Source organism: Nyctereutes procyonoides, unplaced genomic scaffold (genome assembly GCF_905146905.1).
Source record: "Nyctereutes procyonoides isolate TBG_1078 unplaced genomic scaffold, NYPRO_anot_genome, whole genome shotgun sequence".
Classification (NCBI taxonomy): domain Eukaryota; kingdom Metazoa; phylum Chordata; class Mammalia; order Carnivora; family Canidae; genus Nyctereutes; species Nyctereutes procyonoides.
Genome location: NW_026575140.1, coordinates 47,963,137 through 48,205,770, shown reverse-complemented (window position 1 = coordinate 48,205,770; position 242,634 = coordinate 47,963,137). Strand labels below are relative to the sequence as shown.

The 242,634-nt window shown below is 49.6% G+C and overlaps 6 protein-coding genes across 8 annotated transcripts; 2 read left to right on the top strand and 4 right to left on the bottom strand.

Moving 5' to 3' along the window:
- Positions 1–8,457: 8,457 nt before the first annotated feature.
- Positions 8,458–25,683, bottom strand: DRG2 (developmentally regulated GTP binding protein 2). The gene is made up of 13 exons (XM_055306491.1): positions 25,506–25,683; positions 21,766–21,926; positions 19,856–19,945; positions 19,166–19,226; positions 17,276–17,366; positions 16,552–16,624; positions 16,364–16,454; positions 15,405–15,502; positions 14,983–15,059; positions 13,668–13,756; positions 12,777–12,835; positions 9,576–9,629; positions 8,458–9,235 (listed from the first exon to the last, which is right to left on the bottom strand). Exons 1-13 carry the CDS (start codon positions 25,567–25,569, stop codon positions 9,149–9,151), a joined length of 1,095 nt encoding a protein of 364 aa, XP_055162466.1. The 5' UTR covers positions 25,570–25,683; the 3' UTR covers positions 8,458–9,148.
- Positions 25,684–37,688: 12,005 nt separating this feature from the next.
- GID4 (GID complex subunit 4 homolog) lies at positions 37,689–59,750 on the bottom strand. Its single transcript, XM_055306528.1, has 6 exons — positions 59,332–59,750; positions 53,946–54,005; positions 48,194–48,301; positions 43,564–43,665; positions 41,801–41,931; positions 37,689–38,967 (listed from the first exon to the last, which is right to left on the bottom strand). The coding sequence occupies exons 1-6, from the start codon at positions 59,518–59,520 to the stop codon at positions 38,904–38,906; spliced, it is 654 nt and encodes a 217-aa protein (XP_055162503.1). The 5' UTR covers positions 59,521–59,750; the 3' UTR covers positions 37,689–38,903.
- Positions 59,751–59,981: 231 nt separating this feature from the next.
- ATPAF2 (ATP synthase mitochondrial F1 complex assembly factor 2) lies at positions 59,982–78,072 on the top strand. Its single transcript, XM_055306018.1, has 8 exons — positions 59,982–60,278; positions 68,612–68,656; positions 68,914–69,059; positions 70,470–70,567; positions 71,906–71,986; positions 75,226–75,338; positions 75,871–75,986; positions 77,682–78,072. Exons 1-8 carry the CDS (start codon positions 60,146–60,148, stop codon positions 77,817–77,819), a joined length of 870 nt encoding a protein of 289 aa, XP_055161993.1. The 5' UTR covers positions 59,982–60,145; the 3' UTR covers positions 77,820–78,072.
- Positions 78,073–79,316: 1,244 nt separating this feature from the next.
- On the bottom strand, positions 79,317–113,319 carry DRC3 (dynein regulatory complex subunit 3). The gene is made up of 13 exons (XM_055306017.1): positions 113,201–113,319; positions 109,323–109,487; positions 105,526–105,642; positions 102,134–102,300; positions 100,339–100,485; positions 96,434–96,553; positions 95,728–95,839; positions 94,314–94,489; positions 89,528–89,659; positions 87,458–87,528; positions 85,841–85,964; positions 79,947–80,078; positions 79,317–79,606 (listed from the first exon to the last, which is right to left on the bottom strand). Exons 2-13 carry the CDS (start codon positions 109,480–109,482, stop codon positions 79,493–79,495), a joined length of 1,572 nt encoding a protein of 523 aa, XP_055161992.1. The 5' UTR covers positions 109,483–109,487; positions 113,201–113,319; the 3' UTR covers positions 79,317–79,492.
- Positions 113,320–113,790: 471 nt separating this feature from the next.
- On the top strand, positions 113,791–235,145 carry TOM1L2 (target of myb1 like 2 membrane trafficking protein). Of its 3 annotated transcripts, XM_055304900.1 has the most exons (16): positions 113,791–113,917; positions 175,157–175,241; positions 182,842–182,920; positions 190,222–190,371; positions 199,063–199,197; positions 200,653–200,814; positions 203,926–204,042; positions 213,983–214,116; positions 216,321–216,369; positions 216,943–217,066; positions 218,936–219,053; positions 220,095–220,170; positions 222,545–222,610; positions 228,406–228,465; positions 230,296–230,332; positions 230,943–235,145. In XM_055304900.1, the coding sequence occupies exons 1-16, from the start codon at positions 113,866–113,868 to the stop codon at positions 231,089–231,091; spliced, it is 1,593 nt and encodes a 530-aa protein (XP_055160875.1). In that variant the 5' UTR covers positions 113,791–113,865; the 3' UTR covers positions 231,092–235,145. The 3 variants fall into 3 exon arrangements, with proteins under 3 accessions (XP_055160875.1, XP_055160876.1, XP_055160878.1); XM_055304901.1 differs by lacking the exon at positions 222,545–222,610; XM_055304903.1 differs by lacking the exons at positions 222,545–222,610; positions 228,406–228,465.
- On the bottom strand, positions 155,371–155,661 carry LOC129496701 (60S ribosomal protein L37-like). Its single transcript, XM_055304904.1, has one exon. It carries the CDS (start codon positions 155,659–155,661, stop codon positions 155,371–155,373), a length of 291 nt encoding a protein of 96 aa, XP_055160879.1.
- Positions 235,146–242,634: the final 7,489 nt, after the last annotated feature.

Here is a 242,634-nt window from a genome sequence, read left to right as displayed (position 1 = left end):
CTTGGGTTTCACCCGAGCGCTGCTGGAAAGTGCACGGGTGTTGTTTACTGGGGAGCAGAGGAGGCCAGGCCCAGGCCTGTCCTGGGGGTGAACATCTTGGACTCAGCATTGCCGTGAGGACCACTGTGCTGATGGGTCAAACCCACCCTGTGCCTCAGCCGCCTCAGCCCACCGAAGTGAATGCTTGGGTCACTGCTACTTCAACAGAGGGAGACTCCAAGCCCCAGAACGGGGAAGCCACCTGCTGGAAACCACCTAGCACATGTGTGCTGGCTGGGCCAGAGGGGAGCCACATCTCCTGAGCCAGGGTGGGATGTTCAAAGCCCCCCCAGGTACCTTAGAGGGGAACCTTGGACCCACCAGGGCCTGGGCAAGGGAGGAGGGAAGTGGGCAGAGCAGGTGTCCAGGGCTGCGGTCAGTGTAACCAGAGCTGGCTACCTCTCGGGAACATGAATAATGCATTGGGGAGAACCGGGCCACCAGCTCAGAAGGCAGGACAAGGTGGGGGCATCTTAGTGGAACTCCAGCAGGGCCTTGTAAAGCCCTCATGCTAGGGGGCCAGGGTAGCAGAAACGGAGGGTAAATCAGTCCTGGCTCTGACTCCTAGCTCTGCCAATGACTGGCTATGTGGCCTCAGAAAATCCCTTTATCCTCTCTGGGCCTCAGTTTCCTCATCTGTTGGATGGGAGTGATAAGCCATGCCCTGTTTCCTTTGTGGGGAAACAAGACTTGATAGAGCTGCTGGGTAGTGTAAGTGACTGGAGATGCCACATGTGTGGCTTGTGTCTTGGGATGCTTACCCAGCCCTGGCCTCTCCTCCCAGTTTCTGCCCTTACTGAGAAGGCAGTGTTCACATGGCCCCTGCCTTGTCTGGGTGCAGCTGACTACTCCACAATGGACCTTTGACCCAAGGCCAGGCATCCACTGTCTGGCCAGTGACCAGTCCACTTTTGAGACTCAGCATTGTAAGTGGTAGGGGCTGTTGCTTGTTCGAGTGGATGTGTGTGGGTGTTGGGGGATGTGAACTCAGAGGCAGCAGCTCTGGGACCCGAGGCCTCAGGTCCTCTTACCCTCTCTGCCCAGAGATCAAGGATCAGGACATACAGGACTCAGAATGGCTGAAGACAGATCTTCAGTTCATGTTGGGTGAAGGCAGGGGCTTAAGTGAGCTGACCCCAGAGCCTGGGCCTTCAAGGAGTTCTGGGCTTGAAGGCCCTTCTTCAGCCAGTGGGCAAGCCAGACAACCAGTCAGGCCTCCATGCATCAGGCACAGAGGCCTCCACAGTGCTTCTCTCTGAGAGGCCAGTAGAGGTCGCCCAGGCCAGTCCCTGCTTGGGCCTCCCACCGGATTCTTCAGCCGTCTGGCCCCTGTCCCTCAAGGTGCTGTAACAGGAACGCATTTGCTTGTTCATTCTTACATCCCTTCAGAAGTTTTTTTTTTTTTTTTTTTTTTTTTTTTTTAAGATTTTACTTATTCATGAGAGACCCAGAGAAAGGCAGAGACATCCTGAGTCAGAGGCAGACGCTCAACCACTGAGCCACCCAGGTGTCCCCTGCTCAGAAGTATTTGTTGAAAGCCTGCTATAGGCCAGTCCTGGGCGTATAGCTATGAAGGAAACAGAAAAACCCTGCCCTGGTGGAGTTGATGTACAAGGGTGGGAGGGATTGTCAGCAAACAAGGAAAATAAGAGCTATAATTGGTCAGATAGTGATGAGCGCTGTGGGTTAAAATAAAGCAGGGAAGGCGTGTGTGTATGCAACACCGAGTAAGGATTGGGAGAGGTGACACTGGGAAGTAACACAGGATGAGAGCTGCAAAAAGTGGGGGAGGGAGCCCTGGGGGAAGCAGGAGGGCCTGGTGTGATGGAAACACAGCAAGACCAGTGTGACCAGAGTGCGGTGAGAGGCCAAGGTGGGAGGGGAGGTCAGAGGTCAGGGTGAGGACTCAGCTTTGACAGCAAGTGAGGGCGGCGCTGTGGGAGCATTGCAGCAGAGAAGGGGTGGAATTTGACCTCAGTCTTCCCAGGACTCCGCTAGCTGCCTCAGGAGGACAGAGCCCGAGGAGTGAGGGCAGAACGGGACACAGGTGTGGAAGCCCCTGCATGGCGGTCCAGGTGAGCGGCACCAGGGGCCTGGCCCCAGCTAGAGGCAGCAGAGCTGGAGGGAAGCAGTGGGATACTGGGATATTTTGCAGGCAGAGCCAACAGGCTTACAGGTACCTCCAAGGTCTCCTTCCTGAACAAGGGGAAGGATGGAGATGCCATTGGCTGACCAAGGAAGATGACAGGCAGAACAAGTAGCCGAGGAGTGGCCAGACGTCAGCTTTGCACATGTTTCAGGTGTCCACTGGGCATTGCCAGGGGGCTGGGGGGTGCACTGCAGAGATCAGGACTGACCACTTAGGGCATCAGTGGCATCTAGGTGGTGCTGAAGGACAGTTCTGGAGGATGACGCCAGGGAGCAGAAGCCATGAACCCCAGGCTGCCCTGCTGGGGACAGGAGATGGCTGAGGGGGAGGGCAGCTGCAGCTCATGTGCACAGGGGTCGGGGTCAGGTTAGTTGAGGATGGAGAGCTGACCGCTGGATGCAGCTCCATGGAGCTAGAAATGTGGTCCCAGTGGAGCGATGGGAGCGAGGGTGGCCACAGCCTGATGGGAAACGGTTCAAGGAAGACAGGAACGTGGTGGTCACAGGACATACGTAACATGCCTGTGAACGTATCGAACTCTAGTGCATCATACACACTTCGGTAGGTGAATAATACGGTGTGTGGATTATATCTCAAAGCTGTTACAAAAGAAGGAAGAGGAGGCACCTGGGGGGCTCAGTTGGTTAAGCATCTGCTTTCGGCTTAGGTCATGATCCCAAGGTCCTGCTCTCCCTGTACCCCTCCCCCAGCTTGTGATCTCTCTCACACTCTCTCTCAAATAAATAAATAAAAATATTTTTTTTTAAAAAAGGAAGACGGACGGAGGGAGGAGCCTGCTGCTGGGAATCCATCCTACAGAGCCCCCTGTGCACCTGGGAAAGGTGTACACAGCAAGCTACTCATAGCTATACACACTGTGGTGCATTCCATGCTGGAGTACTACACAGCCATAAAAAACAACATAGAAGGTCTCTTGTGTTTGGGTAGGGGATGACCCCTAAAATCTAATGATTGGAGCATGGTGCAGAACAGTGTTGTCTACAGTACATGCCTAGGCCTGCCTTCTTGTAACAAGTGTTTTTGTCAGGGTGGTGAGAGGAAGAATCTAAACTATTATTTGCTTTCATTTACATGTAGAAATCCTGGGAACGATATTCAGGAAATTGATGACAATGGTTATCTGGCTGTAAACCTTTCTGTACCAGCATGAGTACACTGCTGAACCACCCAAGTGCATTTCTGATTCAAACGAACAAAAAAAAAAATAGCATTTGAAAAGTGAAAATGGAAAAAAGGAATTGGAAACAGTGAGTGGAAATACCCCTTTAGAGGAGGAATGATGTCAGTCTGAGACCACAAAATCCAATCCCCATCTCCCAGCTCCATGTGACTTTTGAGGAAACTGAGGCCAGGGAGAGTGGGCAGGGTGGGTTCGGGGGCTCAGGGACATGTCCCAGAGCCATATCCTTTATCTGCCCTAAGTGGAGGGTCCTTGGTTCTGAGGAAGAGATTGGCATTCAGATAGGTGAAGCCTATTGCAGGAGGGCTCACGGTGCCCAGAGGAGCCCAGCAGATGTGAAGCGGGGTGGCTCAGAGCTCTGGGTTGGTCCCATTCCTGTCCTGTCCTGGATCTGACCACTGTGAGTTGTGCAGCCTCTGCCCCTAGGACTCCTTACCTGTCAGCATGAGTGCTAATAGCATCTCCGACTTGCAGGGCTCATGGAAGCAGTTACTGCAAGGGCCTGGCACAGCGCCTAGCCAGGAATAAACTGCCGTTATCATGGCATCGTTGTTACAGACGGCTGGTCCTGTCTGCTCTGGGCAGGTGGTCTGGGTGGCTGCTGGCAGCAGGGCCTGCTCCATGGCCCTTTCTGGTCTCAGGTGCCCAGGCTTCCCCCCGTCAACCAGGGCTATCTTTTCTCCTATGGGTTTGGGTCCCCTCTCCCTCTCAGTGTCCCCAGCCTCTGCAGCAGGCACAGGGGCTCTCAGGGATCCATCCATTCACTCCTCAATATTGGCTGTGTATCTACTCTGTGCAAGCCACTGTGTTGGGTGCTAGGGGCTCACATAAGTGAGTGGACCCAGCCACAGTCTCTGTGCTCATGGAACTCCCAATGTCACCGGGACATGAGCTTTAAGCAGTGAGCCACACCAAAGGGAAAACTGCTAGCCACGAGAAGAGCTCTGAAGGCCAGGCCACAACCCGAGTGGGCAAACAGTGGATTGGAAGACCAGAAAGGTGCCCCTGACTAGGTGACCCTGAGCCAAGATCTGAAGGATGAGAGGGAGCTAATCAAATGAGAGAGGGAACAGTGTTCCAGGCAGATGGAACAGCATGTGGAAAGACCAAGTGGTAAAAGGGGGTAAAGGGACACAGAGCAGGTGAAGTAGCCAGGATGGCAGGAGGGACCTGCCCCATGAGACCTGGAAGCTGGGGTGGAACTTTGGTCTCTATTGCTAAAGTAGTGGGAAGGCTTGGGAGGGTTTTAGGCTATGTCAGGAGTGCTATGACCACATATGCATTTTAAAAATAACAAAAATAAGCAACACTGGCAAGTTTTACTCTGTACCAGGCTTGGTCCTAAATGTTTTGCTCTAATATCTCACTAGATTTGCACAATATGTAAGGTGGGAACTGCTATTCCCATTTTATTGATGAACGGCTCCGGATTAGAGAGGTTCCATCACTCCGCAGAGAACCCCCAGCGAGGAAGTGAGGACTACCAGGCCACACAGCATTCATTCAACCCTCACTACAACCTTGGGAAATAGGTATTATTCTTCCTGCTTCATAGGTAGGGAGAAGGCCCAGAGAGGTGCAGCAAGTTGCCCGAGGCCACACAGCCTGAAATCGGATTCGAGCTTGGATAGTCTGGCTCCAGAGTGCCAGACTTTCAACCACTGCCTCACGTTGCTTATTGGAAAAGCTTTTGGGCTGCCATGTGGCAAAGGCTGGGGAGGGAATGCCCAGTGGAAGCAGGAACAGAGAGGACAGTGGCTCAGTCTGGGACAGCTGTGACACAGAGTACAATTGACACATTCAGTGAGGGGGCTATGTGGTGGCTGGGGTGAAGGTGGAGCCTGGGGGACCCTCGGGTTGGCTTGGTAAAGCTGCACGAAGTGGGGAATCATTCTCTAAGATGAGCGAGTGAGGTGGGAATCTAACAGGTTTGTTCTAGGACAGGGTCAGCTGGGGGCATGTCCAGATGAGGAGTCAGGGAAATTTAGATTCACAGGTCAGATGAGAGAGGCAGTGGGCGGGGGTGAGCCTGTGCAGGAGGCCCCAGCCCTGATGACAGTGTGAGGCTGCACTGTGAACCAATCTTGCTGTGGTTAGAGGTAAATGTGGTTAGAAATGGTCACTGCTGGGACACCTGGGTGGCTCAGTGGTTGAGCATCTGCCTTTGGCTCAGGGCATGATCCCGGAGTCCTGGGATCGAGTCCCACATTGGGATCCCTGCATGAAGCCTGCTTCTCCCTCTGCCTGTGTCTCTGCCTCTCTCTGTGTCTCTCATGAATAAATAAATAAAATGAAAGAAGAGAAGAAAGAAAGAAAAGAAAGAAAGAAGAAAGAAAGAAAGAAAGAAAGAAAGAAAGAAAGAAAGAAAGAAAGAAAGAAAGAAAGAAAGAAAGAAAGAAGAAAGAGAAAATAAAAGATGTCACTGTTTAGCAATGGGGGGGCATCAGGCCAGGGCAGGAGGTGTCTGGGCAGCATGTTGGTAAGAATTGGTGGGTGAGGAGGTTGACAGGGAGGGGTACTTGGAGAAGCTAAGCCACAAAAAGGAGGTGGCCACAGGGAACGACATGTCCAGGGGCTCATAATTCTTTCAGTAGACGAGGCACACAGACAAAAGGCCGTGCGAGTGTGCTGTGAGCCTGCGAGCCGAGGAGAGAGGCCTCCGGAGAAACCAACCCTGCCACCATTTTGATCTCGGACTTCCAGCCTCCAGAACAGCAAGGAAATTAATTTCTGTTGTTGCCTGCAATACTTTGTTAGGGAGGCATGAGCAAACTAGTACAGATTAGTTGGCAAATCAATGAATGGGACAGACCAGAGAGAGAAAGAGGAATTGATTTAGAGAAACGGAGGTCGAGTCATCCATGCAATGTGAAGGCCCTGAGGAAGTGGCCTGGACTCAGCCTCTCAATCATGGAGAATTGGGTGCATGCAGAGAAACAGGTTGTGTTGGGAGCAGATGAATTTCTCAGCTGGGGTTCCAAGGGAGCAGAGGTGGTTGGAAGAGCTGGTGAGGGAGCACCTGAGACCCTCCCCAACAAGAGGTGTGAGCCTCCCAGCGCTGCTCCTGGGGCCAGGTCAGAGGGGATCTGTAAGGCAGATGAGCTTTGGCAGGAGGGATTCTTGCCAAAGGAGGTTTTGGAAGCGTAGAATTTAAACTGAAGAGGAGGGACAGGGAGACAGACACAGCCGCGGATGAATATTCATGCCCTGGGCTCCTTTGCACGGAGTCTGTAAAGCTGCAGGCTGGGCCCTCTGGGAACTCAGCCCTGTGGTCTGTGGAAGGGCAGAGTGAGGGCAAGTGAGGGCGTGGGTATTACTGACCCTCGTGAAAACAGACTATCTGAGCAGAAAGGGATGAGCCTCCCCGCAGAGGAGGAGGCTCAGGGAGGATGAGCGGTGGAAACAGGCTGGCCATCTGGTGGGGCCCAACGCTTGGTGCTCGCCCTGGTGGGATGGGGAAGGAACCTCCGGGGGCACTTGGGGCTTCTAAGCCCCGAGGATACCTCCTCGAGCACGAGGCACGGCAAGCTGCCAGTTCACGTTGGCCGGTATGCACGGCATGTGGTTCCTTCAGCTCTCATGCAGGCCTACCCAGTATAACCATGCCAGCTGCCCATCCAGGAAACCAAACATTCGACACAGAGATACACATTGCCCCAATCTATGGACACACACACCCGGCCCAGGAAAGAGTCCATCCATAGTGAGGAACATGGTGGCCCAGTGCCCGGAGACTGACAATGCCTGCCCCGACCCCATACTGCCTGAGGACCTCTGGCCTCGTCTCCCACCCTTTCCCAGCCAGCTTGGCAGCCAGACAGAATCAGCCTGGACCTGATGCTCTGTGAACACGGGGCTCTTCCCTGCCTGTAAGGCAAGTGGGAGTAACCATCACCCCGGCATAAACCCTTACTTAGGACCTCATGGCTGGGCCTTGTGGCAGCTGGCAGAAGGGCTGAGGTAAGCCACTGAGCATCCGCCCATCACTAAGAGGGGAACTACGTGGGCATCATGCCCGATTTAAGGATGAAGAAACTGAGGCCCAGGGAAGCACCTCACTGTGAGTTAGGCGCAAGGCCCAGCTCCGCCACTGCCCCCTCCCTTCCTCGCCCCCCTACAGCCTGGGGAGAGGTACTCATGGCAGACCCCAAGGGCCCAGGGCCAGGGTCTTCTTACCTGGGTCCCGTGGCCCGCTCCCTGCCTGCATGCCGCCCAGTGGGGGTCCTGTGGCTGGCCCCAGGAGCATAGCCAGCCCAGCAGAGCGGCTCAGCATTGCAGGGAAGGGAGGCCCAGCCCACCACGCCGACCGCCTGGGGCCCTATGTATATTTAATGATGTCTATTATTCCTGTTTTGTCTCAGGAAAGGAGCCTCAGCAGCTGACAGAGGAGCCAGGAACAGCCTGGAAAGCTGGGCAGTGGGCCTGCTCCACACTCCAGCTGGACCTGAAGACCCCCAGGGGAGCCCTCTACTCCAGCCCAGTGCCTGCTAGCCCCATAAAACCTGTTACGATTCACTCCTATACGGCACACTTCCTCCAGGAAGCCACCCCGGGACTCGGAAGCCCCAGCTGGGATTCAAATCCAGGCTCTGCATTTACAGCTGTGTAAGCCCAGGGCAAGCTGCTGCCCCTGGAGAACAAGCTGCTGTGGAGGCGGCCCTGCACCAACCCTGGCACCTAGGAGGGGCTCAGCGAACACCTGCTGCCACTCCTCGGCCCCACGCCAAGGCCCGTCCACCCCTGCCTTCCAAGGAAACAGACAGTATTCCCGGCTACCTAGCTCTCACAGGGGAACCTCCCTGCCACCCCAGAAGTCACAAGGGCCTTCCGAGAATTCTGCCCACCTTGGCAGCCAGGCCCGGCCTCAGGAGGTGCCACATCTGGGGCCCATGGCCCCTGGCCAACCCTCCAGGGCAGAGACCACCTGGAGGTCCCCACATTCTCCTCTGCACCCCACACCTGGGCCTGCTTTCCACAGCCCAGGCTCCACCCATTCTCTGATCACCAGGCTTGCTGCTGGCCCCGACCCAGCCTGGCAACAGAGTTCAGCAAACTTACACAACTGTCCTCAGTCTGAACAAGAATTGTTTTCACTCTTTATTTTGAAAGGAGAGCCGAGACCAGGGGCTTCAAAAAAACGTACAGAAACCAAACACCAAAGCCTCCACTCCAGGTGTCCGTGTGGGCCCTGGGTCCTGGGGTCTGCGTTGGGCAGGGGCTGCCCTGGGAGGGCAGGACTTCAGGACTCCTGGGGCTAAGGAGGGCATGAGCTGGGGCTTACAGCCACCATGGAGCAGCCCTGGGGCAGGGCAGAGGGTCTATCCCAGGAGGGCCCCTCCCTGACTGCCAGAGAGGCCGGCAGGCACTGAAGGCACAAGGTGTCCCAACAGAAACCACAGCTTCCAGGGCCCCGGACAGGCTCGGCTCCTAGCCCAGCACTGAGCAAGCCGTCTGCATTAGGCTCTGGCTACAGGGTAGGGCACAGGCCCAGGGTTCTAAACACAGAACCCCCATCTGAGAGGCCAGTCTCATGGGAAATGCCACCAGACTGGCCAAAGTCCCCCAACCATGTCCCTCTGCCCCAATACATTCTTCATCATCTGCCTACTGAAGAAACTTCCAGAAACAGCAGAGACTTGAGAGACCCCTTCCTGGGGTGTATGTATTTGTATGTATTTCCTGTTTGGGCTTTGGTGTGTCCGGCTGGGTCCGACTCCCGGGGACACAGGGTGGGCAGGCAGGGGGCCCAGCAGGAGGCACTACTTCTTGACAATCTGGATGACATCCTCATGTTCCATGGTATGGGTCAGGCCCACCCGCTGCGGGCTGTACTTGGTGCTGGTGCCCTGGGTGAGGAACAAAGGGGACACATCAGCCTCTGTAAGGAGCAAGGCCAAGCCTGGTATAGCTACTACATGAAGAAGGTGGGCCGGTGTAGGTGTGCCTACACCCCAGAATGCCAGAGACTGAAGTGGGGGTCCTGGCACTGGCAAACTGCCCTCACCCTGGGGGATGTCCCCAGTGGTCTGGCCACCCCTGGATCCCAAAGTGAGAGAGGCAGTGGGGGCCAGCAGGCACACCCCGTGAGCTGGGACACCATGCAGAGCAGCATGAATGCCCTGCTCCTGCCCGGTGCAGGGGTGATGCTGGGCATGCCCCCCGCCCATCTCCTGCCCAGAGACTCACCCACACCAGTGCGTACTTGAACTGGCTGGCAAGCGACCGGTGGATGCGGTGGCACTGGAGGGTGGGAGAGAGTGACAGTGAGAGGAGTCTCTACCCGAGCCCACTGAGCTTGGCCACATGCCCCAGCCCGAGGATGTGCTGAGAAGTAGCAATTCCCCAGGCAGATGCTCAGGCCTTGTGAAGACCACAGGCTTGATCCACAGGCAGGTTGTTCATGGCTGGAGGCCTTTTTGATGCTCCCACTCCCAGGGTGGCCCAAAGGCTGTGGTGCCTGTTAGGAGAATTCTCGAAGCCTCTGAAGGAGGTCTGATCTGGCTGTCAGCAGCCTTCCGCTGGCCTTAGCTGACTGACAGCCCTGACAGATGCTCCCTTCAGGTGGTGGTGGTGGTGGGGGTGGGTTTCAGGATACCTCACCTCAGCCTGCAGTCACCACACCAGGTCATGGGACCTGGAGCCTCCACCCAAGGCATCATCCACCCCTACCACAGGAATCCCAGAGCTCTTAAAGGAAGCTGGAAGCAGGGGACTTGGAGGGGCAGCCAGATCTTCTCCCGAGTCCAGGGGGCCCCTGGTTGCAGAGTGGAGCAGGCGCAGTGGAGGGGGACTGGGGAGAAGGCCATGAGGTGTGGCCTCTCCTCCCACGTGCCTGCAAGCCTTATAGGTCCTGGTCAGAACCCCGACGCCTCAGCCCAGCTCCTGTGGGGACGCTGAGCCTGTAGGAACCTTTCCTGAGCAGAAATCGGCACCCACCTGCTCTGGGCCTCCTCCAGCTGGCCATGGTGGACTGGACCCTGCTGCCAGCCATGAGCACAGATACCCACGCAATTACTTCCAACACTATTTTTTAGATCAGCACCAATAAAACTAAGCCCACTGGGAAGATTCACAAAGCAAGGCTGCAGTCACAGGGATCCTCCTGGTACCCTGACAGCTTTGGGAGCACTGGGCTGGCACTTACATCCTCGAGGCGGTCAGGGTGCACACTCCCCAGTTTGCCACAGGCCCCATCATGCCTTGGCATATGCGACACTAAGGTCAAGTATTATCAGTAGGGGCCGTTTACCCAGGAACCTGGAGAGCATCGCTTCTCTGTACTTGTGTCTCTAGCAATGGGGACAGTGGAAGGTCATCTGAGGCCATCTTTCCTACTATAGGAGAGATCATATTGTTGATGATGGAAAGACTCCTCCTCTGTGCCCACTGCGCCTCTCACTCCCCAGAGCTCTGCAAAGTCCTCTCTGCCTTGGGGGCTTATGGCCCACAACTGTTTTGGAGGCAAGGCTATCGTCAACTCTCACTGAATACATACCGGGGCCTAGACTGGGTGCATTACAAAGGCCCTGGGGCTGGGGGTCACTTACTCCCAGAAGAGGAAACTGAGGCACAGGGAGGCTGATACAGTATGGGGGAGATGGGGTATGACCCTGGGTCTGCCTGGCTCTAATGCTACCTGGTTCGTCTATTTTGGGTCCCTGGTGTCAGCATCTAGGCAGGCCTTCTCATATACCCTGTGGCACCTGGGATAGGTGGGTGCCCCAGGAGGGAGGCATCTGTGGGGAGGAACCTGTGAGCAGGGAGGAGGTGACCACTGAAGAGCAAAGCCTCTCTGGAACAGAGTCCAGGCTCTGGAGCCAAGCCCCTGAAGCCCCTCTCCACCCACTGGGCCCTTCTCACCCTTGGGTCTCTAGTACCTCCTGCCTCTGACCCTTCGTGTAGCGGATGACCAACAGCCAGCATTCCCCACATTTGCTCCTGCCTCTGGGCCTTTGTACCTCTTATCCCCCCTGCCTAGAAAACCATTCTCCTGCTTTCTCCCACTTTTCTTTCTGCAAGTGGCTGAAGCCCTACATGCTCGTGGACAAAGAGCCAGGGCCTGACAGTGTGGAGGGAATGGAAGAAGCCACAGGTGTAGGGTAAGCCCACAGAAGGCCAGCACATGGGGACACCTCAGTCACAGGTTCTGACACAGGCTTGTAAGGACCAGGATGCCCCCACAGAGCTCCTTATGGGTGACCTAAGGGATGTGGCTTCTGCCGGGCACACTAACCTTCAAGTCTGAGTCCTGCCTGTTTGTATTGCGGCCTCTAGCGGGCAGGGGCCTCAGGCTGGGCTTGTTCAAAGAACGGATATGTGAGCCCAGCCTGCAGGTCAGCCCACCACCTGTCCACGGTACAGATCCTGAGAAGAAATGAGCTAGATGGAAAACAAAACACCCAAAAACAAAGCCTTAAGATGCCTGTGTAAACTGGAACATTGTCACAGGCTCTTGGGCCATCATCTGTTCCTGCGAGGCCCATATGCCTTCGTCAAAGATGGTGCAGGGTCACATTCTGGGGACAGGTGACATATGGGCCTGCTACAAAACTCTAGACGGGGAAATGCAACCTCAGGCCAGAGCCCCTCTGCCTCAGGACGTTTGCAAACCTTGTTCCCCTGCCTAGGAGGGCTTCCACCACCCCTAACTCTTCACGGTCAGGTCCTCCTTGGTCTACTGGCCCAATCAGGTCACCTCCCCTGAGACCATCTGGCCTCTCCGTGTAGACTCAGAGCCACTCTGCTTTGTTGCACTCCCCCTTTTGTGTGACTTCTTAGCTCTGGAATTGGGTGTCTGGCAACTGTTGACCCCAAAGGACCCTGTTCTGGCTGGACCTGGGGCTGCTTTGTTTACTGTCGCTGTCAGTAAATGTGCATGGAATGCAAAAAGCATTCAAAGCCATCCTAGGCTGGGGGGTGGGGGTGGGGGTGGGATGTGGGAACAGGGAGGGCTGCAGGAGGCTGACTGGGGGACAGGAAGCCAGTAGGGGCCAAGGGCATGGAGGTGGCAACTCTGAGCTGTAGGCCAGCACTGGGGTAACACACTTCAGAGGTAACACAGAAATGCCCCGGGGCAGAGTCCCCGAACAGCTGTGGCTCTGCCAGGTGCTTTACATGCTGGCCCTCATCCAAGGCTACCCCCAAGCCACCACTGCAGTAGGCAGTATCATCGCTTCCCCTGAGGGAGGCCTGGAGGCTCGCAATGCAGGTAGGAAGGGTGGCTGGGATACCACCCCAGGTCTAATTCCCAAGCCCACCCGCAGCCACTCTGCTAAGGCCGCAGGTGTCACCCAGGTCAGCTGAGGGCTGGGAGAACCTTCAGCAAAAGCCTGCAGGGGGCTTGGAGACCTCCCTGACCTGCTGTCCGCACAAGTGTCAGCAACTCACCACATGCTCCACGGAGGCCCCCTTCCGGAGGATGATGGCATCTGTGAAGTCTGGCCTCTCTGCAAAAGTAGAGATGGGGGTGGGGGTGGGGGGCAGGGAGGCAGCCACAGCTGTGACCCCAAGCTGCTGTGCGGTTGCCTTCCATCAGGGGGCAGAGGCCCTTCCAGGCCTCAGCCTTGGCTTAACCTTCCCCTCGCCATTTGGCACACCCTCACTACAGATCCTTCTGCAGTGTTCTGCAACCTTGACTTTAACATGGAAAATCAACATGAATCCAAGTCCAGGATTCAGACAGCCTGCAACCCCTTCAGCCACGAGAGCCCTAAGTCCAGCCACGTGGAGCATGTGGACAGAACTCGTAAGACATGACAGCGGCTGGCAACCAGTCAGGGGCACCTGCAGCAACTCCCTTGCTGACAAGGTCAAGGCCACGCAAACTGCCAGAACTCAGTCACAAGGTCACAGGTTGTGTGAGGTGTGCCATCGGTGGGCGGGGACATGGTGAAGGTTCCTTTGTATTCACATGCCTCAAGCCCTCAAGTTCTGACCCAGGGAGCGTGCTCCTGCTAAGGGAGGCTGGAAGGGGGATTATTACTGTAGCCCATGGGGGAACCACAGGATGGCCTCTAGCCCACAGCCCTCCCCCTCTGCCCCCCACCGGAGGCATCCTCAAGACCAGCAGCCCCAGAAAGTGACATTCTTTACTGTAAAGGCTCAGCTCAGGTCTCAAGCATCCCAGGGCAGAGGGCAGCGCCAGCTCTGAGATGGGAGAAAAGCTGTGATCTGTACAGGATGAGCTGAGCCAGAGGCACTGTGCTATGCGCAGAGCCTGGCAGCCTTCTAGGGAGGGTGACTCAGCCTGTTTCTTGGGCCACACGCCGCCTAACTCACGTCCTCTCTTCTTAGTGTAGATGCAGGTCAGGGCCAAGTACTCCCAAAGCATCTCAAGCAAGTAGTCCAGGTTCAGCTTCATGCCGCAGCTGCCAGGGAGGAAGGTGGCCAGTCAGAGCAGCCGCCATGGGCTCAGTGACTAGGGCTCCTTGCTTTCTCACTCTTACAGAGGACAACCTCCCTCTGGCTGGCCTGGGCACAGGGGCCAGCATGGCCCAGCTGGCACCCGTGGGGAACCAAGCCCGCAGATCTTGTGGCAGCTTGACACTTCAGCTGCCAGCGCTCTTAGTCACAACATGATCACCCCCAGGAGAGGCAGCTGAGCTCTGTGGAGAGCCCAGGGCAGGGCGCCTGGAGGGGGCCTTCCCTCCTGACAGCTGCTGAGAGGAAACCGACAGGCATAGGGTGATGGGACGGCCCCCCGCTTAATTGTGTGCAGTGGCATGACCTTGAGTGGGTCCTCTGACCTCCACTGATGTGTGGTGAGCACAGCAGGGGAAGGTGTGATGTGGATGTGACCTCATGCCCTGAGGACCAGCCTGTCCTCTGGCAGCCCCTGCAGGGAGCCTGAGATGCAGCAGCAGGAGAAAACTGAGGCAGTCCTTCAGAAAGGACGGCTGCTCTCTGTTGCTCTTGGCGGTAGCTGGCAGTGCCCAGGAGATGGTCCAGGACTCTTACCCTTCATTTGCACCAGTAATCCCCACTTGGTCACTCAGCACCCTGCTCCCCGTAAGCCAAGCCTCACTGTGAGGCTACAGAGTGCCTTATCTGAGCTGGGCAGCCAGCAGAGCGAAGCCTGCAAGTCAGGCTGCTCCAAGCGAGGAATCTGCAGGGTTGGTGAGGAGTGAACAAACAGCAGTCAGCCAGCTGTACAGGTGGCACTCCCAGGACCCCCCGCCCCCAGAAAGGCCAGGGGAGGGCCTGGACAGCCCCAACCCCCCTAAGGACTTCAGCTGTAGTAGAAGCCCCTCAGCTGTGGTGGAAGCCCCACAGCTGCACTTTCCAGAGGATCAGGAGCAGCTGGCTCAGTCTTAGGGTTTCTGAGGTTAACTACTAGCCTTCAAAGCCTCTTAACGATTAACCATCTACCTTGGTGGTACTATTTACCTTCTTTTTTCTTAACCAGAGCCTACCCCACATCACTCACTCTTCCCGGGCTGATCCAGACCCAGAAGCAGGTCAAAGCCATTACTGAGATCGTCTCCTTTGCCCTGTGAGGCATGGGAGGCGGGGGTTTGCCTGGCCAAGGTGGCCGGGAAGCCTGACCAGCTTGCATACACAGGACAGCAAGGCAGCCAGGTGCTGGGAGCCTTACCTGATGACCACGCTGTTGGGCTTCCGGGCCAGGCGATCCACTTCTTCCATTGAGATCTGGTCGATTTTGTTATAAACCTGGGATTGAGAAGGTGGAGGTAGGAGTTGGGGAAGGAAAGATACAAAGAAGTGCAGGAAACAGGTCCCCAGATGCCTCGGCGCCGGCCACAGTTCCTCCCTGTGTGCCTCGGCCCTCCCCCCTTGTTGCCTCAAGGATGGGGAAAGGCTGCAGGGGCCTGAGGCCACTGTCCAACCCCAGCAGGGAAGGCTGGGCTAAAACCCCAGGGTCAGGCTAAACAGGTCTGCAAGCCTCACGCAGCCCCCAGGGGAGGAGGGGGTAACTCCAGGCTCTTTCTGCTCCTCTGGGAAGCCCCAGGCAAGCTCCCCTCCCACACACACACCCTGGGGGCTGGTGCCACTTACATATAAGCAGGGCATGTACACCCGGTTGCCTACAATCACATCGATGAATTCGTCCGGGGAGCAGTCTTCTCGGAACAGCACCTCCGCGTTGAAGATCTCTGAGGGGCTCTGATTAAGGGCCACCTGTCCACCAGCAGCCCCTTGTGAGGCTATGTCCCTACCGGAAAGGCCAGCCAAGAAACCGTGCCATAAGGGACCTCAGAGGTCATCTGCTTTGGAGGTTTTGTAAGATGGTAAAGTTTGGGGAACGCCCTCATTTTTTTTTTCAAAAGCAACCACACTGTATAAGGTTTCAATCAGTGCAATCTTCACTGTTGGGCAAGAAGAAAAGCGTACTTGCCCAAAATCTCAGTGGAACTCCAGGCTTCAGTGCCAGGAGCACTGCCTGCAAGCACTGGTCTAACCCACCTTCCCGCATGCAAAGCTCTCCTCTGGAGGCCACCCTGCCTCTGCCTGCACAGCTGTGGTGACAGGGGGCTCAGCACCTTACAGACAGCCTGTCCCATGGTGCATTCTTCATATGCTGAGCTCCTCTGCCTCTGGGGCCCTGTCCTGTCTTCTAAGGCCCTCCAGAGACTCACCTGGCCCCCAACGTTACTTTAGCGGTGAACAGCCAGGCCCCGGGGTCTGACGCCTGCTCAGGCTAGGAACCCTGTCCTTAGGGGCTGTTTCCCTCACTAGTCTCATCTCCCTTCTAGATGTGACTCGCTGCCGATGCCTAGAACCTGGCAGGGAGTCAGGAAGCCACTGCTGAGTACACAGCTGTGGCCCAGCCAGCCTGCAGCTTGGTAAGCACGGAAGCAAGGGGGACAGAAAGTGCCCTGTATCACTGGGCTGCAGGTTTCCTGGCAGCTGCTCGGGTGGATGCAGGGTGGCTTGGGGTGTGTATGCTAGCATCCTGGGCCACCAAGGCTGCCTTCTCACACTGCCCCCCCCCTTGCTGCTTTTGAAAAGGATACTGTACTCGTGCAAAATCAGCTGCACCAGCTTTTCTGAGCACTGGGTCAGTGTGACTGTTGAGTTAAAGGAGATGCCACCACCTTTCTTGGGCTGGAGGAGAAGAGAGGAAGGGGGAGCTGCTCACAAAGGGGCAGCTGCAATCGTCCCAAAGCTGCCCAGGCCTGGCCTGCAGGTGAGAGGGCCTCACCTTGAAGTAGATGTTGGGCTTGTGTTTGTTCAGGCGGATGCCTACAGATTCCAGTTCCTTCTCCAGCAGAGACCTGGGTAGAGTCCCCATGAGCCTTCACAGGCACCCAGGAGCCGGCTGAACGGCTTCCACGGTACATAGGAAGCCCCTCCCACCCAAAGGGAGACCAACACCTTCCTACCCACCATTAGGAACCCAGAACAACCTAACAACTGAGCTGCTGAGGTGGAACCTCTGGACCTTCTATCTAGTCCAAGGGGAGTTTGGCTGAGTCTGAAACTGGCATGCAGAGGGAGGCCTGGTGTGCCCTTAGCCAGCAGGTCAGGGCATGAATAAGGCTTCTGTTGCCTAGGGCTGGGCTCCTGGTGGGTTCTGGGCAGCAACTGAGGCACCTAAGCCTCTGTGGGCAGGAGCCAGAGCCAGGATGGCCTGTGCCAGCAAGGGGCTGGTGGCATAGGCTTCTACCGGCATGGCACACCACAGTCTTTGGTCTCCAGACATTTCCACGCTATATGTAAGCCTCTCAGAGAAATGTTCCAGGCTGACTGCACGGGATTAGCCTGGGGACAGGCCTGCCGCTGCTCCCACATGTGAGAGGCCCAAGCACCCCCTGGACCACCCATCATGAGTTCAGAGACAGAGCAGCTGGAGCTGCAGTGTCCCATGACCACGCCCAGGGACCTCCCCAGATGTATTAGCCTGCCCCCTATACCACCCTGCGGACCTCTGCACTTCTCCCTTGGTGGCATCCAGCATCATGATGACGACGTCAGCCGTGCGCGCCACAGCAATCACCTGCCGGCCACGGCCTTTCCCTGGACCAGTGGAAGGGACATGGTCATACAGTGACAGAGGAACACCCCACGTGACCCCCACCAGCCCACGGGGCCCAGACTCCTGTCCTTTATGGTGCCACCATTGTCTCTGCCATATGCCACCCCTGAGCTGGGATCTCCTTGGCATTGCTCTGTAATCCATGTGCCGTTTCACTCACGGACACTTGTTATAGAAAGTAATCTGACATCACCACCTTATGAGAGGTAACATTCTCCCCCTGCTACTACTGTGAGGCAGGCCTCATGCTAAGTGCTTCATGAACATTTTTTCACTTAATCCTCAAAACTACCCTATACAGGCAGCATAATCATGCCCATTTTACAAACGAGAAAACCAAGACCTAGTTCAGAGATAAACACTTGCCCAAGATCACAAAGCTACGGATCCCTGGGTGGCTCAGCGGTTGAGCATCTATCTGCCTTTGGCTCAGGGCATGATCTCAGAGTCCCAGGATCAAGTCCCACATCAGGCTTCCAGCATGGAGCCTGCTTCTCCCTCTGCCTGTCTCTGCCTCTCTCTCTCTGTGTCTCTCATGAATAAATAAAATCTTAAAAAAAAAAAAATCACAAACCTAGTGGGGTATTAGGATTTCAACATGTGTACCCTTTCTAGAATCAGATGATATAACCTACCCCCACTCCAAGGGCTATAGAAAAGATCACACAAGACACCCTAAGGAAGAGGTACTTTAGCAACTGCCACATAAAGATCAGACTCTGTGGTTATTCGACCACCAGAGAAGTCAGGCACCCTGCCAAGGTCACAGCACTAGAACCTAAGTAGTATAGGTGTCAACATGACCTGCCTCCCTCTTCTGAGAATGAGAGCATTGGGCTCAGTGATGCTCATGGGCCAGCTGCCTCATGATGCTACCTGCACACTTCCCCACAGTGGCCAGACCATCCCCAGGCTCCCCAATGCTAGCTGGGACAGCAGGTTCCTGGGGGACCATCACCACTCCCCCTGCTCCAATCCAAGCAGGCAGGACTTCACCCTGATGAGGACAGAGGGTAAGGGAGGGTGCAGAGGAGATAATGGCAACTAGACCCCCAGGGAGGAGGCCCTGATGCCCGGCCAAGCTGGAGCCACAGAGCCACAGAAATGGGTGCCAAGCCTGGCTCTGCCACTTAGTGGGTGAACAGTAGTTTAGGGCAGACCTTTTACCTATCATCCCCAACATTCCTCCCGGCTATGAAAAGGATGCTGACACTTGCTAAGTAACAGGGCTATCTGAGGTTGAGACAATGGGCAGCACACAGCCTGGCATTCGGCCAGTGCCAGATAACCATTAGCTGGTTACCATCTCTATGAGGCTGCAGGCCACCACCTGCCACCAGATGCCATAGGCATGTTCCCATCTCAAAAAACAAAAACAAAATGACAAAGGCCAGGGCTCCTGGACCAGGACCATGGTCTGAGCTAGCCAGCTGATAAGTGTCCATTCCTTGCAGGGGACCCTTCAGGGGTGTGGGGGAGACCATGGAGTAGAAGAGGGAATTCAAACCTGTCAGGTGAGCTATGTGACCTTGGGCAAATCACTTTAGCAAACTGGGCCTCAGTTTCCTCGGCTTTAAGATGGGACCAGCCAGGACCATATGAGGTCAGAGGCCCTGAAGTCCACAGCACAGAGCAGTAGGAGAGGCGTGAGCCTCCCCCTACCCCATCAAGCCCCCAGCCATGTCTGATTTTCACAACACACCCAACCATCCTCTAGAAGACGGCGAGCTGGGGTGCCGAGATCCACTCGGAATCCCACACGCCTGTCCCCATATCCTACCTTGTGCTGCACCTTCAATGATCCCAGGAAGGTCCAGGAGCTGGATATTGGCTCCTTTATACTAGGATGTGGAAGAGAAGGTCAGGTAAGGAGGAATCACTGTAGGAAGGGTCTGCCTCACCCCAAGACACCTACAACAGCCTGCACTTCAGGGGTTGTGGAAAACCCAGGGCCTGGTCTCTGGGGCCAGGTCACCATTTCAGCCTGGCAAAGACCATATCCTGAGAGCTGAGGAGCCACCAGGGAAGGGCTCTTGAATCTTTATGATCCTACAACACTGGTCACTGGTAACAGTACTTCACAAAAAACTCTCTTCATCAGGGAGGCTCCGGGCCATGGAACCCCAGCTACCCCAGTCTCTGAAGCTTCACAGAAGATGGAGGGATCCAGCCAAACAGCAACAAGCGACCCAAGCTAGGATGGTGTGGGACGGTGGAACACAAAGGGGTCCAAGGGAGAGCTGCCATGGGCTGGCCCAATTCCCAGAACCAATCAGGATTCCAGGACCAGCTGGGCATCTCTGGGGTCTCGGCAGCCAGAATCCTCAGAAGGACCAGTGCTTAAGGGCAAAGCAGCTCAGTTCAGAGCCTTCCCCCTCCATGGGGACACCCGCACATGATGTCCATACTCACAACTGCAAACCCAAACACATACCCTTTCCCTTCTGGAATCCAACACACCCCAACTTACTTCAATGACCCCAGGGATACACGTCAGGGTTGTGAATTCATAGGACGCGGCTTCGCTGGCTGTGGAGGTCATTAGACTCAAGAAGGTGGACTAGGAGAGAAAGGAGGTCATTGCAGTGAGGAGTCTTATTCCAGCCTCCCAGGAGAATCCCCATGGGCCAGGAGCCTGCTGGATGTAGGCTGCACAGAGACTCCCTCCTCAGCCTCAGCATGGGGACCTGGGGTAGTTATAAAGAAAACAGGAGCTGGAAATGTCACCTCTGGCCCTGCCCAGGGCAACAGGGTACCAGAGGGCCACTCTGTTCCTGAGAGGCCTCAAGGCCTGTCTCAGGGGGCATGCAGGGTACTGGTTTCTAAATCAGGGCCCCCTCCCTAGCTCTACCAAACCCTCCAGCCCCGCCTGGACCCCAGAGAACTTCCAGCAGGCAACAGCCCATGGCACCCAAAGTGGCTGCTCACCCAGGGAGGGGTGAAATGTGCAAGGAGACAGATGTGGTCTGAGACAGAGCCAGATGGCAGGACAAGGTGTTGCAAGGCAGGAAGGGGTAAGCTGGGAAGGATCTGAAGGATCTGGGAAGGATGGGAACACTCAGGCCACAGTTCACTGTGGGACCAGAGCCGTGCCTTGGCTGAGAGTTAGAGAGACCTGGCTTCCCTGGGCAAGAAACTTCTTCCTCTGAGTTTCTGAGTCCTTCAAGTGCATGCTGGCCATCTGCTCGGTCCCCACCATGTGGGGCTACGTGGGGTTAAAGGAGGTGATAAGGCACATGGTGTGCCAAACCAGAGCATGCGAGACCCTAGCAACGGATGTAGTGGCCCCGAAGGCCAGCAAAGCAATGGGCAGAGCCAGAAGGGGAAGTAACCCAGCCCCCTGCCCCCATCCTCATCAGCAGAGCACCAGGAACAAAAAGCCTGGGATGCAGTTTTGACAGGGCCACCTGGACCCTATCTCTCTGGCAACCAGGAAGGCTGGGGGTACATCTCACTTACATACCCTCAGGATATGAAAGAAACACTGGCCTCAAAACCAGAAACTCTCTGCCCTAGGGGCCTCTTAGAAACTTCAGGCAAAGATCAAAACCCAGTAGGGTAGACAAGTATGGGTAGGTGGCGTGGCCCAGAGGGCAACGGCTGCCGAGACACTGAATGACCATTGCCAGAGGCCCACAGGATGACAGCCCGATCCTGTCTGGCCTCTGTAGGGAGGAGACCTGTGTCTTGGTAAACAAAGTGTGTCTCCCAGCCTGGGCTTGGAAAAGAAGTCCTTGGCAGGCTGGAAGTAAAATCAAGAAAAGGCGGAAACTGATTGAGTCCATACCAATGCTCGAAGAATTAAAGCCTAAAAACACTCACCTGTCACCCTGCGGGACAGCTCTGATTCCAACATCTTTCCGGTCATTTAAGGGCAACACATAAGCATTTGTCCTGCCTTTCTGGGAACTTTTTCAGGCTAACCAAAGGGCCCACACTGATGAGAGAAGTGCTACTCCCCAGAGGAACATCAACTAATTAGTGAGAACGGAAGAAGAGAACTAGAAAATTGACGTGTTACAATCGCTAACAAAACTCCCAGGCAAGGACCAGTCACTGGTGTCAAGATCACTAAGAAGATGCTGACAGGGCCTGACTTCCACACACCACTGTAGTAACACCTTGCAGGGGACGTTCCAGTTGGCGGGGGTGGGGGGGGAGTGGCTAACGTAACCATGCAGAAGGAGACAGGGTATCCCCCCTTTAACCCAGGGGCTTTGGAAATGCAACCAGCAGTCAGGGCTTTTTCAGGCATGGTACAAAATGAGGTCCACTGCATCTCCTCTGTGGAACCTGGCCACAAGTCCCGGTTTCTATCTGACAATCATGTTTGGAAGACAACCTGCTTCCTCCCCGAGGTCCATGCTGACCATCACTGACCTTACCCACAGAGGGAAATCCAATCAGTGCCACACGGGCGTCACCCGACTTCATGACATCGAAACCCTCTCCTTTGGATGAGGCTGATTTGGATGGTTCTAGAAGCTGCGCCCGATACTTGGCGAGTTTTGCTTTCAGGAGGCCCAGATGATACTCAGTGGCTAAAGGACATAAAGCAAGAAGGAAGGTAAGTATCCAGGGTAGCAAGCCCCAAGGGTCAGGTGCACCCCCTTATACAACCAAATGTTGGCTGGGGACACCAGAACCAGATCAGGAAAGAGAACGCCCCTCTGCTTTGAATGTCCCCTTAGCCTCTCAGTTCATTTAGAATAAAAGCTAGTCTCCTTGAGACATGACCCCAAGTCAGTGGTTCTCAAAGAGGGGCAACACCAGATCCTGGGAGAGTCTAGGGGTGTATTCTGTTGTCCAGGTGATGGTGAAGTCCCCATTGGCATTTATCAGGCAGGAGCCAGGGAAGCCCGCAGCCTTACAAAGTGTGAGTCAGTGTGGCACAGCCATGAATCGTCCCATATTCCATAGGACTTTTCACAGCCCTGAGACACCTGCAGAGGGAAAACCTGGGTTAGATCACTGGGGCCTAGAGCCTAATTCCATTTCACATAAAAGCACAGGACCTTTTTTTTTTTTTACAGTGTGAAGGAACATTGAAATTTCCAGGAATACAACTACTGTGTACGTCAAGGAAAGACTCTAGCATGTTTTGTTTGAAACTTTTATCTAGAAGAGCCCACCATCTTGGGATCTGCCAACAGTGGGGCATCTTATAGGGTACCTGAGTCCCCAACACAACACATGGTGCACTGAGCTGCATCGTGGCTGCCACATACCCAGGGATTCTGGCCAGAGGTGCAAACATCTCACTGCTTCATTATAACATCACTGCATCCTGGCTGTGCCCCAACACATGAATACTGAAATAAATGCTATTTTAATTACAAATCACTTTCCTTTTTCTCCTCCTTTGTATTATGATTAGGGCATTGTATTGATTTTTCTCAAATTCTATGTGTACAAAAGTTACACTATTGAGGGGGAGCTGCATTTCATGACAGTAAAGGAGGTGTTGCACAAATCTTTCCTACATAAGCGGCTGTGGCTAGGTAACCCTAAGTCACCCTAAGTAACCCTCGCTACTTCTTCAACATCTCCCTCCCAGTCACAGATGCTTTCTTTTTGTTTCTTCAGGGCATGCTGACACCATTCATGCCACAGGACCTTTGCCTTTGCTATTCCTTCCACTTCCACCTTATCTTCCAAGAGCTGGCTCCTTCCCAACATGTAGTTCAAATGTCGTCTCTTCAAAGAGGCCTCCCTACCCAGCCGGAGGGGGCAGTGGGCAATGTCACACAGAAGTGAAGAACCCGTGCTGGACCCCACCTTGCCATTACCGGCCACGTAACTTTGTAAAAGTTATTTCATCTTCTTGTGTATTAATTTCTTATTCTGCAAAGCAGTGATGTTAGCGGGAGAAACCACTCCACTGCATTTTCATAGGGCTTACAGAAAGCATGAAGAACAATGACTGGCACACAGTAAGCACCCAGTAACAGCCGGTTGTTATTATGCTCTACAGTAACCCCCACCCTTCCTTGGGCCCCTCTTGGCTTCATGATCCTGTTTATTGTCTTCATGGCTCTTATCACTACTTGGAACTATTTTGTCTCTTCCCAAACTCAAATAGGGCAGGATCCCAGCTTCCGTGGCACTGGGCAGGTAGAAATGTCCAGCAAGTTGAAGAAGTGAATTGATGGCAGCAAGATGTGCTCAAGAAGTGGTCAAGAATGGGTTCGTCTGGTCCTTTCTGTCATCCCAACTTATAAGAATCCGAGCACCTCTGGAGGGAACGACTAGGTCTTAATCCTGAAATCACCTTTACGTCCCCTCTTCTACCACTGCCAAAGTGGCAGCATCTTTAGCCTGCCTGCTACTTTCCTTGTTTCCTTGAACTTTCTTTTAAATTTTATTTATCTATTCATGAGAGACATACAGAGACATAGGCAGAGGGAAAAGCAGGCTCCCCACAAGAAGCCTGATACAAGGCTTGATCCCAGGACCCCAGGATCACAACCTGAGCCAAAGGCAGACACTCAACCACTGAGCCACCCAGGTGCCCCTGTTCCTGGAACTTTTAAAACAGAAATCAGACTATGTCTCTCCCCTGCTTAAACCCCTCCACAAGCTCCCACTGCCTCAGAACACAACTTGGATTCTTTCCCATGACCTACAAGGCCCTACATGATTGGCCCTCTCCTTTCCCATCATTGCACTCTGGCCCCAGACCTTCAGATCCCTGAATAAGCAGGTTTGTTCCTGCCTTGGTGAAGCTTCATTCCTCTGCCAACAGTTTTGCCACAGATTGTTGCCTGGCTGGTTCCTTCTCATTCTGGTCTCAGCTCAAATGTCCCCACCTAATGGAGGTCTTCTCTGATCATTCTGCCTCAGTAGGCCAAGCTCCCACCCCTCACACCCTTGCTGTATCATCCTGGTTTGTCTTCACAGCATTTATTGCTGGCTGAAACAATCTTGTTTATCTGGTTATGAGTTTACAGACTATCCACTGGCAAGTCAGCTCCATGAGGCCAAGGATGTGCCTGCTGTACTCACACCCAGACTTAGTAAGGGCTTAGGGAAGATTTACATAATGAATGAAGTCCTCCAACTTCTCAGCCTCCAGAACTAAACAGGGCCAGGGAGGGATAGACACTGAGACTAGCTACCTGGTATTTCCCGCTTCCTGCCTCTGCAACCCCAGTGCAGGACTGGTTAGGCACCAGGCCTCACTCACTCTGGCCAATCGCATCCCCTGTGACTCCAGACCCTCGCTCTGATCTAGATTGTTCTAGATCTAGAACTGTCCCATGAACACACCATGCTCACCCAGACTGCCATGTTTTTGCCTCAGCCGTGCCCTCATAGGGAGCACCCTCCCTTTAACCAGTTTCAAGTCCCACCTCCTCCTGAAAGCCTTCTTGGGTGTCATTTGTTTCACCCCACTGCTCTTCTCCAGTGAGCATCCCCAGCTCTTACAATCTGAAGTCCAGATTTGATCCTTTATTATGTGCTCTGTTGGGGGGAGGGGTACTTTAAATACAGAGTGCTTTCCATGTGCCTAAGTACTTTGCACACACTATCTAGTTTAATTTAGCTGTGAGCTGAGACAGGGATTATTGTCCCCATTTGCAGATGAGGACACTGAGGCTCAAAGAGGCGAAGTGATTCTCCAAGCTTTCACAGCAGGTACAGGTGGCGCGGGAGTTCAAACCCAGGTCCGCCAGGCTCGAGTCTTGCTGGCCTCGGTTCCCGAGATGCTGGGTGAGAGGCTGTACCCCTGAAAGGTCTCCTCCTGGGCTTTCCAGCACAAAAGGGGCCAGCACCAACTCCCCGGGCCCGGCCGCCAGGAGACCCGGGTTTGAAGCCCGACCATGCCTCCCTCTGGCTCAGATGCTGGCTGCGTGCTGTGATTTCTCTACTCGGCCACCTGGTCTGGCACCGAGCCAATCTCACAGCGATTGATCGTCTGCAATCAGGCCAGCGCGCGGGGGCCCGGACCCCGCCCGGTCCTGCCTGCCTCGGGCGCGCTGGGAGACCTGGTCACGTCTCCGGCACTTCTCTGCTGCCTTCGAGCCCGCTTCAGCTCTAGCGCTGGAGATGTTCCCCCATTGTACAGACAGGAAAACTGAGGCGAGCAGAAAGGAAGGCCCCGCCAGGCCGGCCCTCACCCTTGTTCTTCTGCGTCCTAGCGATCTCCTTCTCGATCTCGGAGATCTTCTCCAGGATCCCCATGGTGGCGGCGGAGCCCGGCGCACGGACAGACGCAGCAGCGACACCGGGAATTCCGCCTTCTCGGCGGCGGCGGAGCTGCGTGCGCCCGGAAGCCCACGGAGAACAGCGTCCTCGTGCGCCCGGCGCTCCGGGTTCACAGTCCGGACGGGCGACGTCGAGCGCAGTGCCAGGCACTATTGGTTCCGCCCGCTGGGCGGACGGGCTGCCTCCCCCCCCCCCCCCCCCCCGCTCCCCCGGCTCAGGGCCGGGGCGGGGCGGGGCTGAGCTGGGCAGGAACCCAGCGTGGGAGACCGAGAGGGGATCTGGGGATCTGGGGCGATGACCCCTGAACTTGAGGTTTCAAGCGCAGCTGACTCTGCTGGTGTCAAGAAGCGCTGAGTTGAAAGCCCCGTGGCTCTTATTTTGTGTAGAGGTTGAAAGAGGATCCCCGTCAGCACAGTAACGGAGTGTTCCAACTCGGCCTTACCACCTGTCATCAGATGCCTCCCTATATGATGCATTATGAAGTACACAGCATCTCCTACTGGAAATCTTGCCAAAAACATACTGTATCTGAGTTTAGACACGAGGAGACGTCAGACAAATCTAGAAAGTGGTACATTTTATAAGACGAGTGGCCTTGATGGGAAGGTGCTGTTGGGAGGCGAGGCAGTGGGACTGTGCTAGACAAAAAGATATTAAATATAATGTGTGGACTTTGCCTAGAATCTAGTTAATGTTTTAATCTTTTTTTTTTAATTTTTATTTATTTATGATAGTCACAGAGAGAGAGAGAGGCAGAGACACAAGGCAGAGGGAGAAGCAGGCTCCATGCACCGGGAGCCCGACGTGGGATTCGATCCCGGTGGGATTCGATCCCGGGTCTCCAGGATCGCGCCCTGGGCCAAAGGCAGGCGCTAAACCGCTGCGCCACCCAGGGATCCCTAGTTAATGTTTTAAAAGCGGCTTTATAAAAAGACATTATTGAGACAATTGAGGAAAATTTGATTCTGGATAGGATAATAGATATTATGGCATCATTGCTAATTTTCTTGGGTGTGGTTATGTGGGAGAATGTCTTTTATCGTCAGCAGATGTACCCGGTGGCATTTAGGGGTTTTCTTAGTCTGGTTTGGCATAACAAGGTACCACTTGCTGGCTGGCTTAAACAACAGAATTTCGTTTTCTCACTGCTCTGGAGGCTGGAAGTCTGAGATCAGGGTGCCGTATAGTTGGGTTCCAGTGACAGCCCTATTCCTGGATAGCAGACGGTCACCTTCTCCCTTTGTCCTGACATGGAGTTTACTCGGTGTGTGCACAGGGAAAGAGAGAGGGGGAGCTCTCTGGTGTCTGTTCCTATAAGGGCACTGATCCCATTGTGATCTCATCTGACCCTAATAACCTTACAAAGATGAATCTCCACATACCATCACTCTGGAGGCTTAAGGGCTTCAACATATGAATTTGGGGGGATATAAACATTCAGTTCATATCACGGTTAAAGGATATTGATGTTTGTATCTTTAAGTAGATCCAGCTATGTATACATTTAAAGAAAGCATGCTAAAGAGGCCCTGTGTTAACAGTGTGTAGGTTTGTACTGAGTTACTCTCAACTTTTCTGCGTGTTTTTAGTAAAAAGTTGGGGGTAGAGAGTGGGTCCTTGGAAATGACTGTGTTCAAATCTGAGATTCATAACAGTGTGAGCTTGGTTAAATAGCTTAACCTCTCTGAATCTGTTTCTGTATCTTAAAAATGGGAAAATGCAGTTGCTATGAAAATGTGCACCAGGCACGTTGTTTGCTCACAAGTTCTTCTTGAATGCTAGAGCCATTGTGAGTGATTTTTTCCTCTGTGGGTCTCACATCCTCCTCAGATCCCAGCCACACTTATTGAATGTTTATTATGGGGCGCCTGGGTGGCTCAGTCGGTTAAGCATCTGCCCTCAGCTCAGGTCAAGATCTCAGGGTCCTACCAAGATCCCATATCGGGCTTCCTGTTCAGCAAGGAGTCTTCTCCTCTGTTTATTCTCTCTCTCTCTCTTTCTCTCTCTCATGCATACACATGCAAAAATTTTTTTAAAAATCTTTAAAAAATGAATGTTTATTATGTACCAGGCTTTGAACTAGAGAGGGACTTTCATAAGCTTTGAGCTTGCAATTTTTATCCACCTTTTACAAAGCAAGATTACAAGCCATGCAAAGTGCCTGGTCTGGTGGCTCAAGCCATTCAATGGCAGGGCTGAGATCTGAGAGCAAAGCTTTCAGTTCCAAGTCCAGTGACTGCAGATAACATAACATAGTAGACTATGGATAAGAATATATCTACGTAAAGGTTTCAGTGAGGTTTAAAGAAGATTCTGTGAAAGCCCTTTGGGACCTAGGCAAGCCCACACCATTGTGGAGGCCTGTAAGAGCCCTGGCCCAAGAGTTGTCTCCAAATCTTCTCTGCCTCCAAAACTCAACGTGACGTGGCTCACTGGGCTTCATTTCCCACCAAGATTCACTGCCAGTTCACACTTGGGAAAACAAGTGTTATGAACTATGATTCACCTCCCAAGAGTCTTGGCATCTCTGTAGTTGTCACAATCCCCATGGGCCTCAGTTTCTTCATAAGTTATATGAGAATCATTCCTACTTCAGAAGCCAAAAGAAACAACCCGAATATCAGGCATTCTCTGGGCAACTGGCCGTTTCTGCTTGCAAGGTCTCAATTCTCCAAATCTAAACGTGACAATCCAAAGCTTGTTTGTTCATGTCATTTGAGGAATCTTTGAAATAGAGTTTACAGAATTCTGGAGAGGCTGCTACTAGAACTGTAGAAATATTTGATCTGCCCATCAAAAGATACAGAGTAAAGAGGCAATCCATGACATGGGAGAAAATATTTGCAACTCACATACCCGACAAAGTGTTAATATCTAGAATATAGAAAAAAGTCCTAAAAGTCAATAACAAAATAACCCAATTTTTGAAATGTACAAAGGACCCGAATAGACATTTCTCCAGTGAAGATCTACAAATGGCCAACAAGCTCATGAGAAAATGTTTCACATCACTGGTCATTAGTGAAATGTATACCAAAACCTACAGTGGGGCGCCTGGGTGGCTCAGTCAGTTAAGCATTTGTCTTTGGCTCAAGTCACAATCCCAGGGCAGGGTCTTGGGATCAAGCCCCAAGTTGGGCTCCCTGCTCAGTGAGGAGTCTGCTTCTCCCTTTCCTCCCACTCATGTGTTCTCTCGCTCTCTCTCTCTCTCTCTCTCTCTCAAATAAATAAATACAATAAAAAAACACTGTAAGATATCACTTCACACTCATTAAAATGCCTTATATATATAAAACCAACAGAACATAATGAGCGTTGATGAGGGTGTGGAGAAAGTGAAACTCTTGTGTGCCACTGGAGTGGCACAGCCACGATAGAAAATAGTATGGAGTTTCCTCAAAAAAATGAAAAATAAAATTACCATGTGATCCAGTGGTTTGCCTCCTGGGTAGATATTAGCTATCTACTAAAAGAATTGAAAGTTGAGTCTCAAAGAGATACTCACAGACCTTTGTTCATAGCAGCATGATTCACAGTAGCCAAAAAGTAGAAGTAGCCCAAATGTCCATTGACAAATGAATGAATAAACAAAATGTGGTCTGAAGAAGAATTGCTTAACCTTTTAAAAAAAATTTATTCATGAGAGACACAGAGAGGCAGAGACATAGGCAGAGGGAGAAGCAGGCTCCCTTTGGAGAGCCCAGTGTGGGACTCAATCCCAGGACCCTGGGATCACCACCTGAGCCAAAGGCAGACACTCAACCACTGAGCCACCCAGGCACCCCATATTGTTTAACCTTAAAAAGAAGGAAATTCTGACACATTACAAGAAATGAGCCAGGATAAAAGGAGAAATACTATATGATTCCACTTATATTCAGAGCTGTCAAATTCATAGCCACAGAAAGTAGATTGATTAGAGGTTACCAGGGGCTGAGAAGGAGGGAGTGGGGAGAGGCTTTGTTTCATGAGTACAGAATCTCTGTTTGGGATGATGAGAAAATTCCAACAATGGATAGTGGTGTTGGTTGCCCAACATTGTGAATGTACTTAATGCCACTGAATTGTATACTTAAAAGTGGCCAAAGTGGTAAGTTTTATATACTTTATATTTTACCACAATAAAAAGAAGTCATTATATATGATAGCATAAAATAATTTGCCCCCCCAATGGAATAATTATAAGTCACAGGGATGAAACAGCACAGGGAATATTGTAATAGTGTTTGTGTAGTAGTGAGCACAGAATAACATAGACTTGTCAAATCACCATGTCATACACCTCAAATTAATGTAGTATTGTGAGCATTGTGTGTCATTTATACTTCAATTAAAAATAAAATAGGGGCACTGGGGTACTTCTGTCAGTTAAGCATCTGCCTTCAGCTCAGGTCATGGTCCCAGAGTCCTGGGATCACGCCCTGCATCGGGCTTCTTGCTCAGCTGGGAGTCTGCTGCTCCTTCTCTCTCCCCCTGTTCATGCTCTCTCTCTTTCAAATAAATAAATAAAATCTTTAAAAATAAATTTGTCCCTCACAAAACCACTGGCCACCCAGGAGCTCATGTTTTTATTTTTAATTGATGTATAAATGACACACAATGCCCACAATACTACACATAGCAGTACCCCATGGTCAGCCCTAAGCACTATGGCCATAGTTGATCCCTCCTCCAGGAGGCACTGCAGTCATATGGCTTCTAGGACACCAATGTGCTGCACACTTCTGGCCTCGTTGACTGTTCCGTCTCCATTCTTCCTCTTATACATGAACTTTTGTGTTGGAGGGTCCCTCTGTCTACCCTCACCCTTTTGGGGAGCTCATTGCATCTCATGGTTTCAAGTACCGCACTCAGATGCTGACAGCTCTCACATTTTTTTTTCTTAAATATTTTATTTGTTTATTCATGAGAGACACAGAAAGAGAGAGGCAGAGACACAGGCAGAGGGAGAAGCAGGCTCCCTGCAGGGAGCCCAATGCGGAACTCAGGACTCCATCTTGGGACTCTAGGATCACTCCCTGAGCCGAAGGCAGGTGCTCAACCGCTGAGCCACCCAGGTATCCCGAGCTCTTACATTTTTAACTCCAGTCCAGACTTTCTCCTGAGTTGCAGATCCACACATATCCATCACCACTTGAAAGTCTAATGCATATTTATTTAGACTTAACCGCATCCAAAGCAGAACTCCTGTTCTTCCTCCAGACCTATTCCACCTGCAGCTCTAGCACCCCAGACTGACTCGTTGTTCACCAAATTGAGTTCTGTGTCCCCTCAGGCACCCAGCTAGGCCACCTTTCCCTCTTTGCAGTTGGGTGTGGCCACTGGATGGGCAGAAGCAATGCTACCCCTTCTAGACCTGGCCTCAATGAAGCCTGTCATTTGACCCTCTCCCTGCCCAGGACAATTGCAGGAGGCACAGCTTAAAGATGGTACAGCCTCGGGGCTCCTGGGTGGCTCAGTTGGTTAAGCATCGGACTCTTGATTTCAGCTTAGGTCATGATCTCAGGATCCTGAGATTGAATCCTGTGTCGGGGCTCCTGGTGCTCAGCATGGAGTCTGCCTGAGATTCTTTCCCTCTCTTTCTATCTCTTCCCCTGTTTGCTCATGCTCTCTCTCTGAAATAAATGAAAATTAAAACATCTTTAAAAGGAACACCTTTTAAGGAGACTCAGTGATTGTCTGCCTTCGGCTCAGATCATGATCCCGGGGTCCTAGGATCGAGTCCCACATTGGGCTCCCCGTGGGGAACCTGCTTCTCCCTCTTCCTATGTCTCTGCCTCTCTCTCTGCATCTCTCATGGATAAATAAATACAATCTTAAAAAAAAAAAACTTTAAAAGCCCTCTGTGGGGAAATATGGATATTCCTGAATTTCTACGAGTGCAGAGCACTGTCCTGGCTGCTCCAGAGGAAAGGGGTATAGGAGGGGCCACTGAGGTCTGACCCTTTCCTGCCAGTTCAGAGGAGTGTATCTAGATACTGAGAAGCATCTTTTATTTATGAGGTTTTATAACAGCTTTAGATATGAGAGATCATTCACTTACCATACAAGTCACCACTTAAAGTGCACATGTTGGTGGTTTTTAATACGTACACAATCTATTTTATTTGTTTATTTATTTATTTTATTTTATTTTTTAAAATATTTTTTTTATGTGAGAGAGTGAGAGAAACCCAAGTGGGGGAAGGGAAGAGGGCGAGGGAGAAGCAGACTCTGCTGAGTACAGAGCCTGATGTGGGACTCGATTCCAGACCCTGATATCAGGGTCCCAGTCCAAGACAGTCCAAGACAGATGCTTAACTGCCACCCAGGTGCCCCGTGGCAATTCTTAAAGATAGCAAAGCCTCCCTACTTCCCAGTATGCCATTCGTATGCAAACAACCGGTACAGACCCCTGCCTCCAGCCACCTCCTTATCAATCACTCACACACCAAGCCAATATCATGCTCTCCAATTACCCCAGGGCCCGGTACCAGACAGCTAGGGATGGCCTCATGCCCATCTGGAGTTATTAAAGCTGGCCAATCCTAAATTCTTTGCCAGGTCTGGGACTAACCATTCCCTCGGAAACCCCAACAAAGACTCTTGGCCTTGGCTTTCATCTCGCTCCTTCTACCTCCTAGCTCAAACCTGGAGCTCGCCATGTGGCCCTGTGTGACAGGGCATGCCCCCTCCTCCTGGGAAATATAATAAAACCCTTTCAATGCCTTGGCCTTTCTCTCTTCACTCAGTCATCTCTGTAAATTAAAATCCCATGGAGGGGGTCGCCTGGCTGGTTCAGACTGAAGAGAATGTGACTCTTGATTTCGGGGTCACTAGTTGGAGCCTAGTTCTCTACACGTTGGGTGTGGAGATTACTTAAATAAATAAAAGATAATAAAATGCCACGGGAACAAATGACATGGTAACTTTAACTACACGGTGGCCACTCCATCCTTTGGAAAATCTTGGAATCACCCTGAACTGCTCTCTTGCTGTTACATTTCACATCCAGTCTATCAGCAAATCCTTTTGGCTCTACCTTCAAAATATATATCCACTTCTCTGCTGTGGCAGCACTGCCTCTCCTAGGTCTGCAGTGACCTCCTCACCACTGTCTCTGCTTGCACCTTTGCCCCTTCAGTCTGCCCACCAGTCTGCAAAATCCTTTTTAAAACCTAAGCCGGATCATGTCCCTCCTCTGCTCACATCCTCCAGCGACTCCTAAGAAAAAGCCAAAATCCTTATCATGACAACGATCCATGAGGTCCCACAGGGGCTGACTCACCTACATACCCCCCCGCCATGGCCATGCTCTTGTCACCTCTGCCCTCATCTCCTCCTACTCAGCTACTTGTTGATTCTCTAGTACAGCTGGCTCACTCCCTTGAGACTTCTGCTTGGGCTGTTCCTTCTGCCTGGAACATTCATCCTTATACATCTGCTTGGCTTATCGCCCCTGCCCCGCAGGCCTTTGCTCAAATGTCACCTGCTCAGTGGGGCCCAACCTGACCATATTTTTTAACAATTGCAGCCCACATTCTTTCCCCCAGCGGGCACTCCCAGTCCTTCCTGGCTCTGCTTTTTCCTTTCCTGTAAGGCTGGAATTTAATATCATATCTGACATTATATGAGCTCTTTATTATGCGATTGTTATGTATCTCTCCCCCCAAGAACACAGGCCATCCTTGGAATTTATTGTGCAAGGATGCATCCCAGGCACGCAGAGTGGCGGTTACACCAAGTAAGTGGTGGTCAGCAGTGTTTGCCAATGAATGAAAGCCCTGATGAAGATGAGGACGGACATAAGAAATGATATCGTCACCCCTTCTCTTTATTTTTCCAGTGCTTGAGGTTCTAGATGGAGTGAAATCTTCACTGGCTCTGTCCACGCGCACATGACAGGCTGGTATTTGCTATTCAAATGTGACGTGGGCAGCCTGGGTGGCTCAGTGGTTTAGCGCTGCCTTCAGCCCAGGGCAGGATCCTGGAGACCCGGAATCGAGTCCCACATTGGGCTCCCTGCATGGAGCCTGCCTATCCCTCTGCCTCTGCCTCTCTCTCTGTGGTTCTCATGGATTTAAAAAAAAAATGTTGTGACATTATTTACCTGTGTTGCCTCCACACAGAGGGGAACCACATTCAGAAAATTGACATCACAAGGTTGAAAGCCTTAAAGCCTTTCTCTCATTTCTGTGGCACACTCAACCTGCACACTGGAATCACCTGGGAACGTGAAGGTGCTCAGGAAGTCGTGACAGAACAGGTCAGGGGTTCTGCTGGACAAAAGGATTTTAAGTGAATTGAGTGATGCTAATGTCAATCAGTTGTTTGTTTAAAGGCTATTTACTTTTTTTGAGAGGGACAAAGAGAGAGCAGAGTGTGCCAGAACATGAACGGGGAGGGGAGGGACAGAAGGAGAAGCAGACCCCCACTGCTGAGCGGGGAGCCCGACTTGGGGCTCAATCCCAGGACGCTGGGATCATGACCTGAGCTGAAGGCAGACACTTAACTGAGCCCCCCAGGCACCCCTGTGCAAACAGGTTTGAGAAACACTGCTCCCAGTCAGGGCCAGTTCCAGAAAGCGTGGAGGGGAGGGGGTTATTTATTGACCAATGCAGTGAATGATGAAGCAAGCTGAAAAATCAGGGCAAGAAACCATGGCAAAATGAACTTGAATTTCAGCCTAAGCTTCTCTATAAATGAAAAGCCTATAAATGTTTTGCTTGCTATGTGCAAATAGGGCATTTCAATCTTTACATGTTTGGAAGAAAAATCTAGAAGAAAAAGCTGCTCAATTGCAATCCAATTTTCAGGTACTTTTCTTTGTCACAGTGAGTTTTAATGCTTTCCTCCTCAGGTGCAGTTGAGATCGATGCAGACAGCATTGATATTTATAATTTCCCCTTTGTCCTGTCCTGCAGTGGATTTCACGCTTAACACAATCCATGCATTTTCCACTGTTTCCTTGGATGGCTTAAAAGCAAAGCCAACTAAGGTTTACAAGTGAGGCTCTAACAGTGAGATACGAAAGAGGGTCTTGCCAACTGTGGGGATCAGAATGCCAATTCCCACTCTATTCCAGACCATTAGTTCCTTGAGGCCTGGGAGCATCATGTGTTTCTGTCCCAATATTCAGAATGGCACGCTGTACATGGCAAGCCTCAGCAAATATAGTGGGAGGATTATGTGGCAAAAATGACCTGTTACACGTGTGGGGCATTGCTATAGTTTTGAAAGTTCTTCAGGAACACCTCCTAGAACCCTCCACTCTCTGACCTGTGTAAAGATTGTTCCTCCCACTCTCCAGGCGCAGAGCATTTGGCTGGTGCGTGGAAGGTCCCATGAGGACTTAAACATAGTTTTGGGAGTGAGAGCCCAGGCATCCCACAGCTTTCTCCCCCTACAAAACCACCAGTGAATGGGATCTTCAACTATAGAAGTTCAGCCTTCTGAACAGCCTATGCCTTTCTTCACACGTCCTCGTCCTCGGGAGAAAGTTTATTATTGTTGTTCAAACAACAGGAGCTCAGAGATACTTTATACACAAGGGGAACATTGCCCCGACATGGATGTTATGTTCCCTTAGCCTTTCGACTCGCTTAACGTTAAAGCTTTTCGGCACTGTAAAGTTTCTCGAAAATTCACATGGTATTTCTGGCTGTGCTCCTTGGCCCTGCTTAGGGAGGTGGTACCAGAAACGTCACACGACAGCAAGAGAGCCAAGGTGTTCTAGCACACCAGGCAGGGTGGTTTGTCAAAATCAGAACCAGGCATTCTGGGCTGGGCTAAGGCCCTCGGCCACAGGATGCATGCAGGGAAGTCAAAGGCCTGGACTTGGCACCAACAGCTGGCTTCAGGACATCGTGTTGTTCGGGAGCCCGAGTGCTTTGGGGTTCAGGCATCTCCTCTGAGGACCAGGCCCCATCTATACTGCCTGCGCCGGCACCAAACCTGAGAAGCCGGGAGCAGACAGCTCTGTTTGTGGATTTTCTGTGTGTTAACTAAAAGTATAAATCCCGTACACATGCAAAAATAAAAAATGGGGGAAAAACCTTCCACATTTTTAAAGAAATGTAGAAATTAGCAAAATGGAGCTCAGACGTCAGTGCTGAGTGGCTGACACCATGCTCTCTTCTCACAGAATGGTTTTCATTTAGAAATAGGACAAAGTCACTGCTTAAATACCTTTATTATTTTTTAAAAATTATTTGGACATTGATAGCTCTGCAAAATACTTCTCCCATCCCAAACCCTCAAACCCTTTCCACATGTCCTCCCTAAAGAAACAAAATATTCATACTTTGTGCCCATTCAAACCTAATTTTTAAAAACACGTAAGATTCAAAATCAAAGTTTTCTTTCCCAGAACTTGTTAGTAATTTTAAACCACAATGCAACATACTTAATGGCATTTCTTTTTAAAAATTAGCTTATCAGACTATTTTATGAGGAAAAAAAATCAATTCAAGGCCTTAGAATATAAATTCCCTGTTTCTGAAAGCAAAAGACATTGAAAAGCCCCTTTGCTCCCCTGGAGTTTGTGATTTCCACGTTACCAACAGAACCAGCACACAGATGGACTTTCTACTTTGTATTAGGCATTGCTTACTTGTGGACTGCTAAGGATGGGCAGGTGGGAAGGGAGGATTCCAGCACAGAAGAGGGACAAGGCTGGGAGCACAGGATGGAAGCTTTTTGAGCAGTGGAAAGCACAGCCGAATCCCTAGGATCCTACCTCATGGCCGGTTTGTTTGGGGTGGAGGAAGACGGTAGAAAATCTACAACCTGCACTGATTTCTTAATGATGAATACAAGCATCCACCAAACTATTGCACATAGTGCCAGAGGCGTGTAAACCACTGAGAAGGTTCAGGAAAGAAGATCCCCCAGATGGGGACGATCCCCAAAGTTCCTCTGGGGACTTGGAGAAAGAAAAGGATTGATGTTACCTGTTTGGGAATCACTAAGGGGAGGTGGACAAGTAATCCTGTCCCTATCTTCAAGTTCCTATCTTCAACCAGGCAGATTTTTATACAAACAAATCTTTATCACGGAGGTGCCCAAAAGATCTAGCAAAGATATCACTTATTTTCCCCAATGCAACTGGTACACTTCATTACCTCGCTAAAAACAGAAGGAAGAAATTCTGATAGAACCTGGCCCTTCTGGCTACCTGAACAGCAGCAGTGTTTGCAGATTTCCTTTCCTGCCCTCTCGACTGACCTCCAGAGCCACACAGACGGAGCCCTGATGAGCTCCAGGGGCTGAGCTCACCCCTCAGGTTCCCAGTGGGGCCTATATCCTTCAAGGAGCTTGCAAAATGCAGAGGTGTAGGAGCATGCTGTGAGAAGGGAACCTGGGGGGACGCAGGGGGAGCGGGGGGATGGGATGGATGGATGGGTCAGATGGCCCGGGAAAGCCACTGTCTCCTCTACTCACATGATGTCTGCCAGCTACACTAGAGGCTGTGCCAGTGTGGTCTCCTCAGTACTGTGCCATTGGCTTGCATGACCAGAGCCAGCCATCCCAATGCCTTGAGTTTCAGAATTGAGAAAACATTTGACTCATCTCTGCAAATGGATGTGAATCAAGTTTCCACTGCTGTCACTAGGACAATGTTTTGGGGGCTCTGAGAGCCCGGCCTCACTAGATGGGTCGGTATTACCTCTGTACAAAGCCTTAGGACACCAATTCCTTGGTGTCCCAGAGCCCACTGACTAGGTTCCCAAGTATTTCTCCTTTAACCTTTCCCTGACATTCAGTCTCAGTAACGTAAAGTACGTATGTTGTCAAAAGGAAAGTCAATTTTTAAGAATACAGCATCTCCCTACTGCTCTTCTAGACCAAAGGGCCATATGTTTTCTGAGACCACACATGGATATGCAGCTTTCAGCCTGTTTTGCTCCTGTGCATTATAGCTCTCCCTCCTGTATTCTGAGCAAGTCTTGTAAACCACCAGCAAATGCGATGAGCTCCCCCCAACCCCAAAGCCCTGCCTGTATCTGTGGACTACAACTGATGCCAATCTAGTAAGCTTTTTAAAACATTAAAAAAAAAAAAAAACCCAACACCTCCCCCCCCAAAAAAAGCCACACTCCCCCACACACACATCCACACACACACTTTGGCACGTGCGCCTTGAGTTATTCGAGCGTGTTCGTGTTCCCACCCCTCCCCCACCCCAACATTTCAGAGTTGCTGTTTCAGGAGAATGACGGCCCCTTCTGCTTGATGGAAAAGGTCGCCTTGAAGCACTGCTGTTTTGAGTAGCAAAAGGAGGAGGTACAAATGCTAAACTGGCCCCAAAAACAGCTCTCAAGTTTAGCACTAGAATTTATGCAATGCTGCAAAACTTTTGTACCAGGATGACTAGTTTTAAACTGCTGGTTGATTAAATATACATTTACATATAGATATAGGTATAAAAATTACTAAGTCAACATTTGCTGTTTTCAATGTGAAAACGATAAAATGTAATTCTGAATAATTGTGCATTTGCCATAGGGTCCTTGTTAAAGGGACCATAAAAATAATTTTGTAATAAAAAAACTCTTTTTTTTTTTTTTTTTTTTTTAAGTTTAGTATTGCCCTCAAGTTCAAAAGTTTGGAGCAAACGTGCTGAGTAAAGCAGGATTGGAACCTGTTCCTGCCAGGGATCTGGAAGCCTTAAATTTAGTGATCCCCAATGATGGCAGGCCCATGGAACCTGCCAGCCACTGACTAGCTTGACATGAACACTGCAGGGCTGGGCAGCGCCAGGTGACCCCGTTAAGCAGCCTCTGCCTCCCATTTCATTGGCGGATGCTGCTGCAGCTCCTGGATTCCCTGCACAGAGCTCGGTGCGGGGGCACACATGTGCTGGGGCTCTGCTTTTTCTTGACCTACCAGACTAAGCAAGTGGGGGTTTGGTGGGGGAGGGCGGTGCAGAGGGCCGGGGCCTGGGTAGAGACCACTGAGCACCAAGGCTGAGGGTGACTCGGAGGGCTGACCTACTCAGTTGGAGGTGGGGATGGAGAAAGGAATGGGCCTTTCGGTGATACAGAAGTTAGCTGTGCAGGAAGGAAAAGTGCATTTAAGGTAGCTTAAAAACAGATTAAGACCAAACTGCTGCAGAGAGGAAGGAAGAACAGAGAACACTCCCTCCACCTGCCCTGCTGGTTGGCCATGCTCCTTGGATTCTGTGGGTTAACATTCATGCTTTCTGATGTGAGTCTGCTCGTGAAGACACAGGAACACATGTTCTCCTGGTTCTGGCAGGTACACAATTTTCTCGGCAAAGTTCTTTTTTGCCAAGTTCAGTTTTATTTGGTTCCTGCTCTGAACCGCTGTCACCGGAATTCATAGATGGGTGCGCTGTGTTCAGGAACGTGAGTTAGATTGAGTGACTGATACCTGTAATGCGGGAAGAGAGAGAAACAGGAGACAGTCTGAGCATCCTGAAAACCAAACAGAGGTTCTAAAAAGCCCTCCCTGTCACTGGAGCACCTGGTAAGCCACATGCTTCAACTGGAACACAGCTGCATCGCAGACCTCTTGGGCTGAACCAAATCTGGTTTTATTTCTATTTCTTTGGTTAATCCTCTGGAACTATGCATAAGAGGAGCTGCTTTCAGGCAGCTTTCATGAAGCTTTCAGGCTTCATGTTCTGACCATGAAGTAAGCATGGTACGTCCCGTGAAAGGAGAGGCCGAGAAAGCTCTGGGAGAAGATGCAGACCGAAGCCCCAAGCCTCCTCCTCCCCCTCCACCTCTCTCCAATGTCTAGCACCTCAGCTTCTCCGGGACAGGGACCCTCAGGCTGGAATGTCCTCAGGGACTTCATGGGTAACACAGACACACCCCACTTCTCATGGAATAAAAAAACACCATGGAAAAGATAACTCCCTACCTAACCCCGGAGTTTATGTTCCCTTCATCATCATCTTCTCACCTCCCTAGACATGACACTAAACTCAGAACTTCAGAGTTCTGAGGTGTTTGTTTTTGCCCCTATAATAAGTGCTCTGAGTAGTTAAGCAGATGAAGGAGAAACAGAGGCCAGGACAATCCACACACGGGGATGATAACCTCCAGGGACAATCAGTGTTCACAGGGTAAATGTTAGCTTTCCCCTTACTCATTTCACATGGGAGTGAGGAGGAGCAGGGGGAAAAGCAGCTTCTTTTTCACCACAAAAAAAAAAAAAAAAAATCAAGATCATGTGTTAGCCAACTGAATACGTAAATCAAAGCCACTAGACCCCCACGTCATACCCACCAAAGTAGCTATAATTAAGACATCATAACGAGCTTTGGAGAGGATGTGGAGAAACTGGAACCCTTGTGCATCACTCATAGGAATGTGGAACACGGTTGGGTAGGTCCTTAAAATGTTACAGAATTACCATATGACCCTGCAATTCCACTCCTGAGTAGAGGCCCAGAGGAAGTGGAAGCAGAAACTCAAACACCTAACACTCATGTTCACAGCAGCATTAGTCATAAAAGGCAGAAGGGGAGAACATTATATCCATCAATTGGTAAAGGGATAAATAAAATGTGGCACCGTGGTCCCCCCATCTATGGGGGATACATCTAAGTACCCACAGTGAATGCCAAAAACTGTGGATAGTACTGAGCCCTAGATATGGTATGTTTTTTCCTGTACATAAACCTATGAAATAGTACAATTTAGAAGTAAGGCACAGTAAGAGATTAATAATAATTAATGATAAAATAAAACAATTATAATAATATGCCATAATAACCGTTCTGTGAATGTGGTCACTCTCTCTCTCTCTCAAAATACCTTCCTGCACTGTAGGGTGTGAGATGGGAACCTGGCTGCGTGACGTGGAGTGAGGTGACTGACGTAGGTGTGTGACCGAGTGTTAGGCTACCACTAACCTCCTGACACTGTCAGGAGGGATCATCTGCTTCTGGGCTATGGCTGACTGCAGATAACCGAAACTGCGGAAAGCAAAACCATGGATAGGGAGGGGCTAGTGTATATCCATACCACAGAAACTTATTTAGCAATAAAAACAAAGTGCTGATCCATCCTGCAACATGGTTAAACCCTCAGAGCAACACAGAGTGCAAGAAGCCAGACGCAGGGCCGCTTAGTAGTGTGTGGTTCCCTTTATATAAAATATCCAGAATAAACATGTCTGCACAGAACATCAGTTAGTGGCTGCCTGGGGCTAGGAGGGGATGGGGAGTTGGGGTGGAAGGCACAGGGTTTCTCCTCGTGGTGGTGGGGGCATTTTAAAAATGATTGCAGTGATGGTCGCAGAACTGTGAATATTCAAGGCGACCAAACTGTATGCTTTACATGAATGGATCATATGGTATGTGAATTCTCTCGATAAAGCTGTTATTTAAAAAGAGGATAGAACAGGTTTTCAAAACTCATTTGAAAACAGAGCAATTATGAAAACCCTATAATTGTGGCTCTCAGAGGAGTGGAGACTGTGCTGAGCCCAAGGGCATTTGTTTGCAGATAGCATTTTGCTGCCACTGAACAAGGAACTGGAGTCAACCCAGGGTAGCATCACTCACAAATCACCAAAGTGTGGAAAATGTGGAAGGGAATACGGTGTTTCCACATTTGGAAAGGAAATCAAGTATTTGGTAATATGGCTCCTTCTTCAGGTATAGCAAGTTATTTTGAGAAGCAGTGCTGTGGCAGCAGAGTCCCCAAAAAAGGTGACAGAAGCTAGCACTTAGGGGATGGCACTCGGTCCTTCACCTCAAACGGAACACAGGGCAGGACCGCCAGCTCCACAGGGGCCCCTTGGTCACCAGACTGAGACTGAATGCGTGTGGGGCTGGCATCTAAGGAATGTGACCACAAAATTGGAAAGGCTGCTAACAGCAAAACTCGCCCTGTGTCCATGGTTGGATCTCACGTTGTAGTTACTGATTAAATTTGGGAGGAAATACAAGAGCAGCCAAGGTTGGGTAGAGACACTGCTGATGATACAGAACCTCCTGAAAGCTTTTTAGCAGTGAGTTCCTTTATCGAGCACTTTGTTTTCATCTGATTTACTCTGATCTGTGGTTAGGGATAGGAGCCCCTCCTTGAGCAACTGAGATCAAACAGGCCCTCCACATGTAGATAGAGCATAAAAACTATGCAGACAGGTGGAGAGGTTTTCTTTTAGATTTGGCAAGTGAAGGGAGAGCCTGGGCGGGGGGTGGGTGGCACAGCAGCAAGCCATCTCCTTTGCCTCTGGGGTGTCTTACCATTCTGAACTCCTATGGTAATAGTAGCCCTCTATGGAGGCTGCCGACTTCTGGAAGCAGATGTAATAGAACCCAGCAAAGGAAGCACCACTGATGTCTTTGATCGTGTGGTCTGGGACCAGGAACTGTTCCTGCACACAGATGGGAGAGGTCAGTGACAGACAGTGTGCTCCAGCCACTTCTGGGGCTCCCCTTAGCCTTCAGCTGGTTCTGAGGTTTCACTGTCACATGGCTTTACCCAGACTTGCGGGATGATGGTGCACATCTGCATTTCAACCTCATCTGTCAATAGCATTCATGTGCTGCTAGAGAATTTTAGATGTCTTGAGCTCACCAAGATCAGCAATGAAGAGAAAGTCCTATGGTCCACACATCTCTTAAGTGAATCGATACCTACCTACCTACCTTTCAGAGCCCACAGACAGAACAACACAGGAAGAGGAAGTTTCTGCTCCGCTCCAGGAACTGGTGCTACGTTCCTGATCACCTCAAGAACAGCAGGCCGCTGCATGCTGAGGGCAGGTCAATCACCACTTGCCCTTGTAACACCCCCTCAAAGAGCTAGATACCTCATCATCTGCCATCAGATTGGTACTATTCTTGCTCAGGCACCTTGGGAAGAGGTGAGCTTGTTATATCTCTGGCTGTGGCCAAGCTGAAAGGCCACATCCGGGCACCTACTCTCCCAGCGAGATGAGGTCAGTGGCCCCAGGGCCCCGAGAGGTCTACTGCAAGCCCACAGTGAGTCACCTTGAGAAGGTCTTTGGAGGCCAAACAACTCCACTGGTTTTTTTTTTTTTTTTTTTAAACACTCTGTCCCTTTCCTCAACCTTTGAAATTGTAGTTTTTAAAACTAATTTTAAAGTTAGAAGCTTGCGAGAATACTTCCTTTAGGGCTTTATTAGCTGGCACATTTCCCAGTAGATGGCAAGCTCTCAAGGGCGGGACTCAGCTCTTACTTCCTGTACCTGGCCAATGTCTCAGCAAATAAGTGATGACCCCCACACTCCTCCCCAAGTTATTAGCCATACAAACAAAAGACTAGGAATAACTACTCTAAATGATTCGTCTGTATGAAAGCTGGCAAGATTTCAAGATAAAACAGCTTTTTCCTGCCAACTAGGGAACCAGGGCTTGGAAGTGGGTGTCCATTCACAAAATGATTTCACAAACCTGCTTCACGATTTTGCTAGCCTGCGGCTGCAACACAGCAAATACCAGGCTATCAAAATAGGGAAACACAAAAGACTTGTCAGCCCAAAGCCACTCTAGCGAGTCCAGCCAGATGGAGCTCTTTGAGGGCTGGTGAGTGGAAAACGCAAATTCCATTCCTGGTCCCTCATTTCCTGCTGGAGGGAACCAGACAAGCAGGGAGCCTTGGCTAAGACATGCTGCACGAACAGTCACTCACATGGGGCCTCAGCCCGTGGCTGAGAGTAGGAAATGACAGTGACTGACTCTGGTTCTCTTCTGAGTCCACAGAACACTGGAGATGACTCAACATGGAGAGTCAGAGGTGCCGACAGTGACCACCCGCCCTCAGCCACCAATTCCTCTGCTATCCACCAGTTTCTCCAAACAGAAACCGTATGGCATGGCAGCAATTTGCCACTGTGGCCTGGAGCTGTGCCGGCTTTTTACAAGTGTGTGAAGGCGCTACATGGAGACAAGCTGTAATGAGCACTGGGCACGGAAAGCAGGTGGGGCAGGGATATAAGGCAGGCACTGGCGTAGCCAGAAGACCACCTGGGCCGGGACCTTACCTTCCACCTCATGAAGACATAATCCCCATTCTTCAGCTCTTCATAATCAAAGTCATCTGAATTAAATGATTTTGCATACTGATAAAAAGCCAGAAACTTGCCCTGAAAGCAAAAAATAAAGCATGAGAACTGATCAAGGGAGGGAAAGGTTGGTATCAGAGCTGCCCTTCTTCTGTGCCCAGCAGCAACCACCTTCGCAAAGAGGTGACAGCTGCTGGATGCGGCCCACAGGAGCAGTAAAGGCTGAGCATTGGAGGAAGGGAGCTTGAGGTTTCCACTGGGCTGTGAAATCAGACCTGGACTCCAAATGAGGCACCACAGGGCTATACCTACCAAGTCAATGTGGTCTGGAGAAAGGCCCCAGGTTGGGAATGGATGCTATTCCGGGGGCCTTGTCTCAGGACACCTGACCACAAGCAAAGCCAGGAATGATCAGTGAGATATTTATATGTGAATCAACACAAAAGGATGAGAGGGCTTTACTAAAGCTGGGTCCTCTTACATAGTATATGTACTGGCTTAGGGCCAGTCAGTGGCCCTTACATAGTATTGTGGCTTAGGGCCAGTCAGTAGAAACAGGAAGTGGGTAATATATAATTAATTTCTTTTCTTTTTTAAAAATATTTTATTTATTCATGAGAAGAGAGAGAGAGAGAGAGAGAGAGAGAGAGAGAGAGAGAGGCAGAGACACAGGCAGAGGTAGAGGTAGAAGCAAGCTCCATGCAGGGAGCCCAACGTGGGGCTCGATCCCGGGACCCCAGGATCAGGCCCTGGGCTGAAGGCGGCGCTAAACCGCTGAGCCACCGGGCTGCCCTATTAATTTCTTTTTAAAAAGGAGACCAGAAATAGGTTATAAAACTGTGCCTCATGATCCTATTTTTGAAAATGGAAAAAAAAAAAAAAGGTTAATACCTGTTTTAACTTTGGGTATTGTTATTATATATAATTTTTTCCTTTTGCTCTTCTGTTTACTCAAATATTTAAAAAGTATATTAATTTTATTAAAAAGTATCTTAAATAAAATTTAAGGTGCAGAGGTATTAACTCATAGAATTTGTCACACATATTTCTATTCTAAATGGATTAAGTATATGGAATCTTGACTTAGGGTACCACCGTGATACCAACTTTAAATATCACTCAGGAAAACTTGAGAGTGAAAAACAATGTCCCTGATTCTAAATTATAGGCAGTCCTGGTCTTATTGTGTGTCACTTTATTGCTCTTTGCAGATATTGCAGTTTTTAAAAAGATTTATTTATTTATTTGGGGGAAGGCGGGGGGAGAGGGAGAGAACAGACTCCACGCTGAGCATGAAGCCCAATGAGGCTGGAGCTCAGGACCCTGAGATCACAACCTGAGCAAAAACCAAGAGTTGGATGCTTAACCAACCCAGGTACCTCCAGATATTGAATTTTTTTTATAAACTGAAGGTTCGGGGCAACCCTGTGTCAAGTTAAGTCGATTGGCACCATTTTTCCAACAGCATCGGCTCACCTCGTGTCTCTGTGTCCCATTTTGGTAATCCTTACAACATTTCAAACTCTTCCATTATAATTATATATGTTATGGTGATCTGTGATCAGTGATCCTTGATGTTACTAACATAATTGTTTTGGGATGCCACAGACTGCACCCATATAAGACAGCAAAGTTCATTGCTAAATATTGTATGTATTCTGACTGTTCCACTGACTGGCCATCCCCCACCTCTCACCTTCTCTTTTGGGCCTTTCTAGTCGCTGGGACACAATATTGAAATGAGGCCAATTAATATCCCTACCATGGCTTCGACAGGTTGAAGTGAAAGGAGGAGTCACATGTCTCTCACCCCTGAAACCAAAAGCTAGAGATGATTGAGCTTAGTGAGGTAGGCATCTCAGAAGCTGAGACAGGCTGAAAGCGAGGCCTCTCGCACCAAACAGCCAAGCTGGGAAGGCAGAGGAGAAGTTCTTGAAGGAAAGGGTAAGTGCCACTCCAGGGAGCACACAGATGAGAACAAAGCAGTCTTGGATGTGGAGAAAGGTTTAGTGTTCTGGAGAGAAGGCCAAACCAACCCCAACACTCCCTGAAGCCAAAGCCTAACCCAGAGCCAGGCCCTGACTCCCTTCCCTTCTGTGAAGGCTGGGAGGTGAGGAAGCTGCAGGAGAAAAGTCTGAAGCTAGCAGAGGTTGGTTCCAGAGGTTGAAGGAAAGAAGCCGTCTCCATACCATCAAAGTGAAAAGCCAAGCAGCAAGTGCTGATGCAGAAGCTGCAGCAAGTTCTCCAGAAGATGGAGCTCAGATAACGAATGAAGGTGGCTGCACTCAACAACAGATTTTCAATATAGATGAAACAGCCTTCTTTTGGAAGAAAATGCCATCTAGAACTTCCATAGCTGGAGAGGAGAAGTCAATGCCCGGCTTCAAAGCTTCAAAGGTCAGGCTGACTCTCCTGCTGAGGCTCATGCAGCTGGTGACTTGAAGTTGAAGCCAATGCTCATTTATTATTCTGAAAATCTTAGGACCCATAAGAATTACGCTAAATTTACTCTGCCCTTTCTCTATAAATGCCTGGATGACAGCATATCTGTTTATAACATGGTTGACTGAATACTTCAAGCCCAACATTGAGACCTACTTCTCAGAATAAAAGATTCTTTTCAAATATTATTACTCATTAACAATGCACCTGGTCACCCATGAGCTCCTGTAGAGATGTTTCCTGTAATATAGAGCTCCAGGAGCCCCACATGGGATTCTGGGGCTCTGGAGTGGGCTGGGAAAGTTATGAGAAGCTGAGTTCTGCGAAGGTGACTGGATTGCTAGGTGAGGAAGGGCCCAGAAGCCCAGCTCTTCATCCTACCACATCAAGGGTGGCCTTCCTTGTCCTGCTGTCACTCAAAATATTTCAGTTCAGCCTAACAGAGGAGATCCAGCTATTTCCCAGTGTTCTTAGGGAAGTATGGAAAACGAACAGTTGGTTTCCAGGTATTTAATTTGCAGCAAATCTAGCTTAGAATTGACTTTTCATTGAGTCTCAAAGACCCTGCTTTTTTTTTGCAGAACCGAGCTGTGCGGGAAGAGCCAACATTGGGCAGGATGGACCAGATGGCAGCTGGGAGCCCTTCAACTCTGCTTGCTTTCCTTTTAAAAAAAAAATTTTTTTTTCAATTTTTAAAGATTTTATTTGAGAAAGAACATAAGTGAGAGAGGGTAAGAGAGCACAAGCAGGGGGACAGGCAGAAACAGGCTCCCTGATCCCAACCCCTGGATCATGACCTGAGCCAAAGGTAGACACATAACTGGCAGAGCCACCCAGGTGCCTCCCAACTCTGCTTTCTGATACCAGCACCACTATACACCGCTCAGGCTCCCCTCAGGTTTCCCAACTGAGTATCCTAAGAGATTCAGACCTTGTTCATTCCCTCATATTATACACGCACAAATGACTTCCTTTCAGTGTCCATTTGATACAATTGGCAAAACACGTAGCTTTCAAAAAATGGTTTTAAAAACTCAAGTTTAAATTTAATTGAAACTTAGCATTTGAAAGATGTTCCTTCCCTATCTCAAGTAGAAAATATGAAGAAGCAAAGTGGCTAATCTTCAGTGAAGTTAAGTAAGACGAGGGTCTGTGGTAGGGAGTTCTCTCCAAGGACTACTACCAGAATCAGGAGAGAGCTTGAACAGCCAGGTGAGAGTGGCAGGGGGAAGCATGAGGAGTTCTAGAGTCTAGGTGGGTTTAGAGGGTTAGCACATTGGACTTCCTCGGTGTTACACCAAAATTCATTGGGGTGCCTGGCAGTCTCAGTCAGTGGAGCAGGCAACTCTTGATCTCAGTGCTGTAGGTTTGAGCCCCATATTGGGGGCAGAGATTATTTAAAAACAAAATCTCAAAAAAACTAAAGAACTGGGGCACCTGGGTGTCTCAGTTGGTCAAGCGTCTGCCTTTGGCTCAGGTCATGATCTCGGGTCCTGGGATTGAGCCCCTGCATTGGGCTCTCTACAGTGGGGAGTCTGATTCTCCCTCTCCCTCTGTGTGTTCACTTTCTCTCTCTTTCTCTTTCAAATAAATCTTTTTAAAAAGCAACTAAAAAAATAAAATAAAGCCAAAATTCATCATTGCCATGGCCAACTACACCAGAAAACTATTATGGCAGCTTGAGAAATGGATTTTTGAAAACATAAACTCGTGTGAAAGCCAATGAAATGACTTGAGGATAGCATCTCTAAGTTGTCTCAAAGTGTTCACTACTGGTGAGTGAGAATACAGTCCACACTTCATAGGTAAAAGTGGGAGGACTGGAGTTCTCAGTGGCATCCTGATGATGCTTAAGTTGAGACTGTGTTTGTCGGTCAGGAGTTGAGTGGGCAGCCCCCCTGGCTCTCCCAACACAGAGATGCTGGCAGGAGAAGCAGCTTTCCAGAAACTGCATCTCTACCTCATGGCAACCCTAAAGACAGAGGCCATAGCTGTATGTTTCACAGGGTTCCCCCATATAGAGGAGATGAGAAAAGAACAGTGGACAGGACAGGGGGACAGTGAGGAGACCCCTAAAGCTCAGGACAGTAAGGAGACCCCAAGAGCTAAGTTCCTTGGCTCCTCAGCAACACCTGGGTAGCCTGGAGCAGACCAAATATCTACTCACCCAGTGTTTCCGATCAACGTCTTCATCTGCATCCCACTTCCGTGTTAAGAAAGGGTGTTTTTTGCTGATTATTTCTCCTTCAAAGAAGGTTGTAAGGGTTGGATACTCCTATGGTAAAAACCCAGATATCAAAATAAGATGTTAAATAGGAGTTTTGACCTTTCTTAAAGGAAAAATCAACCTTGCTTTAACTTTTTCCCAGGACTTTGAAAAAATGATCACACTGCTAAGCAATGACCCAAATGGAGTTAGGTCCAGTGATCTGCCAATGGCTGCGGATTTGACCTGAATTGGAGGTGCCCAGAGAGTCTCTTGGACTTTGTCAAAACCCTTCTATGACTTCACTTGCTATGTACTGATTACTCAAGAAAGAAATTGGACAAGTAAATTCTGAGTATTCTAGGATACAAAGCAGGTAGTAACTAAGTAGATGTTACTTTCTAAGGAAAACACTCAAAGAGGCTACAAAATCACAACATTCACAGCCAAGTCTCCCTCATGCCATGATCTGGCCCGTGGTTCTCAAACCAGTTCAGTCATTTGTCCCTTTTGTGCCCATTTTTCACGTTTCCAGGGGTGGGTTGTTTTTGTTTTTTTTGCAGAATACCTTGATATATTAGGTACCTTTAATTTAACCATATGAACTAAGGCAATCTATACTATCTATACTATGGAAAATATATGTGAATCATGTCTGTGATGGAAAATCACAACAGCAGAACCAAATGCTATAGGGGGAAAAATAAGCTGTCATCCTAATTGGGTGCTTAAAACACTTGTCAATTTTATTTGCTACTTGTTCATCTACTGATAAGGAGGCACCCAAGATTTCTGGGGGGGGGGGGACGGGAACTAATGGAAGAAAAAGTTAACATTGTAAGAGGTCTCCATTTTTTTTGCATTTGTAAAAAACCAACTAACTGACCAACCAATCAAACAAACCCTCAGTCCAGCCTTCCAGCCCCTGGTATTGCCTGGAAGCATGGTAATGATGGTCACAGGCCTGGCAAACCATAAATTACAGTGCTAATGTCCCTGGGACCACAGAGGTCACACTTTCTTCTTCAGGTACTACATAAGCCCCTCTTATTCTGCATCAAACACCTACCCGTGTTTAAAATAAATCTGCTCTGATGGCTTTGCTACTTCTCTCAGCTTGACCTGCCACGTAGCTGGGGATGTCCCTAAGAGACACCACCGCACTGATTCAGCAGCTCCCGGGAAACAGCACAGTTACTGGCACCATAGTGGACTGAAGGAGCCTGCTTCACTACACACCACTAAGGCTGTCTGTTGTCTTGACAGTGAACTCTAAAATACACAGCACCCTTCCCACCAAACCACAACCCCTTCCCCAACAAGGGGCCTGGGTTCCTTGTACAGATATTTATGTATACAGAGTGAAGAAATTAAAGGGGGGAGATTTCCTAAATGGAGACTTGATTTTAAAGCTATAAACTAGGGGCATCCGGCTGGCTCAGTCCGTAGAACATGACTCATGAGTCCAAGCCCCATGTTGGGGTGTAGAGATTACTTAAAAATAAAATCTAAATAAAATAAAATAAAATAAAATAGGGGTGTCTGGGTGGCTCAATCGGTTAAGTGTGTGCTTTTGGCTCAGATCATGATCACGCAGTCTTGTGATCCGGTCCCGCATAGGGCTCCCTGCTCAGCTTGGAGTCTGCTTCTCCCTCTGTCCCTCCCCCCATTCATATGCTCGCTTGTGCTCTTTCTCTCTCTCTCTCCCTCCTTCTCATATAAAATCTTTAAAAAATAAAATAAAATAAAATAAAATAAAGGTATAAACTAAATTATACTCATCTGTTTTAGGAAGAATTACTAATGGAGAAAGTTCTATATTAGCATCAACTTGAGATTTTATTTATCTTTAAAAGATTTTATTCATTTATTTAAGAGAGAGAGAGAGAGTGAGTGCATATGCACACACAGGGAAAGAAAGGAGCCAACTCTCTGCGCAGGGATCTCCACTCTGGGCTTGATCCCAGGACCCCAACAGAGATAATGACCTGAGCCAAGGGCACATGATTAACCGACTGAGCCACCCAGGCGGCTCCTGGCTTGAGATTTTATTTCTTTTTTTAATTTTTATTTATTTATGATAGTCACACACACACAGAGAGAGAGAGAGAGAGAGAGAGGGGCAGAGACACAGGCAAAGGGAGAAGCAGGCTCCATGCACTGGGAGCCCGACGTGGGATTCAATCCTGGGTCTCCAGGATCACGCCCTGGGCCAAAGGCAGGCTCCAAACCGCTGTGCCACCCAGGGATCCCCTGGCTTGAGATTTTAAATGGAAAGCTGTACATATTGATTTTTCTGAAGTTTGAGCTTTAATATATTTTTAAAACTTCCACAATAAAGAGATAAAGGAAGAAAATGATAAAGTGATTATGATACAAAGAAAATACTTATGGTTCAAATTGCAATTTTCCTAATAAATTGTTTCTGCGTTGAAAATGTTTCAGGCAACATATCAAGGTGACTGCAGAGTACCCCCAAACTCTGAGATTTAAAATAAAATAAATATTGCCTGATGAATGAGCATCAATTAGGTACAGTAGTTACCAAAGATGAAATATCTCTCAGGGCAGGACGAGGAAATTCAAGCACTTGGCTACAGGCAAACTGGCAGTAATTTTTAGAGCCAAAGGGAAAATTCTGTCTGTGGGAGGAACATCAAAAATACGAATCAGATAGGAAGAGATGGAGCAGCAACCCTCCATCTCGAAAGCAGGCAAGGGCTTCCTACAGGCAGGTCTACCTATACTAGCAGGCATTTAGGTGGTCAAACCACTCCTCACAAGGATTCTAGGCCCACCAAAGCTCGCTGGCTTGATGGGTCTGGTTTTCCAGGTAGACCCACCTCATGAGGGATTAACACCAATTGGCTACTGAGTCAGAGGGAACTTCTGGAACATGCATGTGCCTCAGTTTAGAAACGAGCAAACGAGCCCTCCTGTGTATACATCAGTCTCGGTGAGTTTGGTTAGTGTGACCTATCTCCTTGATTCAGACAGGTCCCCCAGAAGCTTGGCAGAAGCTTCCAAATCAATCTAGTGAGTGAGTGGAGTCTGGCCATGACTCCCTAAAGGCTGGGCTCCTAGGCCCTCTGCCAGCTGCAGGGCCTCCCTAGAAATGACCCTTCTCTCCATCGGTGGCTGCCTCAGAACTGCAAAGGAAATGTTACCTGACACCCATTCTTCACAACTCTTTTGAGATTTCATTTCCATAAGGCAAATAAACTCTAAAAACTGTGCTCATTTGTGAATGTGAGGTAGCCAAGAGACAAATGACCTCCAATTTAATAGTTCATTTTCTATACTGTCTGCACGAGGGAGACTAGGGCTAAAACCCAACCATTTAAATGGTTTTATTAAAATAAATCACATGTGATGTTTTCACAACTAAACACGGAAAAGCAAATAAGCACAAATAGCTGTATTTTATTTTTTATTTTTTTAAAATTCCATTTATTGATTCATGAGTCACACACACACACACACACACACACACAGACAGAGGTAGAGACATAAGCAGAGGGAGAAGCAGGCTCCACGCAGGAAGCCCGATGTGGGACTCGATCCTGCGACTCCGGGATCACACCTTGAGCCACCCAGGGATCCCGAACAGCTGTATTTTATAACATAGATAACAAGGTCATTCAGAGAATCATCACTCTTTTTGGCATTTTAGTGACTGTACAGTGCCCACATGTCGGATTTAGAATTTAAAAAGTGTTTAAGACAGTTGTTCAGTGCCATGACTGCACTAAAAGCCAACGAATTGTACATATTAAATGGGTGGATTGTATAGTATGTCAACTATCTCAGGACAGCTACTAAAAAAGGTGGCTAAAAAAGATAAAATTCAAAGAATCTTGAGGAGTGAGCAGGCCCTAGGAAGCTCAGAAACACAGCCTCCTTTAGATTAAATGTACCATTGCTAGGGGCACCTAGGTGGCTCAGTGGTTGAGCGTCTGCCTTTGGCTCAGGTCGTGATCCCAGGGTCCTGGGATCAAGCTCCACATCAGGTTCCCTGCAGGGAGCCTGCTTCTCCCTCTGCCTGTGTCTCTGCCTCTCTCTCTCATGAATAAATAAATAAAATCTTAAAAACAAAACAAAACAAAACAAAACAAAAACACCATACCTGAGCCTGCTGCTCATCGCGGAGCAGACCAGTCTGGGGCAGCCATGCGCAGACAGGAACGACTGGCCAGGAGGGTGGTCTCCTCATTCTAGTCATGAACCTAAGAGCCCCCCACCCTTCCTCAGGGAGCCTGGCAGCTTGTGACTCAGAGGAGCTTCTGCCTGGTAGGATTACTTGCTCCTGATGAAACTTTGCAGAAGTTCTGGATGCTGGACGTCATTTGGGGATTCTTAATGCTACTTACCATTTTCATGCAGCTTCCTATTGCCAGAGTGGCTAGTTTTAGAGTCAGTGGTAGCATTCCACAGGACAGAATTTGTTAGTTTCCTTATGAAGCTAAATGTTTATGTTCTGCACTCAGTAAATGCATCTGGCTGCCTATGAGTTGAGTATATTCTGTTTATTTTCTACTACCGCAAATTCAAAGGCTGGAATCCTTCATTTTGCTTACATTTTCTTCCCCTAACTCGATGGGCTAAGTTTCTAGAGGTGAGGAACAGGTTGCCTTTTCATCTCAACAAACTAGGAAACTCTCAAGCTTCTAATATAGAGAAGTGGGAGAACCAGAGGGAATCAAAGAGAGGGAAACAATTGTTTCAAGACGGAGGATGATAAATGCCTTAGGATGCCTTGATTTGTATCATATTAGAGTCTGCCTCTTGCTCTTACATTGTTTCCTCCCTGTCTAGGACAGGTGCCTGGAGTAGACAGCACAGGTTTATTTTACTTTAATTATTATCCAAGTAGAGCTGACCCACACACCATTACATGAGTTTCAGGTGTACAACATAGTGATTCGGCAACGCTATGTGTTGTGCTGTGCTCACTACATGTATCAGGTATTTTTCATTCTCATTTACAGATGAGGAAAGAGAAATGAAAGCACCAATAAGGGGCAGATCAAGGATGTCACTCTAGCCCTTTCCATGGCTCCATGGAACTGGGCCATCGAGACAGTGAAGGCTGATCAGGCCAACAGGGCACTGCAGCTAGGTCAAGCCCAGGCTCTCACGGTGGAGTTAGGCGGCCAGCTCAGTCCCATCCTTCCTCTTCCTGTTTACTCACTAGCAAGGAAAGAAAGGATGCTCGCTCTTGCTTTCCATATTCCCAGGAGTTCTGCGATTTAAAAAGTTGGTTCAAAGAAAGGAAAACACTCTACATTTCCATAGCAGCTATGTCTGTTAGAAACTGGATGATCACTTTTCATTGTTCCAGTGAGCTCAGGGGTATAAGGAATGCCAAAGACCTTGGGTCTGGAAGGTTTAATGCTTATCTCAGAAACCATTAAACTTATGACAACGGGTAGCCATATTCCTACTCTATTTTTCTTTTCCACCGAGGATTAAAAGTAAAATCAATAGTGTTGGGAACACTGTGACTTATTTATAAACTTTAAAGATTTGTGCATCTGTATACTTTCCAACAGGACACATCAAAACTGCATGCTTCGTGTGTGTGGTACAATAACAACATTTCACAGGGCGCTTTAATTGGGCCTCAGGGTCAACAAGGCTGGCCCTTTACACCCTGAGAATGCCCCGCGTGCAGCCCACTGTCTGGTTCTAGTTCATGGGAAGGAGTGCTTACCTCAGTAAGACCTTTTATCTTCAGGTACCCACAAAGGTAAGAGTTCCCCGTGTCCACATGCTGGAAAGAAAGGACACACAGTCTTATTACAAACAGAGGAACCACTGGGCGACAAGCTGGGGGTGCTGTGGAAATCTATGCATCTGGCGGTCAGAGGCACTACTTTGAGGCCAGGTGGGGTAAGGGAGGCCAGGAGGTTGGTGCCCGCTGAGCACAGCCAGGGCTCACCGGCTTTGAGATCTCCGTGAGTCCTCCCTCCCCACGGGCCTGTTCAGATGAAGCAATCTGATCTCAGGACCCTCTCAACCTCCTTCAGCTGAGTATCTTGAGACCAAAGTGCCTTTCTGGAACAGCGAGCCCACTCAATACAGGTCTCCCACTGGTCCAAGAAGTATACTTTTCCCCAACATTTACACTAGGCACAATCCTGCATTATTTCTTTATGAATTGGGCAGCATATTCAGGAAAGGCATCTTATGAAGACTGCTCTGGCAAAGATTTCAGTTATGAACAAAAATGCTGACCCCAGATCAGAACACATCATAAATGCCCCCTCTTCCCATTTTACATACCAATGCTTCTATTTCTTGATGTAAGAATTAGAAGGCTAAAATAAGCAGGGGTAACAGGCATGGGAGATTCTGAGGCTTTGTATCCACCAATTATGGATTGCTGAGACACTGCTGAGTACCTACCCAGCAACCAATTTCCTACTTTTCCATGCTGCTAGGGCCCAGATCCTGTTCTGGTACCCACTCTGCCCTCACTAGACCTGGTCAGCCCTGATGAGTCTAAGGCAAACATGTGCCCTTTCCCCTTGTGAGTTATTGGTTTAGGGGTGAGTGACACAGTTCTGACCAATCAGATATGTGTGTAAGTCTCCTGGGTGTTTCTGGGAAAGATGCTGACTTTCGATGAGGCTCTCTTTCTTTCCCTGGCGGTGGCAGTATCTGCACACAGTGCCCAGTCCCATGGCAGCCATCTAGAGACCATGAGGATAAACAGGTCAGGAAATGCCAAGGATGGCAGCAGAGAAACATGGAAGGAAATGGGCCCATGAATGAGCCAATCTGGAACCAAGCCACCTCCAAGTTTCTTGTAATCTGAGATGCTGGGTTCACTCATTCTTTAAACTATTTTGAAGTGGTATAGTTACTTGCAGCTGAGTGCACCCGAACTACTACATTTCACCCAAATCTATACAGATGGATCCTGCATAGATTTTCAGATTTCATAGTAATTGAGCTCACTTACAAAGCAAACCCCTGGAATGAGAGCAAACCAAAGTACAATGGTACCGTGGTACATTGAGATTTTAATGTTAAGTGAGATCTCATTTTAAGCAGCTAGGAAAGTTTTGTGGTATTAATCAGATTTGGGGGCTTAACTACTTTCATTTACATCATCAATCAAATGCTATGGCAATCCTTAAAAACTGTAATGAACACAGTCAGCCAGATGAGGTCAGCACCAAGGCAAATGGGCTTCAGTGAAGCTGAAATGCTCCTACAGTTTGGTGCTGGTGACAAAGGTACTCCATGTAAAAACCGCCAAAGCATTTCAAATATCCTCATCTGCTGGCCTTGACATTGGATGTTATCTAGAGTGGCTAATCTGCACTAACATGGTTCAGCAAAGAACTTTTATTAAAAGACACACAGCTCTAACCTGAGGCCTTAAATTCCAGGTATGCAATTCTCACTGAATTCAATATAGTTTGGGGTTTCACAGCTGCTGGAAAAGGTATCAGGTGGCCAGGATACCTGCTAATAAGATTAAAAACTAAACTGGAAGTTGGCGAACATTTTGTATAGATTATCACATGCTCAAGAATCAGGATTTCAATTTGGCCTCCATTCAACCATGTGTGTCTCTCATTCTGCCCAAACTGCTCTTGATGACGGTCTGTAAACTCAATAGACTACAATGCAGAGAACTTTAACTGAAAGCCAGGCCAGCATCTCGATGAGAAAGAAAACAAGGCAAATGTTGAGCAAGGAAGTCTCACAGCACAGCTGTGTCCAACAGCTGCTCTTTCTAGTACCCCTTCACAGTGACCCTGGCCTTCACTCTAGTCTTGGCTCCATGGATGGCAGAGGAGAAACAGAGTAGTTACAGTAACAAGAGTAACAAGGGAAGCCCAGCCGGAATCTCACAAAGGTTTGGGGAACTCTAAGCTGGAATTTCAAAAAAAGAAAGTGCTCCAAAAAGCCCACAAAAAGATGTGCAACGTCATTAGTCATTAAGGAGATTCCAATCAAAACCACAATGAGAAACTGCTTCACACCCACTAGCATGACTACAATCAAAGTGATGGATGATAATGTTCAATTGTCAACAAAGCTGTGGAGAAACTGGAACCCTCATATACTGCTGGTGGGAGTGAAAAATGGGGTAGGCACTTTGGAAACTGGTCTGGCAGTTCCTCAAAATGGTAAACATAGAGTTGCCATGAGACCCAGCATTCCACTCCTAGGTATGTACCCAAGAGAAATGAAGACGTGTCCACATAAAAGCTCATACAGGAATGTTCACGGCTTTGTTACTCGCGATAGCCAAAAAGTGGAAACCACCCAAATATTCATCAAATGCTCAAATAAATGCATCAAATAAATAAAATGCTGTATATCCATACAATGGATTATTATGCAACAACAAAAAATATCGAAGCACTGATACATGCTATGGCATGTGTCATGGCAAACCTTGGAAACATGATGCTCAGTGACAGAAGCTAGACACAAAAGGTCACATATTGTATTATTCCCTTTATATGAAGTGGCCAGAATAAGCCAATCTTAAGGAAAATAAATTTAGTAGTTGCCTAGAGTTGAGAGGGTGATAGCTAAGGGGTAGGTCTCCTCTTTGGGGTGATGAAAGTGTGCTAAAATTAGATTGCAGTTATGCTACTGAACTCTGTAAATACATTAAAAACACCTTAGATGGGTGAATTGTATGGTACATGAATTATATCTCAATACAGCTGTTATAAAAAAAGAAAGAAAAAAAGAAGCAGGAAAGAGGCTGAGGTATAAAAGGCATAAGTATTCTAAGAAGGATGAATCCAAGAAACTAGTCCTGGCTGAAAAACCAGGGCAACAATGGGGCAATTTACATGCCACTGTCTCAATGATGGACAAACAGCTCACCAATCCAGATGTAGGGCAGCATTCCTGGGCATGACCGTGGCTCCCACCTCCCACCATCAGACATCCTCCTGAAGTGGCTTCAAGCCATCAGCCAGGTTTCTGCTCTGGGCTACCCTGAGATCAATCATGCACCAGCTCAATCACCACTTCTATTGGTTCACAAGGAAATGGCCAGCTGACAAGACTTCAGAAACAACACACCAATGACAAAACACGGGGTGTGGGGGGGTGCTGATGAAACCAAAGATGACTTCCCTTTGACACTTAGTGACCCTGGCAGGAATCCCCTACCACATCAGAAACCATCAAATTACACAATGGGCACAAATTCAAGATCATTCCAAACATGACCCCCACCAAGGATCTCACCTCCAGAATTTAATGATTTGTTGCCAAAAAAGGGGGGGGTTTCCTTCACACTAAATTCTCACATTTTAAGTAAGAGAAGAGGTATCACCACATTATGCATATAATTATGAGCCAAATGAATCAGTCACAATAGTTTTCCACTTTTAATAAATACCGTGGCTCATGAGAGAAAGTGAGGTTTATAGGCCAAAGATACAATTAACACAAAGATGCAGTTTTTCCCAACCGAAAAAAGATCAAACTATTGATTCCGGCAAAACAGTAAGAAAAAAAGAGGCTAATGATGCTCTGCTGTTAGCAGAAAAGAAAATGAATCCCCATCGTCTTTTGGGTAGATCTACTTGCTCAGAAGAGAGGCTGTTCAAGATTTAACAGTTTTAAAGAGCCGCAGGCACATAAGGCAAAGACATATCTCGCGTTCCTATCCTCACACATGGGAGCGGTAAGGTGGCACACTGGTCTTCAGAGCTTCTGTAAAGCCTTTCAAGGAGGCAGATGGGGAAAGGCTTTGGGGAAGAACCTAGAAGGTGGGGCATCAGGCTAAGGGATAAAAAGGCAAAGGGAGGAGAAAAATGGGTCGGTCCTGGGGCAGGCAGGGGTAGCTACACAGGAATGGTTTTGTGGGGAAAGGAGAGAAAAAGGATTATCAACTACTGTTGATCTCTGGCTAGGAAAAAATGTCAAGTGTGTTACTATTTGCCCGAGAGGGGTGAGGTGCAGAAAATGGCCAGAGTAGGGAAAGCTGTAACTCCAAAGCTATCAGGGGCTAGCAGCAGGTACTTAGAAATCCAGGTCAAACTGGGGGGGAGGAGAGGTGAGGGGGGAGGTATACAGGCAGCAAGGAAATACCCTGTGAGAGAAAATACTGGGTGAGTTCCATTTCCCAGGACATGGGTATCAGAGACCAGGAGGAAGCCCTGGCTGTGTAGATAAAAGTTAAGAATGCAGAAAGAGAGTCCTCTGGAGCCAGGGAGGAAGATGAAGGTATAGGTTGGGGAGGTATGGGTAGACAGGCCAGGGAAACTGGGACCTGGAGGTGGCCAGAGAATGGAGGTAAGGACCATGAGAAGCCTAGAGCAGGACTTGGGGCTGCGGGCGCCTGGGCCAGGAAGAGACTGGGGTAGTGGGGGCGGGGGCAGGAGGCAAGATCCCAACAAACTAGGAGGAACTCCACCCAGCAGCACCCAGAATGTGAGTGCCTGGTTTTAAGGGAGTACCAAAGGCTAGGAATCAGTTGTGGGTTGGGGGCTCTCAAGCTCAGGGGCTGACGGAGGAGGTGTGCTCCCAGGTCCGAGGGAACTGCCTAGACTCTCCCAAGGAATAAATCCTGGGAGGAGGGCCCCAAGGTTTGAGGATCCCTGAGACTGAGCAAAGGGGAGGGGAGGATTGTCTCAGGTCTGGGATAATTTGACGTGGGCCCAGCCAAGGGTAAGGTCCCGAGTCAGGAAAGACCAATGGAGAGTTCTTCAGGGTCTGGGAGGGACTGGAGGGAGGGCTGCTCTCCGGGAGACAGACAGGTCCTGGGGAAGAAGGACTGAGGTCTGAGGGTGGCCAGTGACGGGGGTGGGGTGGGGTGGGGGCTTCCGGATCCCAGGCAGGCCGGTCACGGGCTTCGAGTCTGGGAGAGTGTTCAGGGTCTGCCAGGAGCTGCTCACGACAGGCTCCGGTGTGAGGGGCAGGTCAGGGTTGGGCTTGGAGAGTGTGAGACACCAGCTGGGCAGGTCCCGGGGGGTGAAGCGCCTGGTGCCGGAGGCCCGGCGGCGAGGGCCTGGTCCGCGGCTGCGGGCTCGAGGAGCCGGGGGCGGGCACGGCCCGTGAGCGCCGCGAGGAGGCCCTCGGGCCCCGGCCCGGCCCGGCCCGGCGCTCACCTGCAGCACCACCTCTACGTCGTACGAGTTCCCCTTGCTCTTCTGGTGGCCGCGGAACTTGGAGCCGCTGTAGAGCAGGCTGGTGGCCACGCCGGGCTGCTGGGTGTTGATGGGCGGCGGCGGGATGAGCGAGGCCGCGGAGGCGGCCGAGGCACCGGCCGGCGGGGGACACTCGGTGCGGACCGGCATCGCGGGGTCCCCCGGAGCCAGGGCTGGGGGGAGGGGGAGAGGAACCGCCGCCGCCGCCGCGCGGGAGCCGAGGGGGGTGGCAGGGAGGGAGGGGCCGGGGCGCGCACGCGCGGGGTGGGGGCGGAGGGGGGACCACCCGCCCGCTGCCTGCGGACCAAGCGCTCCGGCTGCCACCGGGACCCCGGGACCTGCGAGCAGGGCCTCCCTGTCCTGAGCTGAGTCCCCCTCCCCACTTGCCCTCGCACACACACCACCCTTTGGATTGGCTCAGGCGCGCCGGGGGGGCGGGAACAGGCTCACGCGGCGCTTCCACCCATTGGCGGGCGGGGAAAACACGTGGCGGGGCGCGCGAGGCGCCCTCTGGGACTTGTAGTCTTCTTCCCGAGGCGCGGCGTGGAGGGGGCGGGGCGAGGTGCGTTTGTGATGCTGATTGACTGGGGGTGTGCGCAGGAGGCGCGCTGGAGCGACGGCGCGCCGCATGGTGTCATGCGGAAGATGGCGGCGTCCAGGGGGAGGCTGAGGGCTCTGGGGAGGTGGTGAGAGGTTTCCGTACAACCCCAGCGTGCGGCTAGGGGATCCCTTCGCTCTGTTTCCTGCTCTCGTCCCCCCAAGGCTCTCAGGCGCGATGTGGAGGAGCTGCCTCCGGCTGCGAGACGCCGGGTGCCGCCTCCTGAACCAGCCCCGGGGTGCCCTCGCCGCCCCGGCGGGGCCGGGGCCAACCCCCCAGGCCCCTGCCCGGGCCTACGCGCCCCCAACAGGTGAGGGCGAGGGCACATTCTCTTTCGCCCAGGGCCCGAGTGGGGCAAAGGTGGGCTGAGGGATTCCAGCTGTGCAGGGCGGGGTAACTGAGGCACAGCTCAGGCTCGTGAGGTAACGCGCTTTGATCGGGTCCTGCGACAGATCAGGGAAAATAGAAGCCCAGGCAAGGGCAGCCCGACCCCCCGAGGGCACACAGCGCGTCACTGCACGACATAGTAACTGCCGTTTGGCACGGGCAGCCTTTCTTAAAGCTTATGGTTTTCCTTTCCAGTAAGGAAAGCGGATGGCATTCTCGTTTTCAGGCAGGGAGATTCGGGTTCTCCATCTGGACTACACCAAGGTCACAGAGCAGGCTCAGTGGGTAGTTTGTGGAGGGCAACGGTGGGCCTGTTTTCTCTGTCCCCACGCCTGGGCACAGAAGGGTCTTGGAACCGGGGCATTCAGTGTACCTCCTGGCCGATTTCCCTTCGGGTTTCCTGTCCCTCCCTCCCACTGTCCTACCACAATCCCTGCCATTTCTGCTAAGGAGTTGACCCTGGTGCCTCCTTTCTCTTCTTCTGAGTGATAAGGCCTACAAGAAGGTGGTGACTCCTTCACTGCTTCTGGGGAGAGGTTTTAGAGTAAGAGTGGGAGTCGCTTCTTGAAATGAGTAAAGAGTAACAACACGCTTTTCATTCAGTTTTTCTGTGCTGAGAGCTGGAGGCATGATGGTCTTCAAGGCAGGTGTGGTCCCTACCTAATGATCATTGTCGAGTATAGGTTATAATAGTCTCTTTGAACAATAACGTATAATATTTTGTATAAAGGAATTACAAAGAATCTGTGAGAACATAAAGAAGCACCTACTCCCATCTGGGGGTTCCGAGGGTCTAGAAAGGGTCTTGGATGAAAGGACATTTCAGCTGAGCCTTGACAGATGAGTTGGAGTTCAGTTGAGAGGAGGAGGAAGAGTGTTGGGTGGCCAGAACAAGTTCAGAGGTGACAGCAGGGTGCGAGCGACCTTGCTTTAACATTGCTTGCTTTAGAAAATGTAGAATTCAAAAAAAAAAAAAAAAAAGAAAGAAAATGTAGAATTCTACAGGTAGTTTGACATTGTGGCAGAAGTAGATCTATATGGTCTAATGCTGACTGACCCTCTGAGATACTGCGTGGTCCTGGGTACGTGACTACTTTCTTTGGGCCTCATTTTCCTCCCTGAGTTGAAGGACTGTGTTGCCTCTGAAGGTCCTTCTGTTAAGTTTCATAATTTTTTATACATGGGGGAGAGCTAGATGCAGCAGGAGCTGAGGTTTCACCTGTCAGGGTCCAAGCCAAAGGGCCAAGAAAGAGGAAGAAGGAAGGTCATGTGTGATATTGTTATAAGAAGACATATACAGTTGACTCTTCAACAACGTAAGGGTAGAGGCACCACTCCCACCTCCCCACCATTGAAAATTCACATATAACTTTTGACTCCCCCAAAACTTAATTACTAATAACTTACTGCTGGGCCAGAAGGTTTACCAATAGCAGTCGACTAACGCATAAGTATTCTTACGTTGGCTAGATAAAAGAAAACGTAATTTAGAAAATTAGAATCTTTAGTAAGAGATCAAGAAGAAAAGGAAATAACGTTTGCTATACTCTAGAAAATCCAGGTATAAGCTGTTCTTGGCGGTGCCAACCCATGGTGTTCAAGGGTCAACTGTCTATATTTGGCGACCCGTCTAGTTCCTGGCACACATCTCTTAAAACTCTCATAATTTACTAACCAATAAGAGCTATGGAAGAGGCTTTTGTTATAATATTTGGCCTTTTGTCTTAAAATAACTCCAGAGATAGAAAGTTGAAAGGAGTGTCTTATTCATAAACCGCTTTCAGCCACACCTGAGATTATGTTAATGAGGTGGCTTTTGGAAAGCCCCTGAGGATGGGGGCTGGTTGCTAGGGGAACCAACCACAAGGTTAGAGGTTGGGTACTTTCAGCCCCACCCTCTGACCTCGGGAGAGGGGAGAAGGGCTGGAGAGATGGATTAATGGCCTGTGATTTAATCAGTCATGCTTATTATAACGAAGCCTCTGTAAGATCCCTGAACTGGGGGGGTTCAGAGAGCTTCAGGGTTAGTGAACACATGAAGGTGCTTGGAAGAGTAGCATGCCCAGAGAGGCAGGGAAGCTCCATACCCTTTCCCTATACTTTGCCCTGCATTTCTTCATGTGGCTGTTCCTGAATTGTATCCTTTTATAATAAGCTTGTAGTCTACTAGGTAAAATCTCTTTCTGAGTTCTGCGAGCTGCTCTGGCAAATTCATCAAACCTGAAGAGGGATCCAGGGAACCTCTGGTTCATAGCCCGTTGGTCAGAAGCACCGGAAACGACCTGGGCCTGCAGTTGGCATCTGAAGGGAGTGGGAAAATGCAGTCTTGTGGAACTGAGCCCTCCACTTGTGGATTCGATGCCTCCTCCAGGCAGATATTATCAGAACTTAATTGAATTGTAGGACACCCAGCTGATGTCACAGGATTGACACATATTTGGAGTGGAGAGTGTCTGTGTGAATGTGTAAAGGAAAACAGTTTCCTTTACAACATTCAAAGAAGATACAACATGAGCAAAGGGGACATGTACAGGAGTTCACTTAAATTGGCACAGGCAGAGGGTTCATTTAGATTAGTGGATGCCACTTCTCATTATGGTGGCACCTGATCTACCATCTCTGCTTCCTTTCTACTGCAGACTTTACTAGTTTAGGCCCTTGGAAGTACCTGGCACATGGTAGGTAGTCAAACATGAAAAAGACTAGGAATGAAAGAATGAAGCCCAGTGGGAGGGAGGTACATGAAACCAGGCCTATAAGTGCACTGCAAAGATATTACCATTGTGAGTCTTTGGAATGGTGGAATATTAAACCCAAGTGGGGGCCTTCTCCATGAAGACTGGCAAGCTGATTGAACTTGGCTCTTTAGGAATGGCCATGCCATTGAAGGTTGTCAGGAGAGGAGGAGTTTGGGAAAGGGTAACTGGGGTGTTGGAGATTTGTAGCAAGGAGACCTGTATTGAGGGTATGTGGTGGTCCAGCTCTATACCATTTGTTAGAGATCCAACAGGTGTTTAGAGAGGAAGCTGTTCTGGAGAGGCTGCATGTTTGGCTGACTAACACCCAGTGAAGTCAAGGCTGGAAGTCTTGTCTCCTCTGTTTACAGATTGTCACCTGGCCAAGTCGTTTAGCTTCTCAGAGTCTCTAACACCTCAGAGGCATTACTTGGCTTGTCTTCATAGAGGGGTTGTGTTAGGTTGAGGGAGACTGTAGATAGAGCCCAGCCTGCCACCTCTTTTTGTAAATAAAGTTTTATGGGAACACAGCCATGCTCATTCATTTATATATAATCTAAGGCTACTTTAACTACAGAGTTAACTAGTTGCAACAGAGACCATATGACTGCCAAGCCTAAAATATTTACTCTGGCTCCTTATGGGAGAAGTTGACCAACCCCTCCTCATGATGCTAGAGCAATTTGGAAAGAACGATTTAGTTATTTAGCTCATTTACATTAATTGCTATGGCAGATGCATTTGCCCTGAAGAATTTTTTAAACAGCTTTATTGAGATTCAATTCACTTATAATTCATTCACTTAAAAAGTGTATAATTCAGCGGTTTTTAGTATACTTACAGCATTGTACAACCATCACCACAGTTCTAGAACATTTTGTCACCCCAAAAGAAGCCCTGTACCCTTTAGCTCTCACCTACTTCCCTCCCTATCCCTCTGGCCCTAGACAACCACTGTTTTACTTTCTGTGTCTGTAGATTGCTCTAGTTTGGAGATTTCGTAAATGGAATGTGGGCCTTTCTGGCTGGCTTTTTTACATTTAGTCTTTTCAAGGTTTGAGTTCTAGCGTGTATCAGTACTCTGTTGTTTTTCATAGCTGAGTCATTTTCCATTGTATGGCTGTATCACATCTTACTTATCCATTCATCCACTGATGAACAGTTGGGTTGTTTTCCCTCTTTTGTCTATTCTGAATGCTGCTGTAAACATTTGTGTACAAGTTTTTATGTGGGCATAAGTTTTCTGTTTGGGCATATGTTTTCATTTCTCATAGATAATATATCAAAGAGTAGAATTGGTGGTCACATGGTAACGGACTTTTTGAAGAACTACCACACTTTTCCAAGATGGCTGCAGCAGTTTACATTTCCACCACTAGTGTATGGAGGTCCCAGCTTATCCACATCCTTGCCAACACTTATCATCTGTGGTTGTTTTATTATTATTATTATAGCCATCCTAGTGGGTGTGAAGTGGTTTCTCCTGGTTTTGTTTTATGTTTCCCTGATGATGATGACATCCAGAATCTTTTCATGTGCTTATTTTGTATATTTTCTTTGGAGAAATCTCTTCAGATTCTTTGGCCAGTTTTGATTTATATTTATTTTTTAAAGTTTTTATTTATTTATTCATGAGAGACACACAGAGGCAGCAACACAGGCAGAGGGAGAAGCAGTCTCCATGCAGAAAACCCAATGCGGGACCCGATCCTGGCACCCTGGGATCATGTTCTGAGCCAAAGGCAGATGCTCAACCACTAAGCCATCCAGGCGTCCCTTTAAAAAAAAAAAAAAGATTTTATTTATTCATGAGAGACAGAGACTTAGGCAGAAGGAGAAGCAGGCTCCACACAGGGAGCCCAACGTGGGATTCTATCCCAGGTCTCCAGGATCAGGCCCTGGACTGAAGACGGCGCTAAACTGTTGAGCCACCCAGGCTGCCCCCAGGCGTCCCTCTTTGACCAGTTTTTAACTGGGTTGTCTTTTTATCATTGAGTTGTAAGAGTTCTTAAATAGTTGGTCTGAAGAATTTTGATACCTGAAAACGGTTGGAGCCGCCCTAGGATTATGGATGGAGAGATGCCTGAAGTCAAATTTAGCTTTAAGGCTTAAGGTCCGCCAGATGGCACTGTTTAAAAAGATAAAGGTGTTGAGACTGCTCTGAGAGGGCACTTCCTCTGTTCTGGTGCACTGTGGGAGTTGTAGTTCTGAGGCTTTGAACCTTTCCAAAGCAAAGGCCAGATGAAAATTGAGGCTGGTAGAAAGATCACTCACTGGTCTGTGACAACTGAAACAGGAGGAGGAATGTAAGGGAAGTGACACAGAAAACATCGTGTCTCTTTTTTCTTATGAAGTGACCTCATAGGAAAATGGGGCCTGATGGGCATTAATTTCCAATTCACCATTTACCACATGATTGAGTTTTTAAGTTGTTCTCTGCTTAAATAGCCTGTTTTCTTGTGGCCACGGAAACATGTTTTGTAAAGGGAGCGGCTCGTAGTCAGAATAGACCCGAGTTCTGTGTGACCCTACAAGGCAGGCTAGGCTGTTAAAGATGAGGGTCCTGTTGCTGTCAGCTACTCTAGTGTTCATTTCGAACACGGGTGCTTCAGAGGTTCTTGGTCTCATGATTTATCTTCTGTGAACCTAGGCGTTTGAGGGCCCAGGTGAAGAACATTGTTGGGGGGCATGGATTCCACCAAGTGAATTTTCCTGCCCTTGTTTGCCTGTAAACCCCTAACTTGGCTCCCTCTGCCTCCATACTGTGACCTCACCAGCCCCCTCCCCCAGATCTGGCCCTCACCACCCTCTCTGGGCATCTCTAACCATCCTCTCCTAGACAGTCTTGTCATTCTGACCTTTCTTTTTTTTTTTTTTTTTTTCCAGTTCTCCAAACTCTTATGTTCTCGTGAGGCTGAGGACCTTCGTGTAAGCTATTTCTTCCGCTAGAAAGTCCTTACACACACACCTCCCTCCAAAAAACTAATCCGTCAGTGCAGATGGGCTGACTCTTGCTGGTCCATGTCTCAGATGAAATCTGACCACTTGAAGGTCTTCCTTTGCCCCATGATGAGATTAGTCATTCCTGGTGTGTGTTTCCAGTATTCCCCATACTTTGGCCATCAGCTACTTTGTTTGGCTGGTTCAGTGTTTGCCTTCCCAGCAGACAGGAAGTGCCTCGAGGGCATAAGGGAGCTTTGATTCTGATTCCTAGGACTTAACCCACTTCCAGGAACAGGATTAGTACTCACCGATGTTTGCTCCAAGACTAAAGTTTGCCCCTCCATGTGTCCTTTGCATTTGGGAGAGCACCTATCTAAAAAACGCTGCATGTGGGCCTGCCCTCTTCTGGGGCCCTGTAACTTTTGTGCTCCTTTGGCCTGGGGCTGTCCTCTCTTTCTGCATGGTTTACTGCTGTTTTGAGCAATTTTGGTTGACCCATCCTTTCCCTTCTATCTTTCCCACTCTCTTCCAGTTCTTTCTTCTTCATTTTTAAAAATATTTTATCTATTTATTTGAGAGAGAGAGTGCACGAGGTGGGGGGGCAAAGGGAGAGGTGGGAGCTGGAAGCCCAACACAGGGCCTGATTCCAGAACCCCGAGATCATGACCTCAGCCGAAGGTAGACACTTAACTGACTGAGCCACCCAGGCGCCCCTCAGTATTTTCTTCTTAATCAGACACAGAGGGGGACCTGGCCAGGACAGAGGAACCAAGGCCTGGCCAGCAAAGCAGAGGAAAAAAAAAAAAAAAAAAAACCTTCCTTGTGGGAAACTTCACTGCTCTGGCATCTTTAGGTTCAGCCTGTGCTGTCAGTTTCTGCCCTGAGACCAGGTCTCTTGGGCCCATTTCCCAGGGCTGCTTCGAGCTATGTGCTAGAATGCTCTCCACTGGCACTTCCTGCTGATGGGAGCAGATCCTTCTCCCAGTGATGATGAGTCAGCTTTCAGAGCTCTTCCCACTTCCTGCTTTAGACCTGTTGCCCAGTTCACGCATTGGAGAACATACTGGATGTCATCTAAGTGCCTCAGTCAAGGCCTCCAGACAGACCCAAGAGGCCTCCAGATGTGAACTAGGGGCATTCGAAAGCACCAGGGTGGTATAGTTTCCATTTTGATGTCAAATGTGTGAATCACTATTACAATTTCAGATAAAGGTAGTAACTCACACTATAATAATACAGCATCATCTTGGTGGCCAGATCCTATCACCTTTTTAAGTATTTAAACTCCATAAAGACAGCAATTTTTGTCATTTTTATTCACTGTTTTATCCCATGTACCTAGAATGGTACTTGGCATATGGTAGACATGCAACTTTTTGTCAAAAAGCACTTTGGGCCTTCACTGAGTAAAGCACAGCTGTGGAAATGGAATTTGTGGTCCTCTTTGTGAGAGCATCAATGACAGAGCATGAGATCGGTGGAAAAAAAAACTGATGTGATGTGGAAAATCTAAAAATACCACGTTTGGAGACCAGACGTCCTCCCTCCACCAGCCTTCCCCCCACACACAAAGTTCTCCTGATTTTCATAGTCTGCTTGAATTAATTTTAACTTAAGCTTGGTTTTTGTTCTTTGGGCTTTTTTTAAAGCATTAAAAATGATTAAATCTCCTCTTCCTCCTCCTCCTCTTGTTGCATCATTATTTCCAACAAGTAACTTTGGATCGGGGACTCTGAAGGCTTTTAGTACCCAGTGATTATGTGACAGAACAACAAGTGAATGAGTCAAGGTTTTGTGTTCATCACAAATGTTATAACTGGGTTATGGTCTTTAGCTTTCAAAATGTGACCTGTTCTTTATAATTATGACCTGCATAATTCTTAATGAGGCACTCTCAGTGTTAAGCCCTCCAAGTAGAAGAGGGGGAATTTGTTTCCATTTTCATTTAAGGTTTTAGTCAGGGTATTTTCAGATATCACAGGACACATATTTTCCCCTTAAAGGAAATGTTTGGAGTTCCTGCTGAATACACAGGCATGCTGGCTAATTAGGGTAATTAATTGGATAGAGAGGATGAGAGATGCTCCTGGGATTTCTGCTTACCTCCTATATGCCACACACGTGTACACGCATGTCCACACTGGCTTTATCACATTCAGACACTATCTTTGAACTGGCATACGTTGTACTGGCGTGGGGGCAGTGCTGATGGGGGTGGTATGGGTGGGGAACCTGCTTAGAAGTTAATGCAGAAGATGCTAGAAAAATCTGTTGTGTCAGATGGCCTGCAGCTTCCAGATGCCTTGCGATCAGACTGTGCCTGGGCTCCGGGGCCAACGGGAGCATGACCAGTGTGTCCCAGGCCTCCCTCATCCCTGGAGAGCAAATGCCCTCCTCCTCCCAGCTTTAATCAGGAGCTGCTGCTGATGCCGCGTAGAGCAAGGCAGACCTTGAATAGTGATATGAAAATCAAGCCAATCAATCAGCATTAGCAGTAATGACACAAGCTGGTCTTGTCACTTCCTGAGCTGTCTCAATGTTATTTTAAAACTGCCTTTTTGAAAAATCTCTTTTACAGAAAGGAAGAGGTTTTATCAGAATGTCAGCATCACACAGGGTGAAGGTGAGTGTCTGAAATTTTGACTGCCTCTTTTTCTTTCTTTCTTTTTTTATTCTGTGAATGGATAGAAACATTTTTCATCTCTAGCCGGTTTCAGCGGTGAGATTACCCTTCGCGCTTTTGTTGGATGGGTTTCTGTAAGCCCTCCATGAAGGGACTCACAGTTGCCTTTGTCTGTACCCATTCAAGTAGCTAAATATAGGAATGGTCACTCGATTCCACTTAACAATCCCTGAGAGGTTTTCATCTGATCTTTCAAGGTGGCTTTGAGATAAACCTGGACCACAGGAAGCTGAAAACTCCCCAAGCCAAGCTCTTTACTGTCCCCAGCGAGGCCCTGGCCATTGCAGTGGCCACTGAATGGGACTCCCAGCAGGACACCGTCAAGTTCTACACCATGCACCTGGTAACAAGTTCATGAACCTATACCCCGATGCCTGCCGCTGGCTTCCTAGGGTACCTGGCAAAAATTGCAACTCCTTTCCAAATTCAGATAAGGCCCTCAGGGGTGGACTCCTGCCATACTTGCCTCCTTGAACATGCTGTCCATTCTGCTCCTGGCTTGGCCCCCTGTAGTTCCCCTGCTCAGAACGCCATACTGGATGGCTGGTTCCTCCTCTGGTCTCAGGATAGGTGTCACCTTCCCTGTCCGCCTAGCTCTCTTATTTTCTTTTATGACACCTGTTCATTTGTTTTGCCAGCACTTATGCAATTTGTATTTGTCCATTTTATGCTTGCACGCTCATAGTCTGTCTCTTCCACCACCCTGTGAGCACAGAAGGGCAGGGCCACATCTCTCTTGCTAGTCCATAGCCAGCCCTGGCCCGAGGTTCAGATGGCATGCAGTATTCGTTGAGTGCAGGAACCCACAGGGCCAGGTGGGTGAGGTGAGACAGCTGCCCTTGAAGCTGGTGCCCCATCCCACATACAGGTGGCTCACTGAGGCACTGAAGCAGGCCGGGGAAGGGGCTGGCTAAACTCTTCGGGTCCAGGCTCTGCAGACTCCAGACTGTCACCTTCTCAGTCCCGTGTCTCCATCTGCGAGAGGTGAGCACGGTGGTCAGGATGGGATGATGTGATGCCTGGAAAGTCTTTGGCGTGGTTCTTGGCATAGAGCTAGCACTCAGTCAACCCTGGAAACGGAGTTGTCGTCCTGGTCATTCCTGTGCTTGGCCTTGACATACAGACCCAGGCGGATGTCCTCAGCGTCTTCATAGCTTGCCACCAGCCTAGCCTGCTCCTTTGGTTGTCTGATGAAATTAGCGTGACATGACTACTTTTGTCATAATACCTAATTGTACTATGACATACTAACTAATTGTCATAGTACCTAAGGAACCTAGCTGGCAAAGTCAGCCTTCTTCTGGTTTGGCTCATTCTCCTCTGTACGGTAATCAGGAAACCAAAGGGTAGCTTAGGTCTAGTAACTGACCTCTCTGAGCCTCGGTTTCTACATCTCTGAAATGGTTGTAATAATAGTAGCTATTCCAAAGGGTGTCATGAGGATTAAATGAAATACAGCAGAGCCTGGTAGTGGAGAGCATGAAATCTGGGGGCGGTTCATTAATATTGAGGCATTATGAGAATCCCTAGGACCCATGGGCTGTCACACACAGCATTTGGCACAGAGCCTGGCTGTTGCACGCGCTCAGTAGATGTGCTACAGCTGAGGTGGTATAGATGCCTGGGGTCAGGGGCTTTGGTTTGGCTTCAGCACTCTGGGTGTTGCTGTGGGTTGGAGGCAGTATTTCTCTGGAATGCAGTGCTTTTGCCTGTGCCCAGTGGTGGTGACAGGGCTTTTTGCCTCTTGATTCAGACCACGCTGTGCAACACATCTTTAGACAACCCTACCCAGAGGAACAAGGACCAGCTGATCCGGGCGGCTGTGAAGTTTCTTGACACCGACACCATCTGGTAATTGACATTTAGATGGGCATTCCCCTTGCAGTGAGTGGGTCCTTGGGGCTGTTTGCCTCATTTTCCCAGACCGTTATCAGTGGAAGAAGAGGCAGACCCTTCTCCTTTATCTCCCAGGGCAGGGAGGCGGTCTGCTTGACATCACTACTTAGCTGCCCTGTGTATCCCTGGGAGAGAAGGCTCCTCAGGCTGCCACAGTGTCAGAGCACTGGGCACTCCTTTCCTGCAGCCTGACAACTGTACCTGGGTCAGGGCTGGGGTGGGGTGGTAGTATATGCAGCTCTTACAGGCTCCAGGACCAATGGGGTCAATTGGCCACCCCCAGTGGGGCCTCCAATCTTGGACTTCTGTCCATTCTCACGTAGGCATAATTGTCCTCACTTGTCAGCTTGCACACAGAGATAGTTACTTGTTGATGTCAGGAGCTGGCTCCTTCCACTTCTGAATTCTCCCCACATGTCTATGTTCTTTAGCTAAATAGTCAGTGATATTGAAGGAAGGCTCGAAAAACAGCAGACGTAGTTGAGCAGCACATGTCTGCGGGCCCAGGTGCTCTAGAATCCTGAGCTGCCCCACATCCCACTCATCTCAGTAGTCCATTTTCCTGCACACCCATGACCTCCCTTCTTCCTTCTGCTCACACCACAGTGTGGCTTTCCATGGTACCCACTTGGCTTCTCATCCACTGAGGCCTTGGCGCTCAGTCTCCATAGGTGACTCCCATTTCTATGTCTCGGTCAAAACAAGTAGCACAGTCTGGCATCAGGTGGTATCAGGCATCCACGCCAGCAGCTGTATCTGTAGCCATGCGGGCTCATGAGATGCTCACAGACATTTGTGGCCAGGGGCCACAGGGGAGGGTCAGGGGAGGTAGGGATGCAGTGACTGAGCTGGCACAGCATCCTAGGATCAGGTGGGTATGGATCTAGGGGTGCAGTATTGGTTATTAGAATGGCATTGATCTACAAGCCTTGACCTGTCAAACGACTGGGGACATTTAAGATGATGGTTCACCGATTCAGGCTTGCATTAGAATCCCCTGGAGGGCTTGTTAAAGCACAGATTTCTGGTCTCCACCCCCAGAGGTTCTGCTTTCCATAGGTTTGGGGTAGGATCTGGGATCAGGCATTTCTAACAAGTTCCCAGGCGGATGATCTGCCAATGGACTCGTGGCTACCCTTTGAGATCTACTGCTTTAGGGAAATACTTGTAGGGCTGGGTGGGGGAAGTTGAGAAGTCTTTTTGCTGCTCTCGCCTTTTATATTTTTTCAGTCTGTCACTGAATGAAGAAATTATACTTTTTTATTAATGAAGGTTATTTTTACAATGAATTAGCTACAGGGTGGAGGAACCAGCGACATTAGTAGAACTGCAAAAGAACGAGTGGGACCCAATCATAGAATGGGCCGAGAAAAGGTAAGATGCACAATCCCCCGGTGTTGGGCAGGCAGGCTGGTGGGGTCAGGGGTCACACTGGACCACAGAAGCCCTCAGCTAATTGACTTTCTGAGTTCAGAGCATCCATGGGATTCAGTACCTCCTGGATGTTGAAGGCTAGGGCTGGACACCTTGGGAAAACGTGCTCCTCAAAATTAGTGTCAACCACCAGGCACCAAGTACCTGCTATCATTGCATACAGTGCTGAGTATAGGGATGGAGACTGTGTGACCTGAGGCTAGTGCCTTCAGCTCTCTGAGCTCCCTTGTCTGAGTGGGCCTCATAATCTCTGCTTCTCAGCTTGTGGTCAAACATAAACTAAGTGATGCCTATCATCCTACTTGGCACACAGTAAAGGCACAGATCTGGGCAGTTATCATCTGTCACTGTCACAGTTGTACTATTAAACTAAATCCCAAACATGATATGTATACATGTGAGGATAAGTCCAGTAACAGTTATCCTATAGACATAAGGCTTTTAGGCATTGATGATACCCAGTATTTTTCCTTTGCAAAAAGATTCTTTTGTGCAAAATTGAACAAACTATTGATGTGGTGGCAAAATAAATTCAATTTCATTTCATTCCAAGGGAGTTTGGAAGGGCTGCTACCTTGGTACTACGTTGACTATAGTATTTCGTAAGCTTACACAGAGTAGTCTGGCATGGCATTTTTCACAAAAGTGATACCTGCCCTTCTCATTTGTACACATTTGTTTCCCTGAGTGCCCACAGTGTGCCGGATATCCTTGGGTTTTAGAGTAAAAGGCTCAGCCAGTGCACTAAAGGATCAAATAAAATGTAACAATGATGATACTGTAGAAGAGCTGTGAAGATGTGGTATCATTTCAGAGTCTAATGAAATGTAGTAATAGTGTAGGTGCCTGGAGATCTCTGCTCTAGAACAAAATTGTCCACTTTCCATGGCACTTGGATTCTCATCCTTAAGAGTTTACAGAACAACTTGGCCATTTACTATGTTCTATTCGTACTATGAGTAATTTCAGCAAGAGTGTTTCTAAACCAACAGGAAAAATGAGCTACATAGGAAAGAAAATGAAAAGAAATTGCTTTTCTTGTCTTTTATATAGTTATTATTGTTCTTGAAAATGTATTGCTTCTGAAGCCAGCTTATGTCCCAGACCAAGAACAAAGGCTTGTATACCGTATAGGCTTGATAAATATTTGAAAAAATGATTGAATGGTACAGGACACATGCAAAGATTATTGTAAGGAAAATTTGGGGTGCCTGGCTGGCTCAGTCCATAGGGTGTGCAACTCTTGATCTCGGGATTGTGGGTTCGAGCCCCGTCTTGGGTGCAGAGATTACTTAAAAAAAAAAAATTTTTTTTTTAAATACTATTGTAGGGGCACCTGGGTGGCTCAGTGATTGAATGTCTGCCTTTGGCTCAGGTCCTGATTCCAGGTTCCCGCAGGGAGCCTGCTTCTCCCTCTGCCTATGTCTCTACCTCTCTCTCTGTGTATTTCATGAATAAATAAATAAAATCTTGGGATCCCTGGGTGGCGCAGCGGTTTGGCGCCTGCCTTTGGCCCAGGGCGCGATCCTGGAGACCCAGGATCGAGTCCCACATCGGGCTCCCGGTGCATGGAGCCTGCTTCTCCCTCTGCCTATGTCTCTGCCTCTTTCTCTCTCTCTGTGTGTGACTATCATAAATAAATAAAAATTAAAAAAAAAATAAATAAAATCTTTAAAAAAATACTATTGCAAAGAATATAATTTTTTAAGAGAGGGAAGGGGCAGAGGAGGGGAGAATCTTTTTTTAATTTAAATTCAATTAACATACTGAATTGCTAGTTTCAGAGGTAGAAGTCATTGATTCATCAGTCTTATAAAACCCAGTGCTCATTACATCATGTCCTTTCTTTAATGCTTGTCACCCAGTGACCCCATCCCCCTACCTCCCCTCCAGCAACCCTCAGTTAGTATCCTATGGTTGAGTCTCTTATGGCTTGTCTCCCTCTCTGATTTTGTCTTGTTTTATTTTTCCCTCCCTTCCCCTGTGATCCTGTTTCTTAAATTCCACTATGAGTGAGATAATATGATAATTGTCTTTCTCTGATTGACTTATTTCACTCAGCATAATACCCTCTGGTTCCATCCATGTCATTGCAAATGGCAAGATTTCACTTTTTGATGGCTGAATGTATATTCCATTGTGTATATACACCACATCCTCTTTATGTGTATATACATGTGTATATACATGTGTATATATACATGTGTATATACACCACATCCTCTTTATCCATTCTTCTGTTGTTGGACATCTGGGCTCTTTCCATAGTATGGCTATTGTGGACATTGCTGCTATAAACATTAGGATGCAGGTGCCCCTTGGGATCACTATATTTGTATCTTTGGGGTAAATACTTAGTAATGTAATTGCTGGGTCATAGGGGAGCTCTATTTTCAGCTTTTTGAGGAACTTCCATACTGTTTTCCAGAGTCGCTATACTAGCTTGCATTCCCTCTAGCAGTATAAGAGGGTTTCCCTTTCTCCAAATCCTCACCAATGAGAGAGAGAGAGACTCTTAAGCATGCTCCATGCCCCGTGCAGAGCCCGATGCAGGGCTCAGTCTCACAACCCTGACATCTTGACCTGAGCTGAAATCCAGTCAGATGTGTAACCAACTGAGCCACCCAGGCACCTCAAGGAGTATAGGTTTTGTTTTTTTAATTTATATTTAAATTTTTTAGAGAGGGAGGGGGAGAGACAGAAGGAGAGAGAAAGAAAAAGAGAAAGAATCTTAAGCAACCTCCAGGCCAGTGAGGAGCCTGACACGGGGCTTGATCTCACCATCCTGAGATCATGACCTGAGTTGAAATCAAGTCAGATGCTTAACTGACTGAGCCACTCAGGTGCCCCAGGAAAATAACCTTTTAAAGAAATCTTTTGTGGTCTCAAATATGAAAAAAATTCTTAAAAGATATAAAAAACAAGCATCCCATGCTTCTGAAAGAGATTCTAGGCAAACGAGTCAGAATTTCAGGCATCTACATGGGGTGATAAGTGCAGAGCTCTGGAGTGACACGAAATGATTAGGTCAGGAGGCCACTGACCACAGCAGCTGCTCCCAGAAGGCTAAGACTAGCCTTCACGGAGCATATGCATGCTCAACAGTTGAGGACTTTGCTTCCAGGCAAAAGCTGGGCCACATGGCACAATAGGGACATGCTGAAGCCTTTTCCTTTCAGATATGATGTGGAGATCGGCTCTTCTACCAGCATAATGGGGCCCAGCATCCCAGCCAGGACTCGAGAAGTGCTCATCAGTCACCTGGCATCTTATAACATGTGGGCCCTACAAGGTATGTATGCTGTGTTGTGTGGGCCTGGAAGGTGGCCTGATGGGCACGGGCCCTGGAAGCCCAGAGTGTCACAGGAGCACTCTAGGGGGTGGCTCTGATGCTAGCTAACCCTTCTACTCAGTCCAAGGAGGACAGCAGGCTCTCACCCTCCCAGGAGGAAGTTGGCTATCTCTTCTCCAGGTGTCTTAACTTCAAGGCTCATTGGCCTGGCTCAAGTCACATGCCCATCTGGGAACCAGTCACTGGACCAAGGTGTGGAGTCCTCTGACCAGCCCTGTTCAGGTCATGTGCTCACCCTGGGCAGGTGCAGAAGAGGGATCACACCCCCAGTGGAAATCCGAGTGCTCTTTGAGAAGAATGGGGAATGGATCCAGTGCCAGCCAGAAAGCGCATGTCCCCTGTGACCATTGTCCGCCACCTGGCACTTGTACCTCTCTGGGGCTGCAGGAACTCACCGAGAGTAGATCTGGCAACTGCCCTGTTTTGGAGTGGGGGGGGGGCCTGGATCCTCATTTGGCTTGTGTCCCGGCAGGGATTGAATTTGTAGTGACCCAGCTCAAGTCCATGGTCCTGACCTTGGGCCTGATGGACCTGCACCTGACGGTGGAGCAGGCTGTGCTACTGTCCCGCCTGGAGGAGGAATACCAGGTGAGGTGTAGCCAGCAGCCCAAGGGCAGGGGGTGGAATGGGGTGAGGTAGCTAGCCCCTCTAAAATGCTTTTATGTAGATTTGGCCTCTTGTGACTTTCATGTACATCCAGAAACCAAAATTAAGGGCCGATGAAAGTATTGTGAGGAAACCGTAATAGAGCAAAACAGTAGCACATCTGCCATGGCGTTCCAGCATGCTTAGCTCTCCCCTCCTCGCCTCCTCTCTTCTGAACAACTGGCCAGGTGGGGGCTGTCGTTACACTCATTTTACACAGGGGGAACGTGAGGCACAGGTCACACCCCTGGAAAATGCTGGAGCAAGGTTTGGAGCCAGGGCTGGGCGGCTCTAGATCGAGGTGCGTAGGCAGATCAGGATCATCTGCTTGGCACACCTGCACAGCAGCCCCACTGACACGGAGCCGTGTGCACGCTTTCATTCCCTCCACAAGGAGGCTGAGCTAAGCCTTGGCACCCTGACTCACACTGCAGGTCATCTGGCCAATGGAGAGCATGGGTGGCTGCTGTCTGTACAGAAGTTTCCATTTAGTGGGTTTGAAATTAATACGGTTTTGCTATACTGTCATTTGCATTTTTTAGCTCTGAGAATTATGGCATTCTCCGCAGTCTTTTTTCTGTTTCTTCTCCACCCTCAGAAGGTTAATTGCTATTACACGTCGGCTCCTAGCATGATGAAAACCATTTTGTAATGACATTATTTCCCGAGTCCGTCTAGTCATCTGCTCAGAAAAATGCCAGGGGAAAAAACTGTTTCTCTACCACAAAAGAGACTAGCTAGAAACGATGAAACAGGCAGAGGGTGATTTATGGGGGTATGAGGGCCAGGGAGGCGGAGAGCCAGGAAACCTCTCCAGGCGGGGCTCCATGTTTGACCCCGGGCCCCGAGCCAGGCCATCACTCTCTGACCTTCAGGTTTGACCCACCACAAAGCAGGGACTTACCTGTCCTCTGAAAATATAAAGTGCTTCTCAGTTGGCAGATCACAGTTGTCCACATTGAGATGGGACTGCCCAGAAAGGCCGGTAGCTTGTGTGGTGTGTGCCCGGATGGGCTGGGGCAGCTGGGCCTCAGGCAGGGAGGAGCCAGCAGGTTCTGGTTGGATCACACTGCCATCTGGACAGCCGCCTTGTGAGTCTGGGGCTCGTCCCTCCAGTCGCTGGAGCTCTGGAGAGAGTCCACGAGCCTGCTCCTGCATGCCCAGCACAGCTTGCTTTAATACTGCAGCCCCCCGGGTAGTCAGAACTAAAGCAGCCATGTGGCCTCGGTTGATTTATTTATCCCACCCACACGAGGGGCATGTGCAGCCCAGCCTGGGGAGGCAGCTTGTAGAGGATGACATTTTGCAGGCGGCCTCACAACAGCCTCTTTGTGGGAGGAAGACGACATGCAGGTTGTGCCCCCTCTGGGGAGATGCATGTGTGGTTTGGGGGCTGGGCCCACCCAGCAGTTTGGGTGCCCCTGGGCCTCAACTGGCCCCCTCCCAAGCCATCTGTGCCCCGTCACCCTGCTCTGTCCACCCGAACATTCTCACCTGCTGCCTCGCCTGTGTGGGTCTCGTGTTTTGGCAAGATTGGAGCCCAGTCCCCTCAGCCTGGCTACGGGGACAGAATGTGGCTCTGGCAGGTAGGCAGCCAGGCACTTGGCAGCTACCCAGCATGTCTTGTCCTCCCCTCAGATCCAGAAGTGGGGCAACGTCGAGTGGGCCCATGACTATGAGCTGCAGGAGCTGCGGGCACGCACAGCCGCCGGCACCCTCTTCGTCCACCTCTGCTCTGAGAACACCACGGTAAAGCACAAGCTCCTGCAGCAGTGAGGCCTGGCCCAGTGGGATGGAGGCTACATGGCCACTGCACACCCCCCCAGACTGTGGGGGTGAGAGGGCCAGCTCGGTGGCACTCTGAAATGCCCCTGGGAACCAGAATGCCTGTCGAAGTCAGCTCGAGTCCAACCCAGGCGCCCCTGCCCCAGCTGGCAGCGAGTGAGCAAGCGGGCCAAGCATATGAGTGACTTTCTCTCAAGCTGATTTTATTAAAAATATTTTATTAAAATATTCTCTGCCCTGGAAACGTGTGGAGCCCTGTTTTCACTCACACCTCCATTCCTCTTGCTACGTCTGGGCTTCACCAGGGTCAGACGGCTTACCTCCCATGGCATGGTCTGCTCCCTGCTGCCTGGAGCCGGGAACCTCACACAGTTGGGGAAATCATATCAACAGACAACTCTGTGGCCCTCAGCCTAAAGACTTTTTTTTCTCCCTGGTTTTTTAATCAGTCTTCTTCTGAAAGTGAGTCCTTTTTGTTCTAAGCCAGTTATTTCTATTTGTTCTAGTATTTTAGAAGAAATAATTTACTCTTGAAGATAGAAAGCATGTATTATTTGTGGGTTAAAAGCCCAGGCAGGCAGGGCAAGGCCGCCTGACTTGTATCCTCCCGACATGGACACTCGCTCCACCCTGGGTGGCAGGTGCATTCTACTGGTGCCAGGGCCCAGTGCAAGGGAAGCAGGAAGAGTCTGAGAGTTCAGGCAGAAAAGGCTTTCTGAGCCGCCTGTCCTGGCACCCCGAGTGATGAAATGGTATCATCCCCTTCATCGAGCCCTGGTTACATGCCAGGTGCTTTTCCACACCTTCCATATGCTCTCCCTGAAGCCCTGACTTGCTTGGAGGAGGTCCTGTCACATCCCCACTTCACAGATGAAGCTCAGGTTACAGAGATGACAGGGGAGACCCAGCTTGTGCTGTTAATCTCCAGAGGGTCCTTTGGCCCCTGCACCCAAACTTATAGACACAGGGAGCCACAGCCTCCGCCTTGGTGATGCTGGGGCCTGTGGCCTCTCTCGTGTCCCGCCCCCCCCCCCCCCCAGCACGCAGCGGAAAGAAAGGCTTAGTCCACGTCGGTCTCCTCTGCCTACTGCCAGCAGTCTGTTCTGGACATACAGCTGGCATTAGGCTGTAGCCAAGAGTCTAGCCCACTGGCAGCCACCTTGGAAGCTGTTCTCGGTGGACTGGCCAGTTGCAAGACCAACTGATCATCCTAGACTTTCTCCTGCATACACGTGAACAGGATTTTTTTTTTTTTTTTAATGGAGAAAACATGGGGCACCTGGATGGCTCGGTTAGTTAAGCAACCGACTCCTCATTTCAGCTCTGGTCATGTTCTCGGGGTCGTGAGATCAAGCTCCCATTGGGCTCTGTGTTCAGTGGGGAGCCTGCTTCTCTCTCTCCCTCTGTTCCTCCCCCCACTTGCGCTCGCTCTAAAATAAATAAATCTTAAAAAAAAGAATGGAGAAAAGATGACAGTCTTTTATTTTTCTCTACGTGTTTAAGTTTTCCCAGGGGAGGGGAAAGAATGGTGCTGAGGGTGGGTGGGTGTTGTGGGTTGAGAAAGTCCCAGTGATGCTCGTGAGGTGGTCAGGGATGTGAGTGGCGTGTGCACGGGCTGCAGGGGCCGAGGGCTGTGTTCCCAGGACTGGCTGGGCCGCATGGCCCTAATCTATGACGTCACTGCATTCTAGGCTGTCCAGTTCATTCTGCATGTGGTCAATGTACTGATTGATCTCCTTGACTCGCCTGCGATTCCTCATGATCTCATTCTTGTGGATCTAAGGGGTTGAAACCAAAGCCTTAAGTCAGATAGTTGGCTTATATGCTCTCACCTAGTCCAGTCTGGGGGGAAAAGGAAGTCGGTCTGTGAAATCTGCATAGTTGTGTCCCTCATGTACTGTGAAGTCTCTGCGTTCTATGCATCTATGTCTTTGAGGGGGAGTTAGGGTGGGTTAGCATGTGGGTTCTAAAGTCTGGAGGGTCAACACTGTCTTTGGCAGGCAATTCTACCCTCCTTAATTTTACTTTATTTCTTATCACCAAGAATACGGGCCACCAGGGGAAGCTTCCCACTCTCCATGGCTGGTGGCCTGCTGGACCAGGGTAGTGCTCACTCACCGTGTCTACTAAGTGCGTACACCAAGAGTTGGCCCTGGTCACCAGCTCATCTTCTCGATTGTCGATCTTCAGGAGGTGGATGTCATGTGACGCCCCAACAGCATTAAAGATCGTATCTTTGTCAACAAAAAGCTGGTGAGCAAGAAAGATCAAATGGGCATGCGTGTGTGTCTTGTTCCCCACCCCTGAGCACCAGGTCAGAGAGCTGAAGAGAAAGGGCACAGCTGAATGTCTTCTTGTGGGTGGAGGCAGCCGCCAGGCCCCCATGGAGAGCCCACTTTTGTGTCAGAGCGTGTTTCTTACTGCTCATCTTCTAGAGACGCCTCCCAGACCCGAACTGCAGCAAGCGCTATGGGGAAGGGGCCCACCCAGGCATTGGCTTTGCAATACTAAGTTGGGAGTGTCTTTTCTTCAGGGCCAAGGCAGGTGGCTGTTCCCACAGTGGTTCTCTCCTGCTTGCCCTCAAGTCTGATTTGCCTGAAACCTGCCCGTCGGGTGGTAAGTGTGAGGCTGGCTGAGGGTCTCGAGGCTGCTCTGAGGCCAGAAGGCGCTGTGAAGCTATGACCACTCGCCCCACCCTGTCTTTCTCTGTTAACAGTAACTTCTTCCTTGGGACAACTGGGTGGCTCAGCCATTGAGCATCTGGCTTTGGCTCAGGGCGTGATCCTGGGGTCCTGGGATTGAGTCCTGCATTGGGCTTCCTACATGGAGCCTGCTTCTCCCTCTGCCCATGTCTCTGCCTCTCTCTGTGTGTCTCTCATGAATAAATAAGTAAAATCTTTAAAATAAAACAACAAAAAATCTCATTAACCTCTCCCCTCCCATTAACCACATTGAACTTTGGATTATACTTGGGGTCTCCTGCCATCTTGTTCCCAACCTTGTTTTCTGCCTTGTAAAAATTAGTTGAAAATGACCGCCCTCTACCAGGCCTGGCTGGGTTCTGGGTGTCTGCACTATAGCTGTGGTGTAGCTGGCACAGTTGGAAATCAAGTGGAATCACCTCCCAGAGCAGGGCAAGGCTGCTTACACTTTGAAGAAAGGTACTTTGTGTGAGGCAAAGGACCTGAATGTTCTACATTGTAGAGAGGATTGCAAGCAGATAAATACTTGGTTTCTTTCTTTAGTATAGTAGTGGTTAACTTAATAGTCTCCAAAATGTGTTCTATGGAATATTTTTTTTTTAAGATTTTATTTATTCATGAGAGAGGGAGAGAGAGAGGGGCAGAGACACAGGCAGAGGGAGAAGCAGGCTCCATGCAGGGAGCCCGACATGGGACTGGATCCCAGGACTCCAGGATCACGCTCTGGGCTAAAGGTGGCGCTAAACTGCTGAGCCACCCGGGCTGCCCTGTTCTATGGAATCTTGAGATATTACTCTTTCTGTAAAAAAAGTTTCCTTTGGTCAAATACATTTGCGAAAGACTTGCATACTGAGGCCCCTTCTGAATTTTACAGGGCACAAAAATGAGAAGACTCTGGAATGTATAAACTCTTTTAACTTTGTCTCTCTTGGTTTTCCAGTTTATTTGGCCACAGACTTCTTTTCAGGGTAATGCCTGTGGGATGGTGGTTTTTGCACAGAATCCCATGTAGAAAAGCCAGGCTAGCTGACGCAGGGAATGGGCACCCCGTGGGCCAGCTAGCACGACCGCATGGGAGAAATGACAAGAAGTCATTAGTCTTCCTCTGTGCAAGAAGGTCCTGGGCCAGACTCTGGGAAGGGCTCGCAGACGTGTACAGCCTGCCTGCCCGTGAGCTCCAGGCAGCCTACTCTGGAGCGCGTCCTGGTGATGTAGAGGTAGCCACAGCCACATCCACTCATCACCAGGTGGTCCTGGTTCTTCATTTTAAAGAAAGGGTCATAGTGGCTTTCCTAAGCTCCTGGCTCCCAAGCCACCCCCCTACTCTGAGTCACTTGCTGGACGTCACAGAGGTGAAGACACAGCCCTCAAGGCACATTTGTTTCCAAGCAACTTCTTGGGCTGCGATGCCTTTTGAGAAGGGCACAGCTGGTGCCCCTCCCCAGGACTGCCACCATGCTAGGCCCCCAGTTGCTGCCCCATGCCCCCATGGGATCAGATCATTCTGTCACACCTGCCCAGGGCACCTGGTGACACTGAACCCCACGTCACCACAGAGAAACAAGCAGAGATCCCAGCCTTGCTCAGCTGATGAGACAGGGACCTGTGCTGCCAGTGCTCCCGCCCAAGGGACCTTAAGGTCCGCAGCCACTCTGTGTACAGACTACTGGCCTGGGTCACGTCCACTGTCACCTGAGCAGACCCTGGGGACTTGCAGGTCCTCTCTGTGCCCTGGGCCTGAGCGCTGGCATTGCCATCGCAGCTGGACGGCCACATGGCTGTTCAGAGCACCCCGGGAGTAAGTCTGACCCCTGGCCCCCTGCACGCATGAGGCTCATGGCTCTGAGCCCCAGTGGGGGGAGTGGCAGCCACGCCTGTGGCCACACTGACCTTACCATGGCAGCTATGGCTGCCAGCGCCTCTCCCACTCCCTCCCTCGCTGCCAGCACCAGGCTTTCTCCTTGAGCCCGTGCCTTCTTCTCTGCCTTCCAAAGTAGGGAAGGACTTCAAAGAGACAGATTTGGCCAGAACTGTGGCATGAGCTGATCATAATCACTCAACTGAATGAGAGGACTTTTAAAGAGACAGTCTCCTCAGTGGGACTTTTTTTTATCGAGATCTGCTCATTGATAATCAGATAAGAGAAACCAGACTTTTTCTTCACTGAGGGCCCTATTCACTCAGATGAGTGAGACCTCTGAGTCAGACCACCTGTGTTCACATCACAGCTCTACCACTCCTACACTGTGTGTCTTTGTGAGGGTTACTCTGGTCTCTGTGCCTCAGTTTTCTTGTCTGTAAAAGGGAATCATAATGGTACCTATTTTACTGTGTTGATGTAAAAATTAAAAGAGCAAATATGTGTCCGGTGCTTCTCAGACAGCCCTCAGAAGGCCCTCAGTAAATGCTAGTTATTTGTTGTTACTACTTTTACAATCAGGGCATCCCCCCCTCTGCCCCGCCCCAAGAACAATATCCCGCTTTGTTGCTTCAGTGTAAGGAGACCTCAGGGCGCCTGGGTGGTTTGGTCAGTTAAGTGTCTGACTCTTGATCTCAGCTCGTCTTTTTTTTTTTTTTTTTAAGATTTTATTTATTAATGAGAGACACAGAGAGAGGCAGAGACATAGAGAGAAGCAGGCTCCCTGCAGGGATCCTGATGCGGGACCCTGAGATCATGACCTGAGCCGAAGGGAGGTGCTCAACCACTGAGCCACCCAGGCATCCCTCAGCTCAGGTCTTGATCTGAGTTGGGGGTTCAAGCCCTGCATTGGGCTCCATGCTGGACATGGAGCCTACTTAATAACTAAGGAGACCTACACCACAGTATTAAGGTTCTGGTGATGTCTCTCCATGCAACTGCAGTCATTTCCCAAAGGCCAGAGCTCTCCCTGGCCTGCAGAGGGGAGGGCGTACAGTAGCTCTGCTGGCCGCCCTCATGAGGCCTTGAGGGTAGCACTCAACACCAGTCCTGCCAGAAAGCCCAAGACAGAGCCCCATTATCTTAGTGCCTGGGGCCATGCCAGCTTATCGTCTACAATGAGGGGCACAGGCTCGGCATCTCTCAGGCTGGAGTCTCAATTCAGACTCTGGTCCTCTCAAATGGTGTCATCTTGGGCAGTTTAACAGACTTCTCTGAGACAAAGTCTTACCCTATTTTCTAATCTGTAAATTGCAAATGATAACAGTACCACCTTTGTAGGGCCCTTTGGGGGAGATAAAGGAGATATGTGAGCATCAGGCTTCATTGCCTTGACAATGGCAAGCCTGCAGGGAGTGGAGCTCCGTGTTTCCAGCCACTGTGGTCAGCTTCAACCCAGTCAGTGGGTACTGAATCTTCCTGAAGCTACAGAAACAGGTGTCAGATGGTGCCAGGCATTGTCATCCCAGCAGGAGAGAGGGCTCGCCACTGGAAGCACCAGTCCAGCCTGCTTGCCTGCCAGAGTTTCGGGGTCCATATTTTTCTGTGTCCCGGTTATTAGGGAGGGGTGTTTCAATCCTGTGCCCACTAAGTGTCACAGACCTGGAAGCTGTGTCATGAGGGAGCTCCAAGACTCCTCGATGGTCCATCTGGGGTCTAACAGAGTGGGCTCTTGGGGGACGCCTGATTTCAGGGCTCAGGGAGAGTGACAGCTCCTTGTGTCTGGTTAGTAAGAGCATTTGGCAGGTGTTTAGGGAGGGAGGGCTGGCAACACAGTGGCCCTGCCAACAAGCTGCTGCCCTGGGTTCCTGTCTCAGCCCCAGACAGGACTGCCAGTCTCTGTCTGCCAGACTTAGCCACAACCTGACAAGTGGGGCTTCATGAACTCCTGGCACTTGGGTTGCCCTGTGACTGTACCGTGCACCACTGCTGGCACCGGCGAGGTACATGGTGGTGAAGAGGCCATCTCGGCCTTACCCATGAGCCTGGATTTAGTGTGAAGAGTCATAGAGCAAATCAACACACACATGATAGCTTGTAATTTTAATAATGCCCTGACAATGATAAATGGTGTGTGTGATAGAGAGATGGTGGTTTTCCAGGAAAGTGATGAGGGAAGGCCTCTCCGAAGAGCTGCGATTTGGGCTGAGAGCCAAACAAGGAAGAGCGAGACACCCAGAGACCAGAGGGAAGGGGATTGTCTGCTAGGTGGAATATCAAATGAAAGGAGCAAGCCTGGGAACCTGGGGAAGGGCTCCGAGGCTGGGGCGAGGGGAGGAGGCCAGGCACGAGGGTCTGGTGGACTACGGTAAAGTGAAGTGCTTAGTCCAAGGGTCACAGGAAGCCATTACTGTGTGGTACAAAGGCACAGAAGGATGAGGTTTGGATCCCAAGGATCTCTGGCTGCTGCGTGGAGAACAGCCTATAGAAGGGCAGTAAGGAGACAGTGGTCGAGGGAAAGGACAACATGGCTTGGTCTGGTGCTAACATGGAGGTGAGAGAAGCTGAGAAATGGGGAGTGGAATGAGTGATGAAGGAAGGAAGGCTCCCGACAAGTATCTGGCCTATGCCCCTCTCTAGAGACATGACACACAACCCCACTGCACCCCCACTGGACCCTGATGCAGGAGACCCGGACAGCCTCCCCAGTGAGCAGCCTCAGGAGCTCGGCCCCTGCTGCTGTGGGACTACCCACCCCTGGACAGGCTGGTGGAAGGTGGGAAGCAACGGGCCAATCAAATGGTGCTCCCACTGTTCCAACACCCTAGTAATGCTGCCTATCAGACACTCAGGAAGACCTGCCTGTGAAGTCTCAGAACTTAATCTGTGTTTGCAGCTGCCTCTCTCAGAGGCTGCCAGAAGCCCCACAGAAAGACTTTGGGGGTGGGGGCAAGCAGTTTAGTGCCAACTTTGGCCCAGGGCTTGATCCTGGAGACCCGGGATCAAGTCCCACATTGGGCTCCCTGCATGGAGCCTGCTTCTCCCTCTGCCTGTGTCTCTGCCTGTGTGTGTGTGTGTGTGTGTGTGTGTGTGTCTCTCCTGAATAAATAAAATCTTAAAAAAAAAAAGACTTTGGGTAACTAACCTGTTGGTAACTTGAAACGACTCATTTATCATGAGCCCCTCTTTAGATGGGCCCCACTGAGTGCCCACCAGGTGTTAGCTTGTTGGCCTATTTCATCTGCCAACCACTGTGCAAAGGAGGTCATTGTCCCTTTTGCAGGTGAGGAAACTGAGGCTCCAGGAGGCTTTCAGGCTTACTAGAGCCACGGGAGGTGGGGCCCGGGGACTTTGTTCTTCCATCTGTCTGTCCCTCAGCGGCCCGCCTTGCCCCCCCCAACCCCGACCACCACCCGGCCCACTGGGGACCGAGCCCCGCCTACAGTGCTCACTGGGCGCAAGTCATCAGGCAGGTCCTCATCAACATCGCCCTTCAGTATCTTCTCGAGAGTATTGATGGAGATCTCCAGAAGCTTCTCGTGGTGGTGGTTCTCCAGGTCCCGACACTGAGCCATCGTGTGGCCAAGTTAAGCAAAGGCCAGGGGTGGAGCAGGTGCCGCTGCAGACCCTCCGAGGGCTGAGCCGTTGAAAGGCAGAAGGGCCCACCCGCAGGTGCCAGGGCTTCACCACCTTCACAGCCCGCCATCCACATACAGGAAGCCCCAGGACCACTCCGGTCCACCCCTCATGCACCAACACCACACTGCCCATGGCTGGGCTGACCCTTAGTGCCCTGTCCCCTCAGAGCCCCTCAATCCTCCACATCTCTCCCTCCCACCACCTCCTGACTGGACAGCGAACTGAGACCTGGTCTCCCAGCTCTAGCCCTTTCTCCCCACAGCAGCCAGCGTGCTCTTAAACACGTACCTAGACTGGACCTCATCCCTCCCATGCTCACCACTCTCCCGGGCTTCCAACTCTCTACTGTGGCCTAAAGGCCTCGTCTTAAAATCTCTCTGACACATCCTCAGGGCCTTTGCACAGGCTGCCTCTTCTGCCTGGCTGTCCTCCCCACTTTTCTGCCTTGTCCCTCAGGTCCACACTCGGGTTCTCAGGGGACCCTGGCCTCTGCTTACTTACTGCCTCCATAACTTCTGTCCCCTTGCAGGGATGTGGGCCAGGGAGGCAGGACCAGGAGGTTACTTCTGGGGTACAGCACAGCAGTTTGCCCCTCCCAGTCCCCAGGCAGGGCCCTGAATTCAGGTAGCAGAAGGGTTGGTCAGGCCCCAAATGTTGGCTCCTCACCCCGACAATCTCACTATAAAGGATTTGTCAGTGTCTGCAACATGGATGTGGCCCTACTCCTGGGCGTGTGTTCTTGCAACCCAGGAGGCCTGCAGGGATTCTGGGGTGTGGCCTCCCACATCCCCATGATCACTCATTTGAGAACAAATATGTCAGAGCTTCTACTGCAAACAGGGCCCCACGCAGCAGCCAGTTTAGGCATCCAAACCTTTACTTTAAAAAGGCATCATTGTTCTGAGGGTCAGGAAACTCCCTCAGACCCTGTGGAACATTCTGTGAACATTCCAAGTGGTTGCCAAATCTCCATCTTTTGAAGGTGAACTTTTTCCTCAGTGAAAAACTGGAAGTTTTACATTCCTCTGGTCTCAAAGGTGGAGGGTCCCACCAAATGGGATCCTGTGATGGGTCTGACATCATCCTGATGCAAGTATAGATCTCTCTGTAAATCAGCCGGGCTCAGGTATTGCTGGGAAAAAGTGAAGTATGATTATAGAGCACTGGCTTTTTACCCATCTCTGCCAACATGTTTAGGACATTGGTGGCAGTGGGAGGGGGTAGGTTTGACCCCAAAGGTGGCCACCTGGAAAGGGACTACACTTATTTGCATCCTGCTTAGTTCATGAAAGAGCTGTACCTTTCTCTGCCTTTTGTTAAAAATGCAAGTGCCTCCCCTGGTGTGGGCCAGGATACCACCCCCCCCCCGCGCCCCCTCCCCCCGCAGGCTGGGAGCGCCTCCCCATGGAGGGTCATCAAGGAAAGGATATAGGCTTTGCACATTTTCAATAAAGAGTGCCACCAAGTCAATGATGTTCCTTTCAAACATGTTTATAGTCTCCTAGAAACGACAAAGAACACAGCATGAATACCTAGACAGGAACCTGACTGACCTAGCGTCAGAGCAAAAGGTGTTCCTTAGAACTTAGCAGGTGCCTCCTCTAATCCCAGACCTTCAGGGTAAAGACCAACCACCTTAACCTTCCCAGGTAGATGTCTATGAACTGGCCTTCTCTCCTGACCTCTTTCTCATGGCTGTGTCACTCTCAGCCACTTCATCTTACTCACCACCCTTCGAAGGTTCAGTGCAAAGCTTCGTCCAGGCCTTTGCACAGGCTGGGCCCTCTGCCAGGAATACTTGTTCTGGTCTCACCCTCCGACAACCCCCCACATCCACACACAGAGCTAACCTCCCTCCTTTGGGCTTCTTAGTGGCATGTATCCATCACCTCTAGAGGAACAAGGGAGAAAATTGCTAAGAGCCACACCATGTGGATCACTATGCCAGCTCCACCACTGTGTGTAACTTCCTTGGGTCTCAACATCCTCATCTATGAAATGGGTTTTCTTTGTAGTAGCTGTCTCATGGAGTTGTGAAATTTATTTTTTTAAAAATTTTTTAAGGTTTTATTTATTTATGAGAGGCACAGAGAGAGGCAGAGACACAGGAAGAGTTGGAGAAGCAGGTTCTTCACAAGGAGCCCTACACGGGACTTGATCCCAGACCCCAGGATCATGCCCTGAGCTGAAGGCAGACACTCAATCCCTGAGCCACCCAGGTGTCCCTGGAGTAGTGAAATTTAAATGAGTTACTTACTTCACCCAAAATGCTTTGCAAGGTGCCTCAGTAATGCTGGCCATTACCCCCAACCACTCACCACGAGTGCAGCTGCATGATGGCTTTCTACCTCCCTCTGATGTACCCCACGGGGCTGCATCCCAGTGCTTAGCTGGGCACCCAGGCCTAAATGAGACTTGAGTGAGGGAGCCATGGCAGATGTGATGGTTAGGCCTGCTCCCCTGTGAGCCCCAGGATGGGTCATGCCTCTGATCTACCATGGACCCAGGGGGCCTCAGGGTACGCGAAGGGCATGGAGAATCTACAGGAGCCTGAGGACTGTCTGCAGACCGAGCTGCACATTTTTCAAATGTGTGTAAACACTGTTGTGATGAATAAAAATAGAGTCCTTTGAAAAGCATGACTGCACCTAACAGCTTTCTAGCCACTGGTAATACTAGTAAGCCTGACCATGCACAGGTTCTGGGGAATTTCTGGCTGTTGGAAAAGGACCCTCCCTGCATTTAACAGTGGGGAGCTGCTGCCTGAGCCTCCCCTGATGCTCCATGAGCTGCTTTTTGGAGCACTCGAGCATTCCCCAGTGGGGAGCAAGCATCTGCCCTGTGCCGTGATGGGGAGATCTATCCATGTCGGAGGTGTCACTTGACATGTGAGGAATTGATTAGGCGCTATCTCTTGGCCCAGCCACGGCAGCATCCAATGAGGTTCAATTCATCACGGCCCTTCAGACTCCCAGCCTTAGCTGCCTCATGAACACAAGTCACTCGGGCTATAAGGAATTCTAGATAGCAGCATGCTGCACTGCCACGACTTTGTGCTGAATCGCAGGCTCCTCGCATGGCCCTGAGATGTGGCAAATACAGGCTGCAATGCGGAGGAGCCTTTGTTCCATCCTAGAGCAGGGGGCCTACTTTGTTTCTCAAGCACCCAGACAGCTCCTTGGGTCTAATAAAAAAACCTCTCCCCGCTGTGGCTCTTAGGGGGTGCATTCCAGAGGAATGAGCTCAGCTCTCATGCTGTACAAGAATCACAATCTGAACAATTGGAATATATTAAAAGCAATATTAAAAGAAAACACCGGGCTGATGAGCAAAGAAAGCTTTAGTCTGCCATGCTGAGTTGCACTGGACATTTCCAGCAGAGGAGCACTCGGGAAGGCTCCAGCTTGGGTATGATTTGGCAGCTGAATCACCATGTTCCTGCAAACGGGCCTGGTAGGGCACAATCACACCACATCTGAGCCCCAGGGACTCAGCCTCACCTCCAGCTGCTCTACCAATTGCATCTCCAGTGTCATGAGCACGTTGAACAGCTCCGTGATGTCCTTGCCATATTCCACTATCTTCATCTCGAAGTTGGTCAGTTCAGACTCATCTCGAATGGCATTTAGACTCTGGAAACAAAAGCCTGTGCTATAGGAATCCATGACCAAGTGTAGTTAGTTAATGACAGGCGACAGTTGGCTTTGTGGGTGAGAATTTAGACTCTGGGGTTGGGCTGTCCAAGTTCAAGTGTCAGCTCTGCCACTTGTTGGCTCTGTGAGCTTGCAGAAGCTGCTTCCCCTCCCCGTGCCTGGAGGCAGCACAAATGCTGGCACTGGTTTGTTAGCTCTGGTTTTCATTAGATGTGGCTGGGCTGGGTGGAAGAAGCAGTGGCTTCAGGGTCAGGTGAACCTGAATCTGAATCCCGTCTGGGTAACTTATAAGCAGTGTGACCTTGAGTGTGCTACCTTCATTCTCTAAGCTTTGGTTTCCTCACGTAAAGGGGGAGAGAAGTGTGTGTGTCACAGAGTCCTGGAGATTAGGTGGTATATATGAGCTCTGGGCTCAGCAGGGGCTTGGCTAGCAGAGTCTCCAATAAAAGGCCCATGGCAGGTACAGGTAGAGGGACACTGGAAAAAAGGTATAGTTGTTAGGAAACCAGTTGGGCCCATGGAACACTCCAGAGCTGGACTGTTTGTAATGAAAGGGTGCTCACGGGTTGGAAAGTACCCTGGGGACCAAGCCTGGCACTGAATTCCAGCCATTCACTGACAAACGTCCTGGGGGCTTTACTACCAGATGCACCACCAACTTGTTTCTGTTGATATATGGTATTAGTTGGGAAGCAGGACAGAGTAACTTGCCACAATTCAGTGTGAAGAATATTTATAATCATGGCTACCTCATAGGGAGAAAAATCAGGTTCAATCCCTACCTTGAACCTTACATGAAAACGTATTTCCCACAGAGGGAAGACTTAAATGTATAAAGTAAAGCCATAAAAGTACTAGAAGGAAAAATGAGTGGATTTTAAGAAATTATCTCAAGTGGAGAAGTCCTTTCTAAGTATAACCAGAAAAAAGACTTGATAAATTATACTCCATAGGGCAGCCTGGGTGGCTCAGCGGTCTAGCACCATCTTCAGTCCAGGGCATGATCCTGGGAACCCGGGATCGAGTCCCACATCTGGCTCCCTGCATGGAGCCTGCTTCTCTCGCTGCCTGTGCCTCTGCCTCTCTCTCTCTCTCTCTCTGTGTGTGTGTGTCTCATGATTAAATAAATAAAATCTTTAAAAAAAAACAACTTAAAAAATTATACTCCATCAAAGTTTTAGAAATTCTGATTGGTGGGATCCCTGGGTGGTGCAGCGGTTTGGCGCCTGCCTTTGGCCCAGGGTGCAATCCTGGAGACCCGGGATCGAATTCCACGTCGGGCTCCCAGTGCATGGAGCCTGCTTCTCCCTCTGCCTGTGTCTCTGCCTCTCTCTCTCTCTCCCTGTGTGACTATCATAAATAAATAAAAATAAAAAAAAAATTCTGAGTGGCAAAAGCACCCTAGACAGAAAAATGACAAGATAAACAACAATGTGGGAAACATATTTCCAACTCATTTCACTGACCCAGAGCTATTCTCAATCTATAAAGGGCTCCTACAAAGTAATGATTTTTTTTTTAATAGAAAGAGATATAGACCAAAAACCAAATGTAAAAAATGGGTTAGGGCGGGCATATTATAAGAACAAATAGTTCTTATACAGTTTAAGAAACACAGACGTTTACAAAACATGCAATGCTTGCCCTCACTTATGAGAAAATACACACCCCAAGTGTGCCAGAATGGCAAACATGAGGAAGCTTGAGAATACCAGTTTGACTGGGGGTAGGCAGGGCTGCAGAAACTACAACCTCTGTAGAGCACACCCGAGCAATGACTAGCAAAAGTAGCCATGCACGGTTCTACTTCTAGGACTTTCGACCTGCAGATCAAATTTGCACCAACTCACCCATTGCAACACCGTTTGGAAGAGCAAAAGATTGGGAAAAAAAGCAAATTGTCCATCAACAGGGACTGGCTTCATAAGTCATGGCTCATCCACACAGTGAGAGAGTTTAAAGCTAATAAAAAAGGAAGCAAGTTTTGGAAGGATCTCTAAGTTGCATGGATTAAAGCAGCAGAGCAAAGTGCAGAACAGTGCATGCTACACTTTCATCACGCACGCACTCACGCACGCACGCACACAAGCACGGAGACTAGAGGCAGACCAACCGTATTCCCCGTCTACGGCGGTCACTCTGCGCCCATGCTTATGCATGTACTGCCTGTCCAGGGACTTCGACCACACAGCCTGCTGGTCACAATTCTGCCCTGGCTCTGCTCCCCGCTGTCTCCCCACCACAGTCCTACGAGGCGGTTACCCCCATTTCTCTAGTGAGGAAACGCAGGGTAGCAGAGTCACAGCCAGGGATTGACATGAGCATTCTGACCCCAAGCCGTGCCCCCCTAGGCACCTGGAGGGGGGCGCTGAGGGCACCCTGGGCCAGTGGGGGCTGGGGGAGGGGCAGTACAGGACATGCTCAGAGAGGCCCTGAGAGGAGAGAGAACTGGGGTCTCTGGCTCATGGGGTCCTGCGAGCTTCCAAGCCAGAGAGCGAGCTCAACTTGGGCTGAGCACTAGAGGCACATAGGGAGCCCAGGAAAATCCCAGTGCCAGGCTGCGCCCCCTTGGGCTGGGACGTCAGCACCTTGTAGGGTCCCCGTAGACTCCAGGAGAGGAGCAGTCATCTGGGAGGGGCCAGTGCCTCAGGGGCTCTGAAGACCTACACCCGGCACGTTAGGGAGTCAGGCTTGGCGCCAGCAGGAGCACAACACTGGCGGTAGCCTGGCCCATGTCCTGCTTCTCCAGGGGAGGATTTGTTGCTGAGGGGCCAGGAGAAGCCAGCTGGCTGGCGTCCACACCTCCCGAATCCAGTGGTTATAGGGACCAGATAGATGTCAGGGAGGATGTGCCAGACAGGGACCAGGGGACTGGAAATGTGGCTTGTCCAGAGGGGACAGCTGCCTCCAGAGAAGCTGGCAACCACAATTCTTCTTTGGAATCTGCCCGTTTTTAATGTCAGCAGGATGTTCAAAACGTTTTAAAACCCTCTGCAGGCCAAACAAAACACACATGTGAGCCAAATGTGTTCCTCTGCTGACAGGCTTGAACTCCCAGTTGAATGCAGTAACACCCCTCGACATCACCTGTGGAGGAGGGTCCTGAGGGTTAAATCACATGGAATGTGAGGCCAAGGAGACAAGAACAGGGACTGGAGACTGAGGAGGGCCTGAGGAGGGCCAGGAAGCACCTGGGAGCCCATCGCCAGCCAGGAACTGGACTTCTATAGGAACTGGACTTTAAACATTGTGTCTGCTTGATTTCATTTTTTTCAAAGATTTTATTTATTTATTCATGAGAGACACACAGAGAGAGGCAGAACCACAGGCAGAGGAAAAATGGGCTTCCTGCAGTGAGCCCGATGCAGGACTTGATCCCGGGACCCTGAGGATCACACCCTGAGCCGAAGGCAGATGTTCAACCACTGAGCCACCCAGGCATCCCTCTGCTTGACTTTAAAACTAAGAGTTCCCAACAAAACAAAACAAAACAAAAGACCCACAATTAAGACTTCCCAACCAGGAGTGGCTCTATGGGTTCCTTGAAGCCCCTGACACTGCAGGCAGGTACTCAGACTTGGTGTGTGTGGACGGTTTTTTTAGGAGAAAGGTCCATAGCTTTCCTTATAGTCTCACAAAGATCTGTTATTTAATTTAGAATAAGTTAAGAATCGGTCTTGAAAAATAACGCTAAATGGGGGGACCTGGGGAGCTCAGTTGGTTAAGTGTCTAACTCTTAATTTTGGCTCAGGTCATGACCTCAGGGCTGTGAGACTAAGCCCCATGGTGGGCACTGCGCTGGTGGGTGCAGAGCTGGCTTAAGATTCTCTCTCTCCCTTTGCCCATCACCCTGTGCACCTGCACCTGCTTTCTCTCTCTAAAATAACATTAACAATAATAATAATGGTAATTAAAAGAAACAAGTCTCACCGAGCACTGCTTGGCCTGGGCCAAGTGGCCTGGGTTTGGCAGCTCCTGAACCCCTCAGGCCCACTCTGTCAAGTGGAATGCTGTTATCTCCTATCCCCAGCCCATCTGTCCTTGTCCTTTGAGCCTCAGCCTGAGTTAAGGTCCCTCTGGGAACCCTCCAGACTCCCTGGGCCCCCCTCCAGTAGAGTGCTGACTACCGCAGTGGGGAGGGCCTAGGTCTGCCCCCCTATACCAGGTGGGAGCTCGCTAAGGGCAGGAGCCATGTCCAGCAGGGATCTGGCTTCCTAGGCCGGGCACGGAGCAGTGGCTCAGAAAATGTCTGCTAAGTGGATGAATGAACGAAAGAAGTAGTGGTTATTGTCACTGCTGTAACAAGAGTGGCAAAGATAATACCATTGTTAATAGTAATGGTGCCACTACCTTGAACCCCAGGGGTGTTTTAGGTGAAGGAGACGCACAGGCCTCACCCTGGACTCAGCCCCAGCATGGTGCTGGAGTCGTGGCTGGTCACACCAGTAGAAAGCTAAAGCTCATGTCTGCCACTGAGCTGTGTGATTGCTGGCAAATGGGGACAATGACTATTTGTCTTAGGGGTGAAGAGAGGTAGATGGCGTGTAGCCCCACCAGTGGGGCCAGGCCCATGGGGCGGCATCAGCATCCGGAGCAGGGGGGCAGGGAGAGGACAGGGAGGGCCAGAGCCTACCAGCAAGTGTTTCTCCTCAAACTTGGCAATCCTGTGTTTGCCCTGCTCCTGGTTTTCTTGGATGGCCTCCTGGACACACTCATAGAACGTATCAAGCTCCAATTTCCGCTTCTCCTGCTGTTTCAGGCCGTATTCGAAAATGTTTAGGCAGATGATGATGAACTTGTCCTTGTAGGTGAGTGGCCATTAAGGAGACTGCTGGCTTTCTCGGGGCAGGCCACCGGCAGGATACGAGATGGAGGTGCTGGTAGCTCCTGGCGCGGGGCTGGGAGTTGAGATTCGGAGTCTAATGCCGTGCTGGGGCATCTCCATCCCCAGCCTGAAGGATTCAGGAATGGGACTGGCCTCAGGGAAGGAAGCTGGCATCCTGGGGGATCTACAAGGGCCGGGGAGGGGCTGGGAGCCAAGTGGTTTTATTTCTGTCTCTGGCATATTCTCTAGGGGGCACCTTTGTTGGGTGTTGGGGGTCTGTCTTCCTGCTCAGTGGCTGCAGGGCACCGAGGGGAGCCTGTGGAGGTCCGGGGACCATAGGCTTGAAGCAGAGAGATCCAGGTTCAAGTCCTGGCTCTGTTGCTGCTTTTCCCTGGGAAGCCACTTTACCTGTCTAGGGCCTCGGCTTCCTCACCTGCAGCACGGAGTCCTTGAGGTCAGCCCAGATATGAGCCCCGCTCATCCAGCCAGTGGGTGGCAGAGCCAGGCTGGGAGCCCATCTAGCTGGCCCAGAGCCCTGGCTCGTCACCTTCTGCTTAGCCTCACACCCTCCCTGCCCCTCCCCCACCTTTTCTAAAATACTGGGTTTTTAAGAGAATTTCTTTCTAATCAGTGATGGTGGCACTATTGTGTCTGGAGCCATGATGACAAGTGCCAAGGACATCCTCTTGGCACTAGCTGATTGGGGGAAAGGATGCAGGCTCTTAGCCTCACAGACAAGGGCTCAAATCCCGGCTTCTAACTGCATGACTTTGGACAAGTAACCTTAAGTCTAGCTTCCCTAACTATAAAATGGGATTAATCACAGTACCCATCTCCTGGGTGGTTGGGAAATTATAAACGCTGTACCAGGAGCCCACAGCAAAACAAGTAAATATAGGTACTAAGGATAAGTGCCATAGTTACACACTTCAATTTTCCCTCTTGACAGCCTGGCTTGTCAAGCACAGCAGACCATGCACCATGCTGATCAGAGACTCAGCACGTCCCCTGAAATCTGGAAAGCATTTCCCCATGCCGCTCAGCTGACCCGGTGCTTCACTGCCTCTTGGGCCTGTTGCTGTGAAGGAGAGGTTTTATGCTCTAGGGTTTGGGGAAAATGGGGAAACTGAGGCCCAAGCAGAGGGGGACCTGCCCCTTGCAGGCTGCTGGTGTGGGGCCCCGGCTCCGCTAGAGGACTTGGACATGAACTTGGAAGGATATGCCTGAAGGAGCTCGCTGACGCCAGGCAGGTAGGCTAGCTTGTTGCCCTCCATGTCCTCGGTGTACATGCTGTCAAACAGGAAGGAACCATTCAGGTGCTCGACAAATGCAGCCTACAATCAGAAACACGGCAGGGCTCAGGGGACTCTGATTCACGTCTCGGGCCCTGGCAGGGGCTCAGCGGGCAGGGCCCTGCACGGGCACTGGGGTCACTGGACACTCAGCAGAGAGTGGAGGAGGGGATGCTTGAAGGTTGCACATGGCTCAGTCAGGCTGGAGGAAGGGGTGTGGGCTACGGGAGGAGGAATGGGTCCGGGGCTGTGCTGAGGAAGGACCTGAACCTTCCTGGCTGCAGTGGAAATGCCAGAGGTTTTAAGGAGCAGCCCTATCGGATCATTTCCCCAGGCCCTCATGCTGGAACCCAGCACGCTGGTGTGGAGATGAGACAGGTGATGTCCAGGCTGACACAGAGCTGGCTCTGCAGGCAGGTGGCCAGCAGAGCGAGGCGGGGACGGGGCGCTGTCCTGTGGATGATGGACATGCTCCACCAGAGCCAGGAGATGCCACGTGGCATACCTTTTCAATCAAGACAGGTTCTGGGGGCCCAGGCCCCACAGACTTTCATCAAACTGGCCCCACAGCCTGTGGCTGGCACCCTGGAACCAGGGCAGGGAGAGGGGGTTGGCAGGCTCTGCCCAGCACAGTACCTTGTGCTTCTCCAGCTCCTCCTGCTGGGCCTGCTCATTCTCCAGCCGGGACTGAATCAGGTTCTCTCGGTGCTTCAGCTCATCGATGCTGTACTGGTGCTTACTCTCCGCCATCTCTTTCTGACAGGGGCGTGGGAAGTGGCATCATTATCAGGGCACATCTGCTCCCCCCGGCCACACCGGCCTCTGCCGTCCTGTGGCCCCGCTAATATGTATGCGGGGCAGTGGACAGCCCTCTGGTGAAGGCTGTGTGGACAAGGATGGCTTGCTTCTTCATGGCCTTTTCCAAGTTTTCTGAGTCTAAGGGTTAGGGAGGACTGAGAGGATGGGAGAAGGCAGCACAGGCAGATGGAGGATGTGTGGGGCATGGCCTGGAGCAGGGGCCTAGGGATGTGTGCCCCCAGCTCTCCATAGCAGCTGTTCTGGCTGTTAGAGAGAGACAGTAAAGGCGGTTACCTGGTCACACGGGCCTCGGACCTTGGCCCTGTGGCCTGCCACCTCCTGGCTCTCCTCCTACCCCTCCTGCTCACACCCTTCCACCCACCAGGGACTACTGGAGTCCCTGGGGCTCAGTCTTCACCCTTCCTGGCTCACTCTGCTACCCCAGGAGATCTCAACTGTACTAAGGCATCAAGTGCAAGCACATCTGATTGCTCCACCCTCAGACGACACTCTGGTCTTTACCTTCAGCCCAGACTCTACCTCTGAGAGCCAGAAGTGAGCTTCTGAAGGCTTCTCTCCCCCCGCTGCCTGGAGAGCACCGCCAACTCACCATGTCCAAGATGGACCTCTGTGGTCCCACTAAGGTGGGAAGCCCTCCAGCCATTCAGCACCCCCAGCTGGAGACCCGGGAGATAGCCTGGACCCTTCCCTGCCCATCAGACCCCAGCTGTGCCCAGGCCTGTCCATGCTGGCTCCTGCTCACGTCTCACCATCCTGTCTGGCCGGGACCCCGCCTCAGCCTCCTAGCCAGGCTCCCCCATGCAACCTATCCTCCCACCTAGTCTGTCCACTGCTCCCCTGGCAAAAAGCCAGAGCAATCTCTGTTAAATGCAAACCCAATCTTGTCTGTCCCTTGCTTACCTTGTATGACTTCCTCTTGGGTGTAGGGTAATGACAAGCACCCAGCATGGCTTGTGAGGCGCTGCCTGCCACCCTCTCTAGCTCTCTGAGCTCTGGGCACCAGCCCCCTCACCGTGCTGTCTCCTGTCACAGGCCTTTGCATGTGCTCTACCTCCTGCCCGGGCCATTCCTTCACCACCCAACTCCCGCTCTTCCTACAGATCCTGGCTCAGAACCACTTTCTTGGGGAAGCCACCCCCAAACCACCACCCCTCATCTTACACATCTCGGCCTGTGTCCTTGCCTCCTGGCATTTTCACATATTTGTGGGATGATGTAATTGTCTCTTTTTCCTGTATGTTGGTGCCACAAAGGAAGGTAGGTACTTCCTTGGGATCGGTCTGATTCCAGATCCTGAGCTTTCTTTCCACTGTCCTGTGCTGCCTGAAGCCCCTCCCAGCCTCATTTCTGAACATGATGGCAGTATATGGATCATTCTAGTTTTGTGCCTTGGGCTTTAGCTGCAAATGGTTTATATTGCAGAGGTGACATCTTCTAAAGATCTATTATTCACAGAGCTATGTGCTTATATTGTTTTCTTACATACTTATCCTTTAATAAGGAAATTTAAAAAAAAATTTTTAAGATTTTTATTTATTCATGAGAGACTGAGAGAGAGAGAGAGAGAGAGAGGCAGAGAAATAGGCAGAGAAGCAGGGAGAAGCAGGCTCCATGCAGGGAGCCCGATGTAGGACTTGATCCCGGGACTCCAGGACCATGCCCTGGGCCGAAGGCAGGTGCTAAACTGCTAAGCCACTCAGGAATCCCCAGAAATTAAAAATTTTAAAAGCCTCAAGTATCTGAGCCCTCCTCTCCTTCCCATTCCGACAGCCCTGCCCTCTGCCTCCCCCTGCCTTCCTGCAGTCCCACATCTCTCCCTCTGTTCTCCACACCAGTCACAGGGCCCTGAACTGCTCACCACATCACAAATTCTGCTGGAAACTGCTCAGGTCTCCCCACAGGCCTCCACCTTGACCGGGATAAGCCCTAAACCCCAACATGGCCCTGCTGCCTTGGCCCCCACCCTGTTTCCTGTCCCCCCGCCCCCCCCCCCCCACAAAGCCTGCAAGCTCACTACCCTTTCCATTCCACGTGGTTGGCAGGGACAGTCCTCTGCTCTTCGAGGCGGGACTGCCAGCTTCCAGGCAGAGGCCAGGGCCTCAACTTAAAAGTGGCCTGATGAAAACAGGGGGAGCCCTCAAGGAGAGCTCCACAGAACTGAGAGGCACCTCAAGAGCTTGCTTTTTGGACCTCTGTCCTCCCATAGTCCCACTGAGGTGAGCCATCCAGGACTCCAGCCGGAGACCCGGGAGACAGCCTGGACCCTCTCCTGGTTGGGCTATGCCCAGGCCCAGCTGTCCTGCTGCCCAAGCCCTACAGCACCAAGAGGCCAGGGGCTCCAACCAGGTTGTGGGCAGCCCGAGGGCAGGCAGTAATGTGACAGGGGTGTTTCATGTGCCCCCGCTTTGCACAAATCTACTCTGATATCCTCTTATTATTTATCTTGATGCTTCGAGCCAAGTTCTGAATTGTAAAAGGGATGCCCAGACTCAGCTATCTGCCCTTTATGGAAACTTCTGGGGTCCAAGGAAAGAATGCCTTCAGAACTTCAGAAGAATGCAGTGTTAAGTTGTCCCCTGGTTCTATAATGAGCTTTGAAACACACCTCAACAGCTCTCTGGCCTATTCCCAGCACTGGAGCCTATGCTGACTTTCAAATTATTGTATAAATGGGAAAAAAATACTTGAGAGTATTAGAGTTTGAGTCCGAGGAGAGGCAACTCTCCCACCCCACCCTATCCCTGTGGACCTCCCAAGGAAGCCCTGGCAAGCAGAGGGCCCCACATCTGGAAGATGGCACAGTCCACCTGGGCACCGTGCTCTGTTCCGAGGTCCAGGCTGGGCAGGGTCAGCACTGAGATCTGTTGGTCAGTCCTCCCAGCTTCTGCTGGGCTCCCCAGAGTGCTCCCCATCACCTCAGTGCTCCCAAGCACGGGCTCCCTTCTCTCAGGAAAGGCACCAGCTTCCAGTAAGAAGGAGCAGGCAGGTCAAACAGTCCTCTGTCTCCCACAGCACCCAACATGGAGGGACATCTGTTCCAACCACCAAGGCCTCACGTATTGGGCCAGGTTCTTTCCTTCTGGTGGGGAAAGCCCATAAACTGATCACACTGTGGGGCAAGAAGCGAGCCACAGGAGGCAGCTCACAGCAGGGGCATGGGAAAGAGGGGGCAGGGGCCAGACCCGGCAGCAGCCAGAGGCAAGCCCTTCACCAGCTCCATCTGGCACCAGCTCCGGGTCCCACCACCCCGGGCCGTGAGCTCCCAGCAAGGCACATCACTGTGCAGACCCTTGGGTGGCAAGCTGAGGGTGAGAGCTGGCCTGCCTCATGGGCCATGGCGACAGCAACCTGAAATAGCAGCCTGTGTGTGGCAGGTAAGTGCAGGACCACAGTCAGTGGTTACTGCTGCTCTCGGGTAGGGACGAGTCCTGGTTCTGCAGAGAGCCGCTCATGCTGGCTAACTGCTGGCCCTCCCCTCCCCAACTTCTGCATCCAGAAAATCAGACAGTGCAGGATGGCAGCAGGGGTGCCGGGAAGCAACCCAGGGAGGGCCTGGCCACCTGTGAGCAGGTCCGGAACTGCCAGCCTCAGGAATCTACCCACAGAGGCATCAGCTCCCCTGTGTGCACAGGAGGCCCGGCCTCCATGCCCCCAAGCCTGGGGTGGGGGTGGGGGCCCTGAAGACTGACTCAGAGTGGGGAGGCCCGGAGGGAGACACTTGCCATGTGGTCGTCAATACGGTGGAAGTCCAGGTACACGAGGTCAGGAAGGTAGGCACAGACGAACATCTTGTAATCCTCCGACTCTGCGATGGGGTTCCCAGAGAGGCTGAGTGTCCGCAGGTCCTTAAACCGCCGCAGGTAGATGATCTGAGAAGAAGAGGGGAGAGCAGCCTGTTTTCCTGGGTGCTGCAAAGCCGAAAACAGCCCTGGTGGCCTCTCCCCTCATCCCTCAGCCAGCGTCCGCAGCCTGGCCACGACACTGGCAAGCACTGGGTGGAGTGCCGAGCGAGGAGCGGGCTGGATGGCTGTCCTGATCCAGGCTAGCTGTGGGACCCTGGGCAAGTTGCCTAATGTGTGTGAGCCTGTTTCCTCATCTGTAACATGGGTCCAAGGGTTCTATAATGGGTGTCATAGGTGTTGAGAGACCAAAGGAAATGAGCTCCGGAAAGCATTTAGAGGTGGGCCTCTCACCTGCTCAGTAAATGGTGGTGGTGGTGGTTGTTAACTACTGGTCACTCAGAGTCAGCGTGCCTTTTCCTTGGAAACCCTGTGCAAGGGCCAGATCTCTTAAATTAAATGGAACCCCATCTAGTAACCTTGGATTCACTGGGTGACAGAGGGACATTCGCTACCTACCATTTATTCTTCCTGTACTCTGTTTTAGTAAAGTGGGACGGGGTGGGGGGGGCGGTGGAGTCAACAACATAGCTGGTATTTCACTTGGCAGCATCTTCTGAACACGCAGATGCTGTACTATGCAAAAGACGGAGAAGAAATCTAGCACGCTTTTTATAAGGAGTTTCTCTCAGTCACGTATGTATTTCTTCTACATACGCTATTAAGCACCTACGGGTCTCAGGCAGGTGCTAGGCTGTGGGATACAGCGGGAACAAAGTTCACATGGTCCCTACCCTTGCATCAAGGCTTCACATTCTTGGGGCAGCCTGGGTGGCTCAGCGGTTTAGCGCTGCCTTCAGCCCAGGGTATGATCCTGGAGACCCAGGATCAAGTCCCACGTTGGGCTCCCTGTATGGAGCCTGCTTATCCCTCTGCCTGTGTCTCTGCCTCTCTCTGTGTGTGTGTCTCTCATGAATAAATAATAATAATAAAAAAAGGCTTCACATTCTAGGGCCAGGGAACAGGAATGTTCTAGAAAGTCAGTAAAACCATGATGGTCTGGGGGTAAGTGCGGTGAAAATATATAGATGGGGTATGAGAAAGAGTAGCAGCCAGGGGACCCAGAGGTCTCTGAGAGCCGTGGGAGAGAGGGGGAGAGGACATCCCAGCCCCAGGTCACCTGCTCTCGGGATGTGCAGCCTGCCTTCCCCCACAATGCCAATGCCACAGGCTGTCACCTCATATCTTGGTTCTGTGGGTATGTGGTCAGCACCCTCAAAGGGACCAGTCCCCGTTTGTCTCTGTACCTTTGAGCTCAGGCCAAGTGCCCCACAGCCACTAGGTTCTCACCTCAGCAAGTGTCTGTTATGTGAGTGTGGGGCTCAGGGGAAGAGGCAGACATACGACCTGGCAATCCACTGGTGGGCTAAGCACAGGGGAAGCATAGTGTTTAAACACTATCTAATCTCTTTGTGGAATAATCTGGATTGCTGGCTTTTCTAGGAGAAGGAGGTGATCTGGAAGGCCGAGTCTCCATTTCCCCTGGCCACGGACCCTCCTCCCACAGCCCAGCTCCTCCGATGACCTATAGTGCCCGGCCCCACCCTCTGCTCCAGGTCAGGAGGCCAGCAGGAGTGGCCACTCTGCTCCCCGGCACCAGCCGTGCCCGAGAACTCACATTCATCATGTTGCCGATCTGGTTGTTGCCCAGCGACAACACCTGCAGCTTGACGAGGGCATCCAGAGAGTCAATCTTGGAGATCCGGTTGTTGAACAAGCTTAGGTCTTCCAGGTTCACCAGCGTGTCCAGTCCCTCAATGGCCTCAATGTTGTTGAAAGACAGGTCTGGAAGGAAGAGGGCTATGAGGGTCCGGAGGGTGGACCGTCGTGAAACAAACCCAGTGGGCTACCATGCTCTGGGAGACAGCAGCAAGCTGACAGGCCAGGAACTGACTCACTGTCTGACTTCTTATGGTTTTCTAGAAGCCGGGCATGAATTCTTTCCTATGGTTTCCAACTATGACTGCCCCCTCCTGTTTCTGCCACTCGTCTCCCTGGCTGGGCGCAGATGGGCAAACACTCATGTTTGTGCTCTGTGGTTGTTTTGGATGGAAATGCTGAATGGCAGGTCCAAAACAGTACATCTTGGAGTGGGAGGAGACTGTTTGGAGGGCCTCCTTCCCTCAGACCTATGGGCATTTAAATAATACCTCCTGGGGTGCTGGGTGGCTCAGTCAGCTAAGCGTCAGACTCTTGTTTTTGGCTTAGGTCATGATCTTGGGGTGGTGGGATTGAGCACCACATCAGGCTCTAGGCTCGGCTCAGAGTCTGCTGGAGACTCTCTCTCCCTCTGCCTCACTCCTTCCTCCATTTAATAAAATCTTAAAAAAAAAATACTGCCTGTCTGCTTAGCATTTACCAGTTAGCAGGTGCTTATGAGTATATCCTCCGACAATAACCCTGAGTGGCAGTCTGGAATTTCTCTTCCCATTTGGTCACAGGGAAACTGATGCACAGACAGGCTCAGTGATTTGCTCAAAGCCACACAGCTAACAGTGGTGCCAGAGTTCATCCAGGGCTCCTTCCTGGACACATAGCAGGCCAGGATCTTCCAGCTGCATAACAGCTCACCTGGGGGCCTCCAAAACCCCAACTCCGAATCCCCACTGAGACACTAGGCCCTCTCTAGCCCGAGGTTCACATTCCGGGGAACAAAATTTGCTTTGTCCCCCACTGTGGGTTTAGGGGTCGGTTGAGGCTGGAGCTGCAACTCTATCCTGGACACCAATGACCCACAGGGCTAAACTGGAAATTTTTCATAAGCTTTGAAATTTGCACGTGATAGCTGCATGCCATCACATTTAAACGGTGGTTTGGGGAACACCTGGGTGGCTCAGCAGTTGAGCATCTGCCTTCAGCTCAGGGTATGATCCCGGGGTCCAGGGATCGAGTCCCACATCGGGCTCCCTGCAGGGAGCCTGCCTCTGTGTCTCTCATGAATAAAAAATAAAATCTTAAAGAGTGGTTTGGGAAGTCCATTTATCCACATCTGAATTCAGCCCCCCCGGCCTACCAGAGGACGCTCACCTGCTGACAGTTGAGACTAATGCTAACTTCCCATCCCTTTCTCTCTTAAGTCCATCACCTTATTTAACTCCCACAAGGGTTTCATCGTTTACGTTTGATGCATGAGGAAACCAAGGTTCAAGGGGCCTGGTAGTATATGCCCGAAATCACCTGACACGTAAAGAACCCTCTGAGGTTCAGAGGGCTGTAGGAATGGGTGTAAAATCAGTACATGGCCAGAGCTGGGCTTTGAGCGGGGTCTGCCATATGCCAAGGCTGCCCATTCCCCTTCCCACCATGCAGCCAGTTCTGTTCTGGGAAGGCCGGCCCTGCCCCACTGGAACTGGCTGAGTGCTGGTAAAGGTATAACAAGGGGGTTGGTGGGCCAAGCCGGGGAGGCCATGAATTGCAGTGCTCACTCATTTCTGTGGTGTAAATCCTCCCATCATGGCCAATTTCAAGCTAGCAGCCTGACATCCCTGAATGCACGGCTGGGATGAGATGTGCATCATAAGCTTTGGAGAGCCAGTGCTAGCTAGCTCCAGCACAGCCTCAGCCCTCAGACAGCTGACATGGTGGGCCACCAGCAGGGCCTCGCATGAGCTGGGGGCTGGGCTGAACCCTGGGGCACTGTCTCTCCTGCCCCCCTGCACCTCAGGGACCCAGACCTTCCTGGTGTCATTGGGTCCCTAGGTGACTGGGACTATGGCTGGACAAAGGCCAGCTTCTCACTCTTTGAGGGGAATCACCCGACCTCTTTACTAGAAATTTCCCCTCCACTCTCATGCCCACGGAAGCCTAGGTATTACAGGAGCTATGGCACTCACTTTACATCAGAGACAGTGGGGCCTAGTAGCTGTCATCGAAAGCATGACATTCAGATAGCTGGAACCCAGAAGGCTTTCTAGAAGAATCATGGCTCAGGGTCTGGGCTGATCCAGTACCATTTCCCTTCATCTATAAAGACAGACTCCTGGCAATGCAGGTGCACTGTCACACCCAGATTCAGCATTAATGGGTGCTGGGTGCCACAAGGATTTAGCTGTCAGAAGACCTGGCTGTAGGCCACCTCCGCTGCCTGTAGCCTATGACTCCATCAGGCCCGTCAGCCTCCCAGCATCCATGCGGCTGCTGTGGGCTGGTGACTGTCAGGACCACCGTAGTTGAGAGTATTTTGGCAAATTGGGAGGTGCACCAATGCTGCAGGCTGCTCATGAGTGGGAGTGTGGGCTCTGGGGTCAGGCAGACATGGGCTTGCACGCCTGCTCTGCTGGAGCTTTTGGGTAAGTGCCTTGGCCTTGCAGAGTCTCATTTTGTCTTCTGCACTTTGGGAGTGTAACACTCACCTGTCAGAATTGCTCTGAGGGCCGAATCAGACAACAGTGTAAAGAGCTCTCTGGCCAGCCCTCTCTCCCTGTTCATCAGAACCCTGTGAGGCCAGAGCCGTGGGCCAGAGCTCTAGGAGACTGGGCTCAGCTGGGAGCCTGATGCTCCCATTACTCACTGTGGTCTCTCTGCTCATCCCTACACTGGAGATGCTGTATGGATTAACAGGCCTCACACGGAAAGCATAAAGGCCTATGCTTAGCAGGTGCTCCAAGCTCACTAGTAGCTGTGATGATTGTTTCTGGTTTGCTCTGCCCTCCCCCTCTTCCCCCACCCCCCACTGCTGGTAGGGCCTACAGCTGTCTGCCAACCTGAGTCTAGAGTAACTAGAAGGAGTCCAAGGCTGCTTCCCTGACCCTCTCCCAGCTGGGGAGGTTTGGCAGGTGGGTCAGAATGTTCTCACCTGGTGATGTGTCTGAGCACATCTTTGCTGGCTCTGCCCAGCAAAGGCCCCAGGCTTTTAAAAAAAGAGCGGCTTTCTTTTCTCCAGTCAATTGGACATTCTGCTGCACCCTGGCTGATGCTGAGCCGGCAGCAGAAAATTGCCTGTGAGACAATTAACCTTGGCCAGGTGTCCCCTTGGATGAGGGTGGACACACATGTAGGAAGGGCCCTTACCCAGCCAGACCAGGTGTACAAGTTGCTCCAGGCCCTCGATCTTCTCAATGATGTTGTTGTCCAACTGGAGCTTTGTCAAGTTCTCAAACTCCCAGAGGCTGTCTATGCGGAGGATGTCTGAAACAATTGGAGCAGGTGCCTTGGCTGGTTTCAGCCTCAGGTTAGGGTAGAGTTTAATGCCAATGCACTGGGGAATCCAGGCAGCCGATGTACAAGACCCCACAATTCCACCACCGTGCCCTGGAGATGTGGGCCAAACACCCAAGAGTCTCTCTATTGATGCATAGAGGACAGAGATCAGGGCTGCTGGCTGGGACCACAGCAGGACATTACAGGTCTATGGGGGGACAGGTGTCACAGGGTCCTTATGAAGGTGGACTGGATCTGTCAGGGCATGGGAATCAGTCCTGCTGCTTCTGTGCAGCCCGGGGGCTGCCCAGGAGACTGTAACACCTCCAGACACAGGTCACAGATAGTGCCCTTCCTTCTAGTGTGACAAATACAACCAAGTCTGCAGGGTGCACACCTGTACCACCCACCCCTTGTGTGCTGTTAGTGTCAATCAACTAGGTCAGTCAATTTGGAGGGCAATTTGGCCAATTTTCCTGAAATATTTACTTTCCATGTCCTTTGACTCTGAAAAATTTCTCTATTCAGAGTCTGTAAAGACACATTTGTGTATGTTGCCCAAAGAAATACCTACAGGCACATGACAGGTAGAAAAATGGGGGGGGGGCAAATGTCCATATATGGGGAGTGGGATAAATCACCCATCCAAAAGAGAGGCAGGTTCCTGGTGTCACTGAAGCACCTGACCTGTGATTCCTAAGGGCCACTTCATAGGCACACAGCCAACTCATTCCTTTTGCCAGGCTGAGTTTGGTTTCTGCTTCTGACAGCCAGAGGAGTTCTGAACTATACTTAAGTATAAATGACTATATACTGTGTATGTAAAATTTTAGAGGCCTAAATTTATCCCCATTTTTTTCTAGAAGCCGTAACATCCCTGTTGTTTATATGTCCCCCTTTCCTATATTTGCTTCTGTAATGATTTCTAAAACTCATAAAATTAGAATATCGTTATTAAAAAAACTGGAACAGGGGTGCCTGGGTGGCTCAGTGGTTGAGCATCTGCCTTCGGCTCAGGTCGTGATCCTGGAGTCCCTGGATCAAGTCCTGCATTGGGCTCCCCACAGGGAGCCTGCTTTTCCCTTTGCCTATGTCTCTGTGTCTCTCATGAATAAATAAATAAAATCTTTAAAAAAATACTCTTAATAACCACACATTTGGGGCAGTAGTTTCAATATTCATTCAGAAGAGCAGGATTTGCCATGGGGTGTTGAGGTCAGACACCCTTCCTCCCCGCACTCCTCAAGCCAGGTCCAGGTCTTGGAATGGTGCACAGCATTAGTCTGACCCAGGGTCCTGCCTCTGTTGGGTTCCCAGGGTCGCATGGGACTGGTGTCTGTTCCCAACTCTCTGAGGCCAGATTTCCCAGAATGATACCAGCTACTGTCTCCACCTATGCTCCCTTCCCTGTCTGGATTTTCCAGGAGGCTTTCTGGCCCTGGTTTCAGAGTGACAGCTCTTGGCTATGGCTTACTTCCTGTAGATGCCACTCACTTGGGTGGCTCCCTCACTCTAGGTGCTCTGCCTTGCAGACCTATGTGCTGGCTTTTCCTGAGGCATCAGCAGTTCAAGTGGAAAAGCCAACACAGCACAACAAAAACCTGGATGTATCTGACAGCTGTAAGTGAGCTACCAGCAGGACAGGACTGCCCAGAGAGTCCATTTATTCTTCAACATAGACATGGTCTCAGCCCATTGTCATTGCTGCCTGGACCATAGTGGTGACTGTCTCACTAGTCTCCCTGCTCTGGCCCTGGGGCCACACACTCTTATCCTCCTACAGCCAGTGGGATCTTGTGGAAACCTAGATCCTATCCTGTCCTTCTGCCCAGTACCCTCCAAGGGTTCCCATCTCACTATAAAAGCCAAAAACTGTCTCTTGGACCCACAGCTGATGCTAGCTGACCCTACCACCTCTCTGACCAGCCTCCATACAGGACTGTCTGCCTCAGGGCCTTGGCACTGGCGGCTCCCTCTGCCTGGAATGCTCTCCCTGGATCTCCACGTGGCCCTTTCGCTCACTTCCTTCTAGTCTTTGCTCACTTGTCACTTTATTTTTTTTTTTTTTATGATTGGTGGGCACTTGTCACTTTCTTGATGAGGCCTCTGACCACCCAATAAAACATGGAAGCCCACTCTCACCCCTTTGATCTTGATTTTCCTCCACAGCACATATCACCTTCAGCACATGCTATCATTTTCCTTATTTTTCCCATCACCTGAACATCAGTTCCAGGAGGACAGGGTTTTTTGTCCTTTCCGTTCACTAGTGCCTAGAACAGCACCTAGCATATAATAGGCATTTGATAAAAACCGGTGAAATGAACCTTAGAGGCGGGAGGGGTTTAGCAAAAGGAGGTGAAAGCCCCTGCTGGTGACAGCTATTCTGCAATTCCTTTAATCCTCCCACCACTGAGGTGGCTGAGGCCCCGGGTCCCTCCCTGCTCTGGCGGCTTGGCCATGGAGACTGTGCTCTGGGGAGGCCTGTGGGTTTTGTGAGGCTTGGGCCAGGGCCATTTCTGCCTTGCCCACTGCCATGCCCCATGGTCTGATACAGACCGCTGTTCCTCCTTGTCTACGGGATGACCCAGCAGGCCAGTGTAGAAACCCAGGACAGAGCAGGACTGCGCATCAGCCCAGGTGACTCTGCAGGGGCCTACCCACCCTTCTTGCTTCCTCTTGCACCCCCTCCATCCTGACTCACTGGCCTTTTTGAATGAGCCAGGCACTACGCACATGTTGCCTCATTTTTTCCTTCCAACCAACACTTGAGACATGGACTGCAATCTTCCCATTTTACAGATGGGGACACCTGGCACTAAGGACCTGCCTGGTCCTGGGCCATATATTCCCACGAGGCTGTCCTGCTGCTCCTGACGTACCTCTCCTGCTTCCTGCCCCAGTGCGTATCCTCCTCCTCCCCATGGCTTCTTCTGAGCTGCATGGGGCCACCCTCCTGGGTTCCACCTGCCAGGGACCCCATGCCAAGGAATCCACGTGGAGTCTGATGGAAACAGCGTGGCCTTTGGGTTCACTTAGATTTGGAGGGGGGAACTGTATCTCTTTTTCTATTATTCAGGATCAGGTGTGTTGTAGATATTCAAATGCTAATGATATGCAGTACTAAGCTTTAAAACACTTTGCAGGGCACCGGAGTGGCTCAGTAGTTGAGCGTCTGCCTTTGGCTCAGATCGTGATCCCAACATCTTGGGATTGAGCCCCTCATTGAGTTCCCCACAGGGAGGCTGCTTCTTCCTCTACCTGTGTCTCTGCCTCTCTCATGAATAAATAAAATCTTCTAAAAAATAAAATAAAAATAAATTAAAACACTCTGTGCCAAACCTTTTATTTTTTAAAAAATATTTTTATTTTATTTATTTGTGAGAGACACAGATAGAGAGGCAGAGACATAGAGAGAAGCAGGCTCCCTTTGGGGAGCCCGATGTGGGACTTGATCCCAGGACCCTGGGATCATGCCCTGAGCTGAAGGCAGACACTCAATCACTGAGCCACCCGGGTGTCCCCTTCCTATGCCTTCTAACCCAGGCAGGCCCAGATGCTGATGCTGGTCCTGAGATCATGGGCCCTGTGTGGAGTTCTGGGGCAGAGAGGCCAGGAGTGGGGCTGCTGTGCTGCCTGGTGCCCCCATCCCAGCCCAACATACATACTCTGGAAGTCCAGCCGCAGCGACAGGACATCCTTGAAGAGGATGCCCTCCTGCCTGGCCAGCTGCCCAGCCTCCTCCCGAGGGCCTTGTTCTCCCACAGCCAGCTTGAGCATGTCCTCATCCATCACCCTTGGCTCCAGTGAGTTGTACAGCCGGTGCATTTTCCCTAAAAAAAAAAAAAAAAAAAAAAAATCCCACCATGTTTCTCTTCCCCAGTCTGCTTCTGCTTCTCCCTTTGTCGGAGGACAGAGTCTGGCTGAGGTCTCTTTAAGGTATTTGTGGAGCTGCCCCCTCCCACTCCTTGGGTGCACTACACCTGGGGGCTAGTACTTTTGCACCAAGGCTACCCTTGTCCTGCCTGGCGCCCATCTGGTGCACCCCTCCATCCCCCGTGTCCTCGCTGGTCTCTTTGGCCCCTGGAACTCAGTGCTCCTTTTTTTTTTTTTTAAGATTTATTTATTTATTCATGAGAGAGAGAGAGAGAGAAGCAGAGACACAGGAGGAGGGAGAAGCAGGCTCCATGTCGGGAGCCCGACGCGGGACTCGATCCCAGGACTCCAGGACCGTGCCCTGGGCCAAAGGCAGGCGCTAAACCGCTAAGCCACCCAGGGATCCCCTGGAACTCAGTGCTCCTTGTGGCCCTGGTCATCTTTGGCCTCTGGCTTTCCTGACCCAGCCTTATTCAGTGTCTTGCCACCAACCCCACCAGGATCCTTGGCAGCCCCGGCCAGGTGTAGCAGCCTGCAGCTCCCCTTCTCTGGGAGACTCCCTAATCTCACCACAAGCTTCTCAGTGAGTGGATATTGGCGGATTGGCGGACACTTGCCCAAACTGCCATCCCTGTTCCCCACCCCCTGAGAAATGTGGACTTGGGGACAGCAGGCTGGAGGTCCCATCAGAGCTGGCTGTGGGTGCTAGGGAGGAACTGCGGGGGTCACTGGCTATCCAGACATGTGGCTGAGCAGAGAGAACAAGAGGCAATGAGGCAGATGGACAGAGAAGAGAAAGAGATGGGAACTGAGGTGATCCAGAAATAAGACAAAAGGGCCAACAGACTGACATGGTCTTTGCTGGCTTTCCCTGCTCATGTCCCTAATTCCAGGCCCTGTGAGCATTTCCTGGCTTCTCACATTAAACTCTATTTTACTTAAACCGACCCCTGGAGGTTTCTGCTGCTAAGGGGCCAAAGGGATCTGGCTGAGATTCTGCAGGCAAATGGGAGATCTGTGGAGCTGGTCAGCCACAGGCTGACCTTGGGCTGCTGTTCCTGGCTGGACAGAGCCACAGCCCTGGGAAGCCTGAGCACCCCTGACCTCATTCTCATCATTACCAGCCTAAGAGTGATAGCATCCAGAAGGGCTGGACCCTGCAGGAAGGCGCACTCTTTTGGAAGCTCCCAGGTTCAGCCCTTCCTTCTTTCCTCCTGTTTCTTGCCACCACTCCCCCTCCCCCCACTGGCTTCGCCATCTACCTTTGCCCTCCTGGTCCCCCACCCAGGCCTCTTCCCTGATGCTGGGGAGTCCCTGAATTATCCCACTGAACACCACTGGAGGGACAGCTGGTGTTGGGTTGATGGTGTCCACTGCAAACTGGGGTGGCCTGGCAATCCTACCACCTGGTCTTAGAGGCTGCCACTGCCCTCCTTGCCCGCCATCCACTTGGACACAGCTTATATAAACCTGCATCTTCCATTTCTGGGCTGTCTGTGATCTAATGGCCTTGTGCGTTTAACTGTTGTGAGTCTCTTTCTTCTGCCCTGAGGAGATACAGTCTCCTTGGACCCTGCTCCTGGCCCCAAGTGCTCCCCGCCACGGCCCTTCCCACCTTGGCCCTCCATCCTCCCACCCTCTCCAGTCTCAACATTGGCTCCAACTTCTTAGAGCGAATGAGTCAACTCCCAAAGATGTTTCCAGTCCTCCCCCTCCCCCCATCTCCCCGCTCTTTTAAAACAATCTTTTTTTCTCTAAGATTTCCCGTAACCTGACACCAACTTGCCTTTGGGGAAATTTTAATGTGCGGTATTTGGCAGATGTTACCTGCGAAGTGTTTGTGTTTTCTCAAAGAAAAGTGCAGTGCTTTGGGAAATGCTTAATTCCGATTTCAAAACTGTAACTGACTTCTCATCACTCCCACTTCATCGGGGCCTGGCACCTGGGACAGATCAGGCTTGCTTCTGTCAAGCCCACAATCACTATTCAATGTGGAAGAGTCGTTAGGCATGCTCTTTGTTAAGCACACGAGGGTAGGATTTGGAGCCTGGGTGGGCATCCTCTGACAACGAACCTCACCTGTCTGAGCCCTTGATTTACTGTCTGTAAAAATGGATAAGTCCTCCCTCCTACATTTGTTTAAGATCATTTATTCAGCCCACACGTGTAATGAATAGCTACTACGTGTCGGGAGTAAAACAGACCTCCTCCCTTCTGCTTCAGACGTGAATCAAAACATTGTACAAATATTTAATTACAAACCATGACAAGTTTGTAGATGTAGGGAACTGGGACATCATATGTGAGGGGTGCCTGGCCTGGCAAGGGGAGACAGGGCTGAGATCTGAAGGGTGAGTAGGAAAGATGGAAGAGTGAAGGGCACAGCCAGGGCCCTGAGGTGGAGTGCACGAGCCATGTTCCATTTGGGCTGCAGTGAAGCACGGCTGGAGGGGCCTGCAGGATCTTAACATCTTCGGATTCCTGGGAAGCTCCTGGGGCTTAATTAATAAAGGCAGTGACGTGAACAGTTTTCACTTTTAAGAGGCTCACTCTGGCTGTCGTACTGAGAACAGCAAGAGTCATGAGCAGGGTAGTGGTAAGATGTGGCTGTGAGAGATCTCGAGGATTTTAATATGTAGGACTAATCACTGGCAGTTTCCAGATGAGATTAGGAAGGTTAAGTAAGATACCAAGTTCATACATCTATACGGCATATGGCAGAAGACGGGAGATGTGATTCCAGAGCCCATTTTCTTAACCATGACACAACCGTATGCAGGGCACTGTGGATTTTCACTATCACAACCCACGAGGTTTCTCACAGCTACTCCCAGGCAGGGCCAAGGCCCCACTGCTCCTCCCCTAAGGGACTTTTTGTCAATAATTTACCACCCAACCTGGGTTCCTGATGACTTGCCTGACAACAGTGTTGGGGAAGCCCAGAGGTAGCGGTTGGGGAAAGCAGTGGAGGGCTCTACACCACTGCCAACAGAGCAGCCTCCTCACCGAGAAACAAAACCAGGACAGCCCTGTGAAACAAGAACTTGTGATCAACTGAATCGGAAAAACATTGCCCCTGCTGGCAGTGGATTACTTAGAGAAAATCAACGACTTACTGAGTGCTTGCTGGGTACTAAGTACAATTTCATTACTTAATTCCATGTCGGCTCTAGAAGTCACTGGAGAAAGGGGTGTTAGTTCCCCCATTTCCCAGAGAGAGAAACTGAGGCCCGGGAGGGGAAGGAAATTGTCCAAAGTCGTACAATGAGCTAATGAGAAGAGACAGGCATGGAACTTGGGTAGCTATATCCCAAAACAAAATACTTTATGGAGCACCAGGTGAAGAATACAAAGAACAGAAACAATTTTATGACAGTCAAGAGGTCGGATCTGAGGGTTAAATACGTGAGGAGCTCATCAGTGGACCGGGTACCTCTGTTTCGATAAAAGGGACCAGGCAAGGAGGCCCGGGGGCGTCCTTATTATTTCCTTCTCATCCAAAGCCCGAAAGCCCAGGGTCCCGGCGCAGCCGTGAAGCGGCTGGCAGAGAACTGTGTGCTCATCTACAGGTGAGGAGGGCCGGGTCGATTCCCAGAGAAAAAGCCCGGAGGAAAGAGCTAATAAGTCCGCCCCTGCTAGTCCTCCCGCAGTCTCCGCTCCAAGGTCTCACCGTCTCAAGCGCCGGCCACCCGACTGCTTCCACGCAAGCCGACGCTTCGCCCGGTTACTAAGGGAACCAAGCTCGGCCAGTCGGTTGCTAAGGGGAAGTCGTAGAGTAGACATCCTGGGTGAAAGTGGACGGTCACGTGACAGTATTTCTTGGGCGGGGAAATACTCTTACGACCAACCCGCAGTAGAAAAAACAAACGTTTCTCCAATCAGCACTGTCTATGGGCAGGGATATCAGTAGTCCCGCCTCTCCCCCGCCCCCACTTGAGTGATTGACTCGTCTCCTGGCCAGTAATGGTAAGGATTCGCTAGATTGACCAATATATAGATGAATCACAACACTCAGACTCTCGTTCGGAGGCGGGCCTTTGGAGGCGCCGCTACGCCTGACGGAGATTCCTGTGACCTAGCTCGCCGCTCCGCCCAATCGTCTGCCGCGGGGTAGGCGGGGCTTCGCAAGGGAGGCGTAAGGGCCAATCGGAGAAGGGCTAGACAGACGCTGCCCAATGGGGACGCGACAAGGGGTGGGGTCAGGGGCCGGACGTTCGGCGTTCGGAGGGTGGGGCGGGGGCAGGTGTCAGTCAGGTCGGGAGCGCGACCAGGGGACAGTGGGGACCCGGGCGGCTGACGGGGGGGCCCGGGCCGCTGCCGTGCTGTCCGCTCAAGATGGAGTTCCTCCTGGGGAACCCGTTCAGCACCCCGGTGGGGCAGTGCCTCGGTAAGGCCGCGCGAAGGATGGGCAATCTGGGTGGGCGACGGCGGCGGCTGACGGGGCTGGTGAGGACCGCGGGCCTCTGCCGGGCACCGGTGCCACCCCGCGGGCCGCCCGGGCATCCTTGCCGTCGGGCCCCTGCTCGCGGCGCCCGTGTCACCCTGCCGGGAGGCGCCCCAAAAGCCAGCGTGGACTCGGAGATGCTCCGTGCGGCCCTCCCGGATTCGGGCGCAGCCTCTCCCGGCTCAGAGAGGGGGTGCGGGCTGCTGGGGTCGGCTTGCCTCCTCGCCTGCTGGGGATGCCACCGAGTGCGTCCGCGTCCAGGCTGACGGTCTCGCAGCCACTGCCGCCAGGACCCAGGGCTCCCGCACCCTTCTCCCTCCATCCTTGTCCGTCTCCTCTGTACCAGCAGCCCTCAGGCCGGGCACCCTCCCAGAGAATACTCCCTGCTCTGAGACTTGCTAATTAGAGCTGCAGCTCAGCTAGGCTGTAGGAGGGACTGGGATGGGGGGAAGGGTTCCCCGAGGGTGATTATTTTGGCAGGGGGATGGCATCCCTGCACTGCCTCGGGGAGAGAAGGGAGGCTGTGTGTGTTTTAACGATAAGAGCCCTGGACTGGGAATCAGGAAGCCCGGGATCCAGTAGGGGCTTTGCCAGTGACTCTCCCTGTATGACCTTGTGCAAGTCACTGCTCTTTCGGGTTTGACGTTTTCCCTGTCTGTCAAATGACCTGTGTGTGTGTGGAGGTGAAGTGTGGTAGGTCCCTTCAAGTTCTAAAGTTTTGATAGATCTGATAATAGTTTCCGCACATTGGCTGTTGCTCTCCTATATTAAATATGCCCAAAGCTGAAGTCTTTCAGTGACAGTGTAAAGAGAGGTACTCAGTAGTGTCTGTTAATCCTATATGGGGGCTCTGGGCACCTGGAAAAGAGCACCAGAGATGTCGGGTATCCTGGGTAAGGAAATCCCAAGGCTAGGTGAATGAACGCCAGAATGACCATGCTGTGTGGGATTTCTTTACTAAAAAAAAAAAGCAGCTTGTCTTTTCATCCAAGGTAGGATCTTTCTCCAAGTAATTACCCAAGAATGTTGATTGGTTTCTTTTAAAACTGGGCTCCTCCTGGTTGGTCGAAGGACTGGTAAAACGTCTTTTTATGACTGAAGACCTTTGGTGTCCTTCTGGGCTTGGCTGGTTTAGGCAGCAGTGATTTGTTTATATCCGGCTTTACTTACGACTTTCCCGCTTACTTGTCAGCTTGTAGTGGGGTCTGGGAAATGATTGAGGCCTCTCCTGTTGGCTAAATGGCATTTGGGAGCCTTTCTTTTCTTTGTGGTGTAAGGTCTTTGATAAGAGATGATGGACACTGGGCCCTGGGTGAACGTCTTCCCACCTTTATGAACTATCATGTGTATCTATATTTTCTTCCTCGTGTCCTTTCCTCAGGTGCTCTTTCTTTCCCAAAACCTCATTTCTCAGTTGAGTATTGAATCCCAAACGGTTATTGGAAGGAGCTGGTAAACTTGGGGGATTTATTTTCTTTTCTGTCTCTTTTACAATAGGAAATGCCAGGGTAGCTGGTGAGGGGTAGAAGTTAAGAACATTTAAAAATACACAAATAGGGATCCCTGGGTGGCGCAGCGGTTTGGCACCTGCCTTTGGCTCAGGGCGCGATCCTGGAGACCCAGGATCGAATCCCATATCGGGCTCCCGGTGCATGGAGCCTGCTTCTCCCTCTGCTTGTGTCTCTGTCTCTCTCTCTCTCTGTGTGTGTGTGAATATCATAAATAAATAAATAAATTTAAAAAAATAAAAAAAATAAAAATACACAAATATTAAGGACATAGGGGTACGTAGTGAGTAGAAAGAGCATGATGCTTCTGTGAGGGAGGCCTGAGTTGAGTTTTGCCTTACCCATTTTTGGGCCATGTGACCCTAGAAAATTGTGTGACCCTTCTGAACTTTAGTTTGCTGAGAGGGAGAGATTGATTCATACTCACAGAGGAGTACAGATTAAGTGGGATGATGGTTGCCTGGGACATAGTAGGGGCTCACTAAATTGTAGCTGTCATTGTTAACAGAATAGTTAAGTTAGGGTTGAGTGTGCTGTCTGGAAAGGATATGTGGGGCAGCTGACCCATCTGTGACCTGTGAAGGAACAGCCCCCAGCATTTATCATCCCTTAGACAAGACATTGACCATGAAGAGAATGAAGCCTCCTTATTGACAGTTGGTCAACAGGCAAGACCCAGCGGACATCACAGTTCAGATGAATGATTAGAGGATAGAAGGAGGTTCTATGTAGAAGGAGGTTCTGTATATTCTGTACTGTTGTGACAAAGTGTAAAAGTGATTTTTGTGGCATTTAGTATTGTTACTATTCTTTTAAAAGTCTTGCCAGGTGGTTGACAGGAGGGAAGGGATACAGAAATAAAACAAGGCTGATGAGTAGAAGCAGCAGCTATCGCTTGCACAAAGCAGTTCTGTGTTACTTGCTTCTTACAGCTGCTCTGTGGAGTAAGTTTTGTTGTCCTTCCCACTTTAGAGATGGGGAAACTGAGCCTCAGAGGAGTGAAGCCACTGCTCAGCTGGTAAAAGGGAGAGTGGGCATTTCATAGCTGCCCTGGTCCTCAAGGGATTTATGGTGTCGAGAGAGCAGAGATGCTTGGAATAATCACTAACTGAAGGCCACTCCATAGTTAAGTGCTCAGTTGAGTAGTGGGGATTGTCAGTGAACTTAGTCCAGAAGAATTCAGAAGAGCTGGGGAGATGGAAGTGGCTTTCTGGAGTCCAAGGGCTGCTCACGAGGGTGGCTGGGAATTCACAGGCAGAGAAGAGGTTGCCCCATGCCTGGGGACAGGTACATGAGGTAGGGAGGGTGGCGTGGGCACATCTGTGTTCACCAGTCTGAGTGGAAAAGGTGACTGGGGAACAGTGGCAGGTTGGGTGTGGGCCCAGGATAAAGCCCTATTCTTGGGGAGGGGGATGTGATATCAAAGATGACATTCTTCAGCTGACTCCAACTTTTAGTTTCTCTGCTCCTTATTTTACCCACTCGTGAAATAACACCTCTCAACAGCTGCATGGGGCTTGCAGTTAAACAATCCCCCCAACGTTTTGAGTGTCTGTGGGTGCCAGGCTCTGGGGTACAGATATTTAAAAGGTGCTCTCAGGAGTCTTCTGTAGGGCTACCCTGCTCACCAAAGGTGTGCTAGAGCTGCAAAAAATGAGGGTTGTAGTCTCAAGGCTTGGTTATTAGTATTATTTTGTGTGTGTGTGTGTGTGTGTGTGTGTGTGTGGTTTTAGATCTTTATTTGACAGTCTGGTTGGTTCTCATCCGCATTAACTGTAGATTTTTTAAAGTGGTGTCAGGTCCCAAAGTAACGATCATACAGAGCTTGTGTGGTGGATCTTCCTTTTCATTACATTTTCTTTAAGGATTTTCCTTATTCCCTTTTCCCAGACCGCTTTGTTGAGCCTGGTGTCGGTGTGTAGACCTGGAGTTCTCATCTCTTTCCTGGCATATTTCTGCATCTCTTTGAGTGTCTGAAGTGTCCTGGCATGCTTCTTGAAACCCACTGCATGGATGCGCTTGTGAAGTTGATGGTGTGTTTTCCCGTCTCTGATTCTTGGCAGAATGGCTCTTCTGCTCACCTGCTTTGTGGGAGCCATTCTGCTGGGCGCAGGTTGGAAAGGGGTAGGGTAATTACTATTCTCTCTCATGCTTGGGGCCTCACGAGGACACTGTAACCTGGGCTGTTTGGTTGAACACGCAGCCAAGCCCATGGTCTGATGTAGTTAGCTGTGTATTCTTGTATCCATCCTCACTGTCCTTTTGAAAGGTGGTTCCCGAGTAGAATGCATGATTTAGAGCAGAATGAGCAGTAGGATGAGAGGCTAAGAAGTGTGGAAGAAGAAAAAGTCTGTATTTTTATTTCTGGGTTTTCTCTTCTGAAAAAAATTTCAGAAGGTTACTGTCTTCATCTAACCTGTCTGTGACCGGGGCGGGGGGGGGGGGTTGGAATGTCAGGAGTTCCCCCAAGTGAGGTCCAGGGTGCTCTGCAAGTGGTGACAGTTCCTTGTATTGGCTGGAAAACGTTTTTGGATTATCCTTCTTTCCAAGAGTAAAGTGTGGACTCATTTCAAAATTTTAGCCAGTAGCTAGTTAATTCTGATGGGAATACTGTGGGGGGTGAGGTGGGTGCAGGGAGGACCATCTCTTCTCTGCATGGTTCAGCTTTTATAAAGGCTAAGAAGCAGATACTCTGTTGCAGACTTTGTGCTTGTGGATTGGATCGTGTTAGATATAAACTGCTTCCCAGTGCTGTACAGGGGAATGCTAGGTGTTCTGCAGCCCCACTGTTGCCGGAATAATCAGTTATCCCTCAGATTGCCCTTGCACTTGACCATTTGCCAAGCCCTTTTGCCTTGGTCATTTTTTTTAAAATCTTTATTTATTTATGATAGTCACACACACACACAGAGAGAGAGAGAGAGAGGCAGAGACACAGGCAGAGGGAGAAGCAGGCTCCATGCACCGGGAGCCCGACGTGGGACTCGATCCCCGGTCTCCAGGATCGCGTGCTGGGCCAAAGGCAAGCGCCAAACCACTGCGCCACCCAGGGATCCCATCCTTGGTCATTTTATTGTGTGTTTACAGCCCTGTGCAATACACAGGAAAACAACTGAAAAGAGCTTAAAATTATTAAGCACCTACTGTATGCAAATTCTGTACACAGAATCTCACGTAATACAAGTATTTAATGATCTGGGTGTTACTGTTCTCCTGTGTTGCTTCTCAGGAGGCCTAGGCCCTGAGGAGTTAGGCTGGTGCAAGGTCTTATGCCAGAGATTCGTCCCAGGGTTAAGCCAGGGATCTGCTCCTGAGCCAGTGCTCACTTCTGTCCTGCCGTGTTGCTTCTTGTTCTTTCGTCCTTATGGTTCAGAGTTAGCAGAATCACCTGGAGGGCTTGTTAAAACAGATTGCTGGAGGGACGCCTAGGTGGCTCAGCAGCTGAGCGTCTGCCTTCAGCTCAGGGTGTGATCCTGGAGTCCTGAGATCGAGTCCCACATCGGGCTCCCTGCATGGAGCCTGCTTCTCCCTCTGCCTGTGTCTCTGCTTCTCTATCTCTCTATGTCTCTCAGGAATAAATAAATAAAATCTTAAAACAAAAAACCAGATTGCTGGGCCCTACTGTCGGAGTTTCCGATTCAGTACAGGCTGAGGCCTAGCATTCTGCATTCCTAAGTTCCCAAGTGATGCTGCTGCTGGTCCAGGGACTACACTTTGAGAACTACTGCTCTAGATGAAAAGTTCTGCCCCCTTAATCTCTTCTTTATCTTTCTTCAAGCAGTAAATGTGGATTTTCTTCTGGACAGACTATGAGTGGGGTTATTTAGAAATCCTTCATTCATTTGGTGGCTATATATCGCATCTCTGTATATATTAAGCTAAGTGTTTACCAGGATTCTCAGTTTAGTAAGGGAGCTAAGACAGGTACCTAAATCAGACATGATTCTTTAAAAAAGCAGGGCATTAGATTGGACAGATAAATGAAGTACGAGAGTGGAGATTTGAAGGGGTTATTACTACTCACTACTCTAGTAGTAAGAGTTAACAATACCTAAACGTTTAGTGTGGAGACTGAAGTAGGCGCTTTCTAGATCTTGCGGTCCTTTAATCCGCACAAGAATACCATAAGGTACTATATGATCTCCATTTTGCAGACAGGGGCCTTGAGGCAAAGAGAGAAGGTCCCACAACATTCAGGAAGGGAGCTGGCTCCAGAATTGGTGTGCTGTTATCCTGTGCTGCCCTCTGTAAGGGAGGAGTGAGGAGGAGCACTTTGGGAAGGAAGAAAGGGAGACTCAGGAGGCCGTGGCTGCCGCTGAGCAGAGCTTTGACCGATGGGTAGGGATGGAGAAGGAGGCTTGGAGGACTCTCGGCAGATATGGCAAGCAGCTTGAGCAAAGGCTAATGGTAAGGGGGGTGGGGGAGGGCATAACAGGACCAGGTCTGTTGGCTTAGCAAGCGGTGGTGGTGGAAGGTGAGACTGGAAAGGTAGGGTTAGGCCTGATGGTGGGGGGCTCCAACTGTTGGCCAAACAGTTGGGGTTCTTTCATTTGTGGCCCTGAGGAGCCAGGAAGGATTTCTAGGGAGGGGAGTAGCAAGGATATCATTACAGAGACAGGGAGATTTCCTTTTGGGAGTCACCAACAGGTCATTCTTCTCTCTTTGCATCAAAGCCCCCATCCGCACAGAGCAGGGGTTCCTACAGGGCAGTCAGGAGCAGGCTCTGCCAAGTCCTCGAAGGTCCAGGACGGGGCCCTTCCTATGTGCCCCCCAACCAGAGAGAAGTGCTGAGGCAGGTTGGCGGGCCACCTGAGGAAGAGGCCTGGGGTTCTGAGAGCATTTGTCCTTAACTGCCTGGACAGCTTATGAAACACTGGTCACGTGGTGGGGGGCAGCCTGCTCCTTGTGCCCTGCTTTCCATGTGCAGGAACAGGAGCACAGACGCCAAGGGCTTTACTGAAGGGGGTGACCTTGCTTAGAGTGGGCTATTTGGAATACTAAAAACTCTCATAGAACTGTTTCTTGGGCAGCCCGGGTGGCTCGGTGGTTTGGTGCCGCCTTCAGCCCAGGGCCTGATCCTGGAGACCTGGGATCGAGTCCCGCGTCAGGCTCCCTGCATGGAGCCTGCTTCTCTCCCTCTGCCTGTGCCTCTCTTTGTGTCTCTCATGAAGAAATAAATAAAATCTTAAAAAAAAAAAAAAAAGAACTGTTTCTTAAAAAACAGTGTTTGTCCATGTGGGAAATATTGAAAAATGTACAAAAAATGCAAAGGAGAAAAAAAAATCACCATAAAATGCTCTTAAACTCATGAAGATTCTTCTCGTTTTTTATAATAAGTGGAATGGGTGCCATCCTTGTTAATTTCACCCCCTACTTTTCTCTTGGAGATGCAATATTGTATAAGTTCTCTTAACATATTTCTGTGTAATCTACCTGTTTTTTCTTGGTGGGAGGGAAGGAGGACAGATATAAAGTGAAGAAGAGAATATAAAGTACCCAGAGGAGCTTCAGTTAAGGGTTGTTGCTCTTGACCTAGCAGATAAATCACTTAGAATTTTTAGGTTAACCTAGTAGTCTGAGAAATTATAAATAATGTTCAGGCCTTTTTTTTTTTTTCCTGACCTAGCCTGTTGTGCCTAGGAATGGGGCCTTTAATATTTTTAAAAAATATTTTATTTATTTATTTGAGATAGAGCAAGAGTGAAGGAGAGATGTGGGGGGGGAGGGGTGGGGGAGAGTAGGGAGGAGAGAGAAGAGGCAGTCTCCTCACTGAGCAGAGAGTGGGATGATGCAGGGCTTAATCCAAGGATCCTGGAATCATGCCCTGAGCCGAAGGCAGAGGCCTAACCAACTGAGCCACCCAGGTGCCCTGGAGAGGGACCTTTCAAAAACCATTTTCAGACTTGTTACCTATTTTAGTGCTCTCACCAATCCTCCTGACCTAGAAGAATGTTGTTGATCTTTTCCATCCAAGTGAGCATGCCCAGTGTCTGGCAGCACCTGCCTCCTCCTCCAGGAAGCTTTCCTAGACCACCCTGTTTATGGTGCTGAATCTCTTCTTTGAACTCACAGCGTTTGGTTATCTCTGTTGGCTCTTCCCTCACCTATAAAATAGAAAATTTCTTAACTTCCCAGGTTTTTATGAAAATTAAATGAGAGAATGTATGTCAAGTCCCTAGCACAGTGTCCCGCATTCAACTACTATATTCAAACCTGTTGATTGCTTTCTTCCTGCCTGGTACAGTTTCCTGAGGTTATTTATTTTATGTCTTGTTTATTGCCTTACCTCCTGTATGAGGCCGGAGGCTCCCCAGGGCGGGATGCGCACTTTCTACTTCCTTGTGACTGTCACAGAATGTGGCAGATACACTGCACGGTTGCTCACTCCAAAGGTTCCTTTCTATCAATCTTACTTTTTAGTATCTTTCAAAGCTCAAAATATTGGCCGTCATTTACTGATCCTTTAGCATCCTCCAGACCTCCTGTCATACACATTAACTCATTAAAATCTTTTTTTTTTCCTCTGAAAACTCCACCAAGTCAGTGGTATTCTTATCTCAGCAAAGAAATGGCTTAAGGGAACTAAGAAACTTCCCCAAGGTTCAGTAGTTCAGGTAGGCTGAGCCCTATTCCATATCCAGGGAGTCTAGCTGTAGGGCTTTCCTTCCCCTTGCCTTGGCAGACAGTAAGCATGGTCTGTTTCCATTTAGACAAGAAGGGGCCTTAACTGATTCCATGTGGGAATTCCATGAAGCTAGCAGAAGTTCCATCAAGGAATTCTAGAGCAATTGGGATGCCCACTGCCCTCTCTTTGTTCCCTTGTAACATTTGGCACTTTTTTTTTTTTTAATTTTTATTTATTTATAATAGTCACAGAGAGAGAGAGGCAGAGACATAGGCAGAGGGAGAAGCAGGCTCCATGCACCGGGAGCCCGACGTGGGATTCGATCCCGGGTCTCCAGGATCGCGCCCTGGGCCAAAGGCAGGCGCCAAACCGCTGAGCCACCCTGGGATCCCAAACACTTTTTGTTTTGATTTGGAGTTGGTCCTGTCTCTATCTCTGTCCTGACTGCCCTGTGTGGGTTCATTAACTGTTGTACTACTCACTTCCTGATCCGTAAACAGAGAAGGGGTGTGTATGTGACGAGAATACTAGCTCTGTCACATCTTACCAGGTTGTTCAGAGGATCGATGAGACACCATGCATAAGAGCAAAACATGTATTATGTGGGGCACCTGGGTAGCTCAGGGGTTGAGCATCTGCCTTCGGCTCAGGTCATGATCCTGGTGCGGCTCAAGTCCCACATGGGGCTCCATGCCGGAGCCTGCTTCTCCCTCTCCCTGTGTCTGCCTGTGTCTCTGCCTCTCTCTCATGAATAAATAAATTAGAATCTTAAAAAATAAAACAAAAAAAACATGGTATTATGTTATAGCTCTTAACATGTATCATCTAGACTAAACGTTCCATGAGGACACCTGTCTTTATTTGTACTTATTTATTGATTTCCTTCTAAAAACTGTGGTAAAATATACATAACCCAAAATTAACCCTTCTGTCCATTTTAAAGTTCAGTGACATAAAAGCACATTCACATTGGTGTGCAGCCATCACCATCATGCATCTCCAGAACTTTCTTCATTTTGCCTAACCGAAACTGTATGCATTAAATGATAGCTCCTATTTCTCCTCACCTCCAGCCCCTGGCAACAACCATTCTACTTTGACTCTCTGAATTTGACCACTTGAGGTGCCCTCCCTCACATAAGTGGAATCACACAGTGTGTGTCTTTTTTTATAACTGACTTCTTTTACTTAGCATAATATCTTTAAGATACATTCACATGGGAGCACATTTCAGAATCTCCTTTTTTATTTGTCCATTCATCCATCTTTGGGCACTTGTGTTGGCTGTTGTGAATAATACCACTGTGAATGTGGGTGTGCAGATAGCCATTCTCATCCCTGCTCTCAGGTGTTTTGAATACATACCCCGAGGTGGAAATAGTGGATCATGGGAATTTTCTTTTTACTATTTTGAAGAACAACAATACTATTTTCCACAGCAGTTGTACCATTTTACAGTCTCCTTAGCAGTGCATAGGGCCCCAATATCTGCGTCATCACCAGAACTTGCTAGTGACCTCTTTCTTTGTGGTAGCCATTGTATGCATGAAGTGATATTTCATTGTGTTTTTGATTTGCATTTATTTCCCTCATCATTAGTGACAGTGAGCATCTTTTCATGTGCTTATTGGCCATTTGTATATCTTTGAAGGAAAGATATTCAAGTCCTTTGCCCGGTTTTTAATTGGGTTGTTGTTTTTTTGTTTGTTTTGTTTATTTATTTATTTATTTATTTATTTATTTATTTATTTATTTATTCGTTCATTCATGAGAGACACAAAGGCAGAGACACTGGTAGAGGGAGAGGCAAGCTCCCTGTGGGGAGCCCGATGTGGGACTTGATCCCAGGACCCCAGGATTACATACGACCTGAGCTAAAGGCAGATGCTCAACCACTGAGCCACCCAGGTGCCCCAATTGAGTTGGTTTTTGTGATGGTTATTGTTGAGTCTTAGGAGCTCTCCCCATTTGTTAGATGTTAATTAGCAGCTACATGATTTGCAAATAGTTTTCTCCCATTCTCTGTGTTGCCTTTTTACTCTGTTGATTGGGTCCTCAGAGACAGGAAATTTTTAAAATTTGATGAAGTCCAGTTTGTCTGTTTTTTCTGTTGTTGCCTGTGGCATCATGTCCTGATTTTTCCCGAGAGCCTAACACGTGCCTTCAAGACCAGAACAGTGACACCAGTGGTACTAGTCAGCATGATTCTTCACCAGGAACTGGGCTAAGTACTGACATGCATCATTTCCTTTCATTCTCACAGCAGCTCTGTGAGGCAAATGCCATCACTCACATTTTCTAGAGCAGGGAACTGAGGCTTAGAGACTAAAGTACTTTCCCTGAGGTCTGTGTATAAGAAATGGCAGAGCAAGGACTTGAACCCAGGTCTGTGGATGCCAGAGCCTGTGCTCATAACCACTAACCTGGAGATCTCAGGAATTATTTGTGGAATTGTATGAACGAACCCGCAAATGATCTCGGTGACTGAAAATCTGGCAGGAGTTGCCCCCAATTCAGATGTGCCATCATGTTAGAAAATCTTCACCCGGTCAGTTCTCGTGTGATTCAGCACACAAGTGTCCTCGTCCTCCCACCACATTTTCTGAGAGTTCCGTTAAAGGATATGCTTTCTTAGAACTCAGGCTCTTTTCTTGTTCATGGAAGACCCGTATATACTGGTGTATTTACTTTCTCTTTGGATTTGGTTTGGAACTATGGTCTTGGAAGGGGGGGAAAGAGGGGATTTAAACAGATGTTAAGTTGTCTAACTGACCAACTTGCTTTTAAGACATTACCAGCTGCTGTTTTAATCATTCATGAAGCACCAGCCTTGTAGTCTGGAAGGCATGTCAAAAATTCTGTTTCAGGTTTTGGCTTAAAAACTGAGTATAATGGAGAGAGACCGATTCCTTCATCTCAGAGAATTGGGCTGTACATCTTTGAGAGCTGGGGACAAGGACGGGGCCCTGCATTAGGACACTGTTGAGTTTTTTGCCACTTCTCAAAGGAGAAATCACACAGTTTTGGCACATCATTAGTCAAAATAGGAAATGAGGCCTGAGATATAATGGTGCTTGGCGTTGGAAAGCAGAATTTGCTAGTGGCTTCCAGAGAGTGAGAATCCCTCGTGTTAACTCTGGAAATTCTTAAACCAGCAATTCAAGGACTCACTGAATTCAAGCTAGAAGGACATTAGCAGCTTTTGGTCCAACCCCCTAATTTTTACAGGTGAGGAAGCTGAGGCCCAGGGGTTCGGCCTGTGATATTTTTACTCTGACAACACTTCTGACACCAAGTGCGTGGGGGTGGGGTGGGGTGGTGGTTTCTGACAGTAACTGATTCTGATACCAATTCAATTCAATTTGATCTAACTACCTGGAGTTGTTGCAGACCCTGCTCGTTAAGGGCTCAGTCCTACAAGACTTGTCCCCAGTTCAGACTCTAGTCCCTAGTTCCACGTTGCCACCTGTACTTCACACCAGCTGGCTGTAAATTGGAGGTTCCTCTGATGCCCCCCTCAGATTCAAGAATTGACTAGGAAAGCTTACAAAACACAGGGATACACTTTACTTATATTTATGAGTTTATTATAAAGGATAGAGCTCAGGAACAGCCAAATGGAAGAGATGTATGGGGTAAGGTATGAGGCGAGGGGGCGCAGAGCTTCCATGCCCTCTCTGGGTGCACCACCCTCCCAAGACCTCAGTATGTTCACTAATTCGGAAGCTCCTTGAACTCATTACATAGGCATTACTGATTAAATCATTGGCTGTTGGTGATTAATTTATTCTCCAGCCTCTCATCCTGGAGATTGGAGGAGTAGAGTGGAGGCTGAAAGTTCCCAATCCTCTGGTGTCCGGCTTCCATTGGCTCCCATTGGGAAGGTATCTAGGGTCCCCAGCCACCAGCCATCCATTAGCATACAAAAGGCCCTCTTAGCACTCTGGAGAATCCAAGGATTTTAGGAGTTGTGTGCCAGGAACTAGGGACAAAGATCAAATATATATTTCTTATTATATCCCCTGAGGTGACTTGCCAAAGTCCCACAGTGCTTTAGTGGTAAAACTGGGGGCACCTCTTTCCTCTTAACCCAGACCCCCTGCCCAATTAAGGATATTTGTATATAGGCAGGGAGGCTAAGGAAAGAAGTAGCAGCTTGCCGTTCTTTTTTTTCCCCTAAGATTTTATTTTTAAATTTTTTAAAAAAGATTTCATTTATTCATTTATGAGAGACACACAGAGAAGCAGGCTCCCTGCAGGGAGCCCGATGGGGGACTCGATCCCAGGACCCCAGGATCACAACCCGAGGCGAAGGCAGAAGCTCAACCACTGAGCAACCCAGTCACCCCACCCATCTGCTCTTTTTTTTTTTTTTAAAGATTTTATTTATTTATTCATGAGAGACACAGAGAGGAGAGAAACACAGGCGGAGGGAGAAGCAGGGTCCATGCAGGGAGCCTGATGTGGGGCTCGATCCCGGGACCCCAGGATCACACCGTGGGCCAAAGGCAGGTGCTAAAACCGCTGAGCCACCTAGGCTGCCCATCCCACCCATCTGCTCTTAAAAAGAAAATGGGAAAGGTCTTTCCCTCCCAACAGATGTTCTAAGCTAGTGTTCCTTTAAATTTAATTTTTTAGGGATCCCTGGGTGGCACAGCGGTTTGGCGCCTGCCTTTGGCCCAGGGCGTGATCCTGGAGACCCGGGATCGAATCCCACGTCGGGCTCCCAGTGCATGGAGCCTGCTTCTCCCTCTGCCTGTGTCTCTGCCTCTCTCTCTCTCTCTCTCTCTGTGTGTGACTATCATAAATAAATAAAAATTAAAAAAAAAGAAACATTAAAAAATAAAAAAAATAAATTTAATTTTTTAAAAATGCACTTACCACTAAGCCAAGTAACTTTTTTTTTTTTTTTAGATTTTATTTATTTGGGGATCCCTGGGTGGCTCAGTGGTTTAGCCCCTGCCTTTGGCCCAGGGCGTGATCCTGGAGTCCCAGGATTGAGTCCCGCATTGGGCTCCCTGCATGGAGCCCACTTCTCCCTCTGCCTGTGTCTCTGCCTCTCTCTCTCTCTCTTTCTCTCTCTCTCTGTGTCTCTCATGAATAAGTAAATAAAATCTTTAAAAAAAATTATTTATTTGAGAAAGGGAGATAGGGGGAGAGAAGGCACGAACAGGGGGTGGGTGGGGGAGATGGAGAAGGAGACTCCCCGCTGAGCAGGGAGCAGATGTGGGGCTGAATCCTAGACACCAGAATCATGGCCTGAGCCAAAGGCAGATGCTCAACGGCTGAGCCACTCAGGCAGCCCCCTAAGATTTTCTTTTTAATAATCTCTGCATCCAGTGTGGGGCTCAAGCTCACAACCCCAAGATCAACAGTCACATGCTCCATGTACTGAGCCAGCCAAGTTCACCCAGAAGGGGCAGTTCTTGACCTAGACTCATGAAGGCAAATATTTTTTTTTATTGTCCGAAAGTTAATTACACTCACATAATTTTGTGGGGGTGACTATTTAGCTCTAGGTTTGAAGGTTGAAATGAAATTAGTTCATAAAATCACCTTTGGTATTGTTTTGGCTGCTTTTTCTGGCACCAGTCCAGAGCAGACAAATGAATCTCAGGCTAGCATTTGAGAGGCCTCGGATTAGTCAGCACTCTGTGGCTGATTGGCTGGGTGACTGTGGGTAGGTCACATCCTACCTCTTGAGTCATTTATTTGGAGAGTGTGGATTGACCAAGAGTCTTCGAGTTCATTTCCATGCCTAGAGCTTAAGGCCTGAATCAAAGTGGCCTTCAGTTTTTCTAAAGTAAGACCTTTAGCCTTCATAGAAGATTCTACTTACTTTTGAATCCAATTTATATATGTGTGTGTGGTTTTTTAATTTTATGTATTACATGTGTACTCACACACATTTTCTCACACATTTTTTCTTGAGATACAATTTACTTATGATGAACTGCACAAATCTTAATTGTTACCATTTGTGCAAATGCATCCACAGTTGTAACCCACACTCCTGCTAAGATAAAGACTTTCTCGCTGTCACCCCAGAAGGTTCTCTCTGCCCTACCCAGTCAGCTCTCCCCAACAATCCCTTGCAGAGATAGCCACTGATCTAAAGTCCTTCACCAGAGATGAGTTCTGCCTGTGGAGTTGTACAGTGTGTGCTCTTTTGTTTGAACCCCAGTGGTATTTTGAAGAAGTCTTCTGCTTTCTCCCTTTAGTCCTGTGAAGTCATGCATTCTTTTCTCCAGCTGTTGGCTTGAAAGGTCATGTGGTTTGGGGTTCCGCTGGTCCCCGTGAGCTGCTGTGGTTTGAGAAGTGAGGGCCCTCTGCCAGTGGGCCGCCATATTATCTGCTGAGTGTGAGGGAAGACATGGAGAGAACAGCTTGATTTCCAGATACTGGGTTGGGTTTGTTTCTATAATTATTGGTGTCACAGTCTTCTCACTTGTCAACTGGGCGAATTGGATCTACCAGCAGACGAAAGAGACTAACTCTGACACCCGAAAATGTCACTTGTAATGGCACGTTTCTGACAAGGTGCCCATGAGATACACTCATTTCAATTTCATAAATACTTTTGAACATAAAGGCAGATTGCTCCAGGGAGCAAGAGCAAAAGGAAGGGAGGTCCGGAAGGGCCGAGCAGATGGACTGGAGAGCCAGACTGTGATGGCTGTTCTGGAGGCCTCTCTTGGCTGCAGAGCTTTGTCAGTGGGAGGGGATTTGTTTGTTTTTCTTCATAACGTCTTTAGGCTTTGTTTCCCCTCTCGCTTACAGGGCCTCTTAGTCCAGCCCTGCCCCTGCCTGGGCCATTGCAGATACCTTCCAGTGGTCTCCTTCATTCTTTCTCCCTCTGTTTGTACCTGGCCACCACTCAGCTTGGGACAGATCTACCAGAACCATCCTGGAACTCCGGTCTCCTTGTGAACAAAGTATAAACACAGCCTGGCATTCAAGGCCTCACTGATAGGGCCGGCTGCTTCCTATCGACTCTCTACCAGACCTCTGTGTGTGGCCTCTGCGCTCCTCATCCTCCTTCCTCTGTGTGGCACTGCTTCTCTCTTGCTCAAGACCTAACTTAGGTCTTCCCACTGCCTCAAAGCTGGCCCAGTTCCCACTGAACTGCCATGGCACTTGTATTTCATATGTATTTAATAATTACGTGCCTCTTTATGTCAGGGCACCACTAAGAGTGGGGTGGGATTTTGAATTCCAAGATGAATGATGTTCTAGACCTACCCCGAGGGGAGCTTGGTGTCCTGGCTCAAAGGGAGGCATCCTCATGTGGCCTAGATAGAAGGGAAGGGAACTGATGTGCACAGAGCGCCTGTATGAGCCAGGAACTTTGCTGGGGCCTTTCAACTCTCTTGACCTTGTAAGCTGAGCATTTTCATCCCTGTGGTGACTTTCTCAGAATCTCACAGCCTACAGGTCCAAAAACCCATGAGGTCAACAGCCTGTGTGCTTCCTAGTGCCTCTATCAGGCTCAAGTGGTGGTGGGTGAAGGTGGGAGCAGCTCAGTGGATCAGGAATTAGCTGGCTCTATGCCCTATTTGTGTGTATGCTGGCAGGTGGGATTCTTCTCCTGGTTTGAGGCCAGGTGATGTTAGGCCTCTGTCCCAATGTTAATCCTTGTTTGGGACCTTTTCTGTTACCCAGATAAATGGTGAGTCCCTTTGGGGGACTGTTCTTCATCCTGCTGGGGCCGGGGAACATGGCCTGCCTGCCTGCTTGTCTCCAGCAGTTTTTAGGAGGACTTCTGAAGCCAAATTGCTGTTTCTGAGTAATTCACTCTCAAGGGCACAGAACAACTCTTTGCATACTTAAAAAAACTTTGTAGTGAAATACGGGTGCCCGTGTGGCTCAGTTGGTTGAGCCTCTGACTCTTTGATTTCTGCTCAGATCATGATCTTGGGGTCCTGGGATCAAGCCCTACTTTGGGCTCCATGCTCAGTGGAGAGTCTGCTTAAGATTCTCTCTCTCCCTCTCCCTCTACCCCTCCCCTCCCACAGTAAATAAGTAAATCTTTAAAAAATTGTGGTAAAATACACATAATAACAAAATTTATCATCTTAGCCATTTTTAAGTGTATAGTTCAGGTACATTCGCATTATTGTGCAGCCATCACTAACACAAACTCCAGAACTTTTTTCATCCTGCCAAATTGAAATACTGTACCAACTGAACAACTTCCATTTCCCCCTGAGCCCCCCCCATTCCCTGGCATCGCTGTCTGTAAGTACCCCTTATGAATAGAATCATACAGCATTTGTCCTTTTGTGACCAGCTTATTTCACTTGACATAATGAAGATTCATCTGTCTGGGAGCATGTGTCAGAATAAGATTTATTTGAGAGAGAGAGAGGGAGGGAGGGCAGGAGGGAGAAGGCATGTGAGTGGAGGGAGGGAGAGAGAGAGAATCTCAACCAGAATCTCTGCTGAGCACAGAGCTGTATGTGGGGCTCAATGTGGGGCTTGATCCCACAACCCTGAGATCATGACAATCCAAAATTGAGAGTTGGACGCTGAGCCACCCAGGCACCTCATAATTTTTTTCCTTTTTGAGGCTGAATAATGTTCTGTTGTATGGATAGACCACATTTGTTCCGTTCATCCATCTGTAGATAATGCTGCTATGAACATGGGTGTGCAGATATTTGTGTCCTTGCTTTTTATTTTGAGTATATATCAAGAAGTGGAATTGCTGGATATGTTACCACTATTTTATTATTATTATTTTTTTGAGGAGCCTTGATACTATTTCCCATAGTGGCTCACTATTTTACATTCCCACTAATGGCACCCGATGGCTCCAGTGTCCCCATAGCCTTGCTGATGTTGTTGTATTGATAGTAGCCATCCTAATAGGTGTGAGGTGGTTGTACACTTTTTTGAGGGGGTCTATCACTAAGTACCCACATAAATCCGGGATTGTGCAGAGCCTAAGTGAAGGATGTGTATCTGGAGTAAGGTAGAAACATCAGTACCATGGGGAGTATGTTCATTTTTCAGCAAGCTGTATTTGCTAAATGATCCTATATAGTTGTTGTTAGACAAAACTGCTTTTTTTTTTTTCTAATTTTTATTTATTTATGATAGTCACACACACACACAGAGAGGCAGAGACATAGGCAGAGGGAGAAGCAGGCTCCATGCACCGGGAGCCCGACGTGGGATTCTATCCCGGGTCTCCAGGATCACGCCCTGGGCCAAAGGCAGGCACTAAACCGCTACGCCACCCAGGGATCCTGACAAAACTGCTTTGTTGGTGGCCACTTGCTTCCTGGATTTAGAGGCAGTGGTGGACCAGAGGGACCTGAGGGGTCCCTTGTTGGGTTCAGTGACAGTGGAAATCAGAGCCCTCAGTGGGCTAGTAGCATTATGTTGGTCCCTAGTGAACACATGTCCTCCAGAAGAAGATACCTCCTATCTTGGGGGGAAACTCGCTGCCCTGGGTACAGAGTCAGGTTGCAGTGTGATGGGGTAGGGGGAAGTAGGACAGCCCCTAGTGTCTCTGAGTGCCTGCCCTGCTTGGTGCTGGTGAGATGCAGTTACCCCCCTCAGCAAATTTCCACTGAGAGGGAGATAAACATGTCATTTCAGTGCCCAGGGGAATCCACAGTAGAAGTGGGGACAGGCCCAGGGGAGACTCAGAGGAGCACAGAAGGAAGGTTCCTGAGAAACCTTGCCTGAACCTGGTTTTGAAGGATAAGAAGAGCTGGCCCAAAAGAAAGAGAAAGGATAGGAGGAGAGAACAAGCCATTGGGCCTGTTGTTGAACTTCATCAAATGTGTGCTTTTGTTGGAGGAATATCCCAAGGGTATCTTGGTTTCAAACTTGCTAGATTTAGGAAGAAGGGGGTGAGATGGTACGTGCCTCAGGGCATGTATGATACGTGTCCCACCAGGGACAGGATGGAGGCGGGTAAGGGGAGGGGGAGCAGCCTTTTGACTATAGTTTCCCAGAAGCCCCACTGCAGGCCCATCGTGGAGGTGGGAGGCTGCCCTTTGGGAAAGGCACACACACCCTCCCAGCCTTCCTGTAGTGTACTCAGGGGAGGAAGTGGCGCCTCGGGGTGGCCTTCCCTGGTCTCCACGGCTCCTCCAGCCCAGGGACTGCCTGCTCTTTGTTTTCCAGTGCTGACTGTCTGTTTGTTTGCCTTTCAGTGAATGGGCATTGACCCATGTGCTCATTCTTGTTTAAAACTTAGTAAGAAGAAGAAGAAAAAAAAAAACTTAGTAAGAAGTGTATTCTGTATGAAGCACAGGTCCGCACTTTGCCACCCCAACTTGGCTCCCCAAAGGTAACCCTGTTGGCTGCTTAGTGTGTGGTCCTTGTGCCATGAAGTTTCTTTTGTACAATGGGATCCTACTCTAGGTTTCATTCTCCAGCTTGCTTTTGTCATGCCATTGTATATTTTGGAGCTCTTTCCACAGCAGCATATTCAGATGTACTTTATTATGCATAGCGCTCCATAGAATGGATATACAATTTATCCAGCCATGCTCCTACTAGGAGGCAGTAGGTTTTTGTCCTTATAAACAATGCTGTAGCACCGTATCTTTGTACACTTATATATTTATTTGGTTTAGATTCCCAGAAGTAAAAACCTGGGTCAGACTCTAGAAGCATCTGAAGCTTTGATAGAGCCTGCCAGACTGGCAAAAGGTGTTATGCATAGACTCTCAGCAGCAGAGCCTGAGTTGCTCTTTTTCCTGCACCCTCATCAGTGCTGGGTATCTCCTGCATTTCTACATGTCTGAGGAGGGCAGAGGCATTTGGTTGGTGGTCTGTGCTTCGTAGAAGAAAACCAGCTCTGAGACGTGTGCATTAAAGCTCGCAGCCTTTGGCTGACTCCTTCCTGAGCGCCACGTTATATGGAAGTGCACAGAATGGGCCTGCTGGCTGAGCTGCAGAGACGCTCTGTTCTTCCTGCCTCCTTGGCCTCCCTCTGCCTTCTATCAATCCAGACAGGACCTTTACTTTTCTTGTTGAAGGGTTTGCTCGCAAGAGCCCTTTTGGTCAGCATTTTTTAGTTGGCTTTCATACGAAGTATATCAGTACCTCCCTTCTTTGCCCTGCCTGCCTGCCAGCCATGAAGGGACCACATCTCTCACTTGCTGCTCCAGGGTAGCCACTTTGATGCCCACACTCAACAGTCCCCGCACATAACTGGTGACATGCTTGCCTTGAGAATCCACAGGGTCTCTCTCCTAGTTGCTAACCTGATACAATAAACTAAAGTCAGACGTTTTGCACATCCTCTAATTAGAGGCAGAACAGAGGAGGAGAATTCTATTTCCTTCAAATCTGAGGAACACTGTCAAAGTCTGGATTGAAGATTTGGGTCCCTGCCAGGGAGCTAGAAAGGGAGCGGGTGCGGAGGAACTGCCATTTATTGAAGGTTGCTGGTCATTCTCCTTGCAGCAACCTCTAAGGCAGTGGTGTGATTTTCTTTGATTTATAGTGAGGCAGAGTCACATGCCAGAGCCTTCCCAGGGAGTAAGTGACAGAGCTGAGAGGTGAGCCTAGGTTTGCCATAAGCACTTGCCTTGCTTACCTGTTGGCTCCAAGCAGATCCCAAGAGACGCCATCCCAGAGATCCTCCCCCTGGAGGCAAAGATGAACTAGGACCTCTTTCCTGATGGGCCTTTCAAGTCTGTTGGTCACTTGGAAAAAGCAACTGCAGCTTCTCCTCCTGCCCTTTCTTGCATGTCCAGACTCTGGCCTGGGGTTTTCCAGACACAGATGGTTTCCATGATTTTCCTGGGGGCCACCTTCATGATTCTCCTATATCCAGGAGTCACCTATGCTGCTATTTATAGAATAGGTTTGTTTTTTTTTTTAATCGAGTCACTTTTTTCCTCGGGCAAATTTGCTTTTAAAGGAGCTTTATCACTACTATAAACTGAAAACCAGTTTCACTTGGCAGTAATCCAAAATAACAAAAAATAATAAGAATAAACAAGTACTGTGAGATCAAAACAAGATTATTCTAGCTCGGTCCTGTTGCCGTCCTAAGGCTCCCAGCTGAGGCCCACTCCTTGTTAGAACAGGGAGCTTTCGTAGCGTTGAATAACCGAAATAGGGCAGAAGCACAAGAATCTCAAGAGAACTGATTCAGGGCAGCCCTGGTGGCTCAGCGGTTAAGTGCTGCCTACAGCCTAGGGCGTAATCCTGGAGACTGAGGATCGAGTCCCACGTCGGGCTCCCTGCATGGAGCCTGCTTCTCCCTCTGCCTGTGTCTCTGCCTCTCTCTCTCTCTCTGTCTCTCATGAATAAGTAAATAAAATCTTTTAAAAAAAAAAAAAGAGGACTGATTCACTCCCTGGCCCACTTAAAGTCACGCACTGGAGGTCCATCCCACTCTTTGGGAAGAGCTCCGCCAGGTTCTGGCTAGCCCAGGTGGTGCCCATTTTTGAGGCACACTGCCTGTCTCTGAGCCTTTGCTTTTGCCCTTGCCTCCACCAGAATAATTCTCCTTTCTGCCTCTCTTGCTTTCATGGTCACCTGCAAGGTGCGGCTCAAGTGCCACACTCACTAAGATGTGGCCAATGATTGCAGAGCAACTCTTGTCTTCATCCCAGATGTCCTGATTTCTCCAATTACGTTTTTCATAGATCCATCCTGGCACAGGTCATGTGTGCATGTGTGTGCATGCATGCGTGTATATGTTATGTGTTTATCCTGTGTGACTCTAAGCTGTGGGAAGGGGTGCTTTGTAGCGTCTATTCTCATACTCAGCGGTGAGCCCCTGTGGGCCAGGACAGGCTCTTGTTAGAACTGACGTGTCAGGATGTGCTGTTCCTTACATTGTTCCCTGCTATTCTAGATGTTCAGGCAGTGTTGCTGGTGAGCTGGGTCTTCCTGGGCAGCGTTCCACAGCTGCCACTCTCCACTCTAGAAAGCATCTACCATTGGGAAGAGGTGGGCATGGGGACCCGGAGCGGCAGATGGGAAGAGCAGCTATCTAGGATAGAAGGCACCTGGGTGAGAAATGGATGGCATGAAGCCTGCAGGGAGGGTCCTAGTGATATCAGAGAGTGTCAGAGCCAGGTCCTCTGTGGGGCACTGATGTTCTCTTGGCTTTGGCCTGCTTTGGCTTCCTGACTCCAGCTCCCCATTCACCTGATCTTTGGGACAGTCTGTTCCTTATGTGGCTCCCTCTGGCATTTTGACCCCTGCTTGGCACTGTCACTTTCTGGCGTTGCCCACTACCCACTGTGAATAGGCCTGGCTCTGTACTCCAGCCTTGCCCCCAACATCAGTATGCCCACATCCCGTGGCCTGGCTGGCTTATGGGAGGGAGGTTGTGTGGCCAGCAAGGGAGAGAGAACCAAATGCTCCATCACTCTCTATCCTCTGCTCCTCTCATCTTAGCAAGAGCAGAGAGTGTGAACGGCAGAGAGGGGAAACAGGGCTGCTGAGCAGGTTGTGATCTGGGGCTGCTCCTGCTCTGAGAATGGGGAGCCTTTTTCTCCTTTGTTCAAAGCTCCGTATGGGCTGGCAGTAGGGCTGGCAGTGGCCCTGGAGAGCTGTGGCCTTCCTCTGCTGGGCTCTTCACCTCCTCCTAGGTAGGGACCAGGAGGCATTCATGTTGGTATCCAGAGTGCCCAATGCTGCCAGTTTCAATGAAAGATCAATGCATAGAATTTACTTCACTAAACTGAAATTGGCAGATCAACTTCAGCTGGTCTTTCAAAATGAAATTGTTAGATTGGGGAACTTAATGAAAGATAAAGGTATAGTGCCAGGATACAGGCATTTAATGTCTCTGCGCCTCAGTTTCCTTGGTTATGACTACCACATTTGTCTTGGTTCAAGTTGGATAATGCATATAAAGCCCTTAACTCCCTAAACGGTCTTTCCCTACATCAGAAATGTTTCTGGGAGGGCTCCTGGCTGGCTTGGTCAGTGGAGCATGTGATTCTTTTTTTTTTTAAATATTTTATTTATTTAGTCATGAGCGACACAGAGAGAGAGGTGGAGACACAGGCAGAGAGAGAAGCAGGCTCCATGCAGGGAGCCCGATGTGAGACTCAATCCCAGGACCCCAGGATTGTGCCCTGGGCTGAAGGCAGACACTTAACCGCTGAACCACCCAGGTGTCCCTGCTTTCTCTTCAGGCCTCTCCTTGGCTCACAGATGTCTGCCTTCTTGCTGTGTCCTCACATGGTCCAACTCTGTCCACATCCCTGGTATCTCTTGGTGTGTCCAAATTTCCTCTTATAAGGACACCAGTCAGTTTGGATTAGGGCCCACTCTAGTGGCTTCATTTTACCTTTATCGTTTCTTTAAAGACCTGCCTTCAATTATAGTCACATTCAACATAGGAATTTCAGGGAGTGTTGGGCAGGGGATTAGTGCACATACACTCTCACCCATAGCAGTTGCAAAACACTTCAGTGGATGGTGGCTAGCTCTTCCTATTTAACATGTGTTCTTGAATTCTTTACTGTTCTCTGCCATGGATTGTATCTAGTGTGTGTGGTTCCTGAGGGCTGGTAGGCTGGCTATTCAGTATCTTCCTAACCCCCAGGTACCTTCTTTTTTTTTTTATTTTTATTTTTTAAGAATTTATTTATTTAGGGCTCCCTGGGTGGCGCAGCGGTTTGGCGCCTGCCTTTGGCCCAGGGCACGATCCTGGAGACCCGGGATCGAATCCCACGTCGGGCTCCCGGTGCATGGAGCCTGCTTCTCCCTCTGCCTGTGTCTCTGCCTCTCTCTCTCTCTCTCTCTGTGTGTGACTATCATAAATAAATAAAAATTAAAAAAAAATTAAAAAAAAAGAATTTATTTATTTATTCATGACAGACAGAGAGAGAGAGCGCGAGTGAGCAGCAGAGACACAGGCAGAAGAAGAAGCAGGCTCCACGGAGGGAGCCCGATGTGGGGCTGCCCAGGTCTACCTTTAATAGAAAGTACCTGGGTGGAGGCAACCCGGATGGCTCAGCAATTCAGCGCCACCTTCAGCCCAGGGCCTGATCCTGAAGACCAAGGGTCGAGTCCCACATCGGGCTCCCTCCATGGAGCCTGCTTCTCCTTCTGCCTGTGTCTCTGCTGCTCACTCTCTCTGTGTCTGTCATGAATAAATGTGTGGGAAGTATCAGAAAGGGATACAGAACATAAAGACTCCTAACTCTGGGAAACGAACTAGGGGTGGTGGAAGGGGAGGAGCGCGGGGGGTGGGGGTCAATGGGTGACGGGCACTGAGGGGGGCACTTGACGGGATGAGCACTGGGTGTTATTCTGTATGTTGGCAAATTGAACACCAATAAAAAATAAATTTATTATAAAAAAATAAAATAAAACCTTTAAAAATAAATAAAAGTAGACCAATACGGTCAGCTCACATTTAGAGACCAAACAGGCTTCCTTCAACTTCTGGGCCAGCTAAGGGTCAGCAACTCATTGTTCAGCAAAAACCTGGGCTTGACTTTACAAAGTTAGCAAAAGATTATGCTTTAAGTGTATAAAAATTAAGATAGGAAGGAACAAAGTGCTAATAAAAATTGAATTAGGTAAAATATTATGGTAAGTAACAGTAGCCAGACATAAAAGGCTGCATGTTACATGATTCCACTTACATGAAATGTCCAGGGTAGGCCAATTTATACAGAGAGAAAGCAGATTAGTGGTTGTGGGGGCCTGGGATGAGGGAGGGAGTGGGCACCGAGTGCTCATGGGTATAGTATTTGTTTTGGGGTTGAGGAGAATATTCTGGAATTAGATGGTGGTAATGGTTGCACAACTCTGTGAATATACCAAAACCCATTGAATTGTACCACCTCAAAGGGTGAATTTTATGGTATGTGAATTATATCTCAATAAAGCTGCTATAAAAAATTGAATTAGGGTTGTGGCAGGCTTCTGTGAATGGCTTTCCTTCTTCTCTCTGTTCCTCAAGTTTTCTGTAATTATTTTACGTGGAGAAACCCAGGGTCCTGGATTTCAGGAAGATTACTTGGGATCCAATTTTGTGTGATGCTGAATGCTAGCGATGCAAAGAAAATCCCCATGAAATATTAAGGGATCACTTTTGTGCCTAAAATATCAACCACCGATTTAGATTTACAGTCCTATAAATAGAGAGAAAGTGGGTATGTATGTGATGAAGCTTAATAATGAATTTGATGAGCTGTAATGCGGCTCTCCTAAGAGAGGGTCTGTCTTTTCATCAATAGCAGATCTGTGGGTCGTAGCAGTGTTAGCTTTTTATTGTCTCATGAAGTCCAACTGGTGTGGGGAATTGAAATCCGTGTTTGTTTCCTTGTGTGGGTCTTCTCTCAGAGAACTGCTAGTTCCCAGTTTGACATTGTTTTCAATTCAAGAGATTTCTGAGCCATATATATTTTTAATATATGTTAAATAATTCACCAAGGAATGTGTGTGTCTGTGTGTGTGTGTATGTATATATATTGAAACATTGGTAGCTGCCTCACTTCCAATGTGACAGTTTCTACCCAATTTTTAACCTTGTTGGTCCTAGAGGCAGTCTGTTTCTTGGTTAATGACATAAAATCATCTTTGAAAGGAAAGCTAAAGACTTTTGCATTCTCTTTTGCTGGTTTCTGCTTTAAATCCACCCTTTGGTATTTGCAAAGGTCAGATGAGCTATTTTGGTGTCCACGGCCCTGATTAATGGGAAATCATACATTTCCATTGGCCCCCAAGGATGAAGGATTAGTGTGGCGGCGGCGGCGGCAGGCAGGCAGCATCTGCTGTAATGTCAGAAGCGTGGTGTTGGGAATTGCAGGAGCAGCAGGCCCATGAAAAATGTAGGAGGAGGGAAGCTCCTCTAGCGCTAGCCCCTGACGAGTTTTTCTCCGTTCGCAATCATGCAAACATCTCCAGGAGCATTTGTTCTTCTCCGTTAAGCCTTGTCGCTAAGAATTTAATATGGAGAGCACAAGTACCCTTTTCCTGAGAGGGCTGTGCGCCCTATGTGGAGGTCTCTGGTTACCCTGCCAGAAGGTTCCTCAGTTCCCTGAGAGTCGACATGTTTGTGTTCAGCTTTTTACCCCTCCTTGTAGGAGACGTCGGTTTTATTCCAAGTTAAATAAAAATCGTGGTGTCGGCTCCCGGCTTTTCGCAAGAAAAGCAGGTGCCTGGTGCACTGGGGGGAATTACTGAATACAGGAATGTCTGTCCCCACCCAGGAGCAGATGGTCTGCGTCAGTTCATCTTGTGACCTTTCTTGGCTTCTAAGACACCAAATCTCTGAGCCCACGGATCATAAATATTCTTTCAGTTTGCAGCCATGGAGGTAAGGGGAGTGTCAAGCTGTCGTTATCACTTTCCATTCATCTGGAACCTTTGGAAGGAAACCGTTACAGCATTTTTAGGCACTAAATAAACCTCCTGCAGCCATGGGCTTTACAGACACATGAAGGGCACCACAGCAAGGCTATCTCAGCCAAGGTCAGGCAGGGGCTCTCTGCTCAGTGTCCTGCTGTCTTCTCCTATCTGGGCCCTGGGCAGCAACTTCCAGAAGCCACTTTGTGCCAGGCACTGTGATGGCTGGCATAACCTCTGCCTATCTTCCCAGGGGCCATGGTTCTTAAGACCCATCTAGTGATGATAGCCACCTTGTATTGATCACCTACTGTATTGATGCAATGATACAGCAATGAGAGTGGTGTCCTCTCCCTCCTGTGGAGCCCACATTCTCATCAAGAGGCAGGCTCACAAACCAGTACAGCCTGGGGGTGTCCTGATAACAGGGCTGTGTTGGGAGGCTTGAAGGGGTGACATCTGAGCTGGTCTCCTGCAGGAGCTTATAAAGAGGGGGTGGGGTATACTAGGAAGAGGGGACATTAAAGAAAAGTTACTGTTGGGAGGGCAGCTAGACCCCAGGCTCTGGTGTCTGCATAAGGACCTGGAGAGGGCGGAGGCAGCAGTGAGGGCTGGTAAATGACAGTCACCCTGAGAATCAGGTTGAGGAGAACAGACATTATCTGGAGTTAATGGGGGAGTTCAGAGAGGTTTTTCATGTGCAGGGGGAGCATGTGATCAGATTTTTGTTTGGGGAAGACCATGTTGGGGTAGTGGTGGATGGCAGGCTGTAGCTGTAGTAAGGGAGACTGTGGCTGTGGGATCAACCCCCAAGAGAGCTGAGCGGGTGGCCTGAGCACTCCCTGCTCCTTCCTCTCTTCATTAATCCTCTGTTCTCCTTCAGATCATCCATATGCTCTCCACACCCTGGTCCTGCTTCTTTTCCGAGGCCTTTTCTGGACTCACCAGGAAGTAGGGCTCCCCTGCCCTTGCCCCTGCACAGCAGCTTGGGCTGCCACTCTTTGACCTTCAGCGGGGACTACCTGCCTCTTGGAGCTCCCCAACTCACATCTGCAGCACTGGGACTCTCGAGCGATGCCTGTCCCTTTTAAAGTGATTATTACAGTGGGTTGGAAAGGACTCAGTTTGGGGACACACATAACATACTTCAGTTTGAGACCCACCTACCTCTGCCTTTCACATTCTCTAGGAGATGAGGTGATTTTTTTTTTCTTTGTACTTTTTGTTGTGGAAATTTTCAAGCATAAATGGGAACAGGGAAAACAGTATAATGAACTTCTATGTACCCATGACTCTGCTCCAACGGTTCTCAACATCTGGCCCATCTGATCTTGTTTAATCGAACTGCCTCCCCCACGCCATTATTCTGAGATTCCAGACCTCATATAATTTTATCCATAAACAGTGAAGTATATGTCTCTAAGATAAAGGCTTTCTCTTGCACTGTCTGAGCTATCTCAGCCCCAGCCTTGTTGCTTGTACAGTAGAAATGACGATACCCTCATCCAGGGCTGTTGTGAGTAGGGCCTGTGAAAGGTCTTACTGGCTACATCTTGTTTACAACCTGCCGGGCACCAGGAACTGTGGATAAGAGCACAGCCTGGGGGAGCAGACAATCCCAGGGCCCTTCCTCAGCCCCAGCATTCACCTTCTGTGTCTTGGAGGTGCATTACTTAGTCTGAGCCTCAGTGTCCTCGCCTTTAAAAATAGGGGCAGGGGTGCCCAGGTGGCTCAGTTGGTTGAGCATCTGCCTTCAGCTCAGGTCATGACCCCAGGGTCCTGGGATGGAGCTCCACATCAGCTCTCTGCTCAGCAGGGAGCCTGCTTCTCCCTTTCCCTCTGCCTGCCACTCTGCTTACTTGTGCTCTCTCTCTCCATCAAATAAATAAATGGGGACAGTAGTAGCTACCTCATAGGGTAGTTTTAAGGTTGAAATGAGACTATGTATCAGCACATGATAAGTTTTAATACACAGTAGTTATTATATTAAACATCCTTTAAATACAGATATTATTTCTGATTCTCATAGCAATCCTCCAAAGTTTTAGTTACTCTTCCCCATTTTACCAAGGAAATGACAGAGGCTTAAAACCAAGATGAATTAGGGGTGCTTAGGTAGCCCATTCAGTTAAGAATCTGACTCCGTTTTTGGCTCAGGTCATGATCTCATGGGTTGTGGGATGGAGCCCTACGTCCTGCTCCATGCTCAGCCGGGAGTCTGCTTGAGATTCTGTGTCTGCCTCTCCCTTTGCCCCTCTTTTCCCATATACTCTCTCTCTCAAATAAATAAATCTTTTGGAAAAAACCCAACAGGATGAAGTAACTTGCCTGAGGTCTTGGGGTAGATAAATTGCAGAGCCAGGAGTTTGAGTACAGGTCTCACAGCCCCCAAGACCTCCACCGTCACTGTGGCTCTTTATTGAAACTTGCTATGGGTTGCCAAGGTGGCTTAATCAGTTAAGCATCCAATTCTTAATTTCAGCACAGGTCATGATATCAGTTGTAAGATTGAGCCCCACTTGGAACCTGCTTAAGATTATCTCTCTCGGGGCAGCCTAGGTGGCTTAGCGGTTTAGCGCCGTCTTCGGCCCAGGGTGTGATCCCAGGGACCTGGGATCGAGTCCCACATTGGGCTCTCTGCATGGAGCCTGCTTCTCCCTCTGCCTACGTCTCTGCCACTCTCTCTCTGTCCGTCATGAATAAATAAAAAATCTAAAAAAAAAAAAAAAAAAAAGATTATCTCTCTCCCCAGGCAGCCCGGGTGGCTCAACAGTTTAGCGCTGCCTTCAGCCCAGGGGGTGATCCTGGAGACCCGGGATCGAGTCTTAGGTCAGTCTCCCTGCATGGAGCCTGCTTCTCCCTCTGCCTGTGTCTCTGCCTCTCTCTCTCTCTCTCTCTCTCTCTCTCTCTGTGTGTGTGTGTGTGTCTCTCATGAATAAATAAATAAAATCTTTAAAAACAAATTATCTCTCTCCATCTCCTGCATGCCCCACCTGCAGTCACTTGCTCCCTCTTTAAAAAAAAAAAAGAAAAGAAACTTCCTCTGCAGCCCCATGAAAAAGAACATGCTGAGCTTGGGTCAGGCAGACCAAGGTCATGTGGTACTTACCTTGGTCTGTTTTAAGCCAGTCCTCGTTTTATAGAGGCTAATGATGCATGTTGCATATTTTCCTTACACTCCTTTGTCCGCATCTCCTGCCTTCTTCCTGCTTCTCATTTTAGGAGCTTGTTAGTGCTCATCAGCTCCTGCACTGGAAAGAAATAATGGGAGCAGCAGGGTGGGGAAGCAAATTCACATAAAAACGTTCACATCAGCGCTTTTGTGCTAAATTTGAGTGAAAAGGGGCTGAAACTAAGGCAAAATGCGGTTCACAGGTTATCTGTGGATTTTTGTTTTCCTATCAGCCAAGACAGGAGTGGACAGGACTTATTTATCCATTTCAACTGTAAAATTGCTCAGAATGGAAAATGAAGTTAGTGTGGCTGAGGAAGAAGTCAAACCCAGACCTGACTAACTCACTGCCTGGCTGGTCGCATTGTTCCGTATTGCCTCTGGGGCAGACAGATTCCAGACCCACAGGCAAGGAACAGAGGGATGCCCTCCGAGGTGACCCACTGGCTCAAAGTCCCTACTCTGAAAGATCTGGTCTGGTTCTGACTTATGGGAGTCAGCATAATCATCCCAGTAGTCAACATTTTGTCTGGCTTCACATATGTGTTTCATTTTTACGGTGCCATGAGGTTCTCCTTTATCCAACTTCATAAACACGGAAGCCAAGCAGATAAGTGAGTTGTCTGTAGCCATCAGGGACGAGCGAGGAACTTGAATGGCATGTTTAGACCTATACCATCACAGAGGCCTCTAGAACTTGCTTGTCAGCAGTGCCCCCTCAAGCATACCAACAGTAGAATCGCCCAGGTCAGAACAGGAACTCTGGGGGGCCTGTGGCTCTCCCCCAGGGTACTTAGCATGCTGTGGTGGGAGTTGTGGCACATACAAGGCTTTGCTACTGAGATGACCTATGTTCGTCCACCTGTTTACTGGAGAAATGGTCTTCTGTGGGGTAGGGTGGGAGTGTGTTTTGGGGTATCCTGTCTGAATAGCTGTATTTAATGGTGCAGTTAACCCCACCAGAAAATAATCACTAGAACAATTTTAGGGGCAGGTTGAGAATCCTAGTGGCTAGATCTTACAGGTATGATTTGCAAGCTCTGAGGAGAAGCCTCCCTCCTTTTTGGGTAGGAATGCAAAACCTATCACCTCATTGCTGGAATGACAGCCTGGCTTTCTTGGGATTCAGCCAAGAAAACAATTTATGAGACTGACCCACACACTTAACTAGCTAAAGCTTTGGGCTATAATCCAGAATCCTTATTATGGAAAGCAGAGTTAAAATTGTTCCCTCTGAAACCCTGTGGCTATTTATTTGAATTAGTGAGGTCACCCCAATGACAGCTGTGGAGACTAGTCTTTAATTAGAAGAAAAATTTACCCCGAACTTTATCAGAATGGCATTTCTGGGGGTCTTGAGTGTTTTTCTTCCTTACTTCTTTCAGCCTCACTTTATTTCTAGTCTTTGTTCAAAGAGCTCATTTTTTCCCTTGACACTTTCATTCTCCACATTCTCTGGGAGTCACAGGGCTCTTTCTTGTCAATGGCATGCTCATAGGAGGCCAGCCAGAAGCCCTGCTTCTGAAATCTAGACTCTACCTCTTCTTGGCAGCATGACCTTCTGGACAAGGTACCTTACTTTTCTGAGCTTCAATTTCCTCAGCTATATAATGGGTAATACTATTTATTACGTAGCATTAGATAAAGCTACCATTTATTGAGTATTATTTGCTGTGGGCCAGGCACTATTCTTAGGGCTTGATATGTATAATAAACTCATCTCATCTTAGTAACGACCAGATGAAGCAGAATTCTTTTTTTTTTTTTTTAAGATTTTATTTGTTTATTCATGAGAGGCACAGAGAGAGAGAGGCAGAGACATAGACAGAGGAAGAAGCAGGCTCCATGGAGGGAGCCCGACGTGGGACTTGACCCCAGGTCCCTAGGATCACACCCTGGGGTGAAGGTGGCGCTAAACCACTGAGCTACCCGGGCTGCCCTGAAGCAGAATTCTTAATGTCCCTATTTTATAGAGGAGGAAGACAAGGTACAGATATCACACAGCTGATGAAAATTGCTTGCTGCAGAGCCCATGATGTAATAGGCCCTAAATAAATATTTACTGAGTCTGAATGTCTCAGACTTACCTAAATGTCCATGAAATTTATGATCTATGCCCTGTAACTTTAACTTTTCTCTGAGAATATTTAATGTATCAATCTTACCATCAAATCTGGGTTTACTGTTTATTTATTTTTTAAGATTTTAATTTTAAGTTATCTCTGCACCCAGCGTGGGTCCCAAACTCGGAACCCCGAGATTGAGAGTCGTGTACTCCTCCAACTGAGCCAGCCAGGTGCCCCTGAATTTATAAAAAGTAAATATGTTTTATAGAAAATTTCAAACACATACAAAAATACAATAATATAATGAACCTCCACTTACCTTTTCTATATATAACTTCAACAATTCTCAACTCATAGTCCATGATATTATGTCAGTATGCCTATCTACTTCCCCTCTTGGTCCATAATTTTTGGAGTAAATCCCTCAAATCAGATTCGTTCAGTCATATATTTCAGTGTGTATCTTGAAAAGGAAATGAACTCTTTTTAAAAACAACCATAATACCATTACTGTACAAAAAAATCAATATTCCTGAAGATTGCCTATTCAGTTAGTATTCAAATTTCCAGTTGTCTCATAAGGTCTTTTTTTAAAAAAGATTCACTTATTTATTTTAAAGAGTGAAAGAAAGTGAGTTCATGAGTGGGAGAGGGGCAGAGGGAGAGACTCCCTGCTGAGCATGGAGCCCCAGGGACTCCGGGGCTCCACCTCAGGACCAGATCCAAGCTGAAACCAAGAGTCGGACTGTCTTTTTTTTTTTTTTTTTAAGTTTGTTTGAATAGGATCTAATAAGGTCCAACATTGCAGTTAGTTGGTATGTGTTTTATCTCTCTTTTGATCTATTTGCTCCTCCTCTATATTTATTTCGTTGCAATTTATTTGTGGAAGAAACCAAGTCATTTGTCCTATGGAGTTTCCCATAGCTTGGATTTTGCTGATTGTATCTCCATGGAATTGTTGAACATGTTCACATGTTTCTGTTTTCCATATTTCATGTAAACTGGAAGTTGAATCTACGGTCTGATTCAGGTTTAATGTTTTGACAAGACTACTTCGGAAGTGCTGCATATCCCCCCCCCCCCCCCCCCCCGTTCCTGGAATCAGGTTGTCTCTTTGCAATGTTCGCAGCTACTGTTGATCACTGCCTAGATCCATTGATTCTTTAGGGATTATACATTGGTTTCCAAACTGGATTTTAATTACCTAGAGGGCCTGTTTCTCATGATGCCTCTCCCAGGGCTGGGCATAAAACAGACTTCAAAAAGAATTAGTACTAATTAATGAATTCTTGCCCCTCTTCAGCATTCTTGCTCACTGGTTGGTCATTAAGAAATAGCCTTCCCTGAGGTGCCTGGCTGGCTCAGTTGCAAGAGGATGGGACTTCTAATCTCAGGGTTGTGAGTTTGAGCCCCACATTGGGTGTAGAGATTACTTAAATAAATACATCTTTTTTTTTAAGATTTTATTTTTTTATTCATGAGAGGGAGAGCAAGAGAAGCAGAGACATAGGGAGAGGGAGAAGCAGGCTCCCTGCAGAGACCCCAATGCAGGACTCCATACAGGACCCCAGGATTATGATCTGAGCCAAAGGCAGATGTCCAACCACTGAACCACCTGGACGCCTCTGAAAATAAATACATCTTTAAAAAAATGAAAAAAAGAAATAACCCTCCCTGGGAGAAGAAAATTAAGTTGTCTCACTGACTCAGAGGCCCCACCATGGACTCTGTGCTCTTTCTGATTTTCCTTCAACCTTCAGTTGTTCAGAGGGCACTTGGTGTGTGGCATGATGGGAAGGGCACCAAGGGGGTGTTAGGAAGCTGGGGGCGGGGGCTCCTCTGAGATCTGCCTGAAGTGCAGTGTGGTGATCTGAGGCTGTGAGCTGTTAGCCTTTCTCAGGGGCCTCCGCCCAGCTACCAGCATTTACCTGGTATCTGTCTCAACACCAACAGGAAGGCAGTGTTAAGGACAGAACAGTCACCCCAGAGAGGGCTGGACTAACTTCGCACACCTAGGGAAGGGTTTAACTCAGATGGAAGATACTTCTTTTTTTTAAACGTTTATTTAAGTAATCTCTATACCCAACGTGGGGTCCTAACTCATGAGTCCAAGATCAGCTCCAGTGTTCTAATGATTGAGCCAGCCAGGTGCCCCCAAACAGAAGATACTTCTATATTTTGGGTGCAAACAAATCATTTAGAAGCTGTCTGCATATCAGGGTTCTTCATTTTATCCTTTTCCTCCCATTCGTAAGTAACTGCATTATAACTTACTGGGGGCAGTGCTTGGGTTTAGAAGTTGCACAGAGATGGATTCTGGTCCAGATCCTGCTGCTTGCTATGTCTGGACAAATCCCTTTGCTTCTCTGAGCCTCACCTCCCAGGTGAGAATAACAAGTCTCCATGTTTGTGTTATGGCAAGGGTTAACTAAAGTAAGGAGATATGACACCTAGAATATTATAAGAAATCAAGAAGATTAGTTGATGGTGTTTCAGTTATCTATCTCCTAGAATGAGTCCCTGTGCATTCACGTATATGTGGGTAGAAGTGGAATCTGGAGAGATTTGCAACCTCCTGGCTGCTTTGAGTCTCAGGCCAGTCCGCCCTCCACTCCCTAGTGAAGGAAAGAGTGGCTCCTTGACTTCCCTGATGTCTCTCCTGGCAGGCATCTATTGTGTGGAACATCTAGTCAGGGGCATAGTTGTTATCAACGTTATGTTGTAAGTGAAGAAGGCAGCTTTGAGCCTTCATTGGAATCAAAGGCACCCAGGGTCTCAGAGGTAGAAGGAGCCCTGTGGGTTATCAAGGGAAACATGTCTGGCAAAGCAGTCATCCCTTCTAGAACATCCTGCCAAGTAGCTACCATCCTAGACTTGTATATTTTCAGTGATGGCAAGCTGATTGCCTCACACTCAGCTCATACCACTGTTGGCCTCTTCTCCAATTCAACAGCAAGGCCTCTCTTCATTTTATCTGGAATCTGCCTCCCTTTTATTTCTATCTGCCAATCCTGGGTGCTCTTTCCATGATACCATGCTGCTATGGAAGGGGGTGACTTGGGTGAGGGAGTAATCCAGAGATGGTCTCTGCTCTTGGTGGCACTGTGTTCTTGAGAGAGCCCTCTGAAAGCAGACGTACCCAGCCTGTGGCCCTGCCTTTGTGTGGATAAGGGTGGAGACCTTATCGGGAATGGAGTGTCATTCTTTAATAAGCAGTGCCAGATGTAGGTGAATTGGTGAGACATGAAGGGGACTGGTGTGGGAACTGCCTTAAACTTAAGAGCTATGATTTGGAGCCTGGTGTGGAGTGTTAACCTTTACACATGCCCCCTCCACCCAGCAGCTCTCTCAAATGTCCTTTGTTATGCTCCTGAGTGAGTGGTGCTCACCCCTGCATTATTTAGTGCCATTCATCCTTGCACTCTCCCATTCCTACAGCCTGCAGGAAAAGACACTGCAGCATGTGGGCTGCGTGTCAATGCTGGGCAGTTTGTCAGCCTCAGAAAGCTGCCAGTGAGCTGAGAGCCCATGACACCAGCCAGTGATGCAGAGCCTGTGTGCTTTGGGCTCCTCCATCACTGGGATAGGCCCTCCCACGATGGTGACATAAAAATCAGGAAAGAATCTTTGTTTCATTTGGTTGGTGTGTACCAGACCCCACTGGCTAATGATCATTGGCCCTCACCATCCAGATCCCTGATTCCACATGTGATGGGACCAGATGCCATGCATTGACCAGGGGTGGATGTTGACATCCAGGCTGCCATTTCCTTGTTGGTTGACTCTTTTCAAAGTAATACAGTAAAAATTCCGGTATTCCTCGGAAGGGATTATATAGCAGAATGTTTGTTCTAAAAGTAGAACAATAAATTAGGCATCTCTGTGGGAGGAGGAGGTCCTGTTGAACAGCCTGCTTTGAATGACCGGATAACTCTGGGAATGTGTTCTACCGGAGTAGGGACAATCTGCCAGGCATTGCTCTCCTTTATCTTTGGGGTGCAAGGACCGATGGCCTCAGCCCTCCTTCGGCTTCCCTAATATTTGTCAAAACATGCTGTGGGTCAGGAGACTCTGAGTGAAGAGTCATGGGAGGTCAGCACCGCAGCAGACAGGAGGCATATTCACTCTAGCTGACCCTGCATGGTTTAAGGCTGCTTTTTGAGCAAGTTGGGGGAATTGGAGAGGTTGAATTTAGGCTCTTACATCTTTACCCCACTAGGAAAAATAAATTTTTTAAAAATATTTATTTATTCATGAGCTACACAGAAAGAGACAGAGACCGAGGCAGAGGGAGAAGCAGGCTCCCTGTGGGGGAACCTGATGTGCGATTTGATCCCCAGACCCTGGGACCATGACCTGAGCTGAAGGCAGATGCTCCACCACTGAGCCACCCAGGCATTCCTCCTCCCCAGAAAATTTAAAAGCATGAAGAAATATAGAGAGACAGAAAAATATTCATTATCCTACTACCCAGAAGTCACTACTTATATGCATTTTGGCATGTTTCCTTCTTGTATTGTTAATGCATTTCTCTTTGCAGAACTTATACTGTAAATACAATTTTGTGCCCTGTTTTTTTTCCTTCACTTAACATATAATCAGCATTTTTAATTAAAACACAGCTTATAAGTATCATTTTACAGTGACTACATAATGTTCCATCTTATGGATATATTATAATTTACTATTCCCTTAATGTTGAACATTTAGATTGTTTCTGGGTTTTTTTGTCCTTGCTGTTATAATTAACTCAGCAATAAACATGGTAGGACTTAAATCTTTGCGTTTTAGGTTATTATTTTTAAAATAATTTTATGGACGAGGGTTTTTTTTTGTATTTATTTTTAAATTTTTATTTATTTTTTGTCTGAGTAAGTAAGCTTTGTGCCCAGTGTGGGGCTCGAACTCACAACCCTGAGATCAAGAGTCACATGCTCAACTAACTGAGCCAGCCTGGCGCCCCTAGATTATTTATTTGTAATAAATTCCTTTAAAGAGAATTAGCATGTCAAAGGGTGTGCTCATTTTTAAGATTCTTACTCCAAGAAATTTGTACTGCTTTTTATTTGATCAGTGTTTATTGGGACCCAGCCTAACCTGGTCTGAGTTGGGATGGAAGGACAGGTATGTGGAGTGGGGGTGGGGAAGGCTTCCTCAAGATGTTTTTTTTTTTAGGCCATGTTCTCAAGGTGTTGAACATTAACTGAGGGGAAGCAAATGGGGAGGATGTGGAGACACTGACCTAGAAATCCAGGCAGAGGGAACAGAATGTGCAAATGCCTCAGAGCTGCTAATGAGCATAGGCCTGGAGGAGCTGAGGCCAGAGGACAGGGAGGGTGCCCTGTGATGGGCTGGCGAGGAAGGCAGGGCAGGAATCAGCAAGGCCTGGTGACAGACTGCAAACTTTACCCGAACAGCAGCAGGAAACCATAAAGCGGCTGGGCTTTAAGCAGGCTGGTGACATGACAGGGTTTGTACTCTAGAAAGGTCACTCTGGCTGCTATGTAGAGGCAGAAAGGGATTCCGGGAGACCAGTTAGGCCTGCTGCATGAGAGGGACTTCTCAGAATTTGCTCTAGTGGCAGGGAAAAGACATTTCGTCTAAATTTCCCTTTCTTTAATTCCTACCAAGGTTGGATACTTCTATGTTGATTTGCTGGCTGCTCTTCATCATTTTTGACCTAAGGCACTTGGAGTTTTAGGGCACCATCATTGCACACTTTGAGATGGTTTGGTCAGACACAGGATTCAGTTTTGCCTGGGAGCCCTTGCAGATCCAGCAAGGGAAGGCCATGCCCTATGTCCCTGGGACCAGGATTGTGGCTTCCAAGGCTCTCTCCAGTGCTCCCAAAGCAGGCACCGTGACAGGGGCATTGGAAGGCACAGTGCAGGAAGCCTGGGTCTATTGACTAGAAAGAGGTCACTGTTCTGCCATCAGATGTGGAGGAAGAGACCCAGAATGCAGCAAACTCAATTTAAATCAGGGCGTCCTCAGTCACTGGGGTAGCTTTGTTTCAGAAGAACCCAGCCACGGCTGTTTATTGCCAGCAGGCCATAAGCATTCGTTTGAGTGGAAAAGATGAGTAGAGAATAGAGCCTTAGGTGTGAAGTTTACCTCTCCAGATCAGACTCACAGTTCTGCTGCCTCCCCAAAGTGAACAGCATCCAACTTGCAGATCTTGCCTATTAATATATTTATTAGCTTGCTTGTTTGATAGCCACAGGCTTCCGGAGGAAATTGCAGGCAGGGGTTTGTAAAGAACATACCCTGATTGGAAAAACTTTTCTTACTAGCTGGATGCTTGCCATGCTGTGGGGTCTTGAGCCTTTTGGTTCCTCCCAGAGGGTGGCCGGCTTTGTATGCAGTGTGCGTGGCACCTTAAGTTCCACCCTAATTGCTATGTGCAGGATAGCTGAGTGCAGCACGGTGGCTGAGTAATGACCCTGCATTTCTCTTTGCAGTTTCTCGATTAGGAAGTCACAGGCACCTTGATCCCGTATTTCATTCTGGAGTATTTTCCCCTGTTAAATCAGAACAGTTGTGGGTTGTTAAAACGCTACCATTAAAGCCAGTGGCCCTGTCATGATGTCCTACACACATGGTCATGCCCTTGCTTTGGCTAAAGTCCTTATTTGCCATTTAATTTTACACAAAGACCAGAGAGGACAGATATGGCATAGAGTTAGATGAGCTGACCCACCAAAGGCCTTCCAGAAGTTATTTTATGATTCTTGGTGACTGTATGGGTTGACACATTTTTTAAAAATCATAAATCTGGGGATGCCTGGGTGGCTCAGTGATTGAGCGTCTGCCTTCAGCTCAAGGTGTGATCTGAGAGCTCTGGGTTCGAGTCTCACATTGGGCTCCCTACGAGGAGTCTGCTTCTCCCTCTGCCTGTGTCTCTGCCTCTCTCTTTCTCTGTGTCTCTCATAAATAAATAAATAAAATCTTTTTTAAAAAATAAATAAAATAAAAATCATAAATCTGGGGGCACCTGTGTGGCTCAGTTCGGTGTCTGCTCAGGTCATGATCCCACGTCGGGCTACCTGATCAGCAGGGAAGTCTACCTCTACCTCTCCCTCTGCCTCTCCCCTTGCTCATGCTCTCTCTCAAATAAATAAAGTCTTTTAAAAAGTCATAAATCTGGTTATGAAAAAATAAACGTCTGTAGAAATTTTTGGAAAGTTACCATCCCACCCCCACAAAGTGCCAAACGGAATAAAAACGTAATTACTCTCACCAAGAAGGTGTTCCCTGCTGTTACCAATTAGAACTAGCTTTCCAGGCTTTTCTTCTTTTGTATAGCTGTATACTTTTTTTTTTTTTTTTTTTTTTTTACTTGAGAGTTGAGCAAGGGAGAGTGCATGAGTGGCATAGGGAGAGGGAAAGAATCTTAAGCCAACTCTGTACTAAGCACGGAGCTCAATGTGGGGCTCAATCCTATGGCCCTGAGATCATGACCTGGGCCAAAATCAAGAATCTGACACTTAACCCACTGAGCCACCCAGACGCCCCTGGATTTGATTTTTACGACAAGCACCACACCCCAGTGCTGTATGCTGAGCAAAGCCAAACTTGAGATGTGGCTGTAGCAACTGAGATTAGGTTTCTCTGGGTGACTTTTTGGGGGAGGAAAAAGGATGAGTGGTTGTTTGTTTGACACTGGGACAATAGGAAACGGGGTCAAAGGGACGTGGACCTAGGTATTATAATCATAGTAGACACCACTCATTTCCTATCTAACACCCATGCCTAACTTCTTTACTGACAGAAGCTTGATTTTGTTTGGGGTGGCAGTGTGCCTAGCTAAAACATTCTCTTAGCCAGTCTCCCTGACAGCTAAGAATGGCCAGAGTTCTGGCCTGTGAGGTAGAGGCAGAAGCTCCTAGGGAGAGTGCTCCTTCAAAGATAAAATGGCAAAGCCCTTGGCCCTTGTGTCTTCTGCCTCTGTCTCACATTTATAAGCGTGGAAGCCCCAGGCCAGGGATGCAGAGCAAGAAAACAAAAAGATCCCAGGTCTTTCGTGTAATCCTCGAGTGGCTGCTCCAGCTCTGTACTGCCTGCTTCTAGATTTCTTCTTGTTCCATGAGAAAAATAACCCCCCATCTGTTTAAGCGACTGTTAGTTTTTTTAATTGCTTGCAGCTGAATGCAATCATAACTGATAAGGTAATGTTTTAATATTTTACAAGGGGGAAATGTATTTACATATTGTGTAATTAAAAATGAAAAATAATTTAAATCCCCACAGATTTCTGGGCCCCACATCAGACGCACCGAAACAGAATCTTTGGGGATGGGACTCACGTATCTGTATTTTTAGCAAACTCTCTGAGTGATTCTGATGCACAATACAATGTGAGAATCATTTCTGCATTTATTAATACTGTTATCCCCATTTTATATGTGAGAGCACTGAAGCCCAAAAAGGTTAAACAACTTATCCTAGTTTTTTTTTTTTTTTTTTTTTTAAGATTTATTTATTTGAGAGAGTAAGAATGAGCGGGAGGGGCTGAGGGAGGGAGAGAGAATCTTGACATTCTGATCACAGAGCCTGATGCAGGGCTGGTTCCCAAGACCCTAAGATCATGACCTGAGCTGAAACCAAGAGTCTGCTTTGATTGTGTCACCCAAGTGCCCCATCCCACTATATTTTTTTAAAGATTTTATTTATTTGAGAGAGAGCGTGAGAGAGACAGAGCACAAGTAGGGTGTAGAGGGAGAGGGAAGGGGGAGAAGCTCCTCACTCTCAGCAGGGACCCTAATCCCAGGACCTGGGATGATGACCTGAGCCAAAGGCAGATGCTTAACTGAGCCACCCAGATGCCCCCATCCCAATATTTTTTTTAAAAGATATTATTTACTTATTCATGAGAGATATAGAGAGAGAAGCAGAGACACAGGCAGAGGGAGAAGCAGGCTCCTTGCAGGAAGCCTGATGTGGGCCTCAATCCTGGGACCCCGGGATCACACTCTGAGCTGAACGCAGATACTCAACTGCTGAGCCATCCAGGTGTCCCAATGATCCCAATATTTTTAAGTAAACTTTACATACAGGTCTGTCTGGTTCCGAAGTGTGCCCCCTGCCCTTCCACCCTTGCCTGCTCCAGGCAAGGCCTGGTTTTGCCCCCACAGCAGAGCCACATTGCTTCTGAAAGGAACTTCCAAAATAGAAAATTCAGAGTCGTTTTTGACACAGTTCTATACTGTTTGCTGTCAAGAGACAGCATTACTGCAGTGTATATAACCCCAGGATGTCTGGTTTCTGGCATGTTTGTTAAGAAGTGGACCCACGTGTTCTTGGTCTTATCTTCTGCTTTGGAAACAAAATTCTTAGAATTCGCTTTTTCCATAGACTTTCTAGGGTAAGTCACTTAGGAATTACTAGAACATCTCACCCATGAAAGGTAATTATGGTTGTTTTATGAGTGTGGAAGACATATAGCTTATAAGTGCTAGAGTAGTCTCCTGTGAGTTATTAGAACTCACAGTATTCATGTTATACCAAATTAGCCATCAAGGGCTGATAGATTTTATCTCTAGTTCATCAAGGCATTGGTCAGCGCTATACATTCATAACAATTAAATACACAGCAGCTCTCCTCAAATAGGATCTTTGGATAAGGCGGCCACTTCAGGTTGTAATAATGGGATTTGCATGGGTATTTGGAGACCTGTATGATAAGAATGACTTTCTGATGGAGAAGAGGGTTTTCGCTGTGGGCAGTAGGAGGTCAGAGTGCTTGAGACCCTCATGGGTCTGGCAGCATTGCATGGATAAGGTGTGTCCTAGGAGTTAGGAGCTTTGTGTTTGTTTGGACCTGAGTCTGGCACCAGTCCACCGCGTATCAGGATCTCTGATGTAATTCTAAACAGACTTCCAAAAAAACAGTTATTGAGGTCCTTTTATGTGGAAGACATTTGGGGAGATGCTTCTCTATGTTGCCTTCAAGGAGCTCCTCTCCTAATGCTGGAAAGAAGACAGAAACCCGAGTCTCTACAAAAGCAGCCATGGCCACCCCTCCTCATCCCGAGGGCTGCTGTGTGCCAGGTCCTATGCAGGCCTTTATAGGTGTTCATTTAGTTCATACAAAGCTTTGTAAGCTGTAGGTGTCAGTATTTCTGTTCTATAGACTTGGAAACTGAGGCTCAGAGAGGGCTAGTTACTTGCACACAGTCACAGCCAATAAATAGCGTCAGATTTGAGTTCAGATCAACCTGACTCCACAAAGACCCTGCCCTCCAGGCCCACACCTTTGTGTCTCCTCCTATGGTGCTCTACCCTGCTGTGGTAGCAGGGTGGGGAAAGTGTGATAGGAGACTTATTTGATGGAGAGAATGGGGGAAATCTTTGCACAAGAGGCAGGATCTAAAGAGTTTAGGGTAAGAGGGCTTGGCTGGCTCAGTCAATAGAGCATGCAACTCTTGATCTCATGGTTCTGAGTCCAAGCCCCATATTGGGCACGGAGCCTATTTGAAAAAAACAAACACAAGAGTTTAGGGTGAGTAAAAGTAAGAAGAATGTTGGATGTGTTCTGGGAATGAGAAGCCTATTGGATTGAAATGTTTAGTTCCTTGTGGAGATGGGAGGAGATGAAGCTGGGAAAGTCACAGACAGATTATGAAGGGTACTCAGCACCAGACTTAAGTTATCGGAAGAACATTTTGTATTTTATTTTATTTTATTTTTTTTTTAAAACCAGAACGTTTGACTAATCATTGAAATCCTTAAGATGAACTGGATGCTGCAACAGCTGTCCTCTTGGACTTAGGTGTTGTTCCTTCACGGAATCCATGCCTGAATCTGCGGTATACAATTTTTAGGTGCCTCATTCTACCGGTCCCAGTGGTATTCCGTCTTTTAGCCTTGACACTCCAGTTATACTTTCTCTTCCGCTTGGCAGGGTAGCCACACTTCCCGCAGGTGGACTTCTGAAGGTAGGCCTTAGAGCCACAGCGGTGGCACAACGTGTATGTCTTACTGCGACGCTTTCCGAACGATGACGTCCCCTTTGTCATCTTGTTTCCGCGGCAGACCCCCACATTTTGTATTTTATGTAAAACTGTTGTTGAAGACAATTGGTATTCTGCTCTTCATTATTCCTTCATATAAGGATGACTGCAATAATTTCATCTCAGAACTTAGTATCAGCAAAAACAGTTACCATCTTCCCTAGCGGAATGTCTGCTAGTCTGCCTTTAATTAGAGCAAAGACTATGGAACTCTTTGACTTTCCCTTTTTGCCTAGGCTACCAGGAAGCCGAGCCCTGATTTACTGTCTAATTGTAATTACTGCCTCATTTTTCCAGTGCTTGGTAAAAAATTCATTTTTTTATTCCAAGTGATTTCTAATCTTTTATTTTTTTGCCCTGGGTATAAATTATTATTAAAAATTAACTCAAATTCCTTTTGGAAGTAGGCAGGATATATTCTTTAAATATATTTTAATAGTGGGATCCCTGGGTGGCTCAGCGGTTCAGCACCTGCCTTTGGCCCAGGGCGTGATCCTGGAGACCTGGGATCCAGTCCTACGTCGGGCTCCCTGCATGGAGCCTGCTTCTCCCTCTGCCTGTGTCTCTGCCTCTCTCCCTATGTCTATCATGAATAAATAAATAAAATCTTTAAAAAAATAAAAATAAATATATATATTTTTTAATACTAAGTAAGAAGAAAGTAAATTGACTCATTGCATTGTCATAAGAGCTGGAACAGGACACTGAGTGATGAAAACTTTTGTGGCATATTGATGAGCTGCTGCTGGGAAGGATTAAGGTTAGGGACAGCGGATATAATTAGTCCCTGGGAACCCTAGGAGCCCAGAGGGGCCTCAGAGTGTCAAGAGGGGCCTGCCAGGTGTGTGTCTGCTATGGCAGCTCTCCCCAGCCCTCCTGGCCCTTGCCAAGTTTGAAGTCATATGCCTGGACCACCTTTTCTTGTGTGTTCACAGCAGTCTCATGACTGCTGGCCTGGTCATTCCCCAGGACCACCTGGGCCAATTTTTTTGGCTGGAATTAAGGAGAATGAATTAGAGTTGTGTGTTGGCAATTCTCTGTACCCCACTTTCTGGAGCATTTAAGAAACCCTCAGTAAGGGCAGCCCCGGTGGCGCAGTGGTTTGGCGCCGCCTGCAGCCCGGGGTGTGATCCTGGGGACCCAGGATCAAGTCCCACATCGGGCTTCTGGAGCATGGAGCCTGCTTCTCCCTTTGCCTGTGTCTCTGCCTCTCTCTCGCTCTCTCTGAATGAATAAATAAATAAATATTTTTTAAAAAAAGAAACCCTCAGTAAAATGACACTGAACAATGAGTAAGAGTATCAGCACCCAGTCCAATAAAAAGAGGCTGTCTCATGGTCCACAGGCCTTGAGGATGTCAGGCTGTGCAGTCTCATTTCTGAAGATCCAGCGTGGAGGGTCTTAGCTATATGTCACCTTACTCTGTGTGCCCAGGCATGGGCTCTGTGTATCTCTCCTGGTGTTCTTCATGAAGCCACAGGGCCCTCCCAGACAGCTGCTCACTCCATCCAGCTTTCTAAAGGCCCCTCACACATCCCAGCCACCTTGCTGTTGTGGAAATTCATGTGGTAGTTAGCTTTCTAAAGCATTCTTATTAACAGCAGCTGCTAAAGCTCCTGAGACACTCTAGGGTCGGAGTGGCATCAGACCTGGTCCAGCCCGTTGTGCAGAATTGTGTGTGTGTGTGCACTTTTTCTGGAAAGGTCTTACCGGATCCTCAGAGGGAATATATTCTTCCTCTAACATTTTATCCAAAAAGAGTCAAGAACCACTGCTATGAAAAATGACCTTCTATGGATTTCTTCCCAATGTTCTTGAATATCCACATCAAACTATTTCCTCCAGAGCCTTCTGCTCAAAGCAACTCTGAGCAGAAGGGATGGAGAAACACTCCGACTGGGTGGGAGCCAGCCCTGGAAGGTCGTGGGGCTGGCCGGGCAACTGCCTGCGGAGACCTTTCAACTCAAGTGCCATCTCCAGCCCGGGTGGGCAGTTCTCATCCTCCCAGCCTGGGGCTGCTGAGTGGACCGCGGCTTTTATGTTTCCCGGCTGTGCTCTTGCTCTTGCCCTTTGCTGCTGTGCCAGCCACCGAGAGCAGCCACGTAGTAGTCCCCTTTCAAGTGGCCGAGGAAAGGCCTGTTCTCCCAAGCTGTACTTGGGGAGTCTCTCCGGACTTGGTATTAGGAACCACACCAATGAGACTCCTGGCTGCCTTGCAAAACAAAATGAGGCTTTTCTCTGTGGTCCAGTGAGGCTCCAGACCGGAAGTCACTTGATTTTGTTTTGCCTCCCCTCTCTCCACAAGCCCACAATTGCAGAAGCACTTTGTGAATCAGAAATGGAAGCTTTGTTCTCTGGTAGTCACTGAGGAATGCCTTTCCTGAAGGGTTGCTGGGGGTATGAATAGCTCTGTAGAAAAACAAAACAAAGCCTAAGACACAGAGGGCAGTGATAGATATTCTATCACGATGGACAAGCACTTACTGACTACCTACTGTGTGCTGTTAGAATTCCAGGTCTATTGGGGAAGGCAGGTTCAGAAGGAGTTACTACATGGTGATAGGGGCTGGAGGAGAGTCAGCAAGCGAGGACTGCAGGTCCCAGAAGAGCACAATTAATTCAGCTGGTGTGCGTGCATGCGTGTGTGTGGGGGGGGACCTGGGAGAGAGGAGGCAGGGAAACTGAAAGTTAAAGAAAGGAGGGAGCCTCCTGTGTTCTCTTTGGACCCTTTCCATTATGCGAGCACGCATTTTACCTTGTGGTGATTAGTATGCACATAATACGTTATGCTGCCTTGTTTTTCACTTAGCATTCCTATACCGATTTCCACTTAGCGACTAGGCCAAAGTATTTATCATTTTAAAAAGCCATGTAGCATTTTTGCCTTATTGATATACCCTCGTTGCTCAGCCATCCTCTCATTTGTTGGGAGTAACAGAGTTTTTCCGCAATTAGGCAACTTTGCAGACTCAGCTCTCCCCTCCCCCTTATTTATTTCCTTAGGGGGGTATTGCTGGGTCAAAGTTATGAATGGTTTTATGCCTTTCCTACTGAATATTTTTTTTCTTTCTATTATAGAAGAGTTCCACCATGTACAAAAAGAGACCGTTAGGATGATTTGCATGTATTTATCAGCAAATTTCAACAATTACCAACCCACGGATGTTTCAGGTCATCCATACCGGCCTCCCCCCATCCCATCTCCTTTCCTGGATTATCTTGCGGTGAACCCCAGACATCATATAATTTCACCTATAAATGCCTACATGTGTATTCCTAAAGGATAAGGCATCTTTTAAAAGTATCACCACAGTTTCATTATCACATCTAGAAAAATTAACCAAAATTCTTAATATCGTAAAATATCTAGTCATCAACTGAAAGTTTAGGATTCCCACCGTTATTTGGCCATTCTCAAGAGGCCAAATAGTGGTTTGCACCAGTGTGCACTCTAGGAAGGTTTCACTTGCCCTGACATTCCGAGGTTGGAATTTCTTCAGGGAAAAGGGTGCTGTGCTTGCAGGTCCTGGCCTCAGAGAGGGTGGGAGATAGTGAGGCCTCTTTCCAGGGCCTCTGGGACTTGTGTGGTGTGATTTGTGCTGCATGGGGTGGTGGGTACTATGCACCCGTTGCTCAGGCTTTCTTGAGTAAATGTGACTGCCACTATGTCCCTATACCAGCTTGCCTTGGTGTGATGTGTGGGGAAAGTCAGGTTCATTTCTCCCTTTGGACCCCCCTCTATTGAAGAATGAAGTGCCATCATGCTGTGTCTTCAGTGCTGAGGAAGCTAGATAGATACTATGTTTCTTTTTCTATAATAAAAATTCCAAGATGCTAGGAAAATGCTCATTCCCTGCTGGATTCCCCACATGATCATCTTATTTGCATGTTTCCCTTGGCAGGCTTTGTTTGGTATTATTCAAGGTGACCCAGTTAGAACCACTGTTTAAAGTCACGTCATTAATAAGTTATACAACCTGTGTGTGATAAGTCTCTTAGCTCTGAATATTGTACAAGTAGGAATACATGCTGTGTCTGGTCTCTTCTTCATATTTAAATATGGTTACATTTAAATGTAATCTCCCTGTTTGTTCTCACTGTTGATATTCCTGATTTTTGTATGTTGATGGATAGGAGCAATTTCCCAAATGATTCAGAACCCTGTTGTATTTGTCTTTGGAATGCTAATCACATGTATATATTATGTCCGCATCCCCCCCCCCCCAAACGCCCCATGCCAGCCCAGATTGGCTATTGGTTTGCTCCTTCTTGACTAGCTGGGGACCCTACCAGGTGGTGAAAAAGCAAATCATGAGTAACCCACTGGAGGGTGAGGGGAGTTAATAGGGAGGCCTGGTCAGGATGAAAATGCCTTTTGGAAGATCCTGGGGTAAGAGGGCTTTTATTCACAGGGAAAATAGTCTTTAGAGTCAATAAAAAAAGGCTTACTTCTGTTCAGGACAGCCTTATGCCTGGTGCCTGGCTCTTTCTGATGGAAGAATTCAAATAGCTGGATTTCAGTTTTGGTTACGAGTTTGCCATTTTATTTCTTAGTCTGTTGCAATACGATACCCCTATTATCTGTGTATAAAACAGTAACGACAAAAAAAATAAATAAAACAGTAACAACAGAAAAAATTTTTAAAGATTTGCCTCTATGCCAAATGCCTCAACTGAACACTGATTATTTTCATTTTTTTTTCTGTTTCTCTTCCAGGCATTATTGTGTGCATCCTTTGAAAAAAAAAAAACAATTTTGTGTCTTGGTTTCTTTATGCCTCACAAAATGTTTCTATATTAATAATGGCTGTGTAATATTCATTTGAGTTGATAAACATACCATAATTTACTTAGCCATCATTTTGCCATATCATATTTGAGAAGTTTTGTGAACTTTAAATAATACTATATTGAACGTGCTCCTGTGTGTAGCTTTTCCCTCTTTTTCAACAGCTTTTGTGAGATACAATTTGCATACCGTGCAATTCACCCATTTAAAGTGTACAAATCAATGGTTTTTAGTGTATTTGCAGAGTTGTGCAGCCATCACTACTACCAATTTTAGAACATTTTCATCATCCCATACCCATTAGTGATCACGTCTCATCTCCCTCGACCTTAAGCAACTGCTGATCTACTTCCTGTCTGTATAGATTTGCCTCTTTTGGACATTTTGTATAGATGGAATCATACAACCGGTGGTCTTTTTTTCCCATTAAAAATATTGTGATAAAATATATATAGCATAAAATTTACCATTTTAACCATTTTCAAGTTCAGAGATGCTAAGTACATTCATATCATTGTACAGATGCTTCCACCATCCATGTCCAGAACTTTCTCATCTTGGCAAACTGAAACCCTGTCCCCATTCAACACTAACTCCCCATTCCACTCCCTGCTGGCGACCACCCCTGTTTTCTGTCTCTATGAATTTTTTTTTAAATCTTTTTTTTTTTTATTTCTTTATGATAGTCACAGAGAGAGAGAGAGAGAGAGAGAGAGAGAGAGAGAGGCAGAGACACAGGCAGAGGGAGAAGCAGGCTCCATGCACCGGGAGCCCGACGTGGGATTCGATCCCAGGTCTCCAGGATCGCGCCCTGGGCCAAAGGCAGGCGCTAAACCGCTGCGCCACCCAGGGATCCCTGTCTCTATGAATTTGACAACTCTAGATATCTTGCATAAGTGCAGTCATACAGTATTTGTCCTCCTGTGTTTGGCTTCTTTCACTTGGCATAGTGGTTTCAAAGTTCATCTGTGTTGGAGAACATATCAGAATTTCATTCTTTGGTATTGCCAAATACTATTCCATCGTATGGATGTACCATACCACATTGAGTGATATCCACCGTTTGGGTGGTTCCAACTATTTGGCTGCTAGAATAACCCTGCTATGAATGTTCATGTGCAAGTTTTTGTGTTAATTATAATTTTCATGTCTCTTGGGTGTGTATATCTATGAGGGGAATTGCTGGGCTGTGTAGCTTTTTTCTTTGAAATGTTTCTTTAAGCAGCAGGGTCCTAAAGAGATTATTAGGTCAAAGGTAAGAACCTTTACAGCATATCCTTTGATATCTGTGGCCCAAGTTGTTTCTACAAAGAGGTCTTAGATGTATGCTACCTTCAATAATGTGATGTTCTGGTTTCACATCAGCCTTCCCAGCAGTGGGTATTATTCTTTTAAAAATGTGTTAATTTTTGAGTAAGAATTTAACTTTACTGTTTTACCATGGTTATTTTTTTAGTAGCTGCTCTTCCTCCTAAGATGAGGCCTCCGGATGGGAAAATCAGCTAATAGTTGAGCCTTACTCTGATGGGTTGCTTTTGACTGCTCCCCACAAATGCCTTTGAATACTACAAATGCTATGATGGTGGCCAGGAGAGTGTTTCTCTTTACCTAGTTCTGAAGGACAGCTCTTTGCAGGAGTTAGTCAAAGCACTCAGGCTTTACTGAGCACAGCAGGTGTGAGCCTGGGGGAACTTTGGGGAGTCTTTCTCCTGGCTTGGAATTTTGTAATCACTCTTTGAGGCAGCTTTTTAGCTTGGCTCAGGGTGATGCCTGTGGTCTCTGGCTGGTCTCCTAGGCTGATTGGTGCCTTGCCAACAGAATGCAACCCTTTCATGGTCCCTCTGGGAGGGACTTAGGGTGGCCTCCTCACTGTCTGCCTGAAGGCTGCTGTAAAAGCCTGGGAGACAGTGACACTCCCTCTTTCTGCCCTCCCCAAGGTCCAGTCCACTTAAGGCACGTGTTAAAAACTAAACTGTAGTTTATATTTTCACACGATCACTGTGTGCCAGGTTCCCTTCTCATGTTTTACATCATTTGTTCCTTTAATCTTTGTGACCATCCTGTTGAGGAGGAACAGCTGTTTGGCCCATTTCATGGATGACTAAGGTATAGTTCACAGAGTTTAAGAAACTTGCCCCCAATCAAATGAGCCAGGACTGACCCCTAGAACATCAAATTCATGACCATGCCCTTGACCAGAGGCTGTCCTGTTCTCCCTTCTCCACGGAGCAGGTCTGGTGCCTTGGCCCTGCTTCCTGCCTGTAGTCTCTCCGCTCCAGTACAGCCCCCACGCTGTTACTAGAGTGATCTGTGTCAAACGCAAATATTCTTGTCTCTTCTGTTGAAAAGCCCTATCCATTGCCTCCTGCAGAAAGTCCAGGCTCCTTACAGAAAATAAAAGGGCTCTCCCAGCTGGTCTCCTCTCCCTGCTTCCCTTCACCACATCCCAGCCTTTTCCATCGTGGCTTTGGCAGGCCGTACCATCTCTGCACTGCCCACTGGTGCTGCGAGGATCCCTTCTCCTCCTCCAAAACTCTGCTTTCATTTTGCTAGGTCTTTTCCCTAGCCTTCACAGAGCCTTCCTCTTCCTCCCCCTTCTCTAGCATGATTAGCTATTCCTCCATCATCTTGCCCATCAGTCTTTCTCCTCGCCCCCCCATCCCCTCCATTAAAACACTCATCACATCATATTGTGTACTGGCTGCTTGTTTTCAGGTCTCCTGCCTGGTGAGCTCCTTAAGGGCAGGGGCTCCATCTTGCTTATTTTTCTGTCCCACTGTACCACAGCCTCTGGCACGGAGAGGCCTCTCAATTATTTGACTTAAACTGGGAAGCCTTTGGATGGCCTTGCACGTTTCCACTCCCCAAGGACTGGCATGCAATCTCTCCTGAGTATGTACATCTCTGTAATCAGGAGTAGCTAGAGCAAGGGCCTGGGCCTGGGCAGCACACGGTGAAATTTGCACATATGCCTCTCTGCTCGCACAGTGCACACGGGCAAGATGAACAGCCCTCTTAGAGGCAGTCTGGGGAAGAAGAGATTGGTAACATATCAGCTCTGCTTTAAGGCAGCTCTAACCTGAGCAGCAGCTCCCTGGGGCCCTTTTATCTGCCCAGTGGACTGGCCCACCTGCCTGGCTGGTAGAGAGCAGCCAGCTGGGCTGGCCAGGCCAGACCCACTGCCACACCTTCCTCCTGGCCTGGGCCTGGCCCCTGCAGAAACATCTCATCCCCCAGCTGCCCAGTGCCATCCCAGCCCTAAATCCATGTCTTCCCCCCAGCTCCTCTCTTGCACGCTCATTTACTCCACACAGAAAATATTCCAGTAAGTACAAAGAAGAGAATACATCAAACCAGTGGCTCTGCTTCTAGAGAACACACCCCAAATGCATTTTAAATCTGTGGATCACTCTCAAGGGAATTCCAGTTAAAAAAGAACTTGGATCAGCAGCCCCGGGCCTGTGTGGCTAACAAGCTTCTATTTTCTCTGTTGCTTGGCTGGCCTGAAGGACTCCTTTGTTTGGGGAGTGGGAGGATGTGGTGTCCTAATTAGGCCAGGGTGTGGAATTGTGGCTCATACAGAGCTGCCCTTTGGAATTGAGCTTTCCAGACAGGAGAGTAAGTGCGTGATTTGGTGAATCTGTTGGTCTTTAAAGAAAACAGAAGACTAAAAAGAGGGTCAACTAAAGGCAGTGTGGTATTCTAAGCTGGATCGTAGACAAGAAGGGGCGTGAGTGGAGAAACTGGAGAAATCCGAGTCAAGGCTGGAGTTTAGTTCACGGTTCTGCACCAATGGTAATTTTTTTAGTTTTGACAAATGAACAGTGGTTATGTAAGATGTGAACGTGAGCAGAAACCTAGAGAAGAGCATATGGGGACCCTTTGTATGATCTTTGCAACTTTTCAGTACATCTAAAATTATGCCGGTATTGAAAGTTTATTAATAAGAAAAGAAGGGCAGCCCCAGTGGCTCGGCGGTTTAGCGCTGCCTTCAGCCCAGGGTGTGATCCTGGAGATCAAGGATCGAGTCCCATGTCAGGCTCCCTGCATGGAGCCTGCTTCTCCCTCTGCCTGTGTTTCTGCTTCTCTCTCTCTCTCTCTCATGAATAAATAAATTTAAAAATCTTAAAAAAAAGAAAAGAAGAACAAGGGAGAAAGCCGATCCAGCAACTAATTTGACTTGACCTTTTGTCAGCACTGTGTTTTAGCCTTCTGACCCCAGATCTTTCAGCCCTGTCTATAGAGTCAGAGGGGTCAGCATCCAGGAACTCTGGACCTGGCTGCTCTTGAGGCCAGGGTCTTCCTTGCCACACCATCCTCTTTTTGGATATGGGTCTGAGTGCAAGTCTAGGTCTTCCAGGAAGATGGGGGTCATGTGGTTGGCAGTGCTTTTATCTGCCAGCTGTGTACTGCTGGGCCAGTCACCAATCTCGGCTTCATATTCTTCACCTATTAGAATGGGGATAACCTGCCAGGAAGGGGAAGGGAGGGTTATAGAAGGTAATGTAAGAGACCTGACCCAAACAGAAGGTTGTGCTTGGCAGAGTTCAGTTTCCATTCTCCCTTCTGCTTCTCCATTTTTTTTTTTTTAAAAGGTTTTTTATTTATTTATTTACGATAGTCACAGAGAGAGAGAGAGAGAGGCAGAGACACAGGCAGAGGGAGAAGCAGGCTCCATGCACCGGGAGCCCGACGTGGGATTCGATCCCGGGTCTCCAGGATCGCGCCCTGGGCCAAAGGCAGGCGCCAAACCGCTGCGCCACCCAGGGATCCCTGCTTCTCCATTTTTTAAAAAATAAATAATTAATTGTGAAAGAAAGGGGAGCTAGTTCCTTGAAGACTTGAGATCAGTTGTTCAATGCTAGCTTTGAGGGCAAGAAGCTGTCAGTGGGAAGCTAGCTGCAACATTGTGCCCCCTATGCATCCCCTACCCCCCCATACCCCATCTCCAGAGGTCCAGGAAATGTGACATCTATTTTGAGCAATTCATGGGGAATCTTCTTACCAGACGTGCTCTAACACCTCTTGGAGTTTTAACATTTGGATTCCTCAGGAAATTTGCTGTGGCTGTTTCTTTACCTTGCAGATGGGCCAAGCTGTTTGGGGGCTTCCTTCTGGAAGGGGAGCCCTTGGTGGCTTCTGGACATGGAGCTCTCTCCAGGCTTAGGAACCTGGACTCAGAAAGGCTGGAGATATTTTACAAGATCCTAGGGCCCTGGAATGGCTGGGCACAGCCTGTGGATAGCTGTGCCACCTGTAGGTGGCAGTGGTGATACAGGAATGCTGAAGGAAGGGAAGCCAGGGGAGCCTTGGCAGACTCTTTCACAGGAGCTGTAGTCATAATAAAAGTAACAGCGATTATCATGGCCTGTGGAGGAATGTAACTCTGTATTAGAGGCTCTGTCAAGTGCTTTGTTGTGTGTGGTTTAGTTTAGTCTCACAACAACTGTGTAAGGAAAGGACTGTTATTATGATCACATTTTACAGATGACAGAAGGGCTTGGACAGGTCAAATTACTGCCCTGGGGTCACATGGTAATTGACAGAAGTAGGACTCCCCAAAGTCTGAGTTTAGACCCTGTTCATACTCTCCACCATGGTGTCCTCTCCTCCTGCTTCTGTGTCCAAAGGGAGAACACAGGGACAGCAGGGAACCTAGACTATGCCTATCACCCAGGGGCCTATGAAGGGTTACTATCATCATCTTATTTCTAATAGACCCTCATCAGCATAAGATTGGACCCTCCTGAGGAACTGAAGATATTCTGCTTTCATGCAGCTTTAGGTTTAAATATGGAGCCAAGAATATACTCATGGCTCATTAAGCCAATAAGATTGGAAGGAACTTTTTTTTTTTTTTTTTGAGTTTTATTTACACCTTAAGTCACCTTTATACCCAGTATGGGACTTGAACTCATGACCCCAAGATCAAGAGTTGCATGCTTCTCCGACTGAGCCAGCCAGGCACCCCTGGAAGAAACTCCTAGAATAGCATTAGAATGATCTTGAAAGCTCAATCCTTGCATAGATCATGCCTTCAAGTTCTGGAAAACTTATCACGGAGCATCAATTGGAGATGGTATAGAAGGAGTCTCTGGAGAGGATATTGGATTGGAGCTAAGCATGGGCAGGTTGACTGGTGTGAGGCTTTCCAACCAGGGAAGTCTAAGGTGATTTCCTTGGAGCTGGAAGCAGAGATACAAGGCCCCTTGGCTTTCTGAGTCCTCTCAATCCTGATGTAGTTCCTGCTTTCACACACCCCTCCCCCCAGCAGATAACCTACTTTCTGTGCAGTGAGGACTCAAATGAGTCTTCTCTTTAGCTATGTTTGCTCTTAACAGTGTATGATCAGATTTTGTAAAAGTGTATGTTAGCCCAAGGATGCCTGCTTTCACCACTTCTCTTCAATATAGTACTGGAAGTTCTAACCAGAGCAATTAGAGAGGAAAAAGTAATAAAAGGCATCCAAATGAGGTACCTGGGTGGCTCAGTTGGTTAAGCATCTAACTCTTGATGACAGCTTTTTTTTTTTAAGACTTTATTTATTTATTCATGAGAGAGGATCGCTAGGTGGTGCAGTGGTTTGGCGCCTGCCTTTGGCCCAGGGCGCAATCCTGGAGACCCGGGATCGAATCCCACATCGGGCTCCCGGTGCATGGAGCCTGCTTCTCCCTCTGCCTATGTCTCTGCCTCTCTTTCTCTCTCTGTGACTATCATAAATAAATAAAAATTAAAGAAAAATTTTATTCATGAGAGACACACAGAGAGAGAGGCAGAAACATAGGAGAGGGAGAATCAGGCTCCCTGCAGGGAGCCCAATGTGGGACTCAATCCCAGGACCCTGGGATCACAACCTGAGCCAAAGGCAGATGCTCAACCACTGAGCCACCCACGTGCCCCTGATCACAGCTCAGGTCTTTTTTTTTTTTTTTTTTTTTAAGATTTTATTTATTATTCATAAGAGACACACAGAGAGAGACACCCACACAGGCAACGGGAGAAGCAGGCTCTCTGTGGGGAGCCTGATATGGGACTAGATCCCAGGACCCTGGAATAGTGCCCTGAGCCAAAGACAGACTCTCAACCATTGAGCCACCCAGGCATCCCATCAGGTCTTGATCTCATGGTTGTGAGTTTAAGCCCTTCATTAGGCTCCATGCTGGGTGTGGAAACCTACTTTAAAAATAAAAAAAAACTGGGCAGCCCCGGTGGTGCAGCGGTTTAGCGCCGCCTGCAGCCCAGGGCGTGATCCTGGAGACCCCGGATCGAGTCCTGCATTGGGCTTCCTGCATGGAGCCCGCTTCTCCCTCTGCCTGTGTCGCTGCATCTCTCTCTCTCTCTCTCTGAATGAATAAATAAATAAATCTTTAAAATAAAATAAAGTTAAATTAAATTAAAGTAAAATAAAATAAATAAAAATTTAAAAAACACCAAATGGTAAAGGAAAAAACAATATTGTCTCTGTAGATGACATGACCTTATGTGTAGAAAACCCTAAATATTTCATGAAAAAACCCCAACTGTTAGATCTTACACAGATTCAGAAGTAGAAGGGTACAAGATCAACTGTCAAAAATAATTTGTTTCTATACAATGAACAATTTGGAAAGGAAATTAAGAAAACAGTTCCAGGGATCCCTGGATGGCGCAGCGGTTTGGCGCCTGCCTTTGGCCCAGGGCACGATCCTGGAGACCCGGGATCGAGTCCCACGTCGAGCTCCCGGTGCATGGAGCCTGCTTCTCCCTCTGCCTGTGTCTCTGCCCCTCTCTCTCTCTCTCTGTGTGTGTGTGACTATCATAAATAAATAAAAATTAAAAAAAAAAAGAAAACAGTTCCATTCACAGTAGCATCAAAAGAATAAAATCTTTAGGAATTACCAAAGATGCAAAAGTCTTGTACACTGAAAACTAGAATACATTGCCGAGAGAAATTAAAGAAGACATAAATAAATAGAAAGACATCCCATATTCATGGATAGAAGACTTAGTATTTTTAAGATGACAGGAATACCTAAAGTGGTCTACAGATTCAACGTAGCCTCAATCAAAATCCACCAACATTTTTTTGAGAAATAGAAAAATTTATCCTAAAATTCTATGGAATCTCAAGGGATTTCAGATAGTTAAAACAATCTTGAAGAGGAAAAGCAGTTGGAGGACTCACACTTCCTGATTTCAAAAACTCACAGTAATCAGAACAGTGAACAGTATGGTACTGGCATAAGGACAGATACAGACCAATGGAACAGAATAGAAAGCCCAGAAATTACCCCTCTTACATACAGTCAATTGATTTTCAACAAGGGTGCCAAGACCTTTCACTGGGGAAAGGACAGTCTTTTCAACAGATGGTGCTGGGATAGTTGGATACCCACACACACAAGAATGAAGTTGGACCTTTACCTTATTCCATAGGAAAATTCAAATAGATCAAAGACCTAAGGGTAGAGATAAAACTCTAAAAGTCTTAGAAGAAAACACAGGGAGGGGTTCCTGGGAGGCTCACTCGATTAAGCATCCAAGTCTTGGTTTCTGCTCAGGTCCAGATCTCATGTTGTGGGATCGAGCCCAGAGTTGGGCCCCATGCTCAGTGGGGAGTCTGAGGATTCTCTCCCTATCCCTCCTTCCACTGGTGCCCTCTCTCAGTCTCTCTCTTTCAAACAAACAAACAAATAAATAAATAAATTACATCTTTCTTAAAAAATGAAGAAAACACAGGGGAAAAGTGTCATGGTATTGGATTTAGCAGTGATTTCTTGGCTATCACACCAAAAGCATAGGCAACAAAAGAAAAATATAAATTGTACTTAATCAAAATTAAGAACTTTTGTGCATCAAAGGACATTATCAAGAGAGTGAAAAGATAACATACAGAATGGGAGAAAATGTTTGTAAAATATACATCTGATAAAGGAATATATAAGAATATATATAAAGAATATATAAAGAACTTTTGGAATTCAATAATAAGATGACATGCCCTTATATGTAGAAAACCCTGGAGATTTCATGGGGAGAAAAAAAACCTGTCAGAACCAATAAACAGATTTAGCAAGACTACCTAATTCAAAAATTAACTTGAATAGACATTCATCCAAAGAAGATAAATAGATGGCCAATAAACATGTGAAAAGGTGCTCAGTGTCACCATATCATTAGGAAGTGCACATCAAAACCATGCTAAGATATAAAATAACAGGTATTGGCAAGGATGTAGAGAAGTTGGAACCCTTATCTCTTGCTGATGAGAATGTAAGATGATGCAGCCTCTGTGGAACACAGTTTGGCAGTTTTTAAAAAGCTAAACATGGCATTACCATATGATCTACTAATTCCACTTCTGGGTATATACCCAAAAAAATAGAAGGGACTCAAACAGATCTTTGTACACCCATGTTCCTAGCAGCATTCACAGGAGCCAAAAGTTGTGAACAAACATGCATCCATCCACAGGTGAATAGATGAACAAAATGTGATATATACATGCAATGCAATATTATTCAGCCTTTAAAAGGAATGAAATTTTGACACATGCTACAACGTGATAAGGCTTGAGAATGTTATACCAAGTGAAATAAGCCAAAAAAGAAAAAAAGTATATATTGGCCAACATGCCATCAGAGTGGGGTTGGGGTTGGGGGGATGAGGAGGGTGAGGATCAGAGATCATTTGGGCCCAATAGCTCATTTGTCAGGAAACCTAATGCTCAGAGAAGAAACAGGCATAAATCAGCATCACAGAGGCCGAGCCAGGACTGGAACCAGGGTCACTTGATTTGCTGTCTTCCTGTGGGCCAGGAACTTCATGAGGGCGGAAACTGGACTGTCTTGCCTTCTACTTGTCCCCAGGGTCCGGCACTTCATAGCCATGCGGTCCACTTGTGTTGCTCCTTTCCTCTGTGTTCTCAACCCTAGGTGTATGTTGAGCCACTGGGGAGCTATTAGAACACGTCAGCAACTGGCCCTGTGCCCTAGAGGTTCTGGTCAGAAGGTATGGGATGGGACCAAGGCAGGAATGCTTCTTTTTTTTTTTTTTTTTTAAGATTTTATTTATTTAACAGCAAGAGTGCACAAGCAGGGTGAACAGCAGAGGGAGAGGGAGAAGCAGGGAGCCTGACATGGGCCTCAATCCCAGGACTCTGGGATCATGATACCTAACTGACTGTGCCACCCAGGTGCTCAAAGGCAGGAATACTTGTAAAAAGCTTCCTGGTGAAGGGCTGCTCGATGGTGCAATTGGTTAAGCGTCTGACTCTTTTTGGCTCAGGTCATGATCTCAGGGTGATGACATTGAGCCCATGTTGGGCTCTGTGCTCAGTGTGGAGTCTGCTTGGGTTTCTCTCTCTTGCTCCCTCTGTACACCCCTCTAAATAAACAAATGTTAAAAAAAAAAAAAAGGCTTCCTGGTGATTCTAACCTGCAGCCAATTTGGGAAGCACTGCTCTATGTCATGCCTTCCCTTGGTGCTTCTCTAGTTGGGGAGTGAGACAGAGGCTTAGGAGCTTTCTCTGGGACTTCACACAGTCACTGGCTGGTTCTTCCTGGCATATCTTGCCCACCTTTGTGTTCTGCTTAGAGAAGCATGTGGGGTGCCATTAATTTCCTCTGAGCTCCTGTGTACCGGTATCTAGGGCACAGGTATCCAAGCCCCCCAAAGAGCTGTGGCTCTCCTCTGTTACTGCTCAGGCTGGACTGTCTCTTAACCAACTGCCTATCTGCCTCTCCCGTTATGCTGATCTCTTAAGGTAGAGTCTTAATCATCTCCCTCTCTCCACCTGCATGGGCAGTGCATGGCACATCTCAGGCTCTGCCAATCTTGAGTAAAGGGTATGGGGACTATGAGGTGTTTTTGTTTTTGTTTTGTTTTGCCTTAAGTTACAGGGAAAGCTGCCTCACAAAGTCTACAGGCTAAGCAGACTTTGTATACCTTCTTGTCCTGTTATCTTCCTTTGAAGAGGGGTGACAGAAGAGTAGGGACAGCAGTTGGAGAAAAGGACATCCTATAAAAATAGGAATGAGTATTTGGAATTCATTCTCTTGTCTCTCCAGTGGAAGAGGAGCAGCTGCAATTAACATTCACAAAGCATGTTAGGAATTTGAAGCAATAGACAATAATGGCTCTGTGTAGAATGTCAGGATTGATTTTTCTTTCCACCTGACTGGTATATGCCAACCTGCCTCACTAGCGTATAGTAATCCAGAAGGCTCATCTCCCATTATTGGTGCATATTATCAGATGAGCTTCCTGTCCACCTAAAGCCCCTTTGCTTCTTCCCCCTACACCTGGCATAGAGCCGCCCTGAATGTTCTTCCTTTGTGTCAGTGCCTCTGGGCTCCTACCCACACCCTTGATTGTTGGGGAGGTAGATAATTTGGCCATTTTTTTCCTCCATTCTCACCGAAAGGATGTTGCTGAATACAAAATGCTGAAGCCAGCCCTCTCTTGCCTTCTGGTGCTGGCTGCTCTGAAGTCACTATATTTAACATCAAAGTGTAGACAGCAGCAGCCAAGAAACCATGCCACTGGATTGTGAGGCTCCTCCCAGCAGGACTGCCTGGGATTTCAGGCTGTAGGGGTGGGGGTGGGGCACAGAGAAACCAGGCCTGAGAGAGTGCTATTACTGCCGGCAGGGTCCAGGCTTGAGGGCATCCCCAGCCTTCTCCACGCTGGAGGCAGCCTTTTCTGAATGGGGAGAATGCCATGGCAACAGCATTAGGATAACATTAACTGTCTTGTACTGAAGGTTTAATGGGAGCCTTGTCTGTGCAGCCCTGTCCAGCCCTGCCCAGCCCTGCCCTGCCTTGCCTTGCTCTGCTCAGCCTGCCCTGCCCAGACCTGCCTAGTCTAGCCTTGCCCAGCCCTACCCAACCCTGCCTTGCGCTGCCTAGTCTAGCCCTGCCTAACCTTGCCCAGCCCTGCCCAGCCCTGCTCAGCCTGCCCTGCCCTGCCCAACCCTGCCTTGCCCAGCCCTGCCCAGTCTAGCCCTGCCCAGCCCTGCCTTGCCCAGCCCTGCCCAGTCCAGTCCAGTCTAGCCCTGCCTAGCCCTGCCTTGCCCTACTCTGCCCAGACCTGCCCGGCCTAGCCCTGCCCTGCCCAGCCCAGCGCTGCCTTGCCCAGCCCTGCCCAGTCTAGCCCTGCCCAGCCCTGCCGTGCCCTGCTCCGTTCAGCCCAGCCTTGCCCTCCCTGCCCTGCCCTGTCCTGTCCCATCCTGCAGCCCCTGGCCATTAGCATTTCACCAGAGAACTCTGAAAGGTCAGCTTTTGCAGCCAGGGTCACTGGCGTTTTGATCTTTATCTGTCCCAAGGGCTGGCTGGTGGGAATGACTTGCCCCATTGCTCCCTGGAGCATTGTGTTTCTGCTCTTGCACCAGGATTTATCTTAGGTTTTGACGATTTACGTGACAAAAGAAATGAGATTGAATTTTGCTTCCTCTGGCCTGGGGACCGGATGGACTGAGGAAGCCCGCATTGAGTGGCTGCAGTTCCAGGGGCAATCAAATACAACTTTGTTCCCATTGCTGGGAATTCTTTCATGAGGGGAGAAAAATCAGAACTGATTTGAGCTCCTTTGTCAGCCTTACCTCCCTCATCTGTTTCAGCGGAGCCAAATACCCACGGTTGTATTTATGTGGCATTTCCAGCAAAATGAAAAGAAAGCAGCATTCTTTTTTGGGTTGATTCTTTATAATCAAAACGAGTATATATCTTTTAGCTCGGAAACTCAGAATCCCAGTAATTGAATAGAACGCGCTACCCGGAGGATAAGTTATCATGCCTTTGAACCCCTTCCCGGTATTATTGGAGGAAGGGAGCGGGTGAATATAAGGTTAATGGATTCTGCTGCTAAACCGAACTTGGAAATGAGGTTTCATTGATTTAATATTTCCTCCATTAAGCCTCCCAAGACAGTGTCCCTATGGCCCTACCAAAGTGCAGTCACAGACTTTCTTCCTTGTGAGGCCGTGTTGCAGCCGGTGCTGTGACAGGGACAGATAACCAGCTCAGAACGGCCCTTTGGCCAGATGGCCTGTCCCCTTGGCTGGCTCAGAAGGGTGGAAAGCCCACACCTGCAGGCAGAGTGGCTTCATCATGAGGATGTGCTCTGTGTTTGTGGCCACGGACACTCCCCTGCTGTGCAGCAACCTCGTTGGCCATCACCTCTTCTGGGGCTGGACACCATGAAGGGGAGGGCTGTGCAGGGACAGCTAAGTGTGGCAGGGAGAGCGGGGCTGGAGGCGTGAGTCTTGTCACCCACACGCTTACCCACTCTGGAAATTGGCTGTAGCCCACCGCCTCTGGCTGAAGCCCAGTGCCAAGAGAGCATTCTGCTGTGTCTGTCCCAGGTGCTGCCTCGTGCCTGTCCCCCCAGGCTTCCTGTAGACTCTGCCTTTAGCCTTTGCTTCTCCTGGCCAAGCCCACTGGGGCTTCGAGCCATTCTTCCTGAAGGCCTATCCCTACCACTCCCCTTCCCGCCATGGCTCTTGTCCCTACCCCCCCCAACCCCAAAGTGGCTCTCCTGATGTGGCCCCAGTTTTCTACATGCATGCAGGGGAGCAACATCTCTGGGTCCCATCTGCCTTGAACAGTCTCTGACATGGCTTCTTCTCCCTCTCTGCATGTGCTCTCCTCTTGTTGTAGGCACACCCCCAAATACCGCCTCTGGCCCTGCCAGCGTGGCACCACTGTGGACTTTGGTGAAGGGTTCCTCCAATCTCCCAGTGCCCTGCCCAGTCTGCTGCATGCCCAGCATTCGCCCTTGGCAGATCCTCCTCATTTGTGGGTGGGTTTCCTTGTTCCAGCGGGGTCAGGAGTCTCTGGGGACTATGGTTGATTAATAAACTGGGTGGAAAAGTTGGGGATGTGTCTTTTTTGGCAAAAATTTAAAAAATGAGGCTTTTAAATGCAGACCGAAGCTGTTGCACAAATGTTTTGAGCAAGAGCTATATTTTTGGAGCATGTTGTCACTGCTTGCAAGTGCAGCCTTCATTTGGATGTGTGAGTTCTAGTATGTTAAGTAAAAAAAAACAAGGACGCTTCCAGCATATGCGGAGGTCATCTGTTTTATTATTTGAGTAGCAGTGGAAGTGTGGGTTATAGGAACAAAATGGTGGTGATGTTAACCCTCTCATAAAGTGTACAGTTAGGACAGGGCAGGGTTAGAATTTGTCTGAGCTATAACTTCAGATCCGAAGTCCAGCTTTGCCGGCAGGCGGGGCAGTGTCATGCAGCTGTCTAGGCTTTAGAGACAGACCAACCTGAGACTGAATGCCAGTAAGCTTCAATCAGATGATGAGATCCTGGCCAAATAACCAACCTTTCTGAGCCTGTTTCCTTCCTTTTAAATGTGGAGGGGAATAATGCCTACCTTAAGGGAGTTGTAGGATTTTTTAAATTTAATTTTTGAAAATTTTAATTGTGTGAAAATACACATAACAGAAAAATTGCCATCTTAGCCATTTTTTAAGTGTTAGGGACATTTGCACAGTCATGCAGCCAACCTCCAGAACTTTTCATCTTGCAAAACTCAGGGCCAGATCTTTCTCTCTCTCTCTCTGGATGTTCCCTTGTGAATGCAGCACCCCTAGAACTGCTCTGTTGGCTTAGCCCATCCGCTTGGTGGGGAGAATATGGTGGTTCTGGTCCCTTCCTGTTTCCTGCCAGGGCCCCCTTATTCTGGGAGAAATGTAAATCCATCTTCTCTCTGACTTTACAGAAAAGGCAACAGATGGCTCCCTGCAAAGCGAGGACTGGACGCTGAACATGGAGATTTGTGACATTATCAACGAGACAGAGGAAGGGTATGTGTGCCCCTCACCCCCACCCCTGCCATCTCCCGTAAAGCTGGTTGGCTCCTGGGGGTCACTCACAGCCTGTCAGGTCTTTAGGGTGGTGGTGTTTTACTTCATGTTTTGTTTCCAGGCTGTTTGTTTTGGCATTTAATAAATGGACATTCTTCATTATCTTTTCTCATGCTGCCCACTCCCACTCCCAGTCCTACTGCAACAGCAGTGCTTGGCTTACAGCAGTGACGCCCTCTTGTAATGACCTGCTTTGAATCACAGTGAAAATGAAGTCTCCTGGTTACTTGGTCCCCCAGTGCTCATCACCTCCTCCTGCCCTCCTCCCTGACTCTGCCTCCCCTTCACCAACATGAGGCTATCTCTGTTCTGCTTTGCTGGACTGGAGCTGCAGGAGGGAGAGGCCCCACGGTGTCCATAGAGGGAGAAGGTCCACGTGAGGCACAGAGCAGCAAGTGTCTCTGGCAGGGGCCATCCCTTTCACATCCCTGCACTGCCGGGTGGGTTCTTGTGCATTACGGCTATGTCCTGTTTACATTTTTTCCAGATTTGTCTGTATTCAGCCCTCTGCCCACACCACACAGGACAGTATTTACTGTAGCCAAGCCCTCTCCAGCCATCCCCAGAGTGCCAAGGAGGACAGGCCAGACTCTGGCAACCCTGGGCTTGCATCTGGGTGCTGGCACTTGCAGCTTTGCTGTGTACAATCTGGAGCTGGTCCTGCCTTCAGTGAACAGATATTTACTGAGTGACTACCTCATGCTGGGCCCTAGTGTGCGAGCCCAGGGCATGGCAGGGAGCAGGACAGATGCCCTTGAAGCTATTATGTGTTACATTATGTGGTCACGTTACATGGTCAGCTGGTGACAAGTCTGGAGCAAAGTGAAGCTAGGGAGGGTGAAGGCTGAAAGTTAGCAAGATTTTTTAAAGATTTTATTTATTTATTTAGAGAGCGCATGCATACGCTCAAGGCAGAAGGAGAGAATCCCGAGCAGACCCTGCACTGAGCATAGAGCCCGACACGGGACTCGATCTCACATCCTGAGATCATGACCTGTGCTGAAATCCAGAGTCAGCCACTTATCCGACTGAGTCACCCAGATGCCCCCTGGGAGTCAGCAATTTTAAGTGGAGGAGTCAAGAAAAGCCTCACTTAAGAAGGTGACATTGAAGAATGATTTGAAGGAGATGAGGGGGTGAGGTGTGAGGATGACACCAGGGAAGAACCTTCCAGGCAGAGGGAGCAGCAAGCACAGCAGTCCTGGGACAGATGGCGGGTGGTATGTTTGAGGACTAGCAAGAGGCTCGAGGGGCCAGAGTGGAGAGAGTGAGGAGGGGTCAGACATGTCCCCATCCAAAAACAATGGAGGGCTCTGGCCTTGACTTGGAGGGGAGGAGATTTCAGCAGAGAGGGGCATGATCTAATGCTCATTTTATTTATTTTTGGAGGGCTCTGGCCTTGACTTGGGAGGAGATTTCAGCAGAGAGGGGCATGATCTAATGCTCATTTTATTTATTTAAAGATTTTATTTATTTATTTGAGAGAGAGAGCATGAGCCAGGGGGCGGGGCAGAGGGAGAAAAGCAGGCTGCCCCACTAAACAGAGAGCCTCATACAGGGCTCGCTCCTAGGACCCTGGGATCACGACCCAAGCTGAAGGTAGACACCCAGCCCACTGAGTAACCCAGGCGCCCGAAGTCTAACGTTCATTTTAAAGAGATCACCTGAAAAAAATAAAAATAAAAATAAAGAAATCACCTGGCTTCCGTGTTTGGAATGGCCTGGCCTGGGATGGGAAGGGCAGAGGGTAGAAAGAGGGAAGCCAGTTAGGAGATGTGGGATGATGGCAGTTTCGACTTGGATGACAGTAGAGGAGGGAGAGAGGAATGATCAGCTTCAGAATAGTTTAGAAGGTTGTGCCAATGGGGTTTGCAGAGGTGGACATGGGTGTGAGAGCAGAGAAGAGTCAGGAGGACTGCAGTGTTTAGGGCTGAGCTATCGCAGGGAGGGAGCGGGCTGAGGGGCAGAGATCAGAAGGTCAGCTCTGAGCTGCCTGCTAGGCCCCAGGTGGGATGCTGCCTGTCCAGGAGCAGAGGGATATGGAGCTGGGGGCAGGGGCCTGCCCTGGAGGTTTAAGTTTAGGCATCTTCCCTCAAAGATGGCATATTGCCTCTCAGTGTAGGTGGTCACCTTGGTGCCTTGCACACAGCTGGGTCAAGAGTTGTTCGGGGCTGTGCATTTCCGATGTTAGAGTCACTGGGGTCCTTTCTTTCTCATGTCCCCCTCTCATGCCCTCCTTTCTCCAGTTGTCCAGCCACATTAATTGACCCCACAGATGGAGATGCAGCTGGTTCTAAAATGCCAAGGTGCTCCCTGGCTGCTCTTGAGGGGCTCAGCTGGTGGTACTGGACAGGCCGTGACCAAGGTGTGTGCCCATTGCAGCAGACACAGGGGGCAGGCTTTGGGCTGGGCCTCAGTAGGGCAGGAAGAGAAGGTGATGTATAGATGAGAGGGTGAAAGGGCAGTGTGTTGGGGACACAAGCCATCTGGGGAACAGGGAGAGTGAGGAGGAAGTGCTACTTGGGGAGGGTGTATTTGGAATGGTGGTTCAGGTCAGGGGTAAAGAGCCTTATTCCTCTGGCATCCCTAGAGTCAGGCTGTATCCTCCAAATGGTCTCTCTACCATTTCCCCTTTTCCTTTTGTCCACTGACCGCCTCTTAGAAACTCATCAAGTTGCTCCTTGCTAAGGAGCCTTCTTTCAGGGTCCAAACCCTCAGTGGATCCTGTGTGGTAACCTGGTCCCTCTGCTGCTCCCCTTGGGGCCCTCTCCCCTTGTCGTCATCCTCCAGCCCCATTGATCTTTCAGTTCCTTGGACTTTCCATGCTTCCTATACCCCATTTGCAATTCTCCACGGATGTGGGGATGTACGAATATGTGTTAAAGTGGAGCTTCCACCTCCCAGGGTCTAGGAGGTGGGTCACCTTCCTTTCCCAGCACTTACTCACCTTCTTCCTAAAGTGGCCCAAGCTCTGGGTCCTTGGGTTTTGAATGAGACCCCTTCAAGGACGCCTGGCGATTTTCTGTCTTGGCTTCTACAGTGAGGTGATTGTCAAATCTCTTCTTAAGCAGGAGAGAAACTCCCAAGTTCAGCTAATGGTCCAGCACCCCTTCAACTCATTCCTGCTTTAGGGCTTTCATCCTGGATCCTTCTCTTTCCCTCTCAGCTCTCCCTTTCACTGATTAGTTCTGTCACTCACTGGAGTTCACTTTGAATCTCATTTCCCTGACACCCCTCTCTTCCTGATTGGGACAGATCCCCCCGATGTGATTTCACAGTATCCTCTATTATACCACAACTGTCACCGTGTAAATGTACATGTCGGTGTGATGTTTGTGAGAGTGGCCATCTCCCTCGACAGCGTCCCCTCAACTGTGCACTCCGTGAGGGCAGAACTCTGTCTCACGCACCATTTTATACCAACACCAAGCACAGTGTACACATAATTGACTCTTGACAAGCGTTTGGTAAATAAGAATAGAGAAGGAAGTCCTTAACGGACTCTGTCTGATGGGGAATGCAGAACATAATCATAACACAGCGTGCCAAAAGAAGCTGCCTCTCAGAGGGCCCAGAGCAACAGCAGCTGGCTGGCTCTGGGACTGTCAGCAGCAAAGACTTCTGGGAAGAGGTGACACCCAGGTGGAGTCTTGCAGCATATGGGGGCATCAGCCAGGTGAGGTGGGTGGATGTCAGAGGGGGAAGGTGGACATCTGGAGTGGTGGGCAGGGTGTGCAACATGTACATAGGAACAGGAGTATAGTAGAATTAGGGGCATGGAGCCTGGAGCCAGAATTCTAGGCCCTCTGCTCCCTTGCCATGTGTCCCTGTACCTCGGTGTCCTCATTTACAAAGTGTGGGTACCAATATTGCCTATCACATAGGCTGGTTGTAAGGATTAAAGTAGTTAATAGTTATGAAGTGTCTGCCTATGTATGTATCCATGTCTGTGTTCTACGTAGGGATTTGCTCTTTATCCATTAAGGACTTGCATGGTTGGGCATCCCAGGTGGCTCAGCAGTTTGATCCTGGAGACCCAGGATTGAGTCCCCACGTTGGGCTCCCTGCATGGAGTCTGCTTCTCCTGTGCCTGTGTCTCTGCCTCTCTCTGTGTGTGTCTCTCATGAATAAATAAAATCTTAAAAAAAAAAAAAAAAAGACTTGCGTGGTAAGGACTTAAACTGCACGTGACTTCCTTCACCACTTTCATCGGTAGTGTTATCTGGCCAGTCCTTGGTGATGACCTCTGTAGGCTGATGGCCCTGACCCTGTCTGCCATTCTCTGAGTGCTTGCCGTTTGTGTACTGGGCCGCCACGGGAGCCCTGGCTTGTACCAGCTTGTGCAGTGCCCTGCAACAGCCCTAGAAGGTAGGGGCAGCCCATGTTGAGGAAACAGGTCCAGAGAGGTTTGGTCACTTGCCAGAGGTCTCACAGTGTGTCTAGGAAGGGCAGAGGCAGGATGCAAGCACAGGTTGACCTAGCTGCAGCCATCAAAGCTCTGCTTACACTTAGTCATTCAGAGCTTCACCTCTGGGAGGTTGTGGTCCTGGTGGGTGCAGATTGGGTGAACTGCCCCATAGGTCCCTCCTTGGGCTTTCCCTGAGATGTCCAAGGCTGAGATGCCCTCCATCCTAAGGCCTTGCGTGGCCATCCCTCATACCTTGAATTGTTGGTCATTAATAACCAGTGATTATTGTTTTTTTTTTTTTAAGATTTTATTTATTTATTCATGAGAGACACAGAAGGAGACAGAGGCAGAGACACAGGCAGAGGGAGAAGCAGGCTCCATGCAGGAAGCCTGACCTGGGACTCAATCCCAGGTCTCCAGGATCACACCCCGGCTGAAGGCAGCGCTTAAACCGCTGAGCCACCCGGGCTGCCCCCGGCAATGTTTTAGAACCGATTTGCCACGCCTTGCCCGCACCTTCCTAGTTAAGGTCCAGGTGTGTGGATTTGGCACGTGCTCCCCAGGTGATTCTGATGTGTATCTCCAGAAGGATCAGCTGACCTGGCTCATTTTCATGACCACCTGTGGACCTTCCCTTGCTCCAGGAATGTTTGTGCCCCGTCTCTAAGCTGGAGGAGGGGGTGTGTGGAGGAGTGAGCACCCCATAACTGCAACAGACCAAGGTAGCAGCAGAGAAAAGGGGAGGAAGAGGAAGAGTCCCGGGGTGGTGGAGGAGGGGCAGCCATATCCTTCTCGGAGGGAATGAGGAGAAAGCGGCTCAGAAGCAGCAGTTCTGGGGCACAGGACAAGATGAGTTCAAGTATGACTAGAAAGCAAGGTTCTCAGGAGTCTGGGGTGAGGGAGACCTTGGGGAGGCTGGGGATGGCCCAGAGGCCAGATCCTGAGGCCTGGGGTGCTGAGCTTTCTGCTGAAAGCTGCCAGGCAGTGGGGCATCTCACAGGGCCCCTTCCCCTCCTGCTCCTTCTCCCTGCTCCATCTTGGCTCCTGACTCTTGCTTCTCCCCTTTTCCCCCGTTTCCAGCTCCTTGCTGTCTAATCTGCTGCTGCTGCTGGAAACTTTGCAATTCCTCTGACATGACTTTGATCTTCCTTTCTGAAGCTTCTCCCCGGGGAGAGAGATAAATACTTGCTTTTGTGCTCACCCAGTCACTCTGAGGCAGTACTTCCCGCCGATGAATTTCCATTTTAACTCTAACCCAGGAGCCTGCTGACTCTCTGATTTTCCACCACCACCATCACCCCCACACTGGGAGAGCTCTGTGCACTCTCTGCTCTGTGAGCTCTAAGTGATTGCAGCCCTCGGAGGCTGTTCCCATTTTTCTGCTCCCTGGAAGTTCAAGAGGAGAGGGACGAAACTGGATTGAGAGGGATGGCAGCCGTGGGTCGGGGCTGACCGTGGCTGGGCAGAGCCTTTGAGAGAGAGGAAGTCAATCCAGGCTCTTGGCCAGCAGCCACTGACCTTCACCAGCTCAAGTCCACAGTCCTCAAAGCCAGGAGCTTGTCAAGTCCCATACTTGCAGAAATCAGCATCCCTGTTTGGAAACTGCAGCCATACTGCTAACATGCTTGGCAGGGACCCCTTCCCCAGAGAGCCTCGTCCCATCAGCCTTTGGGCTCAGAAACCAAGAATTCATGCAAGCAGCCACGTTTCATGTTGGGGATGGGAACTAGGTGACTCAGGGTGATTTAAATGTCTTCTGGAAGCCTTAGCTTGCTTCTATGTATTTCTGTCTAGGTTAGACTGATTAGCAGAGCATTCACCCTCCCTCCCCCCAGATTCTTCACACGTACTTGAAAGGACTTTTCCCTTTGGTAAAGAGATCATAAATGTTTCAGAGCTGGAGGAATAGGAGGTCCCTGACTTACAAATCGTCAGCCTTTGAAAGACCCAGATAGACTGATATGTTGATCAGGGGAAGGCTGGAGCCCACTGGTGATAGCAGAGGGCCAGCCTGCAGCTGGACTGGGGGCATCAGGGAGCAGGGGTTTCCTGCCAGAGGTAGCCATGAGTCCCACAGCTTTGTTGGATCCTGGCTTAGAATAAACTAAATGATTTGTTAGACCCAAGGGTTGCACCTACTAGATGCTTCTAGAGGGCTGGTTGAGGACCCTGACTCCCCACCCTAACTGGGATTTAAGGAAGAACGAGTTCCAGGTTCCAAACAGTCAGCTTATGAACATGCCTCTGGGAATCCACATTAGCTCCACTACCTAAAAACACAATTCTTTGGGTTTTGGGGAGACTTAATTAAGTTCTCTCAGGGCAAAAAGGGGTTCCATGGAACTGAGGAGGAGCTGAACATCCAGGCCTCAGCAAGGAGCTGGTCATTCTGTCTTCTATGTCTGTCTGTTGTTTCTTCAGTGTACCCCCACACCAGTGGCTTAGTTATCATTCTGAATAAAAGATATTTGCATGTGATGCAAATGCAAAAGGCCTGCCAAAAGCAGCCCAGTGAAAAACCTCACTTGCTCCTCTCTGCCACCCAATTCCTCTCCTAAGGAGCAGCCAAAGTTACCAGCTTCTTGGGGCTCCTTCCAGAGATGCTCTTCCCTCTGCTAACATGTGTACTATGTGTGTATGTATGTTGTCCTTCTATAAGCCAAAGAGTAGCATACTTTATGCACTGCTCTGCACACAACTCTATTCACATTTCTTTGAGTTTGCTCCATATTGGTGTGTAAGGAGTGTCTTTATCCTTTCTCACAGCTATGTAGTGTTCAATTGCATGGATAAGCGTGATTTAAATTAACTTGTTTTAGAGCACCTGGCTAGCTCAGTCGGAAGAGCCTGTGACTCTTGCTCTAAGAGTCATGAGTTCGAGCTCCATGTTGGGTATAGAGATTACTAGAAATAAAAACAAAACTTAAAAAAAATTTTTTAAAGGTTAACCTGCTTCACAATGATGAAGATTTTTTTTGTCTGCAGCCTTTTATGCTTCTAAACATGGCCACCTAGAATCTTGTGTATAACAGATGGCCTTGTGGATGTGCTGGTTCACACAAATAGGAGTAATGTGTAAGGCAAGCGCCCCGAGTGGAACTTGTGAGGATTTTAATATGTCCTTCTCTCTAGGCCAAAGGATGCCATTCGGGCCCTGAAGAAGCGGCTTAATGGGAACCGGAACTACAGAGAGGTCATGCTGGCATTAACAGTGAGTGCTGCCCTCGGGGTTAGGGTGGGGGCAGAGCAGCTGAGGAAATCCACATTCACAGCCTTGCCCTACTCCCAGAGGCAGGGCCTTCCCTCTGTCCACTCGGCACAGCCTCCAGCAGCCACGGCCTGTGGACGGTTTGGTGTGAGCACCAGCAGAGTGTAGCAGAGCCTTCCCACAGTGCCTTTGGGTTTTCCTGCTTTTCCCTGAAGTGAGGGGATGGGCTGCAAGCTGGTACATACCAGCAGAAGATCAGGCATGGGCAGCACTGACTAATACAGAAGCCCAGAGCAGAGAAGTCAAAGGCCTGCCTGTGGATGTCCTTCTGTGACACAGCCATACTAGCTGCCTTCCTAGGTGTCCAGTCTCTCCTTACAAACCTGCTACCATCCACCCCGAACCTGCCTGGGACTGTGCTGGGCTTTTCTGGTGTTAAAGTGATTGCTTACAGTAACCTTCCCAGACTGATTTCATCATCCCATCAATGCGGAGAGAGGCCTGGGGGTTCTCAGAGTGTCCAGCTGTGGATTATGGAGTCAAAGCAGTCATTGGTGTAGGGGTTCTGGAAAAAGCCAGCCTAGTGACTCCTTTCAGGAAGAAACAGACCAGATTTTTGCCCTTTCTTAAAATGTCACGAAACTTGGTGGCGCAGTGGTTTAGCACCTGCCTTTAGCCCAGGGCACGATCCTGGAGACCCGGGATCGAATCCCACGTTGGGCTCCCAGTGCATGGGGCCTGCTTCTCCCTCTGCCTGTGTCTCTGCCTCTCTCTCATTCTCTCTCTCTCTCTCTCTCTCTCTCTCTGTGTGTGACTATCATAAATAAATAAAAATTTAAAAAAACATTAAAAAAAGAAAATGTCATGAAACTCAAAGGGACAACTGCTCCAAGGGTTATTTCTGTCTGGAAAGCTAACAGTTACTCAGATGTGGCAAAATCGGGGCCACGGTGAGTTCTTATGGTGGAAGCTGCAACAGGTCAGCAGTGGGCTTCTCTGCAGGTTTCAGTAGTTTGTTGTTTATCCAAAACAGCTATAACATGTTTCCTTTTAAAGCAGAGAAACTGTTTGGATTCTTCACCCAAGTAAAAACCCAAGACTTATTTTGAGATCCTTCTCTGCCAGGGAATTGGGGTTTGAATAATAAAGAAAAAAAAAAAGGATCCCTGGGTGGCGCAGCAGTTTGGTGCCTGCCTTTGGCCCAGGGCGCGATCCTGGAGACCCGGGATCGAATCCCACATCAGGCTCCTGGTGCATGGAGCCTGCTTCTCCCTCTGCCTATGTCTCTGCCTCTCTCTCTCTCTCTCTCTCTCTATCTCTCTCTCTCTCTCTCTGTGTGTGTGTGTGTGACTGACATAAATAAATAAAAAATTTAAAAAAAAAAAAAAAGACCAGCTGAGGTATAGTGACTTGAAAGCTTTCAGGTTTTTTTCTCAGAATTTGATCCATGGCATTTACTAAACCCAGAGTGATGCCCAAAAGGAATTGTTCTCAGTAACTGAAATCACCAAGGAATGAACACTAACATATCAGGGCATTTTCCTGTTATCTAAAACATACCCCTTTATACACCCAACTTCATGGGAACCATGTTGTTGGATGGAATCTTTCTTTTTTCTTTTTTAAGATTTTATTTATTTATTTTAGAGAGACTGAGAGCAAGTGCACATGGGAGTGGGAGGAGGGGGAAAGAATCTCAAGCAGATTCTACACTGAGTATGGAGCTCAATGTGGGCCTCGATTTCACGACCCTGAGATCACAACCTGAGCTAAACCCAAGAGTCTGACGTTTAACTGACTAAGCTACCCAGGCCCCCAAGAATTGAAATCTTTCTCTTTTTTTTTTTAATTTTATTTATTTATTCATGAGAGACACAGAGGCAGGGACACAGGCAGAGAAGAAGCAGGCTCCACGCAGGGAGCCCCATGTGGGACGCGATCCCGGGTCTCCAGGATCACAACCTGAGCTGAAGGTGGCGCTAAACCGCTGAGCCACTCAGGCGTCCCTGGAAATCTTTCTTAAGTGGTCTCTGTTTTTACTTCCTTCTGAAAGAAAATGGTGAACATCATTGAGCCTTTCCTGGTGGTTAGGTTTATTGCTATTATTACTATTATTCCAACAACTTTGTGGAGATACATATAACATATGTAAGTTTAAGACACGTAAGGTCGGGAAATCCCTCTATCCCCTCACATGATTACCTTTGTTGGGGAAGGAGGGGAGAGCATTTAAGATCTAATTTCTTGGGACTCCTGGGTGGCTCAGTTGAGCGTCTAGCTATTGATTTCTGCTCAGGTCAGGATCTCAGGGTCCTAGGATTAAGCCCTGTGTCAGGCTCCCCATGCAGAGGGGAATCTGCCTGAGGATTCTTTCTCTCTCTCCCTCTGCCCCTCCCTTGGTTTGTGCGCATGTGCACATGCACATGCTTAGGCTTTCTCTCTCTCTCTCTTTCTCAAAACATTCACTCACTTTCTCTCTAAAATTAATATTTTAAAAAAAGATCTAATATCAAAAAAAAAAGATCTAATATCTTAACTGTCAAGTATATACTACAGTGTTAATTGTAGTCACAATACTGTACATTAGCTCCCCAGAGCTTACTTACCTTGTAGCTGGGAACTCATACCTTCTGACCAACATTTCCCCATTTCCCCTCCCCTACAGTTAGCATTCTACTCTCTGTTGCTATGAGTTCAGCTTTTTTAGATTCCATATTTAAGTGACATATTGGGTATCTGTTTTTCTGTATTTGACTCATTTCAATTAGTGTAATGACCTCAAGGTCCATCCATGTTGTCGCAAAAGGCAGGATTTCCTTCCTTTTTATGGCTGAATATTTGTGTGTGTGTGTGTGTACATGGATAAAGAAATATCAGACATCTATCAAATTTTATTTATACATTTATCCATCAGTGGGTACTTCTATTTCCATGTCTTGGCTATGTGAATAAAGCCACAGTGAACATAGGGGTACAGATACCTCTTTGATACCCTGTTTTCATTTATTTTAGATATATACCCAAGAGTGGGATTGCTGGATCATGGTTTTTGTTTGTTTTGTTTTGTGTTGTTTTAGGAGCCCGTTTTTAATTTTTTAGGAGCTTCCATAGTGGCTGCACCAATTTACATTCCCACCAGCAGTGCACAAGGATTCCCTTTTCTCCACATCCTTGCCAACACTTGTCTCTTGTCTTTTTAATAATTGCCATTCTAACAAGTGTGAAGTGATCCCTTATTGTGGTTTTGATTTGCATTTCCCTGATGATTAGTGATGTTGAACATCTTTTCATGTGCCTGTTGGCCATTTGTGCATCTTCCTTGAAAACATGTTTGTTTAAAGTCCTTTGCCCATTTTTTAAAGTTTATTTTTAGTAATTTCTACACCCATCTTGGGGCTCGAACTCATGACCCCACGATCAAGAGTCAAATGCTCTGACTGAGCCAGCCAGATGCCCCACCTTTCCCTACTTGTAATTGGATTGGTTTTAGGTTTTTGGTTTGTTTGGGGATAGTTTTTTTGCTCTTGAGTCGTTTAAGGTCTATATATATATATATATATATATATATATATATATATTTTTTTTTTTAGAAGTAGGAGTTTATTATTATTTTTTAAATTTTTATTTATTTATGATAGTCACACACACAGAGAGAGAGAGAGAGGCAGAGACATAGGCAGAGGGAGAAGCAGGCTCCATGCACCGGGAGCCCGACGTGGGATTCTATCCCGGGTCTCCAGGATCGCGCCCTGGGCCAAAGGCAGGCGCTAAACCGCTGCGCCACCCAGGGATCCCTTATATTTTTTTTTAATTTCTATTTATTTAGGTCCTTATATATTTTTGACATTAACCCCTTATTAGATACATGGTTTGCAAATATTTTTCTCATTCTGTAGAGTGCCGTTTTATTTTGCTGATTGTTTCTTTTGCTGTGCAAAACTTTTTTAGTTTGACATAGTTCCACTTGTTTATTTTCATTTTTGTTGCCTTTGTTTTTGGTTTCACATCCAAAAAATCTTTGTCAAGACTAATGTCAAGAAACTTTTTTCCCTTTGTCATCTTTTGGCAGTTTTACAGTTTGGGGTCTTAAATTTAAGTCTTTAGTCCATTTTGAGTTAATTTTTGTGAGTGGTGTAAGATAGGAGTGCAGTTCTATTCTTCTCTGTGTGGTTATCCAGTTGTCCCAACACTGTTTGTAAAAGAGACTGTCCTTTCCCCATTGAATTGTCATACCTCTTTTATCAAATATTAGTGGACCATATATGTACGTATGCATTTATTTCTGGACTCTCAATTCTGTTCCATTGTTTTTTTTTTTGCCAGTACCATACTGTTATGATTTTTTTTTACTATTATTATTATACCTTTGTAATATGGTTTGAAATCAGGAAGTATGATGTCTCCACCTTTATTCTTCTATCTCAAGATTGCTTTGGCTATTCAGGATCTTTTCTGGTTCCATATGAATTTTAGAATCATTTCTCCTATTTCTGTGAAATCTGTAGATGGCTTTGGGGAGTATGGACATTTTAATAATATTAATTCTTCCAATCCATGAACATGAGATATCTTTCCATTTATTTCTGGCTCTTTTAATTTCTCTCATCAGTGTCTTATAATTTTCAGGGTACAGATCTTTCACCTCTTTGGTTAAATTTATTCCTGTTTTTTGTTTGCTTGTTTGTTGATGTGGTCAGGTCTTTGCAAATCCAGGGATGCCTTTGGGAGACTTCTGACAGCTGCAGATCCCTTGTCCCTACACCAAAGGCTCCAGCCTGGTGCACATTGTCTGGTCTTATGTCTACTTTTATGGCTTCTCTGTCTTTGTCTTCGCTTGTTCTATTAGTTGCTGTCATTCCTCTTGTTTCTTGTGGGACTTTCACAAAGGTATTAATATTACCCCAAACAGGAGTTTGTTGGAGTTCTGGAGAGGCTCTCTGCTTGGGCCTCAGTGTATTGACTTGAAATGGCCATACCTGATTGCTTAGAGGTACCTTTTGTACCCCATGGGCTTTGACTGCTGGAAAAAAGCAGCTGTGTGTTTCATGCCCTAGAACCTATAGGAGCCGATTTACCAATGGCATTTTTGGCAGAGTCCCTGAAGTGGCTAAATAGCTGTTGCCAGCCAGGGAGGGCCCTGCTGACTTTAAAGTCTGCCATCTTGGAAGATGTCAGGATGTGCTCCCCAAAAGTGAGTTGGGTGTCCTGGCCCACTGTTGCCCTGAGCATGATGGCAGACTACAGCTGCCCTGCCATGTTGGCCTTCCTCCTCTTCTTTTTCCCATGTTTTTTCTCACCATGCCTTTTTTCCTCCTGCCTTTCCCTTTCCCACTGGCTCCTCAAAATAAACCATTCTTCCTGCCACATGCCTTGACCCTAGCAGCCCAATGCCTGCATAGGCAAAGTTAGGAGAGGGTTTTAGAGAATCCTAGAAAGAAGGGAAACTGTGAGTTCCCAGAGAGCAAGAAGAACCCCTCTGGATCCTCTCTGCAGCACCTGTGGTCACTGTGAGAGTGAATGCTGGTTGCCTTGTGGTCACCTGGAATCAGGCATGTGCAGAGGCTAAGAGAATGTCCTCTTGGCTGAGGAAAACCTTGGTGACCTGAGGACACTGAGCTTCAAGGTCTCCCTTGGCGAGCCAAGTAGAACCTGGAGCCTCCCACAGTACAGGCTGGCGGTGGGGAAAGGAACCGTATTGAGTGGCTCTCTGGCTGCCAGGCAGGGCGCACATGCCAGCTGTGGCCTCCTCAGTGAAGTTACTCACATCTCCAGGCCTCAGCTTTGTTACTCTAAAATGGGATAATATCCACCTTACAGGGCTATTTCCAGGAGCAGATGAAGGAACAAGAAATCTGGCACATGTTGCCTGTCATCTGAGGGAACTCCCAGCTGATCTTGGAGGAGACCTGGGGGCATGGGGTGGCCCTGTGGCCTCATTGTGGGTGAGGAGACAAGGGGTCCAGAGAAGGTCGATCTATTTAAAGAGAATTAATTTGTTGTGAGACTGGAATGAAATGGCATAATGTGGAGGCTCCTGCATGGTGCTGGCTTGTAGTCCACTTTGCATTAGCGTTAAGAGTGTGGTCCTTTCCCGATTGCCATGCTTTGGCAAGGTAATGCCTCCTTTTAGGAACCCAGCCCTGCATAAGACAACCAGTGGTCAGTTGTTTGGGTCACTGAAAATACTCAGGCAGTCAGAAATGTCCCCTGTTGTTGGTCACATTCCAAGGAGACATTCCCCACTAGTTGACTGTGGCACTGGGGTATGCTGGTGTGGGAAGGGCCAGCTGATTGTATGGGTTGGTTTACAGAGTGCTGAGAAGTTCAGAAAGCTGTGTTCAAGGCTGGAGAGACCCTCCAGTTGATACCCCTGAATTCCAGGGGGCCTCTCCCCTTTCCCTTTCCTTGGGTGTGTACAGCAGCCTCCTAAATGGCAATCATATCATCCTAGTCCTCATTTACTGCCCCGCAAGGCCATGCAGGGCAGTGTGCTAGGTGCTTCAAATATACTTTCTTATCCTTACTGGAGTCCCACAAGGGGGCACTCATGTGCCCACTTCACGGATGAGGAAGCTGAGGCTCAGACAGCTGGTCCTGGGCCATTTAGGGAGGAAGTGGCAGAGCTGAGATTCAAGCCCACACTGGCCATCTGGCCAGAACCCACATGTGCTGTGCTTTTGAGTGGCTAAGGCCTGCCTAATTCATTTTTCTAGACAAGAGAGGAGCGAGCAGGGTGTGTGAACACGGACCTTGAAGCTGACTAGCAGCTGAGGCCCACAAACCATTTATTAAGAGAAGAAAATCCTTAGTCATTGCCAATATTAGCTGCAGAGGCAAGGTTGTGTGGGACGTGTTCGCGTGTGTGTATGTGTCAAGGTGAGTGCGTGTGTTTGCTTACTCATATACAAAGGCCAATAATTCACGGGGCAATTCAGGCTGTCACAGCAGCCCTCTCTGTCAGAGTCTGAGTCCCACTGGCTAACGTCTCACACGCAGAATCCAGGAGAGAGGAGTTAAAATGCTAATTTTCAGGGACCGCTCAGTCATTTTGATCTCATTAAAACACCAGCATCCTTCTCATGCAAAACTGGTGCCTCAATTACCAGCTAATTGCCTGATTATTGTGCAGGCACAGGCGACTTTAGTCAGCAAGGGACGCCTGAATTAGAGTGAAGGGATGCAATGCCATCCCAGTGTGACTCTGAAAGAGATGGTGGAACCATGTGGAAGAAGGAAGAGGTGGGGTCAGGGTGGAAACTCAGCTGCCATTGTGGTGACCCCTCCTTCCTCTCCCCTCTCCTTAGGTGCTGGAGACTTGTGTGAAGAACTGTGGCCACCGCTTCCACATTCTCGTGGCCAACCGGGATTTCATTGACAGCGTCCTCGTCAAAATCATCTCTCCCAAGAACAACCCTCCCACCATTGTGCAGGACAAGGTGCTTGCTCTGATTCAGGTAGGTGAGCTCCCTTTGTCTAGTTTGTTGGGACCCACTGAGATGGGGCCCCTTAGCTATGGGTCCTCGTGCTTTCCCATCATTTGGAGGGAAGAATGGAGGCCCTCCTGGGTTTAAATACCTGTTGCAAAATGCTTATTTTTCTGTGCTTATCCCACTGGAATAAAAGCCTGAGAGGGAGCTCTCAAGCCAGTTGAGAGAGCCTTCACTTGTTTTCTGGGTGCCTGGCTCTCTATTGCCCCCAGAGGTGGGTGGGGGTTCCCCACCCCCACCCCGACAGGCCTCTGAGCCATCAGGGACAGTGTGGAGTAGGAATAACTGTGCTAGAGCCATTTGCAGGGCTGGCAAGGCATAGGGTCAGGGCCAGCTTGGCAGCAGGTGGGGGTGGGATCCAGGGAGACCGTGTTAAGGAGTGATTCACTGAGGAGATGACATTTCTGCTGGACCCTGGAGGTAAGAAGCTTGATGGAAAGGTCAGAGTGTGAGAAGTAGCACAGGCAAAGGGACTAGCATGTGCATCAGAGACAGCAGTTGACACATTCGGGATTTGTTCATTATTAATGGCTGTGTAACAAATTACCCCAAAACTTAGAGGCTTCACACAACAAATGTTTATGACTTCCTTGTTTCTGTGGGTCAGGAATTCAGGAGCAGCTTAAGTGAGTGCTTCTGGCTCAGACGCTCTCAGGAGGTTGTGGGCAAGACGTCAGCCAGAATTGCCTCATCTGCAAGCTCCATGAGCTGGAGGAGCCACGATGAGCTGGAGGAGCCACGTCCAGGTGGCTCGCCACAGGGCTGTTGGCAGGAGGCCCCAGTTCCTTGCTGACTATTGGTAGGAGGCCTGGGTTTCTTGCTGTGTAGACTCCTGAGTGTCCTTATAACATGGCAGCAGGTTTTCCCTAAAGCAGGCAGTCCAAAGGAGAGTGGGAGAGAAACTGCAGTGCCTCTGGGGACTGAGTCTGAGAGATTATGCATCATCTTTTCTGTCCTATTCCGTTTGTTAGAAGGGAGTCCAGCCTCAAAAGTCAGGAAATGAAGCTGCACCTCTTGAAGAGAAGATGCTTTAAAAAAAAAAATTTTTTTGTTTTTTGTTTATTTGAGAGAAAGAGACAGAGGTAGTGACAGCAGGAATGGGGAGCAGAGGGAGAAGCAGGCTCTCCAGGAGAAGGGAGCCTGACATGGGGCTTGATCCCAGGACACTGGGATCATGACCTGAGCCAAAGGCAGATGCTTAAAGGACTGAGCCACCCAGGCGCCCCAGAAAAGGATTCTTTAAAACCATTGTGTGTAATTAAGAATGTCTGGGGCTAGAAGATGAGGCCAGAGGGATGGTCAAGGGCTTGTACTGACAGTTGGTGCTCTGTCCTATAGGCAGTGGGGAACATTTCTGAGCTGGGTGTCTGCAGATGGAGCCCCCTGGTGATACATGTCAACCAGCACAGTGGTCCTATGGTAGAGGGCAGCTAGAGCCTAGGCGCCAAGGAGTGGGGCAGGGGGTAGGCAGAAGGCACTGTGATCAGGGCTGAGCATAGGGGCTTTTGAGGTGGTGGTGGCACCTGAGGCTGGAAAAGAAAGTTGTGGCCCTTCCCAAGGGCTCAGCTTGCTCTGTCTATTCTTTCCTAGGTCCTCTATCTGAGAAACCTCTCCATCATTCCAACAGCCCCCAGAGGCCTCCCCACCACTAGATTTACAGTATTCCCTCTCTCCTTTCACCCTCTTTTGTGGTCTTCTCTACTTCTGTCATTTGCCTCACTCTGAGTTCCCTAAGAGTCCAGGGATGTTATATCCCTGGGGTCTAGAGCAGTTGCTGTGTAGAGTAGGTGTTCAGTAATTTGCTTTTCTTAACAAATGGATGGGTGTAGTTTGCTGAAGCTCTAAGGGGAGGAGTATGGGTGATAGCAGAGCCCCTCCATGTTTCCTTAGGTGGTCCCTATCTCTTCATTCTGCCCACCTGGTGTGTCTCCATGTCTCGCCCTCCCCACCCCCCCCACGGGTACAAACCTGGTGTGTCTCAGTGTCTCTCCCTCTCTCTCCTCCTCCTCTCTCTCTCTCTCTCTCTCTCTCTCTCACACACACACACACACACACACACACACACACACACACAAACCACCTCCTCCTCCACCTGGAAGGAGCACTTCCTGGGGCCAGGCCCGGTGGGTGGTTGGCCACCCCTGTCAAGCACGGCCATGGCTAGGCTTGTGATCTGCCCTGCCCCTGTTGGCTGGGGGGCTCCCTGGCTGAAGCCACGGAGAGCCTTGTGTACTGGCTATGGCTGTCCTGTCAGGGTCACTGCCTACTCTCAGCACTGCTTCTCCCAGCTATGTAATTTCAGCAGGTATTTTAACTTCTCTGGGCTTCTACCTCTTTATCTGTAAAGTGGAGACCTGTGTCCCTGCTCTCTACTCCCAGTCTGGAGTCTTAGATCAGCCCATGGTGGCTGCAGTGGTTGGTACCCATGTTGTGAGTAGCACAACCTATGGCAGCACCAGTCTGGAGTCTTAGATCAGCCCATGGTGGCTGCAGTGGTTGGTACCCATGTTGTGAGTAGCACAACCTATGGCAGCAGCATGTGTGCCCCCCTGCAGGGGCTGGAGCAGGATGGGCCCCTGAGGGCCTTGCAGGCTCCTTGTCCCACCAGGATGCACTGGACAGTCACCTGGTCCAGCTGGGAAAACACCAAGGGCTTTGGATAAGGGTAGTTCTGGGTAGCCTTGCTTACCTGCCCAGGGAGGGTTCTCCTCTCCAGGTTTTGAAACTTCCTAAAGAACTTTTGTCTTTGGTCATGGCCACCCAACAGTATAAAGCTGATAGCATTCAGAGTTGGCAGATGGCTTCTGTAATGGGCTGGACAAAAGAACAAATAGGATGTTCAGCCTTTTCTTTCCTTTTTATTGAATTCTAATATATGTACAGGAGATCACACATTAAACTCGCATGTACAATGTGATAAGATTTTACAAACCAAATATACCCATCTAAACCAGCCCCTGTGTCATCAAGCAGAATATGACCTGCACCCAAAAAGGCCCCCCATCTCCTGGGGGGATCACCTCGCCTCACAGCTGGGATGGATTTTTCCTGTTCTTGAACTTGCCCTGTGTGGACTCTGCAATGAGCACTCTCTTATGTCTGTGTGTCTGGCCGCACCTTATTTGCAGGCCTCACGTCATCATTGGGTATGGCCATAGGCTTTCCATTCCCCTTGTTCACATCACTGTGCCCAGGTCCCTCTGGGTGAATGTGCCATGGTTTGTTTATCCTTCCTACTGATGCTCAGGACTTGGTGTTCCCAGTTTGGAGCCATTATAAAAAATGCTGCTGTGAACATCTAGGAGGTGTCTTGTGGTGAGCATGTGTATTCATTTCTGTTAGATCTGTATTAATTCAGATACGTGACACTGCCATCTTTGTTGGTGAATAATGGTAAAATATTAGTGGTTTCATGTGGGTCAGCCGCATAGCTGGGAGTGGAATTGCTGGGTGGTGGGGCATGGCCAAGCTCCAGTTTATTGGTTACACCAGTGAGGACCTGCCATTCTTTCCTGCCAGCACGCAAAAACTTCAGTTGCATAACATTTTCACCAACGCATCCTCGTGAAAGCTCATCTGATGAGTATGTGGACATATTACATCTTGTCAACCTGTTCTTAACTCTTTGGTGAAAGCGGATGATTTTATTTACCTGTTGAATATACTTTTAAGACTGGGTGGGCTCCCCTAAGAGTCTGATACTCCCCTGGGGAGGGCAGGTGCTGTTCCTGCCATGATGCTAGAGTGGGGATGGAGGCGACAGATCCCTGGCCCTCCTGCCAGCCTGTGAGTAGGCAGCAGGCCATCAGAGAAATGCAGCTAGACTGAAAAGAGGTTCAGTTAAATGTGTGGGTGCCAGAGCCATGGCAGCTTCTTCCTCATAATCCTTGTCATCCAGATACTTCTCGGTGCTCTTCAGATCCCAGCTGCCAGGAAGTGGAACCAGGCCAGTCCCAGCCCTGCCCCTGGGGAGCTGGTGATTTTTTGGAGAAACAGGCTTGCAGCTGATAGAGGGCCAGGGCCTACCCAGGGAGGACTTGAACTGGCTTTGGAATATTTGAGGGGCAGCCTCAAATATTTTAAGGCTAAGGAATTAGAGAAGCACTCCACCCCTACCCCCATCTCTGACCCAAGAAACATGGTTGGAGCTCCTTTAAAGGTGGGACCTGTGGCTCTGATTACCAGGCATCGGCCTGAGCTCACTGTCCCTTTGATTTTACTCCCTTACAGTGAGAGCAGAGAGGGGGTCTGTCTCCATACCAGCTTTTCTGACAGGTCTCTCTGTGCCTAGAGGGAAATGGATGCTTGTCCTTGCATGTCCTCCTGGCTTCTAGCCCACCGTGCCTTCTGATTGCTTTCCTGGGATGCTGATCACAGGCATTGTCAGCCTGAGATTGGCCACACAGGGGCCTTGGCCATTTCCACTGGCACATGTTTGCCATCAGCAGCCCTCTAGGGGATTCTCTGAAGAGAATCAGTGGATGCCTATCCCTTGTCCCCACATTCCATCCCTCCTCTCATGGAAGCATCTGGATCCTCTGGCTGTGCTCTAGCCATCCATAGCCGCCCCATCTCCCCCAGACTCCCCAAAAGAGACACCCTTAGGCTTGTGTACTCCAGAGGCCCTGTGCTTCAGAACATCTGGGGAAGACTGCCCTCCTCCCCCAGCCCGAGCCTAGCACACAAGCTGTGAGGAAGGGCAGTTGGAAGCATTTACTTGACTCAGGTGTGAGGGCCCAGTGGGTTTCCCTGCGCAGGATTTTGCCCTTCAGGAAGGGAGCTGGTCTCTCTGGCAGCAAGAGAAGAGAGACGTTGAGAGCAGGGCAGCCTGGTGAGCAGCTTGCCCACTTTCTCCCTCCCAGCCTTTGAAGTGCCTGCCACCTTTGCCCCTGCTCTGCGTCTCACCTGCTCCCTGGCTAGCCTTTAGCTGTGTGCCTGTTTCTTCATGTGAAGTCCCATTTGTTGAGGAGACAAGAACACTTGTACTCTGTGCCATCCTTCAGCTTTCAGCTTGCAGTTGCTTTCAGAAACAGATATGATACCATCCTGGTAGGGTAACCTCGTGGTGGTCATGCCTCTCCTGCCTCCCTCCCCCTTGCCTCTTAACCTGCCTCCCCACCCCCTGCCTCCTAGCAGTAGAGTCTAAAAATACCCTATTTCCACTGAAGGTTTTTCTTTCCACTGAGGAAAGTGAGCTGATTGAGATGGGGGTGGGGGCAGGAGGAGCTGGAGGTGTTGTATTCTTGAAAGGTGTTAGAGACCTGGTGTCCTGGTCTTTGGCCAGGTTCTGTGTGGACTGGCAAGCTCCCTGGAGACCCTGTCACTGGGACTAGGAAATCTGGTCCAGGGGCATAAGCAGAACATGGCAGGAGCCGAAGAATGGAACCCATAATCTAAATCAGCAGTCATTCATCAATCTGAAATTTGATGATTTAAAACTTTGTGAAAACTTGAGGGAAATAGAAGCAAATAGGATAGGATTCATGTTAGTATAATATCTCAGTCTGGGGTTTGGTGTTCAATTCCCAAGGAGTAAGGAGAAAACAGGAAATTCTCCTTTTTCTCTCTATTAGACCTTCATCTGAGTCTTTCAGCCCCTTAACACTGGAGACATGCTTGGAAAAAAGGAGAGTTACATAAAGAGCAGTGAGGTGGTCACTCTGTTGTTAGTCAGCCAGGCCCTGTGACAGGGGTCCTTCAGAGAGTGCCAGCACTGCTGTGTCATTTTACTTTCCCGTAGGGCAGCCTGCTGGCACCACCCCTGTGGCTCCCTGGCTTTAGGTTGGGGACCCGGAGTGAACCACACTTCCTGACGTTTGCCATCTCTCCCCTAGAGCAGATTCTCAAATCTCAGCTGGGTCAGCTGTCCAGAGGGGCTCCTGCTTTGTCACTGTCACCTCAGTCTGGGGACAGCTTAACTGGCCATCTTCCTATGTTCTCCAAAGTAGGACAATAAAGATGCTTAGTAACTGTGAGGTCTGAATTCAATCTAACTTGACAATTGATGACTGACTGCCTTCTCTGTGCAAGGGCGGGACTCAATGTGTGCCTTCAAAGGTATGACCTAGTGGGGAAAAGACTGGAACACAGGTATTTGGGCATTGTGCCAGGAAGATGAGAGAAGCACAGCGTCTCTGGATTTATCCCAATTCTGTGTTTCCATTTAGGACTGTTCCATTTAGGATTGTTCCATTTTATTTTATTTTATTTTTAAGATTTTATTTATTTATTCATGAGAGACAGAGACAGAGAGAGAGAGAGAGAGAGGCAGAGACACACAGGCAGAGGGAGAAGCAGGCTCCATGCAGGGAGCCTGATGTGGGACTCGATCCTGGGACTCCAGGATCATGCCCTGAGCTGAAGGCAGGAGCTAAATAGCTGAGCCACCCAGGTGTCCCTAGGACTGTTCCTTTAAAGGTGCCCCCCCCCCCCCGCTCCCCATTGGCATCAGAATCTTTTTCAGTAGAGAATGCTGCCATGAACATATGCTCTGTTAACAGCCACTTCACCCAGACTGCACAGGGGTCCCATACAGGGGTTGAAATAGTAACAATCGGGAAGGGAGTAGATTAGCCAAGATTGCTTGGTTGCAGATAACAAATGCCAGTTCCAGCTTGCCTAGGTAGAGGACAGTTTGTCATGACAAGGATGGGCTTCCCAGGATCCTGGGTGTAACTGGACCTGGGGAAAGGGACTGAAGGGATCAGGAAAGCCCTCCACATCTTCTCTTGGCTGTACCTCTCAGCACACCGGCTATACCTTCCAACAACATAGGCTGTCTCTGCTCCTCAATCCCCAGTGGGCATGCAGCTGCCTCACAGTGCCTGCATCTATAGAGGACAGCGTCACCTACCCAGAGAGGGGGCCCAGCTTTCCCCAAGCTCAGGGCTAAGCTCCAGAGAGGAGGGGAAGCTGTGTGGCCCAACTTGGGATGTGTATTTTCCTCCTGCTGCCATAGAAGGCATAATACAGGAGAAGGGGGGTCTGTTGGCTTGCTGTTGGGGCAGGTGCCCCAAGAAGTATCCACTGCCCGGAGAGCACAGTGATGGCTCTTTAATCCCCATTCTTTCTATCTCAGATCTGGCTGAGATGGAGAGCAAAATAAATGAAAAGTGGTCCTCTGGAGTTATTCTTCCTCTCATAGCAACCAGGGAACTACTGTGATGCTTTTTTCTCCCCAGCCTCCCACAGCAGGCTGTAAACCTGCTCTCAGACCCTAAACGAACATACGAGCTGCATTTTGAAGCTAGTCTCCCAAGACTCAGCTGGATTTTTAATCTGGTGGTGGCAACCGAAGCAGCTGGTAGGGAACAGGGCTCTGGGGCATTCCCCAGGGGGGCAGGCCTCGGGGCTGCTGCTCTCCAGCTGGCATTCCAGACAGCCCTCTGCAGGCACCTTGAGCCCCACTCAGCATCCAGAAGAAGTGTTGGCCAAGAGAGGCCGGCCTCAAGCGGGCATTAAATCCCTGAGTGTGCAGATCAAATGAGTGGATCAAGGAAGCCTGGCTGACAGGAATGTCTGTGGCAGGACACATCAGTCGGAACGGGCAAAGCTTTTTGGAAACTGACCTTTTAACTTCAAATGGGTCTGTTGGTTAGAGATAGAGTTTCCGTGGCTGCCTCAGGATTGGTTGGAACGCATGACTAGAGCCAGGGAGGCAGTCGAAGGCTTGTGACAACAGCAGAATTGGCACCAGAACTGTGGGGGCCAGACACAGTGCCTCCTCCTCTGGGTATGTATATGGTAATAGGATGGTTCTGAAGAGACGAGCTTCATTTGGTGGGGAGCCCTTTAGAGATCTTTTTCTTTTCTTTTCTTTTCTTTTCTTTTCTTTTCTTTTCTTTTCTTTTTTCTTTTCTTTCTAAAGATTTTGTCACTTCCAAAGAACAAAATATTTTTTAAAAAATTTTGAGTTTCATGAATTCATGAAAAGTGACAATCTATTAAATGTTTGTTCTTTTCCTCCCTGCATGGTGTGTTCATTGAAGGGACTTCAGTGGTCATGCTCTCCAGTCACTTTTCCCATGTGGGCACATGTGCGGTGACACCGTGGGCAGCTTGGGCTCTCCTGCCCCTGGGCCTCCCTCATCTCACCTCTCCGGCTGGGCCTCTCCAGCTTTTGCCTTTGCACACTCCTATCCACCGAGGAAACCCCATGTTAGCCTTTATTTTCCGTGACACATCAATTTCACCTTTCCTTTCTGCTCGGTTTGCCTACGGCTCCTGCCTCTGCCCCTGAGAGCTCAGTGGAGCAGAGCCGTGGCTCTCTGGTCCCCGTGGTGTCCTGCGGGTGCAGCAACGAGGCCATGTCTTCTTGCCCTTCGGCTGAACATCATCAGGAATTGGTTTCCTGGTGATTAGGGTGATTGCCTGCATTTTAGGATCCACCACAGTGCTTAGGTGTTATTTCTCCGTATCTTCTCCAAGGAAATCCTACATGCTGGATTAAGTTTTGTGTTTTTGTTCATGCTCAAGGGCACCATTGAAAACCACATTTCACCAGTCGCATGGTGGCAGAGCTGGTGAGGGGAACGGGAGTAGAGTGAGTTTGGCCAGCGTGATTTGCATTCGAGTGTCAGAGAGCATTGGCCTCTGAGAGAGCACCTGGGCTCCCTTTGGTGAGAAATGCTTCCTAACAGGCCCTCTCTTTGCTCACAGGCATGGGCTGATGCCTTTCGAAGCAGCCCTGACCTCACTGGTGTTGTGCATATATATGAGGAACTGAAGAGGAAGGGGGTCGAGTTTCCCATGGCAGACTTGGACGCTCTGTCTCCCATACACACACCACAGCGGGTAAGCTTACAGCTGGCATTTTCTAGAAAGACCTATTGCAGAACAGGCAAGCCACTGCCACCACCCTTCTGCTACTCTATTTGAATTATTCAGCTTGTCATCACGCTTTCTTAAAGCTTGAGGGCATTTCTTTTTAATAACAAGGGGGAATGCAGGAGTGAGACAGCTGGTTGACTGGTGATTAAGTGGCAGCAGTGTCCCGTCCCCCTCCCACCACCCCCGTTTTCATCTGACTGTGGAAGAATATAATAGAGGGATCAGTTCCGACATTTTTGTGGAAATGGCTGCTTGGGTGGAGCCATCCATCCCATGAGGGCCCTAGCACCTGCTTTTCAGAGGCCCCAGGAATGTGGTGTGGGGGTGCTGGCATCTTTCCTCTGAGAGCACCAGAGCACCTCATTGTTGGTAACACAGAAGAGCTAGATGATGTCACTGACCATGGAGCAAAGGGCAGCTTTTGTTTTTTTCGACTGTCAAATAGATCTAAATTTTATTTTGAGCTAAGAGTGTTCAGCAATATCCAGACATCCTTGAATCCTGCCAGCCTTGGAATCCAAAGACCAGGGAAGGCCCATTTAGGGGCCTACCATGGAAGCTTTTACCAGGTGGGACAGCTCTGTCCTTCCAAATGAAAAGCATGCAGTGATGGACACTCTTCATCCTGGAAACTAGTATCTCTATTGGCTGGGAATCAGCCCCTGGCCCGGAGGGAGAGCCAGGAAGCTTCAGGATCTGGGAGATGTACCTTGTCCCAGCACACACTGCCTGCTGGCCCCATCTGCCCATCTCTGAAATGGGGACGAGAAATCCAGAATATCTATGCAGGTCTCTTGCATGGATCACAGTTAACGTTCAAGAGGCTATCTGAGATGCTCAGAGGGAAAGCACCAGAAATTATACTTTGCAAAGCATTATTCTCATTATGATCCTTCCAAACCACTTACTATGTTTGTGGAATCAATGTAACCTGTTTTATTCATCTAATAACGACCCAGAACAGTGTTGTTGTGTCTATAATTACAAAGAACATTTGGTAAATTGCATAATTACTATTTATATTAGTCTACTCATAAGGCCAAAATATAATCTTCTGGTACCAAATAGGGATTCATGATGAGCAAAACTTCGTAGTGGGCCCCCTCCACTCAGATTCTGAGGTGGTCTTGTTAATGGGAACCCTGGCCAAAGCTCTCCCAGAGCGCCCTCAGTGCTGCCTTTCTGAAGGGCCTTCATAGTCTGTGAGGTAAGTAGAGGGAGGAGCCCTTGGTTGCGCCCTTCATGGATGGAGAGACTGGGTGCAGAGGGGGCAGAGGGATTCCTCGAGCCTCACAGGTTAGAAGTAGAGCCTCTGCCTGCTGCTGTGGCAGGAAGTGCTACCCGGGCTGGGGTAGGGGCCAGGCCCAGCTGCACAAACAACTCCAAGTGAATGGAGGACTTATGTTGTTGCCATGCCAGAGCGTCCCTGAAGTGGATCCAGCCGCAACCATGCCCAGGTCCCAGTCGCAGCAGAGGACGAGTGCCAGCTCCTACTCTTCACCTTCTCCTGCTCCGTACTCCTCTGCTCCACAGGCCCCGGCTCTGAGCGTGACTGGTCCCATCATGGCCAATTCAGAACAGGTACTTGCATACTTCTGGGCCAGAGGCAAGTTGGCTGACAGTCCTCGTTCACCCTTTCTGGAGACATATGGAGACCTTCCCTCACCAGGCACTGTGCTAGGGTGTCAGTGGCGCACAGACAGAAAGACCTAGGCCCCATTCCAAGGGCTCTCCGTGTACTGGGGAGACAGAGACGGTCCACACAGTGGTGGCAGAGTTGCAGGAGCAAGAGCCAGGAGTTGAGTACTGCCTGGAGGGTTGACCTGGGACCTGGCGCTGCTGAGGCTCTCGAAGCTGGTGAGGGAGGCCTGTCTGAGAAGGCCTGGGGCCAGAGGCGTGGAGGAGCGAAGTGTTCAAGGGAACAGCAGGTGGAGAGTTTTGGAGGATCAGTACAGGTGTGGGATCTAAGAGACAAAGGGTGAGGCCAAAGCACAGCGATGGAGTTCCATTGTGAACAGCCTTGTGAGTCACGCGGAGAGGTTTGGATTGATCCTGTCAGGAGCCACAGCCATCAGAGGCCGGTGACGCGAGCAGCAAGGTGACGTGGAAGCAGAGGCCAGGATGCGGGAGGCCCTTAGGAAGCGCCCTTCCTGCCTTTATTTCGAACACTGCCTACCTTCCCCGAGTTATTTCCTGAGAGGCCAATGCCGTTTTAACCCCAAACTAGATTTTTATAGACGAGTCACAGAGTCAAGTATTTAGATGAATCTATAGAATTTCCAGTAGTTGAAATTTGAGAATTGACCACATTTAGGGGGGGGGAAAACCTGTTCTGGTGATTATATATTTTAAATCCTTAATTAATATTTGTGACAATGTCAGGGTTACAGAAACTTATTTAAACGGAAGGGTCAATGAAGAGGTGTGATTAGTGGAAGTGTGCCAGGGCTGCTCACATTTCCGTTCTCTGCTGGCCCCAGGAGGCGCACAGTGGGAGGTGAGCTGGAGGTCAGGCAGCCTGGGCTTGAGTCCCTGCGCCGCTGCTCACTGTGAGGCTTCAGCCAGGTCATTTAAGCCAGTTGGGTCAGTAGAATGGGGCGATAGTCCTTCCCTCTCACCCCATGAAGAGTCGTGAGCTTGACAGGCAGCCCGAGAGGCCTTATGGTAATCACCAAGTGCTGTGAGTACTGCTGAGGAGATTAAAACCCATAGCTAAGGGCAGCCCAGGGCATGATCCTGGAGACCCAGTATCGAGTCTCACGTCGGGCTCCCTGCATGGAGCCTGCCTCTCCCTCTGCCTGTGTCTCTGCCTCTCTCTCTCTGTTTCTCTCATGAATAAATAAATAAAATGTTAAAAAAAGAAAAAAAAAACCCATAGCTAAAATGTGGCCCATACGATAACTGTGGGCTTCATTCGCCCTTTCTGCCCTTTCTCATTATTCGTAACGGCCAGGACCTGTCCCCAGAAGGGAAGCCCTGGGGAAGAAGGTCTCCAGAGGCTGTGAGCTCTGCTTCCAGGGGCAGCAATGTCCCCCTTTCTGCTCAAGGGGAAGTCTGACATGTTTGGAGTTGTACTGTCCCTGAGACCCTCCACTGACTCTTCTTCAGTTGCATGGGAGCTCGGAAGAGCCCTCCCAGCAGCCAGAATGGTCTAGACCTCCAGAAGGGTCTAGAATGGGCGAGAAGGCATGGGTACTGCCCCTGGGGGAAGATGGAAACAGCCAGTAGGAACCCAGCCCAGCCTAGAGGACCCCAAGGGCTTCTGGGCCCATGTGGTCTCTGTCGTATCCCTGAGCTTCCAGGGCCAGAAACCTCTTCTGTCTAAGACTTGAGAGTTCACCCACCAGTCAGAACCAGAGGGAAAAGAGTCTCTCGGGACCTAACCCAATGCCCTCATTGACCATTTGTCTGTTTGTTTGTCTATCCAGCACAGATTTATTGAGGCCTCCTGTCCCTATCCCTGTGCTGAGAGTCCCTACTTGGACTCAGCAGAGTCCTTGCCCCAGGGCAGGTGGGACAGGATGGGGTGTGTGGGCTGCTTGTTTCTGCCTCGGAGAAGGGGGAGGGGAGAGTCAGAAAAGGCTTAAGTGAGGACAAGAGGTGTCATTTGAGCCAGGTCAAAATGCAATTGAGAGCCATAACAAAATCCAGCTCTCTGGATATTTACTAGGAAAGGGATTGGGTGAGTCCTAGGTGCATGGGTGCCAGCACTGTGTAGGGTCTTCACTTCAGTTATTCCTAGCAACCCTGAGGTGTAGGCATCGTTTTCCCCTCTCTGTACCTGAGGAGACTGGGGCTCAGATAGGTTAAGATCTATCCCTTATGGTGTCCCTACTGCAGGAAAGATGGCCCAGGCCCAGGCTTTGGGGAGCTCTGATGGATGAGCAGGTAGGGAGCTGGGGTGGGAGGGGATCTCCCCCAGGTCTTCTCTTGTCCCTCTCCCTCATTCTTGCCACACCAGAGAAGTCCAGGGAACACTGGCCAGCCCCTCTGAGGACCATAGTGCTTTGAATATAAATCCCTGGGGCCAGCATCTGTAATGATGAGGTTCCCGATGAAGACCCCAGCCCGGAAGGGCCCTTGGGGATCACATGCTCTATCACTTTCTTTCTTTTTTTTTTTTTTTAATTTTTTTATTTATTTATGATAGTCACACACACACATAGAGAGAGAGAGGCAGAGACACAGGCAGAGGGAGAAGCAGGCTCCATGCACCGGGAGCCTGACGTGGGATTCGATCCCGGGTCTCCAGGATCGCGCCCTGGGCCAAAGGCAGGCGCTAAACCGCTGCACCACCCAGGGATCCCCTGCTCTATCACTTTCACTTGAAAGTTCAAGTAGGGATGGAGGCCAGAGAGATGAACTCCCCACTCAAGTTTCTGTGGTGGGAGGGCTGAGCCACAAACCAGCTCTGTCCATGTCAGACCCAGCACTCTTTCCTGGCAGAGTCACTTGTGACAAACTCTTGGTAACCAACACCCCGTAGGTTGGGCCTTGCTGTCCTATTCTCTTCTCTCCCTCACCCTCACACACAGACCAGAGTGAGACAATAAGCCTTCTAATGCCGAGCATTTAGAGATGAGCATTTAGAGGCGTGACCTTGATGTCGCAGTGAATGGGACTGTCACCAGACAGGTGCAGCTTGATTGACCCTTTGCTCCCTGCTTTCCTCCTCACTTCCCTGCCCAACAGATTGCCAGGCTTCGGAGTGAACTGGACGTTGTTCGAGGAAACACAAAAGTCATGTCCGAAATGTTAACAGAAATGGTCCCTGGGCAGGAGGACTCATCTGATCTGGAGTTGCTGCAGGTGAGGGGATGGGGGATGCTCATCCTGTAGAAGCTGTGGACCTGGGGGTACACCAGTGAGGCAGGAGTGGGGCCCGGAGCCCTGTAGGCTCGCACTCAACCTCATGCTTCCTGGGACGGGTCAGAAGCCAGTACCAGGCCCTCTTGTTTATGTTCCTTTGTAACATTTTTTTTCTCCCTGATTATAAAAGGCCAGTTGCAGAACGCCTGCCTATCAAAAGCAAAAAGAAGTATAAAGAAGAAAATACTCATTTTCTTGGATTCCAGCACCCAGAGATAGATAACTACTGTGGAAGTTTGGATGCATTTTCTTTCAGACTTTTTTCCATGTTTGTTTTCATTTCGAATGTAATTGAGGTCCTATTATCTGTACAGTTTTGCATATCAATTTGCTTTCTCAACACTATGTCATAAACATTTATGACAGGACCTCATCAACCTTTCCTGCATGCCGGAGACCTTGTGGCCACACTTTACCCCCCAAGATGGTCCTGAGACAGAGAGGAAGTAGAAGCTTTTCTTTTCTTGCATACTGAGGATTCCAGGCTGGGGTTGGCCATATTATGATTCCTGAGCATCTGTTGCCAGCTGGCCTCCCCACACCCTGGATGCCTTGCAGATCTGGGGGGCACGGCAGAAAGGGGCCCGGGAGCAGGGTTGGCCTATGGGGTCACCCTCAGACCAGAGTCAGGGATCCTGGCCAGCCAGATACAGAGCTTGCAACCAGATCTCCCCCACAGCTGTCTCAGATGACTTTGGCATGTGTAGAGAGTGGCAGCAGCACTGCCTTTAGAAGCAGTGACCTTCTGGAGGGGTGGAGAAAGGATGCTATAAGCTGCAAGTGCCAGATCTCTTCAACAGAAGGCAAGATGCTTGAGTAAACAGGTCAGGAGCCAGACTGGCTTGGCGAGCTGGTGAGAGTGCCTCACTGCCACGTGCCTGCTGCCGCTCTTCTTGTCTGGCATTCACAGTCCTCAGTCTTGGTCCCCCAAGTGCCATACTTCCCACCCTGCTATTGGCATACACTTGCAGCCTATGAGGGCCCGACTCTGATGACTGCAGCCTTCCACACTGCACATAGCCAAAGTGACCATGCCTGGTCCCAGAATGCTTCTTGTTATGCCCTCTTCCTTCTTAGGAATGAGGGTGGGTGGAGACCTGCCCTGGGCCTGACCCAGAGTGAAGCAGAGGTACGTGGAGTGTGGTCCAGGCTCTGAAGGAGCCCCTAACCCAGTGCAGGAGGCAGACAGGAAACAGCTCATCTCCATGAAGCCATGACGTCAGGTTGCTCTTAAAGCCAAGCTGAGTACCCTCAGCCAGCCCAAATAAGGAGCCCGGAGTGGCCTCTCCCAGACCTCACTTTTTTTTTTTTTTCCAGACCTCACTCTTAACACCTGCAGCAGTCCAGTCTTGCCTCTGCTCAGCAGGGTCTAGCGCCCAAGTGCCACACTTTAGGGGACTCAGCATCCTGTTAATGCACCACTGACCCCTGTTCCCAGCCTGCAGGGGGAGTTCTTCCAGACATTAGCTGCTATGTAGAAATCAGATCAGTCCAGAAACAATCCAGAAACTGAGAGGGCCTCTTGAGGCAGCTTTGTGCTGTGTCAGCATCAGAATTCCTGCTGACAGGGGGTTTGCAGTGGACAGAGCTGAGCTCCTGGCAGCAGGGGTGGGCTGAACAAAGCCAACATGCTTCCAGACAGCCAGAGCAGACCCAGACAGCAAGCATACTCTGTGTGTGTGTGTGCGTGCGTGTGTGTGTGTGTGTGTGTGTGTGTGTGTGTTTAAACAAGCCCATCAGCCAAGACAAACAGAACCTAATCTCCTGGCGTCAGCTCACAGTTTTCAAAAATAGGTTGCTTCCCATGACGTTTTCCTTCCCTCTGTTTTGTTCTAACTCCAAGCCTACCAGCCCTCCCTGGTATCTTATAAATCAAACAGAGAAAGAATGGTTCTGGGTGCCAGTGGGAGGCTGGCCTTTCAGCACGGGAGATTCAGGAATCAGGCAGCTCTGTGTGAACGGCCACGGTCCTGCTGGCTCCTGGCCTTGCTCCTCCATCATCTCTGACATCTTCCCTCCTCGTCTTCCTGGCCAGCAGGAGGCCAGCTGAGCAGGGGCTCCCAAGGGCTGGGGCCATCCCAAACAGCGAGACTTCCACATGAGAAGATGATACCAGCTGCTTGGAAAGCGATGGGATTAGAATGTGCCCCAAGAACCCCTCGGTTGAGCTGGAGGGCAGCCAGATTGCTCGGGGTAGAAGCTGTCCAGAGCTCACCACGCTGGCCAGGGCCATGGAAATAAACCTGTTTGTCACCAGCCCAAATGTTCACGCCAACAGAAGCTGCTCCCGACTCGAGTATAAATTGCTGGGTAGGAGGTGGAAGGAATGCAAGGAGAGGGAATTGGAGGTGTCAGCTCCAGGATGCACCAGTGTGGCGGACCACTATCATAGGTGGTCATGTCCCGATTGCTTCCTGGGCCTCGCAGAGCACTCTCAGGTGTGGCGCTGGAGAGCTACTCCTTGTGCTGTGCTGTCCGCTTAGCTGTAGACCCTGAGGAAAACTGAGGCAGGGTGCCCAGAGGGAATGCTGTGTGCCAGGCGGAACCCTCCACTCCCTGAGCTGGGACAGACCTAGGCAACTAGTCCAGCTCCACACATGTGTTCAGATTCCATCTACAGCATGTTACCTGGTGTGCTCACCTCATTTTACTTAGCATTTTCTTGTCATGACAGGCTGTTTCAGCCCATGGAAGCACTCCCCTTTCCAAATGCCTGTCCTGTGGGCACCTAGGTGGCTCAGTTGGTTAAGTATCTGCCTTTGGCTCAGGTCATGATTCAGGAGTCCTGGGACTGAGCTCCGTATCAGGCTCCCTGCTCAGTACAGGGTCTTTTTCTCCCTCTACCTCTCACCCTGCTCAGGCTCTCTGGCTCACTCTCAAATAAATAAAATCTTTAAAACAAATAAAAAGAAATGCACGTCCTGGTTAGACTTTGGGAAGCACCAAAGGAGGGCAGAAAGAACCTCTGGGTTCACATCCAGGCCCAACAACTGATGGGCTGGGTGATAACTGGGCAGCCCAGAGTGATCACACTCACCTTGGAAGGATGGAAATCATCCATTTGAGGGGTGCCTGTGTGGCTCAGTTAAGCATCCAACTCTTGATTTCGGCTCAGGTCATGGTCTCAGGGTCATGAGATTAAGCCCTGAATAGGACCCTGCACTTGGCAGAGTCTGTTTGAGATTCCCTCTCTCCCTCTCCCCCTCCCCATCCTCTTGCTCATGCTCACTCTCTCTCTTAAAATAAATAAATAAAATATATTTTTTTAAATGTCCGTTTGGGGTGGCTGGTACAGTGCCAGGCACAGGCAGCTCATACAGAGGTTGGAGCTCCTGTGATTATTATTGGTACATCCTTCTATACAGCAATCTAAAGTCTGTCTTCCTATAACTGCTACCCTGGTCTGTCTTTAACAAAAGAACCAAAGTCCTCTTTCACAAGGTAGGTCCTTAAATATTTGAAGACTGCTATAAGCCTGCCACGGGCTAAGTCTATGTTGGCAGCCCACCTTTTTGGATGACCTGGCAGTTCTCAGCAGGAGGCCACAAAAATCCAGAGCTTCCATCAACCTAAAACCTTTCATTTTTTTCTCATGGGGCTAGTAAGCCATATCTTTCCTCTCCTGTGTGTGGGCATTTGGGATCAGGCCTGAAATTTGAGACTGCATCTATGTCTTCAGCCTGTGAATCCAGTTTTGGAAGTCTTGAAAGATCTTGAGGCTGTTGTCCAGTACTCTCCTAAATTAGCCTCTTGAGCTTTGTCTTCAAATAATAGTAACTTTTAATTAATCCAGTGATGCCAAAATTGGGCATTCCTGCATGGCCATCCATCAGATAATAAAAGAAGCTCTCCTCCACATTGTTTCTTCAAGTAGCAGATGGTATATCCCCTCTTGCTTCTCGCATCTCGTTTCAACAGGGATGTCCAGGACCATTTTCTCTAGAGAAATCTAGTTTATTCTACATGTTTAGCTTTCTTATTCCCACTTCTCTTCCACAAAGAGTTTCTTCTCCTTCCCCCTTCCTTTGCAGCTATAGAAAGCAGATCTTCAGGACCTTATTCCGTGTTCCTTAGATCTTGGAGAAGGTTCAGAGGAAACCTGTAAGGATGATTAAAAGATTGTTTTGCGAGGTGGGGATAAGAATGTCCCTTGAAGAAAAGATAAAGGCATTGGGATTAATTAGATGGAAAGAGGATATTTTAATATGTTCTGATCGGTGGAGGGCTTTTGTACAAAGAACGCTAACCAGCTGTTCTTTCCCTCTGTTGAGAACCATTGGACCTAGGAGGAGGCCAAAGCCGAAATCTTCAGCATGTAGGAAATGCCTGTCCTGGCTGTTGCACAGTGGGAAGGATGACTGGGGTAAGCAGTGTGCCTTCATGACTCAGGACCAGAAGAAAGTCGCTCTGTGTGGCTGGTTTAGAGGAGGAGGTAGGCTGAGGAAGGTCTCCCAACTGCACCCACCATGGATCTGGCTGCGGGTAACCCCATGGAGGTCTTGCAGGCGGCCAGCTGGTATTTGGTGGCAAAATCTCAACACACTGGTCCTCCTCCTCTCTTTGATGTCTTTTTTCTCACTGTCTGATTTTTTTTTGTTTTTAAGATGATGACTTAGGGGCACCTGGCTGGCTCATTCAGTGGAATGTGAGACTCTTGATCTTGGGGTTATAAATTCGAGTCCCATGTTGGGTGTAGAGATTATTTAAAATAAAATCTTTAAAAAAAAAGATAGTAACTTTAAAGCTTGAAGGAAGGAGATGGTAAAACTTTCGGCAGACACCCTGGGATATCCTTGATTTGGAAACTCTAGGGCAGACAAGTTTAAGCAAAACTTTTTTTTACAGTCCTCTGGGTGACCCTCTGGGATCAGAGCATGTGAGGCTGTGCCTATGGATTGGAGGTCATCTCACCCAGTGCCCCAGCTGAAGGCTGTGGGGAAGAGGTAGCAAGTGCAAGGACAAAACAGATGTTTCTGGTGCTTATGGTCCGTGAGCTCACCACATTCTGTGCCCTGGGGTCTCATTCTTCCTCCACGCTGAAGTCATAATGTTAGAGCTAGCAGAAATCATCTGGTACTTTCCAAACATTTCTTTAAAGTAGTCCGACCCTTTTCCCCACAAATAAAATTCTACAGAGAACTGCAATGTTTGAAGAGATAAAAGCAGAGCTGCCCTGGCTGCCATAGGGTGGGGTGTCCCTAACCCCATGCCATGGAGGCACCTCACTGGCCCTCTGCAGAATGTCACCACTTTTCTGATCCCCCTTTTCCTACCCAGGGAGAGATAGGCCCAGAGGGTGCTGGAGAGCTGATCTAGACATGGCTGCTGGCTGGCTGGCTGCCACTTGGTTCCCAGCATCCAGAAGGGCCTGGGCTCCTGGGGGAGACTGAATGCAGCCCCCTCCCCTTTTCTGGCTAGTGGTTCTGGTGCTTTGGACATTTGGAGCCATGTTTTTGAGACACTCCCTGCAGTCTTCTGAGGGATCTGGTTTGGTTTTCCTTTGACTCTGGGGGACTTCCATGCGTCTTACTCTTTCTTTCCAGCCTTCCACTGATTGGGGTGGGGGCGTAAGGGCTCATCATCATTTATTGAAGATAAACAAGCCAGAGGCTCTGCTGGAGGAGCACTGGAGACCTGGGGCAGCAGCAATGAGTAGAGGTATGTCCAGAGTGCTGTGGCAGTCTTGAAGAGGTAGAGGTTGAGGGGAGTCCCCAGGAAATATTCTAGGGGGACAAAGAGTTGGATAGCTGGGTAGCTGCATGGTAAGCTAGCATTGTAAAATGTTAATGGTAGGTGGAATCATATTGGGTACATGGGATCTACTATAATATTTTAAAATCTTTTCTTTACATTTGAAAATTTTGTGATTGAACATTGGGATGGGGAAACATTCCAGGACCTTGAAGGATGAGTAGGAATTTGTTTTGATGGAAGAGGAGCAGAGGAACATGGCAGGCAGAGGGCTGACTTCTCAGCTTTCCTGAGCAGTAAGAGCTAGTACCTGAGGCCATCTGCTATTCTAGAAAGTCTGAAGTATGTTTGGAAAAGGCGTATGGCCCTGGGAGTTGATGCTGCCAGCTTCTGCCAGGGTGGCCTAGGACCTCTTTCCATCTTAGAATTGGCCTGCAGTTTGGATAGGAAGTCACTGACCTCTAACCTTAGCCTCCCCAGCCCTAGGGAACCAGGGCTTGCTGTTTGGTCACGAACACCAGACAGGCCACACTTCCCTGACCCGGGCCTGGCTGAGGTGGGAAGGAGTGGGCTCAAGATCCTTTTGGGCTCAAGATCCTTTTGCTCATCAGAGTTTTTTTTGCAGAGACTTTGAGTGCTGGTCTATCTCATCTATACGAGACACATGCACATCCAGGAAGAGAGAGTGACACTCAGAGTGGCCCAGGAAGGGATCATCGTGGCAGCCTGCAGAGAGACAGGCACCATGTCTCTTCCTGCTGTCCACTACCCAGCCTCCTGTGTCCCCAGGCTGTCTTTCCCATTCTTCTGTTCCCGCACATTTTGGCTGGTTGCCAGTGTGTCTTCCAAAGCACTAGGCAAGATCTGCTGTCCAAGAATGGCCAAATGTCGGGGTTTTTTTGTTGTTGTTGTTGTTTGTTTTTTGTTTTTTTTGTTAATGGGGGTTGGTCTTCTAAAGTTAATCCATATCCATGCTCCCTTACTTGCCCTAAGCACAGGTGCTCCCTGCACTCTAACAATGTATCATAAATACTACGATTTTTTGCATTGTTCACTTCAGTCCTGGCTGTTGGAATCCTTCCCATGATCTAATGTGATTGCTTTTTTCATGAGTTCATTTGTGTGGGCTTTTGTGTTTCGTTTTTCATTTTAGCCTTCACTCATGAGCATAGCTTGTTCCTGTAATTAGGGTTTCTGCTGGACCTTTGGCTTTCCTGTATACTCTGACTGTCCCTCCAGTGACTGGATTTGACCTGTGAGTGTCTACCAGCATCCATGGCCGTTATTGTGGCAATCCATCACAGAGTTCTGGCCAGGCTCCAAGTTCTAGGCCGGCTCCCAAATATACCTCTCATGGCTGGCCTGGGGTATGAGCTGTTCAGAATGGTGGAGAGTGGAGATTTTGAGATATTTCACTCTCTACTGGATATGATGTTCTATGCAATTAATTTTTGGTATTTGTTATTTTTTTAATTTAAAAATATATTTATTTATTTGACAGGGAGAGAATGCGTGAACACACAGGGGGATAGTCAGAAAAGAAGAAGCAGGCTCCCTGCTTAGCAAAGAGCCCTAGGCCCTAAGCCTCAGTTCTCTGTCCCAGAACTCTGGGATCATGACCTGAGTGGAGAGAGGGTCAGGAAGAAGGCTAAGGTGGTCTAGATACTGAGCAAGGACAGTGGTGGGGAGCTGGTCATTTGCATGACCAAGGATTCAGAGCACTGTAGATTTAAGGTCTCCATCCTTCTTCCTCCAGCCTCAGCCTGCTTCTGAGCTCCCCTCCTCTGTGACACCTGCTGGTTGGGATTCTAGTCTCCACCGGGGCTGATGTGGCCAGGGCACAGCTGGTACCTGGAGGCACCAGGTCAGGGGTAGGGAGAGAATTGTGACTATCCTATGATTTGCTGGCAGCCCTCTCCTTCCAGGATCACCCTGCCTTCTCTCCAACCCAGAATGGGAGTCCTGGGAGAATCAAGAGTGGGAATCTGTTCATAGAAAAAACTAGAAGGTCCAGACACTGTCCCTATGGCCAAGAGAGACTTGACAGCAGCATTCTGGCTGTGCAGAGGACCAGCAACAGGGTAGAACCAGGACAAGCCTGGTATTTCCATAACCAGATAGACAGGGCCCAGCAATCCAGAGAATCGCCAGTGAAGCTTTTTTGCTTCCGGTGAACACCAGACTATTTTGGATGCAGCTGCCTAAATCTAGAAACCTTCTGTCTTGACAGCTACTGTTGTGGTGGGGTGATTCTGGGCTGACCCATGTGGGTCCGGCTGCTTTCCTCAGCTGCCCCTGCTCTTGGGGAAGGAGCCTCCCACAGGCTGAGCAGCCAGGGGAGGAGTGATGGCAGAAGTAGTGTCCACACTTGGTGTCTGATTGGTCATGATCTACTTATTCTGGAATGGGCAGGTCTGTCAAGATCACTCCATGGCTCTTACCTGCAGGATCAAGCCCAGGACACTCACTGTCCTCCGGTGATGAAGGAGGGGTGTTTGTGCATGTGTATGTGGGTATGCACACAACTGTGTAAGGAACATTGTTTAGGTACCTTGGATAAGATGTGGATGGAAGAAATGCAACTTACCTTCATTCATTAATTCTCTCCAAAGCATTTAGGGAGTATCTCCTAAGTGTCAGTCATGGATACTGCAGAAACAGGGACGAGAGATGCCAGCTCTGCCCTCAAGGAGCCCCAGTATAGAGGGGGAGGCAGATAAGGAGCCCAGCCGTAATGCCCCTGTGTGGTGAGCGCAGTATTGCAGGACACTGTTGGGCACCAGAATTCCTTGGTGTGCGTTTAGCCACCTCTGTGGTTGACCCTGCAGGTGATGACTGGGCCTTTTCCCTGTGTGTGGCCTACTGTAGGGCTTGGGGGCATTCCTGGGGCAAGAAGTGATGGCACCTCCCTTGTGGAGTTTATGATCTAGTGGGAGGGGAAACCTAATTCTAGCCAAGCCAGCTGGATTATGAGACAAAATAAGGAGCTGAAAAGAGGTCATGTATGTGTACAGTATCTAGAGCAGTTACATCTACCAGAAACATTTCACAAGGAAGTGGTCTTAGGGCTGAACTGTGAGAAAGAAGGACCTCTGCTCTGTCCCTTCATCCCCTTCATTCACTGGGTCATCAGCGGCTTCTGGTATCCAGGTGGATGGGGATAGCATCTCCTCTCTGCTTCACCCCCATTGGGGCTTGGAGCTTTTTCCCCAAGCTGTTCTGGTAGTCAGGGGTGCTACAGTGCCAGTTTGGCATATAGGGTGGCAAGAAGCCCTGGCAGGTAGTTAAGGGAGCTCCACAAGCAAGTTTCAATGAGAGTATGAGTCAGGCTGCCATTTGGAGCCGGGGAAGCCTGCAAATGCCATGCCATAAAGTGGTAAGGGTCTGTCTGCAGGGAGACAATCCTCCCAAGGGTAGAAAGGGCTCCAGTGGTGACTGGGGGTTCATCAGAGTCCTCTTAGGCCAGCCTGGGAGACATGTCAGAGCTTGCTGAGTGTGTCAGACATGCCACCAAGATGTACCTAAATGTGGTCATAAAGTACACTCTCAGTTGCTGGGAGCATAAATGAACTGCTGTCATCTTTTGGAGGGTCTTCTGCCATTACCAATTACCAGCCTGTATTCTAAATGACCACATATGCTTTCACCCAGAAATTCCACTTCTAAGAGCTTGTCCTCTGGAAGTACTGGCACAAACACAGGAGCCTGTGTGCGTACGAATGTTCCTTGCTGCATTGTTTGGGTTAGCCAAAAACCCTGAAGCTAAATGCCCAATAATAGAAGCACCGTGAGACAGTCTGATCCATGCACAGAGGGGTGGGGGAGGTGTACGAGGCATTGCGGGAAGGGTGGTTGAGAGTATTGTGTTAAAGAGGGAAAAAAAGCAAGCTGCAAAGAATCCTATTCTTAGATGTAAAGAACATTCTGTACAAACATGTACCAATACGCATATGAGTGTACATAGCTATGGACGCTTCTCTGTGTGTTGAAAAAGAGCTGACTTCCTCTGGGGCAGCAGGAAGCAGTGAGAGAGGGGCCTTGTACTTTGCATCTCACCCATGTCCAGCTTTCTGGATAAGCATGCACTCCTTTTGTGACTTTTAAGAGTTGGCTTATGATTTGCCAAAGAAGTGGAATATGACAAAAAAACGTCCCCAGCAGGCTAGCCAGAGGCATGTGTGTTCCCTAGGAGCTGAACAGGACCTGCCGGGCCATGCAGCAGCGCATCGTGGAGCTCATCTCTCGCGTGTCCAATGAGGAGGTCACCGAGGAGCTGCTTCATGTCAACGATGACCTCAACAACGTCTTCCTCCGCTACGAGAGGTGGGGCCGAGGTCCTTTCTCATTCCTCCCAGGGACTCATGCCCACCGAAGGATTTCTCTCTTAAACAATGGGGAAAGGGAGAGGAGAGTTGGAAAATGCTCATCAGAGATGCTAATTTGTTCCCGGCTGACAGGGAAAATGCTTCTCATTCTCCAAGCAGCAGGAAGGCGACAGGCAGAATTAGGCTCTGCCCTTTGCAAGCCTCTGGTTGCCCTGCCTTTTCCACTCCCCCCAGGCCCTCAGAGGGAGGGCCGGGGGCCCTGGGGCCCAGGGGTTCACACCTGCTCCTTTGAAGATCCTTTGAGTTTGAAAAGGATTAAAGGAGAAAAAAAAATCTCTACTAAGGAAAAAAAGATTTCCTCTTTCCCATCTTTAAAAAAAGAAAAAAAGATTTTTCCCTCCCTTTGCAAATGTCAGTGTGTCTAGAGTATTCTGAAGAAGGCAGGGTATAAGTGCCGGATGCTGCTGCTTAGGGAAACACACACACAGACACATGGACACGTTCATTTGAGTTCTTTCTACAGCCAAATCATTTTTGGATTTGAGGTAACCAACTTGAAAATTCTTTTCCTTTTCCAAAGCCTCCCCTGGGGAAGAAGTTGTCAATAGGAGGTAATGGCAGGCACAGCTCCCATGGATTCACTCCAGTGTGTGTGCCTTGGGCTTCTCCCAGCAAAGGCACCAGAAAGCACCTGGAGCAGGCCAACCTTCTCCTAAGTCTGAGACCCTTGGCCCTCGGAGACTTGGGGCCCTGGTGCCTGTGCTGACTCCCAGCATGATGATCTGGCATCAGTTAATGTCAGTGTGATAGACTCTTGTCCCTGGGGGTTTAGAGGGTGATTTCACTGTGGGTGTTAGGACCCCCAGCCTTGTCTCAGCTTCAGCTGTGGAGTAGGGATGGGTGGTCCTGTGTCTCTCCAGCAGACAAAGAAACCTCTGCAGTAAGGATGTGGAGCCACCAGGGGCCCTATGTGTCCATTGGAGATTAGGAGCAGATCTGGGGTGCCTCGATTCCCAGCTTGAGACCCCTTGATTTTGCCATGTGATTCCAGTTTCTCCATTTTTAAATGGGCTTGGCCTTTCACCTGTTAAACCTGTTTCAGCCCCTCCTTGGATGGGAAGACAGGGTCTAATGTGAGCATTTTCCCGAGTCTGCCACACCCGGCCTTAGCACAAATTTTCTAGCTTGAGCATTTTTGACAAGTTTAATTGTCCCTCCAAGACGGTGTGGGAAGGGTACTCCAGGATTAGAAACTTCTCAAGTGTGTTAATATTCTCCTTCTCTTTCTAGGGCGTGATTCATAAAAACACAGGTGTTTCTTGACACCACAGGGGACACACATCCCCTAACCAGATTGTCCCTCCTGGGGAATCACTACTCACCAGGCACTGACCCCAGCAGACTTCAGTAAAGGCTGGTTTCTCCAGCCTCTAGCTGGAGAAAGTCTCTTAGCTACTTCTTTGCCCATGGAATTTTGGAACTTTGAAATGCAAGGGCAGCCCACACGCATGCCTCACCATTGCTCTTGTATTCCCTATCTGGTGGGAGAGGAATTTGGGTACAGGAGAGTAGACGCTCTCTGTGTTGCTCCAAGCTAGGTCCTATCCACAGCTGCAGAGGAGTCTTGGGCAGGCCAGGGGCCTGTGTCCACCTTCTTCCTCTAGCTGTCTCTGCCCTGTGTGTGCCCTAGCCCCATTCCTCCAGAAGGTTGAGCTGGGGGCCTTTCAGTGACACAGGCTAATCACTCTTAGCACAGCTCTGTGAGATAGGGAGGGGGCTGCACTTCTTGTCTGGCTTTGCAGATACCTGAGCCACCCTCAGGTAAAATGGTAGTCCCAGCCTCTGGCTCTACAAGCAAGAGGAGCACTCTAAGCCCAGAGTGGGAGGGGACAGCTGGGAATGCTTATAGTGGCCTCCTGGATGTGCTAGCCAACACCTTCCACTTTTACCTCAGTATGCTCTGGGGTGAGCCTAGAGGCTGATCCTCTGCCAGGGGAGCACCCACAGAGGAAGGTGCAGTGAAGTTGTTGGGGGGGGGGAATTTAGTCCCCCAAATAGCCCCCCCTTGGTTTCCTTTTCTGGAGCCTCAGTGTCTACTGGCCTCACAGGGCCCTCCGTCCACAGGAGCTTGTCACAGGAGCAGTGAGTATGACTGTGCCACATCATCCCTCTCCTTACTAACCGCTTTCCTTCCCCTGTTAGGTTTGAACGATACAGGTCAGGCCGATCGGTTCAAAATGCCAGTAATGGAGTAAGTATTCCTTTAGCATTCTCTCATCTGTGGGTGCTGGGAGACCTACCTCAGTGTGGTCTCACTTCTAGGTCTTCTAACTCGAGCTTAAATATATGGATCATTAAGGACACCTGGCTGGCTCAGTCTGTAGAGCAGGTGACTTGATCTCAGGGTCATGAGTTCAAGTCCCATGTTAGGAGTTGAGTTTACTGTAAAAAAAAAAAAAAAAAAAAAAAAAACTTAGGTAATGAAAGAGCAAGCTCTGGTTGATGGGATACAGCCAAAGAGCTAGCAGGCACATTCCTGGTGGGAGGGTGGCAACTGAACCCCAAGTCCCCAGCTCTTGGGGCAGCAACTGTCCTGTGACCACTTCAGCCCCACCACCTTTAGGTGGGGGAAGCAGTAGGCAGGGGCTTGCTAAGAGCCAGGCCACCGTGGACCCCTAAAGTCTCGACAGGGAGAACTGCCATGTTCCTGGACTGCTGCAGTGTTGGTGCTTTTCCTCAGGCATCCTGCACAGGGCCCGCTGGCTTTTACCCAGGAGCCCAACACAGGTGCTCTGGGGCTCACTGCTGTCTCATGTGCTGGCAGGTACTGAACGAAGTGACCGAAGACAACTTAATAGACCTGGGGCCAGGGTCTCCAGCCGTGGTGAGCCCAATGGTGGGCAACACGGCAGCCCCATCTTCTCTCTCCTCTCAGCTTGCGGGCTTGGGTAAGTGTCTCACAGGGTATCAGGGGCCTTCTCTACAGGCCACGTCCTGGACTGAGGGCCCCTTTCTCTCTGTGTTGGAAAGCCCAAAGAGAGCCTTTTGAGGAATCTATGGGAAAGTGTATTTCTCAGACCTGCCAATTGTACCACCTTTCATTGATGACTTCTGTCCCTAAACTTAAAATATAAGCCTGTGTTGGAAAGAAGGGGTAGGGGGAGTTCCAAGGAACTAGAAGTTGGTTGCTTTTAAAGAAAGGTAGCTACTATGTTTTATCTGGAACATTCTATGTGGTTGAAGTGGTTGTTTTCTCGATATAAACAAGGCCAAGGATGGCAAATAGGTTTCAGCTCATTGGGACACAAGTCTAAGAAGGATGCTGAAGCCACATTAGGGCTTGGAAGATGAGTCTGTGGCTGATTGGTAATGTCTGCCATGGGCTTGGGAGCAGGAAGTGATGGCACTGATCTATTTGCTTTCCTTGAAGTAGTATCAGCCTAAAGTACTCCAGTGTCTGAAACCAGAGCAAAAGAAACTCATCTCTTTTCCACATTTCCCTTTGCAAGTGTGTATATGATTCTAGATGTTACAGATATAGCAGATGATACCAGTTCTTATTAAATAAAATTAGAATATTGAAATAATAACGCATGGCCCTCACAAAATTCTTTCTACCTTGCTTTTCTGTTTTCCTTTTTTTTTTCTTAACATTTATTTTTATACCTTCATTCCATTTCAGTTGAATCAGGCTTTTATTTAGTGGCTTGTCAGTTGCTATAATTTTGGCTTCTTGGCATCTCATGGATCTGTAGCCACTGTTTCTTTTGGAACAGATTTCTCTGCTTTCAATCCATCCAGCATATGGCCACCAGATTTGATATCCAAAAGTCAAATTGAATTCTGTTGCCTGCCTTCTTAAATAAAGGTCTAGTGTTGCCTGGGTGGTGCAGTTGGTTAAGCGTCCAGCTCTTGATTTCAGCTCTGCTCATGATTGCAGAGGCATGAGATCGAGCCCTGAGTCAGGCTCTGTGCTGGGTGTGGAGCCTCCTTAAGATTCTCTCTCTCCCCCTCTTCCCCTCCTCCCTCCACATGTGCATGCACAAATGCTTTGTCCCTAAAAATAAGGAAATAAATCTTACAGTTAAAGGGTCTAGTATCCTTTCCATCGGCTCCTTGACCCGGCATTTGAGGATTTTCATCCCCACCACCCCACCTCCCACCTGCCTTTCCAGACTTGTCATTCATCAGTGTTTCCATGAGCTTTGCTCACTTCACACACCCTGGACTTGCAGGCTCTGTGCCTGCAAGTTACCTGTCCCTCCTGGTCCTTCAGGCCCCACTCTGAGGTCAGTTGTGAGTCTCTTCCAGTACTCTCAGGCCAGGTACTGGTGGTGTCTGTCTGTTTCCCACCTACTCGATACATTCCTTGAGGCCAGGGACCACATCAGATTCAGTTTGGTCTGCTCACGATCAAGCTCTGAACGTAGTGGGTGCCAAGTAAATACGTGACCCGGGCCCTTAGATGTGTGACTGCGTTAGTGAGGAACATTCTGATAAGACTGTTGTGGGAAATCTGCAGGGGCACCGGCCCCAGGTCTGTCCCTCTTTGCTGCCAGCCATCTCCCTTTCATTTATAATGACTCTTGCTCACCTTGAGCAGCTTGGGGTTGGGAGGGGCCAGTGGCTGTTCTGGCCCCCATCTGGGCCCCAGCGTGACTCTTCCTCCACGTACGGGTGCTGAAGAAAAGCCTGTGTCCCTGTGTCCCAACCTCCCCCAATAATGTGCCCACTGGCTTCTGAATGTGGGGATGCTCGGTGAAGTCCATGGGCCACATTTTATTCTCAACCTCCCCTCATTTGTTTTGTTACCACAGACTTGGGGACTGAGAGCGTCAGTGGTACCCTCAGTTCACTCCAGCAGTGTAATCCCCGTGATGGCTTTGACATGTTTGCCCAGACGAGAGGGAACTCCTTGGCCGAACAACGCAAGACGTATGTGGGGACCATTTCAGCAGCTCTTGGAAGACATTGGGGGAGGATTGATCCAGGCCTGGTCACAGGCCAACACAAAGACGCCTTTTATTTACGAGGTCCAGGGCTGCCAAGAACATAGAAATATGTCTTTGAGGATTTGGCAGACAGAGATTTTGAATGAACACCAAACCCCACACACACCATCCCCACCCCCCGCCTTGGGGTTGATTGTAGTTGGATTTCTCCTGTCAGTCATGAGAGAGCACTCTGCATTTTCTTTGCTCCCTGTACTGCTGCTAAAGATGACTGGGAGCTAGGGGGTATAGCCAGACAGGGCATGAATTCGTTCTCATCAGCATGGTTTTCCTGTGCTAGCATGTGGGCAGAGACTTCCCTGATGGCAGCCCTGGCCAGGATGAGCCATATGATATTGGGGACATTGATCCCAAAATAGACAATGCTCTGCATCTCAGGGAGACACATGAACATGCTTTGAGCTGTTTGTTCAACCTTAAGGCAAGCAAAGAACACTTTCCTGCCTTTCCCTGGGGCCCAACATCTTGAGGCATTCACCTTGGAGTTCCCACACTCAGGCATCAATGGGTTGACCAGAAACCCAAGGCTCCAGTCACTCTTTACCAGCACAAGTTGCTTTTAACATGGATATAGCAAAAGGGGTCAGAACACAGAGGAAGAGAACCTCCGTAGTTGGGGTCTGTTAGTGACAGACTGTTAGTGCCAGGCTGTTAGTGACAGACCCCAACCCCAGACCATAAGACTATCTCCCTTATCAAATGTCACTGAGGCTGCTGCTTTTAAAATAAGAATTAATATTATTTGCAGTTTTCAGGGCACTTTTGACATCCTGTGCTGGAACCCTGGCCTCCTGGCTTTGGTTGCAGTCAGACAACAGCTTGAGCCATTAAATGTCAAGGCTTCAGGAACTGTTCTTCCAAGTACCCTTGAGGCAGGTGCCAGGGCTAGAAAGTGATTATACGTCACCACCCCTTTCCCTGGGGCCCCTTCAGGGAACTGACCGTTTGTGCTGCTTGTCTCCAGGGTAACCTACGAGGACCCTCAGGCTGTTGGAGGACTGGCGTCTGCACTAGACAGTCGGAAACAGAGCTCTGAAGTGGTAGGTTTTTAAGCCTGTTTTTCTGCCTGGAGTCCTCTGGAGGGAAAGTCAGCCCGTGCCGTAAAGCTGCCTGGGTAGTAAAGCAGACGGTGGATTGCATGGAGGGCAGGGTCCACTGGGGAAGACTGCCTTGAGAGCGCTGTATTGCCTCTGTGAGTCCTCACCCCACCCCTCGAGTGTTGCCCAGTCATCTTGCCTGTGAACCCCAGAGAGATAGGCCCAGAGAGTTGGCAGTATGCTCTCGGCACCAGTGTCCCTGCAGACAGCAAGCAGGGATTTGTCCTGGGAGGTCCAGCTCCAGAGCCCCTTGTCTTCCTACCTTGGGGGCCCCGAGCTCTCAGGGCAGAGGTCTCCTACAGCCAGATAGGGTCTCTCCTCAGACATTATGCTGCCCTGGGGCTGGGCGGTGCTCTGACAAAACACTGATCTGTTCAGGGAAGGGAAATGATCATCTGAGTAGCGTGTGAGCTGAGCATCTGTGGTGGGCCTAGGGAAGCAGTACCAAGCCACTAGCAGGCAGTGGGTGGCCAGGATTTGGCTGGGGATCTGGGGCTGGAGAGGTGGAGGGAGCTGCGGGTAGAAGCCAGGAGGGTGTTCTGGGCAGCTCGGTAAGGAGCAAGGCTGAAGGCAGAGGGGCTTTGAAGTGGCGGGTACTGCTTGTTAGAGTCCCAGATTGCGGCTGTGCATTCCGTGAGGTTTCAGGTCACTGCAGGGGAAAGGATTTGTGTCTTAATGCTTCTCATGGGACCGTCCCCCTTTTCGCTAAAAAATGTATGTGGCAGGGTGTGAATGAGTGTCTGCAGTGATGGGGTGGGGGGAGCGCTCTGGGGATAGTGGCCCCCGGAACAGCTGGACCTCCTCCCAGGGTCCCCCAGCTGGGTTAGAAAGGAGCAGTACTCACCTGCCCACTGGACAGGGAGGTCTGCTTCCAGAACAACAGTTCTTGGCCTCCTGCAGCCCTTGTCCAAATGGGCCTGACCGGCAGTAGTGCCACAGCCTGGTTTCCAGAAGACTGGCCTGGGGAAGGAACTTGCTCCTCTGTCCTGGCTCAGACTTGGGTGGAGGATTGTGTGGCCCTCTGCACTGGCCACTAGGGGGCACAGAAGAGCCAGCCCAACTGCCCTGCGTCTCAGCACCCTGCCTTTCTACCCCTGGCACTGGGACTCCCAAAATCTACACAGTGGTCACCGCGGCTCTGTTCCTCTCAGTACTTGGGATGTCTCCTGCTGAACTCAGAGAGGGCATTAGGAGGGCCCCCCAGCACCCTTCCAGATGAGGGCATTACCTCCTCCTGGCCCAACCTGACCTGGCCTGAAGCTCCGTTCCTCAGCCAGGAGGACCTGGTTTGCTTCCCACTCTGCCTCCAGGGCCTGTCCCCATCCATGCCAGGGTGTGTCCTACTGCATCTCTCTGTTATCAGTGCCTAGGCCTGGATCCAAGCACAGGAGAGGTGGCCAGGGTCCTGCCCTTCACCCTTTGGGTGTGTGGCTTGGCCCATCTCCCTGTTTGCAAAGATCTTGATGACTCCAGCATGTTTTCCACCTGATGGTAGGCAGATTGCTTTCATGTTTACTGCTCAATGGGGGCGGGGGGCGGAGGGGAAGCAGGGTTTGTGTTGTCTGTGTGTGTGTGTGTGTGTGTGTGTGTGTCTGTGTCTGTGTGAGAGTATATGTAGATCTCTGTGTGTGTGTCTCTGTCTCAGTATATCTGTGCACACACTTACCCACATGCATCCTCAGGCCAGTATTTCAGTTCACAGTGTTCCATATCCTAAACTTTGCTGACCTGGAAATGAAAACTGGGCCAACGGAGAACACAGGAAAGGGGAGAAGACGGTATAGCCACACCTGCACAGTGCAACCACATCAGAAGTCTTAACTTTAAATGCTTTTTATCATTTGAAAAAGGGTAACTTACCTAAACTCAATGGTCAAGTTAAGAGTTTGGAAAAAGAAACACATAGGTAACTGAGAAGGAGGAAACAAGCAGAAAGAAGTTAGGAACAGAGTAGAAATGACTTCGTAAAAGCTGGCTCTTTGAAAAATGGACCCTTTGCCAACCCCAAGAGCCCTAATCAGGAGAAGCAGCCGTGGTCAACTTTCTGTGACCTCATGGAGATTTTCCAAGTGTACAAAACAGTTGGCATAAGTATATGGTCCCCTGTTGGGACTCTTGATTACTAAACTTCTCTTTTTCAAGCAGGTAAGGGGGGCACGCTGGAGGGGGGCGGGGGCAGCGGGCCACCATCCCCTTACCTGATAACAGATCAACTCTCAACAGTGGCTTTTCTGTTTCCATGATATATACTGTTGCTTTCTTTATTCTGGGTCTTGCTGTGACTTTTCTTTCTGGGACTTTTCTGTCCTCGGCCCAGAAGAGAGGTAAAGGTGGGGACTCTGACCTGGAGCCCATAGACAGCTGGCTCATAACCCAAGGAATGGTGAGAGGTCACCAGCTGAGCCGAGTCCCCTGTTCACCCCAGTGCTTCCCTATGTCACCTGCTGAGCCCTTGTGAGTCAGACAGTACAAGGCCATTCTTTCCTTTTGACTGGGTACCAAATTTTCCCCTTCTGCATTTGTGCAATCTCCTTAAGCCACAGGCCTCCAGCCCCAGAAACACCTCCTGGTTTTCTGCTGAGGTCTGTGCCTCAAGCCTTAAGGGTCTGGGACATTTGTGGGAGTGATGGAAGGGCCCCTTCCCTCCTTTTACTGTCTCTGGAGCTCTCGGCAGTATTCATTTTTCCAGGATAGAGCACAAGTTACTGTGGCTTTTGCTTTGGAGGGGACGTTTCTAAGAGAACAGACTCAAAAGCATCTGATTGGTTGGGGAAGCCCCCTCCAGCCTATGAATCTAGCCTATGAATTTGGCAGTCCTAGGCTGATGGGTCTTTATAATGGTGTTATACGTCTCCCAGAAGAATTTGAGACACCCTAAAGAAACAAACACAATAGGAACAGAATAAAGAGAAGACAAAGCCAGGGGAGTTTAATGTCATAAACACAGTTCTCATGGAGTGAAGCTTTTCTGCCACAGAGACCTGAGAGGGCCTCTCCTGCCTCATCTGATCAGGTGGCCCTGAGTCTGGTAGAGAGAGAGGGTGACCTCGTTCCAGGCTGCTTGCCTTGAAGGGATGATTTCATTTCTAATGAAGCCACAGCCCTCCCCAAGCACCTCTAACATAGAGACCAAAGGTCTGTGCGTGCGTATGTGGAAGGGCTGGAACAGCAGGGGATGCACAGAAGATATGATAAAAGCAGTGAAGCGTCAGCCTCTGGGGTGAACCCGGGCAGACACTAGACACATAACCGGGGAGGAAGCATATCTGGGCCCAGGAAATGGTGCCAGGTTGTGGCCAGGGGAGGAGTGTTCAGACAGGCCAGCAAGTCTAAGACTGTAGGCAGTGCAGCAGGGGTAATCTGCCTGAACAAGGTGTGGCCAGTATGCAAGGACACCAGCCACACAGAACCATCAGAACCAAGGGGTGGGGGGTGGGGGTATCTGCCACCCCGGCTTAGAGTGAGGGACCTTTGCACAGCCACACTCAGGTCACAGCAGCAGGCACTCCATGCTGCTGTTTCTGCACTAGACCTCGAGGCCATTCTTAGAGACCTAGGATGCCTGGAGCCCTCATTTACTTCTTCAGGGACAGGCTGGGACTCTGGTCCACATGGTGTGGGATGGCCTTAGAGCAGGGCTCCTGGAGGTCATGTCCATGCCAGTTCCAAATTGGAAGGATGTAGCCATGTGTCCTTGTGCCTATTAATCCTGCAAAAAAGGATACTGCTCATACCAACTGCCCTGAGTGTGGCCTTGGCAGCCGGTCGTGGCACCTGCCTCTGCCCACATGAGAGCCACTCTCCTCCGCCCTGTCCCCACTAGAGCTCCAGTCTCCAACTTCCCAGAAACAAGCCCAACTAACAGCTAACCTGATATCTCACCTGCCTGACTGCAGTGTTTTTTTTCTCCCTTTTAAACAGTGTGTAGTAATTGCTTTGCCTTATTTCCCATAGTGTAGAAACCCTGAGTCTTTCCAAACCCCCGAGTACAAATTCTTTACTTGGAAACTTTTTGTGCTATTGAGTGAGACTGAAGGGCTTCTAGATGGCTCCTCAAGTTTGGGTGGCAGTGGCACATATCGTAGGAAGGATTTCACAATTCTCTAGAAGTAACACACCGTAGCTTTTCAAATACTATTCATGTTGCATTGTAAATTAGACTCTTAAGCTTTCCTTGTGGATTTGGGACTATGGGAGACAGGCCTTTGTTCACCTGGGACTCTGGGTGTCAAGATTTCCAACAATCCCAGATTCATTATCCATCAAGAAGAACCCTGAGAGGCATTGTGCACCAGCCTGCCTGGAGACTGCATGTTTGGTGGTTCGCTGCTCACCCCACCCCGTTCCCCTCACCCCTGGCCTCTCCATATGCATGCAGAGTGCAGTCAGGGTACTCTGCAAGGAACAAATGTAATCCTCAACAAGAGGAGGAGCAACACTAGGTTGGTAGTAGTGTGCTGCTGCCAAAGCCCAGGTTTGGGCCTGGGACCCAAGGGGTGCCCTACTCAGGCCTGGAGAACCCCCGGACACAGCATGCCTGAAGCCACTATAGCACTGGCTGCAGCCGGGCGGGTGGTGCCACCTCGCCCCCACCTGCAGCCCGGCAAGGGTCAGCACACAGCTCCCCCAGCACCCATGGCAAGATCTGACACTTCTGGCACTCCGTATGCCGGTTTCTCTTCGGACTCTGAAGATGGGCAGGGCGTGTCTCCCCATTGCCTCAGCTGAGCCAGCCCTGTGGGCGCTGGTCTTTACGGGAGGGTGGCCCCGTGCTAGCTTCTTTATTTTTCTGTCTTCATATCTTTTTCTTTCTGTCCCCGTCCCCCCACACCCTCCTCTTCAGACCCTTGGACCAGCCTTCTGCTTTGGATCATTGCCTAAGAAGATGCTAAAACCAAGGCATGGCAGAGGCCACAGGCTCTTAGGGATCAGCTGGGCAAGTCCTCATTTGATGGATGAGAACACTGAGGCCTCTCAGGGGCCTGGTGACGTGCCCAAAGCCACGGGGCAGTGGCAGAGTCCATTGCCCTCTTCCCTGGCCAAGGCCTCTCCCTTCCCTTCCGTCAGCATGAATGCGGGAGCTTCCTCTTCCTCCCTCCCCAGTTTCTGCAGTTCCTGTTTGGAGAACAGTGTGTGTGTTTAGTCTGTTTCTAGTAGTACCCGCATCGTTAGAAGGAACTTTACCCTGGTGGTGTACTCAAAGCATTGATACACCAGGGCGGGAGGTTTATATAGCTAAGGAATTGTGTCCAACCGCAAGCAAGTCAACCCTTGCCCTGTGTTATATAAGCTTTACTGTTAGCTCTCTCCCTAACTCCATGGAGGTTCCTGTCCTGAAGCCAAGTGCCTTTCTTACTGGAAGGAGTCAATGCCAGGAGTCCTTGCCAGTCATGGACCATATCTCTGGGCTTCAAAATTGGAAAACAGAAACCCTCACCTGGAAGTTAAGGGATTGGGAGTTCTGAGAGGTGAAAACTAAATATGACCTAGCCATCACCCTGTTGCACAGAGAAGGGAACAGAGGCCAGGAATTACCCAACCCCTGTCCCCATCCCTGCTCTGCCTGAAGGCAGAGGCTTCTTAGGATAACAGAGACTTCAGGGCTCTCATGTAAAGAAGCAAGTCCAGAGAAAAACGATTTGCTCGAAAAGTGATCTGACAAGTCCAGCCCAAGTGACCCTATTGCCCAGCGCCCTGGCTCCTGGTTTCACCCGGAGGATGCCCTGCCATAAACACACTACTTATTTGGAGAAGTCTAGGAGAAGGAAGAAAAGTGTTCCATGATCCAGCTTTTGGGAAATATTTTTTGAGGAGATGAGTTTCTCAGATGTCAATGTTTATTTTCTGAGTGTGCTGGCTTTCAAGATTAATCCTCAAAAAAGAAAACTGGTGCGTGATACCCAGCCTCGAGGGGCTTACTTTTGAACAAGAACATTATAAACCAAGTCTGAAGGTTTAAGGTCCATGACCCCTTCATGGCTTTTTTTCAAGCTCCTGCCACACGATGGAAAGCTCTGCCCCCTTGAACCTCCATTTCCTTGATAGACTAAAGTTGGGTAGGTATAAAAAAGCCCAGTGCACGCTCCCAACAAGTCTGGTTGGGCATATTTTCTGTTTAGAGATGCCACTAACTTTCCAGGCTTTGTTTCTGAGAACTTGGTATGGCACGCATTGTCTCAGAGGCCAGGCATTCTGCCTTATATAAGCATCAAGATAATGAAAATTGGCATCTGCTGTCCTGGGAACACGTCAAGACAGAATCCCTGGGGACGGCTGGGTGGCTCAAGGGTTGAGCATCTGCCTTTGGCTCAGGGCATTATCCCGGGATCAAGGATCAAGTCCCACGTCAGGCTCCTTGTATGGAGCCTGCTTCTCCCTCTGCCTAGGTCTCTGCCTCTCTTTCTCTCTCTCTCTCATGAATAAATAAATGAATAAAATCTTAAAAAAAAGAAGAAGCCCTGCCAGCAAGCATAAAATTAGCAGGTCATGCCCTGTGTACCCTACTGTGCTTTTTCTTTTTTTTTTTTTTTTTTTTTTGATGGGGGTGGTGGGTACTGCCTTGGGTGCCGTTAGCACATGCATGTCAGGCATCTGTGCACTCCAGAGGGAGACTCACATGTTCCTTGTCCCTAGGAGTCCTCTCAGGGTGATTTGAACTCCTTGACATTTTTTTTCATTTCAGCACTAAGTTCCCAGGGAGTCAAAGAAATAAAATGACAGTGTAGATAGAATCTTCCCAACCTGATCAAGGTTGGGCTTGCACCTTTATGAAGATGCCTGTGGGTGGCCCATGCTGGGTCTGTAGTTAGGCACGATGCACGTGAAGCTACTCCAGGTAATTGGAGCAAGGGGGCTGCCAGCCCCACCAGGTGTGTGTGTGAGTGTGTATGGGTGCACCCACGCAGAGCTCCTGTAGGATCACAGACACCTGCTCAGTAGGCTCGGGCAGGCTTAGGAGTCCTCACTACCTCACGCCCCGAACTCCATCAGCAGCAGGTTTCCGTGTCTAGGACCAGCTTGTCCCGTCAAGGCAGGGCTAGCCATGGGAAATCTTTGTTCTTTTCCTTTGTTAAGGTCATGTTATTTTTGAGATTTGGCAAATGCTAAGGCAGTCCTCTCATTGCTTATTTTAACTGGATTCTTACCCTAGATTGTGATGTTGGGGGGAACCAGCTATAGACACAGTGCTCATGTATTTTCTGGAAATAGTGGACTCATGAGCCACTATTATGTCCTAGCCAAATGCAAGTTTCAGAATCACTGCCCCCAAAGTGTTGGCACGGGTGGGCCAGGCATGGGAGACCGCTCATTGTCCATGAGGCGTGTCGTCGTTTGCTCAGGACCTACTCACACACACACAAACCCGTGGCCCCTGCTGCCCAGTTCTCCATTCTCTTCCCAAACTCATTTTCTTTGGCTCCCAAAGCCCAACCAGCCATCGAGAGCTGGGAAGACGGGGTGAGAGTAAAGGAGCCACCAAGTTCCAGGCCCGCTTCATGATTCTCCCCCAAAGAGACAAACACGACTAAAATCCCGCTGTCGCTTTGGTCATCAAAGCTCTAGCTTCTGCCCGTTTGTGCTGGCGGTGAGCTGGGCCTGTCTGCTGTCAGCCAGGCCCTACCCAGGCCCCAGCGCTCCCCTCCTCCCACTCAGAGATGCACCGGACACGGTCCAAAACACTTGCAGCGCCCTCCTGACCACCTGCACCCCTGCCCCAGGCAGAATGCCCCCTGGCCTCCCAACCACATTGTTGCAGGCAGAGGGGGTGGGTGCTGGTGTCTCCTCTGGTTGCCCCCAGGGCTGAGGCCTCACTGGCTGGTAGGCAGGGGTACTAACCTGATGAAGTTGGAGGAGCAGGGCAGCCTTGGGCTGAGAGTGGTCAAAAAGTTATCCATTTCAAGAACGTGTACCGCTGCCCTCCCCTCCCCGCCCCGGCACCTGCCGGTCAGCCCTGCTTCCTAGAACCGGCCACCTCATTGCTTCCCTCACCTGCCATTTCATATGTGGCTGCCTGATGTTGCCCGCGCCTGCTGTGCCAATGCGTTTTTGTTTTTTGTTTGCTCTGTGTACGTTTTGGTTTCGTTTTGGGGTTGCTTTTGATGATTTACTTTGTTCGGTGTTCTGTCTCCCCTCGCCTGGCTGTGGGGCTGCCTGGCCCGCCGCTTGCCGCCTCCATAGATCCCCGTTGCGCAGCCCTCTGTCATGGACGACATTGAGGTGTGGCTCAGGACGGACCTGGTGAGACTTGACTTTTCTCTTTTGTGTGCGGGGTGTGGCGAGGCAGAGTGCTTCTGGATGGCCCGGGCCGTGGGCTGCTCCCCCATGGGGTGGCGGACGAGAGTGGCCTGCTGCAGGCTGCCAGCCCAACTGCTCGCCCCGGAGTACCTGCTTCGGGCACAGTCCCTGAGCCCTGGCCACCTGAGGCCATGGCAGGCAGGGTTCTGGCCAGCTCCGGAGCACACACTTGTCCCCAGTGACTTTTCTGTAGCAGAGGTGTGTGTGTGTGTGTGTGTGCTTGGGTTTTTTGCTTTGGGTTTTTGAGATCTTATTGGGGTTTATTTTTAATTTTTTTCCCTTTTCATTGTGAAATTATACAGAGTCAGGTGTTTTGGTTTTGGTTTTCTTTTTTAATTTACTGTCATTCCCGGCTTCCCTAGTATCTCCTGGTATCTTACATTTAAAAGAACCCTTGCCCTAGAGACTATTTTCTTTATCCACAGAGCTAGCACAGGAAGGTGAGGACATCATGCATCTCCAAATGGCAGCAGGTCCCAAGAAAGGAGGGCTGCATGGCTGGTCCCTCCCTCTGCTGCTTACAAAGCACTTTCACTGGCAGCTGCTGTATGGGAGGCAGAGTGGGGGTTGTTGGCCAGGGGGCTGATGACAGAATATACTCTGGGAGGGGAAGTAGCTCACCCAAGGTCATGGGCTAGGCAGATTCTCCCTTAGTCCTGGAGACACCGCATCTCTTGTTCCTAGCTGTCAACTCTTCAGGGGACCCTGTCCCCAGAACAGACCATCCTTAACCACAGGGTTGTCCTGGCTGCCAGAGGGCTGCTGACTTGGCCCCCTCCTACACTAATATACAGCCCCACAAAGGGCCACCTCTCCACAAGGCCAAGCTTTCTGAAGACACTCACTGCCCAGCAAGGCAGACACCCAGGTGCCATGCCAGAGGAGGAGGAAAATGCCCCATTATGCGTTTCCCAGGGGAATGCCTGGAAAAGAAATAGCTTCTCTCACAGAAAGAAGCAAAGCAGGAAGGACCAAGGCTCTCACCTCACAAGGCAGGTGGGGGGAGCCCATCCAGGAAGGCTGAGCAGCAACAGGTCAATGGCAGAGCCAGGAAGGAAACCAGGTCTCCTGGCCAAGCCCAAGGCCTGGTCCACTTCCCTGTCACTGTGCAGTGGGTTCCTAGTGACCCTGGGAACAAACAAATTTGTTTCTCCAAACAAATCAAGTCTTATCCACTGCGTTGGTAAGAGCTCTCAGAGCTTCCATGGCTTCTCAGGAACCGGCAGCAGGTGACGGAATCTGGGCTCCCCTGGCCTGCAGGACATGGCTCCTGGCGGGACAGACTCTACTGCCAAATACACCTGTATCAGCCCTGTGCCCTAGGCTTCATGGCTCTGTCCCTTCCAGGCCTCATGCAGTTCCCAACTGCTGGGATGGACTGTGGATTTGCAGATCTGAGTGGCTGCTGAGTGGAGGAACCCTTGAGGGGGCCCTGGGCATGCTTCGGGCTCCACCTCCTTGTGGCCCTTGTTCTGGGAGAATGTCAACAGCAGGGCCAAGGCCTGCTGTGGTTCTGCTGTAGCCCAACGCAGAGATCAAGCTGTGCCTTTTTTTGGATTTTTCTTTCTGGCCTTCCTAGAGAATCAAAGCCTAGAACTACTCAGTTTGGGTTTTTTTTTTTTTTTTCTTTTTGAAAAACAAAGTTTTCTGTGTGTCTAACAAGACAAGCAGTATTTTACTATCACAGAACTTGGGGAATGGGGAATGGGAGGCTTTGCTCAGGCAGTGCCACCAGGCAGGGCCCTAATGCTGCTCCCTCTGCTCCTCCCACAGAAGGGCGATGACCTGGAGGAGGGAGTCACAAGTGAAGGTATGACCTGGCCAGCACCTTTACAGCTCCCCCCCATTACTTCTGCCTGGCAGCCTCAACCTCCCACCCTCTGCTTCTGTCTGACCCCCACCCCCACCCCACTCTCCTCAGCATTGCCAGACCATCTGCTCAGACCCCCTCCACTGGCAGAACTGGGCTTGAGGGATGAGAGTCCGTGGGGGGATGTTCTCTGTCAAATTTAAGTAGGAACTTGCCCCTCCAGCTTTCCCCACCCTGCCCCAGTGCTGATCTGGAGAACAGAAAAGTGCCAAGCTGGAGGTGGGCCAGGAATCCTAAATACCTCTTCCCCCTCCACCACCCGCTGGCAGCCAGGCTTCCTGCTTGCCCCAGAGGCAGGCAGAGGAGGGAGTCAAGGCTGGGCCTTCAAGCAGTCCCGGCTCTGGCTGGCTGCCCCCCCTGCCCCTCCCTGCCTCCTTCCCTGGCAGGCAGCCCAGGCTAGGGTGGTGAGGGTGGGAACTCACCCCAGGGGTCAATCCCTGTTGGCACAAGTAAAGGGGGCTCTAGGGGAACAGGTGGGATGTTGTTGGAGCCTCGGAGCCTCACTGTAGGCCTAACCAATCCTGGTCCTTGCCTGGGTTTTGTATTGCAGAATTCGATAAGTTCCTCGAAGAAAGAGCCAAAGCTGCTGAAATGGTCCCCAGCCTCCCCTCGCCCCCAGGGGAGGCCCCGGCCCCAGCCTCAAACCCCTCCAGCCGGAAGAAGCCAGAACGGTCAGAGGACGCCCTCTTTGCCCTGTGAGCTGGTCTGCGGTTCGGCTCCCCAGACGGCAGGTCATCTCCTGTTCCCCCCCAGTCCACGCGAGACACTGGCCACCCCTCCCATCTCCAGTCCTGGAGTCCTCCCACTCGGTCCTGTGCTGCTGTGTCTCCATGGAAATGCCCCCCTGTTTGCTCCTAGGCGTCCCACTAGTCAGGACCAGCTTTAGCCACCTTCTCTCTGAGTGGTGGGTCAGCACCACCGCAGCCAGAGGCTCTCCTCCCTCCCCCGCCCCTCCTGACCTCAGGCCCACTCTGCCTACATGTTCTCCCCAGAAGAGCAGGCCACAGGACCCAGCCTCAGGCAGGGCAGTCCCCAAGGGACCATTTCCTGAGAAGATACCTGGACTATCTTTTCTCCAGTCCCCCACCTGCAGAGAAGGGGGTCAAACCCCAGCCCTTCCCCCACATGCCCCACCCCTGCCTGGCTCTCCGGGTCTCCTTGGACAGGCCAGTCCCCCTGTTCCAGAAAGGGCTTGTTTGTACCTATGGGCTTGGTCTCCCTCCCTGGAATGCTGCTCCCTGACGCGTGTCACCTGGTGGCACTTGGCATGCTCGGCACTTTAGAAGGCTCTGTGGGTGCCCATGTGTGAGGCCTCTTATCCTCTTGACCCTCTCCCCATTGCTTGGCTGCTAGCCCAGGCCCCCACCCAAGCTGGCTCACCAGTGGAGTTTGGGACCAAGGGGTCTCCAATGCACCTGTGGGCTCCTGGTGTGAGGACGGAGAGCCAAGGACGGTTGCAAGGACAGTGCACAAAACTTGTGGGTGGTGGTCCCAAGGCGCACGGGTTAGCTCCTGCAGATACACTACCGTAAACCAAACTGCCACGTGCCCACTGCACACTGCCCCCACATAGCTGTCCCTGTCTGTGGAGGGCCCTGCTTGGGGAAGAACTGCTCTGGCTTGCATGGGGAAGCTTGGTGGGTGTGTGAGTGTGCTGTGCTCGGGGCTTGGCCTGGCCTGTGGTAGCCTCTGCACCTCTACCTCCAGGGCCCAGAAGCAGATGTCTCTGCACAGTCCTGGGACAGTCAATGACTTAGGGGCCAGAGTGACACCAAGGGCCCCGCATTGCCCCAGGGAGTGGGTCTCAACTTCCTCCACAGACCATCCCAAAAGCCTGCCCTCCTCCCCACTGCCCAAACCCCTCTTGGCCACCAATTTCTATCCTCTCTCCAAGCTGACCTGGAAAGCTAACAGAGCCTGGGGCTGAGGACACCTGCTCCTGTCACTGGTGTGTCTCCTGGCCATGGGCAGGGTGCTCGAGGCTTGGCACCAGCCCAGGTCCAGCCTGACCCACCGCTGTTCTACGGTTGCCCCAAAGAAGGAAAAGATTGTTGCAGCTGCTTCGAGCCAGCCCCTGAGTCCCCAGGGCCCGGGTCAGTGACCCAGTATGCACTGCCCAGGTGTCTGGGCCAGACATGTTCGTGAGCCATAGTGTGGTCAGCCCTTACCGCCTGGCAGCCAGAGCAGGGAGGAGAGGCGGGGCTTGACACTGTCTGACACCAGTGCCTCAGGCTCTGGGAGCAGCACTTGGGACCAGGCCTGGACACCCCTGATGGGGAGTGAAGTGCCACCTGGCCCAGAACCCCAGGCTCAGTCTCATGCAGTGGCTCCCCCGTGAGAGGAGCCTGGGGTCTGTCTGGGGGCCTGTCTGGCAGGACCAGCTGGGGATGTCACACTCCAGAGGACATGCAGGAAGCTCCTCAGAGATCAGAGGTCAGCCAGCCTGACTCCAGCCCTGCCTGCCCCCCACAGCGGGTGCCATGCCTCCACTCCCCCCCGCCCAACCCTGGCGCACAGCTGATGTGGACCTCTCTTCTCAACATTGCTCACAGGCAGGGCACCCTGAGGCCTGCTGGGATGTTCAAACGTCTGAAGGCAGCTGGCTCAACATGAGCAGAGAAGGTGGCTGGGATGGGTCAGCTGTACCCTGAGCCCCAGCTCTTAGCCCTTTGGCACAGTCTGGAATATTTGTGAGGGCCAGGGGCCCGCCTTTGTAGCTGGGTCTTGGGGCAGTCCTGTGGCAGCCATGGCACCAGAGCAGCCGAGCCCAGCATCCTCTGAGGGAGGAGTCAGCCTCCCTGCCTTGTGGAAGGGCAAGTGCCCATGAGAGCCGGGATGTGAGGGGAGAGGAGGCTCCTGGCAGTGAGTGAAACTGAAGCCTGTGTCTGCCTGGGGAGACCTCAGCATGGCTGTTCTTACTACCCATGGGCAAGAGCTGCCCCCCAACTCCAGGCAGGGCTTGGAGAGGCCCGGCCATTCCTGGGTGGCGGGTGGTGTTGGACGCTGTGGGCTGGCAGGAAGGCACTGGCCCGTGGAGGGAAGTGTCACCTGCCTTCCTGACCCGGAGCTGCCCCTCCCACTTACCCACACATCAGGTCCAGAGGCCACCTGCCCCTACCTGGAAGCTGAGATGACGCTTGCTTCAGGCCGGCACAGAAAGCCAAGTGGGGGTCCAGGTGGCCGTAAGGGGGTGCCGCCCAGCCCTTCCTGTCCTGAGGCCACAGGCACCCTGGGCCTCAGGACTGCTGGCTCCCTTCCATGTGGGGAGCACAGCCCCCAGGCTCCTGCTCAGTGAGGAGAGTGGAGCTCTGGCAGGAAAGCTGGCCAGTGCCTGTGCCCCCGGAGAATGAGCCCCTCACAAGCCACCAGCCTTTCCGCAAGTGTTAGAAATCACAGATACAGTATGTACTTAATTACACTAAATTATTGCTGGGATTCCTTATAAGCACTAATTATACCTGATTATAGGTTAAAATATTTATTTTGTCAAAATATTTTCTTGGGGACGTGTTGAACCTTTTCTGTGTTCATTGTGTGCAAAGATGAGAAAACTAACCATTGCTTCCAGCCTGCCTCTGTGGCCAGTGGGCAGCAGTGACCCAGGGCACTGGTGGGCAGCCTGCGCTGGAACAGTCCCTGTCCAGGACCACCCCCCCTGCCCAGGCCCGAGCAGGCCAACAAGGGCCAGGCCGAGGGGTGACCCCCTCCCCGCTCATCATCATGCACAGAATGAGGGCTTCTTGAGCAGACATGGCTTGTCGCTGGCCTGGGCCAGAGGGAAGGTGCCTGTTCATCTGTTGTCGTCCTGTCTTTCTGTTCGTCAGCCCCATCGGGGTGGGTGACCATGCTGCCTGCCTTGGCTCACTGCCCTTCCCCTGCGCACCTAGGGGCTGGAGCCAGGGGGCCTGGGGAGCCGTGGGCCTGTACCGTCACTCAAGCCCCCAGCCCCAAGAGGGGCGGCCCGGGCTCTGGATGGCCCAGTGGCAATAGGCACTCCTCCAGTGTCATGGGGCAGACAGCTGCAGCCTCCTACACTCCTGCTCCTCCTCTTCCTTCCTGCCACCCACCACACTTTGCCTCCACATAGATGTGTTTCTAACTCGGTCAGGCCTCGCCTTCTGGATGGTTGGAGGGGGGCCGTGGGCTAGCTGGGGAAGAGCACTGTGCCGGGTCCTGTGTTCTCAGCCAGCCCACTGTGAGCCTGTCCTCCTCCCCGGGCTGTTCGGACTCTCTCCATACCCCTGGGGAACAGCCAGCTTCCCCACCATTGGCTCAGGGTGTGTGTGCACCCAGAAGACTCCTGATGTGGTACCTGCCTCTCCCAGTACCCACCTCCCACCCTTCCTGTCCATGGGGGTCCGAGCCGGGCTTCCCCTGCAGCCACCAGCCCCTGGGGAAGCTGTCAACCCCAGAGTTACACTCCTTCTGTGTGTAAAATCTCCAGGCCCTCCTGGAGGACGGGGGGTGGATATTTATTTCCTAAAGTTTGCACTTAATTTGTGAGGGTCTCAGGATCGTTGGGGGCTATCGCAAAGAGAAATGTGTTGTGTCTGTCGTCCTGCTGTCCCAGGAGTCTGGTGTTCGTCGCTGTTGTGCGTTTCTGCAGGCAGAGCCTGTTCTGGAGGGTGGGTCAGTGAACTCGAGGTTGAGTACATCCATCCACCCACTGGCTCTTCTTCCGGATATTGTCTCTCTAGTTTGGGTTCTTGCATGTAAAATACTCCACAATAAATAAACCAACAAGCAAACTGTTGCTCTGTGATCTCTGTGGAAGGGGCTGTGACTGTCCAAAGGGCCTGCCAGGTCTGGCCACCTGCTCGCTCTAAGCAGGGGCTGCCTCGGGGCAGCTTGGGAAGCTTGTTCCCCCTGTCCCCCGCACCCCCCCGCCCGACCAGGCAGCCTGAGCAGCCCCTTGGCTGGCCACAGGAGTCTGAGCTAGAGAGAAATCCCCATGCCTATCCCGGGTTGGCCATCCTGTTTTTGGGGTGTTGGTTGTAGCCACTGGAAGCCTGCCATGACCTGCCTGAGAGCTCTCCCGGGGCTTGTGGTTCTTCTGTCTCATCCAGGCTCCCAGGCACTCAGCCCCACCCAAAGCATCCCAGGCCTCAAGCAAGCAGGCCTGCGCCACTGCCTCAGCCCCCCTCATCTGGGCTCCCCAAACATGGCTGAGCATCCTCCAAATCATCTGTACAGCTTGTGCTGGGCACTGAATTTGAGAGCTGCTGCTCTAAGAACCACCTTGCCACCCCGCACTTTTAGGAATGGCTTTATCGAGCTATGAGTCACATAAGCATACAATGCACCCATTGAAAGTATATCCTTAAGTAGCTTTTATTTTTATTTTTTGTCTCTTTAAGTAGGCTCCACACCCAGCACGGACACAGTGCGGGGCTTGAACTTACAACCCTGAGAGGCCTGACCGGAGATGAAGAGTCGGATGCTTAACAGACTGAGGTCCCCAGATGCCCCCAAGGTAGTTTGTAGTTATTCACAGAGTTGTATGACCATCACCACAATTTTAGAGCATTTCCATCATCCTAAAAAAGCAGTAACCTCCACACTCATCCCCACACCTGTGTCCGCACACCCTCCAAACCTCTCTGCCTTTTATTTTTCATTTATTTTTATTTATTTTTAAAGATTTTATTCATTTGTTCATGAGAGACACAGGCAAAGGGAGAAGCAGGTTCCATGCAGGGAGCCGATGTGAGACACGATCCCAGGACTCCAGGATGAGGCCCTAGGCCGAAGGCAGGTGCCAAACTGCTGAGCCACCCAAGGATCCCTTTCATTTTTTTTTAAATTTAATTTAATTTTTTTTCATTTTTTTTTTAAAGATTGTATTTATTTATTCATGAGAGACACAGAGGCAGAGACAAGCAGAGGGAGAAGCAAGCTCCATGCGGGGGAGCCTGATGTGGGACTCGATCCCAGGACCCCGGGATCACGACCTGAGCCCAAGGCAGACACTCAACCACTGAACCACCCAGGTGCCCCCCTCTGCCTCTTTTTTTTTTTTATTATTATTTTTTAAAGATTTTATTTATTCATGAGAAACAGACAGGTGTAGAGATACAGGCAGAGGGAGAAGCAGGCTCCATTCAGGGAGCCCAGCGTGGGACTCCATCCTGCCCAGAGAGTGGCTTGGCCCTCAGATAACCACCATGGACTTGCCAGGACAGTCTGTCCACGTTCAGCACATGTTCCTGAGAGCCTCCTGCGTGCCAGGTTGTTGCTGGGGGGGGGGGCTGCTTAAGTCCTACCCTCAGAGAGCTCATAGCCTGGTGCAGTTCCCAGAATCAAGGACACGCTACAGCCAGGAAGCACTGGAGCCCTCTTCCAGGGCTTGCAGGGCAGAGAGGCTCTGGGGGGAGCAGCCAAGGTCCAGAGAAACTGAGCTGCATGGAGTTGCAATGGGCAGGCCAGCGCAAGGGAGCGGGAGGGTGGTGAGGCAATCTGACCTGACAGGCCTCCTGGGAGGGACCTCAAGATCCCTGGCAGGCACTTGCCAAGGTGCGTTTCCCTAGTACATTAACAGCTGTTCCTAAAAAGGAAGGGTTCTGTGGAGAAAGAAGTTTGATAAATGCTGAAGTAAAGTTAGTTACATAGTGTTAAGAACTCTTTGTCCAGGGATCCCTGGGTGGTGCAGCAGTTTAGCGCCTGCCTTTGGCCCAGGGCGCGATCCTGGAGACCCGGGATCGAATCCCACGTCGGGCTCCCGGTGCACGGAGCCTGCTTCTCCCTCTGCCTGTGTCTCTGCCTCTCTCTCTCTCTCTCTCTGTGTGACTATCATAAATAAATAAAAATTAAAAAAAAAAACTCTTTGTCCAAGATAAAGGTAGTGTGTGGCCCAAGCTCCTTCTTTAGAGATGCCATGTTGGAACTTTTTTAGTTGTTGTAGAAAGACATTTGATTTTTTTAAAAAAGATTTTGTTTTATTTATTCATAGAGACACACACAGAGAGAGAGGCAGAGACACAGGCAGAGGGAGAAACGGGCCCCATACAGGAAGCCAGATGTGGGAACTCCATCCCGGTCTCCAAGATCACACCCCAGGCTGCAGGCGGCGCTAAACCGCTGTGCCACTGGGGCTGCCCCAAGACATTTGATTTAATTAAAAAACAAAAAGAGGAGTATCTTGGCTCCTGTAACCGAAAAGTTCTGATAGTCAGCTTCAGGCATAGCTGGATCCAGGTGCTTAGGTATTTGGTTAGGAATCTGCCTCTTCCTAGGTCTTGACTCTGTTTTCTCTGGGTTGGGTCTTCTGCAAGGTTGACGGAAGGCTTCCTGCAGCTTCAGGCTGACTTTCCACTAGCAGAGAGAGGGTACTGCTTTCTCAGTAATTCTAGCAAAGTTCCAGAATCCACTCTGGAAAATCAGAATGTTAGCAGAGGGAGGATGAACGCTGAGGAGGTGGGACACCTGGCTGGCTCAGTCCGTGGAGTTTGTGACTCTTAAAAGTAAAACTAAAAAAAAAAAAAAAAAAAAAAAAAAAAAATCTGAGGAGGCATTAGATGGTCACTGGAGTGTGGTTGGAGAGGGCCAGAGACCAGAGTGCACACTAAGGGGCGGAGACTTGGACAGAGACAAGCTTCTGGATTCCTCTTTCAGTGCCCTCTCATCAACCTTTGTTTGCTTGCCTCCTTTCACCGGAGCCTGAGCTGCTTCCCGGCCATAGCTGCCTTCCACAGAGATCTGGAGGGGGCAATGTGGGAACACCACACTCCTCTTGCGGCTCACCATCCCCCTGTTCGCTGGTCCCACACTGAAGCACCTTGAAGAGGAGACTTCTTCCAACCCACCTTTTTTTTCCCCCAAGAAAAGGGTCTCTTTAGGGTCCCCAGGGACCAGAGGTGGGCAGAACAGGAGGACCTGAATAAGCAGGAGTTACCCAGAAATTCCAGTTTATATCAGAGGTGCCCCTGCCAGTTCCTGTCGTCAGAGGAATCTGGCCAGGGCTTCTAAGCCCAGGCCGTCCGTGTCTGGAGGAAGCAATATCTCTGCTCTCAGCACTCGGGGGTCAGTGGGATGTTTCTGGAAACTGAGTGGACTGCTCTGCTAGGTGCTACCTCCTCCCCACCTCCACGTCCACCCTGAGAGCACCCTACCAGGGGTGGCAGGCTTCCCTGCAGGTCCCTGAGGAAGTCACTGCACCTCTCTGGTGTATACTTTCCCATCCATAGAGTGGTATCAGGGTGGTAAACCCGCCTCCACGGGCCTTTTTATTAGACTCATTAGGAGTGAAGTGGTTGAGGTGTAGTCCCCAGGGACTGGTGGGGACACGTGGGGATGCTCACGGCCCCAATTAAAGGGGCACCCAATTGTTGAGATCAGTTGTTCAATACTCCCATTTTTCAGGAAAAGCCAGAAATCTAGCCTTCAGGTATAATTTTCTACATTTGACAATTCAAAATCAGAGCCCACGTAGACTTGGATTTGGCCCCTGGAGGTCAGGTGATGTCTGGGGGCCTTATTCTCCCTGCCACCAATTCAACCCACCCCATTCTGTGACTCTTCCTCCTCAATCTACACCTGGCCTCACCCCAGTAAGCACCCAGGGGACAGACGTCCCCTCTCATTCTTCATTTCTGTCAGCTTCTCCCCTCACAGCGCAGAACTGGTGGTTCTACCAGATATTTGGTGGAGGGTCTATTGAACCGACTCTTTGATGAACCTGGAGGTGACCACCATGAGTGAGGCTCTTTGGGCAGAGCTGATCCAAAGAAGCTTCAGAGAGGGCTAGAAATATTTGCTTAGCACACAGCAGAGGCCAACCTGGAATGAGAATACAGGGTCATCTAGGACCAGAATCATCCATGTCAACAGCGATCTGGTTCCATTATGCCCAGAGAGGTTGGAAGTGAGGCTCCGGCCTGGCTCCATGCCGTGTGGCCTCCTGGGCCATAGCCTGGGCAGGTCCTCGCTTACCTACTGCAAGAATGAAGGATAAATGGGGGCGGGCAGGATTGAGGGGGACTCCTGGAATGAGGAGGGGTCTCAGTATTCTCCTAGGCAATGCCCAGACTGGCTATGCCCAGTCTCCTTGCCTCGTGCCAACAGCCCTGGCAACCCCTATGCCTTTCCCTCTACCCACCCCTGAGCAACGCCAAGATGAGAAGCCTCCGCAGAGGCCCAGCCCGCCTGTGGGCTGGACACCTGCCCAAAATGTCTCGGAACCCACAGATGCCTGACGTCTGGGAAACAAGGGGGGAGACGTGTACCCCTATGTCCCAGTCCGGTGACCTGGGTCGAGTCCCGCCTCTGGGAAGTGGGCGTGCCTCACAGTCGCAGGAGCAGAGGGCTCCGGGGTCCGCGGGCAGGGGGCGGGGCCGTCCCAGGTCAGCCCCGCCCCCGTGCCTGGACGCCCACCTGGCGGCGCTCCCAGCCAGGTGTCTGTCCCGGAGGCCCGGCTGAAAAGAGCATGCCCGACTGGTCCCGGGTCCGAGGCCCTGCCAGCCCGCAGCGCGGGCCCGCCCCCACCCCGCCCCCCAGGGCGAACGGGCGCGGCGCATGTGACCCAAGGCCCGGCTCCCGGGAGTTTCGCGCTGACGCCGCGTCACCCCACTCGGGGCCGGGCGCCCATTGGCTGCGCCGCGGTCCGCGGGGGCGGGACTTGTCTGGCTCCTCGCCCCAACTCCCCTGGGTCTCCGCCGCTGCCCGGCCCGGGTGAGGAGCCAGCGCCTCTCCTCCGGCCGCCCAGACCCTGACGAAATCAGGGGCAACAGCGCCGTGAGGTCGTGGGCAAGTCGCCTTGCCTCCCCGTGCCTCGGTATTCTCATCTGTAAAATGGGAATAGCAGCCCGGTCCTCCTGGGACTGTTGGGAGGAATACTTGGGTTAATTCTGGTAAGCGCTCAAAGATGGTTGCCAGGGCAGGCACAGCCTGCCAGCATCACTGTTGGCCGGGCTGGGGCCCCTGCCCCCTCCTGGGCACTCCAGGGCAGAGGGGCCCACCACCGGGCCCTGGCACACTCCTGTGAGTTCGGATCATCCCAGCCAAGAGGGGCCTGGGGGGCTTGTTTGGGGGTCTCAGGCTCTTTAGGGGGAGGAGCCACCAAGAGGTTTCCCTGAAGAACTGTCGCCCCAACCCGTCCTTCCCCACTCTGATGTTGAGAATTGCCCTGGTTAAAAAAAAAAAAAGAGAGAGAGAATTGCCCTGATAATCTGCGGCTGTGAAAGAAACAAAGTTGTGTCTCTTTGATTGCAAAGATTTAAGACACACCTCACCTCACCCCAACTATGCCCCACCGTGGGGCTTCCGCCAGGCTTCAGGTTTCTTTGTTTGTTTGTTTGTTTTAATTTTTATTTATTTATGATAGTCACAGAGAGAGACAGAGAGAGGCAGAGACACAGGCAAAGGGAGAAGCCGGCCCCATGCAGGGAGCCAGACATGGGACTCGATCCCAGATCCCGGGTCTCCAGGATCACACCCTGGGCTAAAGCCGGCGCTAAACCTCTGAGCCACCTGGGCTGCCCAGTCTTCAGTTTTGTTTTGTTTTGTTGTTTTTGTTTTTTTTTTTTACTTATGATAGTCACACACACACACACACACAGAGAGAGAGAGAGAGAGAGAGAGAGAGAGGCAGAGACATAGGCAGAGGGAGAAGCAGGCTCCATGCACCGGGAGCCTGACATGGGATTTGATCCCGGGTCTCCAGGATCGCGCCCTGGGCCAAAGGCAGGCGCCAAGCCACTGCGCCACCCAGGGATCCCCCAGTCTTCAGTTTTAATTGGCATTTCTAGTGTGGGCTGCAAGTCTGTTGACCTTGCCTTACTCTCTTTCCCCTCACTCCTGCAGTTTATGGCATGCATATTTGTTGAATCATGCTCTTTACATATATGGTGAACTCACTGAAAGAATAGTGAGGCAGGTCTGTTGTGATGATGACTCCAACACACCTCACCTGCCTCTGCAGAGTGACTGCAGGAAGGTTTATTCTCCTTTTACAATCCGGTAGCTGAGACTCAGAAAAGTGAAGTGAATGGGTTCCAGGTCACAAAGCAGGCAGGTGAAAAACCAGACCAACTTTCTGACTTTGGAAAAAGTGGTCTTTAGAGGCTTTCCTCAGCACCCGCTCCTCTCCCCAATCCTCTCTCTGGGAAGGGAGGTTAGGATTTTTAGGGAAGTCACCAGATTCTCAAGGCCTCCTGGGTGCTTGGCTCCTGCTTGTGTGGTAGGTAGGGTCCGGGGTGGGGGACAGGATGAAAGAAGCCAGATCCCTCTGTGCTCCCCCAGAGAAGTTCTTCTGGATCCCTGAGTGGATCCCAGAGCAGGGCCACTTGGGTGGTGGGGGAGATGTGGTTTGGAGACCCCCACAGCTCCTGGCCACCCCTGCTCTGAGTAATTTTCCACAGCAGCCACTTCTAGGAGGGGAACAAAGAGAGCTGCATATATGGGCTGATCCCTTGGGACTTGGGCCTCAAGTCCTCTTCCAGCCAGGGCACCCCCCTTCTAAAGTGCACCACTAATTTTACTCCCTCAGAAGGAGTGGCCAGACAGGCTATATCTGGAGTCTGGGCAAGACAGTATTTAGGATGGCATGACTTACTGATGCCAGGGGCTAGGAGAGACTGGGGGTCCCACTTGTGATGGATCTCCTTGTCTGTCCTGCACCAGGAGTATCTTTCTCTGCTTGCATAGTTCCAGGGACAAGGAACTCACTCCCTTTCCAGTTTCAGATACTCACATGTTCTAGTTGATCTCTAGCCACCTCAGTGGGACACCCCCCCCCCCCCCCGTGCCACCTAGCTCTGTCCTCAGTCCACAGGGCCCAGGGTTCGTTCAGTCTCCAGCCAGTTTCCCAGCCAAGCTGCCTCCTCTGACCCACACCCAGCCTGTCGTGATCCAGGGCAGCCTGGTTCAAGCGTAAAGCACAGCCCACCTCTTCCTTGTGTCCCCCATCTAGGCTGATCCCAGGGATAAGCGCTGAGTTGGAAGTCAGCCCTGGGGCCCAAGCCTGTGGCTGTCCCTGAGTATCTGTGTGCAATTAGAACTCTCTAGATCTTCCTGTCTTCTTGGGTACTGAGGCCAGCCTACTTCCGGGGACTGGACTCGGTCCACTGGCTTCCAAACCCCCCCTTGTTACCACAGCTGGATCTGGAAGGAAACGAGATTAAATCAGGAAGGGAGATTCGCCTCTTCCAGGCTCCCTTTGGGCTACCCCCTTATCTAGAGACCAATCTGATCTTAGGAAACTGGGGCCGGGCGGGTGGGGGCAGCTGGCTGATCTCACAGGCCCAGCG

Excerpts from the sequence above, each read along its gene's own strand:
- DRG2 (XM_055306491.1), bottom strand. The coding sequence starts at position 25,569 with ATGGGGATCCTGGAGAAGATCTCCGAGATCGAGAAGGAGATCGCTAGG. Across the intron at positions 16,625-17,275 it reads ACCAAGGGAGAAGTGCAGAG|GTCTCTGCTGGAGAAGGAAC; the intron begins GTCCGCAGGGTG and ends GACTCTACCCAG. Across the intron at positions 12,836-13,667 it reads CTACACTAAGAAGAGAGGAC|AGAGGCCAGACTTCACAGAT; the intron begins GTGAGTTAGGCG and ends CTACTTTTGCAG.
- GID4 (XM_055306528.1), bottom strand. The coding sequence starts at position 59,520 with ATGCCGGTCCGCACCGAGTGTCCCCCGCCGGCCGGTGCCTCGGCCGCC. Across the intron at positions 54,006-59,331 it reads ACGTAGAGGTGGTGCTGCAG|CATGTGGACACGGGGAACTC; the intron begins GTGAGCGCCGGG and ends CTTTCTTTCCAG. Across the intron at positions 43,666-48,193 it reads ACGTTGATCGGAAACACTGG|GGCAAGTTTCTGGCTTTTTA; the intron begins GTGAGTAGATAT and ends TTTTGCTTTCAG.
- ATPAF2 (XM_055306018.1), top strand. The coding sequence starts at position 60,146 with ATGTGGAGGAGCTGCCTCCGGCTGCGAGACGCCGGGTGCCGCCTCCTG. Across the intron at positions 60,279-68,611 it reads GGCCTACGCGCCCCCAACAG|AAAGGAAGAGGTTTTATCAG; the intron begins GTGAGGGCGAGG and ends TCTCTTTTACAG. Across the intron at positions 71,987-75,225 it reads ATAGAATGGGCCGAGAAAAG|ATATGATGTGGAGATCGGCT; the intron begins GTAAGATGCACA and ends TTTTCCTTTCAG.
- DRC3 (XM_055306017.1), bottom strand. The coding sequence starts at position 109,482 with ATGCACCGGCTGTACAACTCACTGGAGCCAAGGGTGATGGATGAGGAC. Across the intron at positions 96,554-100,338 it reads ACCGTATTGACGACCACATG|AAAGAGATGGCGGAGAGTAA; the intron begins GCAAGTGTCTCC and ends CGCCCCTGTCAG. Across the intron at positions 85,965-87,457 it reads ATTGAAAATGTGCAAAGCCT|GATGGCTCAGTGTCGGGACC; the intron begins ATATCCTTTCCT and ends ACTTGGCCACAC.
- TOM1L2 (XM_055304900.1), top strand. The coding sequence starts at position 113,866 with ATGGAGTTCCTCCTGGGGAACCCGTTCAGCACCCCGGTGGGGCAGTGC. Across the intron at positions 175,242-182,841 it reads ATCAACGAGACAGAGGAAGG|GCCAAAGGATGCCATTCGGG; the intron begins GTATGTGTGCCC and ends CCTTCTCTCTAG. Across the intron at positions 190,372-199,062 it reads AGGTGCTTGCTCTGATTCAG|GCATGGGCTGATGCCTTTCG; the intron begins GTAGGTGAGCTC and ends CTTTGCTCACAG.
- LOC129496701 (XM_055304904.1), bottom strand. The coding sequence starts at position 155,661 with ATGACAAAGGGGACGTCATCGTTCGGAAAGCGTCGCAGTAAGACATAC.